Below are 243768 nucleotides of genomic sequence, written 5' to 3'. Positions count from 1 at the left end.
CTTAACAATATTAGTATACGAGTATCTAACAAAGAACAACGACCTAAGATCGCATTGAAATATGAATTTAATGTGTTGAGAACACAAGAGCTCTGGCTTTTTAATATCTCCTTCTCGTTGAGTAAGTATCTAAATGCGTTTCATTCGGCATGGCCAGATGGTACGCCAGGTGAATTATTGTCCTCAATTTGGAACCTCAGTCTCGCCTGGCTTTTTTTCTTTTCACTTAACCCATTTCAAGACTAATTTGGGCTATATAGACATAAAGGATAAGGTTTTATTTTCACTGGGATTTTAGCAATGTCTTGTGTGATCTATTGTTGTAATATTCGGCTGGATAAAAATGAATAAAAGGCTTTTGTGTTTGGGAGACTGTGAACATATCTGATTTTTGTTAACTTCCATGATGCTTTCAGAGTTTGAGATTGGATCAATAATTCGATTATCAGTGTAATAATTATCCTTAATTTTAGTTTTTGTCCATGATATTTTCAGAATTTAAGTCGCCAACTTGCTTAAAAATAGAATACTAAAGGGTCTTCTATGCCTGAGTAATTACGATCTTTAAATATTTCAAGTGATTATTGGTTAGACATCTTCACCATCATCAACATGATGATACATAGTCCCAAGGATCACAGTTATGAATTTTCAAAAGCATAAAAACGTTTTAACCCTTTTGTCGGAAGAAAATGTTCATAGTTCACGACAATCCACTCAAAAACTGGGCATGTGATATCGTTTACTGAACACCCCATAATCATAAAGGGGTGAACACATTTGCTACATATATCTATCCCTTTAAAGATGATAAAAAAGGTAAACAGGTTGTTCGACATTTAAAACCAGGCCGGTTGTCGAGGCTTTATCTACATGTGAGGCAAAAATAAATAGTAGGTAAAGTGTTGTTTTATCTGAGGGTTTTAATTAGTACTTGTGTAGTCACGGCTTAGTTTCGTAATGAGAGTCACTATTAAGGGGTCAATGCTTCTATTTGTGTAAACTCTTTATTTTGGTACCTACTAGGCGACACCCTGCGATTTATACAATGCTTTGTGTCACTGTGGTTTAATGTAATGGTAACTTATTATTTCAGACTTTGAGCATATTTATTAGATTACTCGTAGCGTCATATTAAATTTGGAAAATCACTTTGCTTACTTACATTTATATCGTTATTATTAGCAACAAGTTACTTCAAAATCCCCCTTTTGCGAGATAAACCTCTTTATTCTTCAGTGGTTTAATTTAATAACTCTCTAGCTACATGAAACGATGATAATTATTTATAAACAGAAAACTTAGTAACAAATGTAGTCAAAAGTTTGTAGGCATCAATAAGTTATTGGTCCTATAAGAGACCCCTGAGGAACACCGTCTCTCGATTTCCCAAGCGCGCCATAAAGTAGCGAGTGATTTACTTCGACAAACTTGCATTCTACTCGTACCTTATTATGTAGTCTGTTCATGGACACTGTACTTACGAGGATTTTATATTGCGCCTTCGATGTTAGTAAAAAGTAGTCGATGCTTTTGTAAAATCTGGAATGTTATTAATGTTAATGTTGATAAATAAGTAGAAACGTTTAGTAGGTTTTAGTAACTTCATTGTGAACAAAGATTGTAACCAAATATAATCGTTACCTACTATCTTAAAGATCAGGCAACTCTATTACCAGTTTCCCCATGTGTAATAAGAGCTTCAAACCCCCTAAATTTTTTTACCTTCCCTCTAGAATATTTTGAAAATGTTTCAAAAACAAACATGAATACACCTCTGCCTACCCCTTCGAGAATTAACACATGCGACGTCATTCGTAAACGTAGAAATTGTGAAATAAATTCCCGTGATATATAAACTGTGAACGCTGAACATTATTTAAAATGAACCAAGAGGGACTGGATGACACGGCGGTTTACATTCAAGTTAAAAATGTTGACATGCATTGTGATCAGGCTTTACGTCGACCTTCATCAGGTTTTCATTTTGTGGAGCAAAGGCTATTTCGCAGCTCTGTACACCAAGAGTCAGCTACAGTCTACAATGAACTAATAATATACCTCCGTTTACCGTTTTTTTAAGGGAGGTAAAATTATCTAATGACTTCTCCCGCCTTGGGCGAGGCGAGAGGGTGTGTCAGACTCTTACTGACTGAAAACCACCCCGTTCGTACTCCTGCCCTTCGAGCCGGTAAGCCGGAGCTTACCGGCTCATCATCATCATCATTCATCAGCTCTGGATACCTACGTTTACCAACGTGTTTAAAATTAAGTTAGTTTTAAAACAAAATGTGGTACAGAATTTATAGACAATTATGATAGATTAAAAGGTTACTATTCAAACTAGCCTCACAAGAAGGAAATATCAAAAGCAATATTACATCAACATTAAAATATCCAAATAGTCGTAAAGTAAAATATTTCAACGAAAGAAGATCAAAATGAACATTGGCGTACGAATATTGGCGAGCTCACTACGAAATATAAATGGATCAGATGTATCGAGGAAATGAATAATTAATGTGAATAGTTGGGACTAATGGATTTCCTATGGAAATTGACATTCATGTAGGTACTTTTCCTTATTTATGGTGCAACGATGTTGAAAGATTGATTGATAGAAACTTAGTTTCTACTCGTTGGTTGAATTTTCATATTTCTATACAAGAAAAAAACAAGCAGATTCCTTTTTCAAGTGACTAACCGACCCAAAGACTAATAAAAGGAGCAGATACGAAAATCCTTTCATAAATAATGAACTCTGCTTATCGTCAAACCGTGTAATAGCATACTCATGTTTTGACAAAGGGCTTGCACACACAGTTATCACACAATAATATAATTTCGAGATATTAACCGAGAGGAACCTAGTAAGTTAAATCTAAAGGATTTCAAGTATTTATGTAGTGTAAAGTTATGGTAGGTATAATACAAAGGTAACATCTTTTTTTAGTCTGTAAGTCTGTTGTAGATTTGCAAACATAGAGTTGTTAATTATAACTCCTCTTAAATAATTTAAAAGCTACCAGATTTTAATCCATTATTAACTCCCCTATAATTTAGACAACACCATTAGTTTCGAATTTCAACGGACCGGTCGCGGTAGGGTTGTCACAAACAAACTTCTGTGGAGCTCAAGCAACATCGAGTTACCAAACACGGCCTCCTAAACAATGCAGTTCGAAGTTCATTGCGGACCCTGGCTCTTTCCTATGTTGCCCTCGTCAGGACAAACTTTGGTGTCGCTCCAAGGTTGGATGATAACACCATTGTACGTACGTGCATAAGTAAGTACCTGTAGGGCTACTCCGGTTCTCGAATGCGAAGTTTCGTTTAATCTTCGACCGTAGGTTTTATTGATTTACTAATAGAATTACTTGAAATAACGTTTTATTTTTAATTTCATATCAAATCCTATTTATTTATCTTCATTTCATTCGTTAATTTTTGTTCACGAAAGTTCGCAATAAATAGAATTGTAGTATGCAATCTGCGAAGTTTTTTCGTTCGTTAGTTGAATTAGAGTAGGCCCCCTGTACCTTTAAACTTCGTTCGAGACTATAGATATGTACCTGTAAATGCTTTGTGTCAGCCCTTGTACTCAATATGGCTTGCACTTCAATTAGTGTGTTATCATTTTTACTGCGTGTCATTTCATATTTAGTGACCTACAATTAACGTTTATCAGATCACTAATAGGATTGCTAACTAAAGCGGGTAGCTGGTATTTATATTTTAGTGGAACTGGATAATTGTAGATTTTATTTGTTTAACAAGAGGTGTTTTAAATGTTAAATACATTTTTTATTTATTTCTGATACACATCAATACCACTTTACACTAATCACACTAATATTATAAATGTCCAAAGTTTGTTTATTTGGATGTTTGTTCGTCAATCACGCAGAAACTACATAACAGATTTTGATGAAATTAGGTATACACCGTATACATACATGATATGAGCTGACTTGGGTGATAGGATACTTTTTATTCCACGGGAACGTGGACGAAGGCACTGGCAAAAGCTAGTTTATAGTAATGTACTTCTAGCTGTACAAGTATTCATTCATCATCAGCATCAACAGCCGAAAGACGTCCACTGCCGGACACAGGCCTCCCCCTTAGTCAATTATTTATTCAATCATTTTGACTTTCAGATTCTTCAAATGTAGTACACATTTGAAGGGTAAGGTATTCTCGTCATACTTTTTGGCCTATACTATGTCAGCAATATATCTCGGCCTGGAAGAACCCTATTTGTCTGAACTTAGTGCCATTTGCATGGCACATAAAGGGGGAACAATGGATTGTTGGAGGCGCGAGACGGTATTCAGGATCATATTACGAGAAATCCCCGAGATTCGAGATTCTGTAAGTTATGACGTGTTTGTTTTATTCCGCAGATGATAAGCTTCGAACAAATATTTTGTTCTCGGATCTTTGTTGGAGTTTCCTTATTTGTGTATTTATCCAGTATTGTACGTGAAATTACGAATAAAGAAAGTCAGTGTTATAGATTACCCGTAGAAGTTTTTATTTCATATACTTAAAATAATAAGAACGCAGCTGCCAGTAACGTCTTCGATGTTCATTTTGCTAATGTAATAAAACGCTGGCAGTATACGTGCAATAAAAGAAGAAATACCAAATAAATATATTATGTGAATTTTTCATATTTATCTGAGCATCTATGTATAAAATTAAGTAGGTCATGTTTGCCTGTTCCAAATAAACAGAACATCATTAAAGGATGAGTTCAGACCCCTCTTTTCACCAATAATATCCACGCTACTACGCGTTTGTAATATGGGGCGAATCATAAACCGCGAAATGGATAAGCCGACGTTCCTTCCCAAATTCAATATATCAAAGTCATAATTTTGTTCTCCACTTATTTCATGTTACTTGAAGTTGTAATGCAAGGCCTACAATGTTATCATCATCATCAACAGCCTATAAGTAGGCACCGCTGACCATAGCCTCTTCTCACACACAAAACATTTAAGCATTAATCACCACGCTTGCTGACAATACGGGTTGGTGATAACTTGTAAATAGCAATATAAGCTCAGGTTTCCTCACAATATTTTCTTACGCCGTTTTTCAGTGGTGTCTAATAATATTAGAAAGTACATATAAGTCAGAAAAATTGCATTAGTACTTACCGTTGTAATTGGGCTGTTTCGAATCTTCACCTTCGCGCATGACAAGCGGGCACCTTAAGCCTCCGGGCCACCACAACAAGTGAAATATTTTAATTCTCCTATTATCTTCTATCAGACATTATCTTAATACACACTATACGTTTCTAATGTGCATACTCTGCAAATTATATTCATCAGTACACCTACATTTCAAATTCTACTAAGGAATCAAGCATTCCCGAATTCCCTGTCTCTCTCGTGCAATAACGAGCATAGTTTGCAACTAACATTCATCTGTTACCGCACAGCGTCTTAATACTCCAACTAGAAACTCTAGTAAACTAGGAATGCTAGTTATTAATACTAATTATACATTTCTTAGTATATTAATTTTAACTGCACTATTAGTGCAGTGGGTGTGTAAATGGCTGTTGAACAACGTAATGCGAGTTAGTTTATCTATCACATGAAAAAATTCTTAACACTGCTGTGCGAACTCTTCATTTTTTTAATCGGTACGATACAAACATACACATACAAATTCACATCATACTCATACTTGGAACAACAGTTAATGGATCATACAATTGTGTAGTCCATGGATCTCCTCTACATGATAGGTTTTGCCATAAGCCCCATGGCACGCCTATCAGACTGGTTATCCTATCAGACTGGTTATCCTATCAGACTGGTTATCCTATCAGACTGGTTATCCTATCAGACTGGTTACTTATCAGAAATGTTTCTTACTCAACTCCAACGTCATCTACGGGCAGAGTAAGGGTGAGAACTAATGTATTCTAGTCTGGTGTCACCATACGACTGAATTTTAAATAAAATGTCAAGATTTTTATAAAAGACAAAAGCATAACAATTTCAAAAGGCTCTTAACAAATTGCAAACAAAACCCAGGCGTCAAGTTTGCGAGGTACTTACAACGAGTTGACGGTAGTTCCCAACTTTTAAGTAAGTTGGTGCTAATGAATTCATTAAAGAAGTAAAGTTGTGTAAAGTTTGCAGCAAATATGAATTCTAGTATGTTCGACGGGTATGAATAGAAATTTGGAATTTTGCTCGTAGCTTCCGTTCGCTTCTAAGTAATAACTTTACTATTAGCTTTTAAGGATTATAAGTATAGAGAGAAACTTGTATTTTGTGTTTTAAAGTTTATCAAATTTTCTTTTGTTTACAATTTTTCTAGCATAGAACAAAACCTATCTATGTTTCAATGTTCATCATAATCGTTTCATCAGTTTTAACACGAATAAGAGTAAAATTAAATTAAATTTCGTGAAAATCCAATAATACATTTTCAGACACGAGACTGAAACTCAACACTGACGCAGCATTAAGTTGCTAAAAATAATTTCATTAACAAATGCATTTCAAAAGAATGAATTCACCTCGCAGAATGCATTATGATTAATGATTTGTTTTTAAGAAGAGCAGCTCATCTTGTACTTACAGATAAATCGGCCCGTGTACACACATGCGTAACGTAGTACACTTTTAGTATCTATGAGTCCTATTTAGCTAAATTATGAAAGTATGGTGTAATTTCAGTTTTAAGGAAAATTTACGCAAAATTTAAAAAATGATACCTATTCAGTGATAATTTGACCTTAAGCCTGTCGGAACCTCTTGCTCAGTAGCCTTAGTTTTGATTAAATACGCAAAATTTAACCACTGAGGCAGTTTAGCACACAAACCTACTCAAATCATGCAACTCATATAGGTAGGTACCTACTCAAATAATGCGGTGAGACGCACGCTACAAATTGAATTATACAAAACCAGTTTATCATGGTCTCGTTTTGTAAGATCTTTCTGCACATTCTACGGTCAGTTTATACTGGAAATGCATAGCTTGATGTGTATCCTGTGTATAGGTACTAAAGTTTATATTTGTGTAACATCACTCATACCTCTCTGGAGCAGTTCAAGGCCGGTAATTAAGTCGTACGGGGAACTCCAGACATAAATTATTTTTAACATAATTCAAAATCATACCTAAGTGTAGTTATTTTAATTTCCGATTTAAGGGTAACACGTTGGAAAAGTTTATCTTACTAGCTGGAATATTATCACAAGTCTGCATCTGTTTATCTACTACTATGAATTGTAGTAAATAGTTAATTAAGACTTTATTTGAAAACTTATCAAAAGTAGGGAGACAAACAGCAGGACAGATGAAATTAAATAAAAACTTGTAAACCTCTACAAAAAAAGGTTTTCTTTTAGATTTTCCAAAATACAAAATCCCGCTAGAGCAGTCTTGATCTTAATAGATGTTTATAATAATTACGTAATAACACATTACCCAAAAAAAGTACACTCATATAAATTAATAACATTAAAGAATTATTTTCATGGGACATCAAATATAGTTAATGGTTATAAGAAATTATAAGTACTGGAGACCAGTGCCAAGAACATTACTGGCAGAAAACATTCATCTGTAATGTAGGTAAGTAAGTACTACATAATTAAATCATGTTCAACGATTAATTACTTCGGTAATAATATTGAGTGCATAATATAATATATATGTAGATTCGTATAAGAGGCTCAAAATAATTAATAAAGAGAATTCAATTTCATTTCCAATAAATATTTACCTATAATATTTATACATAACCCTTTTTACGATTTTGTATCAAACATTTTTTACTTGTTTAATCCTTCATTACATTGGAAAACATTAAAGTACGCTTCGAAATGAAAAAATAAAATATTCTGACGTTCATGTTTGTTTAAAAAATGAAACGAAATTACGAAGTTTGTTTTTATTCCACATTCGGAGCACAGCGGAGCTTTTATAAAAAGTATTGGAACAAATAAATCAACAGAAGTAGGTACTAAAAATATGTACTTACACATTGAGTTTAATGGTAAATAGAAGACATATTTTTAACTTATTTACGATAGTTTAGACTTCGATCCATTACATGATTAGTAAAAATTAAGTAATGAAAAATATCATCTTGTGACTGCCTATTGACTGCATATTCGGTACTATGCACTAGGCAACCGATTACTGTACTCGTACAACTTATTTCGGGTTCGATTTCCACATGGAATAATTCTGAATCTGCATGAAATAAACGAAGGATCACCTGATGGTAAGCAATCGCCACCGTCCATGAACACCCGAAACAACAGAGGCGTTACAAGTGCCTTGTCGGCCTTTTGGGAATTGGGAGTTAGAGATTTAAGGTTTGTTGGAAAATATGGGATTGGGAAGGAGGGTAATTGGGTCTCCGGTCACCTCACTCATACAATGAAACATAACGCAAACGTTGTTTCACGTCGGTTTTCTGTGAGTAGGATTGGATACCTGATCTGGTCGTATATGAAAATTTTTGTAAACACATCCATAACACGGGACAAAATCTTTGGTGAAGTTGAGTTCAAAATATATGTATTACTGTGTTCATGAAAATCAGGAGCGGGTTTTAATTATATATTCAAAATGTACTAAGCCTATTACGAAAGTCCCAAGTCCCTATTGTAGGTGTATGTGATTTATCATACCTACATGATATAACACATCATTTAGTGGGGAGGCTGGATATTGGAGTGTGCCTAATAGCTCCATTATGTCTACATTAATCTATTGAGACTCGGCTCAGATTTAGACACAATTGAATTGGCTAATGTTTCGTCTATGAACGGGGTTAATGGAATCGATCGATTGTATTTTGAATACGAGTGCTTTTTTAGTAATAAATATGTTAATTAATTTATTTAGCTCTGAAAGCATTTCAGCTAATGTTATATTATTTATCTTATTTCAAGATAAATAGAGTTATTCAATTAATCATAGAGCTGACAAGAAATAACACGAAAGAATAAAATTGTAGAATTTTTATGTCATGATGTTTTATTGCTCTTATAATGACACGTTCATTTTTTTAAATATACGCCTTTATATTAAAGGTTGTATAAAAAAATAAGGTTACTGAACTCTGAAAAGATTGAAAATACTTAGATTTTTTTAATGGGACAAGCCCGCCACAACCTTCTCAATCCGCTGCATCTCCTGCAAATCAGGATCTACAGTAGATACAACCATGAAAACACCGGAACCCTGAAGTCCAGCGCGTCTCAGGTACACGAATCGCCATAGATCCTGCAACGAAATAAATCAGAAGATATTATAAGTGGAGAAGAAAAAGAAAATACTTTGATTACAATACGATCCCAAAAAGACACAATATAATATCTCTACTTACATAAATTTAAGACTCAAAATACGTTACCAAATACTGAAACCCGGCTGAAACTTTAAACCTTGTTAATACTATTGGATATTACGATCAATACAGACCATTTTCCGTATTATTGAACTTTAATCGCGAATTATTACAATTCAATTAGTGCTCTCGCGATTTCATGGGCAATAAATTATTTCCACATTCATGATACTACCCACTCCACTGGCCACCCACTGTGCTATGATATTATTACAGTGTAAGGAGATTGTCTAGTTGTGCAGTGTTTACTGTTGATTTGAACGGTTAGATTAACAATTTATGTCATTGAGAGAATGGAGATGATTATGTAGAAATTATGGAAATGTATACCATAAGGACTAGTAATAATTATCACAAACGACGCATAAGGATGGTCGTAATTGCAAACTGCCAACAGAAAAAGTATGGTTGAATGTGTCGTTTAGAAAAAAGGGAAGAAAGTCAAACCCATGGACTTTGAATTGTCGATTGCCAAAAACCTAGAGGAGTTAAGTAATAAGCAGGAGTAGGAACGGGATAGTTTATTGTCAGTAAAAGACTGACATTCCCTCTCGCCTCGCCAGGCGGGAGAAGTCATTGGATGATTTTACCCCCATAAAAAAGGGTCAGGCAAACAAAAAATGTATTTTAGTCTCTCACAGATTAGAGTAATTTATTACCGTATTTAGAGTTGTACTCCAATAAAACTAAAATATTGTTACATAGCCTGAAACCATACAAAACATGACATTTCAATTTGCAAACAAAAATGTCGGTGGAATTCACAAATTGAACGATGCATACAGTAGGTACGTTCACGTTAATCCGTTGCCAATTAATGCAGTTCCATTTTACTTACAGGTTCAGTTATAGACAAAACCGGGCTTACTACTTTTATCCAATATTCAGTAAAATTTTGGTTTACGATAGAGAAAAGTAAATAACTGGAAAAGCTGTCATTTAATGACAATTTATTTCAGTTGATCTTTATAATAATAAGTGATGCAGTTTTTCAAATGATTACCTGACAGGCTACCGGGCTCCGGATAAGCGAGCAGTAGGTAGGAACGGGGTGGTTTTTAGTAAGTAAGTGTCTGACACTCATTCTCGCCTCACCCAAGGAGAAGTCATTGGATAATTTCCCCCCTCAAAAATCGAATCCGTACTGTGGAATACAGAAAATATATATATTTTATATTGACGGTAGAACACCTATTGTGAGAGGTCTCTCAAATTCTCAATGCTCCATCTTCGCACACATGCTATTTTCCCCGGATTTTCCGGAAGAGTTCTTGGAATTTTTCTTTCATACACGAACTTTGTCGTAAATAACAAACACAACACAAAAGAATTATCGAATTCGGTGCAGCCGTTCGGAAATTATGCGCTTACAAACATTTCGGATATTCGTTTTTATTTGTTGTACACACATACAAACACACATATACTACACGTCAGAAGGTAATATTTTTTCTTTTTATATGATATCGAATTCACGTCACGCATCTTGTGTGATTAGTTCGTAATATTTCAGTAATATGAGGCAACCTTATGTTGTGAGGCACATACTGATGAGAAGAGGGTTTAGGTCACTCTTGAGAGTATCTTGTCTATAACTTTTTCCTTTATGTCAGCAGGTGGCAAATACTGCTAGCTTTCTGATTGAAAGCAGTTACCGTAGGTTTGGCTACAATATAGGGTACTTCAAAAAGGGAGTAAATAGGTTTCTTAAGGGTCGGCAAAGCGTATGTAATGCCCCAAGTGTTGCAAGCGTTCATAGACCACGGTAACCACTTACTATCAGGTAGGCCATGGCCACCGTCGTGGTATAAAATAGGGTGTGGTCTGCCTACAATATTAAAATTAAGAAAATTTGTGATAATAAATGAATAGAGTGAAACTTTGCATTAATCTCTAAACTGGCTTAAACCGTCAGAAGTATCTGGCAAAAAGCTTAGATTTTGTATTTGTCACATCTTCACAAACATGTCCAAACTTTCTCGATATAAGCAAAAAAATCTTACCAGTCCCATTTTCTCAATCAGAAGTTCCTACTTAAATATGAATTATTATCAATTTACTTTCAAGACAATACATTTCAAAAGACCTTACTCTCAATCAATGTACCATTCTAGGTACATAAATGTAATTATCTACAATCTGTAGACGCTCAAAGATAAACCAATAACAGTTTAATTCAGCTGTAATCACTCTCGTTGTGTAGTTGATATTATTATGTAAATCACCAGATTGTACGACAGGTAAGTCAAGTTGCTATAATAGAATTTCTTGTGCCTCGATTATTCTGCTCAGGTACAGGGATTTCTAACTTGACTAGAGTATTACCTAAGTTTGTAGTAAGGTGGCAATGTGATTTTCCATTAGTGGTGGACTTTCTTACTTTTTGTGTCTGCTGTGGGAGGAAGTCTGATTTATAGTAAAATAAAAAACAACACAAGAGAAGAGAGAGAGAGCTTAATGATTATCTATTTATTTAACACACTTTATATACAATCATAATATTGCATATTGAGCATAAGTTGGATGCAAAAGATCAGGAACGATACCGTGGTCCAACGCATCCATCTGCCACGCAAAATCATCAAAAATGCAAGATAGCATATCTCAGTCACGCAATGAGACATGACAGATAAAGGTGGAAGGGAAGAGAATAGCTGGACGAAAAAAAAGTCGTGGCTACGCAATTCAGTAGGGGACCGGTATCCAACTATCAACACTGTCGAACAACTTTCCCGTCTGGCCAATTTAAGAACATGACGGCCAACATTCAGGATTGAAGTGGTGCCATAAGAAGAAAAAGATATACTATCGTACAGTTGCGTACTCAATGCCGACTGACTTTCTCTACCAATCAACAGAGAAGAGTTACAGTACATTCTGAAATAATAGAAAAGAAATTAAATCAGTAGAAAAAGTAAAATTAAATAACTGTACAATTCGAAACAATAAACATTGAATTATCGGGTACAATGCAACAAAAATACTAGGAAATCATAAGAAAACTAGCTATCGTGGTTGTGTAAAAATAACTCGAGTGTCGGTCAGCATTTATTTAAGGCGACAATTAAACGGCGCGGTGTCGGTATCGGTCGTTACAGCCATCTGCCTGGACCTGGCCGCAAGGAAAATAACATTATGGCCGGAGGACGCGCTCGGCAATACGGTGGCCATTTTGCCAAACGTCTTTCGCGGGATTTAGTAGAAAAGTTGTCAGTTTTCTTTGTTGTATTTTCGCGGGTTGTAGTTATGTATGTTTATTTGTTGTATTAAAATACTACAGGTACGATTTAATGTTTTCTTTTTGGATGTGTTTTATTTTAAACAATATACATAATTACTTATTTTCTGAAGTATTTTTCTTACTACAACTATCGGGAAATACAATAAAGGAAACAATCAAAACTATAATTAATAAAAAAAAACATTTATAACTTTGAAGAGAATTTTGAGTAAACGGAATAAAAAAAAGAAAAGAAGATAATTCAAATTGATATCTCAAAAAAAAAAGAATCTCCTTCGGCATTTTTCTCGACAGATAAATAAAAGAAAGATTCTTGGCTACCCTACTGGTATCGTCGTTCCAGAAATCGTAAAACAAACGCGGTTCCACAATTTAAATATTTCAATATCATGTTTTTCCTCTTCGCTGTATACTTGACCCTGTTTGGAATGACAATGGCGGACTGCTATCTTTTACACTCTTGTTAATATGCGATAAACTGCTTAATGGTACAGTAAACGTTAGATAAAAACGGTTTTTATGGACACTGCAGCTTTTTAAAAACAATTTGTATAATGAATTGCAAGAACAGTAATGTGAAAATGTGTTTATTGTTGTTTATTTTTGTTGATAAATTTTGTTTAATTAAAGAACGTACGAGTTTTTTTTTAAAGGAAGAAAATGATTCTCTGACTTCTCCCGCTTTGGGCGAGGGGCAGTTGTCAGGCACTTACTGACTAAAAACCACCCCGCTCCTACTCTTGCTTTTCGAACCGAAACCCTGGTTAAAGCGCTAGGAAGTCCGCAGCTTCGGGAACGTAAGAGATTGAATTACATTTAATTACTATGTAGGATCAGCATGCTATTTACATGTCTTGTTTGGATCTCCCACTACAGAACAAAGCATTTTATTTCATAATGTACCTAATACCTGTTTTTAGATATTTCATCCATAACTATTGCTGTTTTTGTGGCTATTGCTATGGAATAGCAACCAAACATAGAATACCAAGAAAATAAATATTCTTTACCACAAAATAAAAACTATTTAACACGTGCTACCAGAAAGAATCAAACACAATACTAAAAATGTAGTTTATGGGTAGTAGGTATAATAAGTATGTACATAAAAACTATTTATTTTGGAAAAGAGACAATTAAACAATGAAAAATAAATCGGTCATTTACGTGAAGCATTGTTTAAAAACCGACTTTCTACGTAAATGCTTGTACGTAATATTTTGTTTGGCTCGTTCATTCACCACGACACGCGTCTGTGTAGCTATAAAATTGCTACTGGACCATAAAACATGCCAACCTACCTACCAACAGGATCTGTGGAAAAATTGCAGCAATACCACTATACCTACCGACTATATGAAATAAAATCTGTACGGTCCCAGTCAATGCACCAAACGTCTATCAGAGAAAACCTTTAAGTTTATCAATCAAATACAACCCTGGAATGCATGCTCACACCACATTACCTAAACGGTTTTAAACTTTAAATAATTATCACTAAAAGGTATCCTTAATATAAAAGGTATCCTATCACCCAAGTCAGCTCACACTCTGTCTATATACTAAATGTCATCAAAATCCTTTCAGTAGTTTCAGCGCGATTGACGGACAAACACCCAAACATCCAAAGAAACAAACTTTCACATTTCTAATATTAGTGTGATGTGATACAAATAAAGTTATCTTTCGAAACAAAATGTTATAAGATGCGCCACATACTTACTTATCTCTCGTTCGCCAAACAAAGCGTGACTCTAACGCAAAGAAAGACATCAATCAAGTGCTTGTGAGCGCTATCGACAACTCCTGACAGCTGACAGCATTGTTAGATGCAAAACTGCTGTTACAGCCACTAGGATGGAAACTGCCGTCAGTAGTCAGGTTTGAAGTACAGCTATTGATGTGGTATTTCATATAAATCTATATTGTGTGTGTTTTCAGTGTTCAAAAGTCACGTAAAATGTTCAACTGCATATTGCTGTGTGGATAATGATAGGCACTTTTTTCAGGGGGGAAAATCATCCAATGACTTCTCTCGCCAGGGCGAGGCGAGAGGGAGTGTCAGACTCTTACTGACTAAAAACACCCCCTTTCCTACTCCTGCTTGTCGAGCCGGAGCCCCGGTAAATCCGCTTGGTAGTCCGCAGCTCCAGAATGATAGGTACTTGGCATATTATTTAGTAAAGAATTGTAGATACAAGAAGCATTCTATAAATCATACTAATATTATAAATTTGAAAGTTTGTTTGTTTGTTTGTTTGAATGTCTGGATATATGTTGGTCAATCATGCTGAAACTACTAAACGGATTTTGATGAAATTTGGTATACTACAGATAGGGTGTGAGCTGACTTCGGTGATAGGATACTTTTTATCCCATGGGAACGCGGGTGAAGCCGCTGAAAGAAACTAATACAATATAATGTTTGTTGTATAAATAATGTAATATATTGTTTGTATAATAAAACGTTTGTTGTAGCTAGTAACCAAAAATAATATGTAAAATGATTTTATATCAAAACTGAATTAAGCAGAACAAACGTCGAACACGTATCATTAACGGTTAATGAGAGTCCAACAGGTTTTGTTCATACATTATGTAATTAGTCGCGACATTGGTACATTGTGAATCTGAATGATTGATTCGCGCGGATCGATTATGTACAAACAAACATGCCTACTTCATTTTGTTTGAGTTGAATGACCTAATTTATTATGCTTTACATTTGTAGCTTTTTTTAAGGGTTAAAATCATCCAATGACTTCTTCCGCCTTGGGCGAGGCGAGAGGGTCAGACTCTTACTGACTAAAAACGATCCCGTTCCTATTCTTGCTTTTTGAGCCGGAGCCCCGGTAAACCCGCTAGGTAGTCCGCAGCTCCGAATACTTTTGTGGGTTAGACTATGACTTCATAATTATCGAGTTTTCAATTGCCTTTCATTAGAGTCGGAAATAAGAGATTGGTTATTAAATCCGGCAAAATTATTTTCAGGTAAGTAAGAGGTGTTCTGATTTCAATTTTTTTTTATGAATAAGTAGTGCGATCTCGAACGTTGTACCCGGCTCTACATATTACAATGGGATTAATTACATAACTGTCAAATAGTGGGTGTAATATAAGTTTACTCCATATATCTCTTAGAGTCATAATAACTTTGATATAATTATTATACTACGTAATAATATTAGGGTTATCTCACGAAGGTACGCCTGTCCCATAACGATAGCCAGAGACAATGGAATGACAATTGCCACGATTATCTCTTTCGCTACTTTCACATTAATTAATGTGTTCGTATGAATATTACGGTCACTGCTGACGACCCACAAGAGGTGCAAAAATATATCACCATGTTCATCATTATGTTTTTAATCAAACATTTGCAAAAAGATAGGATTTTGAATTAACAATTACAAAAATTACCTTTACTAATCATTGATAGGTAAATGCTTGGAGTTAAATAAATGTTTTCTTCTTCTGTTACAACTAATGCTAATTAGGTAGGCACTACAACACATACATACTCAGAATCAAAACCGCCTCACAAACCACGTACAAAATTTTCTCATCCATACAAAACCTTGGAGGAAAATACCCAAAAAAGCCCACATTTTTTCACACCCCAAGACATCCTGAACCCACAACAATCAGAAACTTCAAAACACAAACAAATATTATGATTTTATTTCTCTAGAAGATTCGGTGAGGCTCGTTCTCTTTCACACGACCCTCTATCTAAAGTAGATCGCACCCTCGTCATCGCATGACACCCTGGTACCCGGGTGGCGCCGCGATAGATAATTATTGTTTTTGTACCCGCTTTATGCTGCTCTAAGGTCCTTTTTGCTGTTCGAGGTGACCGCCTTTGACCTGCTACTATGTTACAATATGATTGTAGCTATGTTGTATTTGTGTGATCTACAGGTCGTTCATGTCATGTGGTTTTAGACGCAGGTTTGATATTGGGGTTAACCTTAATCATCCCTGATTATTATATACTTGCATTGAAAAATTAATATGCACAGAATTTGGAAGTTGGATTTGTTAAAGCATTCTTTAGTATTTTAATTTGAAAGTTTTGGCAAATTAAAATTTTAATAAACAACAATATAATAAGAAATGTTTTCTGCATCTCTTACCTATAAATAAAAATAAAAAATACTAAAAGAATACCATGAACCATTCAAGTAACAGTTACAACTTGAAGTTCATAACAATAACTCTTGAAAAGTAAGACCTAGCAATCCACAAAAATACTCGCAGCAAATAAAACAAAACGTGGAAAAACAATAAAAAGGGAACAAAAATAACACCATCATTTGTAACTTCCCGCCTTTTATTCTAGAGGAATGTTTTATCTAGTTTTATAACAAACATCGACACTCATAAAATGCCACAGTTTGGTGATCATCGCGCAAATAAAACGGTTATTGCGGTGATAATGTAACGGCTTGTGAGCCTGGGTGGTTATTTTGTTTCATACTAGGTGCAGAATATTTTGCTTTACACCAAAAGTGGATAGCCATCAGGCGCCTTAGTACGAATTTACTTTACGTTTAACGAGATCGAAACGGGAACGCATTCGGCGTTGTGATTGGTTAGTTCATTGGAGCCGGCCAATTAGAGTGCCGAACGCGCACTCGTTTATTTTTCGTTAAACGTAAAACAAACTTGTACAAAGGGTACAGGTAGCCAATTGTAAGATATATCGTAGACGAAGGGACCACTTAGTAGATGAAAACTAAATAAGTATGCAAGAGTTATAGTAGATCAATGGTATTGTGTAGTGTGTAGCTTCGGCAAAATGGAGCTTCCATTCTCCGATGTTCCCATGATCCGATATTAAAACCAGAACATAGCGATAACTCAACTTAACTACAGAGTTTTTACTACAGTGTCTCTTAAAACAGCTTAAAGAACAAAGGTATTCGACCCCACTTCCAAAATCCTTGCCAACTAGATAATTACTACAATCCAACATAAATTTTATTTAAGATTACTGTAATTGTTATAACACAATCCGATTACCAATTAGGCAAGGAAGACAATTAGCAATTACACTAAAAGGGCTAAGAGAGATCAAGAATTACCCGAGTAATACTTTAATACTCGATATAATTGCGTCTAGTCTAGCCAGTAAGGTCATCTAAGATCTAGGTCTGGGGAAAATAAATTGTATTTTGATGTCACTAAGTGTCACGTTTCGTAGAAATTGTGACAATAGTAATAATCTATTTTGTTTTCGTTGCCATTTAATAATAAAACGGAGACAGCAATAAAATCAAAGTAATAAAGCACTCGAGAGAGATCAAAGGATAACAATTTATTGTACTAGGTTGATTGGATGTTGCCAGCAAAGAAAATCAAGACATCAGACAAGGAGTCTAAAGGTTTGAATTGATAATAAGCTGAAACTATTTTAATTAAAAATATTTTTGTGTAACCTTATAAAGATCATTGAATGTACCAACTGGCATAATACTTAAAAAAAATATTTTAAAATAACTATCATGAGACATACATTTATGGAGAAAAACTCTACTAGTTTCGAAACGCGACTACGTCGCCCAGCCCACCAAGTAGGCTGCGTCGCCGCGTCTACGCACGCATCTCATGATAAAAAGTCCCTCAGTGACTCGAAACTTAGATATTTTCTCCATTAATTCACGTGAGTAAACCATGATTTTTAGCATAAATATTTTAAGTAATCTTACTCAATAAGTACGCAATCTATCAAAAGAATAGTCCTTTACTACTCTGTGTTAGATATAGAACAATGTGCAATGATTTCAATCTCGAGATCGTTAAACCTCCAAAATCTCCAAGTTCAAGTTTGAAGTGCCCTTATCTTTTCTTCAAGGGAACTGCTTATCTTTTGGTCTTATCTATTAACGATATCACGCTGACTTTGGAGCTCAAAGATGGGGTAATTGCAGAAAATGCTGAGACAGGTCAAGATTTTGTTGATAGGCGGCGCTTACAACACCTGCCTTCTACTGATATTCTCTATATCGGAAAAGATTAGAAAATTATGCTGCTTTTATCTGATATCTGACCTTTTTCACACTGGAAAAGATAATAAGTAGTTTTCTTTTATCATTCTTTTACGTGAGTCATCATGTAGATAAAAATACAACATGTATCTAAACTTATATATTTACATATACATGTACAACATGTATCTAAGTTTGCACTTAGATACATGTTGTCTGATCCGGAGCTGCGGACTCTGATCCGGAGCTGCGGACTACCTAGCGGGTTTACCGGAGCTCCGGGTCGAAAAGCAGGAGAAGGAACGGGGTGGTTTTTAGTCAGTAAGAGTCTGACACTCCCTCTCGCCTTGCCCAAGGCTGGAGAAGTCATTGGATGATTTTACCCCCTCAAAAAAAAAAAAAAGATGCATGTTGTATTTTTATCTACTATTTTATGGTAATACCTACAACAAAACTGTAACACACATAACTTCTAATTTAAAGCTGGTTGCAGATCAAAAGCTAAGTTAGCTTAGTTCGCATAGCCGACGCAGTTTTCCATATTTATCGCATAGTTTGCGGTCTGCACAAAAGTGTGAAATACTACGCCGGCTATATGAACCAAGCTTAACAAACTTAGCTTAGCATTCGGTCTGCAACCAGCTTAACACCACAACAAACCGGCCATCATGACAACGAGATAATGAAGAGCAACACGCAAACTTCAGAAAATGGCAGAAAATAGGAAAATTACGTCAATATAAAAATTGTTAGAGCTGTCTTTGTTACAGATCTTGTATAATCTCACTTGTTTGTGTTGACATGTTTCACAGCTCTCCCATTAATTGAATACAAACAAACCGAATGATATCGTTAAATCCCCACCCGAAGCGAGAATTTTGTATTGGAAGCGACCTTTCGACGATATACTATAAATATTATTTCTTTTTATATCTTGTTGGATTAGGTTATTCGATTATGTAACAACCATAATACGAGTACATAATAAGTAAAATTTCTGGTGTCGTGTCGAGGAGGCTTGTTTACCTGAATGAATTAAAATTATGGATATTTAAAACAATCACAAAGATACTTATAGGAAATGAAATAAATATGAGATTAACTGAATTTAATTAAGTTTCAAAACTATCTGCCGCACTCAGAGTCGTTTAATGATTACTTAATCCAGTCCTTAGCAATTGTTTACGGAACAAAATTGTTACTAAGAAATTAATTAATCATTAAATGTTTCTAAGTGCGGCAGTTAGGTAAATACTAAGCAACTATTTCACCGAGTGGTGCAAACGAACTATGTACATAATATGTTGCTTGTTGATACTGATATTAAACATTTAAAGCCAGTCATAGATACGACTGATAAATGGGAAATTCTAGTTAGGCATGAACGAAATAATGATGAAACATTGACTCATATTGCAAATATTGTGTGTAATACCACCCGAACGTTAATTATCTAAATATTGTTGATAATAATCTCATTACAAACAATCTATCTGTGTATCATTGTATAATAATACCTACAAGCTTAGTCATACCTAATACTTTAGGCCATGTTCCTCGACTCTAGAATAAGGAGTTATAACAAAAAAAAAAAACAAAGTTTTACAACATTGTTAATCATTTATTTATTCACATTTCCCATAATTAGGAAAACCGGCCAAGTGCGAGTCGGACTCGCTCATGAAGGCACTTCCGTAACAGCAAGTAGATGACATAATATAAAAGTTGTAAAATAACTTGGTTTTACATAGTGTTTGTATGAACGACAAAATGTTTTATTTCTTAAAAACTAATAATGATATCTCGTTCAAACCAATTTTCGTTGTTAGTTTCCATTGAAATCTACAGCATATATTTTTTTCAGTTTTCTCACTCTCTTATTTTAAAGGTTAGAGGGGGGGGGGACCCCCACATTTTTATTTATTTATTTATTATAAATAAAAATGTGGGTCCCCCATTTTTCCACTTTGGAAGCGTCTAACTTTCAAACGATTGATTTTGACGAAAAGTGGTTTTAGGAACCTTAATGTCTTTTTTAAAGACCTATCCATAGACACCCATCACGGATATGTAAGCTGAAAAAAATTTTTTTTTTAATCAGTTCCATGTATGGAGTGCCCTTTAATTTTTAAATTTATTAATTTTTATTTATTCAAAATTCAAATAGCGGTTACTGAAATACACCATCCTACAAAGTTTCAACTATGTAGGCCCAACAGTTTCGGAAATAAATGGCTGTGACATACGGACGGACGGACGGACAGACGGACAGACAGACAGACAGACATGACGAATCTATAATGGTTCCGGTTTTTGCCATTTGGCTACGGAACCCTAAAAATCACGAACTTTCCCGAATGACATCAACGCCATAAACATTTTATTTTATCTTAAGCTGTATCAGCTTAATCAGATAACTTGTATTGTGATACATTACATACAAATTATATAAACAAGAACATCATTCACTCGTAGTCAGTATCACCCTTATTACTGTGGAAACTCACCGACATTTTGTCCTAAAACTTTACTCGCAACAAAATAATTTCATTAAAATCTCATTTCTGTAAAACAAAAAGTGACAATAATCAGTTTATTGTAGCCATTTTCTGTCGTGATCCATTAACTAATCAACATCATGTCAGCTCCAAAAGTTTGGTCCAAATTCTCTGTCAACAAGGGAGGTGATACCATCAATCTACGTGTAGTGGACATGCCTGAGAGTCTCACTGAAGAAGTCTTGACTTCTTATATTAATTACTTTATGAAGGAAGATTCTATGTGCAAAGCAGCTGGTGAGTGTTATAAAGTACATCTTATAGTCTTCTATCTTACAATATTTTATATCTTCAAGTAATAGGTAACGTAATTGATTGCCAATGAGTAATCGTATTATAATATCACTCCAGCTGTGTTAAATTCGTTTCCTCCTTCTGCGAAGCAGTCATGCTAGCTAAGGAGGAGGCGGGGCGCATGAGTGACACTCCGGGCGTCGGGGATCGCGGGACGATCTCCGGCCACCGTAAGTGCGGGTCTGCGGACGGCGAGCAAGGATAGCTCGCCGCCCGACCAGAACCAGACCCGTGCGTGTGGTGCGTCGCTCTCGCCTCGCCCAAGGCGGGAGAAGTCATTGGATGATTTTCCCACCTCAACCTCAAAAAAAGCTGTGTTGAATTATGTATCTATGTCATATCAAAATGAAGTATGTATGTCAAATAACAATTTTCGACATTTGTATTTAGAGTCACGTAGTAGAAAGAAAGCCTGTTGAATTAGGGGTGGCATAACGAAATTACTTCACTTTAGCAGAAAATATACACTTACACATCTTGTACCTGTATAATTTTGTGTACTTCGATGAATAAAAATTGTAATATTGGTTATAGGAGTTCTCAAAAATCCAGAAGCAATTGAAGAATTGCGTGCTACTATGTTAGAATTCGCAAAAGATGAAGGATTTCACGGTGTAATCTGCTGTTTGGACAATGGAGACGATCCAATCAAGGAATTTATTGGAGCATCTATGATGACTTTGGAGTCAAAGCAAGAATCTATGCCCGAGGTGAATTAGGAATAATTAATGATTGATGTGACGTAATACTATTAGGATTAAACCTTATCTTCTTCAAAGGTCTCGGTCGATCTATTGAGCATTTAAAAACAGTAAACACTAATATTATAAATGTGAAACTTTGTTTGTTTGGATGTTTCCATCACGCTGAAAGTACTGAACGGATTTTGATTAAATTTGGTTTACAGACAGGGTATGACTGTATGAGCTAACTTGGATGATAGGATACTTTTTATCCCACGGGAACGCGGGCAAAGCCGCTAGCAGAAGCTAGTATTTTTCAAATGAAACAAAAACTATGTTATAATGCACACTTACTATTATACCGAATCTAATCCTTGTTTGTACATTTTCAGTTTAAAATCAAAACAGAAGAATTGAACAAAATGTATGATATATATTTTGGCCTGGAGGCTTATTACGATGAAGCCAAAGAGTTAGGTTTGGACAGTTACTTCAGTGACAGAGGACTATTTGTTCATTCTGAGTATAGAAACCTGGGCATTGAGCAGGAGCTCTTTAAAGTCAGGTTTGTTTACTCAAATTATATTATTATGTCATAACCGTCAATTCATTATAATCAGGGTTTTGGTACAGGGTCTAGACGCAAACTAATTAGTTTACAGATATTATTATTAATCACCCAAAATCATATTCAGAGATTGTGTTTGACAGCATCAATACAGTCCGTTCTGTCTTTGAAAACACAATTAAACCGAATACACATTTATGTGTTTTGCTTACATCAAAATTGTAAGATGGCTTTAATAAACTAACAGCCGCACTCAGAGTCCTTTAATGGTTACTTAACCCAGTCCGTACCAATTGTTTTCGATACATAATCGCTACTTAAGTCACTTAAGAATATATATATTTTTTTATATTAACTATAGGTTCACGATTGACCACTATCTCACCTGATGGGAAGAATAATAATATATATATATTAGATAATTTAAATAATCATTAAATGTCTTTGAGTGCGGGCGTTACTATTATAAAAATATAAGACAAGTCTTTAATTTGGATCAAAATTAAAAAGTTCATTTCAATTCACGCAATTTTGATAGATTCAAATAAAATTGTTCGTCAGTCCAGTCCAGACCATCAGAGAAGCCATGTACAATTAAATTTTTCCTTTTGTTAACTATTATTACTATTATATTTCTATTTTTTTTCTTTTTGTAGGCGTTTGATATGTAAAGAACGAGGTATATCGGTGGTAGGAGCCTGGATGACAACACAAGACTTAGAGAAAGCCGCTGAAGGTGACGGCTGGGAAGTTGGGTGTGAAGTTAAATATGAGGAACTCGGACAAAAATATGGAGTCAATTTGGAAGCCGACACTGCTTCGTTGAAATATATGTTTGCTAGAACAAAATAAATTAAACTTTAATATGATTTTGAACTATGATATTTCATTAATCATTTGATTAGTAAATATATTTCATGATGCCAAAACGTTTATTATTTTCACTTTTGAAATGAAACTAAAAATTGCTTAAATTATTAATATACAAGATGCGAAACAAAATTAGGAAAGTCTAACACAAATATTACTATCATCTTAGAATGTTGAATGCCTATTAGTATCCTAATTTTTTAATAACATAAGAAGTTTTTACAACGGCTGATAAGATTGTCAGTTTGCTAAAATTTGCTATGCGCCTACGCTTCGAGCGTCTGGATCGTAGTAGTAAATACAATTATGTGTAAGTATACAACATATCAACGGAGCCTGGATAATGTTATACGGTACACAGAAGGCTGCAGAGCGTGATGGCTGGGAGACGATTTGCGAGGTACAGACTGAGGATTCGGAGAAGCAGTTCAACGTCATATTATTATTACACCGGAGAATACACCATTTATTAAATTTATTATTGCAAGAATACACTTTTGAACTTACGGCTACTTAATACGAATTTCTTAAAACTAAGACTAGGCTGAAATAAATAAAAAATATTAATAGTTTAGTAATGGCTAGGGCTGTTCTTACCTTTATAGTCTGTCCGAGCATAAAGGAAGGAACAGATAGGGACGCGACCCTGGCCTCCCGAGCTGCTGCAGGAACTTTCCTCATATCCCTCCGTTTCTGCAGTGTCCCCATCAACCTTCGAGCTGAGGAAGTTGCGATCACCACTGTCTTGCAGAGGTGGTCGTAACTCCCACAGCTCTCCTATCCTACAGACCCACAATTCCCTACTAATTACCCCATTCCCTTTTCCTTTCAATATCATACAGGGCATAATGAGGGGATTAAAGATCTTACTACCCCAGGAGGGTACCGGCTCCACCGGAGAATCCCTCCCTGAGCATGAGTGCTCAGGCAGCCCCGTCGTATCTGGGGGGGGGCAAAATTCCCGACGGCGACGTGCTCTGCCACACGTCACGTCTTGTCTCCCCGTGCGTAGGCAGAAAGCGGGCTGAGGATTGCCTTTTTGCCACACTGAATGTGTGTGGAGGTGTAGAAGGTAAAATGGTAGAGATATGTGAGATGATGAACATGAGAAAGATTGATGTGTTAGGAGTGAGTGAGACTAAAAGAAAGGATGGTGTAGCTACCACCCATGGCCAATACTTTGCGTACTGGTCTAGTGTGGCAAGTTCCCGGAGGGGCAGCCAGGGGGTGGGAGTTATACTATCTGAAAGAATGAATGAATGTGTGAAAGGGTATAAATGTGTTAATCCCAGAATACTTTGGATTCGCCTCAAAATAGGCTTGACCAAATTATTTATAGTCAGTGCCTACGCCCCAGACATGTCAAAGCCAGTTGGGGTGAGGGAAGAATTCTGGGATAACTTGAGAGATGTACTGAATGAATGTAAAGAGAATGAAAGAATAATTATGCTAGGGGATTTTAATGGATGGGTTGGGGTGGCACGCGATGGGTACGAAAGAGTTTTAGGGCGATTTGGAGATGAAAGAGTGAATGAGAATGGGGAATGTCTTCTGGGTATATGTGTCGAGAAAAAACTTCTTGTGACCAATACAATATTTAGTCACAAGAAAATCCACATGTATACATGGCAGAGACATACAGAAAGGAGTATGATTGATTTTGTGATTGTAGATGAACGATTGAGGACGAAAATTAAAGATTCCAGGGTGTACCGTGGTACGAATGTCGGTAGTGACCACTTCCTCGTTATAGCTAGAATAGCGGGACTGGCGATGAAGTGGAGACATCGGCCACGGATAAGGGTGCCTGGAATTGAGAGAGTGAGAGTGGAACGATTGAGAGAAGAGAAAGCCTGTGATGAGTATAGAAAATTGTTAAATGAAAGGACTAGAGAGCTACTGGAAGGTGAGGAATGGAATATAGAAGAATTTTGGAAAGAATTGAAGGACGCAGTGATCGCAGTAGCTACTCAAGTATGTGGTGTAAGCAAGAGAAAGAACCCTGGAAGCAAAAGAAATGAATGGTGGGATGATGAAGTGAAAGAGGTGATAGAGCAAAAGAAGAAAGCTTGGCTCGATCTATTAGCGTCAAAAGCAAATAGAAGAATGCTATATCTGATAGTATGAAAGAGAAGTACATTCGTTGCAAAAAGAGAGTAAAAGAGTTAGTTAGCAAGAAGAAAAAGGAATACAAGGAAAAGATTGAAAGAAAATTCTCGCAGAACTTTCGAGCCAACGCTAAATTATTCTGGCATCTGGTTAGAACTGCCAGGAAAAGTTGGAGACTCGAAAGTAGGTATGATAAGAGACAGAAACGGGAGTGTGATTGGTGAAAGTAAGGATGTTTTAAAGCAGTGGAAGGAATATTTTGAGAAACTATTTGAAAGGGATAATTCGAAAGATGACGAAGGGAACGAGGGTAATGAATTTGCTAGTGTGGGAGAAATAAAGATGGATGAAATTATGAGTGCTATTAAGAGTTTGAAAGTAGGTAAAGCAGCGGGATATGATAGGATAACTACTGAAATGCTAATAGGAGGCGGAGGTGTAATTGCAAGCCTGCTGTACCTACTTTTTAATAAGTGTTGGCGATCCGGTTGTGTGCCTGGAGACTGGGCCAAGGCCTTAATTGTGCCACTTTATAAGGGAAAGGGATCACAGCAGGAGTGCAAAAATTATCGTAATATAAGCCTCCTGAGCATAGTTAGTAGGAAAGTTGTATGCCAAGATATTGATTGAAAGAGTGATAGATGTGACTGAGAAGAAAATCTGAGATGTGCAAGCGGGATTTCGAAAGGGAATGGGATGTACGGATCAAGTCTTTTCGTTAAGGTGCATTTCAGAGAAAGCCCTATCAAGACACCAAAGGGTTTTCTGTGCCTTTATTGACCTCGAAAAGGCTTACGATAAAGTGGTGAGGGATGAATTATGGTCGACTCTGGCCATGTATGGGGTGGATAGCCACCTGATTCGGGCACTTAAATCCTTATATAAGGACTCGAGTGCTTGTGTCAGGATAAATGGGGACTACACGGAGTGGTTTGGCATTAATCGGGGTGTTAGACAGGGCTGTGTAGCATCTCCTTGGCTGTTCAACTTATTCATGGACAGTTGTTTGAACGATTTGAAAGTAGGTGAGTGTGGGTTAAGAATGAGTGACACAGTGATCAAAACATTGTTGTACGCCGACGACCAGGTACTTATTGCCTCATCGGCCGAAGAACTACAACGAATGATCACTGTGATGAATGATGCCTTTGAAAGGAAAGGTATGAAAGTCAATGTGAACAAGACGAAAGTGTTGGTGATAGAAAGGAATGAATTAGTAACAGAATGCCAGGTAATGATAGGTGATGAAAAATTGGAACAAGTGAATGAGTTTGTGTACCTAGGTTCTTTATTTACGAGAGATGGAAAGTGTGAGGGAGATATTGAAAGGAGAGTGAAAGCGGGAAATAGTGTCAATGGTGCTTTACACTCTGTAATGTCGAGTAAAATTATATCCAGCAAAGCTCGACTTGCGGTAATACAGCGTGTACTAGCACCTACACTTATGTATGGTAGTGAATCATGGGTGTGGCAGAAGAAGCATGAAAGCAGGATTAATGCGGTGGAAATGAGAGCCTTGAGAAGTATGTGTGGAGTAAAACTGAGTGATCGAGTAAAAAATAGTGTTGTTAGAGAAAAGTGTGGTTTGAAAGACGATGTAGTGACAAGGATTGAAAGGGGAATGTTACGATGGTTTGGACATGTAGAAAGGATGGATGAAAACAGATTTACGAAAGAAGTATACAAGGCAAATATGAGTGGGACCGTCGGTAGAGGGCGCCCCAGACGGACATATAGCGACCAGATTGGCGATATATTAAAAAAAGGGCCAAATTAAAAGTACCTTTAACCGACGAGCATGCATGAAAAGACTAATGACTGTTGATGAAGCGAAAGAAGTGTGTAAGAACCGTGGCAATTGGCGTTCCATTGTCTCTGCCTACCCCCATGGGAGACAGGCGTGAGGTTATGTATGTATGTATGTATATTAATAGTTTAGTGTTCTAAACATTTGAACAAAAACTCCAGTTTTTAATTAGTAGTTTAGGGTGATTTAGTGTATGTCACTACTGTACTACTACTGTAAAATAATATGATTTGTATATGATTCATCACAAATGTATTGACAACAGACAAAGAGTCCGATTAAGATAAAACTAAAAAAAACCTTGTTTTACGTAGGTACCTAAATATTTATATGATTCGCTTGTAATATCTATAGTAATATCATATATACGTGAGACGTGCAAATAACTGATAAGATTGTCTGTTTCCTTATAAATATGTTTTAAAACTATCACCAAATCAGTCAGTAGTCTACAATTGCAATAATAACATCACGAACAAAGTAATTAATTTAAATTATTCAACATGTCTGCGTCTCCCAAAGTGTGGTCAAAGTTCTCAGCGAAGAGGAAAGATGGCAGTGTGCTAAATTTACGTATAATGGAAATGCCTAGAGTTCCTAGTGTACAAGAAAAAGTTTTAGACTTACTTATGACATATTTCGTACCAGAGGAACATACTATGGTTGCAGCAGGTAAGTCGATCGTTTATTGTTTTTGTATTGTATTTTTTTAATGGGATAGGACGGCAAAAGATCTGTCGGATCAATTCTTGGTGGTAAACTATCGGCTCCGCATATGGACTCCGCAATACTGCAAATGCATCGTTGGCCTGTTATGTTTTTGGGAGTTGAGTTGCAGTTGAGAGCAAGCATTGAGTCCCGGTAACCTCACTCTCATGCCGATGACTCTGGTACTGATGGTCGAGCCGGCCCATACCTGCTAAAGTAATACTATACCAGCCATACCTGCTGCTAATGTAAATTGTTACATGTTGACCCATTCTTCAGATTAAATTAAAAATTCTAATTTAATTCGAACGTTTGAGGCCAGGAATATATTGTCACAATTTTCTTCAATCATAAATCTAAAGTATAAACTGTGTGGTCAGTTTTCTTAAAAAATATATATCTGAGACCTTAGTATGGATTTGCTTTACGTTCAACGAGATCGAAACAAAGGCATGTTCGGCGCTATGATTGGTTGGTTCATTCGTGCCGGCCAATCAGAGCCGAACGTGCTCCCGTTTCGTTTTCGTTCAACGGAAAACAAACTCGTACTAAGGGTACTTACTATATTTAATTTAGGAGTAGCAGACAGTGAAGAAGCGATGCAAGAAATGTCTGAATTTCAAAATCATGCGTTGAATATGGAGTCCATGCATATTGTGATCTGCTGCTCCGACACCGAGGACGATCAGATCGGTGACATTATGGGATGCTCAATGATGATGTTTGTAAGAAAAGAAGACCCAACCCCAGAGGTAATCACGATTCCTTACATACAATGAAAATTCAAACGTGGACCCATCAAACGTAAAAAAATTAACCGCAAGATACTTTAGGCATAAAGTTTGTATCAGTTATGCTATGTGTTCTTTGTAACAGCGGTCAGGTGAGTCTATTACCACACTTACAAATCCAAACTCCGTGTACACACAAACACAATATATTACACAAATATCAAACATAAACATAGTACAATATTCCTAAAAACTTTGCTAGTCATCGTGGTTAACCGTGGTTGGTTAGTGTAAAATTAATATTTTGTAATAATACTTATTCATTCATTTCAGTTTAAGTTTAGAACGAAGGAAATGGAGAAAGTCATGGAAATAGTGATGGAAGGCTTCGTGGCAAGTTACGATGAAATGAAAGTATTCGATTTAGACCTCGGCTTAATCGCTAGAGGTATCAGTGTGCACCCCAAATACAGAGGACTTGGGATTGCTCAGGAATTCCTTAGGACCAGGTTAGTTTTTATTGCTAGTTTAACTATGTTAAGCTTTAAGTATGAACTCTTTTTCGCGTATTTCTTTTTATCTTTCGGTGCAAACACAAACGATACGATGGAGTGATACCACGACATAGAAAACTGCCGTAAAACAATCTAACTTGACATTGCAGGTATCCATGTATGGTATAGCACCGATTACTCAGCATCAGGGGATCCATCTGCTCGTTTGCCGGCTTAACCCATATAAAAAATCCTACCTGTCAACAATTTTATAGCCCAATATAATAGATTTAACATATTATTTCCAGGCGGCTTATATGCAAAGAGTACGGTATACCTATCAACGGAGCCTGGATGACAGCAATTGGCACACAGATAGCTGCAGAGCGTGATGGCTGGGAGACTGTCTGCGAGCTCCAACACGCAGATTTGGAGAAGAAGTTTAACGTGAAATACGCTGAAGAACCTCCTTCCACTAAATTCATGATCGCTAGAATACAACTTTAATCATTTTGCCATTTGTTTTAATACGAACTTTTATCATGACACATTGTACCTAATTCGTCACGTAATTAATAAGTTAATACATAATATAAATCAGTGTAAAACAGATTCTTGTGAAGTTGTGTTCTTCGGATTTAGCCCTCATTTGTAATTACATTTTAAAAACGTAAAAACAAAATACATATAAAGAAAAATAAAGCAATAATATTCAACAAAATACTAGTCAATACGGGTTACTTTTACAACGTGGGTAAAACTGATTTAAAAGTTCACTAAATGAATTGATATGTTAATAAATTAGAAGAATTTTTATAACACTTTTCATCAGATTTAGTGATGAAGTGTAAGGTCGGCGGATCATCAGGGGATCCGGAGGTCTACTCGTTTGCCAATCTATTCCATAATAGAAAATGTTAGAGTAACAATTATAAATAGCGAAAGAGGATGTTATCCCCGATTTACAGACCTAACTTTAAACTCCTTTTAAGAAATTCAATGATAATATTATTTGTTTTTCTATACGATCATGTAAACCAGTTACTGAAATAAACAACGCTTACACAAGCAATAAATAGACTTCGTTGTTAACATTATAGTTAAATCCAAATTTATTTATTAACACACTGTGTTTGTTCAAAGAAAATCCCCTGTCTAGTATACAAACTTTGTTAATTACATATTTGTATTACGCAAGAGTAGACTTATATTAATCCTTTTGAAAAACGATTATGACTGATAAGATTATGGGCTCATAAATAAGTATCAAAATCAAAAAATCAGTAATATTTGTAACACTATAAGTCGTACAAAACTGTGTACACAATTGTATATAATTATAAAACCAAATATTCATTTTGAAAAACAATAATTAATTTACATTATTAGACATGTCAGTGGTTCTCAAAGAATGGTCTAAGTTCTCAGTGACCAGGAAAGATGGCAGTGTTCTCAAATTACGCACAGTGCAAATACATTTGGATTCAAGTGTAATGGATAATGTACTACAATGTTACCTTCATTATTTTATGGTCGAGGAGACCAATTATATTGCAGCAAGTAAGTTGATTCACAATATTTTCTTTTAATTGTTACTTTGTTAAAGTTTTTTTATAAATACATCACAATTCAGAGTGATATTACTAGAACAGCTAATAAGCAATACAAGTAAGCAATACAAATTTTATGTAAAATTTCAAGAAAATTTGTCAAGTTGGTAGAGCGATAGAAAACTATAATATTTATTGTACTTTTCAATATTTATTGTAATTTTCAATTTCAATTTCAGGAATACCAGAGAGCGAAGAAGCAATGGAAGAAGTGGCAGAATTCGTACGAAGCAGAAGTGTGCTAACTGACGGCGAACCACATGTTGTAGTTTGTTGTTTTGATAATGGAGACGATGAGAACATTGAAGTTTTAGGGGCGTCAATAATGGCATTAGTAAGAAAAGATAATCCACCGCCACAGGTAGGTAATAGACAGATATGATTTAAAATTACATACATATCTCTAGCATCTCTTTTATAAAATACTGGGGTAGTTGTGGTAAGCGCGACTCTTTAGATTGCATTGGGCACTATTACGACCTTTAATTATTCCGTTATTAATTAGGTTACACATAATTATTGATGAACTCATTGCCGCTATTTAAGGGCCTTTGGTGTGGCTTGAAAATAGTCGAGTAACGTCGTTTAAATGTTACATGGCGTATAATCAAATGTTCACGATTGTTATAATTCGAAAAAATTAGTAATAAAAGCATTAAAGATTGTTTTTTTACTTATTGCAGCTAGAATTGAAATCGAAAGAAAGTCTGAAGCTCATGGAGATAATGGGAAGTTTAATGGAAATTTACGATGAAATGAAAGTATTCAACTTAGACCCCTGCTTCAGTGATAGGGGGCTGGTTGTATGCCCTGAGTACAGGGGCCTTGGGATTGCACAGGAACTTCTTAAAGTCAGGTTAGTATCATAATTTCTATACTATAAAATGTCCTTCATATTAAAACTTAATATTGCGTCTTGTAAGTTATCAATATAAAGATTTAGTGTAGTAGTTTGGTAGGATCCCAAAAAATATTTTTAATTAAAATTGTAAAAACATATAATAGCCGTATGTTGTGTTACCGACATTTTTTGTAAAGATATACAACATGTTTCATCGTATTGTATGTATCTGTGTAGTTCCTTATTTTGTTATTAAAGTTAATATATAAAACCTTATTTCTTTAATCATCAACTGTAAATAAATAAAAATCTCAGATCAACGTTTAATAAGTTTGACCCAGGTTCATTTTCTTTTTCCAGACGTCTAATGTGTAAGGAGTACGGTATACCTATCAACGGAGCCTGGATGACGTCATACGGCACACAGAAGGCTGCGGAGCGTGATGGCTGGGAGACTGTCTGCGAGCTCCAGTATGAGGACTTGGAGAAGAAGTTCAACGTCACATACCCAAGAAACCCACCAACCACTAAATTTATGATTGCAAGAATACCTCTTTAAATAAATAGTTTATTTTTTTATAAATGTATATCTTATTTTTTAACCATTCATGCGTAGGTATATTCTCATAGTCAATTATAGATGAGCTAGTACAAATAAGGTAAATCTTTAACATTAATTCTGACTAATGTCTGGCCAATAAAGGACATTGAACGTAAGTGAACTATCTGCCAGTTGACTGCCAGTTGATCATTTTCCATGCAGACGGAATTTAGTCAATGACTTAATATACTTATTTAATTGATGTGTTGGTCGAATAACTTTATCTAACTGATAAGATTATGAGCTTATAAATATGTATGAATAAAACATTACCAACAATTTTAATATTATGTTAGTCATTCAAGAGCGTATAGTAGCGAAAATACACGTTTATCTATACATATAATAAAAACGTAGAAAAGTGCTGTCTGTACATTGAAAATAAAAATAAAAAAAATAGCAGGGGTTATTGTTAGTCGATGTCGAACCCAAAAATGTTATTAACTACTTTTTTGTCTGTTTGTCTGTTTGTCTGTTTGTCTGTTTGTCTGTTCGTCTGTGCGCGCTAATCTCAGGGCTGATCCGAGTTGGATGCGGTTTTCACGAATTATTGTGGGATGCTTAAATTTACATTTAGTGTTTGTTTCATGTCAATCGGTTCATAAATAAAAAAGTTTGTCAAATTAAAAATCACGTAACATTCTATTTATACCATTAATCTCCGCAAATTTGACGGATAAATTTGGTCAGATATAGTTATAAACAAAAATCATAAATATATTTATTTTAAAAATCAAAAAATAAAAATAAGACTTATTTATAAATAATTCTATGTCGATCGTTACACGACTTCGGTTCATGTTAATGTTTTAATTCATCGAAAAAAAGTAAATAAATATTAAAAAGCTTATATAAAACATAGTTAGTACAAAGAAAATGCTCTAACGGAGTATAGATAATTCTATGGATCGTTACACGACTTCGGTTCATGTTAGTTTTAATTCATCGAAAAAAGTAAATAAATAGTAAAAAGGTATGAAAAAAATAATATATCAAGAAATTAAACTTTAGTACAAACAAACATGCCCAAACAGTATTTAAATAAATAATCCAAGTTGTCTTTATCCTCGATAGATGGCGTTGGGATCTAGATCGCGCTATGGTTTCGTACATATCATTTGAGTTGGGTATCGGCCGAGCGCTTCGGTACTATCGTAGAAAAAGTGTATTATCAGTCGTATGATTATTTGTCTGTAGTGGTCCTGCTGCGTAGCTTCTAAATATGGTTTCTTGTAGTCAATTTAAGTTACATACCCTGGTTTTTTGTTTAAACTATTTAACTAAATTTGATATCGATTATTAGTAGTACTGTAGTTATTTTTTTAATAAAATTGTAAGTCTAATTTATAAATTATTATTTTTTTTATTTTTTTTTTTTAATTATACTATAGGTTCACGCTTGGTATATCTCACCTGATGGGAAGCGACGATGCGGTCGACGATGGAGCGCGCTTACCTAGAAGTAACCTATTCACTCTTGATTTAAATATTCCAGGGTTGTAGCTCTCGGGAAACACAGGCAATTAGATTAGATTTAACATTGATTCTGACTAATGTCTGGTCAATAAAGGACATTGAACGTAACTGAACTATCTGCCATTGTTATAAATGCGTAGTTCGAGCTTTCTTCCAGTTTTAAGCGGAGTTTCAAGTCCGACTTAATATTTAATTAATGTGTTGGTCGAATAACCTTATCTAACTGATAAGATTATGAGCTTATAAAAATGTATGAATAAAAAATAGCAACAATTATAACATTATGTTAGTCATTCAAGAGAGTGTAGTAACAAAAATACACATTTATTAAAAATACAATCGATTTAAATCATATTATTCAAAATGTCTGAGGCTCTTAAAGTATGGTCTAAGTTCTCAGTGACCAAGAAAGATGGCAGTGTTCTCAATTTACGGACAGTGGAACTACCTTTGGATGCAAGTGTGATGGAAACTGTTCTACAATGTTATCTTCAGTATTTTGTACTTGAGGAGAATACTTTTATTGCTGCAAGTGAGTTGATTCACAATATATTTTTTTACTTAACATACATATTTCTTCCTTTCCCGACGTTACTGTCCCAAGAGTTAAAAATAAAATGATGTACAATATAAAAAGAAAACTAAAATAAATAAATAAAAGAAAACTAAAAGAATGAAAACAAACTAGATGAATGCTACTTAAATGATTTTATTTTTAATTTAGAGGTCCCAGAAAGTGAAGAAGCGATGGAAGAAATAACAGAATTTGTACTAAATAGTGCGGGTGAAGAGAAACCACAAGTTGTTGTTTGTTGTTACGATAACGGAGACGAAGAGAACATTGAAGTTTTAGGGACGTCTATTATGACATTAGTAAGGAAAAGTGATCCACCACCAGAGGTAAATAAAATACTGCAAAAATATTGCACAAAATTATATTTACATCATTGTCTGAATAAAATAATTCTCATTAAGCTAATGATACTCGTAGTATGACCCAAATCCATAGTGTCATTTTTTAATAAATAACAAAGTAAAAGTCTTAAATTTAATTTCATACATATTTATTTATTGCAGCTGATATTCAAATCAAAAGAAATGCAAAAACTCATGGAGATAGTGGATGGCTTGTCTCAAATTTACGATGAAGTGAAAGTATTCGATTTAGACCCTTGCTTCAGTGATAGGGGGCTCGTCCTGAGTACAGGGGCCTTGGGATTGCACAGGAGCTTCTTAAAGTCAGGTTAGTATAAAATATATAATATTTCATATTATGTTTCATAAAATTTCATAATTTTTCTCTAGCCTTTTAATAAAATATACCTTAATCATGCTAGCGGAGAATTTGCCCTTAACAGTCCTCTGTCGGCACTCAAAGTTATACTCTAATTGGCACTTAATTTAATCCGACATTAACATCTTTGGCGTATTTTTTTTTTCAAGCGACTAATTTGCAAGGAATATGGTATACCTATCAACGGAGCCTGGATGACGTCATACGGCACACAGAAGGCTGCGGAGCGTGATGGCTGGGAGACTGTCTGCGAGCTCAAGTATGAGGACTTGGAGAAGAAGTTCAACGTCACATACCCGAGAAATCCACCATCCACTAAATTTATGATCGCTAGAATACCTCTGTAAATAAAACATATTTAAGTCTACTTTATTGAAATAAAACTATTTTCTTTATTTATTTATTTATATTTTAAACGCATGCTTTATTGTACATACTCTTATTATTTGTAGAAAAAAATTATGATAAATTTACAATGTATTTTATTTATTTACATATTTTAATTCAGCACGAGCAGCCACCGAAGTGAGTCGTGGTTGCTAAGCCAACTTGTTCATTTGACGGCATTTCTTGAAACTAATCGAATCTGATAGTTTATTTATTATTATTTGTACACATACCTTTTTACAACAGAAAGGACAACACATGCCATAGTAGGTACGTCAATTTATTCACGTAAGTGATTATGGGCCCTAGCACGCCTTGAAACTAGTCGAATAACCTTATCAAACACACGTAAGTAAGTAAGCCTATTAGATAATACAATTCATAAATCGAACGATACTTTTATCAATAAATTACTTTCAAATATAAGTTTTTATCTATTACAACAAAATAAAATTACGAATCGAAATAGATGGTGATATGACATGTTGAGACAGATTCACAAATACTTTACAAAGATTTCTTCGAGATATGACTCACGACAGTACTTACTGATTTAGACTAAATATTTTTGACAGATAAGATTACAGTACAGTTCTGCTTATAATCTCATACAGATACTACAATCTGTTATTGTGGCAGTATTCATTACACTGTTTTAGTGATAGCAATATATTCAGAGTTCTTTGCAAACTTTTTAATAAACTGTGAACTAAAATCGTCATGTCTCAGCCCCTTAAAGTGTGGTCCAAATTCTCTGTCACTAAAAAAGATGGCAGTGTTCTCAATTTACGTATTGTGGACATACCCAAAGATCCAAAGATCATAGAAAAAGCCCTGGACAACTTTTTTAATTATTTCATAAAAGAAGAACGTACCTTCAAAGCAGCAGGCAAGTCTATTTTATTATATTTTCATTGCATTTAGTTATATAATTTTTTTGCGAACCATAACTTTATATTATATTTGAAATTTTTATTTTAGGAGTTCCAGATAGTGAAGAAGCTATGCAAGAATTAAGGATGGCATTTGATTATGGGATGGATCCCAGCAGCCAACAAAAAATAGAGTTTAGCATTTGTTGCTTAGATACTGGAGATGACCAGATTCATGACGTGATTGGTGGATCAATACTGATATACAAAACAAAGGCAGACGCAGAAAAAGAAGAAAAGGTAAGAGTAATTGTAACTATACGCTAACTTATTGCTAAACACAGTTCTAGACTCAAATATAAATAATATTAAAAAAAAATACCACAAATTTTGCACATTTCTGTCCAATTTTGTACGTAAATTTTAATAGCAGAAACAGTCTGCTACTGGTAAACGAGCAACGTAGGGTAGGTGGCCAAGGTACATCTCCAACACCAGAGCTATCCCAAATGCGTTGTAGGCCAAGTAGAAAACTGTTCAACCTACATAAAACAGCAGCATTTATTAATACTTCACCATTATTTATTTCAGCACGTCTTCAACGCAGCAGCATTGAACAAAGTATCTCAAATGGCAGAAGATTTAGCAGAGATTTACGACGATATGAGGGCATTCAATTTAGATCAATACTTCATTTGTAGAGGTGTGTTTGTGTGTCCAGAGTACAGGGGCCTTGGTATTGCTCAGGAACTTCTTAGAATCAGGTTGGTTACTAGTTTTTCAACTTATACATGTTTATGTCCTAGCAGCTGACCTATCAGGTTGTTTAGCTCAGTTTTGTAGCCTAAAAGCGATGTGCTTACATGCTGTTGCGTATGCGATCCTCTCCCAAAGGCATCCTGAATGTGTTTTCAGACACTTATCTACCAATTGCAACCATTCAACTGGTGTAACTGTTTATTTGGTTGAGTATTTTACTTAATTTACTAAGTTATTCTACTATACACATATGGATTTTTATCTGAAGTAAATAATTTGAATTTGAATAAACCAATCATGACATAATTTGAAGAATTTTCCTTTTTGGTTTTATGTCATTACATTATCGGTATATATCACGTTTACTGGTTACTGTATTTTTTTTTTCAGACGACTTATTTGCAAAGAGTACGGTATACCAATCACTGGTGCCTGGATGACGTCACCAGGCACACAGAAGGCTGCGGAGCGTGATGGCTGGGAGACAGTGTGTGAGCTGAAGTTCTCAGACTTGGAGAAGAAATTCAATGTCACCTATGAGAAATTTCCGCCTACCAATAAATTTATGATTGCTAGAGTAGAGCTTTAAAAATTATGGTACGCGTGTGCCATTAGAAAATCATTCTTAATGATAATATAATAAAAGCGTGAATGTTATCACACTGTATAGTAAAAACATAAAAATACGATACTTTCATACTGTTTTACTTCAATCCTTCAACCTAAACTCCAATTAAATTGAAAAGAAAAATCCACTTTATGAATACCCTATATAATTCTATGGAGCTATGAATAAAGTCTGCATATCCATTCTTGTAACTCGATAAGACTTCACCATTTTCAACATGAACAAACCGTGACAGGGTATTACTGGATCTGTATAAGCTACAGAATAGAATATGTGACAATCTCATGCTTGATAAGCAGATTTTAAAAAATAACTTATGTTAGTTGGTATGAATTAAATTAAAGAGTGATTATACAAATGATCACCACGTGCAAGCGATTAGATAAATGTATCTTGGATACAGAATAATATTATCTAAGTCAATACATCTATAAGGAAAAGACTAGTAGCATTTGGGATTTCACATAGTATGTTTCAGAAATTCCTCCTTCTCCTTCTCCTTCTCCTTCTCCTTCTCCTTCTCTTCCTTCTTTCTCCCCAATCCGCAAGTACAGGAGGCTTGGCTTTGCGCAGGAATGATTGAAAATCAGATTAGGAGAAAATTTTGTATCTTTTCTTATCTTTATTTTATTTAACTTTTCGATATTAATAATTTAGAACTTACACACATCTACTGAGAATACCTTAAAACTACCCCAAAATTTGCAAAGATCCGACATTCATCCCCGAAAGCCGATAACGCAACTTTGGTGTTGTGGGTATCCATGAGCGGTGCTAATAGCTAAAAGTCTGTTTCAGACGATTAGTATGTAAAGAATTTGGAGTAGCAACGCATGGTGCTGCTGCACGAGATGGATGCGAAACTGTGGCTGAAATACAATATGATGAATTTGGGAAGAAATATGATGTCTCTTTCGACAATGGACCTCCATCTTGCAAGTTTATGGTTGCAAGTATAATATAAAAATAATAATCGTAGAAAATACGTTTTGAATAACTGTCAATTGTAATAATGAAAATCTGAAGGTAAAAAAGACATTAAGCTTAATGTATTCAACAACAGCCAAATGACCACTATTTCAAATAAAGGTAGGTAATACCAATAAAAAATAATAAAAAAAATAAAAAAATATTACATGTAGTAAAGAAAAAGGATCATGTATGTAGGTATTTAAAGTACATATTAGATATAATTATATTTTATTTCAAATTAGTATTCTGGCGATCATAAACTTCGTGGAAGGTGGATGTCTCCCGTATGTAACGTTGAACTTCTTCTCCAAGTCCTCATACTGGAGCTCGCAGACAGTCTCCCAGCCATCACGCTCCGCAGCCTTCTGTGTACCGTATGACGTCATCCAGGCTCCGTTGATAGGTATGCCGTGTTCCTTGCAAATTAGACGTCTGGAAATATCAATAGTAAGTAAAGTGAGATGTTGATGTGTGATGAAAGCCACGAAGAAATGAATATTAATACAATACTTACCTGACTCTGAGTAATTCCTGACAAATCCCAAGGCCCCTGTACTCAGGGCATACAACAAGCCCCCTATCACTGAAGCAGGGGTCTAAATCGAATACTTTCACTTCATCATAAATTTCGTTCATAGCGTCCATTATCTCCGCGACTTTCATTAATTCTTTCGACTTGAATCCTCCCTGAAATATAACAACAGCGTAGAAAAGAATATACAAAAATGGCGACATTGTAAAAGCTGACTAAAAGAGCAGTAACGCCTTCTGATAAATCTGAATCTTACAAACGGTGATCCATAACATGCTAAGAGCAGCAATGCCAGCAAATCGTCGATGTAGGAAAAGCAACAATTTTAACAATGAACTAACACTAGTATAGTATTTGATGAGAATAATGAGGAAGTAATAATTTCCAATTCAGATACAACTTATCTGTCCGTCAGTCAGACAGTTTGTTAACAATGGTCAGTTTTATACATCTTACTCAAAAAAAAAACAATGGTAAATAAGATTCCCCATCAACCCTTAAATTCTTAACCCCCAAACGCCGGCAACGCAATTGTAACGCTTCTGGAGTTTCGGTTGTCCATGAGCGGCGGCGATTGCTTACCATCAGTTAAAAAATGAAATTTTTATATACTCCTTTCAAATTTTTATTACCTACCTCTGGTTTCGGATCATCTTTCCTAGTTAAAGCCATAATTGAGGACCCAATAATTTCATTGATCTGACCATCATCGTCTTCTAAGCAGCATACAACAATATGATGATGTTCCATATTTAACACGCTTATTATGAACTCAGTTATTTCTTCCATTGCTTCTGCACTTTCTGCCACTCCTACAACAAGTAAATGCACATTACCTTTCTTTAAGTGATTAGTTTTCACTATGACAATTAACATAAGTAAAATTAAGGCCTATTATGAGTCGGACTTCAGCACGAATGGTGGCGCCATTTTCATACAAAATCGAATGTTCGGTGTTAATCATTGCTGATGATGATGATGAATCAACTCACTTGCTGCCTTCAGGATACTTTCTTCTGGTACAAAGTACTTAAGGTTGATATTTCGTACTCTTTCTAGTACATCGGGATCTCTAGGCATATCCATTATGCGTAATTTTAGAACACTGCCATCTTTCCTAGTCACTGAGAATTTGGACCACACCTTACTGCATTGAGGCATAATGATTTTTTTTTAATTCACATTAAAGAACAACGTTTTTCGTTAAATAACTTTTTTCCTTGAAGATTTTAATTTTTTCAAGCGGTTTCTAACAAACTCAGAAAATAAATGAATGAGAAATAAGAAAGAATTTTGTGAGCAAACTACAATCTTATCAGTAAGCGTTAAGGTCATTAATTGTTATAGACGTTATTACCTGTCTTGTGAGATAAATAGCCTATTATAAAAAAAAAAAACGTAGCTAACCCTGAATTAAGTATGTAAAATAAGATACGGATTTTAGCCTTTTCAAGAATTCTAGGATTTCAGGGTTTATCACTCACAGAGGTATTTTTTAATCAGGACAAATTATCCAATGACTATTCCTGCCTTGGGCAAGGCGAGAGTGAGTGTCAGATTCTTACTAACTAAAAACTACCCCGTTCCTACTCCTGCTTTTCCAGCCGGCGCCGGTAACCCGTTAGGCAGAACACATTATAAGAAAACCATTCACTATTTTATATAGGTATAATTGCATAACATTATACAAACAGCTTATACCTTATAACATTATTTTAAACATTTAAAGTGGTATTCTGGCGATCATAAACTTCGTGGAAGGTGGATGTCTCCCGTATGTAACGTTGAACTTCTTCTCCAAGTCCTCATACTGGAGCTCGCAGACAGTCTCCCAGCCATCACGCTCCGCAGCCTTCTGTGTGCCGTATGACGTCATCCAGGCTCCGTTGATAGGTATACCATACTCCTTGCTGATGAGTCGCCTAGAAACATTAACAAAGAAGATTTATTCAATCAATTCAATATCGGTTGTTTCCCTTAATTGTATTATAAAGTACCGAAAGGTTGGTTTCATACTAATTAGTGCATTAAATTAAAATTACATTTTGAAATTTTTGTCGTAAAACAAATTACTTAGTATGATAATAACTGTCAAAATGTAGAACTTAACTTAAACTAGGAAATTTTACTTTCCGGTCTTTCATGCATGCATTTCTTGGTAGGATAAATTAAGGTAAGTACCAACCTGACTTTAAGAAGCTCCTGTGCTATTCCCAGGCCTCTGTACTCCGGGCGCACAACTATCCATTTATCAAGGAGGTAAGGATCTAAATTGAATGCCCTCATATCATCGTAAATCTCTGCTAAATATTCTACCATTAGAATAAATTTCTGCAATGCTTTTGTCTCAAATTTTGACTGAAATATTATAACGAATATATTATCAGAAATTCATTCATCTTACACACTCATATATTACCTATTGTTTGAATTGTTTTAAAGTTAAGCAAAGTATTGTTGAGTTGTTCGGTTCTTATAAATTCTCATTATCTCGTAGATTAGAACCTGAACTAATCCTGCATTTGCCGTTGTGCTGATGTAACGGTTCTACATTTATATGTTCTATACGATTACCTTCTTTTCTGCCTCTTCCCTTGTCATGTACATCATCAGTGATGCTCCCATCACCTCGTTAATCTGGTCTTCTCCGTTGTCTAAGCAACAAACACTGAACACTGGCGTTTGACTGCTGACCATATATTCAAAGGCTCCCCTTAATTCTTCCATTGATTCTTCACTTTCTGGAACTCCTAAAATAAAATATGAAAAAGGAATAATAATATGACTTTCGTAAGTCAAGTTCCTCGTCAAACAGTTACGTGAATAAGCCGATAAAGTTATAATGATGATGATGTTCGTGAAATTTTTTAAAATCAATTTCGATATTTCTTGAACGATTTTTTTAAACCATTAAACTTTTAATGAAAATCCATGGTACAATCAATTAAAAACCTTTATGATTTTGAAATTGATTGACCACGGACGACTTACCTGATGCTTTATATACGCACTCTTCTTTTACAAAATACTCGAAGAAGCATTCCATTACTTTTTCTTTTACCTGCGGATCTTCTGGCATATCCACAATACGTAAATTGAGAACACTACCATCTTTTTTGGTTACTGAGAATTTTGACCACACTTTGAGAGGCTGAGACATGGTGACTTAATTAATAATTAAACGAATTGTTTGTTCAGCAGGTTGAAGGAACTGCTATCACCAAAACGGTATATTAAGTACTGTACCGACGCAATTACAGCCCATTGTATTTGTATCAGTATATAAATAAAACATTGCTTGTAATCTTATCGGTCGAATATGTTTTGAGTAATTTTTTGTTAGCCATCTCGTTTTTAAGCATCATTTGTATCAATCGTATACTATTTTAACTACATATTTGATTGGAGATCAGAATTTTTCGTTCATTACTATCAAGAAAATACTATTAAGATGTAATCTATTTGTATTATTTCATATTGGAATAAAGTTATCCGTTTTTTATTGGACTTAAATATGCCAATTCCCCAAAAACCTAATTATTCTTTGCCACATAACGAATTTGATAGCTTCCATTGACTTATCTGCGAACTATGCATGGGGTTTTTGGCTAACCTAGAACTTTTGATATCCTTTAACCCGATAACCTATAACTTTAGTTACTAAACCTATTACGAGTGATAATGAATGTAACCATTTCACATCACTGGCCTATCACACTAATGTTATACCTAAATGTGAAAGTTTGTCCCTCAATCACCCTAAAACGACTGAACGGATTTTGATGACAATTGTTATACAGAAATAATATAATTTTATTGTAACTTTCGTGAGACATACTAAATTAATTATTATGTTATCGGCATACTCATGTAATGTTTTGACGAGGAACTCGACTAGGTTCAAGTCATGCTAGAGGCTCATATTCATGAGCAGCATTCCGCGACACACGACGCGTCGATTGTCGCGCTGCTACTCTCCTTCAAGCCATGCTAGAGGCTCATGAATAAATGTATATCATATTAATTAACATTGGGAAGGTTTGATATGAAAACAAAAAAAATATTACATGTAATTAAAAAGAAGGATCATGTATGTAGGTACTCTGTATATTATACGAAAGTTTTACATTATTTTATTGATCGCTTTTATAAAACGGTTTAATCAAAACAATAAACATTTAAATTGGTATTCTGGCGATCATAAACTTCGTGGAAGGTGGATGTCTCCCGTATGTGACGTTGAACTTCTTCTCCAAGTCCTCATACTGGAGCTCGCAGACAGTCTCCCAGCCATCACGCTCCGCAGCCTTCTGTGTGCCGTATGACGTCATCCAGGCTCCGTTGATAGGTATACCGTACTCCTTGCTGATGAGTCGCCTAGAAACATTAACAAAGAAGATTTATTCAATCAATTCAATATTGGTTGTTTCCCTGAATTGTATTATAAAGTACCTAAAGGTGGGTTTCATACTAATTCGTGCATTAAATTTAAATGACATTTTGAAATTTTTGTCGTAAAACAAATTTGCTTAGTATGATAATAACTGTTAAAATGTAGAACTTGACTTAAACTAGGAAATTTTACTTTCCGGTCTTTCATGCATGCATTTTTTGGTAGGATAAATTAAGGTGACCAACCTGACTTTAAGAAGTTCCTGTGCAATTCCCAGGCCTCTGTACTCCGGGCGCACAACTATCCATTTATCAAGGAGGTAAGGATCTAAATTGAATGCCCTCATATCATCGTAAATTTCTGCTAAATATTCTACCATTAGAATAAATTTCTGCAATGCTTTTGTCTCAAATTTTGACTGAAATATTATAACGAATACTTATATTATCAGAAATTAATTCATCTTACACACTCATATATTACCTATTGTTTGAATTGTTTTAAAGTTAATCAAAGTATTGTTGAGTTGTTCGGTTCTTATAAATTCTCATTTTCTCGTAGATTAGAACCTGAACTAATCCTGTATTTGCTGTTCTGCTGATGTGAGAGTACTACATTTATATGTTCTATTTGATTACCTTCTTTTCTGCCTCTTCCCTTGTCATGTACATCATTAGTGATGCTCCCATCACCTCGTTAATCTGGTCATCTCCGTTGTCTAAGCAACAAACACTGAACACTGGCGTTTGACTGCTGACCATATTTTCACAGGCTCCCCTTAATTCTTCCATTGATTCTTCACTTTCTGGAACTCCTAAAATAAAATATGAAAAAGGAATAATAATATGACTTTCGTAAGTCAAGTTCCTCGTCAAACAGTTACGTGAATAACCCGATAAAATTATAATGATGATGATGTTCGTGAAATTTAATTAAAATCAATTTTGAAATTTCTTGAACCATTTTTTTAAACCATTAAACTTTTAATGAAAATCCATGGTACAATCAATTAAAAACCTTTATGATTTTGAAATTGATTGACCACGGACGACTTACCTGATGCTTTATATACGCACTCTTCTGTTACAAAATACTTGTAGAAGCATTCCATTACTTTTTCTTTTACCTTCGAATCTTCTGGCATATCCACAATACGTAAATTGAGAACACTACCATCTTTTTTGGTGACTGAGAATTTTGACCACACTTTGAGAGGCTGAGACATGATGATTTATAATATTTAATAATTAAATGAATGATTTGTTTAATAGTTTGAAAGAACTGCTATCACCAGAACAGTGTATTGAGTACTGTATCAGTATATAAATAAAACATTGCTTGTAATCTTATCGGTCAAATATGTTTTGAGTAATTCTGTTGTTAGCCATCTCATTTTAAGCATCAATATTTGTTTCAATCGATCGTATACTATTTTAACTACATACTAGTGGTCGCCTAGTGGTCGAACTTCGACCATATACGATTTAATTTACAATACCACTTAACATACGTTCAAGGATAATTTTTATTTAACTCAAACTCAAACAAACTCTTTTATAAAACTCTATTCATATGAGACGTCAGAATATCATCGCAATGTCTATTAATTTTGACGTTTTGTCAAATACGATCAGATACTATGCATGTGTGTGTAATGTTTTATTTATTGATTTAATGTACTTTATAAGCATTATTTTTGAAAAATATTAGCGTTCTCCACTTCTCCTACACATAAACTATAAATGTACCAAATTTTATGCTCCTACGTCCGCGCAATTTTCGTAAAAAGCGGTCCAAAGTTTTTGCATCACGTATTAATATATAGATTAGATTTGAGATCAGAACACTCTATGATTAGATCACTATATGTAACATTAGTGTGATAGGCCTATCACACTAATGTTATACCTAAATGTGAAAGTTTGTCCCTCAATCACCCTAAACCGACTGAACGGCTCATATTTATGAGCAGCATTCTGCGACACACGACGCGGCGCATGTCGCGCTGCTACTCTCCTTCAAACCATGCTAGAGGCTCATGAATATGTATATCATATTATATCATATTAATTAACATTGAGAAGGTTTGATATGAAAACCCAACGAAACAAAAAAAATATTACATGTAGTAAAGAAGAAGGATCTTGTATATAGGTACTCTAAGTATATTATACGAAAGTGGTACCTATTCTAGAGATCCTTATAACATTATTTTAATGATCGCTTTTATAAAACGGTTTAATCAAAACAATAAACATTTAAATTGGTATTCTGGCGATCATAAACTTCGTGGAAGGTGGATGTCTCCCGTATGTAACGTTGAACTTCTTCTCCAAGTCCTCATACTGGAGCTCGCAGACAGTCTCCCAGCCATCACGCTCCGCAGCCTTCTGTGTGCCGTATGACGTCATCCAGGCTCCGTTGATTGGTATACCGTACTCCTTGCTGATGAGTCGCCTAGAAACATTAACAAAGAAGATTTATTCAATCAATTCAATATCGGTTGTTTCCCTGAATTGTATTATAAAGTACCTAAAGGTGGGTTTCATACTAATTAGTGCATTAAATTAAAATTACATTTTGAAATTTTTGTCGTAAAAATGTAGAACTTGACTTAAACTAGGAAATTTTACTTCCTGAACTTTGATGCATACATTTATGCTTGGTAGGATTAACTAAGATAAGTACAAACCTGACTTTAAGAAGCTCCTGTGCTATTCCTAGGCCTCTGTACTCCGGGCGCACAACTATCCCTCTGTCGAGGAGGTAAGGATCTAAATTGAATGCTCTCATATCATCGTAAATCTCTGCTAAATCTTCTGCCATCTGAACAAGTTTCTGCAATGCTTTTGTCTCGAATTTTAACTGAAATATTGTAACGAATATATTATCATAAACTCGTTCATCTTTTACACCTGCTCATGTACTACTTATTGTTTGAATTGTTTTAAAGTTAAGCAAAGTATTGTTGAGTTGTTCGGTTCTTATAAATTCTCATTTTCTCGTAGATTAGAACCTGAACTAATCCTGTATTTGCTGTTCTGATGATGAAATGATACAATGTTTATATGTTCTACATTTGATAGTTCAGTTCTTTATTTGATTACCTTCTTTTCTGCCTCTTCCCTTGTCATATACATCATTAGTGATGCTCCCATCACCTCGTTAATCTGGTCTTCTCCGTTGTCTAAGCAACAAACGCTGAACACTGGCGTTTGACTGCTGACCATATATTCAAAGGCTCCCCTTAATTCTTCCATTGATTCTTCACTTTCTGGAACTCCTAAAATTAAATACGAAAGAGAATAATTATATGATGGTCTTATTATAACTTTCATGAGACGTACTAAAATAATTATTATGTTGTCGGTCTACTCTAGTGACTGTTTCACGAAGTAGCATTCCGCGACACACGACGCGGCGATTGTCGCGCTGCTACTCTCCTTCAAGCCGTGCTAGAGGCTCATATTCATGAGCAGCATTCCGCAACATACGACGCGGCGATTGTCGCGCTGCATGATTATGAGCCTCTAGCATGGCTTAAAACTATTTTTTAATTTTATTAAAATCTAAAAAACAATTAAATCCATGGATGACTTACCTGATGCTTTATATGTGCACTCTTCTTTTACAAAATACTCGAAGAAGCATTCCATTACTTTTTCTTTTACCTCCGGATCTTCTGGCATATCCACAATACGTAAATTGAGAACACTGCCATCTTTTTTGGTTACTGAGAATTTTGACCACACTTTGAGAGGCTGAGACATTGTGACTTATAATATTTAATAATTAAATGAATTGTTTGTTCAGCAGGTTGAAAGAACTGCTATCACCAGAACAGTGTACTGAATACTGAAGATACCGACACAATTGGAGCCCATTGTATTTGTATCAGTATATAAATAAAACATTGCTTGTAATCTTATCGGTCAAATATGTTTCGAGTAATTCTGTTGTTAGCCATCCCATTTTAAGCATCGTAAAGTATTTGTCTCAATCGATCGTGGTTTACTATTTTAACTACATATTTGATTGGAGATCAGAGTTTTTATTTTATTACAAACAAGAAAGCGCTCTTACAATGTAATTTATTTGTATTATTATATTGGTACTTTGAACTGTCAAAAAATTATCATATTTTTATTGTAACTATGGGATAAAAAAGCTGATGATAATTGGTAAACTACAATATACCTAGACCCCAAAAACTGAATTGTACTTTGCTTCATAACGAAATTGCTGGCTATCATTGACGTAACAGCGAACCATGCGTGAGGATTTTGGCTAAATTTTTATATCCTTTAACCCAATAACCTATAGCGTTAGATACTAAACCTATTGAGAGTTATAATGAATGTCATTAATATAACAATTTCACATCACTGGTCTATCACACTAATGTTATGCTTAAATGTTAAAGTTTGTCAGTCAATCACGCTGAAACTACAGAACGGATTTTGATGAAATTTGGTATACAGACAGAGTATGAGCTGACTTGGGTGATAGCGTAAGGGCTGTATAATAATATCCCACGAGACGAGGCGAAGTCTAGTCGCTGGCAAAAGCTAGTCTTAAATAAATTTTGGTAGAAAAATCCTTAGTACAAATAAGCAAAACGGGAACCTTTTAGCATTCCTAAAAACGTTTGATTTTATAAGCAAAAAAGTTACTGGAATTAAAAATAAATATAAATATCACTGTTGTCAATTTCCTGAACATTGTGGTACGGCATTATAAATATCAAAGCAAGATAATGGTATTTTTGTGATTTCATTTTGTCCCACACGAATGTGATAAGTTTAATATCGGCTTTAAAGGAAGTATAATAAAACTGTTCATTTTTTAACTAAAAATCACAGTATACTCGTGTATTATTAATGGAGAAAAGCTCTACTAGTTACGAGTCACAGAGGGACTCTTCATCATGAGCACCGTTCGCAAACGCGTCGACGTCGTGCAACCTTCATAGTAATACTTTAGAATTCAAATTCAGCATATAATATTGTATATAGTTATAGTTTAGGAAACAGAACTGAAAAGTTTCTGTATATTTTTTAGTTAATTGTCTGTGTTCAACAAAAGATTATACCAAAATCATTAGTATTGTGGGATGAGCATTTTAAAATCCTGTTTATACTGTATTTACTGCTGATCGTAGCCCTCACCAAGAGCAAACTACTCTTTCTATTCAACCACCACTGCTTACAAGACCAAATTCTCAAAACTCTATAAAATTTCACAATAATTAACATTTTGAAGGTTTGATATGAAAACTCAACGGAAACCTCCAGTGAGGTTCTTTTATTTTCAATCTTATAAGTCTTTTATTTATCTATCACACAAACAGTAAATAAAAAAGTAAATTCCATAGTAATGACTTGGTTTCAAGAATGATGGTATCCTTCGAATTTATTTGTTTACACCATCAATGTTCCAAGGACGTCGAACCTCATAAAAGAACCCAGGAATTGAAATAAAAGTCGAGTATTCAATGAGAGATTTTACGAGTAGGAGACCAAAGAAAGGGCCCTTACGAAGGCGTAATGTAATAGATGATCTTATTTTCGTGTTGATTGAATGTCGTGTGAGCCTAATAAAATCATTTTATATTTATGTATGAATATTTTTACATCCTGGATTTTGCGACATTACCTAAATATTTAGGCATCTTTACTATAGATACATAAAACATACATATTTATCGACAATTTGCACAATTGGTTCGGCTCGAGACGGAGTGATACCATGGCCTCACAGAAAACCAACGTGTTTCGTTGTGTGAGTGAGGTTACCGGAGGCCCAATTACTCCTCTTCCCAATTCCCGATTGTCCAACATCCCTTGAATTCCCAAAAAGCCAGCAACGCACTCGTCACGCGTCTTTTGTTTCTGGTATCCATGGGCGGTGGCGATTGGAGCCGACAGGTGATCCGTCAGCTCGTTTACCGGCTTATTCCATAAAAATAATATATTGCTGCATACATTAAACAAGAGCTGAACGACGCCTAGACAACATTGTAAATAAATACAATCATTGTAAATGTGAGAGCCCTGTAATTAGCTAAAACTGTATTAGACTAGTAGAATGCACTTGTGTCAGCTTGGAGTTGTCATGCTCACTCAAAGGTCTCATTGGCGGTGGCACGGGCATTGGATCGCTCGATTCCCTGCAACATGGTTGAGTTGGGCGGTGCTGGTGTACGTGTCATGTTCGTGAACGGGCGCTGTCAACTGGGACTGGTCAGCTCCAGGCTGCATTAAGATTGTTGTCCTCAGGGTTATTTTCTTTTCTATCACTTTGACTAGATATTAGTTTTACATTGTTCTCACATAGTTGAAGCAATCCAAACGATGTAACCAATAATTGTATTGTGAATCTGATTGGAAAAGAGTAACCTATGGAGTTTCTTGCTCGTTCTTCTCCATAGGAATCTACACTTTGGAACGAGCAAATAGCTTCACTAGAGGACTGACCGACAGACTGACGTTATTAATATTATTATATTTGCTTTGACGTTCAAAAGTGCCTTCCTGGTCTAATTGAAATAAATAATTTTTTGACTTTGACTTTGACAACAACCAAATAAGACCTTTAAAGAGAACTTGAAATCTAGCACAAATTGTGGAAAATTCTTGTAACAACATTATTTTCAGTTTATAAAATACCTAATAACTATGAAGCGTAGTCGTTGACGCACTTTGCTTCACTTCTCTCAGACGTAGACGCACTAAGGACATCTCATTAAGCACCAGTAGACTGTGAAAGACAACTTGTTTAAATGCAAGATGAAATTTAAACGACACTGTTATCTGCACCCAATGGCTGACTGACATTTTTATGTCCATTTAAGTGCGAGTACGCCTCAGTGGATGTAACATACACAGATGTTGTGAAATCTAAAGTAAAATAGGTGCTTTATTTCATGTTTCATTGTTATACATGTCTTATACTATACTATATTTATTTTTTTCATTATATAAAGCTGAAGAGTTTGTTTATTTGTTTGTACAACACTACTGGTCTGGTTTGAATTATTTTGTATCGGATAGTCTATTTTTTCAGGTTACTACACTAAAAAAAAAGGTTATTCAAAGAGCTGTCTAGTCATTGTCAAATGGTGTAGAAAGCTAAGGAACTAAGGAGTACTAGTGACGATAATTTTATTTTCTCTCTACCATTGCGAAATGGCCAGTAATAAAACATTAACAAGTTGAATAACAAAATAAACATAAACAGTACTAAAACATGAAATAGATGGTGTTGTAAAAAAATAAAAATTGTGTTAACATGTTTTTATCTCACTTTGAGCAACTAAAAACTTTGTGTAGAACACGCGTGCGGGTATCTCGTGGAAGAGTAAACTATTATGTATTCATGGAGACTGTGATCTCGTTACACAGGTTTGTCCGGATTTGCACCTTTATATTCATGTAACATTACATAACCTCGCGTTTTTTCCTACTAGGGGTAGACATGAGTAGGTTTTTCAGAGATATGCTTGGTAAATGTTTATACATATCGCTTTTTGATTAGACCACAAACCCTGTTTTGTAAACAATATACCTAAGTCCCCGTTTTCAATTAATTTTCAATCGAAGGTCAATAAATATCAGGTAAATATATATAATAGTCACAGGTACACATGATTGTGAGCTCATTTAAAATGAATACACTAACGAATATGCATTTATTTCGTTACAAGGCACTTACAATGTAGGTACTGTAAATCGATGTATTAAGAGTTTTATTCAGTTTCTGGGAGGACTTCACTGATCAGCTATTATTATTCACTCTCTTCTCGATCCAAACAAACATGTTTACTCCATATTTCGAAGTGAAATCTAGAATATTGGAAAAGTTTGTGTTTGTCTAGTAGATAGGTACCTATGTACGGGTATACCTAGGTCACTGACTCCTTTTCTATTCTTATAGTAAGAAATAACATATTCAAAAACTACGTAAAAGAAAGGTAAGTAAAAGGCCACTATTAATAATAATAAAAAACTAAATCTTAAACATACTTAGTAGTGTTGGGAAATGCGAAAGTTTCTGAGTATTAATGTTTATTACTCTTTCACGAAAAAACTAACAAAGGTATCGGGATTAAATTTGGAATAGCGATAGATTATGGTCTAGAATAACACAGGATACTTTTTATTATACGGAAACGCGGGTGAAGCCGCTGGCAGAAGCTAATATATTCAAATATAATATTCAAATATATGTAGGTACATGTATATGGTTACGAAAGTTAGGTAAGGTCTCTATCACAGCACAGGCTACCTCACCCCCTGGGCATTGGAACTGGCTGACTGTAATTGGATCACCTGCCGGAGGACCATCCACTTTGATATTTAGTAACATGTTGATAACTAACGTTATATGTTTGTCAAAGTTCCTCTCCATATCGTTATACTATACATATTCATACTATCTGTGGATTGGATACTATCTTGCGTTTTGGGTATAGGCAGAGGGGATCATTTTAGATAAGCTTTTTGCTTATTTTATTTTATTATAACTAATTTTAATACACGCCTAATTAGACTGGCTCCCCAAAAAGGACGACTGCGACCTCTCGCGTCTTACATTGGTTCAGGCCATGGTGCAAGCCGTCTCCTCCTTCTGCGAAGCAGTCTTGCTAGCTAAAGAGGAAGCGGGACGCATAAGGGAACGAACTTACTCACGCCCAGCCGTCGCGAGAGACACTCCAGGCGTCGTGGATCGCGTGACCAGACCACCACAGATGGAGGGCTGATACCGACCCGGAGCTACAGATTGCCTAGCGGATTATTGGGGCTCCGGTTCGAAAGATAGGGGTAGGAACAGTGGTTTTTATTCAGTAAGAGGTTGACACTCCCATTTTTCCCGCCCCCTTCCAAGGCGGGAAAAGTTATTGAATGATTTTAGCCCCCTAAAACAAATGGCGGTAACGTTATACAAGGAAAATTAACCAGATACTTATTTTAGATTTTTAATGTATTACAGTTACCCGCTCAAAACGTGAGTACGTTCACTAAATAAAAGCCTTAATACTGTTCTGAATAACCAAAATCTCATCCATCACCCAGTAATTAAAATAACTTCGCACCTACTTCACAACCCTCACATTCTAAATCTAGGTTTCGTAATATCTCAAAGGGATACCTACTGAGAACCGTAAATAAATATAGCGTAACTTTAATTTTCGCTTTAATAATACTTATTATGTTTAGTTTTCGATTATTATGTACCGAGTCTCATCAAGGCCCATGTAATAGAGAGATCGAGCACAATTCCCGGTTCCGTGCGATTACTAAGAATTTCTGAGATCCTTCATCGACAGACATGCTAACAGCATCGTCACAATCCATAAGCCCTAAAACCCTATGCATCCTAACCAGTAACTGAACAAAACTATCACAAAAACGCCAACATCAGTTCATAACGTTAGAATTAAAATAAGTTTAGCACACTCCGCTTGACGTGTTCTGGATTCCGTAATATCTCAAAGAGGTGTCATCTCAGGTAATCCAATTATGTAGATCAGGCGTGTCTCTAGCTCTGAGACTGAGACGAGCCCTCCCCCCACTCGACGTCAAAGACAATTTGTATAAGGACGTCAGAATTGGAGGTGACATCGGATTTAAATACAGGATATCGTGTTTCAATTCTTCCTTTCATGTGTAGAGTAGTGTCTGATGTTAGGTGCTGTGATTCTAATTGTTGTGTTAATATGTAATCATTTGATTTGATAGTCGGTACTGTGATCGAAAGTGTGACTTAGTATACTAGATATATAAGTTATATTTGAGTAAGTAGTGTTTGTGTTCAATATTTTAACATTCCATTACATTAGTCCTGGTAAGAATATTAATATGTTACAAGTATCTTGTATCTACCCGATTAAGTTAATACAAACGTTTGTTAAAATAACAGCATTTTTTCTTTCACGTGTTTTCAAAAATTAAATACAGTATACAAAAATGTAATATCTACGTACGCCTAAATGAATATAATTCTCAATTCAGTTCAACGGCCCACATTTTCAATTAAATCGGCCGAAATGAGTAGAAATCGTTTATAATGCTAATTGGATCCCGCCGATCGGTAATAGATTAGCATACGGTACGTACACACCTGCTTACTACCTGTAGGTATACGTGTACATCCATACATCAAACCCGCTAGTAACCGTTGATGGATTATGTAAAAGAGAGTAACATGTGTTACATGTGTCATTAGATAAAAAAATACACAGACAGTTTCATACATTTTTAATGCCTAGATAAACACAAAGAAGATTGTAGACCAAGGACTTTTAAACACCACATTGATAAAATGCGCTGAAAAAATGTTTAAGTATTAAGGAACTGACGTAAAATAATAAGAAAGAAATCTAAAAGTAGTTTCACCTTCTAGTCGACAGTCGTAATTGTAATTGTTTAAGAAAGAAAATAAATAAAAACGTTGTAATAAACTGCGTCAACTCAATTCATAAAAAAAAATATAAATTTTTTTTCGTGAGAACGTGTTTTGGTAACAAACAGAGGGCTTAGTACAGTGCTACGTTATACAAAATCGAAACGAGACGATCTGATTGGTTGGTTCATTGTAGCTGGCCAATCAGAGTGCCGAACGCGGTCCCGTTATGATTTCGAACTAAGCCCTCAGGTCGGAAGGCGAGTTTTTTCACACAACAACAGCTAAACGACATAATTCAAAGGGAGGTCGTTTGTATACGTATGTAAATACATATATATGTGAAAGCTCCCGAGACTACTTTCATGTGGTCTGTTCCTTTAATTATGTCACCGACAGCTCAATGCCTTTTAAAGAGGATTTTGTTCATACTTTCATTCATGTTAAATTATTTATTTATTAATTGTAAATGTTTTTATATTTCGTCCGTCCACAGCTAAAGATTTACGAGCTGAGTTTTTAACTTTAGATATATTTTTTTACTATCCAGTGATTTGGTATCACATCACCTGCAGTACTTTATAATAACAAAATCATTTCACGATGAACAGCTTCCTAAAACAACTAAAGCTATCAATAACAAACGATTAAAAAATTAAACAAAAATAGAACATAAAAATTTTAAAATATAAGGAACATCTTTAAAACTTTGCGGGCGGATTCCATAAATTCCGGAACAAACCTTGAGCAATATCTCGGAAAGTATTTGAGAAGTGGTCGATAGATATTCAGAAAGTTCAATCTGTCGAAGCAACAGGCTGGTCTTGGAAGATGGAAGGTACCGCGAAGTTTCTCGTCTTATTTATTGCTGACGAAACATGGCTCGATGGAGCTGCAGCTGAGCGCGTTTTATTCATAAACTTTCCCTTGAATAATCTTCACTGAAGCGAGCGCTGAACCAATTCCAAGTATCTACGTAAGATGTTGTTTGTTTATTTGCCTACTTGTATTTTGTATTTACCTAATTTTAATATTTAATTTACATGCGTAACAAGTTGAATTTTTGTATAAAATAAAAGTAATATAATCTTCAGTATGTTTGCACATATTTTATGTTTTGGGAAATAATATAGATCATGCATCTTCAAAAAAAAAAAATTGATCATATTGGATGAAAAACTTTACTTTATTTCCTCTTAAACCTGTATCTTCCTCGTGAACGTGTAATAAAAAGAAACGCTTTCAGCAGCTTTGGTCATGAACGTAATAATTTCATACCTTATACTAGTACCTTACACTCGAGTAGGTAAGAGAAACAACAATTAACTCCAATGTGCAGAAAAGTCATCAATTCGGATGCCAATGTCATCGTAAACGAGTCACATATGAAATCTTAGCCGTGGAATGTGCAAAATGGAGCAATCGTTAGCTCCATCAGTTGATATCCGCTCCCAAACGAACGAGTAGATTGTCAATTACTGTCCCAATTCCAGCCACTGCTGTCTCTGAGTGGCCTTGGCACTACTGACCAAATCATCTCGCTAATATGGCTTTAGTCATCTTCAGCATTTGTCATGCAATTTTGATCTTATTATACCGCTTAGCTATAGGCTTGTGTTTCAAATTGCGTCTCACTAAGTATCAGAACACGACCATAGTCGTATCGTAAGTCAAAAATTGTTTGCATAAGTGATATTTCGATAATATTTTATTTAAGGTTATGGATTGGGAATTTTAAAGTGAGCAGATATAAGTCGTTTTTATAGGTACTCTAGTCATACCTCATTTTCTTACACAAACAAATTCAACATAATTCACTGAAATACGTACATTAATTTTAACATTAAAGATATACATTTAGAAATAGATGGAACCTGTCACCTCTAAATCAATAAAGCAATTCATATTCAGAGTATCTTATAACGCTAGGCGAAGTTTCTGCCTCAGACTAATACTGGGTTTAATTTATACGAACTTAAGGTTCTACGTCTACCTGCAGACGTAAATCGTGATTGAGAAACTTTCGTACATATTTCTAGCATATTCACATCTCGAGTTTGTTCAGCTAGATGTTATTTTGTATACTATTAACATTAGGGTCATTGTCAAAACAGGGTTCAGATAAAAAAATAAAACAAAATCAATTATTTTTAAAGAATTCTTCCCTTATTTAATGAAAGAGATCAATTGTAACAATAATAAATTATTGTCTGAGATCAAACTTAACAATTAGAATAGTTATTTAAAAAAAACGTTTTTATAGATCCACCGAAAAGACACCGATGTCTACCGAATGTACTAAAAGTGTAATTTAGCAACAATCTACACATGAAAATATAATCTTTTTTCTATAATATTAATCAAATCGTCTCACAAGAAACGATAAAAAAAAAGCCAACGCAGTATCATTGAAAAGTAAATTAAAATAAAATAAATCCCTTTGTCCACCAAAAATACTATGTCTTCTTGGTGGACATAATATCTTCATCCTCGGATGACGACCAAAAGTGTTGATGATGCCTCTTGTGTAGTTTCAGCGGAGTTCCGGGTCTTGAAGTAGGTGGTGAACATGAACTGTCAGAGTAAACATCAGAAAACTTAAGGCGTTTTCGACTTTTAAGGCCATGCAGGGTCTTGGAGCATGTTGGTTTTTCTAAATCATTGGTTTGCATCTCAGTAACTGTTGGGCTCAACTTTTTCCTGTCTATCGAGTTGAGCAACTGTTGGACTATTGGAGTCCAGTTAGGACTCATTAATGGGCTTGGTAGACTTGGTAAGGGGCTGGGAATAGAAGACTGAACTGGGGTGGGAGCAGGTATTTCAGCGTGCAAAGTGGGTAGTGGTAAGTCAAGACTTATACAACCTAAGTCATAGTGATGACATTTAGCACTCGGATGGCAAGTTATGCAGCTTAGTCTTCGGAAGTGCAGGGTTCTTGGTTCGAGTTTGTCCCATGTAACTTGATGCACCTGCATAGTACCACGAAAGGGGCGTATATCGCAGTTTTGAATTTTAATTTCAATGTCTTTTGCAACAGTATCGTCAATCTTAATTACTTTGATTCCTTTACAGTTCTCATTCACACATTCTATGAACCCATCAATGTTACTTACATCATTTCCTTTTGCTACATACTTATCAGCCGTTCGTTTGAGACAACCTCCTATACCATCAGGCGCCCCTTTACCATGGCCACTCTCGCTAAAGTGCCACATTATATTATCTGCCTGTGTTTCTTTGCCCAAGTAAGCCCCAATTAAATAAAACTTTTTCCTATGATATTTTCCTATGATAGTACTCTCTATCCTTCTTCCGCTTTTCTTCTAATGCTACTGGATCTTTCTTTAATTTTTCTCTTGCTCTCCTCATACTTAACTTCTTCTGTTCGCGTCTTCTTTTCTTCTTCTCATCTTCAGTCAATTTATTTCTAGTTCTAGCCATTGTCTGTGGGTAAAGAAAAGAGGGAGCCTTAATTAGGCACAAATCACAAACAAAACTATTTATTATTAAAGTAGAATACAAATGTTTCACGTATGAGTCAACTTCAAGCAATGTTAAGTCATTGTCTAGAAATAATCTGACTTCACCCTGAAGATGATTTTTGAATGCGATGGAAATATATCGGTCAAATAGCTGACTTTATTCGTGTATTATTTGATTTTATTCTGCTTTAATAAATAAATAAACAGCAAACATGGCACATTCAACGTAAAACGCCAAAAACAGTATACGTAATAATAATATTATTCGCAAAAACCGCCTCCCGAATGCAATATTTCTATTATGCAGTTAAATATCTTTTTCGCGTTAACAACCACATGCAAAACCAGAGTGCACAAAACAAAAATAAAATATTTCATCCACTTGATGGACATTCATCTTTTTGGTGGACACAAATTCCACCGAAAAGATGTCCACCAAATGGATTTTTTTGAGAAATTATTTAATTCCAAGCATTATATTGAGGTTAGGTTGAAATCACAAGTCTTTTTCAATAAATACTTTAGAAATCTAACACATAACGTAAAGTTATGAATTATTAAGGTTTTACTTACCAAAATACACAAGGAACCGAAAAGATACACTCAACTTTGACACCACTAGATATTTTTAAACAAGGAGCAATAACTTCGTTCGTATGCGAGCTGCGTCAAAATGGCGCTGCGCGTGATCAGCTGAGTATCGGACGCGTTGTTGAATAACGTTCCGTTCACAGAATTTTATTATTTTCATAATAATTTTTATAAATGAAGTAAGTCCACCAAAAAGATGTAAATTTTAGTAACAATATTGCAACGTACAAAAAGTGTTTTTATTTTTAATGGTTATTTTAAGTTCTCAGTTATTAAAGTAATTAGAATATCTATTTTGAGAAAACATATTCAAAAGTTCACTTTACATAACAGTTTTCATTATATGATCGAATTTGCATGAATAGGGAGAGCGGTAACAGCCCACCGAAGCGGACTTTTCTTTCGAAATTGTTTAGTAACTACTTTATTTTAGTTTTATTTAAAATAACGAATATACATTTTGAATTATTTAATGGTTATCTTTACTATAAAAAATAAACATGGTATTTTATTTACATTTAAGTCTTTTTTTCTGCTTGTAACACAATTTTAGGTGGTTATGACAATGACCCATTAATATTTTACACTAGATTAACCGACAAGCCTTGTACCGCATCATACATTTTTTTCTCACCCTTTACCATTCACGACCTGGACTTCTCCAAATAATTCAAGACCAAACTTTGCCAAATCGATTCCAGCCGTTCACAAGTTTTAGCAAGACTAACGAACATCAATTAATTTTTATGCAAATATAGATTTATTAATGTTGTTAAAATATCAGCTTTTCCAAGCCTCTTCGACCGCGTCAATAGGATAAAACACGCATTTTATCAAATTAGGTCTATCTTTTTCCATTTTCATGCAGATTGGTCTAGCCGATTAATATTGCGTGTATGACATCATAAATCGATTAAATTAACTAGTATCATTGGCTACGTCATTAAACCCCAATGTAATCTAGTTTATACACCGCATGAGAATAATTAGGAATCACTGTCATTTGTGACCACATTTAATTTATTACTGACCAGATCATCTTACTTATATTCTAAATACGAATGTTTGTGAGTTTGTGTGTAGGTATGTTTGTTACTCAATTACGTCAAACTGGCTGAAGGGATCGGACTTTTTATCTCATAGGATCGCGGGTGCAGCCGCCAGCAGAAACAAGTATCATATAATTTGTATATGATATTTATTTTACGTAATATGTACAAATATTGTTTTTCGGCCTATTTATACTTATCTCCATTAATGAAGTTTTGTAAAAGTATAGTAATATAAATTCTGGAAACGCGAAAATGATGACCAAAATTTGAAAAAAGATAATTTACAAACGTTTACTTGCCTTTAGTTATTTTATAGCTTTAAAGAGTCTTCCTTTTTTTAAGTCTTGAAATACCTCGTGAACTTTTATGTCAAATTTTTAATAAGAAATTAGATTATAACGTGACTTTATTCTGTCGGAACGTATCCTTACTTATGTAAACCTACTAATCAATGTCTAACTCATCTATAAATCATCACTGGCTTGCTGAAACTAAATGTAAATTAACAGGCCACTCCACACACAGTTACCTAGTTCACAATAATTGCAATTACGTCTCCAGCGCCTGTGTATCAGCGTAAAGGCCAATGCCAATTTAGGCATTCAGATGGCAGTAATTTACCCCAGAGACGTGGAAACTGACAGGTTGTCGCATCAAGTCACAGTTGAATAGGACGTGTATAGCTTTGGGAAATTACATTTTTTTTAAATGTGTTTTTCGTGATTAGTGGCAAGTGAATTCATGGTAATTAATTTTGTAAGGTTGTGAATTTAATTCATGGATGAACAGTAATAAACGTGTAACTTGTTGAATAAAAAAATGATGTTTACCATAATTCCTAATGTCATTTTATTGGCTAACTAAAATTTACGTCTAATTCAAAATCATCAAAATTTATTTATTTATTTCAAATAGACCAGAAAGGCACTTTTGAACGTCAAAGCAAATATAATAATATTAAAAATATCTGTTTTTCAGTCAGTCCTCTAGTGAAGCTATTTGCTCGTTCCAAAGATTGGAGAAGAACGAGTAAGAACCTAAATAAGTTTTTAAATCAGTTTCACAATACAATTCTTGGTTACATTGTTTGAGTACGCAGTTTCTTTAATCAGACTTGATGAGTCTGATTAAATCAGAATCTCGAAAATGTGCATTTTGCGTCATACATTCACATAGAACTAATCAATGTGCAATTGTGGTAGTTATATTTAGGTAATTACCTCAAAATGTATCGAAAAATTTAGAAATTTCGAAGCAAACTTTCATTCATTGTGTTAAATTCAAAATGGTAAGTCATAGCGTAATTAAAAACAAAATACTTTTCATGTTTAATGAACAATAAGCGAGAATCCTAATTAGGAGGCAGGGTACCATTTCTATGGGAGCATTGAACAATGGAACTCATTGTTGGTGCTTTGAAAGGGTTCATACTTACTAAAATTTAAGCATTATGTTCAAGGTACCTATTATATTATTATTTAAATAGAGGTATTTACCCTCTCCTCGACCTTCTCAAACTAATAATGGCTGTGAATTTTTCTATTGGAAATTGCTACTTAAAGCCTTTCTTAGCTCAGCTTTGGTTTTCTTGAAAATGTACCTATGTTAAGGAACTCCAATTATCATCATCACCAACAGCCTATAAGTGGCCACTGCTGCCCAAAGATCTCGTTTCGCACGGAAGTTTGAGCATTAATCACCACGCATGCTCAATTCACCTGCAATGGCAATATTAAACTTATAATTAGAAATTATAGGCTTCCTGATGATGAAGGAGACTTCAATAAGATATGTAGGTACCCAGGTACAGACTAACAAACCATTTTATTTCTTTATATATTTATTCGGATTCCCATCAAAAATACACGAACAACAGAATACAAAACAGTCTAATAATATTGTAAGCCTTAAGTTTCCTGGAATATGCTCAATGCTTGGTCTCAGTTTGCCTCAACTTGCCTTGTTAAATGTTGCCAAACCTCATTTCCTCAAAACTGGCTAGTTTGTTGAGTTTTCGTTAAAAGGGTTAGATATTTTTTAACAAACTTTCGGATTTAATCGATTGTTTCATTTCATTAAAGATTTCGATTTTTTCAGTTTTTTCTTGCTTGTGTGTTATAAGTACTAGATTAACTTATTGTTATCTACACGGCATGATTTCAGATATCCCATTACTTAATACCATCGCAAATTTCTTATTCCAATAAAGCTTTGCCGAACCTAGGTACCTAGGTCTACTACTACTACTAGACAAACAAGCCTTAAATGTAAATAATTGACAGCCCTACTAATAATATTGAGTCATCGTAAAAACAAAGAAATTGAACATAAATGAAAAAGTGCTTAATGAAATATTCAGTGATTTTACAGGGGCTTTGTGCGACCTTATTCCGGATAGCAACAGGTCAGGGATATACGGCCGTGTTGTCCGACCCACTCTCCTACTTGTACATTATATTATTATTTACATAAAATATCTAAAGGTGATGCCTCTCTAACGAACATTATTGCTCAATAAATATCTTCATATCAAATGTTTATTGAATACAAGAATAGCAAGTTTGTTTCTGTTGGTGTTGCTATTAAATTGTAGTAGGCGTATAACTATATTGTATGGCTATATTTTCACATTGATCACGCACCGCACTCCCGAGTATAATTATTATAGTGTTGCTTTAAAAATCTTTAAAAGCGTGGGAGCTACACAGGCAATTTTTCCAAATAACAAATACTTGTACAAAAAGTTATTAGAAAAAACTATGTACTACAAAATATTATTAGAAAAAAACCGATTACCTATAGAAACTAGTCTCATTTTCACCAATACAAGTTTGTAAGTATACAATCGAAGCAGCCTTAAACGAACAACACACAAATGTATAACTATTATATTTAAATATTGACTTCAGATCGCACTCAGTATCATCAGACGCAGCAAGGTGGGGTGCTGCGTCATTGATTTTTCAATACCACAAAGGTAAACCCACAAACAGCTGACCAAACAAAGATAAGAAGTCTTTCATCCATATCTTCTGAATCTATCGATCTACCAAAGTCTGAGAAACTTGTTTAGAGCCCTCAACTAACTATTGAGTTAAACTTCGCAGCTAGACACTATATTTTAACTTTAGGAGTTATTTAAGTTATCATAATTATTTTATGCAATTAAATTATGACTTATCCTGAGCAAAAAGTACCTAAATGTCTCTTTTATTTTTAAGTAAACCAAACATAAGTAACTATTAATCGTTCCTGATACTGTTTGTACATGTACTGAAGAAAATAACATATTAAACCTTGTCTTATGAACCTATGTACACATAGGTACATTTAACGAGTAGATGTAATCTAGTACCGGTAAACTATGGCAACTTTACCAGACCCTTGGCAACTTTACCATACTATAGGTATTCGGTATAAACTCATTTATCTAAAAATCTACCCACTAGAATTCTGTTTTGTAATAGTAGTATTTTTTAGACTTTAAAAGGAAATATTTACTATATTTTGCGTAGACGTAAGACTGCTATTATGCCAGTAATGGCCGTTACAGTGTAGTGCGTGAAAATGTGCTAAAAGTTAGTAGTTCCTAAATTGTGCTCACAGAGCCTAAATTATTTGTCACAGGTGAGTGAAATTTTGATCTTGTATGTATAATATAGTTGGGATTACTGTTGTAATGTCAGCAATTGCTTTTTCTTTAATTTATTGATAAATAATCGCTTCGGTAATGTTGACACAGGTTAGGTAAAGTTGCCACGGCCTGCTTTGTGGCAACTTTACCTACAGTTAGGGTTGGCAATAAATGTTTTTTTCCTTGTTTGTGTGTATGTAACCATTTTCGAATACCTAAATTTCCCAGCATAATAGTGAATATCCTGGATGATAAGTTATAATGTATTTAATAATACCTTTTGTTTTAGAGCCAAAATGGCTCACATGAAACAAAACCGCAGAAAACTCGGAGCTAGACAATATAAAAAGTATACGAAAGTAATGTTAAAATTAGCTATGGAGATAGTGAAGTCAAAAAATTAAAAAGTCAAAAGATTAAACATTATTTTGTAGCCTTTTTTTACAATTTTAAACATAAATACTTAAAATTTTAGAACTTAATTTAGTTTAAAAGGGAACAATATTTTTGTCAGATATTTATGCTTTTTTTTTACTTTAGGTTTAAGGTTTATAATTTTTTTTTTAAATATACATGTCATAAAAAAAAATCTCATTTTTTGACAACCCCGAGCGTAACAAATTATTTGTATGTAAATTACGATGAAACCCGTGGCAACTTTCCCTTCTGTCTGTGTAGCCGTTATCTTTATAGATTTCCTCATATTGTTTGCATTATAATACGAAGAGGTCCTAGATGAAGCCCTCTGTACCTCAACAACTCTTTAATATGCAATACACGATGAATACGGCGCGTAGGTAAAGTTGCCAAAAATTTGGTATCTTTACCCATGTTGTTTTTTCTTTACTACGGCTAAAGTAAGCGTTTGTATGTAATGACGATTACAGTAAAGTGAGCCAGATAGACTACAATTTTAAATATATAGTTTTGGTTTCTATGCGTCTTATGGTTAAAAATATATTTCGATTTTTGTTCCAAAATATGGTAAAGTTGCCATGTTTTACGGTACCTAAGATGTAATAAATACCTAATACATTTGTAGTCATGTCGTCAGCATCAATACCTAACCAACGTAAGCAACTGATACAATACAGTATACAGACAATCCGATATCAAACTAAAGGTTAAGATTTAGTGCGTTATAAAGTTCTAAATTATACCTAGTTTGCTATAGACCGATATCTAGTCAAAAAATTGTTAGTTAAGAATACTGGATCACCTGGATATAGACTTACAAACTATGTGTAGCAGTACTTACAAATTCACAACGTCAGCGGCAGATTGCAGTCTCTCAGATAAGCACGCCTGTCTTCACAGCGAATGTTGCATGCAGGGACCCACATAACATAATGTCTTGTCCCGCTCCTACTCCTACAGAGAAGGGAGACTTGCACACGGTTCATATTATAGTATGTACCATCGTACTTGTGCTAGGTACACTTTTCATCCGTGTTTTATTGGGCTCAATTGTGCCATGGACTAGATTTTGTTGCATTTCTACTGCATAATTTTTTTGAAAAATTACCAGTTAATCCAAGCAAGCATTCAAAATTTACGTTACGTTTACGTAACGCTAACGTTATGAATTAATTCTTATGAAATACCTTTTTTTTCTACATTGAAATAATGGTGCACACTCTTATTTCGAACTCGTCAACAAATGCTGAATGACTTTTTAATTCGAAACTCTACACTCTGTACAGCCGTTGAAAATCAAAGTCAAGGTCAAAACTGGACCGCTTAAAAAGGGACAAGTGCTTCTACTTTCCACCTAACGCTCCTCACTTCCTTGTTTATAATTTCGAACATTAACTTTTTTTGTAAAATACTGGCCTTGAAAAAAAAAAGTGGTCAATACATTTTTGTTTTTTACTTTTTCAATACTACATGGGTAGACCAGCAGCAAACAGTAGTAACTAGTAACAAAGTTATCGTAGGTGTAAAACAGTAATTAAAAAAAATATTATAATCACAAGTACTTGATAACTAAGATTACGCTAAGTGATTTGTCCAATCCGCCTTGAGCCAGCGTGGTGGTTCATGCTCATACTCGTACATTCCCCGTGTGAGAAGAAGCCTTTGGTGTGTTTATTTGGGGGACCTTATGATAACGTTAATTTTCCTAAAATTGCCGTCAACTTTTGAATGCATGCTTTTCGCGGAAAAATAGAATTAATTACATTTGTAATTTCTGAAATGAAATAAAAATAAGGAAGTTTTTATTTTTTACTTACGCATGCTGGCATGCCCCGTGGCCCGGAGACCCCGTATAATTGATATGGCAGATACGGCGCTAGCGACGCTGATAATGACCTATCTTAATTCAAAATCTGTGTACCTATATAAATCGATTTTTGGCAATATTTGTAAGGAGTTTCCGTCTTCTTATTATTATAATTTAGTCGAGTTATATACCTATAACAATTTTTTTAATAAGTCTCGTAAAACATACTAAATTACTCTTGCCTAGGGAAAAGTCCCTCTGTAACTCGAAACTAGTAGAACTTGTCTCAGTAAGTTTACGTGAGAAAACCGTTAATTTTAGTTCATATATATTATAACAATTTAAACAAACCCAATAACTAATTTTCATATGGCTAGTGAGATATTTGGACAAAAACTCAATAAAATAAACAACTAAGGACCATTTCCATAACATTTTCAAGATCATTTCATTTAAATAATCGTTTGAGTGTCACTTTGTAGTCGGTAATTGTGATCAAACTACCTCTGGTGTTGCCGATAGTCTAACTATAGCGTGAAAATGTTGTCAATGTGCATGCCCAATTAAGTTTTAATGTGTGAAACCTAGGTTTTACCTACAACCTACATACGTAGACAGGACTAGCACTACCTTAGCTTACAAGTATAGCAGACCAACATAAGCCGACCGCCGAACGTGAAGAAAGATGCTGCAAACCGAGACTAGTATAGGATCAACTGGTTTTGTATACTCTACGATTTACTTCTATTTTCTGCATTAATTTATCTTCTAACCTCATTATTTATTTAACAGTTTTAATTTACATACATGCCGATTTTAAAAGTTCGATTCATCTTCAGACTCTGGACTCATTAAATACGAAAGACGTTTGACCACACAATAAATTGATCAGTCCGCCTCTAAACATTATATTTACCCATCTGTATCTTTAGTGATTTTATCAACTAATAAGTACCTGTACAATATAAATTATAAGATAACAAAAAAAATGGAATTTTGAAAAAAATCGGCCAAAGAACATCGGATGTCATGTGTAATTTATTTTTTGTCTGCAGTAGGTGATATATCACCAACTTTTTAACTTCTGAACAGCTTTGTAACAAATCAAACAAAATACAAAAAAAGAATATTTTTTGGAACTTTATACAAATATCGATATTATGTACCTAAAAAATAAATAATTTTAAGCATTGTAAGGACTGATCGCGCTATAATATTTCTGCTTAGTCCTATGGGACAAAATAAAAAGAGACGGCGACAACGTTCTCCACCAACCCTGATTGTACATGAGATAAAGAAAAAAAAGTATGTCAGCTAACTGTAAAATCTCTGGTAATATAATATAAAACCAGGCCATTGCTTACCTTGACCCATTTATGAGCCTGGACCGACCGGGACTGGGAGGCTTTACCTCTCTAGGCAGATAACCTTTAAAGTTAACACAACACTGATTACACGAAACTCTACCTTATTTACAACATATTACAGTTCTAAAAAGTATTACATTACAAAACGGTGAAGGAAAACATTGTACAAACATCTGAATTTGTAAAAAAGTACCTACTTACCCTTTTTGACGCTCCAACCTTTTTTTTCTAAAAATATTTACATCTGAAGTCATACAATACGTAAACGAGAAAATAAAAACAACAAACAAACAGACTCACTCATTCATTTCATAAATTAAGGAATACTAGTTTAATGTTAATTTGAATCACAATAATTAATTATTGTTTAAAATTATATTTCTAGTACATACACCACTAAGTTAATATATTATCTAACTAACTTATTATATTATCAAATATCACCACTACACCGCAAAGGTCATTTTATCAAGAAAATCAGGCGTGATGATTATGTTTGCCATTGCGTCAAATGCGTCAACTATCAATTCTCACTTGTATGAAAATTGTGAATACAAATATATGAATTTGAAAGATAATCTGCCAAGGTTCTGTTGCCTGAAGGACAACTGAATTGTGTCATGTCAGTTAACTGTTCCAACTTTACAGTGTGAAAATCAAGATAAAAAAAATCATTAGTTTCATTCGATTTCATGCGTCAATTAATTCTTAATCCATGAAATTGTATTACACTCACAACAATACTTAGGTACAACCATATCTTGCAATTTTATGACCAAATAAAATGCCTGCCATGTTATTTCAAAAAGTGTTTTTATTTGAAAAGTATAAAAATATTTTTATACCAAATATTTATTCAAACACTATGCGATTCAAAATAGTCTGTCATTAACCTGTAGTTTATAGTAATAAGGTACAAATTACTGTGATAAAAATGGTTTGAAAATAAACTGCAGCACATCGGACTGTATGACTATATGAGTATGAATTTGATGACAATTTATCATATTGGTCGAGGTCGTGCCATTTTGCATCGCTATTGTAGACCATAATGTTTTGATGCGAAATAATACTAACATCATTAGAACTCAAAACGGAACATTTAGGTACCATGTTTTTTAGTTCTTCCGATTTTCTGATATTTCGGCACAGTTGCAAGTGCCATGATCATGGATGAACAAAACTATGTACCTACATAATAAATTATATATACACACTCCTTCAACACGTTTCATATACTTCCCAAAACTCATTGAATGAAAAAATACTCGAATGTTTTTTCACTAATTCGTCATTGTTCAATGTCTCACACATTTTACAGTACTCATTGGTTTCCTTCAGCTTCGTCGTCCTGTGGTACGTATAGTACTTTTTCCACCTGAAGAACTCGGCGTAAGCACTGGGTTCCTGAATCAAGCTGTATATCAACTCAGCCAATTGAGACACTCCCATGTCCCGGGCGTTCAAATACGATCGGTCTGGCAGGAACCTGTGAACAACAAATTTTGATATTTCAACTATAAAGGTACAATTTCCAATTATTTACTGGGAGATTGAAATATATGACATTTAGGTGCAGCGTTAGGGGAATAATAGTAAAAAAATGAGAACATTTTTAATGTATGTATGTAGATATCTATCTAGATCTACTTTTTTAATGTATAAATTACACGTTTGTTGTATTTTGTAACATTTATAGATCCAATATAATAAAGTATATTGACACAAATCTACCATGAATAAGCCATTATACCTGCTGTAGTTAGCTCCTCCATAAACAATAGGCACAGCATCATTTTGCAGGGGAATCAACAACTTCTCCGTGACGTAATCTTCACTGAAGGCATTCTCAAAGGATAAATAAAAATAATAGTCCTTGGATAACATTGCATCACACTCCTCTTGTTTATCACGAGGACAAGTGTTCGAGCCGCACTCTCCGTAAACATCAACATCTAAAGAATAATTTTCTTGCAACTCCTCTCTAAGGTGTATTACATAGTCCTCGCGGCGACTTCTTGTGCGACAATTCGAGACAAACCAGGCGACTGCCTTGCGTTTACCCCTCAGATGCTGCTTGAAGGTGTCATTCACGGGATCCATATCTTTCCACGGTATCCAATGCATATCTTTCTTCGGGCCAATGATATTGCCCTTAGCATCTTTCACCACGATGTAGCCCCAATGAATGTCGGAATCCAATTTGTACGTCCACGTCCAATTAAAATATGAATTGAAATTGTGAAGACACATGGGATAGTTCCCTGGAGATTCTATGCTTCCAAACACGTACTTTTGATATGGCAACCGTTCTTTCGGTAATGAGATGTTGGTATCTATTAACTCGGGCCCAGCAAACATTACCACGTCGTATGCTGTAACACTGCCCAATTCACTTTCATAGGCACTAACATAGCAATTAGTATATTCACATTGTCTTCCAATAAATCCACTTTGTCCTAAACCCATGTGCACAAACGGTATGTTCTCATGACTGGTCCACAGTAGAATATACTTCATACCTGGCTTCTTAGCACTAAACTGTTTACTTTTTAACACCGCACTCCGAGAAGACATATATTTTTTAAACATCGTTATAAAAATAAATGAAAACATAGCAAAAATTATTATTTTGCTTGTGAATTTTCGCATTTTCCACATTTAGAAATTTGTTATTGTTAATATTGACAGGTTCACCGCTGATCCGACCGCGACTGTTTGCTTTTGAGTTTGATCGTTCGTATCACTCGTAAACTCGTAAGTAGTGTTGGGATTTCATCCGAATAAATACTCAAAGTGGAGAAAAATCAGTAAATATCCATTTTTAGTACAGCGAGAAACGCGTTGCTTTCTTGCTTTGTCAAGAGATTAAAATTAACAATAACGTTCTAACGTTGTATTTTAGAAAGCCTGACGATCATTACTAGTATTTATATATATTTATATATTTTTTTTTAGAAAAGCACCATAATTTCTAAAAAATATTCGATAAAAGGTTTTATCCACCGAGTATTTATCGTCCACCCATCACTACTCGTAAGACGCTAATCACAGCCTCTCGGCTCTTCTGTACTGACTATACCGAACCTACGTAGAAAAGTTCAAGAACTCCTAACAGTGCATTTTGTTTGTGTATCAACTTATGAAACGACTGGTTTGTTTCGTCACCGGCATTTTGTTATCGATTCTATTTCAGTAATGTGTGTTTTATATCGTGTTGAAGTGAAATTTTATTACGCATATAATGTTACAGGTATTGCATAGTTGCATACTGAAAGGTTGTCTTTTATCCCCAAATGGGTAGGCAGAAGTACACATTCGGTTATGTTATGAGTCCCATGTGGGTCCCAATAAGGGGTGAGTCTATTAAAGTGTACAGGTGAGGTAAGTGCGGCCTGTAAGTATAATTTTGCCCTTCGATCCCATTCGCATCTATTCACCTGTTCGTGTTCAATTGCATTAAGTTCTGCGACTATGTAAACAAGAAAAATTATAAATGCATCATCAGTCATACAACTTTTAACTCAAAATAGTACCTATCTATATGTTTTTTTTTATGTTAAATGGGCCGACGTTATGTTTTTTATGTTTTCCACACATATAACCGACCTTCATCAAAAGTTGTTCAGTATTTTAATTAGACCCTTCAATTTCTCTCTAAACTAGTAACTTGAAACCAGTTTTCAATACTATTTTGAAAACTGGTTTTGAATAATAACTGTACCTCGTAGCTGAAGGGACTTGTTTATCAAATTAACATTGAATTCAGCACGAGTTGAATTGAAGTTGAAATTGAATGTACTTTCATAGGCATAATTATTAGAAATAGATTTTAAATAAAACCTTGGCCTTGGTATTCTCAAATCTACAATCGTGCAGGTAATGCAGCTGTTCATACATGTGTCACACTGAATACAATAAATTGTTCCAATTTTACAATAGGTAATTCAATAGTTTACCCCGTAAAGGGATTTAAAATAACAAGACGATTTTTAAACTATTTTAAACTTATCACACTAATATTATAATTGTGATAGTTTGTTCGTTTCGATGTTTGGATGTTCGTCTGTCAACCACGCTGAAACTACTGAACGGATTTTGATGAAAGTCGGTATACAGACAGGGTATGAGCTGATTTGGGTTTCAGATTTTTTTTAATCTGCCAATCAGATTGCGATCGGCGCACTGATTGGCTGGCTCGAATAAACTAACCAATCAGAGCGCCAAACGCGCTCTTGTTTCGATTACCTACTTTGAACGTAAAGCAAACTCATATTAAGCATTACAGAAAGGAATGATTTTGATATTCGTGTTGCCGTTATCAATGTCAATAATAAGACTTTATCTAAGTCCACTCAATCTACAAAATGCTTCGACTTCGTACGTAATCTAGGTTAATTGTGTAAGACTTCGTTTTAAGAACATTTCAAATTATCTTTATTACGTTTAATACTCAACACTTACCTCTCGTTATTCATGCTATTTTACTTTGATATTAAACGTTTTCATAGCAAGACTGTTCATTGATAATATTATCCTGCAGTTAGGCCTTGAATTTGTCAATTCGAAACATTCGGTGTGTGATCGTCGCGGTCCATCATTGGTTGTTTGTATAATCTCGACCAATGACGGACGAGAATGCGATCGAGCTCACTTTGACTTGACTATTACAGAATAGCCTAACAGCAGGAGCTGTAAATTTTTCCAGCATGAGCTATTAGTCAACCAGGCTACGTCCTATTTAAAGCTTAGATACCTAATTCATTTCTCGTGTGCCAATTTCGTTCAAATCAATTTACGTAGTAGTTTTGTGTGAGAGAATAACAAAAGTATATATTACTTATGTACAAGGAAAGAAGTCGAATATTTTTAGAAACACAATAGTTTAAACTATTTTAAATAATAAGGAAGGAAAACGATTTTTTTAATGTTATAAGCCGGTAAACGAGCAGACAGAACACCTAATGGTAAGCAAATTTCCGGCGTCCATGGACATCCAAAAAACCAGAGTGCGTGTCCACATCTCCACGTCACGGCGTCGTCAACGTGGAACGGTGCGGTAAGGTGGCACGTTACGTTGCATTGTTCTAGCACACGGTACGGCAACGTCGCCGTGGGACGGCGCGTCACGTCACGTCACGTTAATGCTTCAATGTCAATGTCTTTTTATTTATTATAGCAGTAGCAGAATAAGTCTTGTGCGTTCCATATCTCGAACAAGACTGACGTATGTTAGTGAAGAATGTACCTGAATTTTACAAGCCACGGTGACGGGTAACGTTTCTGTGTCGTTTTACGTTACGTTAACGTACATTTGCACGTCACGTCAAAATACCGTGTCACGTTACCGCACCGTTCCACGTTGACGACGACGTGACGTGGAGATGTGGACCGGCTCTTATCAGCAAATAAAAACTTATCTGTGGACCGAACGCACGAACGATGTGATAACAATTTCTGTATCAATGTAATTATCGATCGTATAGGTCCGGTAGATAGGTGCCACGTTTTTCAATATTGTAGGTGTATCAACGTATTGCCCCATAAAATGTAAACTGCCACAAGCGTAATATTTTTATTTAAGATAAGAAGTATATAGTTCGTACGTACCTTGCCAACTTATAAAATATGTTAGACTTAGAAGAGCCCGTATTCAGCACCGGCCTGGCGGTGTCCACCATTTTTTAAAGTCTTCATAAATCGTTGTCGTCTTTACCATTTCTTCGTTATTCAAATGAGTACAAAATAAACAGTATGGTTCAGTGTCCACGCTTTCATGTTGCCTATGATACGAGTAATGATTTTTCCATTTAAAATATTCCGCATATTTTTCCGGATCGTTAATCAACTCGTTCATTTTTGCTGCTAATTCTGTAATTGTCAACTTCCTAGCATCTAAGTAAGTGCCATCTGGCATAAACCTGAAAACATAGATTACTGTTTAATGGAACACTGAAGGATAAGGATAATCTATTAATATGATTTGTTAATTACCTTGTGTAGTTAGCTCCACCATAAACTATAGGTATAGCATCATAATTTAATGCGCGCCATAATTTCTCCGTTGCATAGTCTTCGCTAAATGCATTTTCAAACGACAAATAAAAGTAGTAATCCTTCTTAATTAAATCATCGCAATTTTCTTCTTTATCGCGTGAACACGATAATTGTCCACACGAGCCGTATATGTCAACACTCAAATTGTATTTATTGCGCAATTCTTCATTCAGTTTTCTAGCAACACCCATTCTGTTACTTCTGCTGTAACAATTTGATACGAACCAAGCTGCAGCTTTTGTCTTTGTCTTTAACTTTTGTTTAAAATCTTCACTGACTGGTTCCATGTCTTCCAACTTTAACCAATGCATCTCCTTGTTCGGACCAACGATAGTTTTATTTTTATCTCTGATAGTCATATATCCCCACCGTATTTCAGAATCCAGTTTATAAGTCCATGTCCAATTGAAGAATCCGTCAAGTGAATTAGTACAGAGTGGGTAGTTATCTGAAGATTCAATACTTGCAAACGCATACTTTTGATGTGGAGATCTCTTCTGTGGCAGTCGGTCCTTCCTATAACGAACTACTTCAGGCCCAGCAAAAGCAATAACATCAAACTTGGTGTAATCACCGAGGTAATTCCGATCGGATGTGACAAAACAATTGGTGTATGGACAATTTCTGCTTATAAATCCCTCCCGACCCTTCCCCATATAAACGAAGGGAACATTCTGTGGCAATGTCCACTGCAATATATATTTCAAATTGTCTTTACTTTTCACATTTTCACTCACTGCACTATTTACAACTGTTTGTGTTTCAACAATTTTTTTCCTGATTGTAACTTTTGGATGGTTTGAAATAAGTTGATTGCTGTCCTTAGCTGTTTTGGCGGCGTTGTATAAAAGTAATAAAATAATCATCACTGCTATGAAAAATACAGCTTTCTTTGTGCACCAGGCCCTCATGGTTGCGAATTATTTTTCTAAACTATATACCGACACCGTGCGGTGTGTTACCTCTGTTTATAAGCGACAGGCAATGAAGAGCTGTAGTATGTGTGTCATACACCTAATCGTAATTGTTTATCAGCGCCAGTGCCGGATTTAAGCGCTAGCGACATAGGCTGGCGCCTTGGGGCCCCCACCACAAGAGAGCCTCCACCACACGTAATTTTTTTTATTAACAATTTATTGATCAAAAAATATTTTTTATTTTTTTATTATAACTTTTACACCCAACATTAAATAAAGCCACAGATTTTACGGTTGATGGCCCCTTTTGACGATTGGCTCTATTTATTTGTGTGAGAAATATCAGTTTTATTATATCACGTAACATTGACGTTAGAAATAAATCTAAAGACTTTATGTCTATTTTTCTCGAGCATTGTGAAGCTAAGCTGAATTTTGTTAGAAACATACGTTGTTTTGCCTCGGCTCCACAGTTCAATCAGGAAAAACATTCTGTCATCAGCTGAGAGCACAATACGTTACGTTACTATGATTCCAATTTGTGTTCAGTTTCAATGACCTGATTAATGTCGCCGGTAGCCGATGGATGCAAGTCGCTTCCAACCGGGAGCCTACCTGAAAGTCATTGAGAGAGGTCTATGTTCAGCTGTGGACATCTTGTGACCGATACAATGATGATTATGATATAACATAAGTACATACCTACATACATACCCATACATTTACATGAGTGCATACATTGTAAGTCCGTCAAAAATCCGAAACTGGATTGAGGGCCCCCACTACATGCTACGCCTAGGGGCCCGAAGCCTAAATCCGGCTCTGATCAGCGCGTCATATATCTATAGTGATTTTCTGTGTACGTCAGGATTGTACTAACAACAAACCGTAATATAATATACTATACTATCCACATTTAATATTAAAAATACGAAAGTATGTGTTTATTTCCGACTTTCACGGCAAAACGGAGTGACGAATTGACATGATTTTTTAAGTAAAGATAATTATGGGGATGGAGAGTGACCTAGGCTACTTACTTGTCTCTTTTTAATCGCCTACATATATTGATTCAGGAGGGATTGCTGCAAGAGGGAATCTCTTCTGTATGTGGAATGAAACTCTGCTATTAACACTCTTATTTCCTATTTCCCTTTCTTTTAAATATATTGGGAATGTATGAGTCAGCGCTAAGTGTATGTTTTTTGGATCAGTTATTACACTTATAGTGCACAGTATCACAGATAGGGAGTGACTGGCTACATTTAGGACACAGGTATCTCTTTGATAGATGAATATACTCGAATTGTATGCCCATATCATTCATACAACAACGAAAGCACTGTTTCACGGGAATGTATTACTTATTCGTTCTTTTATCTGTAGCACTTTTGACATTTTAATCTTTTTCTTTGAATTGGATTGGATTAGAATTTTGTACGCGTTGATTTAATAAATTTTTGTAACGTCCGAGATGTTCTCTGTTTTTTAGTTATTAGTAACTGGGCAAGTCCAAATTCTTTTGGTATTTTCTCTTCAGAAGTTAGCATATAGTTATACTAATTTCAATTTTACCTGCAGGAATTCTTATCAACAATCATTTAATTGGTGGAGCAGTGACTTTGACTTTGATTTTCAACAAGTCAGGTATCCGATGAGATCACCGGACACCGGACTTGTTCCGGCAAAACGTTTACCCTCCTCGTTATGTTTGTCAACATTGCATTATGATCAATCTGTCTAGTTCCTTTGCTGCATCTGTTTCCGTCAGTTTGCCCATTATATTATTATAAATTTTCCTTATATCTCCTTATTAGAATTGTATTTGTAAGTATTGTTCTAACATTTTTTTAAATATAGAATTATAATTGCAAATAAATGCAACATCATTACATCACGGTTTTTATCCCCAAAGGGGTACGCAGAGGTGTACATTCAGGGGGCCCAGCAGGGCTGATGCCTGATCCGGAGCTGCGGACAACCTAGCGGGTTTACCGGGGCTCCGGCTCGAAAAGCAGGAGAAGGAACGGGGTGGTTTTTAGTCAGTAAGAGTCTGACACTCCCTCTCGCCTCGCCCAAGGCGAGAAAAGTCATTGGATGATTTTCCCCCTCAAAAAAAAAGAGGTGTACATTACAACGTACACCCACTTTTCATCATTTGTGTTATAAGTCCCATGTAATAGAGGGCAGCAATATTTCCATATACTGGACACAATTCCAGACTCCGTGCTAATACTAAGAAATTTTCAAAAAACCGATAAAAGCCCAGTAATAGGGTAAACTTGCCTAATTCGTACCACTTAAGGAGAACCTCAAAAATTTTGGAAATGAACAATGATACACAGTTATTTATATTAAGTAATTATAATTTCACTAATGTTCTATTAGTATTTCAACAAAAAATAACATAAATCTTGTAAACTTCTGAGAAATAAACAATTTTCAAAAACTTAAAAAAAGTACGATTTAAGACCATTCATCTTAAATCGTACTGGTATATTCTTAAATCGTACTTTGAGATCCTATCATTGGTTTACAGTCTTAAAAATCACAATCTTAATAATCTTCTCCTCTTTTTCTTAATCTTAATGTACCTAGATTAATTCTTATTAATACAGCGGATGGTCTTTGCCAAATCCTGACAGTCATCGCAATAATAACATTTTGTTTTTTTTAGTTGTTCCTGCACATAGCTCATGTACCCATACTTCACAATTACTGCATTTAATCATGTTTTCTTTTATGTCTTCTTGACATATTTTGCAATACCAATTGTCATTTTCATTTTGTTCTTGTTTCTTTTTCTTGTTTCCTCTTTGAGGTGTTTTCGTTTTCTTTAAATTTAGCTTCTTTGATATGGTCTTCTTCTTGGTTTCTTCTATTTTTATTTCGAGCTAAAATGTTGATGATGTTCATGTTGCCCTAAAATAGTAACAAAAATAATTAGAAACAATTAAATTAAAAAAAAAACTAAAAAATAATCAAGTAGTTAATATTCACTGTGAAATTAAAAATTGTTTTCCTAAATCGTACCGGTACGTTTTAAGAAGTTGCTGCGAGTACGAAATAGGCACAAGTATCAAATTAATTTCAAATTTGCCGCAAAAAAAACTGTCAACGAACAAGCCGGCTTTACTGTGTGAAATATATTCACAAATATACGCATAAATATATAATAAACAGTTAAACAACTTATGAGCGGTACACTTGGAAGACAGTTCTTGTGAAGTATGCGAAAAAATTACTCAAAAAGTAAGAAAAAACTTACCTGTTCAATATTTTAGTCGGGAGCAACATAACAGGTGTTTATTTGTCACATGGCAATATGACCGACTATTATTGACATTTTATGCCACCAGAGGCGCTGGTAACTATTACCCAATCCGAGATATAGACGAGGTACGATTTAGGGCCAACTCACACCGAAAGAGCGGCGAAGGGCAGCGAAGCGGAGCGCAGTTTCAGTGTCATGAGAATTTTAACTTAATTTTTATTATTATAAATACTATTATCGCATGAGAAACTCGAACGAGGCGCGCGGATGCCCGCGGAGCCGCAGGAATTCCGGCGAATTCCATAAACGGAGCCGTGCGCCTGCGCGAGCATTCTCGGGAATTCCCGAGAATGCTCGAGCAGTCACGAGCGGCCGCTGGCAATATCCCGCCCCTCGCAATAATAATTATTTATATGTGCAATAATAATTAAATCCAAAATACTCATTTTCACTGCATAAACACAAGTTTCCTCGAGTTTTATTGAAAGTGAACTGCGCATAGAACGACCCGTGAATTCATCGCGTGCGGGCTCGAGATGGCGCGCGGTGTCCCGCGACTTCTCGCGCATTCCAGCGACTTCTCGAGCAGTCACGGGAATCCTCGCGCCTTCTCTACCGAGCGGGTCGCTGCGCTCCGCTGCCCTTCGCCGCTCTTTCGGTGTGAGTTGGCCCTTAGGCGCAGGTACGAATTAAGCAAGTTTACCCTACTTTACTCGACCCGGAAATCGAACCCGAGACGTCCTGTCCGGCAGTCCACTAACGAGGCAGTATATTTATAAATTTAATTCTAATATATATTAATAAACAGGAATCTAGGGTATGTGCTGCGACATGCAAATGATATCACGAACATCAGTGCGCTGAGAGCTTGTACGAGACTCTTGTGTAGTGTCATCTCCAATACAGTGCGGCCGTTCGGAGTCAAAGTGAAGCAAAATATGAGGATATGCTCGAAAGGAACCAGAATAAATTCATTGGATTCTTTTATTTGAAGCTGTAAAGGGTATATAGGGGCTACCTGTTGTTGTGTCCTAATTTATTCAGTTTGCGCGTACTAACTTCCTCAATCACGCGGCGCTATCTCGTCTGCCGTGCACCTTCAACATAGTGGTGGATAATGTATGATATTTCATAATTCTCAATAGATTAATCATATTTAATTTCGAACTATTCATTACATGCATTAAATGCTTATGAAGGCATTTCTAAACAATTTCTTAATTACTTTTATTGAAAAAAAAAAATGTTAAGACCAGAACAAAATCCAATAAACCCTACTTTGTTCAACCCGGGAATCGAAAATTAAACCCCTGCACCTACGACCCTTCAACTGAGGCAATCAACGAGCTGCAACACGACGCCGAATAGTTATTATAGTTACACTATTGTTTAGCGCCATCTATCGGATTATGGTCGAACTTCTTTGTATACGGAGCCATAGGAGTATAAAAGAGCAGGTGGAGCCACAAGAACGTTGTTGTCTTGGTTTTTTTTTTTTAGAAGAAATAAAACCTTCATGCAATTATATACATAACATAGATATCGCAACTGATCGCATATACAATTGCGGAAAGCGAGAATCGAACACACAATACCTTGCACAGCAGCCTTACCGCAGAGTTGGGATAACGGCCAACCGTGAAATTGCATACTGTTTTAATATAATTACATAAATGAATGTAGATTTATTAAATGACTGCCTCGGTGGCCTAGTGGTTGCAAGTGCGACTGCTGGGCAAGGGGTCTCGGGTTCGATTCCCGGGTCGGGCGAAGTATTATTGGGCTTTTTTCGGTTTTTCGAAAATTTCTCAGTAGTAGCACGGAGTCTGGAAATGTGCCCGGTATATGGCAATAGGCTCACCACCTATTACATGGGACTTACTACATAAATTGTGAAAAGTGGGTGTACACAGTGGCATTACATGTCATAATGTGCACCTCTGCCTACCCCTTCGGGGATTAAAGGCGTGACGATATGTATGTATGTATGTATTTATTAAATATATAAATCTTTATTTCTAACATCATAATATTTGTTTTGTTACTACTCGTATAGTCAATAACCATTATTCTATGAAGGGGTCGTTATACTCGTTGTTCTATTTAAAAAACCTAACAAAAACTAAAGCACTCATTGTGTACCTACCGGATACCTGACAGGTAAGTACTTTCGTGATAAGATACTAATAAAGTAATGTGATAAACATCTAATTAGTTTTCCTGTAATTCTAATTTCAATGTATCCTACCATCAGGATGTGTTGATGTTGATGATAAGTACCTAGGTATGTGAATATTATGATAAGGAAATACTTTTTTGAGGAAAAAAAAGCCTGATAAGAATGCCAAACAGCATCCTTGTAATAATAATAAGTATTTATAGATTATTATTCATTGATTGAGATTAAGTAACAAACACGTGTATGTTTATCACTTTAAAACGGATCAAGGGATCGGGATGAAATTTGCAATTGGCATAAATTATGGTCTGGGATAATACATAGGGTACTTTTCATCTCACAGGACTGCGGATGAAGCAGCTAGCAGGAGCAGGTATTACATATCAATGAGTGAACATAATGCATTTACAATAACACGAAAAGTTTATTGTATTTCTATGAAAAATCTCCTTGGTGATGGAACCGGAGTAACATAGGGTGCACAGTTAAATAGATTTTATCATCGTCATCATCTAATCAATCACAAGACGTCCACAGCCGAACATAGCCTCCCCCAATGACTTCCAGATAGGCCGGTTGGAAGCGACCTGCATCCAGCGGCTCCCTGCGACCTTGATCAGGTCGTCTGTCCACCTTGTGGGTGAACGTCCTACGCTGCGCTTACACGGCCTCCACTCAAGAAACTTTCTGCCCCAGCGGCCGTCGCCACTGGCACTTCAGCCACAGCTTCAGCTAGCTAATTCACTAGGCTATATAGGTTTTATAGGCATGTTTTAAAACGTAGTATGCTATTAGGTATGCATCGACAGTGTAGTGCATATAAGTTTTTAAACTGACATGGTCACTAACACTAGTATTAGAACTCGAAACGGGATATTTACCATGTTTTTCTATTTATATGATATCTATAGGAAAAAATGGTGTAGTACATTTTTTTACGATAGCTATATATAATACGATAGATAAGTTAAATACCAATTTATCCCATACTATACTAAAAATATTAAAACCGAACGGTTAACAAAAATAGGGCACGATGCCATACGATGCACTTTATACATTCACGATAAGAGATTGTATTACTGATAATTACGATAAGTATTTGTTTTAAAGGTAATTTTGAATTACCTATCTATATCAATTTGTACTTCTAATCCTGTGATATCAGTAATGATATCACAGGATTATTCAAGTTCTTAATCATGGGTACTTCCCATGATTAGGACCTTGTTGATTACATGACATGATGTAAGAACCATTTTGAAATTCTATCGATGTGTAATATTAACGGACATTTGGGTTGTCAAGACGTATCTAACTATACCTATGTCTAAATCGGTTGGGCGGTTTAGAAGAAACGACGTTTTTTTAGGACACGCCGGTATCCGAGCTGACGTATCACCTGATGGTAAGCAATCGCCGCCTACCCATGGACACTTGAAACACCAGAGGCGTTACAAGTGCGTTGCCGGCCTTTTGGGGGTTAGGAATTTAAGGGTTATTCGGGAATCGAGGATTGAGAAGATTGGGAAGGAGGGAAATGGGCCACCAGTAACCTCACTCACACATCGAAACACAACGCAAGCGTTGTTTCACGTCGGTTTTCGGTGAGGTCGTGGTACCACTCCGGTCGAGCCGACCCATTTTGAGAAAAGGCCTTTTCTCACTTACTGGGTACTTATTAGGTATATAGTTGATGTGATGTAAAGAGTAGAATATTTCCAGTACATATTTTTATTTTTACGAAAAAATATATTTTGTTTTGTGAGTAGGTATACTTACGAGTACGAGTATTATACTTAAACTTCATTAGAAGATAACAAAAACATAAATAAATTAAATCTATATCTACCTATATAATAATATAATAAAAGTGTAGTAGTGTTAATTCTGTACATTGAAAATATAAAAAAAAAATGTGTGGGATTTAGACATTTGGACTGTGGACATTTAGTTAGTGTAAAAGTGTTACCTTGTAACCTATTCACAAAAGTAAACATCATTTATCATGACACCGAACCCATAAAAACATGCTGTTTGTCTTTCTGCCTGTGTGTTTAAGAATCATGCAAAAACTACCGATCCGATTACGATAAAACTTGGTATAATTTTATACTTTAATATCCTGGGCATCACACTGGGTACTGCTTACCCGAAAAACTACATATACTACTAAAACAAACCTAATTGTGTACCAAACGCAAATAATATGTTTGTCGAAAGACAGGTTACCCATAGTAGACTTTATCTACAGTGTAAACTGTAGAGCCGATGGTCGACATTAGCTTAAACCGCTCGATTGTAGGTTTGTCTAGATTTTATTTTTTAGTAAGTAGGTTATTCCTAAGTTAGGGTTAGTCTTTATTTTACATTTTAGTACGGTAGATATTTATTTATAGTATCTACCTATTGTGTATTTAATTACGTAATTTAAATTAGTTTTCATAACAGCTGAAGAGATCAGAATTAAATTGATTTGGAATATCCCATAGGCTACTTTATCCCACGTGACCGCGGTCGAAACCGCTGCCAGAGCTAGTACCGACCTACTAAATATTTATGTAGGTTAGCCTGACTTCTTGTTTGAGGAACCATTAGTTTTAGTTTGGCACTTCTCGGGGCTCCACCACATTCCAATATTTTCGTAAATAGTTGTTTGTGACATAATTTCTTCATTGTTAATTGCCTCGCACAATTTGCAGTAAGGATCCGTAGTCACAGAAGCCACTACGTCCCGGTAGATGTAATGATTGTGCCATTTGAAGTACTCGTAATATAACTCCTTGTTTTGTATAAGATCCACCATTTTCTTGGCTAAGTCTTTTATTGTTAACGTGTTTGCAGACAAATATATTCCATCGGGCATGAATCTGAAATTAAATAAGACATTATTAGATAAAACTATACATTGCATTATATATTTTTCCCTAAGCAATATTACAATCACTGGTCATACATGTTTGTTAAAAAAAACTTTGATATCAAAGCAGTATTTATATATTTACTGGGTCATACAAGTAAATAGGTTCGTTTTGACGTTAACAAAATATTAAAAAACATCATTAATTACTGGTCTCTTTTTCACAAGTCAAGGTAATTAATAAAATCAAATTAAATGAAAAAGAAATGTGAATGTTAACTGGTAAAAATACATTTTTTTTTTATAGTTGAACCTTTTTTTATTAAACATTTTAGTGTTTAATAATGACTAATGACTTAAAATCTCCTTAGGACAAGAGTGAAACTGAACATGGCAACAGTGGATAGAGTTGGAAATAATATCTTAATTTATTATTGCATAGTAATAATAATAATGGTCAGGGTCTTTATATATGTCAACGGAAGATAATATTTTTAGTATGTACCTAAGAAAATTAACCAAAGTCATTTAGCAAAAATTCACAATATACGTTGTTAAAATTTAATGGTTTTGATCATTTCATACTCCTACCATAGCAATGTACTATCGAGTAGTTGCTGTTTTAATGTGCCTTATCTTGATTTCAATTAATAAAAGTGAAATTCAATCGTAATAATGCTGAACATGTTTCTTTTAAAATACTACTAGTTCGTTGTCGTATGCATTCTCTGAAGTTGTAATACACAACTAAGTTCTATTAAACCATTGACTATTTTTATGGTTATCGTGAAGGATAGGTATTTTGAGAAGAAGAGTACGCCTGATATTGTAATTTGTAAGGTTACAATAGAAATAATTATGTAATATCAGAACAAATCAGTTTTGCTTAGCTAAACTGTTACAAGCAGAAGTTAAGGCAACCCGACATTAAGATACTTCATACCTCTTACGAGGCTCCGTTGCCTTGGACTATGTGGAGAAAATGTATGTGCATTACCATCACACTGCTACTAAAGGTGCATTGAGTAAGGCTTACCAACGAACATAGACCTATCCAGAAAGTTCGGATTAAGGACATACCTACTACATAGAATCTCAGATGTCTACCCAACCAATAATTATGAAAATGTTCATACATACAGTTGAGAGTTTGCAGAAGTATTCATATAAGCAACGCGGAAAATTTCGGGGTTAAAACGTAGTACCTACAAAATATAGTCGCAGCTGAATTAGTAAACATTTTTGCGTGCGGACCATAAAACAAAAACATTACAATTTAGGCCTGCCATACACGGACTGCTTAAAGCAGTCAGGACAGGTTGCTTCAGACTGCGACTGCAGAGTGCACTACAGAATTCTTCGTATATAAAATGCGTACATACATGACCAGGTCAAGCAGTTGCTACTTCTTCGGGCGATTGACGGCACGGTAAAATTTTATCATGCGGCCAAGCAATCGCCAGGCATACTCAGTCTACTCGAGCTGTGACTGCTCTGTCCCCACCACCCGCGTTCTTCTATGCTCATCCTTTTTCATTAACATTGAAATTGCTAACTTCTCGAGCAGTTAAGCTAACTGCTCGAGAAGTCATCAATTGCAGATTCAAGCTGTTGACTCTGTCTACAAGAGCGGTCCTTGTATCTTTTATGGGACAAGCCCGCCACAACCTCTCATACCGCTGCAACTCCTGTTAGCCAGGATCTACAGTAGATACAACCATGAAAACACCGGAACATTGAAGTCCGCGTCCTAGGGACATGAATGACTGTCTTGGATCCCACAACGAAATAAATCAGAAGATATTATTAGAGGAGAAGAAAAAGAAGCGGTCCTTGTATGTTTATTACTGGGTCGTCGAGCAGTCCATGTATAACAGGCTTTAGATGCCTGTTGCCTCTATTAACACAAACACAATAGAACCCAAAACAATGATTGTTAGAATGTTTATCTGTTTATCTCAGCGTATGTACGTGAGCGCACTTATTTATATAGTTGAAGTGGCCCTTCCTATATAGTACTACATAAAAGACTCAATCCAGTAATAATTACATCACGACCATTATTTATACTCATGTAGGAAGAGAAGTATGTATTGTTTACTTTATATTTTAAATCTAAGATCATCATGATAAAGATCAAGATTCGATTTCATAACACGGGGTGCAGTTTACAAGTACCTCGTATAATTCGCGCCACCATACACCACCGGTATAGCGTAATTGTCGAGTGCATGCAACAGCTTCTCCGTCACGTAGTCGTCCGAGAACGAATTCTCAAAGGACAGGTAAAAATAGTAATCACTCCTCAATTTGCGCAAGCACTCATCCATACTGGATCTTGGACACTGCATGGTTCCACAAAAACCGTATATATCCAATCGCATACCATACGTCTGCAGTTCAGCTTGTAGCTTTTTGGCAACTGAGTCTCGTCCACTCGGCGCTTCACAGTTCGACACGAACCACGCAGCTGCTATCGTCTTGTTACTCAATATTGCCTTCAATGTGTCATTTATTGGCAACATGTCCTCCACCTTCATCCAATGCATTTCTTGTTTAGGTCCTATAACATGTCCATTCTTGTCCCACACAGATAAGTAAGCATAGTTTAGATCAGAGTTTAATTTATAAGTCCATGTCCAATTGAAAAAATTGAGGAATATCTCATTACAGATTGGATAATATGCTGCGGACTCCATACTTGCGAATATATATTTCTGGTGCGGCTTACGTATCTGTGGTAACTCCCGCACGCCCTTCTGTACAAATTCTGGAGCATGAAACACTATCACGTCGAACTCCGACAAGTTTTGCAACAAGTTTCTGTTGCCCGTCACAAAACAGTTCGTAATAGGGCATGCCTTCTCGATAAATACTTTTCTAGCTCTTTGTAATTTATACAACGGATCAGTCTCAAGCGATGTCCAAACCAGAATATATTTTAATGAAACATTTAATCGTTTTATAGTTAAAAAATCTATCAAATCCTTAGTAAAATCCAGATCATAAATAGAATAAAAGTGAAAAACGATGTATGTTAACACAAAACTCATAAGAAAACTTCGATTCACCATTTTTTTTTAGCATAATAATAACATTTCTTACACAATAAACTCACTTGCACTTAAACACAAAAAAGTTTTTAGGTGTTCACTACAGCAATATAATTATAATTAATAATTTCACACGCAGGCGCTTGTTAATGATTAGTAATAAGCGACCGCGCGAGTGATTGGCTAGCAGCCCGTAAACTAGTGACAGATTTTCCTTCGTGATCGCAAGCGAATGCGCACACGTTTCACCCGTGATGTAAGTGCGGCAATCTTCCGCGGTGACATCGCGCAGAACGTGTAAATTATATCCCACCAAAAACATTCTGTAAAAACTAAGCCTCGATGGAGCCGTTTGTCCATTTAGGTAGCTCTAAAAATCTATATCTACATATACATATACTTCTATACTAATACATAAAGCTGAAGAGTTTGTGTTTTTGAACGCGTTAATCTCCGGAACTATACGTCCGATTTGAATAATACTTTTTGTGTTGGAAAGTGCATTTGTCGAGGAAGGCTATAGGCTACATAACATCACGCTAAGACCAATAAGAGCCGAACAGTGGGTGAAAAATTACTCACGTCTATGTCTCTTTTTTACGCCTACTACTTGTACTAGACAAATAACTAAGTCTAAGGTTCCTTACTAAAATGTTAAGGGAGCATTTGATAATAATGTGGGAGGAACTGTATATACAACGTGTAACAAAATACCCATATACATCAAGAAGCCCTGATGAATACAGGTTGAATAGAATCTCTACACAAAGTTTCAGCTCAAAATACGTTTACAAAAAAAAATTGTACCAAATACTTATCGCATAGTTCTTGATTTCAAATCATAAAAACGTGTCACAACACTACAGGGATCACTCGCTAATATTATGAAACATTTTTTCTGTCAAACTGATCGCCTAGTACCTGTCTACCTAATTTTGATTCGCGCGCCGGCGCAATTTGAAAAATTCATAACTTGGTTTTTTTCACGTTGCCCCACACTAGGATCTCCTGCGTCGTGGGTGCGTTTACAAACATACAAGTTCACGCGCTAGGATACTCTCCTGCGGCGTGGGTGTGTTTACAAATATACAAGTTATAAGTTTTTAAACTGACATGGTCACTAACACTAGAATTGAAACTTAAAACGGGATATTTTAATCCGTAATATCGAAACTCACTAAATTGAAAAACATGGTAAATATCCCGTTTTAAGTTCCAATTCAAATTTACAAGTTCAAATACTTACACATTTTAATTTACCAATATAATTTTATGTAAAAATTTAATTTAGTAATAACACACACCTTTGAATGGATTTACAATTTCACAAACTTAGTCCAAGGCTTTTGGCATGACATCCCTATTCCAGATCCCACGCATGCCAATGATTATTTTTTTTCTAAACAGTTTACGAACTAACTGTCCGTGAGTCGTATTATCTATCTAAAGAGCGAATTTACGCTGTAACGGTAGGGCCGATGGTCGAAATTAGCTTGAACCATGCGAAATTTTGTGAGTTTGTGTTTGTGCGTATATTTTTTACTCAATAACGTGAAAACGGCTGAAGGTATCAGAATAAAATTTGGATCCGGGGTAAATTATGGTCTAAATACCACATAGGCTAATTATTACCCCCAGGAATGCGGGCGCTGACATCCGCTGACAGAAGCTAGTATCAAATAAACATAATGCCACACAAGTATGGTTATTCCATTTTATACAACGTGTAACAAAAAGGGGGTATACATATCAATTGCACGGTTTCTAGATAACATAACAAACTATACGGGAAGGGTTTTTTAAACTCATGTTATCATGGTACCAAGTTATGAATTTTTCAAATCGCGCCGGCGCGCGAATCAAAATTAGGTAGACAGGTACTAGGCAATCAGATTGACAGAAGAAATGTTTCATAATATTAGCGAGTGATCCCTGTAGTGTTGTGACACGTTTTTATGATTTGAAATCAAGAACTATGCGATAACAAGTATTTGGTACTAATTTTTTTCTAAACGTATTTTTAGCTGAAACTTTGTGTAGAGATTCTATTCAACCTGTATTCATCAGGGCTTCTTGAAGTAGGTATCTGATGAAAGTATAAAGTATCTATGACAACTAACTAAAACATGTTTTTTCTTATATTATTATCAGTTTTTACCTTTAAAATCTATTTACCTAAACTTTTATTTTCAAACTAAACTAACATTATTACTTTATGCGGTAATGCTTGGAAGGCGAGGTTATACAAATTAGGAAAAGGCCATATTTTGGTGGAAATGGAAAACTTACCTTTACCATTAGGTATAAAGTGTCAAAACGTCCTATAGTTCCCATTACTCATGTATGTGCCAAAATTTAATTATGGTTAAAGTTTAAAACACCAATTGTTTTTATTTTTCTTAAAATTACAAATTTTATCATGATTATTTTCCAGGAATTGCTATTTCTATATCACATTTTTAACGTGGTTTCTCCGGTAGCACGAGTTCATGAACTGTTGTTGTAATACAGTTTTGAGGGGACAATGTTTTTTTAATCGTATTATATTAATTTTGGTTTTGAACTTCTAATAGACATATCATTTTTAACAAAATTTCAAAAATCTTGAGATGCACCTTTTATCCCATATAACTAACTTTCAACGCACACTCGTTAGGGACTCTCGACACTTTATTCCTAATGGTCAATTCAGTTTAGCTCTTCTTTGATTTATGTAATTATATTATTAATTTGAAGTCCACTTTGATCAGACTGAAGACAGAAGAATGTATCTAGAGGCAAATAATTACTTTGTGCTGCGACTTGCACGTCATGTAAACTGCCAAAATAATACCAAAGACAAATTGGTCCAAATTTTTAAGTCAATATTCGCATTCGCATTTGCGAATTTCTAAAAACTGACATTCGTTACATCACTAATAGGTACTAATAAATTAAATATCTAACGAAATATAAATAAGTAAATCGACATTGATGGCTACATTAATATAAATCAATCAAGAACTAATTCAAAAACCAGCGCTAGCCAGTCGCCGAAAAATTTGTTTTGGAGACATTTTGGTGAATTAAAAAAAATAAATAAATACAAAACATATATTTAGTAACGCACCTTGTATAATTCGCGCCACCATACACCACCGGTATAGCGTAATTGTCGAGTGCATGCAACAGCTTCTCCGTCACGTAGTCTTCCGAGAACGAATTCTCAAAGGACAAGTAAAAATAGTAATCAGTCCTCAATTTGCGCAAGCACTCATCCATACTGGATCTTGGACACTGCATCGTTCCACATTTACCATATATGTCCAACTGCATGCCATACTTCTGTAGTTCAGCTTGTAGCTTTTTGGCAACTGAGGTTCTTCCACTTGGTGCATTACAGTTCGACACGAACCACGCAGCTGCTATCGTCTTGTTACTCAATATTGCCTTCAATGTGTCATTTATTGGCAACATGTCCTCCACCTTCATCCAATGCATTTCTTGTTTAGGTCCTATAACATGTCCATTCTTGTCCCACACAGATATATAAGCATAGTTTCGATCAGAGTTTAATTTGTAAGTCCATGTCCAATTGAAAAAATTGAGGAATTTCTCATTACAGATTGGATAATATGCTGCGGACTCCATACTTGCGAATATATATTTCTGGTGCGGCTTACGTATCTGTGGTAACTCCCGCACGCCCTTCTGTACAAATTCTGGAGCATGAAACACTATCACGTCGAACTCCGACATGTTTTGCAACAACTCTCTGTTTCCCGTCACAAAACAGTTCGTTACAGGGCATGCCCTCTCAATAAATGCTTTTCTAGCTATTTTTAAATTAAACATCGGATCAGTTTCAAGTGATGTCCAAACCAGTATATGTTTTAATGAAACATTTAATCGTTTTGAATTCTGCAAGTCCATAGCTTCCACAGAATAGTCCATATCATAGAAAAATTTTAATAAAAAAAACATGCATATAATCACAAAAACCATAAAATATTTTGGATTCACCATCTTTTTATCATAATACGAACTTAACACACTTCAAATACACTCCACACTAGTAGGAAAGTTTTTATACACTATACCTGAATGAATAATTTAATAAATGTAAATAAAACTATTTGTGTGACTTACAAATAAATAAATAATGTTACGATATGATAGACAACTCGCCAGCAGCGTTTGCCTTCTGGGGCGTGCTAGCGTGGTTGAACCAGTAACGCGCTGGTTATCTATACTGTTTCATATCATATCGAACGAATACGAACCGGTCAGGTAGATAACACTTATTTGAAGATTATAATTATTACTGAACGTGCGAAGTCGGAACTAAATACCTCCAATCTGTGACTAATGACACCTACTGTTGTAAATTTATTCTGTTGTAAATGCATTTTTAGGTGTAAGTCTGAATAAAGTTAATAGTTTGGAGGTTGAGAATTGTTTTATTTCATACAACCGTATTGCGTGGATATTGAATGAACTAAACGGTATTAAGTTTGGTTTTATATTCTGCAATCTAAATGCTATTTTTAACAGCTATGATTGGGGTTGTATAGTTTTGATATTGAATAATTTTTGATATTTTATTGCATTGAAAGTGCCTACAAGAGTAAGCGCCCTGATACTTTTTAAGACGACTTTGTAGACATTTCCACAATTTTAAGTACCTACACACAACACTAATAGCGACATCTCACGTTAATTTCCAATGTTTTGTCTGCAAAAGATTGAACTAGCACCTTTAATTTAAATTATTTATTTATTTTTCTCTTTTTTTTATAATGAAGAATAAAATTAATAAATACCTTCACCAGTCCATTTTGTTTGATTTGATTAACAACAATGCAAAAAAAAGTATCCATATATCTACTTCATTACACACAAAACACTGAAAAGTCACTGAATCAGCTAATGTTATCTAACTTTAACGTAACATCATTACTTTAATTACTACAAATTATGACAGTGTACTGTTATTTAATAATATTGATATAAAAAAAAAAACTAAAATGAGTGAATGCCGAAAAAAAAATATACGTCCAAAACCAATGAAATCTAGTTTTATAATATCGACCTTACGTCTAATATTTGCTAGATGACTAAATTATATTTTAGTGTCTGTCTGGTACATTATTAATAAAATGTTAGACACGTTTTTTTATTTTCTTCCAAAAACAGGTATTTTCGAAGATGTATTGGTTTGAAATATCGCGTGACGTCTGTGGTGTACATTTTATACTCCCAAGTAATTCTTTTTATGTAAGTAAGTAAGTCATAGGCGTAGCCAGGTTTTAGTTTCGGGAGAGGTTCTGTATGACCAAAAAAAAAAACAACTTCGTACATGACAAGAAATAAACAATTTATGTAATATGTAATAAACAGATTCATGGGATGTACTATGCTAACTAAAAAAATACGCTCTGTAATGTCTAGGTGCGCATTTTTCGGGGGGGGGGTTTGAACCCCCAAAACACTGGCTACGCCTATGAAGTAAGTATTGTTTTCTTGTACGATTAAATAATAAAATATGTGTCTATATTTTTTGTATTACCTAACTGACGGATTAAAACCGATATATTAGGTATACATATACAAAATGTTGCAGATGGTTCCAAGTGATTTTTGCTCATTTGAGTTCCAAGTACAACCCTGTAAGGCGTCGCGTCGCCCCATTTGCTTTGTAAACTAATAAACCATATAATCACGAAGTGGTGAACATTTGCATTTTCTTTGTAGCATACGTTTCTGAGATCTATGTGGCACTACCTACCATTATGTATATCTACTAAGGTACGGTACTGTTTCCAATGTGGAAACCGAACACTTTTCTGCAACAACATCAACAACATATGTGTGCGCAGAACTTCAAGTTGCGGTTTCTAGAAATCAAATATCTCAAATAATCATCCACCTTTTAGGGGTTAGGGATTTTAAGGATTGAGAATTCGGGAATTGGGAAGGTTAGGAAGTGTGGTATATGGACCTTCGTAACCTCTCTCGCAAGACGAATCACAACCAAAACGTTATTTCCGTGGTATCACTCATGTCGAACAGACCCAGTCGAGGCGAAGCATATCTCTCCCACACTACATAAATAAAAAAATAGGTAATTGAATAAACAACTGTTTTTATGAAAGAAAATGAATATTTAAACTACTAAGCCTTTGAATGTCCAACCAGACACAGTCAGTCGTGCTTCATTTAATATTATAATAATTATGCAACTGTGTCACGATACAGTCCATTATGACGAGAACAATGCAACTTAAGAGTTTTGCATAACATCTCACCTATAATGGCTCAAAAAACTAGGCACAGGCGCTTTTCGACAGAAATATTTTCGTCAGTCATAAATATGCAATACGAATGCATAATATACCTAAGGTTAGGTCACATAAATAGCTACGTTTATGACCTAGCAGGTTCGCGGCTAAGTCACTGTATAAAATATGTAGCTACCCGACATGGAGTACGAATCCTCTCACCTCACCCAGGATAGGACGGGAGTTTTGATGATGATTTTCCACCCACACCAAGAATGATTAGATCGTCCAACGCCTTATAATATTGTAAGATAACATAAGTAATGTCGAGTTAAAAAGATAGCAATTTATAGTTGATCAATAAAATGAGTTAATGTTGCCAAGGTATTCTTACTATTACTGTTTGCTATGTTTAGCTGTTCGTCCGTCAATCACGCTGAAATTACTGAACGGGTTTTTGTGATACAGACAGGGTTCGAGCTGACTTGGGTGATAGGATACTTTTTTCACCCACAGGAACACAGGCCAAGCCGTTAGCAGAAGCTAATAAACTAATAAGTTAAAATACATTCTTTGTTCTACAGTTGCCAAAAACTACAGAAACATGTAATGATAGTGAAATAAATCACAGTGAAGGGATCCCGTCGATCTATCTTACGCTGACGGCGCGACATACGAAAAATATTGCCCATTTTATCATGGATTATGGAAAGTGGGCACCAGTATGCGACCAGCCACGTCTGCCGACCATATTGTTACGTTGTCCGCCTGAATATATAGCATTTTGATTACCTAATGTAAATTCGATGTTTGCCCAAAAATAATAAATTGCTTGCTGATGTTTTACATTGAAATTGAATTGAATTAATAGCCAGTTCAACCTACCCCAAAGAGTATAATAAATAAAGGAGAAACCACGAGGTCCCTTTCGAGGCTTTTTAACCTCTCCAATGTGTATTTTTTCGTGGAAAGTCAAAAATAAAATCAATTAAAGGAGTTCAACAGAAAAGAGTAAAATTTCCTGCTGACGTCTGTGCCATAAACAGACTATTTCATGAGTTCACAATCTCTTGACGTCAAATCATAGATTTTACAATGAAGAATTGAAAAAAATAAGAACGTCACCTAACAATTTCCATCCTTAATAATTATGTGCTTTTGAGTTCAAATAAAAATTTAACAGAACATTAACATACTATGCGCCCTGTTTTCGTTTACAAAAAATACTCCCAATATTTCAAAAATGTGAAAAGAATCGCTTGGTAATTTTATGTTTTTCATACTTTGTAGGTGACTTGGAATGGTTGTAGGAAAATTGTATATTGTTTATGTCATTCCAGGTATATTTACTACACATTCTAACAAAAAGCAATAGTACAAATCTCAAATGAGTGCAGTAGCCTCGCCTGTTACATGGATGACATAGTGGACTATTTCGAAGAGTTCATCAAAAAGTCCCTGGTTGTCATCTCCGTGGCACTGGGGACGCTGATCCTGATGATCATGTACGTGTTCAAGATGTTAGCCGCAAGACCCAACGGCCCACGTACCCTCTGTAATGCAGATCCTGAACTCAACCGTAGCAAAGGTACACTACATAACATTTATACTTCTATTTAAGTTTGTTTACCCACCTTTCCAAAAGAAAGACGCTAATATTTTTTAATATTATACCCCTTTATATTTTTCCAATATTACTGTAGTCGATATTTACTCGTTTCAGAGGTGCAATATTCTGGGTAAAATTTTAGATTGCGAAAATATTTCAAAAATCGACAAAGCCCCTTCCCACTCGGCCAACGAAAAAAAAGTCTAACCGTATTCCATATTAAAACTATTTTAAACTAGCGAACTCTGTTTCGGCTTGGATATAATATGTCTACGCATCTTTGTTAAGAACTTCACCCAACAAAAAACATTCTCGAAATCAGTTCGGCTGTTTAGGAGATTTGCGCTTAACAAAACATTTTACGATTCACTATTATTTTATAGAAAATTAAATAATGGCTGTTACCGAGTTTTACCTAGAACTCAACAAGAATTATCTTTATAAGTGTTTACCTATTTAACGATTCACTATTATTTTATAGAAAATAAAATAATGGCTGTTACCGAGTTTTACCTAGAACTCAACAAGAATTATCTTTTATAAGTGTAGTGTCTAGAGTGCATTTATCACAGTAATTAGTCGATAATCTTTTATCTAGTAAACTCAATATCGTCACCACGTACGTAACAAAGGCATAATTTCAAGTGGGTATATTTTGGATATCACAACTTTTTGGTCCGATTAATTCTCGCCGTAGTTATTTATAATTTCTTACATTAACGATATTTTTAATTCCATCTGATAAGATTCATTGATCCAAAATATTTCCTATTTCAGCTTCAGTCCTATCTGGCAAACGCTCCCAATCCCGTTGCAAGTCCTCCTGCCCATCAATTAATTCAGAACCGAAGAGTGTAAATTCCTGTATTTCGGAAACGGAAAGATCGTGTTCAGTTTGTTCGAATCCGGAAAAATCGAGTTCGGTGTGTTCGACTACGAATAAATCGTGTTCGGTTTGTTCGAATCCGAAAAAATCCACTTCGGCTTGTTCGAATCCGGCTAATTGCCAAGTTATGGATTCATCGACAAGCAACACCTTACTTACCGCGAAAACAGCGTCTATATCAGCCCAAGTTACATCGCATCCAAAGTTTGATAAGAAGACCCTAAGAGAAGTTGGATTGTCTGGCTGTACCAAGGTTAGTTTAATACATAATTATACATCTTAAACCCTTTCCTCATGAATTTAGGAACTGAACTTAACCAATGACGATGGTTTCAGGTCTGTAGATCGCGCAGTCGAACAATGGGAAACTCAAATTCAGATTGCAGGTTAGTTAATACAGAGACAGACATATGACAAGGTTAATTACAAATAAATAAAAAAATATCACCTCCACATAGATACAAGTGATCGGCAAAGTTACAACAGTTATCTGAAAAATATAAAATGTATCTAATTCATATACCTTATAAGTTACAGTGACTTATGTGTTATCCCATAAATAAATCCAATTTAATACATCCAATAATAATATGACAAACTTTCAAAAAGCTGAACAATAAACCACACTATTAACAACATTATAAAATACAAAATTCAATGTGCTTATGTTCTTAATCCGTGTGAGTAAAATAGCCTATTTATGTTTTCAGATCTGGACCGAAAACTATAGAAATTACTAAGACTCCATCTGAGCAAATGTGCAGAGCGAAAAGTTAGCCACTTATTTATAACGTAGTTATCCACATATTATGTTTAATAAGACTTTAGGTTTAGTAATTTAACTTTATGTACGTACGGGAGAAGGGCCCCTATGACCTACTGATACTCTGCTATCTGTCTGTCACCAGTAGAGATGGTCATTATTTCTGATAAACGCTCAAAATGGATAAATACTGTTTATCTGTTATCATAAAAAAAATACTGGATAATGGATAATTATCCGAAAAACGCCCATCTCTAGTGACCGTGCCGTATCGTAAATTACCTACTAACAGTTAAAAAATTGTAACACCTATGTCGTTACCTGTCGGTGGCTGAAATTAATAAACATACATAATACCTAAGGTACTTACGCTTTAATCCTATAATGCGTTGTTTCCACTACACTAGTATTTTTGTCGAGTAGCGAGTAATTTAGTTGGTAAAATACTCGCTTCTGTCCAATCATTCGCACTTCTCAAAACTTTTTTTGCTACTTCTTTGGTATTTTCTTCCCGAAGGGATAGGTAGAGGTGCACATAACAACACGTAATGCGGCTATACAATGTATACCATTTGTGTTATAAGTCTCATGTAATAGGGGGTGAACTTCTCGACAAAAATTTGGTGTTCATACACATTTAGCTACTAAATTAGCTACTCACCGCTGGACTAAAATATTACCGTAGTGTAAACTGAGCCGTAGAGGCAGACAGAGACCCCAAAACGCCAGCTACGTAGTACGATCCTTACGAATACTCCTCACTGAAATTGAAATTAAATTTGTTTTCTTTTCAGATCATTTAGCCAATTCTCGACCCTGTAACAAATACATAGGAATAAGAACCTCTTGTTGTTCTATGTGCTGCGTAGATGATGACAGGCGGTGATGAATAAAAACGGTTACGCTTAACTACACTCTAGGAACACCATTTTAAAGTTCAAAATGATTTGCCGATAACAATTTAGTAAAAAAATAAATATTTCTGCAGATTATTTTGCATAGATATTACGAGAGCTTGACGTGCGCATAGAATGTTATAAGTTAGGTGATAATATTATACTTAATTTTGTAGTGTATTTGTGTCTTGTTATTAATTTATTAGTACTTTTAATATACTTAAATTATAATTTTGATAATGTTCGTATTAGTACCTAAACGTCAAAAATAAAAAGTCATTATATAAGGTTATGATTATTTATAAACTTGCTTCGGCTCAGTTGCATTTTCGTTGATCGCTTTGCAAAATTGCATGCCAATTAATTTAGTAATTTAGAAGATTTAACGAAAGCAGGTTCCTATATATTTATAAATAGTGAACAATTACAGTAATAAAGTTATTTATACATAACAACATAATATCACGCTTTTTATTCCCTAAAAGAGAAGGCAGAGTGTACCTACATTATTTAATTTTAAACCTCAATTTTGGTCTATGTTCCATTTCCATTAACGAAATGGCGGACTAATGAGGACCTCTTTTGGATACAATCAAAGAGTAAGTATATGGGTACTGGATACAATCTTGTGATTCGTTGGTTTGATACGTAAATAATTCTCTTTTGTTAGTTTCTCACAAGCCCGCCTCCCTCCCCCCTGCTGAATATTCTAGTATTTATCGTGATAATCTTTATATCACATAGCAATCTTTATATTGAGCACAATCTGTTGACTGAGAATTTCGAAAACGCCTATAGTACACCGAATAGTGAAGACATTGTAAACTCCTTGTGTAGTTGCTGATCATTTAGCACTATGAAGAACTATTTGTATCAAAATGTCTTTGGTACGAAAACATCAATAAACTTCAGAATCAACTAAAATCAAAGACTAAAATTGACAAACATTTTGGAGTATAAAAATTGTATAGTGTATGGTTAAATTAAATTCTTTTAAACGTTTAAGGCAAATTCAATTGTACTAAAATGGAAAATAAATCAACGTAGGTAATAAAATGGCGAAGCGACATACCTTTCCAGGTATATTTTTCATAATGTTCAATGTATTTGCTTCAACTCCATATAACATATTATCTTGCAGCCTGCAAACATTACGAATATTAAAAGAGTGAAATCGAGTTTTATCACTAAGACATTTTTAGAAGGCGTTATGATGTTATCACCATCGTCATTATAGCAATCACAAGAAGTCCCCTGCTGCACATAAGCCTTTTCCCATGACTTCTAGACCATAATCTTGATACTCCAGGCTTTCCCTCAAAAAAATAACAAACATAAGGAGCACAATAGGTTTTTATTTTCAGCTTACTCTATAAGACGTTCAAAACCATCTATACGTGCAGTCTCCCAGCCATTGATCTCTATGGCCAGTGTAGCATCATCGACTTCCAAAACCCCAAGCAGAATGCATTGCAACGACTGGGAGAAGTTCATGAAGAAAGCATCCAACTACGTCTGCACAATGTCTGCGTTGAACGGGAATTATGTTGCTGTCATCGCCATTATAGTCGTCGTCATCCTCAGTTTACTTCTGCCTGACATCACGCAAAAATTCCACGCTACTCACGAGCTCAAGAACATGAAGAAAGTTTTAGCTAAAATGTCGGTAAGGATAACTTTTGTTACTTTCAACGTGCAACTCGTGCAAGTAACAAAAATCTTACTATCACTTATCATCTACATGAAAAAAACTCCGAATTTAGCGTACGAAGTCGCGAGCAAAAGCTAGTACTATAAAATAAAAAGTAGGTATTATAAAAATATTCTTCTTCTTCCGGCGTTATCCCAAGTAGCTTATTCTTGTAGGTCTGACTTTACCTCTCGCCTCACTCAAGGCAGCAAGTCAATGAAAGAATTTCTCACCTCAAAATAAAATTAATTAAAAAAAGTTTTCATCCTAGTTTTCATATTATAAAACTGTTTTCACCAGAATGAAGTGCGACGTGCGGAGGTAGCATGCCTAACAGTGGCTGATGAGATCTGCTGCCTCCACTGCAACATGCACGACGACACTACGGGAACTGTTAGTATCAGGTAGAAGGTATTGTATGCAATCATCATCTTGATCATCTTTATCATCATCATCATCATCAACGACCCCTAAGATTCCATAGATTCCTATAGGCCTCCTTGACAAAAGAGGGGTTTGCCATAATCTCGAGATAACTTCAAGGATCATGTTCATCAAAAGCTGCTTAATCTATTGAATATGCAGGTAGTCCCTTAGTCGGCTCTTACGACACCTGCAGGAAAAAATGGGGGTGGACAAGAATATGTTCTAGTCTGCCCTATTATTGTATCTCTTAACACCCAAACCCGATTTTAGAATAAAGTAGTTTTACCTAGACTAAAGGTCCAAGGCGACGGAACCACGCTAAGTAGGCTCCAATTTGTGCCCGCAGGATTTGAAGTAAACTAATGAATTACATGATGGAAGCCATAATTCGCTTATTACGTTAATATCATTATAACCTATCCGCCTACCGTGTAAGGTTCTATGTTCTATACTCCTACTACGACTACTTCAGCATAAGCAATACTGTTTTGTTCTGAAATCGGGTTTGGCAAGTCACATACCCAATCATTACTATATACCTAAATTAATATCTTTCTTATTCATCAATTTGGTTTCGATTTTGTTTCAGTCAACTGAAAAACTACAAAACCTCTCAATCTGTGCCAACTATTGCATGCGAACTACTCAATCGGAACCTATCACAATCGAAAAAAAAATTGGTTTCCTTCGGCGCTTTTTCTTCCCCAATCCCAACACATCCCACAAGGTTCGTTAGTCATTAGCTCTAATCACTAGGTTCAATAAACTACTTCTAACCAGGGCAATTACCGCTAAATCTAGACACACGGCAGTGTGTCCGCCAAGTTCGAGCAAAAAAACCGACACACCGGCCGTGGGTTATATTACACGAACCATTTCGGGCCAAGTTTGACCCACCTATAACTCAAAATCTATTTTATCTACGCATATGAAATTTTTAGTATCTGTCGAGATCTACTTACTTATCTAAAATACAAAATTTCATTAATGTACCTATTGTAGATCTTGAGATATTGACGTCAGAAAATCGCTATTTTTACTATACACTCACTGACTGACTGACTCACTCACTCACTCACTCATCAAAAACCTAGACCACTTCCAATGGTCGTATTGACCCTTGAAATTTGGCATGGAGGTAGGTCTTTAGGTCAAGGTAAAGGAAAAAATCTGAAAATGGCCAAGTGTGAGTCGGTTTTAAAAATAATGAAGGTGTAAATTCATACCCCTAAGGAACTAAAACAAAAAAATTATCTATATCTTCCAATGGTCGTACCGACCTCAAATTCGTTACGAAGGTTTGTATTTAGTCAAAGTAAAGTAAAATAAGAAAAAAAGAAAATAAACCTCACAAAAATAAATGAAATCCCACCCAAAACATAAATGTGAAAGGCTGCCAAGTTCGATAATATTGGAATGCTTCGCCTATAAAAGAAGTGAGATCTAAATAAGTTCCAAGTTCCATACACAGACCTCAGTTAAAAATGATATAACTTGGCAAGTTTTAATAGAAAATTATATACTTGACTCATTGCGTTTAGTAGGATTATAACAAAGTGTGTGAAAACTTGCCAACTTGTTATATCATTTTTAACTGAGGTCTGTGTAAGGAACTTGGAACTTATTTAGATCTCACTTCTTTTATAGGCGAAGCATTCCAATATTATCGAACTTGGCAGCCTTTCACATTTATGTTTTGGGTGGGATTTAATATTACAGTGTTTGTCAAAAATATTTTATACTCTTCAACTTACAAATGTACTAACGATATAATTAATAAGGATGGGAGAACCATGCTTCGGCACGAATAGGCCGGCCGACCGGAGTGATACCACGGCCTCACAGAAAAACGACGTGAAACAACGCTTGCGTTGTGTTTCGTTGTGTAAGTGAGGTTACTAGAGGCCCAATTACCCCCTCCCCAATCTTCTCAATCCCTGATTCCCTAACAACCCTTGAATTCCTAAACCACTGCTTCGGGTGCCCATGGGCGGCGGTGATTGCTTACCATCGGCTCGTTTACCGGCTTATATCATAAAAAAATATATGCGTTACGTTACAATACTTTAAGAACAGCTCATGGCCCAGTCAGTAAAAAAAATAATTAACTCAATTGGAAACATGTGGACCTATTTCCTGAACAGTCTGAACTAATCTACATTATAATGCATTCCAAACTAATAATAATATATTATAAGTGAAAGAAATATATTATTATTATATTTTTTTTCAAGGAAATCGCCATCATGTCATATGTGTACACCGATTCCTTCGACGCTAAACAACAAGATGAAGAGGAGGAAGTGATGTGATAAATGTTTCAAGATGATCAACAACAACTAAAAACCTATCTTTAACAATTATAATAAAACTTAAGCTGATATTGCTATTTTTTTTTAATTCAGTTACTTTACGGACCTTACAAATGGTAGATATCGTAAAAGTATTGCAGCTGATACTTACGAGTATAGAGAAAAGCTTTGGCCAAAATCACACAGCTTGTCTATGGACTTAGAAAGATATTATGTTAGTTGGTGTGGTTGTCATATTCATAGCGTTTGTAACACCATGGGTTCATTATAGTTTTATTTATTTATTTTTATTTTCAGCCATGGTCGTCCCACTGCAAGGCAAAGTTTTCCATACTATTGGAAATACCAACCATTGATCGTATTTGTAGGTAGGTATTTATAGATAACAACTTAGTGATATTAGCAGCAAAACACGGAATATCATTAGTTCTGCACTGCACAGTGCACACCCCACGCATTGCTGAATAGACCTTATCTACTTATACCTTTTTGTGTCTCTTGTTTATAGCAACACAACCAAAGAGTTTAATATGTATCCAGCGACTATCATTCTTGACAACCCAGTCGACGACAGATATTCTAATCTTCTCTATTCTCAAAAAAAAATGTAACGATAACATGGTAAGATTAAGAAATTAAATTAAAAATTCAAAAGTGTGTTTATTTTGTTAAAATAAATCGACCAAGCACTCATGATTAAGGATCAAAATTTATTTAAAATGCCTACACAACTAGATTTCATAAAGAAGTCATTAAAAAATGTTTGTGTTGATACCGTGCTGTTGTTTGTCATGTTAGCTGTAGTCGGACACTTTACTATAAATTTTTGGGAAAGATTTACACTACAAAGCGAACTAACTAACATGAAACACAGTTTACATTCACTTAAGGTAACAATTTTTCCTATCCATAGACGTGGGCTACATTTTATTCAATAGTTATAAAATTATTATTCGTTTTCCAGGATACAATAACTAATATAGGAAAAGCCTACGATGGGCTTCACACGGAACTGAAAGATTTAGTCAAGATAGTTGACCATAAGCCGCACTACGTACCAGAGCATAAACATAAAAGAGAAGTAAAAGACAGATGTAAGACTGAACCTAGTTTAGAATATCGAAAACTAAATGATATTCAAGTACAAACGGCTTTAACAGACACATCGAAAGTTGGCACACAAGTATTGATGACTACAGATAAACAAACTGGACACGATGGTCACGCACATAAGAGTACGGGTCCAGTAATTAGAAACACAGGAACGAATACTAAAAACCCTTCTAATACTGTTGGAGTCATGTCAGATTTATCGAAAGTAGAATTAGATCGACGTTCCCTAAGTGATCGTCCCCTAAATGATCTTATACACCTTCATTCGTTAAACCATTTAGGTTGTTATAAAAACTATGAACAATGCAGAAAAGTTTGCCACCGCGCAACGTCACAAACATAAATAAGCCTTAATTATACGAACTTAAGGATAAATAATCCGTGCATAGGCTGATAGGCTCCCCTTTCCATAACTTAGACGAAACGGTTTTTCAATAATATCCATTATTATTCAACTACGTAAAATATTTTTCAGATATTGTGTGAGGTAAAAGTGAGAATTGAAGACACATTAGAAGATACTATGACTTTATTTTTGTAAAATAAATTATTTTAACAATAGCCACGTTTAACATTTTTTTATTCGACCTTGTTCCAATTGACTGTTTGCTTAATAATTGCCCAATATAAAGTGATTGTCATGTCATAATTTTCGATAAACGCTTCTTTGGGCAGCCGCATTTGCTAGCATTTTTTCCTAACTTCATAGCTTTGTTCAGGCATACGTCAACGTTGGGGAGAGGGAGGCTAGTTCTCGGGTCCCAAGCCGCCCCTTTACTATCCAGTGCATTAGCTAGTGCTTCTATTACTTCAAATTGTCCTTCTAGTTTCGGTAGTTCTTGTGTAACCCGAGACACCTTCAGTTCCAAATCAAAGTAACTGTTCTTCATGACTGCTAAATTTTTCTGTAACAATAATAAAATATGTAATAAACATTACATATATCGTTAAAATATGTCTACGAATTAAAGTTACAAAATGAACTTCCTTTGACAAGGACAAAAATAATGTTAGTAACGATACTTCTATTTAAACCTTGAATAAGTTTAACTTAGCATTCGCAAAATAAATAAAAATATTTACAGAGATGTCTTCAATGCTCCTATTGATATGGTTCAGATCACATTTAGAAGAACACGAGGAGCAGTGGTAGTCCAGCATCAGGTAAATGAGCCCTATGAGACTCGACAGTATGAGGAAGCTGTAACAGCTGCTCATGAAACTCCACGGTTTACAGCACTCGTCCGCCGCGATGTCTAAGCAAGAAGGGTTGCAAGAGCGGCATCTTCTACGATTCCTTCGGGCACGACACTCCATCTTGATCTTACCCTTCCGCTTCTTCATAAGCGTTTTTACCCCGTGTCGAGCCACCCTCACGAATTATTTACTATTTTATATTTTAAAGCTCACATTTCCACTAAAATATTTATTAAACCGTAATTTTGATTTATGACATTTTGGTTCAATATCTAATTTGACAAATTGATTTGATGTTTTTGCAGATTTAGAATGTATATTTGTATATGCAGCCAGTATTCAGCGGTTTGTATAGGTTTAAACACGAACGCCATCTACTAATTTCCAGTTAGACTAACAAAACCTCCATGGACTAGAGGTAACGTTGCGCGATGTTGCTAAACGACCAGTTCCATGGCTTGTTAGTAAAATATTGCCAGTAACTTCTATGAGAGGGCGTATCCTGCCTAGAATTAAATACTTCACCTAAGTTGACTGAAGTGATGTAGACAGGTTAATTCCACTTATCACCTTTATCAATTAATCTATGCGTCATTAATGTCCACTCTTTCTGACCGCTTTATATTAACACGTTATCTGCTTACTCTTAAATATTTGATTAATGATGGCATTGCATTTAGCCTAGATATCATTAAGAGCATATTATTTATCTTATCATCTATACTATACATAGGTATAACCTTCATCAATCGATTCAAATATTATATGCATTGCAATTTGCAGTATGCACTGATTCATAATATGGTATTTTAACTGAAACACTCAATGTTTCTGGAAGGTAAATATATTTACTTACCTACATACATAGGAACATAGATAAGTATTTACTCAGAAATGCAATGCAATGGGCAAACAATCATAGAACGATGTCACGTTGAAACCTCAGAACCGTCACCCATCTTTATAGGGCTGAAGTTATAATAACATACATTAACTAATAACCCATATTAACTAAACATAAATAATCAAAGGTAACCTGTATTTATACATACTTATACACATTTGATCAAGCTTCTTGTGTAGGTAACTACATAGTTGTATTTGTAATACTAATAAAATTGCTTTCTATATTGTCTTGTCTAGGATTACTTGCACAAGTTTAGCTGATATCATGAGTTAGACCAACCGGTTATAATATTATCCGAACAGAGTTAGGAGTAATGAATGGAGGCCCTTGATCTTCAACCATAAAGAATGCCTCATTATTACGTTAGAGGCCAGTCGGACGTGCTTAATCGCTTTCACGCCGTATCAAACAATTTGCTGCTTTGAACCACAAAATATTATAATATATTTTACAAACGGACTAAAATTTCAAATACCTCACGAAATTTATGTATTTAGTACAGTTTCCGCTAAATATTGTCTGCGAGTCTGCGACGTACTGTTAGCACCATTCTAGGTACGCTAGGCATTCTAGGCCTCTAAGAAATACGTATAAGGAAGCAAGTACCAGTTCATTAAATTCTTGGAAATGCACGAGTTAGAGGTTTGGTGGCGTAGGCTTTTGTGCACATTCAAGCCACATGGTACAAAACCTCCCAGACTCCTAAGCTTAGCTCGGATCTCTTGGTTAGTTGCCGCCATTCGACGAGACGTTAGAAAGGGACGGGTTAATATTGCTCAACCGTTCGCTCTCATTGTATTCCTTACTTGGTTTTCGTTTTACATTTCGAGCTTTTAGTGAGGTGCTGGAGTTGATGTCGATATCGATACTTTTTTTTAATGCAGTAATTGTGAATAAATGACAACAATAAGTAGTATCCTAATATTTTTTATGTCTGACTTGTAGTTTATTTTAAAACATTAGACATGTATTTTTCTTTTCTTATAACATTAATTTACTTTCGACGATACATTGATTTGAAATATCGTGTGACACATTTTATAAGGTAACGTGACGTAACAATCGACCTCCCACTCCTAAACTTAACTCCAATTTATAAGTATTGTTTATAATGACAAAATAAAAAGTACCTACGTGTCTAATATTTTTTTATTTTCTTACTGGCGGACTAATTAGATTTTTAATTTTCATACCCTGTCTACTGTCCACCTTATTGGCCGCTTCAGTGTATGTACAGTGTTGTATGTACTGTAAGCATATTTCTTTATCTCACACATTGAGAGGTTGTGATATTTATCAGCTGTATCATTTTGTTGTTAGTCGAGTGCAGCAATATCAATTTTATACTTAACTCTACGTTTGTGATTCATCAATTATGTCAGCCACTAGACGTCGATATCCTGAAGACAAGTCTCCAGCAATACTTGACTTTTTTATAAGAACGTCGCATTCACCTCATCTTATCTCATAAAACAACTAAAAAAGTAATCAATCTTTTAATAATTATGATAAAAGGATCCTAATAGGATTCAACTATGAATCATTTTCTTATTGGAAATAAAAAATAAGATGACATCGACATTGACAGAGAGGTAGTGTGGGCATGCCTAGCAGGTCGCACCGGCCGGCGGCGGCGGCGCGCCGCGCTGCATGATGTCATTCATACACACACTCACACATCGGACTCCGTGTGACTTGGTCGTGTCGTGTTGACCCGCGCGCCTGTTTACATACATTCTGTACACAGTGACTCCACGGCGTACACCCGTGTCTGTGATTTAATTTATTATTTATATTAACTAGCTGTTAGATAGTTCTAAATCACTCAACATGGCCAACAACAGAGCTGCCAAGTCTGGATTTGCTGCCGAAGCACAGAGAAAGGTGAGTTTTCATCTTATGATTTTCAAGTTATTACCCGACCATGTGTTGGAGTTCAACTGTATTTTATAGTGCGATGTGGGAGTGGTTCTTCATAAACAGGTCGCGTTACACTAGATTATTGATTCGGGATGCTGTGAGCTCCAGAATTGTGTTACAAGGACTCAGCCGTGACCTAGTTTAGGGAACAGATGGTGTGGCCTCGTTACCGAGATGCATGGCTCAGATGCTCTTGAATATGTAGAAGGCTTTAGAGAAGCGTTGCATATTCTTAAGTGCTTAGTTATTCGTTTGAATAGACCAACACCGTTAAGTTAGGATAAGCACTGACTTCTGGAATCTTTCAAACAACAATATAGTTTTACCTTTCCAACTAGTATCTCACTTCTCCAATTGGACGCCAATATGAAGGGTAACGCATTCAAGCAAAAAGTAACAACTACCTTCACGTGTAAAGCACCCCAATGCATTTATTAAACTGGTTAACTTCTATTCAAAAATTTACAATAATATTTAAAAAAAGACTTGCGAATTACGACAATTTTATTAAAGTTATTTAAATTAAAATACTTTTGTAATTATAAACATTTTTGGGTTTCTTCCCAAATGGACCAAACCTATTGGGTCAACAATGTAATGATATGAAAATCTCCAGAATAAATTGAAGAAAAATAGATTTATGAGTACCATCTTTATGGGCATATTGTAGAAACATTACCTAAACAATGGTGTTTACTGTAAAGGACTCGTAACGTATCCACATTCCAAGGAATTTGTACATACATATCTATGTATTTGTATACAAATGACATTGTTTAGCATTTAAATACAAGTAACGTATAGTCGCATCACACGTTTGCATTGAACCAAGGTTATAGAGAATGAATCATTTCTCACCTTTTTTTTATTAATAAAAATTACGCTATATAAAAAATGTTAACCTTTTTTGTCAACCTTAGAATGTCAATGTTACCAAACCAAAAAAGTTCCGAGGCGCTAACTAAATGGACTCGTTCAATTAATTAAACAATTTATTTTATTGTCTATTGTGACATCTCGTTTGTAGAGGACATAACCATGATCATCATTGTTCTAAATATAGTTCTAACATACAAAGATTTAAGTAGCATCTGTTTATGACATTTCATACAGATGATACAGTTGATTAGGTCAAATGTTAGTATTACCTATAGTACTAGTAATGTCACTTCTCGTGCGTTAAACTGTATGCAGGTAAGCACCTTCGTCTAAATTAAATAACCTTAAAATCTCAACAATGCCTAAACGGTCATTGCTCCAAGCAACGCTTCGTCAACCAAGCATCCTAGTCAGCTTAATAATTTAAATAAACATTGCCTTATACTAAATTCATAATGTTATACTTAACCAATTAAGAAAAGGAAGAAATGAATGATGAATTCCACTGTGAAAGCTAAAGTGTAACAAGCAAAACAAGTTTATGCATTTAAAACACTAGGTATCAATAAAATGCCTCACGAAAAAATACAAAATAAAGTAGGTACTGGAAATTTCGTAGCAGTAAACACAAATTTATCAGACATAAATTTACATTCCGTTACTTTAAAACGCAGCCCCAGATCGGTTTTGTTTTTATGGGCATGTAATTATTATCATTCAGGACACCTTTCTTCCTACTAGTCACACCGGCTGCATTTGGGTCAAGGAGGATCGGTTATCAACTTTTACAACCGGTTTATATTTTTATGGGAGTCCTTTAGTGCCCTCACGCAAATAAAGCATGGAGTTTTTCTTTTAAATCATAAACTTATCAATTTAAACCGTTATTCCAATGGAATACCAAAATAAGTGTGTTTTCCGACTGACAAACAGGTACGTGATGCTATGCGCCTTATCAGTAAAACGAGTATGCAGGTCAAACGGATGGACGTCTATATGTATTAGTTACTCTCTTCTAATTACGGAATGACAGTTATTTTTAATAAGACTAAAATGTTGCATAAAATAATTAAACCGACCAGGTAAACACTACACACTTACTACAATTTGAATTGTTACTAGTCTACTACGATTAAACTACAGCATACTATACAAATACATTTGACGAAACAGATGTTCAATTAGTTCAAAAGAATTTATTTTATACTAATTCAGCGAGACGGTGACTCATATAAGGCTCGGTTCTGTTACAACACACAGCACCGCACCTTATAAGGTATGGCCTTTACGCAGGATTCATTTATATGGCTTAATGCAGGCCACTTTCAACCCAGCCATATGTTCAAGATTGACAGTTGACCAAATTTCTCTTCTATATTTAAATTAAATATATAATTCTATGCGCAAGCGACGTAGTGTTGTGCAATTTGAGATGTACACAGGGCATAGATTAACAAAAAGGTGTATATCGTATTACAACTTGTGTGGCCTGACTTGTAACACGATGCTTGTAGTAATAGTCAATTTTATGTTGACGTTGTTTTTACTATCACATACAATAACATACTTAGTAAGACATTATGGCGTAATTTTATTCAAGGAAATAATCTGACTCAGTGGTTTTCGTTTTAAACTTGAAGTTATCCCCATTTTTGCGAATCAATACTGGTTGCATTGCATTGACCGCGTCCGAGAGCCGGCCTCGCTCGGTGACCCCATTCCTGTCCCCTTACCAGTCAGTGTTGGAGCCATTGTTGACAATGTTACTGAGGCTGGGTATTTTTATTACGATTTACCTTAATTTATAATTCTTACCTAGAAATAACCTCAATATTCAATTTCTGTCACACCTGCTCAAATGGCTAAGCAATAATTTATATTTATATCAAATTCAAATACCTGCACTCTAGGTAATCTATTTTTATTAATTTATATTTATTCGCCCCAATAACTTTTTCTCGCTTTTTAAACCTTCCTGGTCGGCTCTATCGATTTACCAAATTGATAGAGCCGTTCTCGAGTTTTAGCGAGACTAACGAACAGCAATTGGTTTTTATATGTATAGACATCAGATAACTATTAATGAATTTTTTACCTGTTGCGTGCGATAAACCAAGCAATAAACTCAATAGTCTCAATGCTAAAAAAACTGCATTGAAAGATATTAGATTGAGTCCATCAAGAAGGTTCAGACGGAGTTAGGCCTTATGCATGGTAGTCATGCTTAAAAATATAAATTACCACGAAAGTGATGATGGAGGACAGATTTCCTTTGATTAGTAACTGTTGGAGTATGTATTTGTCTGACGTAACTCAGAGGACGTGCTCCATACTTCAATAGTCTGAAGCCGTTGACATTGAATCATAGTTATTTATGGCTACAAACGTTTTTGTTACCGACCCGTGTATGGCTGTATGTATAACGATTACTAGTGAATGAATGCTTTAATATCATTACATAAGTATTGATATTCGCAATCTTATCCTTCTTGGCCTCGTTTCACATCTGCTGATGTCCATCTGCTTAAAAGGAAAAGATCAAATTGCTATCATTAAAGACACTATTCATACTGAAGTAAGTTCTTTTGCTCATGTTTTAAATTATATGGAATATTCTAGTAATCAGTTGGTACATATGTATATGAAATAAATGATCAGAGAAGTACCTAAACAGTGAAAACAGTTCTTGTTATAAACAAAAGGCACAATCAACTTCTAAATGTTAGATGAACGTCATTGACGGTTCTGTATTTCATATCAGCGAAATTCGTTATTTTAGTCACCAAACTAACGAATTGATAGCCGCCACAACACAACTATCAAGCTAACCTAATTCACCCAACGACCTCTCGTTGTTTGATAATTATGTTAACAAGCAACTGAAGTTAATTAATTGAATACAGTAAATAACTAAATTGATATATTATTTGAAATCCTATGTCAGTATACCGCTAATAAATTGTTGGCCGATAGTATAGTATATTTGATATAGGTAACGTAGGTAACTATTGGTTCAATTAGTCTGATTGAAAAGGATTTACCTTCGATTAATAATGATATTTTCCGTGCAATCATGGCATGAGGATACCAGGATAAAATATAATATTGGTCTCTTACAGGAGGGCGAATTTGTACAAAATATAATATTGGTCTTTTAAAGGAGGCAAATTTGTACAAAGTTTCCGTTAGAATCTAAAAATAAATGTAATTGTTTTTTACAACACACTTTAAGGCTAACATTTACACTGTGCAATATTCATGTCTTGTACCTTTGGGCCACTATGGCTGTCTAATTTACCAGTCAAGTCAATGCAACATAGTTTATAGAGGACGTTGCTTACAAGAAATCACTTCCTCTAACTTCAAACACAAATTAGACAACACTTCAGAATATTAATGAAAGGGACAAGCATATCGGTACAATCCATCTGGGACGAATTAAAATTCAAAAACCTTCGCAGTTGATACAAAAGGAGACAGGTTAAATGACCTACTTGCTTGGCAACAAAATGAAAATTTTCCACATTTATTATGTCTCGATATTTCGTGTTAATTTAAACTATTTATTATATAACTTAATTTACCGCCAGTCATCAATAATTTTTAATTTATCTGGTTTTGTTTTTTGCTATATCAATACTTTTTTCATATTGAGCTAAAATTAAAGGATACTGTTTCTCAAATGATGTACGCCTTCCAAAGCAGGTTGTATGAGAGCATGCTTTAATTTTTAAGGTTACAAACGTCTGACATACCGGACTCTGAGTCACGTTTGAATCCTTGCCTGGTTACGTCATCGTTAACGTGCGCGTGAGTTGTTTTTTGGTGAATTACTGTGTATTCTTACGGGAATATTCGATTACTCGTTACATTATTTCCTTATAATTTTGTATTGATCATTTATTTAGAGTCATGGTCACCCAATATGGTCAGTAGCACCATTATAAATCATTCCACGAATTGTTACCAGCTTTGACATAATGCACTATGCTTATAAAATATAAGTACATGATTATGTTTTAAGGATAATAAACATCTCCCTTTAAATAAAATATAATGCAAGCATGTCTGAGATCATATAATTGAAATTCAGGAAATAATATAGGTATTTAGATAAAGTTAGTACTTAGATCCTGGTGGATAGAAGACTCATAAAATACCTATAGAGGAATTAAGATTAAATAGATACCTACTGAAAGCATTAGGAACGTGTGGCCCAGCGAATTATTTGCTGCGGTCGATAATTGATGATCGAAGATTATTTGTAAACTTATAGTATTTGTTTATTAGCAACATCGACATTGTGTACAGCATAATATAGCTGTTCAGCTAATCAGAGTACCTATCTATGAGCCTTTAATAATATAGATGGGAAAAACCTAAAATCCTATGTAATTTAAGACGGTTTTATGTATTCAGCGCCTAGCTTCTGTACTTCCGAAGCATTAGGTATGTGAATAGAACGGTCTCACTTAATTAGTTCACCTATAGCACGTATTAGCCTACTATTACTGCATTATAGTCACGAAGAGACACCAATCACTCACTTTCATAGCATGGAACGTGATGCGTACTCAATTAAAACTATGATAAGGTCAATATTAATGAAATAAGTATTTTAATTAAATCGAAGGACGTTGGTTATCTTTATAATACAGTAAATAGTTGTAAATGTTAGTCAATAACCTTTGTTAGAAATTCTTTGACTAGGAATGTTTGTATCATTCTTTTCTTACACAATAAAGTTGAAGACATTGAGAGAGCATGCTCCATAGTAAGCATTTATAAAAATATACATTATACACACATGAAGACATCGATTTTTAATGTTGTTGTTTAGATAAAGGAAATGATTAGTACTTACTTAATTTTGAACATAAATGAAATTCTAAAATCAACTTTAGGGATTAAGTTGCAATAAAATATACCGAGTTGGGAACATACCGCCGTGAAAAACTATCATGTTTTTCAAATTGCCTAGTAGTAGTCCAATACAGTATTTTTTTCAATAGTTAATTATGAGTAGAATTCATCTACATTATTCCTTTTAGATAACACTAAACTTAATGTACGGTATTTATTAGATATTAATATAAGTAACTAGGCTTAGGTATACGATATCCATGTCATTTTTTTAGGTTAAGATTATTATATTCAGGCGACACCATTTATCGTACCATCATTTAGCAAACAAGTTATATTTTAAAGAAATACATGTATGTTAATATGTTTATACATAATATAAATAGTGGCTACGTAATTTGTTATACACATCTGTAATAAATGAGCAGAAACTAACCGGCAGTGCTATATAATAATAGGTATTCGCTCATTTCTTATCAGTACGACCTTGGGCTTCCACTCAGTTTATACATACTACACCACTACACAGTACACACTAACACTGCATACATAACATTTCAGTTATTTCCCGTATAGGAAATTATCATTTGAAGAGTAATTTTTTACTTCTATCTCATTTAATACTTATTATTATTAAGCTTTGAATTAAATACTTAAATACGCACCCCAAAACCTATAAGCGGCCACTGCTGACTAAAGGCCTTTTCTCGCACGTATATACACTAAATACCTACGTATATACGCAAATTATTACCTCTAGACAGGTCTATCCTAACATCATCATAAATCATGATTACCTGAAAAACGTTCACTGTCGAACTCTAAAGAGATCTCCTCTGTAGTTTTCCATCTCGAATGAAAACTAGTTGCATAATACATTGCATCTATTGGTTTTCTGCGAGTCTGAAACTCAGTACTCTGATTATGTTTGAGATCTTGAAACCAAATTATATTTTCGACTACCTATAGGATGTGCTATAGGTACCTATGAGCCTATGACGCACCTAAAGATGACCCATGATCAAGTCATCACCAAACTATGCCATGAGGCAACTCTCATTTATTTTAAAAATTGATGACCACATTCACACGTGGTGCTTTATTTGGTTAAGGCAATAAAAACGAACTTTTACAATTTCAATAGTTAAATAAGTGATTCATTAGTGTTTAGTTAATTGGGTCCTTATTTAACTGACCTTATTTTCCCTTGTTCCGTTCCATTTCATTAGCTTTTCTAGCTAAGTGTCATGTCCTTTTTCACACAATCTTCAATTGACACCGCACATGGACACTGGATAACCGTCACACTAGAGGAGTTACAAGTGCGTTGCCGGCCTTTTTAGGGATTGTGGATTTAGAGACCTTTCTTTATTTTTTCTATTTTTGCACATTTAAACAATGGTGGACTTAATGCCTATTTGATAGTTTTTTTAGTTATCATTTGACATACAATAAGTAACACAAAAATACATAAGTACCACTGTTACAGTGCTATAAAGTAAAGGCTCAATGAATTTAGTGACTAAGTGTGGTTATAGCCTATAGGTACTTAGTTATCCATGTGTCCGTAAATAACTAGTTATTAGTTTACGGTATACAAATGTTTTTCCCTCTTTACCATAAACAATAAGCATTGTTACACTAATAAATCAAGTTACAATGAGGAACGGTATTGTTATAAATATTTGACACATAAATTGTATTATAGGTTAGTGTTAATAACAAATTTCCTCTTATAACAAGACCTAGTTGTCTCTATAATACCTGTAAAGATTAAACTTTCTCAGTAAGTCTTTGTACTAGACATAGGAAAGCTTGAGTGAGTATAATTTAATGGATGCGTATAAACCTTCTTAGGAACAACAGAACTTTCGCAGATAGAAGTTATAAAATTATATGAAGCTGCAACTGCTTTACGAGTAACACTGAATGTGTCATATATCTTAATATTATTATTTTTATGATCATAATATATGCCAAAGACTTACTCATAATTTTTAGCGGCTATGATCCCGTTGTATCTTTTCATGGAACTTGAAGTATTTGACAATGTTTTATTGATTAACTGTAGTCTATCTATTCAATCTTTCTTGTTTGAATCAAAAATAAAATATCCTCTCCACCGACTTTATTCTATGAAGTCCTAAACATAACTTATATAGGTACGCTCGAATTCTGGAATACTACTCAATTCTAAGTACTTAAATATCGTGCTATCTCTCTCATTTTATAAAGATTTGATAGTGAAAGAACTATTACTGAGAACGTTTTAAAATGGAGTTGCGTTTGAGTATTTGACCATTACACTTATACTTACGGGAAAACATAACATATTTTAATGATTTACTTATCTTGTTTACAGATCAACAGCAAATACAGCGAAGAGCTTGCCCAGGAGTGTCTAGAATGGATCCAGGCCATTATCGGCGAGCCCACCAACACCTCCGGTGACATGGACAACTTCTACGAAGTACTTAAGGATGGTACTATCTTGTGCAAGTGAGTATCTACCGTAGAAGAACCTAGGCAGAGACTAGGCAAACTATACATACTCGAATAAGTACACTACTATAGGTACAAGGAATAAAGTTTAGTTCACATACCAACAACATTAACATTATGCAATATGCATAGATAGGTTATGAAAACATGATTTATACAAGCAGGAAATAGAACAATGCTCAAAATTAACTAGCATTTAAACTTCTCGACTGTCTGTATCATCTAAATCTTTAGCACCGTTTGCCTGTCTGCCCGTTACGGCTATTGTATTTGCATGGCAACTGGGACCCGCGGCTTCACGTCTCGATGTGGAGAACGGTCGTTCATCTCAGACTTTACGACTATTCCAAGACTATATTGACTTAGAACAGCTATTACTTTACATTCCTTTGGCTTAACAAGCTGAATCTCAAAGCGTATTATTGATCAATAGGATTACTTTGGCTTCTCGTAGCAGAAATTTGGCCGAAGGTCGAGAATCTAATATACTGGCTTTATTGCATACATTTAGTTAACGAATTACTTCAATTATCTAAATAGGTAATCCGAGTTCGATAACACTATCCTGTCCCCAAACTCATCACATAATGGCTCATCCAATTTTGTCATCGTTCCGTGGGCGTGCGTCACGTGGTGAAGCGATTGTTTGTGGTTTGACTAATACTAACCGAGCCAGTATGTACCTATGCGTCTCTGGCTTAGATAGACATATACCTATATAATAGCCTAGACGATATCTATCTATAGATTACTTATAAGTAGCTCCGAACACAGAACACTGAGCTCAATCGTTACGTAAAAACAAGCTAAACATGAACTTAGGTAATAGGATTGAATGTCATAGAACATTGTACCTATATGTAATACATAATCTAACTTTATGTTACAGGCTGGTGAACGACATTCAGCCCAACATTGTGAAGAAGGTGAATGTCTCGAAGATGGCTTTCAAGTGCATGGAGAACATCAACGCGTTCCTGGAGGCCGCCAAGACGTTGGGCGTGCCGGCGCAGGAGACATTCCAGACTGTCGACTTGTGGGAGAGGCAGAACCTCAACTCTGTCGTCATCTGCCTGCAGTCTCTTGGCAGAAAGGTAATATTACACCTGACTGTTATAATGTAACAATAATACCCAATTTTTGTAACAATGATAAAAGTAATGCTACATTTTCAAAGATACACTTTTTTCATATTATATATCACCCAACTCCCTAATACTCCAAACTCAAACTCAAACTCAATACTTTATTGCTTTCCACATGTAAGGCTTTGATGGTAACTTAACTATGACACAATGTGGACCCTGTCGGGCACAACAATACAAGTTTAGGAGGAACACACTTTTATATGACACTAAAAAATTAAGTACATCAAATGAATAATTACAGTTATTAAATTAATCAAATTATCAAATTAATCAAAGTAATTAGGTGTTATAATCATTGTTGAAATTATAAATAATTAAAATTAAAATTAAATACAAAGTCACTATCTTAATAACAGTCAACATAAATTATAATCGTAAACAAAAATAAAATTAGAATCAGTCAAAATAAATACAAAGAACAGTCAAATTATAAAAACAAATGTAAGCACAAAACTTACACTAAAGTCCAAATTAAACCGACTAGGATATTATAATTAAAATAACAAATACACTACAATACTCCTACACCTAACTAAACATAGTTAATAACCTTTTTCGTTTATAACTTTACAGGCCGGTAACTACGGAAAGCCTTCAATAGGACCAAAGGAATCTGAGAAGAACGTGCGAAACTTCTCAGAAGAGCAACTCAGGGCTGGTCAGGGTGTGATCTCGCTGCAGTACGGCTCCAACAAGGGGGCCACCCAGAGCGGCATCAACTTTGGCAACACGAGGCATATGTAAACGTCAGCCAGATTACAAAGGCAACACACTTCTCGCCACCCCACGCCAACTAATTGGTCGGTAGGAATTTAATGTTACGTATTTTATCGGTCCACCAATTCTGGCGTTGGGTGACACAGTTTCTGCCTTCTACGTAAATGTACACCCGCTCTGTCAGAAAGGGATGATTCGCATCAGAAATAACAAGCAACCAACAACTTGCTTCTTATTCGTAATTGAGTAAGTCTCTTGTCGTTAAAATCTCATAATATCTATTGTGACTTACGCACAGTCTTCATGTTCAGTCACTGCAAAGCAACTTAGAAAGTTAAAATAATATTTTTCACTAGGACACAATTTCTTGATGGCAATCATCCCTGAAACACACCTAAGTAATAATTAATTATACATACATAGTGCAGTACTTATATTAGATTCAAATGACATAATGTTAGAATAGAAAAGGGTCATTCCTTGTAAAAATCTCTTTTTGAATCTCTATTTTGGCTATTATTTCCAACTTGAATAAGGTTCTTATTTCCTTGTAGAGTTATTAAATAGGACTTTGTGTCCTATTGTGTTTCGAACCTAAATGTGAGTTCTGATGGACTGTAACGATAATTTAATTATTGTTTAGAGAATATAGACCTTGAAGACTAAAGACTACCTACTTTGGGAATGAGACTTCCTAGTGTTGGAAACGTAAAAAATAAGCATTTAAGTGACAACTTCATTCCAAAATCATTCCAGAATTGTGTGCCGAAGTACTTTAATTTATATTTTAATAAGTTTAAGTCATTTAAGTAGCATTTGATATTAACTGGTTGTTTAAGTTATAAACGTTTCGGCTTTGCTTCTAAAATGTAATATAAAATTGTGCCAATGTTGTCGAACACACAATTTTCTTGTAATAAAATGTTATTAAAACAGTACAATTATTAGAATTACAAATTCTGTTATAGTAATACTTGTGCCTTCGAACTCCATGGGGGTTGAGAGACTATGTGTAATGTTTTAAAAGGTGTCTAACAAAATATGTATGTATGGCTTTCGACTTACAATCAGGGTTTCCTTGTATTTTTATTATTATTTATTAAAATATTGAAATTTAATCATTCCATATATATTTAGAATGTTAGTACACACTGTGATTAATGATTTTATAAACAATTCTATACTATATTTTCATATAGTTACGGTATATATTCGACGACGACGTGTAATTCTAGTTATGTAAGTTTCATACAGCATTCCTGTGCTGTATGGAAGTACGTAGAGTAATAAAATTAAGTAAACTAAATCGTGTTTCAATTACAATGTTAAATCCTACCTGAGCTACGTTTTGAATAATTGTTATAAGCTATAATTTATTACACTTTAGTAGACAGGTACGGTGTTTCACCTGTACTTCGAAAAGAACAACACAACCTGGATTGCTGTGTTATCGTTAAGAAATATGAAAAGGATACAAGTGTTAAATAAAATTGGCTGACCTATTTACGCTTAAGGGCGCGTTCACATATAACGTCCGTTTTAACAGGATCCGTTTTAATGAATCCGTCGCTACTGGAGATAGTATTCACACAGCATTTATAGGATCCTTTTTAACGGATCCGTTGCTACTGGAGGTGATTCAGGGCGAGTTCACATAGAACGTCTATTTTTGTCGAATCGGTATTTTTATTGGATACGGAATACTGTATTATATGTGTACTGGCTCATACAACTACATACGCTAATAACACATAGGTACGTTTTAACGGACCCGTAAAACGGATTGCTGTTATTTTGACGAATCGGTATTTTTTACTGGATACGGAATACTGTATTATGTGTGTACTGGCTCATACAACTACATACGCTAATAACACACACGTTTAAACGGACCTGTAAAACGGACGTTATATGTGAACGCGCCCTAACTTGTCATGGTAAAACTTACAGTGGACGTGAATGTCAGTTCCAATGGAGAAACGAGGAAACGTGGACTAATCACGTTTTACAATAAAATCAATGTAATATCCATCAATAAGATTTAATATTTATACAAAAAATTTAAAGGAACATCAGTCCAGCGGAACCACAATAACAAACCCGAGTCTGACACTCTCTGCCGCCTCACCCAAGGCGGAAGAAGTCATTGGATGATATTACCCCTCAAAAAATAAAAATAAAAAAGGTAAATGACGAAACGATAAACTACCTACTAAAGAATGTTACGTTGACGTTACCTTATTATTTCTTAATTTTCTTGATTAACTATTAACAAAATAGACGCACAGTTGCAAAGCTGTAAAAATTGCTATGTGAATATGTTCAGGCGCAGGGCAGGTTGTTGCTCTTCCGATGTCTTAGTACGAGCTTGTTTTACATTTAACGAGATTGATCCAAGAGTGCTTTCGGCACTCTGATTGTTTGGTTCACTAAAACTAGCCAATCAGAGCATTGCCGCCTCCTTTCGATCTTCCTCTGTAGTCATCAGATACATGCATATATTATGATAACTTGACTGTAGATGACTTTTGGATACTGGATCTCATATTTATTTGACAAGTGGCTCACTGGCGATACTTAATAAATTTTGTCTGTAACAAAGACAGTCCCATCCAGTAACTACCTACTGCTTATTTCATTATATTACTACTTTTATAGAGTTCAATATAGATACTCCTGTCGTGGTTAGAGTAGCAGTTAAACCTACATAAGAGAATTAAAAATGCGCAGTAAAAACGTTGTTTACGAAATTATTTCTTTGTCTTATCTTACTATCTTAACATTTGAAGGTAAACGGTACTTAGCAAAAATATCGTAATTAGGTAGGTAGGTACCTTCTGATATTTTTAAAGGAAAAAACATGACTATCTTGTTGTTTGAATGACTGTTCTTTATTCTGTGATGATTGCAATTGCGATAAACGAACAAGACGCCCCAGATTTTTTCTAACAGTATTAACAGATAAAATTATATTCTAATAGGTGTACCTAGGTATGTATTATTAAGTGCATCTCCTCTCACTCTCTCTCTCTCTATTTGCGCTTTCTGACGTAAATTGAACCAACTAAACAATATAGGTAATCAAGACTTGTATTGTGAGCCTGATTGAAAAAGAGTAACCTACCTATGGAGTTTCTTGCTCGTTCTTCTCCATAGGAGTCTACACTTTGGAAGGAGCAAATAGCTTCACTAGTAGGGAACATACATATTATAAATATTTGCTTACGTTCAAAAGCCCGGTCCCATTTACCACCACCGCTTTATTTGAAATTCAATAATTTTGACTTTGACTTCTATAAAGAAAGCGTGTTGCTGCGTTAATTTTAACTTTTATAAAAAAGACGGTCAGTACTTACGTACCTACTTGCTTAGAATCAAATTATTATAGATATCACGTGATGTTCATGCTCATTGCTCATCACAAGTCGTGTGTACCCCCAACGGCCTGTTATCATCAAGACTTCTCTTTGTAGACAGGGCAGAATGATAACCCCTCGCAAAATATTCCGATACTAAAAGCAATTAGGTAAGTAACAGAGTGAATAATTTAATTATTTTTATTGTTTTTAGGTAAGTCGTTATCAAGGCTTAAATAAATGTGTGTACTTAACTCTTGAACTTGTTTTTATTTTATAGTAATCCATTTTAATACTTACCTATTAGGTAGGTATGTCGTTGTGTGGTCTACCTATTGTCTGCCTACATATATCGTAATACCCGGTGTGGCCACATAAGAATTTTATCGAAGGCTTTCTTAACTTGTAGTTTTTGTATCACGAACATATCTTGTCAAAAGTCTTCATGTATTAACCTTGCCTAAGAAAACCCTTTTTTTAAAGAACGTCCAATAGAAAAATAACTGTATAAAAAAGAAGAGAGTTTGGATTTTTGGCCAGATTCGTGCCATTTCTGGCCACGGTCGTGTGCCAGTTCTGGCCATCAAATATACTATAAAAGTAATTAAAATTTATTAATTAAATTGGACATTTTACAAACAATGATTTTTATTTAGTTTGGAAAATATGAAATATTATTACTTCACTTGAATTTAACTTACAAATAAAGAAATCAACATTTATATGCGTTGGTTGCTAATCTGACCTCCCCTTTGTGTGAAGGCAATTTATTGCATCTCTGAAAATGAAAAATATGTATTTGTTGATTGTAAAGCCAAGGAAAAAAAGCCACGATTAAAGGGGAAGAATTGTGGGGTATCTATGTACACCCGTTTTGGCCAGCCAAGTGGTAATTCATAATTTTCGGCCTATTAGTGGCCACCTCTAATAACCTCACTTCAGAAACATATGGCGACAAAATGTTCCACTTAGCAATATATTCTTCATGTAGTACATAAACATCCAAACAAAAAGCAAAGATTTAAAAAATAAAAACCCAAATCCTCACCCGCTCGCCTTAGCCTTTTTGTTAAGATCTTAACAATTTCACCCTCAACTAAAAAAAATGACTTGTTGCATCGAAGTGAAGTTTGACACATCAAAGCTGCCAACGGTATCAGTATCTCCAATATTCAATATTTTAAATATTGTCATCACAGAGTAATTTATTTGTCCATGCCTAGTTATAAATATTTGAAGGCCCAAATGGCCACAAAGGGGTCATGGCCGGGTCAGTAATTATGTATACATACCATATCGTCACTTCTCTCTCTCATCCATCTGCGTCACGGAGACGGACAAACGGGAGAGCCAAATGGACACGATTCTGGCTTATTCTGATTTCTTTCGCTTCACCTACATTCATCAATCTCTTCATGCATTCTCTGCGAATGAGAGTGTTTTTAATTTAGCTCTTTTCTAAGTGGGTATGGCCTATTTGGTCGATGCACTTGTATGCATCAGACGCTTGTAAGGGCCCGCCCAACGCTGCGTCTGCGACTTGCCCAAGCGTGCGCACTCCTAGCTTATCCTTTCAATATCATTCATAACAAACCTTTTGTCTAAGTCTAGGGTACCTATCTAAAATCCTCAGCGTACTTAATTGCAAGCCATCATTTTCGGTCGGTTCGGTAACAACATTACTCTAACTAGGTAACAAAATTACTAGGTTTATATTCTTCTTTTCTTATATTGAATGAATTATTACAATTGCAAAGTTCATGTTTTGATTTACATATTTTTCATAGTTAAATAAAGAAAATAAAAAAATCATATCCTTATTTTTGAACGAAATATTAAAATTCATGACGATATTTCATTTTGATCAAAATGCCAAAATGTCACTTTGCTGAGTCAGTTTTCTGTTACAATTTATGCCGAAAAGGCATATTGGCATACGTCTGAAAACGAGCTACAATCATTACCATTGGCTGAAATATAGATATAAACAGCTGTTTCTGACTTTTCTTCAAATTTCAAATAGAGAACAGACTAGATTTATTCCGAGTGCTGTAAACATGATAAAAGATTTCTAGATCTTGTCTTTACCTTAAAATTAATGTTATCAGTTGATAATCTATGTTATTAATAATGATTAGTCACCTTAAAATTATTAGCAAACAATTGTACTAGCGTTGCACAAGCTTTTATCTAAGCGCCAAAACACGTTAAAATGTTTGTGAGGTTACGGCGTAATACTTTAATTATAATTGGTAAATAAATATGTCGCAATCGTCATCGACGTTTTCTAATGGATGGGCGATCGACACTGCGCCTGACCTGAAGAACTCGAGTGATAAGGACGTAAGTGGCCCCCTGCCGAGTTGTTTGTCTCTTCGATAATGCGTCCTCTATGACCTTATCAGGACCAAGTAGATTATTTTTCTTTAATTTGTTTATATAATATGACTGTTTTGCAGTAATTAAGCCGATTATAAAGAAACTTGGCCAGAAGTACAAATGTATGAAACCGATAGGATTTTTTTCATCACAGATAGAGAGAATACCCAATTATTGAAATACATCAAGGGCTCTTAAAGGTTTAGGTTCTTAAATAATTATGTTTATCTGGTATGAGAATTCTCTAAGCTCTAATTATAATTATAAACTACCTAAGTAGTTAGTCATAATTCCATTCACTACTTTGAGCCGAGACAGTTTGATTGTATTATCTATTCACTAAAACTAATGAAGAAAGTCCAGACTATAATCGTGATTAATTGACATATCTATATTGTAATGAACATGGAATTAATCTTTAATCTTGGGTTATTTTTGAGCTAATTACTGTCTGAAATAATATCTAATAGTAAGTATTGATTATGTCAATAGTACAAAGGTTATAGATATAAGCAATTTGTTGAGGTATTGAGTTATACCATATTCGAAACCAGCAAATCTTTGTAGTATTTAACTCAATATCGTAATAGTTTTGGTATATGTCATCTACGGAAATAGTAATAATATAATATCTTACCTATTACATAAGTTTATTCTATTAAATATGTTGTCAATAGTGAACAACTGAACACCTACTTATTCATAAACTTAATATTCCATAAACATACACTATGCTCTTTCATTACATATGATGGACAAACATTATGGAAATTTAATAACATAAGTTCTTATCGACTGGTCAACATAATAATTATAGATAACAAAAAACATTAATATGTTAAACATGGTTAACAATTACACTCTCTATTCATTGACGGCCTTCCACTATAAAATTGACTAGCTGCTATACTTAGAGACATCTAATGATCACTTAAATTATTCCTTAGTAACAATTTTGTTCTGAAAACAAATTACTCTGAGTAGGAAAGTCAGAAATTGAATAAATATAGAAAAGTAGTAATGGTTAGCTGAGAAAAAAAAATTTATGTACCTAATAATAATAATTGAATTAATACTTGTGGTAGTATCTTACTGTAAAGGCCTATATTGGCTCCCAATCTGATAAGAACAATGGACGGAGTGTCATGCGCCTGACCCTTGATCTCCCGTCTTTATTTGTTTAGACCATTTGGATGATTTCACTATCAGCCCATATTTAAACAAGAGCTTAATTGTCTGCAAGATACAGGGATGTTGTGTTTTAATATTATTTAAGTGCTTAATATTTTTTTTTATTATAATAGATTTTTTTAATAAACACATTAACTGGCTTATAACCAAAATACCTATTGTGCATTACCTGACATTTAAACCATTATATTACTGTTGTCAAACACAACTTGTAGTTATACCTATTGTATGTATTCAACATAAAACAAATTAAAATGTTAGGTATTTATTCAATTTATACACTGTGGTATCGGTCACTAAAACACGACATAATGTAACTTGAATTAGTCACTTCACAAGGCAAAATTATGTTTATCTTTCTGGAAAAGAACCTTCATAAAAAGCTTATCACAAGATGAAATATAATTATTCTACTAATATAATAATAATCATTACAAACACATAATTTTTCTGAAATAAATAATTATTATTAGCAAGGTAATGTAAAATAGAAATGAAATTAATGTAAGTACTTGATTAAAGAAACAAACAAACCAAAGTACAAAATGTATGCCGGACCTAAAATACTTCCTTGAGGAACACCAGTCACTAACTAGATTTAAACAAGCTTGATGCATTTGTTGCACTGAATTGCATATTGCCCACCTTTGAACTAATTCTGGATTCGCTTGACTTACATTACACTAATGTATTTAAATTCTAGGTCCATTCAACTCTAATGACAATGTTGTTACACATTCAAAACCTAGTTCCTATTTTCTTTTTTAATTTCTTGTGCGTAATAATGCTGAAATACGTTTTGATCTGTAAATAGTTAGTATTAGAATAATCATAAATTATTGTATGAAGTGATCATATTTAATTTATTATCACCATTCGAAATTGAGAAGTAAAACATGCAATGTGATTTGGACAAAACCGTGTGAAAAACTTAGTAAATTTTTCACACGAAAAGATAACATGACTTTCCCCTTAAAAAAATAGATTTTTTTTATTTCATTATCAGTTGTGGTCCTTAGAGTCGACTTCTGTTCTGATAACCGCAATTCATACCAGAAGTTATAAGACCCCACATTAACTTGAAGTTATCATAAATAAATAATATACGAATGTTACGTAGTTACTTGTTTTTCATGTATGTACGCACGAGCTATAAATACGTACTCAAGATAATTATCTATAGTAATGTCACTTTGATAATTATTGCACGCCTCTTTTTATTAGTTCATACCTACAAAATGTATATAAATGGGCCGGCGTCCATGTGTTCGCAGTTATTTCTGTTTATGTGCGTTACTGTTACATTGTAGTGTGTTTTGTGATGGTTAACAATTTGAACGCTACTTTCGGCGATTTTGTCTCCGTGAGTTTTCGGTTTTTCTTCATTTATTTGTTTTGCTTAAAACTTTTATAGGTGTATAGGCCCACCATGGCAATATGGAATAGTTTTATGTAATGTGTTACCATATTAACGTTTGTGACAATATCCAGTAAATTCAAGATATAAATATTTTTGACTGACTTAACTATGTCGAAAATTACAGTATCCTGCTTATAGTTGGCGACCCTACACTATCGCAGCTTCTCATTACCCCCTAGTCAGTAGGCACGGATACTTATTATCATGTGGGGTGTCGATCGCGACCTTCCACCTCGCTCACCCGCGATGCCTACGTCCCTCGTCTGCCGCTGATAACGACTCATATAAATGATCGCTTATTATCGCCCCGCAGTATATTCGTTCAGTGTCCGTACGTCTACCTACCAGTGTGCACGTTCAACGCATCATTAAGCTTCGTTTACCTCAGTCCGCGAAATTTAGTTGTTGTTTATATCGTTACTGTTTTAATTTTGTTCAGTTTTAATATTCCTCATGGCTAAGTTCGTCGACCGTGATTTTCTTTCTCCTAATTAAGTTAATCAAGTGTCTCTGAAAGTGGACTTGAAAGTGCTACAAACTCTCTGTGAACGCAACTCAAGCGTTGGCTCTGTCTCTTTTAAAATTCGCAGTGGCACAAGCATACATGCATTTTTCGAGCGAGGTGTTGCAAAAAATGACCATTGTTCTGATGTACCGTATCAACCCTATCTACTACTCAGACTACTCGGATACGATTTAGGTTTTTACCTGAAATTCTATCGACTCAAAAGTTATCTCTGTCATTGGCTATATCACTTTGAATACTACAAGTTTGGAGTATATTCTAAAGATATCACCTGACAAAGGATATTTTCTAGTCAACCAAAAAGGATTTGACTGTAACTCAGAATGGATATTGTGGCAAACGTAAGTTTTAAAACTCTGTTAAAGTCTCATTTTATCACGAAGTTAACTCATCCAAGACTCGTGGGAGGATCAAAGTTTATCGTTTTCTTCTGACTGTTCGAAGCTATAATGTTAATAGAGATAATGTTTATGTTCACAGTACCACCCGGTGTTCAAGGCGTTCCTCGCCGGTTCCTTCTCCGGTACCTTCAGCGCTGTACTGTTCCAGCCGCTTGACTTGGTGAAGACTCGTCTACAGAACCCATCTCAACATGTTGTTGCGGCGACTGTCAAGTAAGTCACATCTTCGTTGTGTAGATCTTTGTAAACTTTGTATGTATTAACATTTAGGTACCTCCCCGCTTAACAACAAGTAAAAGACTGTCATATAGCAACAAATAATAATCACTGACGAATAGAAAAACAACTTGACAATTAACTAGATTACAACAGACAGTATTTGAACAAAATTATCTTGTTGCTACGAAACAAAGTGTAGGTAGGTACGAGCCAACGACTGATTAAGCTTATATTAATTTGTTTTGTAAATGCTACTCTGGCGCGCCTCTGCCTACAATATGAGATAATTATCGAGTAATTATTACTAACGCGGGCTATATCCTTAACATTGACATTGGGAGTGTCTGCTGATCGTCTGTTTGCGATATTACACGCTTCCCTAAACTGCTAATGACCTATTATCATTTTCCGTGTTCAATATTCACAAATATTAACGTCAGTTTAAAATAATTTATCTGCTTGTTTATAATTTATTATTATTCATAATTAAACAAGCAATATTTGAAATGATTCAGATTTTAATTAGTGAAGTCTCTTGTTATCTTATTTCTCTTAAATGACTATTACTAGGGGCGCATTGTTGCGACCCAGGCGCGTGCAGAACGGCGATATTGAAACATACGACATGTTGGTCTTAGTTAGCAATAAATCGATGATAAACAAATGGTTTTGTTTACTCTTCACTTTCAGTCAACCATAAAGATTATCAGTTAAAAACTGCGCATAAGTCTGACTTTCAGTGATAAACTGGTACTTTAAGATGCCATAAAATGTTCTATATACATTGCATTGGCCCTAAGGTGTTCCCTGTGGTACTCCTTTGGTAATCTTGTTTTACATATTTAAGATGCCATTATAATATTTATTTTTTTGTTTCACAGTAGCCGAATCCAACCCGGGATGATGACGATCTTCACGAACATCATTCGTCAGGAACAAATTGTGGGACTATGGAGGGGCATGGTTCCTTCCATAGCTCGCTGCGTTCCCGGCGTGGGAATCTACTTCTCCTCTCTGCACTGGTTGAAAGCCAAGATGGGCAAAACGAAGGGCGACTTGGGCGCTTTGGAAGCAATCATGTTGGGGGTCGTTGCAAGAACCATGAGTGGCGTGACTTTGATACCTATTACTGTGATCAAAACTAGGTGAGTTTATCTTGACACTGTATTAAACGACCTCTTTACCTCAGGCCCAAGTACTTAGACGCTGAGATAAAAAAAAGACATTAATTTCTTAACTTAAAAGCTGATAAGAAGCAACAATGAAACAAAATAATAATATAATCGCTATGGATACTGGCAATAAAAGCGAACGAGTAGTTTATCAGTATCCATGCCACGCTACATTATCATTAAAAATGTAAAGCGAAAAATGTTCCAATTACCTTTGAATAGGTTTGTTCCATGACGCGGATAATTACCGATTACAATCGAAAGGTTGGTCTGTGTCGTCATATCAAAGATATTTGTGAGCCCACCTTCATTATTGAGCACTTTTTAATCAGTAAGCAGCGTCTGAATAATTATCCGTTCGTTGTCTTCGATTGAGTAGGTACCTGATTAAATGCTACACGTTATAGCACGCGTGGTCAGGTCAACTGTGACTGTGACAATAGCTATGGTAATGCGAGGTTACGGCGCAGTCGTGGTTACTGCGCTGTTGTCTCTTTATGCTGATTCAGTAGACTATTCACCTTAGGTCCGCAAAATGTTAAAATATACAAACATAAGTATATGATGTAACTCAACTGTCTCTATCGACTAAGAACTATTAATTAGTAATTAAGTAACATCTAAATAATATTATTTCGTATTTTTTCCTCAGATATGAATCTGGGGTGTACAAATACAACAGCTTGGGTGGTGCTCTGAAGGCCATTTACAAAGCGGAAGGCATCCGGGGCCTTTCCTGTGGCCTGGGCCCAACCCTCGCCAGAGATGCACCTTTCTCTGGCCTGTACCTCATGTTTTATTCGCAAACCAAGCAAAGTGTACCTAAAGGTAAGATATTCTATTTGGTCCTTTGCTGACAAAAGGACCAACTTTGCTGCCTTTTAAAAAGCAGTAAAATTGGTTCTTTATTTCATAAATATATTTATAAATTCGTGAAGCGGTATGGAAGCTCGTTATCAAAGCGTTAGAGACAAAAAATAGTGGGTTAATAACTATTCTAAATACGTTGATAAAGTGTTAAGTACCTATTGATAAAAAGGTCGCACGATCCTTCTTGGAATGAGTAAACTGATGTTTCTATCGATTTATCTGTCCGTGTGTAGTTATTGCGTAATTTTAAACATTGTCGTTATAGGTACCTAGTCTTTGGACTGCATTACATTAACATTAGTTATTTAATATGTACTTTGTAACTAATATTTACTTTCTTATTGATTACAAACTTTAGAACGTGTTCACATCACGTTTATGTAAACTGTGATATTATTATCTACATTTTCTGTTAGATTTGTAATTATTATTCTTATTTGTTTATTTTCTATATCCATTATCATTATTAGAATATTACTACATATTAAAGAAGCCATGCTTAGATATTAAAGAAAAATACAAATCTGAAACTTTGCTAAAAATAATTCATTCATTTATACACATATTCTTTTAAAGTAGGATAGTAGTATAACTGGCGCCTTGTTTTTCTGGAATAGTCATTGAAAACACGTCGCGATTAATTCCATGATAACACATTAATCTGTGATAAATAATTATTATCGTGTTTTGTAGTGGAACGTGTCAGCAAATGTGTTTTTGTTTGTCGGTCTTTGGCATTAAATTTTTTCAAATCTAATCTCCTTTGATACGAATTTGGAATACGTAATTGACGTCAACCTTACATAGTACATCACTATCGCAGTGTCCGCATTTTTCAAAAGTTGATTTGACAAAAACATAATGACTAATTGTTTTTTTTTTTGTAAACACCATCCACTTCCTATTTACTTATAAAGTATTCTAGGTAGATAGATAAATAGATTGAAAATTATTCGATCAATATCACTTGGAACATATTTTTTTAATAGGTAGGTACTTGTTAATCGTTATGTAGGCACGTTGTCATGTAAATACCTACATGAATATGTATGTATTGACGTAGTATATCACACCATATTTTATTATTAAAATAAGTAAGTACGTCAATATAACTAACTAAAATAAGGCTACAAGACGAAGGCGTTGTCGCATTGTTTTATAAACATTGTTACGTATGTGACATCCAACGCGTCAATGGAACTTAGTGTTAAATATAGATAACTGTAAAATTAAATAAACATTAGAGCCTACTTGGGTATTAAAATTTAACCCTACATTTGTTATTTATTAGATAGTAATAAGCATAAGTACTGGCTTTTGGTTATTATAAATGTAGATATATATTGCAAAGTATAAGTGTTTCAATAATTTATTAAAATATTGATTTACAAACTTAACTACTTTAAATTATATAAATGAAGCTGAAATAACAATGCGAAGTACTATCTGTTTGATTACTTTATTTACAAAAATCTTTGTACTCATACTTCAAATATAATTGACCGAAATGTCTCTCTATCTTTGCAGAATGGATGCAGTCGCCTACCGCAGCCAGTGCCGTCCACTTCAGCAGTGGTATAGTAGCCGGGATCGCTGCGTCGCTAGTTACCAACCCAGCTGACGTGCTTAAGACCAACATGCAGTTGTACCCTGACAAGTTTCCCAACGCATTCAGCGCCGCTGTATATGTACATCAGGTAAGACAATTTCATTTTGAACTTTAATTCTATGATCAATAATGTCTAAATTGCAATAGTGATAATGAGGAAACCAACTGTATAGGTTTTACTGTCAAACTATTGATAGCAACATAATTTTATAACTTTAAAAATACAAAGATTTCAATAAAAAAAAAATATTTTAGGAAGTCCTCAAGCGATCAGAAATTAGGGTTAAATATGTATAAATGGTTATAATTATTTGTATAGTAACAAAATTGTAGTAGATACCAAAATTCATTTATAGAGGTCAAATAATAACACTTGGGATACCTATCACTACTACTAGGTGATGAAATGACACATCAAAAGATGCGCCAGTTAAGCGGCTAGGTATTTTGTAGATAAATAAAAACTTAATTAACTACCAATCGCTCGTGCCAAATGTCATGACATGTGATAAGTAAAGCAGGAAGATTTTTATAAAATTTTTATAATATTATAATGTAAAGGAGACATTTACTTAGGTAGATAGTTATTTCAATATATTTTAATTGCATAATGTAAAGGTAATTATATGAACACAATATGAAATCTGGCCTATAATATAAAAAAAGCGTCTAGCAAAGCAAGGTCTATTTAGCTTCTTAATTATTAAGATAACCGACGATCACGGGGGTCGCTTATTTATTTTTTTAATTAGGTGTATCTGTCACCCAGACGGCGCGTGTTGTATAGTTCACATAATGTCAAGTTCGAAGTTTTTTTACTAATTATAATTGTTAATTGAGGGCATCTGGATCAATGTTGTTTGATCTTTGCACCATTATGACACATCTTATGATTCGTCATCATTCATAATTTGCGCAGGCGCACGTCTCTGAATAGAGCAGATAATTACCTTTTGAGGTATCTATATACATTGTACCTAAGGTTTATGATACAATAATGATAAACCTTTGATAAACTCTAATAATTTGAAATAGACACTTACTGTATGCTAACATGACACATAATAGATTAAATTAAGATAAATATTCATACTGATTAATTTGGATAGTGAGCAAACCTACAGGCAGATGCTAGTTTTATTTTAAATTATTACACTTATGTAAATACTTTTTAATCTGAGTTCCCACCTATTTGTCGACTGATATTAACTTATCAACATATTGGTATTAAAGTATATGAAATATCATCAATTAATTGCAAATACTTGTTCTGAGCAGTTGTTGACCAAGAAAATGTAATGAATTACTGAGAATACGGAGATAATAAATGAATGCCGTCTTTATCTGTAAGTGAAGGACAAGTAATGCCCTCTACCGACGTGGTTGGTTGCAAAAAATTGTATAACAATGACTCAGAAGAAAAATTGTTGGCCTCATCTTTCTCTCACATCTAGACAAGAATTAAATGAATTCATCTCCTAAGAAATAGCTGGAACATTAAAATTAAAAAAAGCAATATTTTAAACTCATTTCTATGCATACCTACAGATAGGACATTATTGAGTTAGTTTGGCGCTGTAATGCGACACTGGCGCCATCTAGATAGTCTTAAGCACATTAAAAGTTTTAAAATGTAATGTTGCGTTGAAATATTCTTATCTTTGTGTTAATATGCAGAGGTATTAATTGATATTTTTCTTTGTTACAGACGTACGGCGTAAAAGGTTACTTCAAGGGTGCTGTGCCAAGAATGTTGCGTCGCACGCTGATGGCTGCGATGGCGTGGACCGTCTTCGAAGAAGTTACTAGAACGATTGGCTTGAAATGAGATTCTACGCCGAATATCTAACTTTTCTTATATATTCGTCCATTCATGATGTCGTTTTGCTTGATATTACTGGTATGATGTTCCTAGATTTCATCATTTAGTTGTTCGAATATTATCTACGCTTTAATTTAGTATATTAACCCTTTCTTAGGTTTAGTACCCAATTGTGATATGAATGTATTCAACTTCATTGTTAACCATTTACACTGTATTTTATTTTATTGGTTAATTCAATGTATGTCAAATATTTATAGTTTCTTTTCTAACCATGATAATTTGTTTTGTATAGAGGATTTTACATACTATTTTTGTATGGGCTTCGATTCTGTTGTGCACAAACTAAATGTTTCTATTCTTACTCTTACAAGAATGAAAAAGGATGGTATTCATCTTATATGTATTTTAAATATCTTGATACCTACCTGCCTATTGTAAAGTATTTGAGTTTGTGTTTAAAAGAACGACAGCCATTGTACTATGTGCCTATTTTATTTTATTCAAAGAAATAAATATTTAATCAAAGAGACATTTTGTTTCAATCTACTCTAGACTCTAGTAAAAGTATCTGACCTCATTGATCTTTACCTTTTTTTGTGGGGAAATCTCCCATGACTTCACATCACATCCCACCTTGGGCGAGGTGAGAGGAGTGTCAGACTCTTATTGACTAAAAACCACTACTTTCTTACTCTTACGAGCGCTTACTTACTTCTTACTTAGGAATATGACGGTAAAACACAAAATAACGAAATTATATTATATTTTACATATTTACAATTACGATTTTATTTATAAAATTTTCTATTTACTATGACACTATCATATAAACTCTAGTCCTTCGTACTTGAGGTTTTCCACAAGCGTGTCGTGTAGCAACACTGTACCGTCGGTTGTAAATGCAGTTATGTAGGTGGCGGTCTTGCCCTCAAACTCGGTGGTCTTCAAAGCTACTATGGCCTCATCATTAGTTCCTGGTATGAACTTGAACGATGAGAAACCATGCTTTGGTTGGTGCTTTGTTATCTGAAAAAAGTATTGATGAAATTATAATTATTTGATGGAAAGTAGAATTTTCTCATTATTCTTAGAATTGAACCTAAAACTGCACTCGTGTTTCTAACTATGGCAGTCACTTTTAATCCTAAAGGCAGTTGTCCAACAAGTGAAGAAGCATAATAGTCGGCAGTGTGAACAGTCTGCGATCAACTATTTGGTATATGCATCTCTTTTGTTTACACGGAAAGTATATCTATTGTACGTTTTTTGAGCGAGAAAATAGCCGATACTTATGGCGCATTCCAATAAACTACCGGGCAAGGTAAATTTGCTTACCTCCACACCATTACACTTTTTAAGCTCCATACAAAATGTGTCAATTCTACGATCGTAAGCAATTTACCGATCGAGTTTATTGAATGCGTCGTTTGTCGTTCACTCGCCGTCCCGGTGGGACAACTGCCTAATGTTATAAAAACGAAAATTTGTGAGTATGTATGGATGTTTGTTACTATTTTCAATCAAATCGGCTAAAGAGATCGTGATAACATTTGGAACTGGGTTAATAGTATAATCTGGAATAACACTAACTATTTTATCCCACGGGTATGCAAGCCGCTACAATACTAGTATAACATAATTGTAGTATAATTATAACACCTATAAGTATGTAATACAATACACACTGTGGTATTACCAATATTCCCAAAATGTTTTATTCTATTTATTTTAGGTTTCGAGAACTAAGAATTACTCAAGGCCATATAGTTAATATTACTTAAATGTGTAGCATCTGAATAAACATTTACACTTGACGTAGTTGTGGTATTTAACTATTACAAATTAATACATTGAAAATTCTGGTATTCCCGTGTGTAATGATAAATGTTGCTTGGTTGATTTCTGACGCTTGCAACTTCATTTACACCTAATCTCACATTTGGCTAATCATAGCCAAGGTTTTTTTAAATCTAGAGATTGTCAGCAAGATAATGCAACATGTTCCAGTAATTTTACTTTTATCTTTAATTAAATAATATAATCATGCAATTACTTCAGTAAATTCATTGTAATTTTATTTTAATATGCCAATTTTCTAGTTATCAATTTATACAACTTTAAGACTAAAAGCTTAAAATTGATAACTAGCAGTCTAGAAGTAAATTATAATTTCTTGTATTATATTATAAAAGTATTTGATTTCTATAACAGCTTACCTCAAGAGCATGGACATGTTTAAAATTTTCATCAGCAGTTATTAAGTAATTGCATCCCATAACTTCATCCTTGGTTTCGTTGTATGGCTCGTGGCTGCATCTCCTTGGTAGGAAGTGCCACAACTGCTTGAAGGGGGACCACACTCCTGACTCATGGATCATGTATCCCGGCCAATGGATACCGATGGAACTGCGCACAGCTTTGTACTGATTCACCCAACTTAAATGCTGGATCTGTGAACAGAAGATAAATATTTTTAACATTTTAGGACTAAGTGAGTTATAAATTTAAAAAAAGTGGTTGATATACATAATTAACTGAATAGATAGTAATTAATTTAACTCTTTACCCATTGTATGCATATCCACATGAGACACAGTGTTTTCTATTGTGTCTTATATACAAGTGGTTAATGGGGGATAAAATGCCTGGTGTTTCATGTGTGTAATTCTGATCTTCAACAGACATTTATTAAGATTGCTGTAATATTTCTATACTTCCCTAGTTGCTTACTGACTCCAAATTTCTTTAACAGTTTCAGAAAATATAATTTTAAAAGTAATGATGATAATGTTATTTATAATCAATTATTATTATCATCAAAAATGTTTTTTTATATATATATATAGATATGAATATATAAACTTTTCAAATAAGTAGAATGAAGTAAGTTAATTTAAAACACCCGCCTATACAAAGTGATTATCTAAACCAATAAATAATAAGTGATAAATGATAACCTCATGGATTGTGAGCACCTTGCTGATAAGATACTGTACTGTACAAGACTTATGTTAATATAATATTTAATTTTCCTCTTAGAATTTGTAAAATTATGAATAATAAATATCCTTTCTGTTATTTGCAATATGAAATAAATATAGACTATGATATGTAGTATGTCATTGTGTTCATACTGCAAATGTGCAAACAATCAAGTAAAGTATTTAACTCTAAAATAAATTCACAAAAACTTACATAACAGTAGATTAATGTGAATTGTTTCTTCTATATCTAAAAACAGACAATTTAAATTCACTGAATATAACTATATAATGTTCCACATAAATCTACTTCATTTACACTACATAATACCTATGACTGAGTGAAACTTTCACATTTTTTAATTTTTACTATAAATATCTTACTTCTCCATGAATGTTGACGGCTTTAACCCACATGGGGTCGTAACTTTGGAACTCCCCACTGGCTGTTGTCCATTCCTTGCCCATTGATCCCACATAAAGAATATCATCCTTAATAGTCGCCCATTCTGACTTAAATCCTTTCTCAACACGACCATTGCCATCTGTTAATATCACCCATGGCAATACTTTATTATCTACTATCTCGAACACCTGAAATTGTAATAGATTTTATTTGAGCAAGAAGTATTAATTAGCTAGCAATTATATAATATATTCTGATAAAAATAGGTATAAGTATATCATAGTGTTTAAAATATTTAAACTAGTATTTGCTCAGTATTCAAATACTAAATAATAATAAATAATCTTTACTTGTTAAAAAAATAAAGATTACTTAACAAATTAAAACTACTCACCATTCCAGATCGATCATCGAAAGTAAGCAATCTTCCATCATACACTATCAACTCTGAGAGCTCCATGCCTCTTCCCTTGTGAGAGTATGTAGAGCTCAGTTGTATTGGCTCTCGCCCGTCCCATGTCACATGCACAGACTTCTTCACACGATTGTAATTCAAATATCCTTTCTTCAAGTAACTAATGTATGTGTGCTTCTGTGTATTGCTCTTGGAGTTGGTATCTAAGTCTGTCACTATTCCAATCCTGAATGTGACTACATCTCCATTGTATACAGGTGAGGTAAGGGGGTATGTTAAATTGTATGGTCTCATTGAACTGGCCCATTTATGGACTGCTGCTGGCTGGCTGCTCGTCCACCAATTGTAATAAAACAACACCACAAGGAATGCTCCTATCAAACCAATTAACAATACAAACTGTGGCTGTATCCTCACAGCGTTACCGACCCTGTACGTGGCCGGGGTGCGCAGCGCCTTGCGCCAGTCACGAAGTGTACCTTTCATTTTACGATCTTCTAACTCGTAATACTCGTTCATAATAAATATAATTATATCATGTTAGTTTCACTCAAATTGACTTTAGACTTTGTATGACTAGCCGAACCATTAATAAAATAGCAAACGTGTAAATTACAACAAATTTCAAAGTTAGATATTGTTATCACCAAATTGATTACACTATTTTTGAGAGTTGGTTCTTAATAAATGTATTTGTTTATCACTTTTAACTATGCCTGAAGGTATCCTCAACACAATAATATGATGTGAAATATGGCTCATTTTGAATAAAAAGGAATTCACAGAGTTTTCATTGCTGATACAAGTTTATGACATAGGAAATTCATTGACATAAGACGTAAATGACAATAACTTCAATGACACACGCACGCATAAGTGACAGGTATCGCAACGTAACCATGGACAAAATGTTGGTTTCATTTCACGTTTAATTATTTAATAATTTACCCTTTGTATGACTTTCAAAATTAAATTTTACTAATTTTACTAAATTAGTAATATTTAATTTAACTTAATAAACATAGAGTTCAAAAACTTACTAATTATAAAATGATGATGAAACATTTTCAAAATCACGGTGTGTGTGCTGTGCTGTGGAGCTAAAATTAATTTCTAAATATTTTACAGAGCCGCCTGATAATGAAATGACAGTTAAAATTATGGACTTTGATTAAACTATGATAAACTTAGAACACTCGCGCCCCATTATTTTCTATTATAGTTAATACTAGCTGATGCACTCGGCCCTGCTCGCGTGGATTACGGAATTTGATATTTGTAAATATTTTAAGTAAAATATAATGCAAATTCCTGCATTATTTTTTGTTGCATTAGTTATGTTTTTGTTTCTACTACCTAACTACCGGTCGGATACGATGAAATTTGGTATAGTTGTACTTTAATATCCTGTCCTATCTAATATCACACTGGGCATTTTTATCCTGAAAAAGTATAAACACAAAAAAAAATCTACTTCTCGATTCCAAGACACGACTACTGTACCAAACGCATTATAATAATAATATTTGTCGAATGTTAGATTACTCTGGGTAGGGTCGATGTTCAAAACCGCTATTAGAATGAAAGATTATTAGTTTGTTACTCAATCACATACCTATAAACGGCTGAAGAGACCGGGATGAAATTCGGAACAGGGGTAGATTATGGTCTATAATAACCATATCTAGATTGATTTTAATATTACTGTGAAAATAACACATAGGCCCCGGGAACGCGGGCAAAGCCGCTGGCAGAAACTAGTAACGTTGATAAAGTTCAATTTAGGCACACTTACGTTTTAGTTTGTTTTTTTATCACAAAGTCCACAATTCTCAAACAGTACCTACACATTCATAGCGTACCAATTATTCTTACAATTAGGAATATAGGATTAATTTGTGAAAAGTTTCGTTATCGTTTTTTGAGGTATACCTTGAATATGTCCTCCAATCCTGGAGGCCTAGACCGATGCTGACTAAAAACGGGTGGTTTGATGCTGACTAACCTAACCTAACCTAACCTAACCTAACTCCTGCTCCGTGCCGCAGCCGTTGGACGTTGGCGAAAATGTCGAGTCTCTGCTGAATTACTTTTGCCTGGCGTCTTTTAAGTATATATCTTATTGATCAAAATGGATAAATAAATCAATAATTTAGACATCACCTAGTTTGAGGAAATTGACTATACCAAGAGATTAAACTTTTGGAATTTACATAATTGTGGTAGTAATACGTGTCTGTAAGTGATTTGATTCAGTGTATAAGTAAACTTGATTTTTGTAAACATTTTGTCTAAGATCATGAAATGAACGCGGACGCTGCTTGTTGATCGCTATTAAAACTAAGCATAGATAGTTAAGGGTTAAGGGTCGAGCGATAAAGTTATTGTAGCAGTAGTAATACTGAACCATGTTTCTATGCGGGTGTGTTTTTGAACACCAGATGGTGTTAATTTAGCAATAGCTCAGTTTGTCCAATCACTGTACCTATAAAAAAATTAACTACCAACGCTGTGAGTGTGACACTAGCTGATTCCCTATTGGACGAAAAGACGAGAGTATCTTGCAATTGCAGATTGAAATTTTCTATACACGTTCAGTGATCACTTATGGCCATGTGGCCATAAGTCATATCATCAGATCAGATCATCAGATCAATCCAAGTGATGTTTTACATCATTGCTAAAGCAGTTGACTCAGAATTTATTGAAATACTATTCAGTATTGAGGATAACGTAAGCAAATATACAGACGACAAAACAAAGATTAGGTAGCAACAAGAGTAAAAAAACTGGCACATAAGTCACTGTAATTGAAATAGTAGCTATAACATGACTTGGATTTTTTATAATGTTTTGCTGATAACTGTTGATCACCTGGTGCCATTTAAGACGTCCACTTTAGGGACACCTGTATTAGCACAGACGAAAGTGAAACCACAACAACAAGCACAGTAACAAGGTATACAACACTTCTGTATGCCTCATTCATTAAATTACTCACTTTCCCCCTTATTTGTTTGTAGGCCTAATTAATTAACCCAAAGAATTTAAACTGAAATTTTAAACAGCTGGAATTTATTCCGCAGTATGGGTGCACTGTTATACTAAACTACTTTTGGTCGTAAACACCTACTTTTACATTGCTTAACTTCCTAGATGCGTCTATTTTGGTGCTTAGAATGAAGAGCATCTTTTATCTAGCTATCACAGCAACGGCCCACACTAGTTAGATAGGTACTTGCACGATAAAAAAATTCTTGTAGCTTTCACTCATCGAAGAATTTCAAAAGTGATTACTCTCATAGACGGACATCCTGCGCAAAAAATGTAATTGAAACAAAATTAAACTAAACTATTTGATAGTATACCAATTTAGATTTTGACTTATTTTTTACTTGTGGTAAGGTTCCTATATTATGTTTGATATCCGGATTGTTATTTTAGTTTTGTAAGTTTCTATTACATATTATAAACCATAATGTCTGTCGAATTTTGATTTAGAAACATACAGGTACGTTACCTAATTATAGTAATGTGTAAGAAATACAAAAGGTAATTTGATGTAAAAATAATTATTAATAAATTTTTTTAAAAAACGTTGCCCCACAAAAAACATTTAAATCTCTTGTGTCGTGAAAAGTTTACAAACAACAAGCTTTCACAAGTGTACATGAATGCACCCAATTATGATAGCTATATTCACCATAAGTGAATGCAACAGTCGGGACCCATAAATGAATAATTTTAGTCTAAGTTTAATTTAATGGGTCCCGACTGTTACACTCAATTATGTTTCGCATAAGATTTTGTGTAATAGCATTGCTATCTACAAACTTTTAGACTAAGCTTGTTTTTATAAACTTTTCATGGTTCAGTTTTTATTTAATAGTGTTTTATTGATAGCAGTCGGGTTTTTTAATTTTTGTAGAGGTTAAATTTAATTTATTTTCTATATATAACACAATTTATTAGTTAGTTATAATACAATATGTGTTTCTCAAGATTTCACCCGCGCCACGAAACGACAGTTCAGAAACCGCTAGTCAATCGCGTCGCGTAGTACCTATACGAGTATTTAGTTTGGATAATAAAGAACCTAATTGCACATAGTATTTTTTTTCTATATGTCAGTGATATACCATTTTGGAATCCTCATGATGAGCTCTTTAATTTGATACCCATATTGTAGCAAATAAAAAAAATTTTTTTTTTTTACTTCTATCTAGGGCGCCTCACGGCCGCCATGTTGGTTTTTGTTTTACGTCACATATCTAAGAACACTTGGGTAATTAAGACGAATCCAACGATGCCCTGATTGTCGAAATCCATCAAGCCGTTTCGAAGAAATGAGGTAATAAAGAATATTAGGCTCATACATACAAGATACGCGCGAAAAAACATAACCCTTCCTTGGCAGTCGGGTAAAAACAATATTGTATTTTATGTATACGTGGTGTACAAAATATTATCGTCTCCACTTGTCTTTCAAGCTTGCCCCTTTTTTTACGTTGTGGTCAGAGACATGATAGGAGTTTGTAGTTTGCATTAATAACCAACCTGCACTAAGCAAGCGTGGTGACTAATGCTGAAACCCTCTCCGTGTGAGAAGAGGCCTTTGGTCAGCAGTGGTCACTTAAGTATAGGCTGATGATGTGATTAATATCTCAAAGGGTGTATTGTATTTAACGATACTTTTCAGGTATATGGCAGATGGCACCTGGTTGCTACAAAGTTAAACGTGATGGTAATAATTGATGAAACGTGAGTATTTTTACGTTTATCTGCTAAAAGCTTTGATCCAGGCTCCATTAGATATGTCACACTATAATAGTTACTTATAAAAGAGGTGCCTACTCTTAACTAGATATCGCCTGGAACCCTTTAGCTAACCTGTAGCTTGTACCTACTATGGAAAAACAGAGATAAGTAATGGAGCATCTTTAATATACTCTTATAGCTATTTATTAGTTCATTGACCTATGTATAATATGTATTTTAATTTCTAGTCCCGTAAGAGCACCCAAACCTCGTGTGAGATCAGCGAGAAAGGCTCTCGTTGACACTCAGCCTGTGTGTTGTGACCCTGGATGTATCTGGTTTTGTAGCGTCATATTCAGTATCATAACAGTAGGAATGTGTTACTACCTGGCTTACACACTCCTGGCAGACACGAAGCTCAGGTTTGCAATATTTATGCCCTAACATCACCCATTCAGATGGAAGAAAGCGATAAATTCTGTTGGTGTAATTTAAATTTGTCGATTTATGTCTTTGCTTGTTTATATGTCTTTATGGTACTAATTTTAATGCAATTTTTAAAAGTTAATCAATCCAAGTGTTAAGTGATAGAAGTAAATATCGCTCACAAGGCAGCTTACAATCATCGCCATCGTATTGAATGGTATACAAAATAAATGAGAAACTCGAAAAGATTATTTATTTCCTTTACTACCGATTTTATAACCAATGGATGATGTCTCTACGCCCTGTAATTATGTTTTTAGTATGTGATAACAATTTGTGAATAATTACAAATAAAAATATGTACAATTTAATTGTGTTACTTCTTAATTAAATTAAGTGTGCTCTCTAAATTCGCATGCAAAAAGTGTACATCGATTTAGTAAGTCAAATAAAATGAATTAAGCTATTAGGTATTGTAATTGAAACTAATGACGGACGTTGAAATGAAAGTAAACCGATCATTGAATGAATGCTCAGCGTCGATAATATCGCGCCTCTTGAAAGACGTTATCTTTGCGATCGTGATGAGATGTGTTTGAAGAGGAGAGCGTCAATATTTGATTGAGAGGATCCACGAGCTAAATTATTATCTAAGTATTTTTTTTATATTAAGATTGGTATATAATTAGCCAACAAATAATACATTTTTTTTAAGTTCAACAGTTTTAATGTGTATGTTCATCAAGATTAAGAGTGTGTAACTTCCTACCAAATATGAGATCGATCGTCAGGAAGGGGGTAAAATTTCAATAAATTCAACAAAACAAACAAAGGAGGCAAGCTAAATAAAACCTTTTCAACGTGGGCTTTGTTTCAGTCCTTTAGTCCCTTTTTAATTATCTTGATTGCAGTTACCATCTATTTTCCAATTCTTGATAACTACTTTAAATATTGCCAAAGATTGGCATAGAAAATGAAGGTACACCAAGGAGGATATCTTAACATTTGTATCTTACAGAAAAAATATTCACAAAAGTATCTCTCTCGAATCGGTCTTCGGCGGTCTACCGTCATACCATATTTTGTGTTGTCCAACTCTTAAGAAACAGTTATTTGCGCAATCAATTCGCGTGGACCTTCTGTCTTTATTACTGTGTCGTATGATTCGCGTGCATTGTGATCGATACTAAATACACGTTAGTTAAGAAAGTTTCGGGGGCAAGTTTAAAGGAAATTCATTACTGATTCATTGAATTTATTTGCAGTACCCACTCGTGTCGCCGATGTATTTGTTTTAGCTATTTACTGTAGCGTGCTAAATACATGTCATTTAATTAGTAGGACTTTAATGTTAGTGTTTTTAAGCTATCAATATGTGCTAGGTAATTAGTGTCACGAATTGTATCGTTCTTTCTACTATGGGTAAGGTTACCTTATCATCAAATATTTTGCAGGTGTATTAAGTTGTTTTTGGGGATGTAAGTGTTCTAATTTACCTATTTAAATAACTCTTCAGTGCTTAAGTAATTCTTTGTCCTACATTAAATTCACCGAGGGAAGTGGAAACTGTCTTTTTGTTCTCCTCTAATAATATCTTCGGATTTATTTCGTTGCGGGATCGATTCATCAAGTCTGGTGCGTCACCCTGTGACGGGACTTCAGTGTTCCGATGTTTTCATTGTTGTATCGACTGTAGTTTCTGGCTTACAGGAGTTGCAGCGGTATTTGAGAAGTTGTTCAAAAAAATTAAGTGTTCCATGCCATACAGTATAATAGAAATCTGCAAAACAAAAGTAAAAATTAACAAACATTCTACTTTAAAACTTCTCTGGTGCTGTAAGTGTCCATAGGCAGTGCTGATCAGGCATTAACCAATCTCTTACTTTACCGCCATCCCATAAAAAACAACTCTCCAGATGATAATATTTCGTCCTTAAAACGACCAAGCAATGAATATTCATTAGACTCGCTCTGACAATTTGCTATAACAAAACCGGAAGGGATTCTACTAATGGAGCTACAATAAAATGAATATTAAACACAAGTTTTTTGCTCCCAAAACATAATTTACTGAGTGTTTTGCCCCTGAAAAAGTGGTCGATGATTTTATTAATGATTCGTGTATGAAATATGGTTTGTGTGTGACTTCCATGCTATGTAGATAGATTGTATGTAGCGGATACATGAACATAAATATTTATAATTATAGCGTTATACTGTTGACAATTTTATTGCTAATACATTTCGATGAATTCGTGAAGTGTATGGAAGAGTTTCTTATGAACAGGTGGTGGAAGTAGAAGTATACCATACTTCGGAGATGGTTATGATATGGTGTAGGTAACTGACATTATAAATGCGAAAGTTTGTATGTTTGTTTGTTACTCCTTCACGTCAAACTGGCTGAAGGGATTGAGATCTAAATGCAATTTGGAACAGGGGTAGATTATAGAATACTTTTTATCCCGCAGGAACGTCGGCAAAGCCGCTAACAATTTTTTAATCATTGGTCAGCTCAGTATACAAGCAGGGTGCCCTGTCTCTGTACTGAACTAATCTTTATTTTCGTATTTACCAACAAACTGTGCAAACTAACATCGGTGCCTCATTTTTGAGAGAAATGTAAGAATACATGATTATTAAGTAACGTATTTTTATTATAATTCCATTTTCAATGGAGATATCCACAACTACTGATAATAAGAACAAACCCAGAATTATTTGTTTAGTACAAAATCGAATGTTTTAAAGAATTTGTTTGACTGTAAATAGTCGTAGGTGCAAGGGTGTATTGTTTATTCGAGAAGGGTACTAATTAAAATGGGGCGGAAGCGGAGCTAGCGAGGGATTTAAAAACTTTTAAACTATCCCAATATGATTTCGTGTAAACCAGTTACTAAATATATACCTACAAAACACTCTAACTATCAATTTAAAGATATCTAGTAAATTAAGATTTGGATTTTGTAGTAAAACGTACGAAAAAGTAGGTATGTAGGTACCTATATGATGTATGATCTGATGTGACTAGCAGCGATACCTAATTACCTACCTTTATTAGAAACCGAAGGTGTATTCTAAAGACGAGGTTGATAGATATTCACTGCCGAACAAAGACCTCATTCGGAAAGCTTCTTGCACAAAAATTTCTTTCTTTATAGGTAAGGTAACAGGTATAAACTAAACTATAAGTATAAAGTACCAACTTAGAACATTTACGTATAGAATAATAAAATTTTCTCTAACCGGCTTTCTAACTAATTCTTTTATTTATTTATATCAAAATGCTACTCTCTAAAGTAAAATGGTTTCTTGCGAAAATTATGCTTGGTATTTGTATAATATTTAGATGTTGGAAATACTCGAGACTGTTAATTCGGGTGGTCGTCACGCTCACTGGCTCAATAAACTATTTTATGCTACATTAAGTGCTTATACCTATTTGTTTTTGTATATATTTTTAGGAATTAAGTTAATCTAATTCATAAAACTAAGGAGATAGCATCTGTTGCCTTAATAACACAGTCTAGGTCATCTTATAGTCATTACCAACGTGCAGTTCCATAGCTGTTGCAGATTACGAATGATAAATCCATATGCGATGATAACAGGACATGTAGGACAGGAGCTATTCTCATACATCAGATTCATTACTAGTTCTGTCATCATATATACATACCTACGTATAATTATGAAGCTGATGATACGTATATTATGATGTACTCATTGGTAGAAATATAATCGCATTATTTTGAAAATGGCAATGCCTATTGGAGTTTTGTTTGTCGATTTCAGGATTTGGTAAATCTGAGACTATTTGCTCTGATTAGGATTTTTTCTACGTCTTAGATGTGCACTAAATTTCTCACTCGTTTAGACTCGGAACCACGATTTATGGATCACGCCTGTGGATCACGCAAATAATTGTTCCTTCTGGTAACATATTATAACAGCCGGTCGTCCAGCCTAAACGCCAAGGCCTGCTACAGTAAAATCTCTTATATCACATATTATTTTCACCTACTTTTATTATTCCCGTTATATAATACATTTCTAATTATGTACAGAGTAATGAAATGCTTTAACACGAACATTTATCATTCTCCTACTTCAGTTTGTAGGTGATGTTAACACTGTCTCTCTTCCTGCCTAGTGTCATGTTCTATGACTTTTGTCATATACATGTTGGTTACCGGTTACCGACTGGTTTACGACTGCTCGTCTAACAACATATTAGAGGTACCGTTGTTTATATTTACATAACATGACTTTTTTATTCCTTAAACATTGGCTGGGAATCTCTCCTGCATCGAGCTAGCGCGGCAACATTTGATGGTTGATAACTTCTTAATAAAACGTATCTGTAAGAGTATCGTATTAATGGACATTTTAAACGAAATATACAGTTTTCGGAAGTTATTTTAGCCTATTAACAAATAGTACTTTGGGAGTTTGCTAGTCAATGGCCATTATGACCAACCAAACCAAATATTCCGTGCTTGACAATTTTATCCACAGTCATTTTAAAAACGAGGCTATCGAAGAACTGACCTGTATGATAAAGAGTGGGAGAGCCATTTTATTACGGTAATGTTAACTATCCACAATAATGAAACCAAGAATTGTATTGTGAATCTGATTGGAAAAGAGTAACCTATGGAGTTTCTTGCTCGTTCTTCTCCATAGGAATCATCACTTTGGAACGAGCAAACAGCTTTACTAGAGGATTGACCGGCGGACAGGCGTTATTAATATTATTATATTTGCTTTGACGTTCAAAAGTGCCTTCCTGGTCTATTTGATATATATAATTTTGACTTGACTTAATGCATTCTAAAACATGGATAAACATTAAAACTTAATCTAACTTAGAAGATTTACTTTTGCGTTGTGATGAATCAACTCATAACTTAATTGCTTTAACATATTCATACTCTTTGATTGGGAAACACGATAACGTAATCTTAGGTTCTTAATTGATCTTAAAATAAACGTTAGCTCAAATCTAAAAAAAATATTTATTTTGTTTATTCACAGTTTTTAAATGTATTTTTTTAAATATTTAACAGAAGATGTCATTCGTTATGTATTCTAATTTTTCATTATATTGCATTGTCATTATTATTTTCAAGTGTTTTTGTTGTATGTGTTGTAGACTAAATAATATTGAATAGACTGTTCAACAACTAGACTATGTTAATGTTTAGCCCGCCAACCACGAGAAGCGATTATGAAGTGATTATGAACTATTTACTCAAATAGGTAATAATGTCGGCGTGGAGTACTCCAGGCCGACATTCGACTCGACGTGTTCGATATGTTCGACTCGACGTGTTCTACGATCAAATATTCTGTGTAGTAAAATTTCAGTGTATTATTTTTGCAACACTCTGTAAGTAAATTAAACTCTTAATTTTATAGTGAAGGATTGAATCACAATATTATTAATAAGTATTTTAAAATACTTAAGTAGTCTTAGACTGCCATAGTTGAATATCATGGAAGGTTCTTGTATATTTTTTGTATCAATTTATGTAAACATACTTATAGTATTAAGTATATATTTCTGTATACTCATAATAATGTTAATGGAAACTGCATTAAAGTAATTAGATATTACAGATCCTTCCTTCACACTTCCTTCGTGATCTTGACTAGCTTTTCGCCTGTGGCTTCATCTGTGTGAATTCTGGACTGAGATGAGTCGTCGCTACTTCTACCTCCTCTCCTCCTCTAATTCCTCTCAAGTAGATTCCAAATACTGGGTTCGAAAGTAGCTATTGTCCAATGACGATAGAATTTTACAATAAGTTCCAGTAGTTTAGTAATCTATTCGAAGCAAACAAACAAACATATCTTTCTTCTTCTTTAAAAATAAGAATGAAACAAGTTTTTATCCTCATCGCAGTTTTTATTTGCGAAAAGCGAGTCCAAGGATTTTCCTTGTTCTCAAAAACATCTAGAACTTAACAATCGTTTGTATATCCGCGTGTTAGACAACAAAAACATATGATTTTACATAACCAACGTTTTTGTCTCAACATTTTGATCGATATTCAATTACATAGTAATTGAGTCACGATACGGCTCCGGCAGGCAGGTACTGGAAGAAATGAATCGTTAAATATAAATAGAAAGGCGCTAATTTTATATTTTACTGTTCTACCGTACTCAAAACTTTTTCCCTTATGTAAGTGATTAGTGTCTTTGTTGAAATCAATTTGATAAATTGTTTTATGTCTTATTGGATTGTTTCTTTATTGTTTGTGATGTAAGTTTTGACACGTCAATGGCCGGCAGAATAGAGAGGCAAATTGTCTATTTGTTTAATAAATTGGCGCTGCAATTTTATTTATAAGTTAATTATTTTTTGCGCGTTGAATGGATGGGCTAGGCGTGAAAGAAATAAGTTGTTTTAATGCTCCGAAGTTCATTCAGATACATGTTATTATACCTATAAACTGTTTTATGTATGCATTTTTGCGTTTGAGTTGTTATAAAACACATACATAATTATTAATTACCTTTTTTATTTTATTTAAAGTGAAGTTCTCATCACTCACAACCAGCCTAGCACCTAACTACCCAGAAACCTATTTCTAATAATAAACAGAAAAAAGTTATAAAAAATCTAACCCCATTTCAGTTTAACCTGAGGGCTGGCCACATTTTATGTTCAGCAATTAAGCTGAACTTCACGAAACATACAAGACAAATTGCTTATTCAGTAAAAGATAAAATAAATAAAATTAATCAAGTGTAAAATATTAGTAGCGGTTGTAAGTTGTCAACTGCGTAGGCTACTGGGCACATATGGCACACATCAAGCTAAGCAAGCCAGTATAAACTGACCTTTGAAAGTGTGGAAAGAGTATATAAAGCGAGATTATGTAAACTGGTTTTGTATAGTTCGATGTGTAGTTGCGTACATAAGTTAGCTGCTAAGATTTATGTCCTTACATATGTTGGCTAGCTGCCTCAAACCACGTTGCCATCAATCATACTGAGCCAGCTAATGGTTTAATTTATATGTCTTATAATCCGCCCACAGCTGGCCATAGCTATAACCAACATGTTAATTAATTATACACAATTATGGTTTGATGATATCAGTGGTTCCATGGATTTGTATTTTGCACGCCATCGATGATGTGTAGGTTAGGGATTAGAGTAAAAAATAATTAGAATACTCATTAAATGGTACTTGATATTTTAGTAGCAGTATGACTGGGTCCTTTAAGTATCTGGAGACACACCTATGCTGCTTGAAAAGAAGTTGGACAGTTGGTTCAATTTGAGACTTCTAGACACATCGTAGCACTCAAGAGAATAGCTTCAAACGCTCTAACAAGTTTTGTACATAAATATGAATCTATATTGATTATTATGTAATAGAATATAATTAATGAGCAATACTTGGACCACTAAAGCTAGATAGTTCTTATTGCAAGGGAACTTATCTTTACCATCTGTCTTCACGTATCACCTTTCATTGTTCTAAACTAAGCATTCAACATTTACTCGTAGATACCACAATCCAATAAATTAATTTACGAGACAGTTGATTGACGTATTGCTTTTAAAACGTATGGGAAACTAAATTGCAGTTCCCTATGATCTCCCGTGCACACTAACAATACAGTGAGATATTTAATTTTAATTCCGCTATAACAATCCCGCACGGCGCAATTCCCGCACAGTCCTATTTCCGCACGAACTAATTCCCGCGCGGACCAATTCCCGCACGGCGCTATTCCCGCACAGACCTGTACACAGTATGAGTTTGCTTTACTAAAGTAATCGAAAGGAGAGCGCGTTCGGCGTTTTGAATGGTTGGTTTATTCAAGCCGCCAATCAAAAGGCGGAATGCGCTCTCGTTTCGATTACTTTAAACGTAAAGCAAACTCATACTAGGGCATCTGTTCCTGCACGGAATTAATCCCGCACGGAGCAATTCCTGCACGGACCTATTCCCGCACGGACCTATTCCCGCACGGCGCAATTCCCGCACGGAGCAATTCCCGCACGGAACTATTCCCGCACGGACCTATTCCCGCACGCAATTCCCGCACGGACCTATTCCCGCACGGAACAATTCCCGCACGGAGCTATTCCCGCACGGACCTATTCCCGCACGGAGCAATTCCCGCACGGAACAATTCCCGCACGGAGCTATTCCCGCACGGAGCTATTCCCGCACGGAGCTATTCCCGCACGGAGCAATTCCCGCACGGACTTATTCCCGCACGGATCTATTCCCGCACGGAACAATTCCTGCATTGACCTATTCCCGCACGGACCTGTTCCCGCACGGAGCTGTTCCCGCACGGAACTGTTCCCGCACGGACCTGTTCCCGCACGGAACTGTTCCCGCACGGAGCTATTCCCGCACGGAGCTATTCCCGCACGGACCAATTCCCGCACGGAGCAAATCCCGCACGGACAAATTCCCGCACGGAGCTATTCCCGCACGGAGCTATTCCCGCACGGCTCAATTTCCACACGGAGCAATTCCCGCACGGACCCGAAACAACAATTTGTGGATTACTATTGTGTGATCCAAAAATCTCCGGACACCTCCTAAGGATGCTCCGTGGAGGAGCGAAACACAGAACGAAACATATGTCCAGTGGTATTATTGCATGTTATCTGTGTCTTATGTTGCACCCCTGCTGCATGAGCATTTAATTGCGGGCGGTGCTGCACGCCGCATGTTAAAAATACATGTATAAGCGGAATTAAAACTAAAAATCTCACTGTATTGTTAGTAGTACAACATTAAGTACCAATTTCGCATGACGAAGGAGCGTGTCAACAATGACTCTACCCTTGATTCCCATCACAAGGATTGATAGGAAGTAAATGTTTATATGTTTTTTGAGTTTTTATACCATAGAACGGTTCATATCCATTTATCAATCTATGAATTTATATTCATAGTTCCACTAACATTAGATCGTGGTTTTGTGTTATTCTGATTTCAATAATACGCCCGTTTCGTACTTCAGATAGATACATAATTGCAGCAATAATTCATTCAATAATGAGCTGAGATTTACCGATGTGATTACCGAAGCGAATGTTGCCTTCCTCGTACACAATTCACACGTCTTTACATTTTTATTGCTTGTTATTCACTAGCTTAACATGAAGTAAGAAAATTAATCTTTGGTCTAATCTGAACAACATCTGTTGATGTTTATTTGGTAACTAGTGTTCTCGCACTCTCCTAGAAACATTAATAATGACTATAATTTAGTGCATTCGGTTTGTTAACTTTTTGTAAAAGTAAGTTTGTGCTTTACTATGCTTTTTGTTGGTGTTGCCCGTTCGGTGCTACTAGATGGCGTTACTTGCGTATTAGTTTGTTTACTTGCACTTTTCTAGGTACACTTTTTATGAGTAACATGATCTACAGCCAATTTCATTTTACCAATTGTAATACCTATAATGTTTAATTATTTTCGTTTAAAAATAGTGCTTTCGCTTGTTTAGTGCAGAATCTTAATTCATGCCTTAAAAGTCAAGCCGACGAGTAATAATGAAATAGGTAAAGTAATATTTTTCACGTCATCTTGGCGTCATTTAAAGTCAATAAACATCGGGTAGAAGCAACCATAAAACGGATATCTCATTAAATATTATGTATTTATTACACACTTTCGTGATTATGTAATAATTTCTGAGATAATTATGTTATTACGTCTACTAAGTAAAACTTGGGTAAGGTAATTATGTTGTATATCCTACTTTATTACTAAAAAGGATAATAAGTTCGTGTGGATATAAATTAGAGACTTTGAGGTCCTGGGTATTAAGTGTTTAGTTGGCTTAGATCAAGATTGCATTGACATTTTGTAGATCCCCCTTAGTTTTAGTATTTTACGGCACTTAAGTGTAAGTAATGGTGGTGGTGGTTCCACACTGCTACCCTTTAGGCGCCCACTTAAATATTAATTATTGCGACCCAAGCGCGCAGCTAGAATTCCAAAAAAAAAAAAATTTGCACTAAATATGGAGGAACAATCGTGTACATATAACGAAAAAGCAATCAAGTAAAAGAATTTAGCCTACTGGCTAGGCTGCGCAACGTTGCCGCGTCTGCACACGCTGCTCATGATGAAGAGTCCCTCTGTGGCTCGAAACAAGTAAAGCTTTTCTCCGTTAATGTACGTGAATAAACCGTGATATTTTTGGTTAATTTAGTATGTCTCACGATAGTTATTATAAAAATATAACTAACAAAATAATCACTAAACAGTAGCGAGAGCACTACTTTGCTTCGGTACAAAACAATATATATTAATTATGATCATATTGACCATTATGTTAGTTAATTACGTATTATCAAAGTATAAAGCCGCTGAATTAATGATAACAGCCTATAAATGACGCTGTAACATCTAACTTACGTTTATAGGTGATATTACACTGTAAACCAGTCAACTAGGCGAATAATTTAATTTCCTGCGTGCTTAACATAGGGTCTATGCTTAGATACTAAATTGTAGTAATGTATAGTTCACTGTTGCCTTTGTGGAGCAGTACAAATGATAAAGAGTGGTGTGTGACATCCTGGGCGGTGTAGTGCAGTGGTTTTCGCGGTTGGACCAAAGTTCAAGTCAATAACAATTATCATTTATTTCAATTAGACCAATAAAAGGCACTTCTGAACGTCACCCTCTGACGGGATAGATATTTGAAACAATATCAGTTTATATTTATTGTATCAAAATATGATTAAACTATAACTGTTAAATAAAAATAACAGTAAAGTATTTTTTTTCCATACAAAAGACTTAAACGACTGATGTTAGTGATTGCGACTCAAAAAGTTAATGATTTACATTTTTGAATGATCAAAGTAATATGCTCATTGTTTATTAATAAATATCTCTAATCAGGCTTTCGTTAGTATGTGTTGTGAACTTATTGAAAGGTAGTGTTATCGTCATCGGGAAATGTGAGATCATAATTCGAGCACCAAATCTTACTCAAGTGAGATGATCGGATTTCGCAATCGCAAGACGATGCGATTACGCACGACCTTAGGGTTACATAAGTAAGTGAGACCCACTGGTCATTAGACACACAATCTCTAAAGTTTTCTATCTAAAGTCCGTTATGATCGTTTTATAGCCACAATACACTATTACATCCCCGTGTGAAAGCTCATCATATCTTCTTGGCAGACAATAAACACGTACCGAATACGTACCCTCACGAAGCTACTTCTCGTCAACCGACAATTTCAAGCATGCCAACATAGATCCTATTACATTAGAAATTAAGACTAGAATAGCGTGTGATTTTGCAATTATTGAAGTGTTAAGCATGTATTAACTTTTAAAGTTCACCGATTACTAAGGTATTTTAGTACTTTGCTTCTTTTAATATAGACATTAATGTACGGCAATGTACCGTGATCATAGTTTTCTACTTTCATAAATACTATTGCTTAGTTCTTGTTACACCTTAGTCCATTCAAACACAAGTTCTTTTTTGTGATTAGTGTAAATTGAACTAGATTAATTAGTAAGAAGCAGATAAGTGGATTAGCTATCTGTTAAGCTATGAATATACATCTATGATTAATGTCATCGTCAGAACTGTGAAAATTAAAAGGATTTTTCTGTTTTTTATAAATTTTAAGGAATATAATAAGTAGAAAATAAACACATACAGCTAGTGTACGGTAAGGAAGATTCACAATAGAAAATCGCCATAATATTTTTTAGAAGAAGTATGCGCATCTTTTTAATTGTATAGGTATTCCATACCGTAGCGCTAATATTTATAAGGATAATTAAAAACTAATTTGCCAAGAAACACCTTACATCCTAGCACTCAATCACATTGCGATGCAGTAGCCACACCGATCACCACAACGTAATTTTTCTTCCACATTACTCGAGCCATTAAAAAAACATTTATAAAGACCATTACACATATAAACACCGTACTATTTACTAACATCCGACTATTAAATGAGTATGGAGACATAAAGGGTCGAATCCGCGACTTTTATTGCAGTTCTTTAGTACTTGATTAAAGTTGGCTTACACGACAATTAAATCTGTTCAAATTGCTTTATGAATCGTTTGGTCCCATCCTTCAGTATGAACAGAGCTTCAATTGTTTGAATTGGCATCTTGTTTCTCAGAATAAGTAATTATGTATTGTACTCGTTTACTTGTGCACATTACTGAGTAATTCGCACTTTACAGGGGAAGGAAGTATCGGGTAATTGGCTTGGTAAGCTTTGCTTTGTGTGCGTCGCGTGGCGCCATGATGTGACAATTGTGTAATGTTTCTAACATGGAATTATTCTTCTGAGAGGATTATGCAAAAGATGCAGAATGATGAGCTCTAGTGTTTATATAAAAAATCCATATATTCGGTTTATAGTTTTTGTTTATTTACATCGGATTAGGTTGTAATTTTTTTATAATGATTGTTAACTAACTATTAAAGTTATTTTGAGCTTAGATACAACGCCTTTTTAATGTTCTTGTTCTATTGATTACCTTACTGTTTTACCAATAAAAGTCATAATGTTTAAAACTACTTAGTACTTACTTATGTATATCATAACCAAGTCGTGACGCGACGGGCCCTTTAAAAGTCTGATTTCAAATCATTAGATATGTGATTTGTTGAATTATGCAACATGTGGTTCCTAGTTTATTATATTCGTAGGAAACAGGTACAACTATTAATTTTGTATTCATAACTTCTGGTGTGATCGTCTGGTCGTGTTTTGTTTATAGTGTCTGAGTGTAAGATATCCGAGGTCGATGACCTTAAACTGCGGGAATCCATTAAAATACATCGTCAACAACCGGTGACAGTTCACTGTCGGACTATAGCTGGACTTCTTCTACGTAAGAGGGTTTGCTATAATCTCCAGCCCTTATTTTTAAGGGGGGAAAATCAATAATCTCCAGGCTTGGCCGGCGAATCGGAGGTTGTAGTACAAGTTTGTTTTACATTTAACGAGAGCGCGTTAGGCGCTCTGATTGGTTAGTTTCATCGTACCGGCCAATCAGCGCGCCGAACACGCTCTTATTTCGTTTTCGTTAAACTTAAATCAAACTTGTACAAGGGTATGGAAATAGCAGTTTAAATGTTCAGGTTTAAAGATACCTAGTGCTACTGCATGCTTTTTCTACTGTTTCAAAAGTGTAGTCCCCTGGTTTACGGTAGACGACACTCGGGTGTAGGCAGGGGTAGTGACATACGTATTTAAATCTGTTTTAGTTTCATATAGTAACTGGATGAGATTTAGAAGAAATATATTATAAGCTCATTTTCAGGTTACAATAGAAGAGTGGAAATTACGCCTATAATCCAATTTGTTAAAATTAAATCATTGCCCAGTTTTTAGGATAATAGGTTATAAGAGTTATTAGTCCTTTGTCCTGATAAATCTGTTCTAAAAAACTACTGTTACGAAATATTGGTAGCAATTAATACATGTCGTTTAGTGTTATGTTCTATTGATCTTAAAAAACGTATAATTTATTATTTGTAGGCGGTACTCCTCTATTGTTTTCCTCATTCTTGTCGAAAGTAAATCACAATAGAACTCAAAACGTAACTTAGTAACAAGTTACCAGGCGATACATTTGCTGTACGAAAATCACTCTTATTAATACAGATACAAGGTATTTTTTGTAGTAATTGGTTAGTTTTTTGTATCATTATGGTATTTTAGATTAGCACCTACTGAAGGTCATTAGGGTTCGTTTCCACCGACCTTAATTGCACGTGTTCAACTTCACACTTTCTACGAATACATTTTTTTGTTTAAATTAAGTTTTTTACAACGTGTGTTGCGAATTTTAAGTGCTAACCATTACTCTCATTGTTTTGCGGTTGGAAGCTTTGGAATTATAAATTTAAAGTAGGTAACATTTCAATAATTGACTACCTCGTTGGTCGAGTATGGCAAGTGACAAGGGGTCTTGGGTTCGATTCCCGGGTCGGGCCAAGTATTACTGGGCTTTTGACGGTTTTTCGAAAATTTCTCAATAGTAGCACGGAGTCTGAAATTGTGCCCAGTAATTGGCAATAGGCTCACCCCCTATTACAAGGGACTTTAACAACAACTGGTGAAAAGTAAGTGTACATTGTATAGCGGCATGCCGTAATGTGCACTTCTGCCTACCCCTATGGGGATAAAAGGCGTGACTGATTTAGATTTAGGATGACTAATATAAGTAGAGGGCATTACAGCGATTGTTTTTTTTTTGTAATCTATATTATGTTAATTCTTTTGCCGTGCTGTAGTAGCATTATGATTCAGAGGTTAGGCATTCGGCACTCTCTAACTATTATATTGATTGACTCACCTGAAAGAAGTTCTCAGAGAATATGAAGGTACCTACAATATCATTACTTACTTTAAGATGTAAGTAAATATACTACGTAAGTAAATATAGGCTTGTGACAGCAAGAAAGGTTAATAGGAACTAGAACTAGGAATCAAGTATTAACTTTCGTTTAGGCTTTTTTGGAGGGTGGGAAATCATTTTCGAGATTGGTAGACTCTTATTAACTAAATATCAGCGGTTCCTACTCCTGTTTCGCCAGAGCCTCGGCAACCCGTTAGGGTGTCCGCATAACAATCTGATTTTTGTTTATGAAACTAATAAAAATATTTTAATTGTTACCGTAACATCATAAGCGCTAGTAACTAAACAACTCTGCGGTATTGTGCTAATACTTCAATGAATTATAGAGTAATAATTCTTATTTCTAATTGGCTAACACGCAGATGAATCAATCTGTAAAATTATGCAACGTTTCCGCTATCAATCGTGGCCACTGTGACAGTTGATATCATTATTCAGATGCGAACCATCGGCAGTGGGTTCAATGCTTTACTCAAGTTTAAACCGCAGCACGTCAACCTACCCCATTTGTCTAATCGCTTCATTACATTTATGACTTTATTTCAAAACGATAAAGTTGAAAATCTATTACAAAATTTACATCACAATTTGGTAGTTCGCTGCTGCTGCTTGCTGGTGTATGTAATGTATATTTGTTCATGCGAAGCTACGAAAAGCCAGTATAAGCTGGTCTTCGAATGTGAATAAAGATTATAGGAAGCGAGGCCATGGAAAACTGGTTATGTATAGCTTGCTGTGCAACCCTGTGTATAACGAACGAGCCAATGTTTATGACAATTGTCATGAGGAGCTTGACGGTTTGACGTGAAGTTTTATTGAAGGTCAGTACCGACCAACAGGTCAATGTTTACATCTACATGTGTTATAGGAAGGTAGCCTTTGGTTTTTTTTGAGGGGAAATATCATTCAATGACTTGAGGGAGGGAGTGGCAGACTCTTACTGACTAAAACCACCACGTTCCTTCTTCTGTTTCGAGCCGCAGCCCTGGTGACCAGTTACGTTGTCCGCAGCTCCGGATCGGGCACCAGTTCTGCTGGGCCCTGCTGGGTCTGGTTCGTAGAGGCGCACGCGAATGCGACTTGCCGTATGCACGGATGGGAAGGTAGCCTAGATATAGGTTACTTTTTGTTTTGTTTTGGAATTTGGATTTGTCTTTATGCACCTTTTTATACGTGAAACATAATTTCATAAAACTGACAAAAACATGGCGTCACGTTAATGATAATCTTTTCTCTATAAGTACGATTTATAACAGCAATATTATTTCGTTATAAGTGATATGCAGCAAATGCGATTTACCTACCTTCTAGCTAATAAATTGATAAACATATGATATCTAAGTAAATCAAGCTCGCATATTTATTATCCATCAGCTAAATAAAACCAAAATAATTTATTTTCATTACTAGCTAAGTAAATATTCTAATATGACTATTAACAAGACGAGAGTGACTTATCCTTATTTGGACCTGGATGTAATCAGCAGCCCTTATGTTTAGATGTTTTATTTTTTAAATCAGTTTAGTTTTACATAAGTTAATATGGTTATTTCATACTGAACCAGTTATATCACACTGCGCTATAACTTCTATTACCTACATACTAGTGTTTTACCCGGTGACGCATGGATGCTATTCCTTGATTTCCGTTTTAAGTGTGTGAGAGCCATGTTTCGACACGAATGGGCCGTCTTGACTGGAGTGACACCACGGTCTCACAGAAAAACGACGTGAAACAACGCGTGCGTTGTGTGAGTGAGGTTACCGAAAACCAAATTCCCCCCTTCCCAATCTCCGATTCCCCAACAACCCTTAAATTCGTAACTGGCAACACACTTGTAACTTACCATCAGGTGATCCGTCTGTTCGTTTACCGGCTTATATCATAAAAAAATCCTTAATTTTTCATTTTATTTTCTTCATACTAACCATATCTATATTGTATGATACTATAATTACATTAAGAAAATAATAAAAAGTATTATACAAATTAGTGTCATCGTTCGGAAGAAATGCGCATACATACACATCGAAGTTTCATTTTCAAACATTTATAGAGGCATATAAACAGAAGCCCAATAGATTTATAGGGATATAATCAGCTATCTATATACAGTTACCTACATATAACCTAATTGCTTTTTAGCTCATTAAGTACCTATGTCTGTAGGATAACTATTAACGAGCCGACGGATCACCTAATGCTATGCAATCGTCGCCGCCCATGGACACCTGAAATACTAGAGGCGTTATGGACTTAAGTGTTGTTGCCGAGAATCTTTTGGGGATTGGGAAGGGGGAATTAGGTTACCTCGGGGAACGAAACACAAGGTAAGCGTTGTTTCACGTCTGGTGTTCTGTGAGGCCGTGGAATCACTCCGGTTTAGCCGGCCCATTCGTGCCGAAGCATTGTTCTTCAATAAATTTTAATTTTAGGTCGTAAATTCACCCCCTGAAAGTTTAGACCCTAAACGAATTACGAATACTTACTTATCATTTTCTTCATAAATTCTCTAAGTCAGAAACAGAAATAAACCAATTATGAAATTCCTATAGTGTTAATATTGAGACATGTGTCTTCATGGGAAAAATGATTAAAAACAGGTTGATATGAAGATAAAAGGAAGTCTAAGTGATTTGAACGCGTCATATAACGATTAGACGCAGCCCTAGACGCTCATAAAATTAATACTCAGCTTCCTTGAGAAACACGGAGTACACACATTCAGTTTCATACGATTTTATATAACCAACAATTTTCAGCCAAGTATCATCTTTAGAAACTCGTTCATAAGATCATTATAATATTACTTGTGTACTATCTCATGATTTATATTAGGTACATGGGATACGGGGATTAGTGAGTCATTTTTACGTTAAGTATAATAATTATCTATCTATCTGTAGTTAGATATGTCATTCTCAATCTTCCCAATCCCCGATTCCCAAACAACCCCTAAATTCCTAACCCCCAAAAGGCCGGCAACGCACTTGTTGGCGGCGGCGATTGCTTGCCATCAGGTGATCTCATAAAAAAAATTAACTCAATACTTAGTTGTTTAAACCTGGTTTCCACAATATATTGTTGCATTAAAGAAGTGTAAATTTTACATTAACGTAAGTAACTCGACTTAATTTTATTGCCTTCAAATTAATGCTTTGTCGACTTGTGTATAAAATGTGTGTGGGAAAATTTATTTTAAAACAATGATGCATTTTGAGTAACTATATAAATAATTCCAAGTATTGTTTTTAGAGCAACTTTATTTAGTAAAACCATCAAATGTTTATTAAGATATTCGGTCTTACTCTTTCAGTTATTATCTCTAGTAAATAGAATACGCAATATTTTATTGTCTGTATCTTTGAGCGAATTATTTATGTCATATTCATTTGTTACCACTTTAGAAAAACCAGGTTCTCTTTTATCTGGGAATTTAATAAATGGTATGTGAAGTATCAATAGCATAATAGCATGATATCACGGATCATAAATTAAATAAATTATATCTTTCGCACGGATAGCGATGAATCGAGAGATAGTTCTTAAATATCCATAAATAATTTCACGCTGCTAAAAAGCAATCAGCGGTCATATTTTTGTTTGTTTTTATTTATTATTACCTCTATCATAATAAAATGTAAACTCTATGGTGCAATCACAGCTTGTGTCCTTTGGTGTCGTCTACGAACATTCTTATTCACAATATTCACACTTGTGATTTTTATTAACCACTTCTCGTAATGTGCCTGAGAATCTGTCCACAATTTTCTAAGCTTCTATTAAATGCTACAACGTATGTGACTGCCATCTATTTTATGATCAAGTTGGCTCAACAAATGTTACCAAGGATTACATTTTGAAGTTTTGAAAGTCAATCGAATTTAACTGAGATTAAAATGTTCACCAACTCAATTTAGTGGAAAATTAGAATCCCAAATTGTTGTGGTAGCAAAAAAACAAATAAAAGTATTGAGATCGACGAGGCAATAAAAATTGAGAGATCCTTTTGTATCAACATGCGATGAGACTGAAACGATTAATGAACAAGTATGAAAGTGAAGACGTGCACGGAGGCTGTAATGAGAGATCGTAAATACATCAATCAATGCATAAATTCATAAAGCCTTTTGGTCGGACGCACCCTTGCAGCCTCTGGGATGTTTCCTAGACGTCGAACGGCGAAAGTGCAACAGCCGGGCGTCGCGCGCAGCGTATAAACGCCTGCGATGCACGCCGCGCGCCACTCGAGTACCGAGCCCGTAGCTGCGCGCGCGCCGCACGCACACCACCACACGCGCAGACGCACGCATGCACGCACGCACGCGACACTAGTGTGATGCAGTGATTCTTAACGTTTGTGATAGATTCTATTGCTCTCTACGAGTGATAACGCTGCTTGCATATTTTGGTACGTATTTCGATTAATTTTATCTAATTTTTAAGTCATATGTGAAAAATCTATTAGGAAAATAATTAGGAAAAATTATTCGACGCCTATCTCAATATATTAAAAAAAAACTTAAGTGGGAGTGAATTCAACAAAGTGTCTACGCCTCAAAAAATAAAAATAATTTACTAAATTATTACGAGCATGACTTCCCAAAAATTGCAGGACCTACCCTTAAAATGTAGTGGCAACATAAAATATAGTTACATCAAAAACAAGCTACTTATAAATGAAGATAATAGGATTCAATCAATATAAAACGGATAAAAAATTTCAAACTAATAATTCCATTTATAAAAGTAATTTCAAGTCAACGTCATTATTTTATGAATAACTTAATGTAGTTCTAAATACAACAAGATTACACGACGGTCGACAGTTGCTGATATAAAATACGTATATCTCAATTATGCTAAACGCTCGCTGCTACTACTTAAAGTCGGTTTAATAGAGAACATAATTACGATCCCCTGCAATATAATTCACATTAATTTTACATGAGAAACTATAAACTCTGACTGTAGTCAATGTTCAAATAAAAATAAACCAGTGATAAATATTCTTGTTCTATCATTCATGTAAATTAATAACCATTTTTTTTTGCAACAAATAGGGCTTCGTATTAAATGAAATTATTTTCATTCATGCAGTTGCATGTTCACATACATAGATCATGTACAGAGAATGAGATCAATTAATGCTGCTTCTGCTCAGTAACAAATAATAAAATCGAATCAATTATTCTACATTCGTAGACGTTACCGTTTTGACGATAATCGATTAAGAAATCGTTTTACGCGCGTTTCCGTGAAAGTGTCCGCCGTTTGTGGGTGCGAACTGCGAACGTAGAAAGTGATGATTTCATGAACTATATTGTGCTGATTATTTGCGTTATCACGCGAACGTAATTCGATTTGGTCAAATGTGTCGTAAAGTTAACGAGTGCATCGTAGCGACGCGACGCGACGTTAATCGAGTCGAATAGACTGATATGTAAATGTAAGTAGCTGAGGAGATAAATGAGTCCGCGGCAGAGAGCAGGCGGCCGGCGCCGATAATGTAGTACAATTAATCAATAAGACATTTATATTAAACCATGCCTTACAACCATGTAATGTATTGATCAGCGTGCATATTAAAAACTTCATAATATGTATTACACCTGACGTCCTTGCGACTCGTTTGCCGGGAATACGAGAACAGAGGAATCCCGCGGAGGTTTTTACGGCGCACTTAGCGTCATGGTGTAACGAGTAAAGTAACATAAAAATAGACAAACCATAGTTGGAAAATCGATACTGGCGTCAAACCAGAATTAGCTACAGAATGTCGCCGAGTCGACGGAACTGCGGATATATGGAATAGATGGTAATCAGGCAGCCTTAGTGCCATCCAACACGCTTCTGTTGTTTTATTGCGAAGCTATCGACTTTTTGCTTTCTGTTCGAGCATAAACGAGTAGGATCACACTTAAAACAGAAGTTATATACAGACCTACCACATTTTCAAAGATTTTTTTATTGTAGGTAAGGGCAGAACTGTTCATAGACTCACCTGACATTTTTCTATAAAAAATAAAAGATAAGTGCTCCACATCCTGACAGGATGGCCCGTCGCGTCACTTAGATATTTAATACAACGTTGTGCGAGCATTTTTCTCGCTGTTATGACATGCTCGAGATGAGACATGTTCACACGACAGCAAGTATTTAGCTAGAAACTCGATGTGACACAATTACTCAGAAAATTATGCTACTTAGAAAAAATAAGTCAACTATATATTTTATCAGCTAACACATTTCCTTCGCGGTCTTTAATTATCTCCAGTTGCGATGTCTCGTTCTATTCTGGATCATTTCGACACGCAACGGTACTAATATCGGGCTGGTACAAATAAGGCCCGAGACACCGGGACACCGGCGTCACGAACCCGCCTAATGGATGCTGAGTGGCCTTAAACAGCTGCTATTAAATTTAGTCCCACTCGCATACCTCGGGAATTTAAACGCGCAAATTATTCTGAACATGTATGAATGCTGGATTGTAAATTGTTGCGTACGATTATCCTTTGAGTGCCCAAGGTTCTTCTAGGAACGGCCAGGATAGAGCCTCCCCGCTGCCCGAACACTAATAGTTCAAAAGTCATATAAAGTTGGCGCACGTCTGATGCATATGTGGAAATGTGGAAACTATAAAGCCCAGTGAATTGTATGAACATTACAATTTGTAGTTTACGCCTTAGCAGGTATTTTTTTCAATCAATTTATATCTATTGTTTATACATATTTCACATCTTCTCTTCTGAGGTTTTTTTGAGGGCATGTCGGAGCTCCTGCGTAATGACGGAATGTTGTTTGGTCATAAACCTAGACTGCAAATTTAATAATACTTATTATTTTCACTTACAGTAAATAGTGAAAACAAATTAATTCCATCCATCAAATAGTTGAACGTTGTACATTACTGTAAAATTAAACCACTGGAACGTAAATGCAGCTGATTTAACAAACGTTTTTCGTTTCATTTTATTTGCATTATTATTTCCAAAGCGAAACTGCAAGTGGTGCGGTGACGTTCACAAAAAGTGGACACCGATGACTTGAACAATTTTGTTCGAAATTAAGAACCGCTGTTATAATAAATTTTGTCTTTATCTACTAGACGTGATGAAATTAGGGACCTGTGTAAAAATAAAACAAGGTGTGAAAGTTGATCGCACTGAAGACGTGACTTCCGCTTTGTCGGCTTTGAATTTGCACCAGAAAGCGTGAACACATGTGCAGCGGTAAAAAATGCATGACCGATGCAATTTGACAGGACAATCATCGATCTTCTTAAGATATTTGCGATGAAAAGATCAATATCTACACGCTCTGCGTTACGTAACCGTAACAGAAATAATTATCTTCCGTTAGTTAGTTAGTTAGAGAGAGTTATTTTATTAATAAATAAACCGTAATTAGGCGAGACGTGAGAAACAAATCGTAAACGATTTTATCGATTCATTTGGCAGTTGAATCAATATCTCTAGAATTTGAAATAATTGTTGTTTCCGGCGTAAAATGAAAAGCATGGAAAGTAAATTGTACACAGCTCAGTCAGAAATACAGTAGGCGGGCTTATGTCACTAACTCGCTCGGAGTGACAGATTCGTCACGATACAGTTCACACCACATATTCCCACGAAAGTAGGTGCGTACTCAACAAAAAAGCACTCGTCTGTATTCAGTCTGCGATGTCCGTAATCATGATTTGCCGAAATTGGTTTACGAGTTCATTCGATCACGCGAACAGTATTGTGCTCGATTCAAATTCCATGGAGCGCCCAGCACCTCTATTATCAAGGAGAAGAGTCGAGTTTCTTTGACTCGTAAGGTTTAGTGTTACTTTAGGGCCGAACACTTTCGCTGCATCAGTCATGATCATGATTTTATAATGATAGACAAATTGTCGTGTAACTTGTGACCGTTGACCCACGACTGGAATTAAGTCATTATATGTGCATAACTTACGACTTTTATAATGTCTAAATTGTTTTCATTGAATACGTTTTCTTGACTTTCTTTTGGTGTAAACGTTTTATCGTGTTTTAGCAGGTCTTTGATACTCGGATATAAAAATGTGAAACAAGTGCTTTGTCGTTGGAGGTGGTCTCGAATACATATGCAAGAGCTTCATGCTAGAATATACCTATATGCTGGAAATCTTAGATTCTTCATTCCGAGTTATTTGTATTTAAATGATTCTGAATCATCATCGTATTGGAATGATACAGCTATACTTACTGAATCTAAATACAATTACCTAATTAACGAACAAAGACTCCGATTGATTGGCCATTGTTTTTCGTCTAATTACAAAATGTATGTAAAAGGCTTCGCCAGTGAAAGCATCATTAGCATTGCGAATCAGAACTTTGTTTAATTATCTCATTAGAGTGCGTTTACATTACACGCCGAGAATACGAGTGTCCTTAGATAGGGCACCACTTATCTAATATGAATGCACTTATTGCACAATGGTCCTTTGTGGCGTAACTTTATTTGCATTGAAACAAACTGTATTGATGTTATTTATATGTGTGTGAAAATCTATTTGGATTAAAATTATGTTTATGTTCTTGGCCGTTGATCAGTCAAACGGCTGAATAAAACTAAATCAAATCATATAAATATTGTTGTTTTTCATTATTTAACAGAACTGTTAACTTGGACCGATATATTTTTACTGAGGAAGCATGCTGATTGTTAGTGCATATGTCTCTAAGTCCCTATACATTCCATCTCAACGGACTATTAGAATGCATCTGTATCCGTAAACAATTTACTCTGCATACCTCAGTTTCTTTAATTAAATCCAATTCTTGGATATCGGCATAAAATAACCAAAATAAGTTTTATTACAATCGAATATAAGAGTTATTTTACAACAAATTCTGTTATAGTGAAACTATGTACGTTTCTTATAGAAAAGTCAACTTGAAATTTGCAAAAAAATGGTCAGTGTTTACCAGCTCTCTCCTTGGCGTCACAATCGCCAGTATTTGAATAGACCACGCACATGTGATCCTCTATACACTCGTGTACCACTTGTGTTTGTACAGAATACGTCAGTAGGTCATTCTTAATTGATTTTTTGTGTTCGTAAGGTACTAGTTATTTTTTGTCATTGATTTTGTTTTTGAAGGAAAAGTTATGAGGTGATAAAGAAGTTGAAAATATCTTCGGTGTTTTTGAAGGTAATAATGTTATTAATATTGTTTTACGAAACGAAGAAAGTATGGCAAAACTCAAGAGCGTTGGAATCATGATCAGCTGTATTTTGTTTTTCTTTTTTTTTGGTGACGGAACTTGAACAACTATATTTTTTGCCAAACATCAATAATAGTAGCTACGAGTACTAAAGAGCTTTATGGAATCGCACACCGATATGAATCCATTAGATAGTAAGTGTGAGAAACACACCAGATTCGTATATTATCGATTTTATGCGTACAATATGTGGCGATTAACCTACAATTGAATATGTTCTACCCACCTATTACTTACACCGGGGATAGAATGAATTAGAATAATTAATACGCACGCTTAGAGCCACAAGTTTTTTTACAACCAGTAGACGTGTAATTTCTCAACGGATAATTTAAATAGATTAACAAAACGTAGCGCATAATTGTTTTAAAAATGCTGCAAATAATTACATGTTTAAGACCTGTCTATTTTAATAGTCTTTAATTACATTTGTGGGAGTAAGCCCGGCTGTCCAGGTGGGGCGGTAAAATATAGAAGTTGTTTAGTATACTACTGGTCATTTCTCATTACCGCACTCACCGTATGAATTATGATTCTTTAATAAAATATGTCTTTTGTGAAAAGTTATTTACGATAATTGTAGGCTTCGTGTTTTTCCTGATACTCCCTTATTACTTAGGTACTTATTGTTGACTAGTAATTAAGCGTGAATTTGTTAAAATATCAAAACATCTTGCGGCAGAAACTATTATTTCTAATTTTGAGTTGTACTTAATGAATCCATGTGATAAATATAAAGTATAGCTTATCTTGAAGTATTGGACGTCCCTTATGCTCAGTACTGTGGCGCCATTAGCAGACAGAAGCGCCAAGAAAAACTGATGTTAGCCTTTAATATGCCTTTAATGAACATAATTGAATACTTTTTACATATTCAAACAGTTCTATAGAAAGTACAATTTTTATGTTCTGTTTTCATAGAAAATTACACGAGTGGTGTTTTGTTTCCGACAAATTAGATTTAATTACTGTGTCGTAAGCGATCTGATAACTTTTATGTACACGATCTCGGAAAGCGAATGAAAAGATGAAAGTCATAGTCAGTTATTATTTTCTTGTTTTCTTTTTTTTTTGTGTATTTGGTTTAGTAATCATTGGAGCCAAGCGTGAAGTTTCTTTGGGGTCGCAGGTTACGAGTATTTATTATTATGTCTTTTTGATTTGACAATTGGATGACTCAACACCCGTTAGATTAAAATGCTCTACTCTACGTAGTATAAGAAACCGCACAAACACAGAACCATGCATTATGTTAACTAGCGAATCACTCACACGTGTATCGGGTGCATGTACTGATAAATCTGGCCGAGGTCCACGCGGAATAAGAAGTACAATTACCAACAATCGCAGACTAACTGACATCATAACTCACACAACTGTTTGCTGATTCCACTTGGAGATCAAAGCAGACGTCGCGATGTATGTATCGAGATTATCTTAGTACTTCCGTTACTTACCCAGTCTTGTAGCGTCCCTACTTAGGATTCATACGCACCATCTCGTTATGGGTGCATGGATGACGTCTTGTAGGAACCATGGCGTTACTGTTACGCGTATATGGTCAATATACACCAGTCCGCGGTATAAATATTAATGGACCGTCTGAAAGACCATGGTTAGCGTGTGAACTGAAAATTAAAATATCCGTAAGACACGTGAGGGGACTCGTTGAGCGTGTAACTGTCTGCCGAACTAGCCGGGCCCCGCAGTCAGCGGAACAATGCAGATCACTGCATAGCAATGAGATCTGGGGCGATGGTGATCGTAAAATCTCTTAAGTGCACGGTGAATAAGAATAGTGAGCGACTGAACTTTAACGCATATTTTTTTTACTTTTGCAGAATTTACTTAAATGCTTAAAAGTAAAATATTTAATGTAGGCACCCATCAGTGTCGTGTTGATAAAAATGCAAAATCTATGTTGCAGGATACTTTGTGCTATCTAAAGAGTTATAAACAGTAAAGAATGCATGTAAACGATGTTGTGCCGCAGCCTTACCCGTGTTTTCTAATCTTAAAAGTGGTAGCGTGATTTTAGATAGCTTTAAGCATTAACCTGTAATCTTAACTATGAAATGTAAAAGATTTTCTAAACCAACTTCTATTTTTATTGATAGCTGGTCTAAAGTGGTAACCTTGAGCATTCGACGGTCAATTTGTAGAAGAGTGTAATGGATCTTAAGCCTAAGTCAGACAGTTTCGTGGCCCCAACATAGTGTTCAAGGTTTTTTGAGGTTCCTGTTGTTTTGGAGCACCTCGTAACCGATTTATCGGTATTTATTACATGTATCGGTTTCACTCGGACTTCCGAATTCTGATGAATGTTTTTCTTAAGAAAATAAGAGCACTAACATTTAAATTTGGTTTGCCTTCTTTGCATACAAAATTATTATGGCGTTGGTCATCATTATCAGCTCGTTTCAGTTCATTAGACAATGGTCTTTCTAGTAGAACCCCACTATACTAGGTCTTCAAGTATTTAGCTCTTCATATCCCACTACTACGCACTGCCAGCCATTTAAACATTTTTATATAAAACGAATGTTATATTTTTTGTTTTTTGGAAATAAATTACTAAAACCAGTTGAAACAGTAATCAGATTGAAGACCAACAACTAGACCAGTGAGGTAGTACATTTTATTCTTGACAAATATTTTACTTCAACACTTGTAAGGACAGGCAATTATTTTTGCAATTTAACGAATTGCTCCACAATCCTGTGTACACAACTTAAATGTCAACCTGTGCAATGTGTACCCTCCACATCAAGCCATACAAAACCAGTATAGACTGACCTTTGAATGTACAGAAAGACCATACAAAGCGAGACCATGATAAACTGGTTTTGTATAGCTCCATGTGCAGTCGTTTGTTTGTACTTACCTGTTGTTCGACTGCCTGTGTTCCTGATGACCAGCCTTGATAAATATTTTATAATTGATTCGAAATACATGCGTTTGCGCATCTCACCTTATAAGGAATCGGTGTAAAGTTGTCTGTAATATTTTACGTATGTTACGACATGTTATTTGTTTGTTTTATTATTAAAAACTTAAAGTTTATAGTAGTTACTTTACGTATTATTTCTTTGATTTTTGTTGGGGAAATATTTTAATTTTTCCTCGTTAGGTATAATTTCAAAGAATGTTTATAATATTCATGAGAATATTATAATTTACTTAATGAGTCACAAAGTCGGTTTTGACTGGGTTACTAATTAATCTTCAAATGGCAATTAGGCGGAACTCTGGTCGGACGAACGCACCATAAGTGGTTTAATATTTGAATAAACCTAAACTGAACAAACTTCTTAATTGATAATTGTTGTTAATTGTCGACAATAAAAAATGAATGACAACCTTTGTGTTCAAAACATTCTGTAATATTCCAATTAATATTTTTCGATTCGAAAATGCGATTTTTGTTATTTTATTGTTAGTTTCTTTTTTGGAACACGCAAAATTTAAAAAGAAAAATCGTGTGAGAAAAAATAAGATTAAATATAATTTATTTCATTTTTATCTGTCTGGCCGTAGCGATAAATACTAGTGTCACAATTAATAAAAAGTTTAATTAAGCACTGTGTAAGCTGCGAATGAAAATTACTTGCCTAGTAAAATATTTTACAAGAAGGTAGTTAAAAATGTAGTCGTTAATTAAACAAGAAAACTGATACATTTATATACAAAGTATTAATATTTTTACGAGTTTATACATAATAAAGCATATAAAATTGTGAATGTAATATGTGTATTCTCCACAGATATTGTAGTTGAGATGTTATGCGATAAAAATATTATTGTTCCAGCGAGACATTTTTCATTAAAAATATTTTTTCTTCTTTATTGAAAGCGTTATAAAACTTAAATTATCACCTTGTATGACTATCTTGCTTTGTTTCTTTAAAACAGTTAAATATTATACCGTACGTTTATTCGAATGGTTTTAAATTACACGATATTATTTTTCTTTAGTTTTTATGAAAATATGTAGTAATTGGATGCTGGCTTGTTTAAATAGAGTTACTTTTTTAAATATTGAAATTATTTTAATGTCGTTTTTGCCTTGAAGTTGTAGTTAAGTTCAAGTTTATTATGTTGGCATTGGCATCTACCTACACCTACCTATATTTATGTACAACTAGCAATTTAGTTTTCTTATCGCATTACAATACTAGTGTATAAGCGATAAAATCACGCTATCTCAATGTTATCAAACGTGTAACATGTAACTTGAATGGTTTATATTTCTTTTTATTAACAGAGTAAGAGGACAAACAGTTTTTAGTTATTTTGAAGTACGAAAGTTTGTTAATTATTATGTTACTAGCTTCTCCTCCCAGCAGCTTCGTTCGCTTTTCCATGGGATAAAAAGTAATGTATGTGTTATTCCAGACCATGTTTATCCCTGTTCCAAGTTTCATCTCCAACCCTTCAGCTGTTTTGACGTGATTTAGTAACAAACAAACTCACAAACACGCAAATATAATGCTATATATAATGAATTAAATGTATCTTACTAATAAGATACATTTAATTCAGCACACACAATGCATGGTCTAAATAATTCACAATTGACTAAAAATAAACGGGTTCAGAATAATTCCACAAATGGAAAGCCAGAGCAAGAATTTACAATTCGTGCTCACTTGCCTTCAATTTAAATGACAGCAATATCCAGTCTACCGGTGCATGTATCAGTGACCACAACAAGGGGATAAACTGGGTTAATATCCATCCAATATCTGAACTTCAAAGCACTTCATAACGACTCAATAAACGTCAATCAGAAATTATATTTATGTATCAAACACCTACATTACGCCCACCGCTATTTCTGCCAGTCCTTTTGAAATTAGGTATATAACCATGTCATAGGATATGTATTCTATGCTTGTCTATTGTCAACTGCCTTCAAGTCAAACATATTAGGCATTCTTGTCGTTCGATTTCTAGTTGCAACGAAATATATGCGACAAATCTATCTAAAGTTATCTAGGGTATGTATCTACCTACCCACGTTATAAACTTTGAAGTTTGAACAAATATTATGTTAAAAATTTATAAAATTTTGTATAAATTTTTCTACATTACCCTTAGAATACTTACTTGTTACTCAACGAGTCGATAAGTTTCTCTTAGTCTCAAACTGACGGAAAACTTGATTATTTTCCATTTGAAATGTGTTGAAACATGAATCAGTTAACACGAACTTGATCAGACATTGTGAAACAGGCCCCTAATCTTTAACGTCTCAACAATTCAATAGTCTCTAATTTCAGCTTGTCCATTGAATTATTGGTGAATTTCTATTCAATTATCTGCTTAGCGGACTAACAAGACAGCTATTTGCTGAACATTATCGGCTAGTACGCTGCAACAGTCAAGCTATTGGCAGAAACACTATCTGTAATACATTGCAACACAATGCTTTGGCAGGGCTAATAAGAAAGTCCTAGTACTCCCAGTGCAACTTTACCTTTTATCTTTTGACCTTTTCACCAGTTTATCTTTTGTTTTGTTACGTAATTTAAGAGTAGGTAAATGTTAAATGTGTTTGTATTTGTACGATTTATCTTTGACATAATCTTCGTAAAGGAATATGGGGTTAGTAAGTGTTGAACTATTTGTTTAAAGTTAATGTATTTTTTATAGAATATAATGTAACTGGTGTTGATATAATTATGTGTTTCAGAATATTTATTTATGCGTATATTTTTAGCTATGTTTTTAATGCACCATTAAAAGAAACTACAATTCTTTGGAGACATATCACATTTCTTTCTTATTTTCTGATTGTAAAAATGTCGTCTATAATCATATTTTGTAATTGGAATCTCAATTTCAAGGTATTTAGATTGTTATCTTAGGTGTACACTGTAGTAAACGCATCGCGATTTCGTTTCGGTGATACTTCTCATGTTGTTTCGTTAATAAAACGCATGAAATAATCTTCCTCGTACGACACTAAAACGTCAAACGTCTCCAACAGGATACGAACTTGGTGAAAATATAAAATCAACAGTAATGGTTTCATAACTTTCTTATATGCGTACGAGGACATTCTAACAATCTATGTCTTCATTTCAAGTGTCCTGGAACGGATTCAGATCTAGCACATGGCATATCATCAATATATGAAATGTCCCTATAAGGAAGTGGCACTATTCGTGTAAATCAGTTGAAAGCAACGTTTATGAGTATTATATATTTGTTCGCGCCGCCTTCACTGTGCGGAGAGCGCGGAGAAGTAGTAAGTGTAACGAAAGGGTGCTCGATAAGGAAGCAGAATCCAATAACAATTAAACTGTGTTCATTGCGTACCAGCCTCGAGAGTCATCTATATCAAGCACACGTCGGGGATCACTTGGTGCACTAGATAACAACGACTGTTAAATAAATACCGCTCTATATAGCACGCGTGCACGCCTCGGGAGAAGTGATATTGCATGTACCATACCTACGATCATTACAATCAGTTAACTGTACTTAGATCAACAAGACTTCAGTTAGGACGATTGTTAAATCTAAATTATGATATTCTAATATGTTAGTGGTGGTTTCGCTTTATGTATTCCAAGATCGAAGTAGTCTAGAAAGGCGTAGGCATTGCAAGTTTAACATCAGGTGTAAATCAGACATACATTTTGATCAAATATTATAAAAAAACCCTTTGAGGAAAAAACAGTCTGTCTTATACATTCTTACAACTGTTTATCGCAAAGCATACAACGTTTAGCCAGTAGTATAATTGTATACAGCAACATGGAAGCTAGTTACAAACTACTGCGCTTGGAACACTGATCGGCGTTAAAATTATGTAATCAACGATGCTTAAAGTCAATCGCCTTAAAGCTGCAAATTGAAATTGAATTTTAAGCTCTTAATTATAAGATAGAACCTTTTTAACATGAATCTTTAATTATTGCATTCCCAAGCATGTATTTAAGTAAAGATGTTGCATGGGAGGTACACTTGCATACAAACTCTGATTTTATGAATGAAGTCATCCCTAAGTAGCGATTACTATGCAACTTTGCAAGTGTAGGCTTTACTTTAACACCATGCATCTAGGTTCCTTGGAAGTAGAATATATTCATTAGATTATGGACACCTACTGTTTGAGTTCTGCCTAGTGTTTCCATTAGTATTCTCACGTAGGCAAAATACTTTATAATGTTCCAACGAAATCAACAAACAAATACGTTTTATTTTTACAAAATATTACTTAATCTGATCTTATAAATTAACTCTAGGTAGCTTAAAACACGATGTAGCTGCCTGAATAGAATTTAGTCTGTAGCACAGGCGATTAAGCAGGTACTTAGCAATTTAAATTTTCTTTAAACAAAACAGTTCTAGACCTAAATGTGTTAGTACTTTAATCTCAGCCTGATATTTTCTCTTTAACTTAATTTAGGTCGTAATTCAAAGTACGTACTATAGCACAGTGATACATCATGTCATAAAACATTCGTCAATATTATCTGAATATCAAACTTTCCCTCCAGAGTCGCAGGAGTTCGTGATCGCAAGTGGAATAAGATCGCGAGTTAAACTAAGATGTTGTACGTCTATTAACGTCAATTTAAGGTTTTGTATAGTCTACCTTCACTTGTTAGTTTAATCGTTCCCATTTCCAGCCTAGTACAAACTTAGTACTGAAATGATTTTGAATTCAATAGCCTCATTGCTTCACAAACGGTATTCTAAAGTATAATGCCGGCCGTAATGAATTTGAACTTTACTTTGCACACATTTAACGTGTGTTTTGTTTTACTATTGTCGTAAAGTCGTACGGTACATTGTTAGTCTAGTGTTTGTGTTTTTAGATCTCTTTGCTCTTAATCTAGAACTTGATTTGGCTTGATTGTTTTGCATTCAAATCAAATTAAATTTCAGTGTACAACAAGCAATTGTTAACGATTGTCTGTCTCGCTTCTTTTGTTGTATTCAAATTACAGCCTTCGTACATTTAACATAGCTTGCATATTAAAAATAACAAACACAAATGAACAGGAACACAAACGCTTCGTGCTTTTAATTCGCGCAAAACATCACAGTTTTTATACTTCATACAATTATATATTCCATCAATACATGAACAGAGCGGTAATCTATCGTGCAAACGGCGCCTACTTTGCATATAAGACAGTAAAAAGTAAAGTTAATCGCATTAAAGAGTTCATCAGAATTTCCAATACTTGAAGTTCATGCAAATTCTTTTCATTGTCAAGATTTGCACGTAACCGGTGAATGCAGACCTGGAGAATCTATGATCTGGATGCATATAATTATGGCCACTTAGTCGAGTTTTGTGCCGGTAATATTATTCTGTGAGATCTGGCAACATCGTCGGTTCACGCGTCTTTGGGAACCCGCTTTATTTATTACGTTTTAAGACCTTTTTAAGTGAGTAAGCAATTTAAATTTAAATGTTCCACTTGCGAAGTAGGTTTTGCAGGCTTCTGCGAAAAGCAGGATTGGAATGATTGGATATAGATAGGATGATTTTGGTTTTAGGATTAAGGGAGGTTTTTCTATTAACGATTTTAAGTATCCAGAATTTCACATTCTAAACTATTAGGAACTATTGAATAATTGGTGTCTTCTTATTCGGTTTATAATCAGACTTTAATTATTCTTTGCAACTGTAAAGAAATGGCATCTTGGTAAAAAAAAAACATTAAATCCGACTGGTACTAAAAACTGCCGACTACTTAACCTACAAAGCCAGTCAAAACATTAATTCACAATGTGAAAATCCGTAAATAAATACATATTAAAGTAACGAGAAACCGTTGTTGCAAATATAATCGTTGGACAGTTTTATTATTTTTTGCGATTGGCTACATTAACGGTAACATCTCGTTGAAGATGTCACGAGTCTCTTCAAAAACAATTTGAGGTTCAAGAGGTACTTGATGTTTTATTCCGGAGGTACTTGTACTTGTTTGTACACAGGCAGACAAAGTGCCAAGTGTTAGCTCTGCACTTGATTTCATGTCGGCTTTTATAGTACTTACTTTAGAACAAACGTTTTTCTTCGTGTACCGCAATGTTCTAACATACATGTAGAATGCTATAAAGAGCTAGATGTCGCATGAATATTGATTGAAAGTACTGTTACTTACTAATAATTTTTTCTCTGATAGAAATGTAAGAGGAAACATATTTTTTGTTTATTTAAACAAATCGATTAACTACTTCAACTTTTTTACGTAAGCTAATATTAAGAAAACACTAATGCCTAATATTTAATTGAGCAGTTACTTCAGCCTTAGAGAGCCTAGAGCCTTTCATTCAGATGCTTGATCGTACCATTTGATAGAGGCACCAATATTATTTCATGACAGTTAGAATAGACGTGCGGCATCTAGCATTCTATGTCAGTGTAAAACAGTTTATTTCTGCAGTAGTTTGTACAAGCCGACTTATTTCGGTATTACAGTTGACGGCTGTTGTGAAGTGGTTTGTATTAGTAGATTATTAGCAGTAGATAGACAGCTGTTGTCCCGCGGTTAGTTATTGATACATAATTTGTGGTTAAATGATAGCTTTGTACTGCATTGAGTTGTTAGGATACTTTATCGTTGCTTGGCAACAGAATTGTTGCTTTATTCATATATTAAAGTTAAGGAATGGAATACTAATAAAATTCGTTTACTGGAAAGCATATTAAGGACCTAATTAATTCTACGTACATTTAGTACCGACAGGTATTGTACAGGTATCTATGTATCATCTTATGTTTTTAAATCCAGAATATCAGTCTTATATTCGGAAAACCGCACAGAAAGAGTATTATCATGTATCATATATATAACCATATTGCTCGTATGTCGTTAATGTCTTCGCTGCAATTCCACTTACACTTAAACAATTTTTTGCCACAAAAAGTAGTGATGTGTCCGACATTTTCGAATGTATTATTATTAACATGCAAATAGAGCGGTGCCGTGTATGGAATAATTGTTTGACACGAATACACTGCAAAAACGTATCAATCATGCTAATAGAGATGTTCCAATAAACTATTCGATTTTATTCACGCTTTAATTTTGATCGATTAAAGTTGTTTATTAAAAACCTATTTGTATCCTTAACTTTTATTTTGTTTTTGTTACAAGACTTTCAACTGGTTCTTAACAAAAGAGGGGTATAAAATTAATAACATCTTCACTGAGTTATCCATGCAGGATAACTTATTTTATTCTTGTGATTCATAATAAAATACTCAGATGGATATCAATGTCGATACATAGCTTTTTTAATTCCATCAGATAGCAAATCCGTCTCATAAGCACATAAGGTTTAAAATACTTTCGAAATTCCTTGCAAATAAGATTACTGGAACTTAGAATTGAATGCACCAACTCGTTGGAAACTAAACCTCTTCGGAATATCGGGAATCAATCGCTTGTCACTCGTCAAGCGGCAGACAATGGCGTCTAGCGTTCCTCGAAAGCCAGAGCCAGACCTATTGCATAGTGCAAGTTTGTTTTACTGTAACGCGATCGACACGTTTATGATTTTAGGCGCTCTGATTGGCCAGCTCCAAGTTAATTAACCAATCAGAGAACTAAATAGTAACGTTTCGAGCGCGTTAACTTTAGAATTACTCGCATTTAGTACTCTTCTCGATCCAGTTGTGTTTTAATGATTTGTTAAATTTCTACGTTCAAAATATTCTATGGATGGTGGAAGTCATGACGCAACTAAATCTGTTAGTTAAACAATGGAATCTATTGTATAAAGTTTGAAAGTAAGGAACGCGAAGTTTTTACAGCTGTAAATTCGCTTACGTATTTATTTATTTACGTATATTGGTACGATTGGCAAAACTATAATATTTTGCGATTGTTAAAACTATAATTTATAAGACTGGTATACTGATATAAATAAAAAACGAAGAGCGAAATATTAAAGTACCATGAAAAAGTTATTCCTCTTTCAAATGACGTAGGCGGCAAAAATGTTTTATTTTTAATTTCACGCTGATTATATAAATAGCCAGCTCGATGATAATAAAATACTTAACTTTTATTAAATATTATGGCAATAGTTTGAAGAAGCTACAATAATAGATGATACTACATCGCAGTGATTTGGATTTCGTAAGTTAAAATGATGCGTAGGTATCATAAAATATAATTACCGATATTTGCTAAGATTTTAATTGCCTATTTTAGCAAAGCGCGTATGCCGCTAATTATAAACAAAGCATTTTTGAAACTGTGTGGTTATACCTATTTTTTATTATTATCAATTCAAATAGTTCCCTAATCCACGGTCAGTTATTCAATAAATTTCAATATACGGAACTGTAAAGTCGCACACTCGTCTGTTTATCAATGAGATGTCTCGCCGTAACAGTACACAAGCCAGTTATGGGCTCACCAGCAAAATATTCAATACCACTTTGTTATAAAGTAAAATCGTCAATGTTGCGAATACATTCATACATATCTCTCTACTTGTTAAGTTAAGCCCACCATGTGTATGTTAACTTTGTATTGAGATACAATGTTCTACATATGTGTAAGGAATTTTACTAGGAAATTGCTGCTATTGGTTTATATAGAGGGTTTACGTGTTTGGAAAACACTAATACTAGGTATTGCCTTTTCTAAATAATTGAGAGCGAAGTGATATTGGCGGCCTATGATTTTAGTTTACCAATAAAATCAGGAATTACAATTTATTGCTGTGCGAAGATGTCAGACTCCCATTTAAGTTTAATAGGTTGTTTTATAGTCGTATTTACGATATTAATCTTCGAGTAAGTAATAATAATTGATGTTATTAGTTGCTTTAATTCTAGAGAATTTACTCTTGACAGTGAACTTTTTTTAAAGTTTTACTAAGGGACGACTTCTAAGTAATCATTAACTGTTTTTGAATGTGGCAGTGAGAAATAACCAATTAATATCTACATTTCTATCTAAGTACACACGTTCTCATAAATAGAGTGGTTATTTACCTAAATAAAGTTATGTAGGTGAGTAAAAATAAAACAATTCATTAAGGACCTTTAAAGGCTACAATTTAAGTATTTGTCATCGTTAGGCTAAGACCGTTGTCCGACCTATGTCTTACAAGTTGTGTTGTGTAAACATGAAATAATGAACATTCTGTAAACAAGTGACAATGTCCTTTGAAAACATGTGTTGTGAGTCTCTCAGTGTGAATAGGTCACAAAAATATACTGTTAAATACCTACGTTATACCTATGTACCTACAATAGATGGTTCATATGGGACGTATATTCTAGGAAGAACTACGTAACATAAACTCGGTATACTTGCACATTTTTTTAAGTATACATATTTAAACAAATAGAAGAGGGGAATCAATTCAATCATGGGTTCCAATTAATAAGTTACATCTAGATTCCCCAAGTGCATCCAATAGAAATGTATAGATGATTGACTTTAATGCGTAATATTGTATTCAAGAAGTTGTACAAAATGAAAAAGTGGAGTAGTAGTGCTAGTAAAACGGTACCAAAACTGAGAATCTGCGGCGATGTTAAATCGCAACGTTATGCCGCGCTAACGACCTCGTAAATGGCGCGATCCATGAAAAATTTACACTCCATTGTGAACAAACTACGTATAAATTATTGTAGCTACATCTTTTTGGGATTCCGTGAGGATTTCTGTGGAACTTCTTTTCTAAAAAGATTTCTCTGAAATGGACGTGTAGTAGTTGATTAAAACACTTAATTAAAGTATTTCTTAAGAGCAACACGTCTCCTTCATTGCTCCCAAACTCTCGTTATTGCACAAGGAGGATATAATCGGACAGGTTACTCCAGAGTTTTATTTCGATTGTAGAGAGGTATTCCTTAGTTAAGTAATATTCTAAATCGATCATGGGTTTGTTTATACATACGCAGCGATATCATGGTTTTATTTTGTGTCTAGAGTGTCAGAGAAGGCTGGAGAATTAAAAAGCTACTTTTTTTAAGTCCTAGTCAAATCAAATCAAATTATTTATTGCATTCATGTGTATGTAGATTAGTTTCAACATAAAACCCAGTTAGGGTTTTTATTTGCGGGTAACAGTTAGCTAATGTCATAAAATACTAAGACGACTTGTTAGAAATTGTATTTAAATAAATCTAGAACTGTCATGTCAGGCCATATGTTTGTGTCATTATGTATGAAGGTTTTTTTTGTACAACGGAACTCCTAGCGCATCAGTGTGACTGTACATTGGATTAGTTTTAAAACAAGGCATGAAATCTTTATAGATTTTAATGAATTTCTTTTCTATTTTCAATACGGTCTTTAGACTTTAGAGAGAGAGAGAGATCATTTTCATGGGAAAATGATTTTAAGCAAAGTAGAAAACATATTCATGTCCTTTTGTTTCCTAAAAGTTAATTTATATTTTTATAAAAGAAATCGACATCATACGTAAAAAAAAACATTTTATTGCTAACTACGAAAACAAAAGAAATTCTTTTAAAGCCTTTAAGCTATAAAAACATATTCTTCTTTACAAAAAACTTCTATTCCGACTATTGTTGATAAAAAGGGAGTATTTCCATTGGCCACATATTTATGGCGAAGTAAAAACTGAATACATCCATACTGATCTAGCGGTGGCGTTCTTGTGATTGATTAACAGCGATTTGTATCAAGTAGATATGTCTGCGCACGCGCAAGTATCCGACGACGCGTGCGGGAGAATTTACTCACCGTTGCACGGTGTTAGAGCTTTTGTCCGATATTGTGAACTTTGCCAGTAAATCAATGTTTGTTGAAATAAGATTTAAAGGCTGTTTATGAAATGTTTAACTATTTGTTTATGTAGGTAGATAATGAAGGCATAAACATTTTTTTAATACACTACAACACCAGTGTTCGCATTATAACTGGTTAATATTAAAGATACTTAATTTATTAATTTAACATGGATAGAAATAATCGTTTTGCAATTTTATATCGTTTTGTAGAGTTTCGTAGAGACTGATAATGTAGCCAGATGTAAATTTTTACAAAGGACTTAGAACATAGCAAACGAAATGTGAACAAGAAATAGTGTACCTACATCACTGCTTACAACTTTAAGAAAAAAAAGGCGTGACGATTATAGAGCCTACATATTTCTATACAAAGAATGGGGGCTACCGTTCGTTCCGCTGAGGTTTTGCTATGAAGTATCAATTCATACATACCCAACAACCTCGGAGGCCACACCCAGAGAAACTCGGAGATATCTAACAGCAAAAAGGTGCATAAAAACTGATCTGGTGACGGTTCTAGTAATAACGTCATCATTCCTGTGTAATGACGCGTTGTGGTCCGTTGTTGCGAATTACAACATGTTACCGCTAATGTCCTATGTAATAGCTGGGATTGTTCTTGTGTAGTTTACTGCTTTATATTATTGCTCAGCTAGTGTTACTTTTCCAATTCCGATTGAGTAACTGTTCGTTGTAGAATGGATATTGGAATATTACACAAAGCCTCATGACAATGATTAACACATTCAAATATTGCATCCCGACAGTTTGCGAACTTCCTTATTAAACCTTCCAGTTGGTTCCAGTATTACATTTGTTCTCCCTTCACAAAAGTTAAATGAGTAACTAAGTGTTGCCGTTCACTGCGAATTCGATAAACTCATGGATTCTCACTAATGGAGATAAACTTGGAACATACTTCCGCGTCCACAGGGCTGTCGCGGCCACGAGACTAGTTCTCAATTAAATCTCGAGAAAATTGAATTTATTACAGATGTCTGTCCTTTATTGGATCAGATATCGAATGGAAATAGAAGGATTGAGGCGTTGAGAAACTGGACTGACACGAATAATTATTTAAGTCCATTAAATGTATTGCCAAGTGATAGGATTACTTCGATCATTTAAACATTAACTTTAAGTTTATCTGGGAATTCTATCTGCTAACAAGTTTTTTCAATCCGCGCTTGATATAAATAGCATTTTAAAAGGGCTATTAGCCGCCATTTTGCAACAACTCAATTGGTGTGTTCTTATGATATTTTTAAATCACTTGCAGCCCTACAATGTTGTAGATGAGCGAGGAAAAAATGTGAGGTGTTGCGTACACACGTGCGCGTACACATCGATCGATGTAATTATGTGGAATCTGTTTCAATGGGACAATTTGCAGAAATATTGCACATGTTAATACATACGAGTGCATTGGATAAACCCGAGATTTACTAACGTGAAACTATTTTATATTAAAGCAGGTACAATATCTTGGTAATCGTGACAAAGCAGTGAGTGAGTAACACGAACTGTAGCATTCTCTTAAGTCATCAACCGGGCAAATGAACTGACATTAAAAAATAAAAATATTTTAGTTTAAGACACATGTGGCGTGCATTACGATCGCCTTGATACCTACTTTATGTTAAATAGTAAGATTACATTGAAATAGTAAAATATTTAATAGTACTCAGCAAGTCGATATTACCTGTTACAGCGCGAAAATAAACATGCATATAATATTTCTTGTTTTTTAACCACTAACCGACTGGATGTCTTGTGTGTGTACCTTCATAGGTTGCGGTTTTACTTCTAAAATAAAGAAATAAAGCCACGCCTTTGCGTTGTCCAACTTGTAGATAGACATATTTAATAATACATGTGTCTATGTGTATGTGTACGTAATAATAGGAAAAAATTAATAATGCAATTTACTATCAACAAAAAGCATGTTACTTGTTTTAAATTTACTGGACAAGCTTCTATTAAAAAGAGGTATTGCCTACAACATTTTACACAGAGATACCAAACAATCTTAAAGAATTAAGTCATAAACTCTTGTTGTTTTTGCAATAAAATAAGTAAAGAAGTCAACAACTCAATCAGAACTAGTATGCTCCTACACACAAATTAAAAACGACCACAATTCAAATTGCACAGCCCATAATAAATCACTGACAAAAGCAACAGAGAAAAATAAAGCCATAAAACTTTATTATAAACATAATCGTCAGCATCTTTCCAGCAATTATCTATCATAAGGCCAACAGAAGTAAAACTACGTAACGAAATAAAACTAAGTTGATATGAACATATAACATTAAGCGCGGACAGGCGGTTGCTTGTCTGCGCAGGATTACACGGTCGGCTCGGAACAAACAAATTACCTCGCGACAGCACGCATTGAAACCTATTCACGCCTCGAGGAGCCTCTTCCAGTTTATAGACCACTGAGCGGTGATCTGTGCTCCTATAGTCCGTTTGATGAAATGATGATACGTGTTTACTCTGAAACAGTTCCTAAGAGTTTTTATAATTTTATCGTACAGTAAGAGAAGATTGTCTAGAGATTGTCGTCTATAGAGATTGTTAATCTCAACTGCATTATTAAAAGACACCATTTCTGCAGTTAACATAATATTTTTAACCGGCCTATCTGGAAGTCATTGGGGGAGGCCTATGTTCAGCAGTGGACGCTGATATGATGATGATGATGATGATGTTTTCAAATGTTTTGCATGATTACCAATGATTTTAATTTTCAGTTTGTCGGTTTTCCGTAAGTTAGAATATTCATCACAAATAGTGCTTTCTAACTTATTGTTAGATGTAAGAATCCAAAAAGCTAATTGACAGTCGATATGCCTCCACTACCATACGCAAGTTGTACATGACCAGATGTGCCCAACAAGTAAAGTTGTTGGAGATCCTAGGAACAGGAATAGTGTTGTTTTATTCATTAATCGTTGTTGAATAACTTAACATTGAGATACTAACATCCTGAAAAAAGTGTTACGGTAAATACCATTCATGGTCAAGTCCGATATTATAACAATCTAGTAAAATACAGTACATGTGAAATTAAGTTCTGATTCCTAGAAAAATATTACGTATTAAATCACTTCATCCTACTGTTATTCTGATTATGATAAAATATATTCCTAACTGAAACACATAGTTCACAAATACAGCAATAACTGCAACATATTTTTTCAACCAACAAACGATCTTATCGCTCATAAAGGTAATACGCGCGATTACGATCGTCGTTAGAATCATGCGCTTGCGCCGGTCAGCCGCAGGCATCCCGCCCGATTTGCGGGCTACGGCTGATCCTGCGGGATATTTACCGTTCGCATTCCACACGCCATAGCTGCCACACACTGGCCATCATCGACGTGCATGGCACATGTAATTGGAGTTGAAATATTCGGTCCTACGTTACAGTAAAATATTCTGTAAACCATATAGCATAGCATCACTAGTATCAATCCTGCAGCATCAGTTTTCCACTAGCCGTCCCTCCAAGTATATGATACCTTGATTCTGTTATCTCAAAGAGAAATGCATTTATTGCAACTTCCATATTAAATCGTCGCACGCGCCTGCAAGCCTATATTAATGATCGCGATTATTTGTTTAAAATGTTTTGATCACGTGACAAGCGCCAGTAATCACGTCACCGGATACGTTCCCGATACAATTTACATTTATCGTTCCTAAGTCTAGAATTATCGCAGCCATCAGACATAAAGTCTAATTACAAAGCTTAACGATATTATTAATTTATTCATAAAATATTGATAGCGACTTAGTTTCAAGCTAACTAAGCTATAAAGTAGCCCTTAAATTATAGGTTCGGGTGGACGTTTACGGCCAATCTTATCTTGTACGTGACACATGTTGGGGAGCCTCTGTTATTAGTCAATTCTTTTAAGATGTTTTGTACTAAAACATATTACAAATTAAAAGTAACTGTTACACCTGTTCATTGTTTTCTTCTGCTGTTACTGCACATTACATAAAGATGCAATAACGTGATTTCCTGCAACATCCATTAGCACGCGTTTGTAAGATAGAATTTATGACCAAAGAAATAATAATCAAGGTGTTTTATCTATTTCTTCTTACTTCCACCCATACGTCCGTATGACAAAATTTTGTCGTTACGACTTGGCAGGCCTCAATGTTTAATATATTATTTTAACCGCAAAATAAATAGGTATGCGATGCTATCTAACAAATTTAAAGAAGCTATTTATTTTAAATCGCTTTTAACTGTAAAATTGTACGTGAAATTAAGTTCCCAAATGTATTTTTAATTACATTTAGGAAACAGTGCAGAAAGTAATCTGGATCTCTGAGGTCTGATATACTGAGACGTAGCTAATCCATATATATCTATGTTTACACTCCAGTGACTCGAGTAATTACTAAAAGATATATATTACCTAGCTATATTTTACGGAAGTTCTATACTAAAGTTCTTTGCAATTGCTTACAGTTTGTGACTTTAGTATTTAAACATATGAGTACTATATTACCTATAAGTAAAATTCTCTTTATGTCGTAAATATTTATACAGTAAGTGTTGGTAGTAAAAGAGAATTCACACCAGACATTATTGTAGGTACTGTTAACATCAATCATAAAGTCATTTTGGTGTAAAATATTCGGAAGATTACAGTCGCACTTATATTACTCGATGGATATTTTCCCATACATCGGAATGAGATACACGTATGTAGTTATCCGAGTCTTTATTTCAAATACGATTTTTTTTATGAAAAAGTTTAAAATTGTTCGAGTTGCTTATTTAACTTTTTATGACTGACTGAGTTACTCGTTAGTAAATTGCTAAGAATTTTATGTTTCGTTAGCCAATATGGATAGTAGGAAATGGAATTTATCTTTTGTTATTTTTAATTTTTATTACTAACAGCTGTTCCCGCGTCCTTTCTTAAACACCCTGTAATATTGGCTCCTTTTTAATGGTTGTAAGCTAATAAGTTCACGTAATTTGCAGTTTTTAGCTTATATCAGGAGTCAGGAGCGTGTGGAGAAAAAAATAAATGCATTTTTCGTTCACTTCTCTTGTTTTCAAAATCGTTGTATATACACATTATATACCTATACATATTTTACAGATATTATCTAGGTAAAATATCTCTCAACGATACGACTCTTGACAATTATTATAACAGACTACAATAACTTTTTACATTATATGACCAATTTCATTAACTTAAGCAATTTCTCACTATCTTAATACTACTTAGAACTTTAAATTATGACCTAGCGAGACGGCTTAGCAACAGATGCGCCATGGCAACAACGGACAGGCATTCGTGACCGGACCACCGTTACTAATAAATCACCCAGACGACTACCTGAAACTAAGTGAATTCAGCGAGGACAATCAATCATAGACACCGTCTGAACAAACAGACTACTCGATCTCGTTATGCTGGGTGAAATGGGTCCAACAGTTTTGGGCTATTTACTCTGTAAATTAGAAATGTAAATTGCTACCAATGGGTGGCTAGGTAATAGTGTTCTAGCTAAATTCTCAATGATAACTCAAGAAGCTTCTAGATACCACATTTACTATTTATGTGTTTTGGTAATGCTCCTAAGATTAACAACATCTTATCCTAAGACGGGTAATTTTTATGGATACAAAAATAACATAAGTACACCGAACTGCTCCCTCTTTAAGGAAAAATACACATAATATTATTTTTTGATAAAATAAATACAAGAATGTTACTCCTATCTTCCCTTTAGTGTTCACTTGTAAGCAAGCTTGTAATTTCTTTTGTTAACAAATTGGGCAATGTGTTTATCGGTAATTTAGTCTTCATACTCGAAGTGACGGACACCATTGTATAACATGCATGTGAATGTTTTTGACCACAAAACGCTACTGACAAAGGTACCGGATATGTTCAGTCAAACTGTCACTCATACACCGTGCATTCGTGATACTTTTATTTTTATTAAAAAGAGAAAATCATCGAGAATTTTCGACATTAATTACTTATTGCGTTTTCTCCTTCGCCTATGTTATTTATGTGATAAATCGCAAATCACTGTTTGTTCAGTTACATAAATATCGCCAACTCATTCAAGAGTATAGAAATAAAATGCAAAGATTTACCAACTGTCAAAAAATAACCACAGAAATGCGCCTAGAACTTTTTATTCTTATTAGCGAATGTGGCGCTAAAATTGTTCGGTCTATTATTGAAGATATAATAATCGATCAACGATCAAATATTAAGCAGTCATTGATTGGCGTGAGTTTATTATGCGATACACAATAAAAGGTTATTGATCACGATAATGTCCGATTCACGAACATCGGATGGGCTTGGCTTCATCACATTAGAGTGAATAAACAGCTGACGGCTGATGAATGGTCTTTTCTAATTGCTTTATATCGCGGACTTCCTCTAGAAAGAGTTCGCATTGTTCAAGCAACGTGAGTACGTCTTATTCCAATTATGATTGATTATGTATCTTCGATTTAGGGTTGTCAATATTTTAAGAAATTGCGATGGTGTTATGAGCTTGTTATGCAAACGTTCACTCTTATTGCATTACTCTCACATTTTCATATTTTGTTGTCATGTTATGTTTATTCTTTTGTTGTAGTTTATTAAATTCAGATTTTGCTTAAAGTGTCTTAAAAATCTTAAGCATTTCTGATGTCTTTAATTCAATTTTGATCAAATTAAAGGCTCAAAGCGATTTTAATTAATAAATGTTAATTTGTCCTCATATGAATGTGCAAATAAATGCGACACAGCGCTTCAATTAATGTTAGGCCGCCGCAGTTTGCGAGCCCTATTTCTTTTTAATCTGCGAGCGAAAGCGAATTTACAAAAATCATCTCATCTTACCTATTAATTTCTGCCAATGATAAATGATTTTTGTAAACTAGTTTTGACTGGTTACGTATGGTCGTATTAAAAAAATTGTTGATAAATATTTATCATGGATTTAATTGATCTGTTTTCATTGCCGCCGGTATCAGATTGCACACGCTACTCTTAACGTCGGCTGGCTAGACACAAACTATTTTTAATGAAGTTTTTTATAAACATTGATCGGCTTGAGTTACCGGTGTAACGTGGGGGCCCGTAACATATTCATTACTTACACTTTTTTGGCACAGTGTTTATTACCATTACCCATTAATTGAGATGCCAGTATAACATGCAACTTCCTCTTATCTATAGAAATGAAAAATTAATTGCTATTTATTATTTACCATGTTCTGACATCACATATAGCTTAGGTACCCGTTTTAATAAATGTTCTAATAAATAAAACATAAACAGTTTTATTAACTAGTTCGGAAGCTGTTGGTGTTATATATTTAATTATAATTTTATGTATCTAATTTCCCACGACGAGCCGTGCCATGTTTTATGATGTGTCAATGTTACATTATTTATTTAATAAGCCGGGAGCTGCGTTGTGATATAAGTATCAGAATTATGTTATTAAAGTAATTTATTGGGCCCTCCGAGGCAACATTTCGAAGGTCCGTTACTCTGCTCGATAAAACTCGATAAATCAGTAGCGCTGGGTGCTGAGGGTCGGGTGCAAACTATTCCCGCCTACTATACGACCGGGCCACGGAACAAACAAGTGAAGCCAATTATAATGTCACTTGTATTGTGAAATATTACGGTGTAAATCATATAAAAGTCACGAAGGTGAAATTAGCTTCCATCAATATTAATGAGCAGCTTTTTTACGTACGAACACTATTATTGCAAGGTGTCTGCGGCACACGTGTGCGGAATCGCTAACGTGTGACATCGTTCAAGCTCACACGTTCGCACGAACAATTACTTTGAATTTTATTGACCGTGAATTTTCTAAAGTATGTGACCCAGAATGCCAAGTAAATTATGTCAAGCTCGGAAAATATTCTAGACTAAATGCTAAAGAGCTAAATGTGAAATGTTCGTGTGCAGTCAGCACGTAATTATGAAATGGATAGTATCGACATGTTGAAACCGTTGTTAGTTAATTAAACCTGATGTGAGGAGACAACTCTTATATCAATTAAAATTACGATATCGCAGACGATTAGATACCATTTAGCAGATAATTGTAATTAAGTCGTAATTATTACACACACGCGAACATTACTGTCCAGTCTGGGCCAATAATATTATCCGCTCCGTTTAGATGCACGTTATCCTGCCGCCTCGTGATCTTCAAATTAAACTGACCGAATAAAACGCCCATTAGCAGCTCACTACCGGATTAATGACCACAGTGTTTTCGTTCAAACTCATTATAACTGCACAAGCGTACGCAAAAAGCGGGGAGCGTTACCGGCGCGAACCACTGTGCAAAAACTGTAACTACCGCACAAATGCAAATGTAGTAATTAGCATGAAGTACCAACACTGAAATGTATCACTATCTTAGATTTATCTCTAAGGTTCACACAATTAATTACGGGGCAATTTCTCTAATTTCCATCTGATTAGCCGATTTATTTCGTTTTATTTCTTGGGAAAGAACATTTTCTTCATGTTCACGTGCTGTTAGCTATCAAGAGAATAGAGATATAGGCTTCTCTTTAGGCTCAAGTTTCGTTAAAAGAAGAAGTAGTCAGGTTCCCAGCGGTATTCCGTTGAATATAGTGATTCTGCGTACCTATCTCCTAATAAGGCATTGTTAAATATGTGTTGTTTTTCTGTTACAGATTGCCAGATAACGGAGACCGAGGTGAGAGCGAGTTCACTACACTTACTTCATTCAGTGATAAAGTTTTCGGAATGAATTCAATGGAAATGCGTGTAAACGCATCGGTGCTAATGGTTCTAGTAGCTCTGCCTTACTTTTTGTACAGAAACAGTTGTAGATGAGTGGCAAGATTAGAACAGATGTAGAAACTGATAATATCTTTATGTTTTCCTAGTTTGATAGGCTAAAATGATCTGTATACGTATATTGTGTAGCGGTTAAAGTCAATTAATTTTATTATTATGAGTGCTTTGTTTGTGTAGGGATTGTGTGTGAACAGTTACTTCTAATTAAGTATTTAATTGTACACCAAAAGATATGTTCATTAAATGTTTTAGAAGATTACGGTAGCCTGTTGAGCTGGCTTCAATAACTACGCATTACTTCAAAACTTGTCTAACATATTGACAACTACGAAGAGTACCTATATAATTCTCAGTTGCACATATGTCCAGATATTTCAAGTACTGGTTCAACCACAAACTAGGAACATTAAAATGCCATAAGCGCATGCTCACACTGCCGGCTGTGTACCGACACTACCAATGCAACTAGTTTTTTTAATAGCATTACAGCATTGTACCAACCTAACGGTAATACATGGTGTTTGAGTCATGCAAGGGGGCGTGTCACCCACTCTTAATTTTGATAAATTACTTCTTACGACAAGTTGAAATAGTCTAAGAAACTTGCACTCCGTACTTAATAGTTAGATGGGTTAGTTACGTATAGTTTTCTTAGGATTATTGTGTTACAGGAAAAACAATTTCTCTCATTTCTAGGCATTGAAACATTTTTACATCTTTACAATCAATTTCGAATAACTAATTAAAAAAAACCGAATAATTATTAAGCATCAAAAAAGGTTTAATGTTTTTAAAATAAGGTTTCAAATAAAGAGGCATTTAACCCTGGCCGCTTTTCATAAAAAAAAATATAGATGCCATTTATGTTTATTTTTCTATTATTATTTTTTATTTATTTAATGGCGACGATACAAATTTTTCTTACTAAAACAGCCAGTATTCGGTATTTTTTTTTTACTTAAAGAGGTTTGACAATATAATTTTTATAGATAATATTATAGAAAACTCTTTTCTTGGATTCTTTTTTATGTCGAGTGATGATGTCATTGTAAATTCGAATTAAAATTCCTTGAACGATATGGTTTGCATTTCCATGTTACAATGATTATATGAACATTTAATACCAAGCTTTCACTGAATTATCAGTAGCTGCCAAACCGTTATTATCATTCCTTTTAAGTCAGAAACGTTCAATAAAACATTAAAGAAAGTGACAATAAACCATTATGTCACTTAAAAACCTCTGTTGACGCCAATTCAGTGCCTTAAAGAGATACAACATAAACTTGGACTTCTTTAATTTAATCCCTATTATAATCATTAAAGAGACTAAGTACATGAGCTATTATTTAATTAAATACAAAACTCATTATTGATTTATCGTTACTTACCTACTTTTTCTGTACAGAAACAGTTGTAACTTACCACTGAGACGCGCGTCATTCTACATTCAAAATAGTAGCTTATCAATATTATGCGGATTATATTTTTTATGGCAACGTCAAATCATATTATTACAGTTATAATCCGCGAATATATTGACCGTCGTGAACTCTGATTCGCGTAGGTTAAATAATAAGCTTGTGTGTACGATCAGTCTCGATATGATGAGACTGTGACAAGAGCCATTTTTCTTGGAAAACCCACAGACACAACAGCACATCAAGCTATCCAAACTGACATTCTTCTACAATGAATTATCGGCTTTATTACAAAAGTATAAAGATGAAAATAGTTATACAGATATTCGTAACTGTATAGTTAGATTTGTAGCTGTCAATTTTGACGTGTCACCCGTTCGTGTGTGGCCGCCTTTACCTATCCTATTCGAATCTTAAATTAATAAAAATAGTTTGTTATTAATCGTTTTATTATAATTTCTGAGTCATTTGTTAAATTCCATTTAATAATTTAGAAGTCGGATAAGATTACGTCTAGATATAACGATATTAAATTCGAGTTATTATTAATGAATTTGTCATAATAATTTCTGCGACCGCTTGTGGCATTAATGAGATATATTTTAGAGTTTTGACAGGTACACTATATCTTAATATGTGTATGATTTATACGAATGATAGTGCGGTTTTATGAAATTAAATGTTATACTTGTCAAGTGTTTACTGTATTTTAATTGTGCTTTTGAATTGATTTTCCTACAATATGATACTTATTCTTGCTACTCATTCTCTAATCATCCAGTGACTTCTCTCGCCTTGGGCAAGGCGAGAGGGAGTGTCAGACTGTTACTGATTAAAAACCACCCCGTTCCTACTTCCTACTTTTCGAGCCAGAACCCCGGTACCTTGCTAGGTAGTCCACAGCTCTGAACTCCCATATAGCTAAAGATAGTAAATAAGGATAGTTTTTATCACAGACTTTAGTTTTTAGAAAAGGTTCACGACAATAATGGAAAGAGATTATTAACATGTACTGCGTAAGCATGAAAACACTAATACGAAGTCGGATTTAAAACACTACTAATAAAAAAATATAATAAGACTCTAGTCTTAAAAACGGATCATCTTAAAAACGGACCATGGTTATATAATCATAAATACTGATAATAAACTTTATATCTAAGCAATAAAAACCTAACTTTCTTCAGCAAGTTCTAGGTACAAACTACACGGTACCGATTAATAACGGTTGTCACTAAACTGTCTCAATCTGCGGCCATTAAGCTCAGCATAATAACTGCAGCAGTCTATTATTTTCCACGCGTTGTACATTGCGCGCTGAGTACAAGGTAATAGAGATGTTGCATTCGTAGTAAGAGCAATGTTCATTGTGTTTTTGAAATGAAATAGAGTCGAATTTATTTAATTAGAAGGAAGAATAGGTTACATATAGCATTTTTTTATGTTTAAACGTAGATCAGTCCCACTGCAGAGCAAAGTATAAGTTGAGGTTTTTTTAAATCGGATTTTTTTATAAGTTATATTGTAATTTTTTTATAGGTTCTTCCATATAGAGATATGGAACTTCATCGTACAAATGCTTAGTAAAAATATCAATATTTCTTCTTCTTTTCGATTTATCTTAATTGTCCTATTGGTGACCTATATCGTCTATGAGACCTGGTAGTTTAAAATAAGAATATTTTATACACCGCGATTTCTAGCTGCCTTAATACACGTCCTCTACCAGTAGTCCGCAACAGCGACCTATTTAATGTCTAATTTTGGCCTTTTTCAAAATAGTATAAAAAATACATGGATCACAAAACCACAATTCAGAAGACCAGAGTCACCGACTATATAAGACAAAAACACGTCACCAGTGGCGGGTTAAATAGTTAGAGTAAAACCTAGTATCAATGAACAGAGTTCCTAATAGAAACTAGCAACGATTAATTTTCCACCTGATGCCCGATAGCATTCACTCCTGCCTGCCCCGCAGCCATCAATTGAATGAAAACTATGAATTGATGCCACGTTATCTGGCAGAGATTAAATAAATGGCATACTAATTAATTATATGTACATTAACATAACATTTCTATATCTATATTTTAATCTGAGATTGCTTTGTTGGCTCCGAAACGATCTCCGCAGGAAATAAGACATTTATCAATACGGATTCAATGGAGTTGGTATCTTTTTGTTGGTGGTATAATATGCAGGCTAAATGTCTTAATGCCAGTATTATTTGACTTGAGTCGATTAATATTCTTTTACGAAGATGAATGTGTATTTAAAGATCACTATGGACTAATTTGTTAATATGGATTTATGACATAATCTAATGTTATGTTGTGCCATAATTTCAATGCATTTTTTTAGCTGAAAGATGTATATGAATACAATAAACGCTTATTTGACTTTGACACGTCGTATGGATAGCTAGCTCTAACTAAGTAAGCTAATTGGTTGGCTAGTTCACCAGCTGATTTATGGATTGCCTTATTTCATTGAATATTCAATTATGTACAAACTGCACGGTAATCTCAGGAGGGAAACGTTAAATCTGCTTCATTTGTGACTATAAATCAAGATAGTGGTAACAGTGGCAGTCATCTATATAATTCCATGTCACTTTTCTTGCGATACACGACAATAATTCAACAGAACATCAATTTAGTCATAATATTTTCTCGAAACACCATCTCCATTCAATTTAAAATTGTTTTATTTTTATTGGGGGATATGTTTACGAGTGTGCTCGCGGCATAGAGATGTCAGGCGTCCGCAGGCACGGAGTATAAATCAAAGCGTGACGCAACAATGGCAGGCTAGAGATGTCCCAGCACGCCCTGCAGTGCGCTGCAGCCCGTTACACCGCGCACCGCGAGGCGGGCACCGCGTGCTTTTAATCTATGCGCGTGTAAGGACAATGTACACCGGTATTGTGTTAAGACTATTTTGACGTTTATGTTGTTTGTTTGTAGCCGCCGAGGTGTTATTATGTCCGCGACAAGCCTACCCAGTGATGTATCGTTTGTTCCACCTGGCTTTTATCTGCAATTTCTCTCCGGGTGGCGCGTTTTGACACTAGTGATGTATGTTGTAACTTTCCCGCTGTTCTCCGGATACAAGATCATATTTGTGGTAAACATATTTCAGTCAAGTAACAGAGCCAGTAAATTCTAAATGTAGTTTGGCCTACTCTCGGTGGCTTGTTGCTTGGTGACCTATTTTTCACGCTCAGTAATTCGACTGTCGGGTGACGTCATTTGCTTGTTTATAAGTACATCAAAATAAGACTAAAAAATGTCAAGAAAGAAAACGAAATGAAAGTAGAAGGCTAATCATGGCGACGTGACCAACAACGTGAACCCTTTGCGTGCCACTTTAGACTCGTTAAACGATTTCATACTTTTGCTCTTATTAAATAACATCCGATGTTTAACGATATCATTAATTACCGATAACCCCGAATCTGATTGTCCTGCAAATTAAACAGTCGGCGAGACTGATTAAATATTCACCGAGCCGGTAACGAACCGGACGGCGGCGCTCATTATGTGCCAACAAGCGTAACGACTCCCACAAAAGCTCGCTAACATAATGATCGTTTTTCAAGCACTTTCTTCCAAGTAAAAAGTGCACAATTTATTGGGCGAGTAAAAAAGTCATTAAAAAACCTAACTTAATTGTCACGGCTGTCGGCGAGACGTCGCACGCCGCGTCGCCGGCCGCGCAGTCGCCCGCGCAGCCTCCGCGCGACGATTATGTTACCATTGTGGCGCTCTTTTTTCACCAAATTGCTCTCTTGCTTCTTTTACAGAATTTCGGTTTCACTTTCACTAGAATGTGTATTACTGTTCATTGTATTGATTAAACAAATTGCAATTTGATTTGTGGTTGCGGTGATACGAATTAATGTATATTTATTTGTGTTTTTGTCTTTTTGTATGAAAGCTGAGCTCTAGTTTCTGTGAATGGATGTTTCTTGGTTAAGTAGGTAAACTATAAGAGTGGTTTTGTGAACTGTTGTTTAATTCTTTGGTATATGATACGTTGATTAATATCTGTGTGTGTATGTTACACGTGACATTCCTATTTCCTAATCTCGCTTGATCAGTTTCCATCATTGAATTAGTTGCGTAAGCTCCCAGTCGTGGTACGTCTAAGTGGGTTGCTCGGAGTAGTGCTGAGTCATCCCTGTCATGCGATCACGAGCAGGTCCAGAAGTCTTGTTTATTGTGTAACGTTGCAGTTGCAGTCAACGAAACTATGCAAGGTCAATGACTTGCTGATTTAATGATAATTTTGTGGACACTGTTATTCTGTTCGTTTGGGATGCAGTGACCACTTGATCTTAAAGTATGTCTTAAAATAAAAATAATACTTTAACTATGAAATATTATACATTAATGAATACAGTACGTAATTACTATCTATGCTCAGCATCTTATGAATAATAAAAACGAGACACATTTATTTTTATTGTAAATCAGAAGCGTAAAATTTTTTACTTGTCATCGCTTAAACAATGCATTGTTTCACTAAAATTTGTATACATAAATAACACATAAATTACATATAATAGTATAATTGTAATTAAATAGTTTTGTCTTAGAATAAACAATTAGTTAAAAACGACCAAAAATGAGATATATGGCTGATGTAAATTTATATTGAAACAAAAAATGGTCTAGACCGAGTATTTTTCAATTTGCTGCACTGCCAATGAATGTTTAGGTAATACTTATTTGTTTGTATAAAATGACTTTAAGAGGACAAGAAGAAATTACATTAGCTTACGCCTGTCTCCCATGAGGATAGGCAGAGACAATGGAATGCTAATTGCTACGAATCTTACATACCTCTTTCGCTTCGTCAACAGTTATCAGCATAAAAAAAGCATGGTCGTTGAAAAATATTCTGATAATTGTATTATAATAGATTTTTTATGAATGAAAACATTTCCTATATTGGGTACTTCTTACTTTATTGGGTACTTCAGCAAAGGTTTATAATTAAGAAAACGGTTGGTCGTTATTTTACGTTTTATTATTTATTTATCAATCAATAGAAAATTGTTATTTTAAACGTCAAAATCAAAATTATTTATTATAATTGAATCAATGTAGTGGCGAACGGATTTATTATTTATCTATTTCTATTTTCAGATTCAGATTACGATTTCTAAACCCGACAATTATAATACGTAATGGCTCCTTATTGAGTAACTTTAATCATAATCATTAAATTGATTTTAGTACTAAAATAAATTAAGTATAAATCAGTTTATGTGTGAAGATATTTTAATGAATTATTCGAATCCAATTATTTTGCTCAAAATATAATTGTATAATATGCACTTCAGTTTGTATTTTCTTTTACTTGAAATCCTTTTTAGGTGAAGGTATAAAATACCTAATATGTACTTAATAAATATTAATTAATATCATCTTTCTAGGAAAGCTACGATAAAAATAACTTCGAATACCATCTTTGACTTACTTTCAAATATTTTTCAAACAAATTACAGATTTGCGTCAACCGAACTTTTTTTGCGAATTTACTTAATTAATTAATGAGAACTTTCATTTTTTAAATAATATTCGTATCTAATTAGTCTTTGCGAGCGTAGCCATTTATAAACGCGAAAATAAAAATTAATTAGCGTATCGTTAATTAATGGTTATACCTACTTAACACAGTATACATTTATTTTATTTTAAAGGAAATAACGCTACATGGTTTTATGATTTGGGCCAAAAATTTTAGCACATCATTTCGCTTTCTTTATTTATAGTTAGCCATATATTTACTTAGTTCTTGGTTACGTCGTTTTTTTTGAGACCTAAAACCACAAATTACCTAACACTCTTACTTTCCATTAGATAAATAAGCTTTCGTGATGTACATTTTTTTCGGTATTCACCTGGGACTATGTGTAAAGCTGCTCATTTATAAAACATAATAATTAAATTATTGTGTTTTTCGATACTTCTATACTTTTTTTTTATTGTTGATGTATATGGGTATTTTGTTACATGCTATATAGACCTAACCGATATTTAATTAAAAATTTATTTTTAAATGAGGTTTTATGTCGGCTGCGTTGGCATAACACTGGCCGTTTTCAGTAAAAAAATCACGGATGCCATTTATTTATTTATTTTTCTTTTTTCTTCGTTTGTTAACCTAATGGCGATGAAAATATTTTTTTGGATAAAACAGCCAGCATTAGGTACAGTTTTTACGAAAGAGATTTATACGTATTTGAAATATTTTACTCATACAAGTGTAATGTGTGAATTGGTATAATTTACATAAATAAATATCAATTTATTTTTAGGTACACCGTTACTTCATGTATGAACTATGTATAATGTTAGGTACATGATAATAACATCAGTTAATTATATTACATCTCATAACTACGCCATCACACAATAGCTGTAGGCATGGACACAAGTTCTCCCGTTTCAAACAGCCCGCAGATACCGCTTAACCAAAGATTATAAGCGGACGATTAAACTAATCTACGGTTAGTCCGACGATGCGTTACTGCAATCACAGTTCCAATACTCTTTGCTTAGATATTTTACTATTCTTCCATTTTAATGGATTTTTGACTCTATGACAAGACTATAAAGTTAAAAATCATTTTTCACAGTTAGGGGATTTATCGAAGTGGCATGTACGGCCAATCGGATAATTCTGCCATTCTTCTGATCTTTTTCTAGTACTGTGTGTAATTTAATACAAAAGTAATGTATAGTGCTTGCAACGTTGTGGGTTGTCGAGTCATGGGATTTGATCTGTCTGAAGGAATACTCGTAATCAAGTCAAAGATAAAGTTAGTTATGTATGCAGATATCTACAATTTTACTCTAAAGATTGTAGTATCTCCAAAGTTTTTACCAGTCACGTCTATGTTTTGTCTGTCCTAAAGTTTCTATAGTTACAAGACCAATACCAACCTCACAGAAAACTGACGTGAAACAACGCTTGCGTTGTGTGTCTATAAGTGAGTGAGGTTATCGAGGCCCAATAACCCCCTTCCCAATCTTCTCAATTCTTGATTCTCCAACAACCCTTAAACTCCTAACCTCCAAAAAGCCGGCAACACGTAACTCCACTGATGTTTCAAGTGTCCATGGGTGGCACGATTGCCACCATCAGGTGATCCGTTTGCTCGTTTATTTCATAAAAAAGAGAAGAAAAATATCGTCGAACTTATCATCAATTTGCACATACCAACACTCTGTCATTTGAAAGAACAAAACTTCTTATGATGTAGTGTTATGGAAGTAAAGATATCACAAACTTTATACCCTTTGTCTAGTTTCTAGACTATCGCTTCTTTAGAAGCGTGTATGTGACTAATAAATGTAGATATTGTGAACTCCGCATGAGCTTGTGCTGTTCACACCACTATAATAGTTCCCGGAAAAGATATCGATTCGAAAATGATTCCGCGAGCACTTCTCGATGTCACTACACTCTAAATCGATACTCAGTAAAGATAAAAACAGCTATTACCGTGCCCTTGCTTCCATTTCCTTCCATTATTATAGTTCCAAGTATTTTACATGCAACATCAGATCCATAGTTATAAAATACAACTCGAAGAAAGTAAGTTGAAATTTAATTCTTGTAAATCTTATGAGCAGGAAAGTAGCCCTGACGGTTGGTTATCTCATCAAGATAAATCGATTAAATAATCGATTTCCATTTAATTTGCAGCAGTTGAAAAGATTGGGTTGTGAGACTTACATTTAATTATTGAACGTGGTTTGTTCGTAACATACTACAATCGAAAGATAACATACTGTGTTTGGATCGTGCTGTAGATATATTTATATGCAAGAAATGTTTTTATTGAAAGGCGGCATTTATGCATCTTAAGAGCTTTTTGTGTTGTATACTAAAGCTTTTCCATACTACTATTAGAATGATACTTACCTATATCCGTGGAACTGATCTCAGCGATTAACATAAGATTATAAATGATATTCGACGTGGCCATCATTTATACTGGTAACTACATATCAAACAAACCGCTACATAAATTAATGTATTACTCACGAAACAAACAAATCAAAATTAAATGTTTATCTGATGTTAAGATAAATTAGAATCCACCTATATCATGTTATACGGATGAATTGCAAAGCAATTTTTATATATAAATATATATTGTGCAGGCGTGTTTGTTGTTTTATGTACTTCCAAGGTAACGAGTGGACATGTAAAGGAAACACTTATCAACCACCTAACGAAGGATATCACTAACTGGCTATGACTTTACAGCTCACATAAACGTTTAGATTCCTTGAGATTGTGAAAGCGAAGACTTGTAAATTAGAAGAAATATTAATATACATATGTAGGTAATTCTTTTGAAAAATATGTAGTTAAATACGAGTATCTATGCCTGGGAACAGGTAGCTTTACTTCCACTAACAACACAGTTGCATGTCATTAGTAATTTGTAATTATTTTCAAAGTACCTCAAATTGTAGTTAAATACAAGTTATAGCAACTTAAACATGTACATTAAAAACGTGAATAAATAAACACATGAGATGCATCGCTAACAGCTGACTGATTGTGTCCGTTAGTATTACAAGTGATGTGCACGATACTGCCATTAATTGTTCATATCAGATAGGCCGACAAACGGCCTATTACTTCTGTGTCGTGGTCAGCACCTATCATTAAAATTGTTACGACTATTGCATGTCATTGTTAATTAGTCGGTGCAAGCAACATTACATCACAGGCCAACTTGAGGAATGGACGCCATAAATCGTATTTATACAATTATAAGGCCGGAGGGAAATAGAATAACTTACTCTTGTGCTTGGTTTCACCATGTAATGAACGGGAGATTAGAGCTCATAATAACCTGACCGGTCTATTGTTAAACGGAGATTATTTATGTTGCTGAGAATATTGTGCAAGTGGGCGGTGCATCTAGTTGTAGCGCCGACGCGCCGACGTAGTATGTCGTAGCAGTCGAGACTAATCTGCCTACGTGTTTCGTAGCACTTGCTTTAATACGATTTTAGACTAATTCAAACGCCTCTGACTATTACTTTGCTTTGAGTAATAAAATGTAACTATTCCAAAAAACTTGCAAGTGGCTATAATAACCACAAGTCAAAATTATATTTCATATTCTAGTTCAACGTAACTAACTTAAGTTGAAAAATGTGGGATACACTGGAAAATAACATCACATTTTTATTTAACACTCCAACGTATTACTCAAGGCAAAAAATGCAATACTGTGTTAACGAGCTTTGTTAATGCATTAACTTGAGTTGTGAACATAAACTTGAAGACTGCGCCGCCCATTCCCACAGCACTCAACACTGTGGAGATGTAACCTTAGCAATATAAATAGCTCCACAGACTAATATTCCCGTAAATAATCAACTGGCATTTGTTTCACGTCACTGCAACTATGCAAACACATGCGATGTTATCATTACCCGACCAAATTAGGAAGTCGTAAGTTTAATAGGTGTTTGTTTGTACACAGGGTAATTCTTTATTCGTTTAGACATTATCGTTGGAAGGTTAGTGATGTCTAATGTTAAGTGATTAGAGTGATAGTACGTACGTAGTGTCGTGTCTTAGGATAGTAATTACAAGAGATTGTTTATACTAGATTGTGTTTATCTTAAACATGGGATAGGGTTTATTGCTCACTACTGTGCATGTTGTCTATCTGAATTGAGATAATGGTACATGGCCAGAGATAGATTCGGAATGTTCAGCTGGGGTACTGTGGATTTAATGTAGTGATGTAAGTAGATTCTCAATACTTGAGGCTTCATAAAACATGTTTGCTCTTTATTGGATGCGCGACTGTAGATGTTTAGAAAATCGTAGGTACACAGTAATACAAAACACAGAGCATAAATATAAACCTTCAAAGAAGAAGACAGAGTTGCACATAACTACCTTATAATGAAATTATTGTCATTTCCTATAAATAGTAACATATCATAATGAAAATCTATATTTCCGACGTTTCCGTAATCTATATAATCTATCCCTATTCCAAATTTCATCTCGATCCGTTCGGTAATTTTTGCGTGAAAGTAGGGCATTGAAAAAATAGTTTAAAAACGGACTTAAACTAACTTAAAACTAACATCCAATACTCACATCCTCTACTTTCGCATATTTTATATATGACCCTTCAAAATTAAATTCTCTATTAAAATTACAAGTATGTAGTACGTCAGCTCTACTGCTTCACTGACAAACAACACTGTCAAATAAATAAAACACCTAAATGATTTATTATTAAGTCCACTTTAGAGTACATTGACTAAAATGTTTACAACGAAAATTAGCAGTTCGATTTCAATTAGACGAACAGACAGCAGACACATTTCTATTTGATTTTGTTATGAAAGAAATGGGAACATTAGTCGAGGAAAACATTTAACCTCATATTACTGCTTGCTTAATTTGTATATGTATATCACTTTTAAGTTCTACTTTTTATACAGCTTTAATTGAATACGCTTCGTCTGTTCATTTTGTGGGTGTATTTTTCCTCTCGTGTTATTTATAATAAACAAAATGCAAGCTAAGGAAAATAGTAGTGCTTTCTAGCTTATTAATACTACCTCCAGACCCAAAAAGAATACCTTAAAATAGCTCTAATGGGATATTAAAGAAAGAAAAACTGACAATATGTGTATTTATTATATAAGTTATTTGATATACAAAATCGTGCTCCTATTATACGATTCCAAATTCTGCTAATAGAAAGGTCACGGAAAGCGGTTACAATAAATTTTTGAAGTCATAAACTGTTGTATGAAACCTTTAGTACTTTGTAAGTAAAGGCGTTAAAATTATAATTTACAAAATCTTACTTATAGCTTTACTTAAACAGCTCGTATATAAGCGTCCAGCAGATTTACGATGTCAGTTTTTAATATCGAGCGCGGTAACAGGGCGTCGCGAATCAATTAGCATATAAAATAAAGATGAGCATGCACTCACGGTAACATGTCAACCTATACAACCAGTATAAACTGGCCTTTGAATGTGCGGAAAGATTATATAAAGAGAGACCATTGATAAACTGGTTTTGTATAGTTCGATGTGTTGTCGTGTGTACCCTAAGGCCCATCAACTTTTCTCAGTATCAATAAAATTATTCAAGTGCGAGTTAACGAAGTAAAGTGAGATTAAATTAGATTACAACTATTTACAACGTTGCTTGTTGCCAGGAGGCGTCTGTTGGTTTTCGTTTTTCTTTTATTTTTCTTTGTTCACCGATCTATCGATCTGGAAAGTTTTATTAGAAACCCAGCAGACAGTGAACGTTGTTATTTGGTTTTCTTTTCGGTATTTGGTAGATGCAATTTTATAAGTACGTTTACTCTGAAGTGCATCTGAAAAAATAAGGTAGCAATGTATAGGTAGATATTAGTTATAGATACGTCTAAAATTGTAAAATTGTGTGACCACCTATAGGGTGTTTTATTTCTTTTAATAACTCAAGTCTCAAAATTAAGTACTCCAATAAAAACACACATTTTATTGAGACTAAAGAAGACATCAATTCATCGTAAACTGCCAGCGGTCTGATGATAGGTCGTGCCAGTAAAAACTGACGAACGAACTTAATAAATAAACCCAACATTACACGTCAAAGGCCACAGCAGTTCATTTGTTAAAGAAATATACGGCGATTTGTCCAACCGCCGCGTTGCTTTTTACAAATTATTGTGTGTTTCTCCAGGTCAAAAAGAGATGCACATATCTTTTTGCGGTGATTTTACGCCTCTCTTTTTAGCATAGGTCAAAACAATAGTCGTGGCGCCAGGACTAAGGATGACGATCATTTTGTAACACGATAATGTTACTAAAATAAATAAAAGCTTTGCTCATATACGGACTATTAATTATCCTTATTATGTGGAGTCATTTATACCTCTAGTTTTATTTAACTGTGTCACGAATATTAAAAAATAAAATATCAAAGTATCTTACTTAGACAAAGTTCTAAGTTAATCTCGTAAAATATGTTTATATCTTCTTTATTTAAAACCAGAACACCTGTCTCTAAATGAAAAAAAAAAACAGCAACATCAATATAACATAAATAACAATTAATCCTTATACTACGAGGTACAACCCTAGAGTAGAGGACCCTGTCTCGCGGGCGCTGACGGGTGGCGTGCAAGCGTGCAAGCGTGCGGTAAAGTGAAGGACGCGCGGAGGCCGGTCGACGACCGCGCTATTTACGTCCGCGGCCGCGCCGACCGGCAGCCGCGCCCGCACCATCGCGGCTATCCGATTCTGGCCGGATTCTAATAACAGGGAACATCTCTAGTGACCGCACGAACAAAACACACTGTACACTTGTGTCACTCGGTGAACACTCACCTGAGAGTCATCGTAATAGGACCTCTATTTGTTGAGTATTTATGGCATAATACAAACTGCAAGCGTAAAACTAATCCTGCACATATCGATGTACAGGATTTTGATCAATAGGGCACTATTGTCCAAAAGACTGGAAGTATTAAAAAGCTTAAAAAAGCTCTGTCCAAAAGAGATCGGTCCTCTCTAGTCTTATCGTAAATAGAGTTACGATAAGAGTTCAATGACAAAATGAGTCATAGCTGAGTATTTACGCATCAGTATTCATATCTTATTTGTATTGGTTTTAGACTTAGACTAACTATCTAGTAATAAGTCAACTGATCGTTATTTTACGAAGAAGAAACCATCCTCAACATTTTGTTAAAATAAAACAATTTAAATTTTATAAACCGTAAATTTTCAAAGTGTTCAATCTTCTTTATCGATCGACGCTTACCTACCTACATAATGGGGTGTGTGGATGATACATGGCTTCCATTTTAGGAAGGCCTCAAATTAGTACGTCGTAACTTTGCCTTTATATATGCCTAAAGGCAAAATTGCTTACCATGAAGGATATTCAAAAAGAAAAGGAACTGTCTCTCCTTAACTTGCAATTAATTTCACTAAAGGACCTACTGAGTGATATGTGTGACTTTTAAGAGTGTAGTTTGTCAGTCTAGTTCAATTAAGATATATTTTATTTTCGCCGTTTAAAAAAGAAGCATTTTTTTATTTTACGAAAATATATCGTATGCATAACGTTGGCAATTACAACAAAAATACCATATGTGATAAGATTGAATCAACAGTATACCATTTTGAATGGCCACATGGGAACACGATCATATAACCAAGCTTAAATTAAAAATGCATAAACCAAAAGTAAAATTTCACTTATTTGCCAATTACTGTATTTTTGTAAACCGTAATTTTATTTATATCTTAGTAAAAGCAGGTGATAATAATGTTGATAAACATCTACACTGGCGCCTACTGCTTATACTTACGGCGACACTTCAAGCTATGCATTACCAGCTTAAACTGACCGTCGAATATGCGAAAAGATCATATTATGTGAGATCATGATAAACTGGTCCATTTATACCTATGTCCTACATACCTAAGCATCGTCACTCATAACTAATTATATATCGACTTTGGCACGAATGGGCAATGCTCGATATATCGGATATGATACCACGACCTCACAGAAAACCGACGTGAAACAACGCTTACGTTGTGTTTCGTTGTGTAAGTGAGGTTACCGGAGGCCCAATTTGACAATGAACTCAAAAATAAACTATGAAAATAATCAACTTTTGTTGATCTGAAAATAATAAAAAGACCGATAATTACAATATCATTATATTTTCATTAATTAATTTAGTTTTATGTATTCAAGTTAAAGATTACAATCATTATAATGAAGTGGAATACCAATTAATTTACAATAAATTGGATCTGTTCTTAATTAAAAGCTATGATCCCGATACATTCAATATAATCTTGAACAATTAATCGTAGGTAATTTAATTAGTCGTGCATCTGACATTTACGCTATCGAAGTACAGTTGCAACTAAAAATACAACTCCTCAGTCATAACATTTTATTCACCCTTTTTGTGAAACTTGATAATTTTATCTTGAATGTACAAAACAAGAAGTTCCTACCTAATAATAATTGAACAAGATTTTCGTATTTTCATAATTTCTTAATTATTTATTTAATCACTCATCTTACAAAATAAGGTGCACTTAAAAACGTATTATATTATTTGCTTACCAGTTGATAAGCAGATAATATAATACTGACAACAACTGACATTAGTTAAGTTGAGTAAACTTTGTAATTAATAAAGCTTATTAAACTTGACTTATTTTTACTCGCGACTGTACTTACAGCAGCTTGGCAAAATAAGAAACCCTTTTTATAATTAACTTGTTCTGTCCAAAGCTTATCAGTTACCTCGATAATATACAATTACCTTTTTATTTGGGGCGTACCCCAAGTAAACCACTGGAATGGTAATCGCCATTTTACAATGTAATAATCGTGTGTCTTGCGCTAACTAGCGCGCGAAATGCCCTGTCAAACAGTAATTGTTGTTGATCAATATTAAGATAGACTACAAGACGTTATTATGTTATAAAGCTGTCGCTTATCCAACTTTACCTTCATTGAAAATGCTCAAATAAAACTCCACACGGTAATAATGGGTAATAAAGCCTTTTAATTGGTGTCTGCGATGGGAATTTTAAAACCTAAAAAAGGTTTTAAAGAACTATAGTGCATAGTTACATGTTGCCGTGTCTGCAAGATTCAAGTCAAAAGTAAACAACGCTGAATTGTTGTCTGGCAGTTTTAAACGGTGCAATTATGCCGTCACTGATATACAATAACAGTTTCCCACCGCGATCACTGTAGTAATTAATCTTTTCGCATTGTTATTAATAAGTTGATTATAAACAAAACATTGAGAAAACTGTGACACCACAATACGAATTGAAATTAAGGGCTAATTATGGAATCCATCAAAAATTTAAAAACAATGGTATACGCACCGCGATCTCTCACTAATTTTCCTTAAAAAAATAATTAGATACTTCAAAATTGTCGGTGGTGAAAACATGATTTTCTTTGTGGGTGAAATTAGAACGGAACTAGACGGCACCGTCGCGTTGGTAAGTGCTGTTATCGATGCTTTAGAATCACTCGATTCATTGTAATAGCTCAGAAAATGATCTGATTGTAGTACAATAATAATATTATGGCGCGCAATGAATAACAATTGTGCACCACCGAGTGGATTTCGAAATCGATCGCCGTTGCGCAACTCTAATGATAGCAACAAGAAATAATAACACAGATTTGTGCATAATAACGTGTTATAACTGTATTTATGATAAATTTATTACCGAAGGGTGGCATTATTGATTTGGGATCCGGAAAGGGCCTTTGTAATTGTAGAGATTTAGATTATCTGCCGGATTGTTCGTGTGGTTACAACCGCGCGTAACTGTATTTTTGACAGGGATGCAGGAAACGCAACAAATCAAAGTTATCGCGACGTAACTTTACTGGAAAATAACGAATCATACTTTACCTGTGTGTTTCAACTACAACGTGTAAAATTTTGAGTCAGTGAAAACAGAAGGTTGCGATTTAAATCTAATCTAGAAGATACTTTCAATTACTTGAGGAGCTTTTTAACGACAGTACTATTTATTTAAGTTACATTTGCCGTGACCGGATCGTGAATAATTTAAAATTACTTTTAACGTTTTTAGATTGTCAATTTCAACTTGAGAGTTGTTTTACTCGTGATAATCAACAACATATATATTACAAATACCCTGCAAACTAATACTTAGTCATATAGCAATAGAGTCTAGTGGTATTAATGAATGGCACCATTTCCATACAGTCTTCATTCCAACTCCTGACTATTGCCGTTTCACTTTAGCTAACGTTGAATGAAAACCTTTGATCGTCCGGTCACGTGCTTAGCAACCATTACAAGTGATTCAACTCTTAATAACTCACTCTCACTCACACGTACGACAAAGAACGGCGAAATTTAATATGTCTGATGTAATATGTACAAAAAATGGCAATTCATTTCTCATTAAATAGAAATGAGATGTGCCTAAACACATCTCGTGAGGCCCGGCCGCTTTAATGAGTCCATGAAGCGGTTTAAAGCGTTTAATAATTGCGGCTTACTGAACTTAATTTGCCATAGTCAACTTTATTTGCTATTGTCATGTTGTAATTTTGATTATTCGTTCTAGAGCGACGATAAAAAAAAAATCAATTTAGACTCCATTCTATTTATACTCTTTTAAAATAATGAGAACGTTTAACAATTACGAGCTGTTCAAAAAGCACCGACTTTAATGACTTTAATTATTAAACTTAATTTATTTTTAATTGGTTAAGTACAACACATTTCACACTTAAAACCCACACAGTATCGATCGAACGCATAATTTTATGAACGTGACATTTAAGAAATGGGATCGTGAGCAAGTTTTTGTTCCTTTCCTACTAATTCTTTTTTCCCGCGCACTGGCTAATATGGCCGCTAATTACGTAGTGACAGACCGATGGATGTAAACATCACGAAGGCGGTATTGAAGCTATTTTTACTCATTCTTTATAAGGAACCTTAAGGGCTGGCAATAGAATTTAAAGCAGAATTAGAAAAGAAAAAGAAAGTAATATATATGCGCTTTCTTTTTACTTTTTTTAAGTTTTATCTGTTATGCGACGGCACATCCTTTACGCTTCTACACGCTACATTTTTAGTACCTATTCACGCGCTTCGCGGCTTGTAAGCTCGTTTTGATTTTATTTTAAATTCACTCCTTTCTAGGAAAAAGAAATCACGTCTGAAACTAGATTTTTATATAATTTTATTCTGTTTACGGATAATTGTGTAGTCATTTTATTTGTAATGCAATCACAGCAGTACTAACAAGGGAAAACAATATAACTGCGGTCTGCTATCAGTCCTGCAATTTCGATAACAACGTTGCGGTTTATGAAACGCATTACATCCAGCGATCTTAGTGACCTTTACAAATTATATAACGATCAATTTTCTAAAATTGATTGCAATGATTTCGGTGGCGCACTTACGTGCTGACGGTGCCGACTGCCGACTGTACCTCACGGCCAAAAATCAATAAATATTTTGAAATCGCCTGTCCACGTATCTTCATAAACATCGCCTTCTTTCCGTATTTTAAAATTTCAATGAATAATTCAATTTAGTTTTCTCGTTTAATATTAATTTCTGGTTTGTGGTGTTTTGAACTTTATTATTTTTGAGTTTGGGTCCAATTTGAATATTTATATTAAAATTACGGTGCTCGGAGTGCTTCGGAAAATAATTCATTAAAGCTACCGCTGTAGGTGTCCTTAGAAATTATTCAGTATATTTTATAAGTACTATAAATCAGTATTTTATGATAAAATGTTATATAGCTTCATATATACTATGTATGTTAGTGACTGTTTTGGCGTCTTTTCTGTCGTTCTTTACAATATTTTTCAGGAGTTTAATATCTTAAAAATCAGACTCTTTTACAAAAGATACAGAGATTGTTTTAGAGTAAAACTGTCTTTGTTTAAGCGTAGTTATGTTTATATGACGTAGCTTCATGTTTCTGTTAGTATTTATCTCGGTAGAGGAGTTCTGCACCGACTTGATCTAGAAGTAAAAGTGTCACGAGTAACCTATTTATTCACTAAACCAATATCATTTATCATTTACATATCTTGAGCGACATTCGTCCCTATCTATCAATACGATCATTACTTTATCTATGAAAATTTGCATTTACTTTCGACCGCAAGATTAATTAGAAAACTGCATATCTAAGTATAATAGCACTAAGTAAGTTTCTTATACTTGAGTAAATAAGTCTTATGCTTTGGTTTTGCTATAAGTAAAACCCATTAGCGCATACCTACTCCATTAGAATCGATTTACATTAGAAAATGTGTGGGTTTCACCCGCGACCCGAGCAATTGAAAAGATTAATCGAATGAGGCATTTGATACAAATGTTACTGATTCATTAAGGCCGTGCTTCTGAACTTGATATCCAAAAATAGACCTAATAGTTATTGCATTACGTCACAGAGAAAGGTATTAATTGTTTGAACAACGATGTTCAACGTGTGAATGGAAGTTAGTTATTGGCTGTTTATCATACTTAATGCTTCAAGTATTCATAGTCACTCCGTTTAATTCATTCAATGAATTGACGGCTCGTGATTGACTGTTGATTAGAAAACTGTCGATGGTTTTGCATGATGTACTTTTAAGACCACTATATTACAGTACATATTAAGTCCACTATAGAGTACATACCTACTTTTATCTGAAATATGCCATGTTAGTGCAAATTTTAAGTGCAATTTTGTAGCTATAAATAAAAACGTTGTTAATTGCCTTACTATAAGTAATTATAAAGCAGTAATGACTCTCCTTTCGTAGAACTCGACCAGTGGTCACCTTTATATGGGATTAACACAATTATATATTGTTTCATTGTACCATAAAAAGGATATTTTTTATTGTAGTTACTAGTTGGCGGTTGGTACTGTCTGTGCACGAATCCTGTTGTTTATGTTGAGTTTATGGATGCGGCATATTATCTTTGGAGCATTAAACACAAAATTCCGAATTTTGGTTGTTGGTTAAGAAAAATGCACAAATGTAATAGCCACTTTTCACCGATTACGATATTACTATCCATATAACAGACACAATTCCAGACTTTTATTACTCTGTTCTACGGCAGTAATAAGGCACTTTTAGTGCCTTTTAGATCACGTAGGAATCATAATCATTAAAGTAAAATATAAAAAACTAAAACTAAATCACAACTCTCTCTTTTATAAATTGCTTAAATTTATTTAAAGAAAACGAAATCGTTGGAATTTAATGATTAATATCCTGTAATACATCATATAGTATATGTAACCATAATTAAATATCGTAAAAACATAATTAATACATCATTTATTTAAATATTCATATATTATTATAGGCCGAGCTATTAATTAAAATGTGACTATAAAGTTTCTGGTCGATAAACAATTTAAATTTCAAATGAGATTATTATTAGTAATTAATTCTTATACTTAATAGTGAACATTAAACATGTAAGACGAAAAATATGAGAATGAGATCGCCTTGCCCCTTTACTACAAAAATAAATTGGATGATAAAGTTAACTCTCCCGGAATTAAGAACAAAATGTTATATAATTTTAATTTAATAATTATATTGTATTGCACAATCGTCTAACAGATCTTAATTAAAAATCTTGATGCCATTTCTTAGTAGAGTGCACTCCACAGAGCAAGCATTGCAACGATGGTCGGCAGTGGAATGTGGACGCATTACATCAAGTGTAACATTGATAATAAATCTTATCGGGCAATTCCCTCCGTGGCTTGTTCGCTAAGTGTGAGGTCCGACTCACTCGATAATTTTCAGACCTCCGTCTTACATACCATCATGCTTCTACCCTGCAGGGGTAAGCAGAAACGCACCGACACCCGCTTTTTGCTTATCATATCATTAGTTCCATGTAATAGTAAGCTGTTGCCATAATCCTTGCAATTCCGTGCTATTACTAAGAGTTATGATACTGAAAAATCTAAAACTTAGCACTTTACCTGAACATGGGGTCAAACAAGTGCATCGGGAACATAATTCATCCACGAAGAAATAAATGACTTGTAAAATTAAAAAATAACGATCAATTCCACAACTAACTCCATGTACTTACGTTACTAGAATAATTGGTTTAATAGTACTCAACTACACAAATGCGAGTAAAACTAATGTATTAAAAGTGATGAGTTTCCGACGGGTTAAAGTGTTGAACAAAAAGTAAAAAAACACTTAAAAATGATGCGTAAAATGATACGTTCGCAGTGAGGAGTTACATAAATGTAATGAAGTGTAAATGACTGACAAGTGTCTAGTTTGCCGGCGCGGGCGCGGCGGCTGAGCGGTAGCGGCTAGTGACTAGCGATAGATTGCCGCCGGAATGCCGACATATTACGTCCAACTTCGACTCGGATATAAATCTAGAGGCCCTATGACGGCCTGTGCGATGATAATGTCGTTCCTTGATAGGCTTAACGAACAACACTGAACAACTAAGTGTAGGTCGTTTCTTGCTCTTGTTTTTACCAACTGCTAGCTGTGTGTATTCATTATTTCATATGCCGACGTATAGTTTTTAATGCGTCAAATTTCGTTACGGTTACGGTTTTGATTACGTGATTCTTAAGATCTGCAAGAAATCAATTAACCTAGGTAGGAAATGAAACTGAACTATCTATATATTAATACGTGATGCAAAAATTTTGGACCGCTTTTTACGAAAATTGCGCGGACGTAAGAGCATAAAATTTGGTACACTTATAGTTTATGTGTAGGAGAAGTACAGAACGCTAATATTTTTCAAAAATAATGCTTATAAAGTACATTAAATCAATAAATAAAACATTACACACACATGCACAGTATCTGATCGTACTTGACAAAACGTCAAAATCGATAGACATTGCGATGATATTCTCACGTGTCATATGAATAGAGTTTAAATAAAAGAGTTTGTTTGAGTTTGAGTTAAATAAAAATTATCCTTGAACGTATGTTAAGTGGTATTGTAAATTAAATCGTATATGGTCGAATTTCTCGACCACTAGGTGACCACTAGTTTTAATAATTCACTGATGAATAAACATTGAAGAGCGTATCAGATGAGTAGTTCTACACAAATATTGTCAAAGCATGTCCTTGCAGCACCTGTGGATCGTAAAGTTTATACATTCGCACTCTATTAACTTACTCCTCTATGATAGTTTGCTAGATCGAAGATATAAATCTCAGCCGTAGCTCCCGTTGGTCGCACTCGCCGGGGGGCGCACGATTCACGCTGACCGGTCAATTTATTACAAGGTGCGCTACTGAGCTAACACAGTTATTATTCGAAACACTTTAGGAATGTTTGTGCAATAAAGTAACTAATTAATATGCATTTCAATTTAAATTTTAATCGGTAAATAATTAAGGGTTATTATGTGAATCTTGTAATTAATACTGCCTTATCCTTTTCCTTATATTGGTAAATCCATCGATATTATTGACTGTAATCATCGATATCGATACACATCTACATTGTAATAAATAAACTGAATCTTTTCACGTTCATATTGTAACCATACTTCATTGTGAAAAAGACTACAAGCCATTTTTAAAACGCTCCTCCATGTAGCATATTAATTTACGATCTCGACACTGCGATTGTGTGATAGCGTCAGCGCTGCGATTTGTCGACATGTCGCATTACAAGCAGCGATTTGTCGTTGCCGTCGCGAACATGTCTCTCAGTGTGTGAATCTAAAGAACGATGAAAAATTGAACAATGCAGGTATAACATTTATCTTACTTGACTGTGGCTAGTGGATTCAGATATTGTTGGACAGCTAAATGGACGCATGCAAATACGTGATGAGGATGACCATTTCAGGAAATTACATAGCAAACCAGAAATGTTTTATTTCATTTTACAAAATAGATTCTTGCTTAGTAACTTTGTATAACAAGGATGCATAAAGTTTACAGAAGTAAGGTTTAGACGAATACCAGTTGTGTTACAATGTATAGTTAGTGGGTCAGTGGCAGTCGTGGAGAATATCGATAAATCTCGGTCGGTACCTTCGCGTGCAGTGGCCATGTTAACATCGGTTTGTGACCAACAACTGAACAACGAAAGCGCTCGATTTAAATGTAAATATTGCAATTAGAACCTCCTTACACGCTTGCGCGCCTAGTATCCGCGGCACCGTTAGCTAGGATCGCAATGATATCGAAGCCGCCTCTCCCCTATTCAGTGTTGACTTACTGCTATGTACTATTTAAGTTTATTCAGTACGTATTTACCAGTCCTAGGCATTTCTCTTTACATTTTTCTATAGACCGTAATGTTGTTAATGAACCTTTTTACCTCATTCATAAGTTCGATGGTTGCAAAGAAAATAGCTAAGCGCGAACTAATATGTTCGTTCTCCAGGCTTACTCCATACAATTGTAATTGTAATTACATAACTCGTAACTAAACTCCTGTGTGTTATGAAACTGACAATATAACTAGTGAAAAGCAGATGTACTTAACTGAAGTTGTTCTTACTTAAAGTAAAACGAACAACTACCGCCGATGTCGAAGTCATTGAAGGAGAACGGGGACGTTTTGTGGCTGATATGATAATGATGAAAATAAAAGGACAATTAACACTTGAATCACTACTTAATGAAATAAAATATTTAGGTACTATGAGTTTGACGCACATAGTAAAAATACACACGTATATCGATAAAACTAGCGGCATAACTGATTTGGATTTCAAGGTAATAATAAGTATTAGTGCGATAAAGGTAATTCCAATGTCTGGGCCTTCGTTTTTATATTACCGTAACATTAACCGATACATGACGCACTATACGGTAATTAAAATTTTGCAGAAAATCTAATAATTAAACAAATTTCATGGTGTATACGTTGATTAAGTATTGGCCTATGGTATGACCTTGCAAAGGCATAAAATACCAATTTTCCAGTTTCCAAATTATCAAAAAATGTTTTATGGTACCAAACGAAACTACGTGCAAATATCAGTTTCCAAGACTAGTATTTTCGACTGTGTAATATAACTCCATTACAAAATAATATTACCTATGTATTTAGAACGCTATCGTCGTCCCTTCAACTTAGTGCTAACCCTAATCGAAACGAAATAAATATCTAAAGAATAGAAAGGAAGTCACTTCTACATTTTATGTAAATAGGAAATGAATAAAATAAAATGAAATGTTAATTGTAACAGAAAGACATACTTGAAAGACCGTTTATAGAACAATTTTACGATGTTTCTAGCTATTGACTGCCGTTCGAAGTAGTAGGTAGAGTTCATAATGCTAAGAAACTTAGGTAAATACATTAAATTTATACATTCATATGTTAACTACGTGTTAGTTGCATCTCTTAATAATTAAATACCTTATCCACTTAATTGTATGTGGAACTAGCTTATACCAGCGACTTCACCCACGTTCTCATGGGTTCTAAAAATCCTATCCTGTCACCTAAGTCAGCTCATACCCTGTCTGTATACAAAATTTCAGCAAAATCCGTTCAGTAGTTTCAGCCTGATTGACGGATGATACCTTATAGTCTTTTAACCTATTTCATTAGAATGATTTTTATAACGAATTCCTCGGTAGATCTCCAAATTGAAAATGCCGTTCCTCACATACCTTCGTAGCCGTGGATGTACTGGACGTACCGTTCCACTGGCAATATCGATTCCCGTCGATGCCCATTGTATCCATACCGGTAACCACTAATGGGTTCCAGGCTGGCATAAGATTTATTCCTATCTTATCTGAATAGATTGCTCTCAGTTATAGATTAGTACCAGAATATCGCGTTTGATTTGCCTGCGAGGCTGCAACCCCACCAACTCCGTGGTCCATACATTGTTAACTATTTCCTATTTAGTAAGGATTCCGGTTCAACTGATTGAATATTTAAACCTACATGATAGCAAATTGAGTTTAACTGCTATCTGTAAAGGTTAATTTAACAGTTAGCTCGAGGAATGTATTGTTATAATATCTGATGGTTTAACGCGAATGTTCCTATTTGCAGTAAATCTGCAATTGCTTTGAGATTTCGGTTAGTTAAACTTAGGGTTGCTTATGTTTTACCGACTTTCTAGCTTAAGTTTATTGTTTAGGTTATTAAACACTAATAAGAAGTTACTGACTTATGAGTTTTCACTCATTTATTTTAGACAGCGAATTTAGTTTTAAACGTAGGTTACTGAAATTACCGTTATTTAAGGTGTAGCTTTTGATGTTAGGTAATAAATAGTAGATATTTCCTACAATTTTTTCATTACATGCTATACTAATATGCTTGTAGAGGTCATAGAGTGCTCATCATTACATATCATGCAGAAATTCAGTATCGCGGCGGAAGTGGCGATAGTTTAAAAATAATCATAAAACTCATCACCATCTTTGTAGTAGCTTGAGATAGCGAGTATAAAACAAACAATCAGATATAAACATGTTTTTTTATTAGTTATTAGATGGGATCGCGATGAGAGTAAGAAATTCGCCGCTCGCTCGACTTAACGAGCGTCAAACGGAAGCGAGGCATAAACTGCAATTACAAGGCCATACAGCAGGCATATTGGTCATAATTATATGTTTGTAAACCATAAAGTCTCGTATAATATGGCCACGCTGTCATCATTACGTAATAATTATAAAACTTATCACAATCTCTGAACGTATTCAATTATAAATAAAAGAAAAATCGTAAATCTTTTCATTTCTTCTTTAACTCACTTCTCGGTACTACGGTAATGATATTTATATCAACCTTTAATATTGATTTCATATTAAGATAAAGATAATGATAATAAGATTATATCCTGGATATTTTTATGCATCAAATAATGAATATGATAGATTAATGACTTTCTTTTAAATGAAACATACCAATTTAATTTAAGTTTATAGCTACAATTGACAATTTACTACACCAGCGCTATTAAAACATTATTTTATTACATACATTCACATATTATTTACGACAAAAATAATAGTAAAATAATATATCGTCAAAGATATTGAGAAACAAGATAACAAATAGAATAGATAACTGTATCTATTGAGACCGAAGTGTCATATACCTCACGGACCCGTGAGGGGAATATTAATGAATACAAATCTGGGTTCACATATTCACATATTTAAGTGTAAGATTATGGTCCCACGGTGATCTGAGACGTGGTCGTAAAATGCAAGGCGGTGCATGCAGCATGCGGCCTGTCTTTTCAATGGTAAGTGAGGTCCTGTACTCCTGCTGGATAGTTCCGTGTCACACACATCGAACCTCCATAATTCACTGCGAAATCGGGTTTTATGGATACGTTGTGAGTGTCGTGGAATTACTTGTACCTAGGAAACCGATCGTTTACTTGAGACGATACTGTTATACTAATGTGACGTTCAAATTAAACATTTTATTAAATATTTATACTTTCATTGGTTTTAGTAATGGCCACAGAGATATCCAGTAGTAGGTATATATGGTAAATTCCACCGCTATACGATTTGCCGATACCGCTATCAATCAGTACGACGATTGATATAACAAAAACACTTACCCCACGTCCGGAAGAGTAACTAAAAGATAATTACCCAAGAATTGCTTCGGAAATCAAACTGCCCACATCGACGTACTAAACTCTAATACTTCCACAGCCTACCCGTAACTAAAAGTACACATAAATCGTAAACGTTTACTGCCACCCACCTAACTTACGGTACAACCAAGAGCTTGATTATACAAATTTCTGAAAACGGCGAACACCAATAAAATGTACGGTTAAATCATAATGAAACCGATAAAACTAACTTTTAGTTCTCTCCGCACAGAGAATTCATAGTATTGTTATAGTACTGATGATCAATTATATTACACATTATCTGGACAAATAATATCTGGTATGTAATAAAATGATTTCTCCAATATGATATATTGGTCTTTTATGTGCCATCAAAGTATAATTCAATACTTATCACTTCTGGTAATGGTCGAACCACAATTAAATGACACTTATAAGGAATAATTTGCTAGTAAAGGCACAAAAACAATTAATATATGTAGAAAGATGTATTATTATTGAATTGATTAATTTCTTCATAAGTTATAATATCTCATTAGCACGTTTACAACATAACATCACACCTGTATCCCATGGAGGGCAGGCAGAGACTGGAACGCCAATATAAGAATACTTATATTTAAATTATTAAAAATAATGTATGTTTGTTTCAGTTGCGACGAACTTAGCGGCCAGTAACGACTGAAGAATATTGGAACGAGTAACAATAAGGTGAGATTCATTAGTATTTATTTGTTAAGTAAGATAGAGCTGAAAATTAATAAATAAAAATGTACAAAAGTAGTTTTTGGGATAGATTCAACTTTATAAATAAACTAGCGGACCCGACAGACGTTGTCCTGTCTACACGTCTTTAATTTGAATTTTTTTAATAAGCTAAAACATTCTGGACCGTTTTGATGAAAATTATTATTCAAATGTTATGACAATATCTAACGTCATTAATATTTGACACTGCGATGGTAGCGCCGTCTGATGAGTCCAATGTAAAACATTCTAAAATCAACTACTAATAAATTAAAAATTTAATAAAAAAACATTGTCCAGCGGACAAAATTGTGAATCTAAACCATTCTCAGATCCCCTTGAACGCACAGAAAAAAATTCATCAAAATCGGTCCAGTCGTTTAAGAGAAGTTCAGTGACATACACACTTACAGAAGAATTATATATATAAAGATGTGGCACTTTTTATACAATTACGTCTAGTACATTATGTCGCTTCTTGTAAGCAACGAACATAAAGTGGGTGTCACATATGTATACTTAACAAGTGCACCTCTGTCTATCCCTTAAGGGGATAAAGAGCATGATATTACGTGTGTTATGTAAATGGACATCTGTCGATCTCTTAGAGGTATAACAGCGCTATGGTATATTTATCATTCATGAAAAATAATCACGCGCCGCGGGCTCAAAGCGATGTGTACCTAAGTTAACGATAGTAAACCTACGGGCCATTGTTCTCAACATAATTATGACTAATAACAGTTTGTATTAAAATAAATACTTTTATAGTAAACTCTATGATATCTTTTCTGCATCTGGCGCCATTTATTACGAACTTGTTAAGCCAGTTAACCCATAATTTTTGTACTACAATATATTGAGCAGGTTTTTAATCCGTAGTAGTATTAACGATCAGTAAATAAGTAGATTATATTTATTATCGTTACACTTAGACGTTGAAAAGTAAAGTAAGCTTGGGGCAAAAATGTATGTCTTGTGAGAACAGTTAATTGCTGAAGGCCTATTTATTTACTCATTAGGTACAGCTCAAGTAGTTTACTTGAAGTTTTTTTGAGAACTATATACGAAAATATTATACCATACTGTGTGCATTTGGCATCAGGCATAGTAAAGGTCCATTCTCCAAATGTTTTTCTTACTCTAAATAAGTCACTCACTTCTGATGACCATCAATAATTACGACTTTTGTGTAAATTGTGTAGACACAATTAAGTAAGTAACGTTTAACTAATGAGAACCATAAAACTATTCGAATAACGTTGTATTTCCTATACAGCAACTCCGTGTCACTATAAACTGTTGCCATAGCAACATAAGAGTACCCTGATCTCGATCATTAATGGATGTGTCGTAACTGAAGCAATGGCTAGCGTGCTCTAGTAAATGATTAGTCATGTGAACAGATTTCAAACGCTTTCCCCTTCATCTGAGCAAAGTGTTCAAGCCTTCATGGTAACATTCACGGTATTTTCCTTATATATGCGTGAGGAAGGTACTAGCGTGTGCAAAAATGTTGGCAACAAATTTGATATCGTTTTTGCTTTCATTGAGTTAATAGATACTGGTGTTCGAAAATCTACTACAGCCTTTTTGTGAATTTGTGAGGTGGTCCATTGAGTACACTTTTGATCTCATTGGGGATCAAGTGCCTTTTATGCCCTCAATCTTCCCATGTTTTTCTTCACAAATCTATTACCAGTAGGTAAAGAAAATTATTTATTGTTCTTTCGAAAACATTTTGACTTACTGCATCGTTTTAATACTTAATCACATTTTTTAATAATTTTATTAAAATCAATCCAACTAAACAATACAACATTTTATAATTGTTACTCAATATTTTAGCCATCTAACACATAAATAATTTCACTGCAAATAATTAACTAAAAAGGCAATTAGTAGGTAATTAATAATCTATCCATTATATTAGATTAGAACGAGTATGCACGTACTTGTATGAGTCGAGCTAGTCGTATTGTAATTACAGCGGGTCACGTCAGACCTCTCGTATAAATACTCCATGCACCTTATTGATTGATTTAAACTTTGCCATAGTTTACTGTTCACACGGCCCTTATTGGACGTTAATTGTTATTAATATGAAGTCACGCCTATTAATATCCAGTAACAATTAAGGGCATTGCAACTGGTGGTTTATTTTTCTTTGTCTGCTTAGGCTCTGTCTAGTCTTGAGAACGGTTCAGATTCAGAAGTCCAGTATCCAGTGGTATATACAGAAGAATGTGGGAGGAAGTACGAATAATATGTCAATAATAATCATATTTAATGAGTGAAGAAGCACAAAGCTACCTGAACTTACTCACCTTGAAAAGTACAAAATTTAAATTAAAAAACGGAACAGTCGAGCTTTCAGTTGTTTCATGATAATCAAAAACGGTTACTTAACAATCTCAATATGTTGTTGTGTTCATAAATCATAACACATTACCTACTAACAAGCTATTGCGTTGCACTACACTGTGTTTAAGACATTGTTCGTAATTTTCATTCATTAATTTTCTTCAATATAATCTGGTTAACGCTAAGAGTAAAACAAGATTCTGTTTAGATGTTCCGATAGTCACAGGTGGAGACTTAGAGAGTACGTAACGTAACAATACTAAAATCAGATATAACAATGTCATGTACAATAACATGTCGAATTAATTGTTCGCTGCACGCTTTCTAGTTTCGTATGATACGTGCATGTGGTGGCCGCGCCGTCTGCTCAGTTCTAATAAGCGGAAATTTTAAATTAAGTCAAATTGGAAAACAAAGAAAGCGTGCTTTGATTAATTGTGTGTCGCATCTCGAAGCCCTTTGTTTGTTTGTTTAATGTTTAAACACACCGATTTTCCACGTTCCAAAATACAAGTTGCAGAAATGAGCGGTAACGAAGCGTGTCGAGGTTGTACTCACAGTTTTTAAATGATGTGGCTCTTACACTGAACTATTTTCCAGTTTACACGCGTACTTTTTATTACTCATTACTACTTAGGTATAGGTTTAAGAAGATTATCATAAATGTCAATTTATAGTTGAGAAACAGATACCAATACAGCTCTTCAAGGAAACCGATCCAGTTTATGATTTGATTAAACCAATCTAAGTCTAACGCAGACAGTATCAGATATAAAAATTATTGTTGATCTTACTTCAGCGGCGTGTTAACCACTCGTTTCGCGATCCGGTGCTCCGATCCCCGCGATAAAACGTATTATCGTTATTCTCAAGTTACTTTATTCATTTCATAAGTTTTATTTTCATGATGACTTGGGAATGGCTGAGGAACTACTTAAACTAAGTTTAAGCTGCTCGTTAATCAGACGGTGGGAGTTATTAGAGTTAACTGAGGTTAATCGGCTACTATCGCGATTGCGAGCGATGGGTCAGACAACCATTACTTGTGTACATGCAATTTTAAATCCTAATGTGATATAGGTGAAGAATTTATTTAGAATTGTATCTACACATGTCTGAAATAATTTATACCTACGTTGCCGATATAATGTGACCATTATTTTGATTCAATTTCAAATCATTTATTCCAATTAAACCACAAATATGTACATATTACTTAGGTACTTTTGAAACATCAACAGTTTTAGTTACTTAACAATTCATTCAGATTTAATTAAAGTATTTTTACTTTCAGGATAAATGTATCCTAAAGTTTGGATATATGCTTTACTGGTAATGTCTTATTCAGGTAATCAGTTTCCGTTGACTAATTTCGTCGAAAGTGAAATTCCTTCCTATTCCTGTGAAAGAAACACCTGTAAAGTTATCACGAGATGCTCAGCATTCTTGTTACTAGTTAGACACACGCTACTTATTTAGAAAACATCACAAACACAGAAATAGTAATAGATTTAAAAAGCTAAGAAAGACCTACTTGAAATTTCTATTTCATGCCGCCATTATCCATAATTTATTTTATAATTTCACGCACTAGTAAATTACTGTTGCAATTTTTTTACCAATTATTATATCGTAGGTAATATTTTTTTGCCAAATTACTTTAAGCTCTCGTAGGTAGGCAGGGGAAAAGAAAAGAGCTTTGTTTAATTCACGTCATTACCTCATTACATCGAATTTATTTAGATTGCTAGTAGTTAAGTACTTTGTTGGGTTATTGAATAAAACAACGTGTAATGATGGTGTTTACAAGTAATTCCGCGGTCGCTGATTGATTGGTCGGAGGTGATCTGACGTCAGTCGATGGGAGCCTCTACTCAGTAATTATGCACCTTTCGGTTGTCATGTCCTGGCGTAATCTGGGTGCATGTGAATTAAATGTAATAGAGATTGCATCTTGCTTCACTTTGTATTCTTGACATGTATGGTTTTATGCGCAAATCGTTTTAAATATACATATTATTTTTATTGTTACTTACGGTACTTATCTGCAATAAGAACTTACCATTTAACGTATTCATGTATGTAAATAGTCTATGTACGAGTACAGTAAACTTAATAAAACCAACCCAAGAATTGAAATTACATATATTCCAAAGCCGTAAAGATATGTACTTATGTACGTTTATTGCTTGTTTAAATTTTGATTATCTTCAGCAAATAAAGACAATAAATTATGCAATAATAAGCTATAATATTATACTGAAGACGTCCCTATTAGCTATGTATTTTATTCTTATAGAGATTTAACGAGCTTTGACCCGTGTTTTACGTTTACACGTCGCAAACTTTGAATAGTTAAGGTTTTAAGCCCATGTTTATTAGATGTTTGTCATTTAATAGCTTGTAATAAATTCCTAGTAGTTATGGTGGGTGACAGGGTGGCCAACTGTCTGTGCTTAGCATAATTGTCTTGATCTCTAGCACAATCTCTGACTGTAAGTGCTAAACATTGCTTTGACGAGAGCCGACGACTGTACATTAGGTACTAAGAACCGTCATGTTACACCTAGAAAAAATGTTTGTTGGAAATAAAAGGTCAGAAAGTATCTTCCGACAGGTTTTCAGGATTTTAGAAGTTGTTAATAATAGCGTAGAGGTCAGAATTGTACTACGTTCATGGCAACAGGTCTACCTGCTACTCCATAACACTTAAATTATGATAACTCTGCCTTCCACGGCATTTATCTGTTCCAATCTATGTTTTACGACGACTAATTAAAGCGAAAATGTAAAAACAATGAGCGTGCACCAACAGCACTAATTTAACAATAATTCTCACAGTAACTTTAACTGCTTAAGTTAAGCTAAAGATACAAGATCGCATTCTCATGGTAATGTGTTAGCAACAAGTAGGTAACAAGATTAAAATGAAACAGATTAACCAAGTTAACTAGCTATTATCTTTAACTATTCGTCATTATTAATCTTTGCGCGCGCGCATCGAAACGATCATGTGCGGTTGCGCACTCGCTACATTTAGGGCTGTCTGGTAAGTAGGTAGGTGAAATTGATCTGTGTGATGTATTTGGAATAGTTTGATTTTGTTCGTATAAAAAGCCCTCCCTGTATAACAATAAGATAAATAACAGGACTGACAACTGCCTATTGCCTTAAATGAGTTATTAATTATGGTTAAATAGGTTTAAAGTAGGTGAAAACGCCAATAATAAAATGAATTAATTGAACCTATAATTAGGTTACACAATAGAAATACTCTGCGATTACTTTTTTAAAATTAAACGTTCCAACCCTTGCAGCCCATCAAACGATCAATAAATAACAAACATTGGAAGTATTGGAAGTCATTAAAGCAAGGCGTTGGTAACCCTAGCAGCGGTGGGCGCCGGCGCAGTTAATCAGTGGTAATGTGCATACCGGGCCATTAGCGGGCGCCAGATTGCGCCCCTGTCTCACAATGCGACCCGATAGCTTCACTTAGTGTTAGTGCTGCACTCGTGGGACGTGAGACGTCATCTATCAGGTTCCTCGTATATTTGCAAGAGTAGAGTGCTCAAGTTCGTTTTTGATTTCGAACTGTGTAAGATTTAAGGCCCTGTTTAACGTGTTTCGACTTAAAGCGATATTAAAGTCAAATTCAAATTTATTTGGTAATGCATACAGTTATATAAAAGGTGTTAGAAAATGTCAATCAGTTCAGTATTCAGTTATAACATAATGAAACAATAAGCGTGATGAACAAGAGTTGGACTTATTGTGGATATACTAGAACGTTCAAGGAGGAGAATTCCTTATTAAGGGTTGTTTTTAGACATAAAAGAGATTGATTTTTATCACTTACGGTTATTAAATATCATTGCAAGTAAATATCAATAAATAAAAGTCAATAAAAGTAAAAACAAAATCAATAGAATAAGTCGAGAAATCTTTTCTTTTCTACAAATTACATCCAGAGTCACCGGATTGCTGTCTCTTGCAACCCACATTCTAAAATTAATTAATGGTTTAATTAGGCTCCTTTTTAATATCTTCCAACTTAATAGTATCAATAAATAATATCTTATTACATATTTAAAAATATCAAATTAAATATTCATGAGTTTGCACATTAACGTTTGAAAAAATTAACGATAACGAGCGACTAATGATAAATAAATTAATATAACTAATATAAAATAAGATGAAATCAGCTTCTGTAAACACTTCACATTATAATTAGTTACTGATATTCACATAAAGTAATTATTTATTTGCTGGCCGGTCGTAAGTCGCGGATAAGGATTTGTAAATCACTTTTATAAGTGGTGTAGTAAAATGAAATTATGTTTGTATCGAATAGCATGAAATGCACATAGATGGAAACATTGTACTATTAATGTAATAACGAAATAAATTGTATAAATAAATCGAAATCAAAAATTGATAGAACAAAAAAATGCGAGCGAAAAAAACAGATAGCGTCATTTGATTTAGTTTTTTTGACGAGAGAGTTCACTTAAGTTCATCTATCTGGAAGTGGTTGGATTGGAATGTTTTATTCATAAATAAATCATCTTATTTTTTGTCAAGCGAATCTCTTTTACATAAATAAATAAAAATAAGTAACTGTTAGTCCAGTGATCGCAAGAGCGACAAGTGATTCTGTTAAAACTGATATGTTGTGATTGATAGTGAAAAGTAAGGTCATTTAAGGCCGTAATATTGAGATTTATTATCAGGTACCTAATAGGTTCCTAGTAACAGAACTGGTGGTTTTTTTAAATTATATATTTTAATTCTCGCTTCTAATAAGATAAAATTACCTAAATATTAATATACTATAATATTAGAATTTTTATGTATATAAATAAAGCATTTTTAAAACGAAAACAACCTAAATATTTTAACAACCACGGGTATAATCACGCACTGCCAAAACCATACCCTTCAGCAGTAGTTACTTAGCTTAAGACAACTAGACCAACGAACCAGCCTGTAACAATCACTAATGATATTATTACAATCCATTGTTTTCTACTTTCCCCTAAACAAACTTTCTATGAGAAAACTCTTAGTTCTTTCGATTGATTACTAGATTTTGTATCGATTCAGTATCGATTCGCGATGCCCTCTCGATAATGTAACGGTTACTTAATTTATCGATTTTATTATTGAGATTTTACACTTTTTTTGAATAATGAATGCCGATTAAATTCTATCGATGAATAATTTAAATTCGAGTTCTTTGCCATTTATATGGTATGCCACACACGTGGTTGTTTAATATTTTTGTGCAATCGAATATATTCTTTTTAGTATCTGAGGACCTAAAGTAGTAACTAAAAACCAAAATTGAATAAAAATATTATGTTTGGTAAAACTAGAAGTAATATACCTACATCTATAAGAAGATACATAAATACGATAAATTAAGTGACCCTTACAGTATTGTGAGGGCAGTGCGAATACTTATTTATGTACCTACTAGTGCTATGTGTAGACATCGTTATTTTTCTTCTTTGATTGAACTTGAACTTCTTCATAAATTTGAGTTAAATGCAAAAGAGCTATTTCAATTTCATTTCGAAGTTCGTATTTATTAATAAATATTGTTTTTAAAGAAAATAGCTTATTATAAATAGCTATAGCTTCAGCAACGGCAATATCTACAGTTACCTGTTTTATTTATACTATGGAGATGGAATTCATTTAATTATTCTCGATATCTGTCCGGTGCCTTACATTTGTTTATTTATTTACACACAATGAATATAAAGTAAAACAATATCCAGGAACCATTAACCAGAATGGTGTCCTTCTACTTTTTCTGGGAAATAAATTCCTGCGTGGAACTTTTTTGAACCGAATCGTATTGTACTGTCCGACTGATAATTTTATTTTATGTCCTTGTCCTATCAACTTCGACGTTCTTTGATCTTTGGCATTTTCAATAAATAAGTACAAAATGTATTAACAAAAGTAAAATCAATTTCATGGATCATTTCTTTTAATACGGCATTATGGTGAGATTAACTGTGATGAGTTTGAATTTTTAACCGACTTCATTTTTGTTTAGTTCGCTTTGAAATACAGAGGGACGTTTCGAATTTGATTCAATAACAGATCTGACTTATATGATGAATAATAAATTACTTTGATGCATTTGTACGTCGCTGATGGCAAGACATAGCTGGTCAACATAAATCTTGTAACGTCTTTTGTAACCTATGATCGACAAATAAAGTTATTTGAATTATATTATATTCTTAATAGAAACAGTATGGATGCTTGCATAGCCCAGTAATTAAGTTATCTTCCTTCCATACACGTCTTAATGACTTATTCCGAACTACAGCTTACCATTCAAAGCACCTCTCGTACACTTAAGGCACTTCTTCAAATGACTACATAAATAGCTCTAAATTCTCAGCTAGAAATCGAGCTACATTGACGAACTTCATTCCCGAGGGGCCTTGAACTGTTCCTTGACCACAGTCAGGTGAAAACCGTTCGTTCCTAAAATAGCGTACATGTGGCGTAGTTGTGCGAACATGACAAACTAACTAAAGTACCGGTACCGGTGTAACGAGACTCATCAGCTACCAGCGGTCTCTAAACACGCCTGATATAGCTGCGGGTTCCGTGCAACTGTCGGATTTATTCGCCTGATATTATTCCTCGACGGTCAGCCGCCGGTATATTGTGGTTCTTGTGGTGTGGCCTTAGTGGAGCCAGCGGCTGCCAAAGTTTCTGTTCTTAATTTTTGAAGAATCATATAAAATTCGCGTTCTATATACCCAATGTCTTGTATATAAAAGACAGGTGTGAATTTTATGTGAAGAAAACTTTCTATCATAAAAAGAGAAATATGTTTTAATTGCAAATTATTATTTTATTAACCTGTAATACCGCTTTATGCTTATTGTAAACGTAAACAATTTCGCTGTAAATTGGTTCAATTTAATTGAATGTTTCATGTCCATAGAAAGTGTGAAAATAATAATGAAAAGTAAATTTTATTATCTGGGAAATTTTTAATTGAACAAATCATTATCATTTTGATTTTATTGCCGCAAAACAGTTAAATATAAGCAGCATTTTTTTATTTAATTTATTTAAACCTATTGCACAATAAAGGTACAAAGGCGGAAATAATGCCACAGGCATTCTTTCTTGCCAACCTTTAGGTGTTCCGAAGACAATACGGTAAGTGCAAATGAGTCTGACATAAAAATTTAGCAATCTTCCTGGGTACTTTCCTATAGAATTGTGATAACCTATTTACTTATAAAATCACTAATTTTACACTACTTATGTACTTTCGCTATTCAACCGTTTCTTTTGACAAAATAAATCATCCACCAAACCATCATATTTCAAATCGCTTCCCTCACTATGGTCGCTACCTTACCTCAAGGTTACCGTGGTGTGCCAGTGGCTGCATTCCTCCTAAACCACTCTGTGGCACCTTCAACCGTTTCTGAAGCCCGCACCCCTACCACGCTCATGCACCTCGCGGGTAGCGTGCTCAGCCTCTAATATACTGTGACAATACACGACTACTTTAATAGTGTTTATTGTGCTCCCTCCGCTAGTTGTATCTGTTTTTTTTTTCTTGTTGGTTTATTGTTTTTGTTGTAACTCGTAGTAGAGTCAAGTTTATCAGTATGTTTATGACAACTTGGATATTGGGTTACTGATATTGTATATCGATAACGCTGAAGTGCCTTGTACATAATTAGTTCGATATTCTAAAAAAAAACAAAAATAGTTTTCCAAAGTTTGTGTGGTTTTGTATTATTATACGTCTTTAATTCCTTATCCCTTTGAGGAAAAGATGAGTGGGTATGATCGCATGGTGTAGTAAAAATAACGGTACTTAATAATTTTAGCTGGGATTCACAAGTCTTAAAGTTCCGAGTAAGTTATGATTTGTTTGAAAGAGACGTACAATATGATCTGTCGCTGCGGACATTCACACCAAGGCGTAGTAATATTACGTTTGGTTATCGCCTATGTTTATGTATAAAGCCTAATAAACTACGTCCAAACAGTTCTCTCATAGGTGTGGTGAATCTTAATTGCGAAATTTTAAAGAATTCTTATCGAATGATGTAATTTGTTGCGGTTTTGTTTGGATCTCATCTGGTAAACTAATTTTCTTGTGAATGAACTGTTCTTAGTGTCATTGTACTCCAGTTTATAAATATCCAAAACAAAAAACGTTCAGCTAGTTTTAACAGAACATACAATTGGGTCTGTTTTTGTCAAAATGCAGACGGGTCAAATAGTAAACAGGTAGGCTGAAATTTTAGAAAATAAAGCAATGATAGATCGAATGCCTGTACTGTCTTGTTTACAATGTCCTGTAGGTAGCAATTCAATCTCACAGTGCATATCTTGTTTGCGGACAAAAGACAGAATCAAGCGATGTTGTCATACAGTACGGGATTTTGACCCCAAATCCCCGAGATTATGTCATTCGGGTCAACAAAATTTATAGAAAATGTGAATTCATTTGTAATGACGTGAACACACCACGGACTAATAATTTCATTCAAGATACACAAATAAGAAGTGTCAGCCATTTTGCCCCCAGCATATAGTAGGGGAGTCCACTTATAGAGGCGAGATGATTATTTCCTTCGGCAAATCGTCAGCACACCTCTAGTGCACAGATTCGCTAGAGATGCACCGATCGCATGTCCAGGAGCTGTTATTACTGCACCATGTCCGATAATATTAACACAAGCATTACATCTTGTATATTTAAGTCTTTCAGAATTGGATGGCGAGCAGATTGTATAGGGTTCTTGATACTTTTATTGATGTTATTTTGTGGCTCTGTAACGGTTTATTTAGTACGCCAGTGAGTTTGTTTAGATGGCATTGGAAATGGGTTTGTTGATTTTAAGTTATTTTTATCTTTTTTACTGTGAAAGAAGTGGGTTTTAGCCAGTAATCAACAAAGATATCAGGTGACGAATTTATGCGTTTAGATCGTTGTTTTATAAGGTAAATTCTCCTGCACATGTCATGTATCTATATGTATACCACCCACAGAAAAAGGCATAAAGTCCATCTAAGTGTGTATATAAATAAATAAAATAAATATAACTAAATAGAAAAATGAAAATTAATTATTATATTAACACGTGTCATTCCATTACTTTTTTATTATCAACTAGTCAAGTAAACATTAACATTCGCACTTCATGCAACATTCATTACCTAACATAACATATGCAACAAATAATTATAGAAGACACTAATTATACGAGAATTCATATAAAGTATGTGTCGTATAATTAACGCTTAGTAGCCGGTGTAGGCAGTAAGTTATTACAATAAATGGGATGTGTCGCCTCGTGTCCGACTGAATATGTTTTTGCGTAGTCCCGTTCACCTGTAGTGTGGACCGTGGTGTCGGGAATGCATTTCCTGTACTATTACACGTACTATACTTACAAGTCCTACATTATTTATTATTTATATACTATACTAACGTCTTAGGACGTGTTTTTGTAAATTGATATTTATTTTATATGTGGTAAAGTTTGTTTTTGATTTGGGTATTGGAAAGATAGTGTGTAAAATGTGTAAAAATGCAGGATTGTTCGCAGAAAGATTTGCACACAGAGGAGTGGAAGGAGGGTAGGGAAGTCGAGGCCCAGTGGAACCACCACAACTAAAAATAAAATAAAATAAATAACAAGAAGCAGAAAAACGTTCAGATAATGGTGTTCTAGATTAATGAATATGATTTTTCATACCACCTCTGAACTAGTAATTTATATTAGTTACTTATACACATAACTAATATAACTGGTATAATATAAAGTTCTAAACACTAACCCATACATTAGAAGGTAGCTCTATACATCACATGGTTTAATTATGACATGGAAATTGAGACGAAGTGCATTTTATATCCAATTAATATAAACACTCTGTTCTATGCCTCGTTGTATATTATATTACAGTTATAGTCACTTATAGTACAGGTTTAAGTCCATACTAATACAGTACATCCGACTTCTTAGTGGCTGGGCTACTGGCAACTGGCGGCTGCGTAACTTATTGCGGGTACGATTCTTTGTGATCTACAAATTGTTGTTGAGGGTCTTGGGGTGATGCTTTTGTTACCCGACTGCGCCAGAATATGCTGCGCCAGGTTATGTTTTTTAACATCCTATTTGTAAACGCATCCACGACACGAGAAAGAATACTAGTGTGAAGACAAGTATATAACTTTTTTAAAAAAGAGGACCACCTTCTATTTTCTTTATCGCCTTTTTTTAAGGCAAGTAATAGGTATCCTTAAATTCTTCTTCTAAGAAAAATAATATGCTGACAACCGCATCAAAATCGATTCAGCCAAACGCGAGACAATCGCGCAAAAACCTACATGTCAAACTGAGAATTTTCTTTTTTAAGTCGGTTAAAAAGGAAGAAATAGTAATGATAAAAAGGAAGAAATAAGAATGATATAGTTAAATATCGTAAGACTAACTAGGACAGGGTAGTTAACCCGGAAGAGAGTTTGAGAGTGTCAACATGGACACTAATAGAAGCATGAGGACGGTCACAGTTAGGACTCTCGAAGTACATACTATTTCTAGGCAAATGAAGTCACAAGCAAAAGATAGTTGGTAATAAATCAACTGCACCTAACACGCGAATAAAATTAGTGAGTAATTTAAGTACCTACCTAGGTACTTAAATGAAAAGTTGCACATCTCCTAAATGCCACGTTCAAGTAAATAAATCTAGTTTAATATGTTATTTAATAGGTGAGAGTTATTGGGGTTTCTCTACTTGTTTCTTCTCTCTTAGTTTCGCTTTCAAAGCTTGGGATGGGCACTCATTTTAGTAATTGGTTTAGGTACCTCATTAATACCTAAGAGAGTAAGAACCTTTCTGAAAGTAAGAGATAGGTAATTGCAATTTGATAACTATTATACAGGCGATTACTATTAAACGAGTACTATTAACTATTAAACGAGCAACCGGAACACCAGAAGCGTTACAAGTGCGTTGCCAACCTTTTGGGGGGTCAGAAGTTTAAGGGTTGTTGGGGAATCAGGGATTGTGAAGATTGGGAAGGGGGTAATTGGGCCTCCGATAACCTCACTCACACAGTGAAACACAATGCAAACGTTGTTTCACGTCGGTTTTCTGTGAGGCTGTGGTATCACTCCGGTCGAGCCGGCCCATTCGTGCTGAAGCATGGCTCTCCCACACTTAAAAACTTATTAGGTACGTTGATAGAGGCCACCCGTATCATATAAAAATGCTTTCCATGCTATTTTTTTAAGTTTTTCGTAGATAAGCAAATGGTAGTCATATTGCTAAAACAGTTCAAAGTATTTATGCAAATCTTTCGATAAGTTTTATTTTGAGGTAGGTAACTAGAGCTATAAAAATGGTGGAGCTCTAGATCTCTAATGTACTGAGTTTACTAAGAAATCCTGAGAACACAATCAAATGAAGATATCCACGCGCATGCGTATTAATTCCCTCACTTATCTGTGGGTATGCACGGTGCACTGAATGCCTCATTTGAATATCAGCAGCCTCAAAGCGCGGACGCACCTCTTGTCCGCTGTTTCCACGCTCCGTGCGAACGTTTATTATATTTAGCGGATATTTATGCAAGCTCGCCCTCCATGGGGGCTTAATAACATTTATCAATATCTAATAAACAGTTCTATTTGCGATATCGTATTTATAATATTGATAAACGAGGTATGAAACTCGAGCGGTTACTTCGCGCGGAACACAACACAGTTTCTCTATTAGGCCTGCGGATGATAACAAGAATGTGCCCCTATCTCAGCGACCGGCTTCGTGTTATGGGTCGGTAATGAATATCTTTCTAATAAAGGACATGACGATGTTCGTTTTAAATTAAGCTCAAATGGTGGTGAATGTGTCCAGATTAGCCAATGTTGATTTATCGTAACAAATGTTTTGCCGTAACTTCATTCTTGTTCTGCAGGAATTTTAGGAATTCCCATCTCAATGTTCACGATCGTTGTATTGAAAATACTTGCAAGTGGATATCTTCATAATATCTCTGTCATAGACTTGGTTTAGGCCTTTAGTGCAACTTAAAATAAGTGCGTAAAGTAAAATCATATTTTAATACGTTCAAAGAATTCGTCACGCATGTAGATCCTTTATAAGAAAATTGCTTTCACCATTTAAGATATCATATCAGGTATAATAGGAAAACTATGCGGACAATGCGAAGCTCCTTAATTGTCAGCATACTCAATGTTTACAAGCGCACGAAGGCACCATGCCTGCAACACACGCGATTGTAAATTGTCACTAAATTACGTCTGCATTACCAACATTCCAACGTTTGTTCAAATAAATATAAAATGATAATTTCCTGCAAAAGAAATCGGAAGCTATGATAGGAACAGTCGCTAATGATCCATCGTCATTGTTAGGTATGATAAATTGACTGAAAACATTGTTTTGTATCAAGTGAATAAATAAAAAGACATCCGAGAGGAGGTGTCAGATTCCTACTGAGTAAAAATACAATACTATTCCTCTTTTCTTGCTTCCTGGTTCGGTCCTTTTTATTTATGACGGGGAAACCTTCTAAAGTCGTCTAGCTTTTTGGGGATAAAAGAATCACTAAAACCACCGGTGGCCACCCTGGTTCGGTACCTAATGGAAATTTCCTCACAACCCCGATAGTTTACGTTGCTAGAATACACTACAATTTACGAAAGCACGGAATAAAAAAAAACGCCATTCTATAAATTTCCACGTTCATCTAACACCTAATAGACGCTAGTAAACGTTATGTAGATTTCCTATTTTCATACCGGGTATACACAGTGAAGGGTCGCGTGCTAACATTTTGAATTGCAACGTTATGCTTTGGTTTTTCCAATGTGAGGTGAGTAATATAACTACATATGTGACAACACGAAACGTTTTGTTTATATGTTACGCTCTGCATAATCTTGTGTTTATTTACTGTTTACATATGCGTTAGTTATGTGACTACTCGTATCACTAAATAAATTTTTACTGTCATGAATTGACAGACAGAATTAATACCACTTTAAAAAAAAAAGTAGGTATGTGTATGATATGTAGATTGTTTAATACATTACGTACATGTAGGCGTTATTCGTGGAATTAAGAATAGATACAATGCCTTAAATTATGTAGGTGTTACTAAGTATAAACATATATATATGTGCAGCATAACGTGCAACTATAATTTTTTCATTTTCCATCTGCAACCAATTGGCTAAAAAACTTCGGTATGTAGTCTGATTAGTAGTCTTATTAGGTAGCGTAATCTGATTTCCTATATTTTAGGAAATAATATATGCTCCAATTCATCACCCTAATGGTACACATGAAAACTGTCAAACGCGAAATAAATGCCACAAACGTAATTATTAGCTAATTAGACACATACATATTCTGTTTACTTGCTCTATTTGCATGTGATTAATTAGTGTTAGAAGTAGGAACCCCCGTACATTATTATTTATATCAGTCCAGTTATGCGTTTCTTTCGGATTAACGAGTGAACATGATTCATACTTGGAAGTTTATAATGTCGATTAATGCTTGAAATGGTAATAAAATTTCTCCAATCACAATGCAATTATTATCTACATAGGTATTGAAAACCTATCAATATACGACGATATCATCTTAATCTTTATATTGACTTTTCCAGTAGTATAAGATATCAAATATTTTCTCAACTGACATTATTTGGGGAAAATCGACACTGCAAACAATTTTTCCTTTCGTTGAAATCAAAAACAACATTCGTATTTTGTTTCGTGCCGGTGTTGTTATCCACTCAATAATTAAGGGACAAAGGGACCATCAATGAGAGAAATGTCAGTTATTATTTTAATGTCTTCATGTGCTTGTGATGTCAATGGTGCCGAAGTGTCGGGGCATGCGAGCTAACGGGCAGCAGGGCCCACGTCGTCACCCACTTACCTCGGCCCTCCTCGCCATAATTTGCCAAAATATCGGAAAGCAACCCGACCACCTCTAATTACACGTGTAAATAACTGAATTTAACTTTCATTCCTTTTATTTTGAATTCATAATTTCTGCGTACCAACACACATTGATTTCCTTAATTTGCGGTCAACAACAACATTACTGATATAATTGAAGGCTCCACATAAAAACATTGCTACATTTAATTTAATGTACTTTTTTTTGTTATATTTCGGTACATCATTAAGCTATATTACTAATGAGTCTCAAGCGGTAGGCGTGAGCCGTTCGACAAGTTTTTGTCAACCATCTTCGCAAATCCGATTCGATTACATGTTTAGTTCATTAAACGACCACTAACCATTACTTATTATCTACATGAAGTGCCAATCATAAGTCAGTGATCTCTTCTACTCAGTTACTTAATGCTTGTTCTTATGAGTTGTCATGTGTCAAATTAGGCAAGAGATAAGGCGCCAATAAAAAGTGTTTGTCACAAACATTAGCATAACATAAACATTACGACTGGCTTTGTTTGATGGCGGTGTACTGTACAACAGAGCTGTAAAGTACTTTTGTATTAGAATTTAGTTTCAGTCTTAAAATTCATATTAAAACGTTTTAAAATCATAGACATATCGACTAATACAGAGAAGAAAACCTCATTACCGGTTTGATGTTCGTCGTATTATGTTGAGAGACTTTTGTCAAATGCAACAAATACATTGTTACTTTTTAGCTACATAGATGTTACCACCTGAGGTTGCGAACAGAAAACTGCAGTTTTCCACCTATTACTCAATTTCCATGGTAATAGTACACACAAAATTATGTACTTTATCTGTTTGTTCATTTGTCTCGCATTCATATTTGCACGCTTCACCGAGCTCGATACATTGTGTGTTCTAAGAAAATTTACTTAACTGAGTAAATTGTAGGGAACTAGAGACATTTTCAATCGACTTGCACAGATTATTGAGAGTTATGAGAGGACAACAGTTACCTATTTGTCTTTTGTTTTATTATCTTTACGATCTCTTGTAAAAATAAAATAAACATTATTTCTGAAAGGTCAAATAAGGGCGAAGTATGTAGTCTCTACAGACATATTCTATCAGTTACATAAAACCTGTATCATAACATCCTTGTCATAAATCGAACCACATGCAGCTACTGGGAATTTCCTCATTAAGAATTCTATAGGTACTAATGTATCGAGAAAAATTAAACAACTTACCTATAAGACAAGTAAGTTATACTTTAAAATGTAGAAACCAATATTTATAACAGCGTGTTATCCATTAGATTTTCATAGACAGCGTGTAGTTGTTATGTATGTCTTAGAGAATAATTACTACATAATAAGAGATATGAATCGCAAGCTAAACATTATTTTAACAACCTTGCAGTATGTACATAAAAGAGTCGTATTTAATAAGTAGATAGTAGATCACATCAAGTCTCTGATTATTGCTGATGATATCTCTTTATCTCCCCGTTATGCAGTCTGACGTGTCTGTACAACAAATTATCGAGATTATCCGGTGTATTTGCATCTGCGGCTTATTTCCTTTGTAGTGATGTCCCGTAAATTCTGTATACAACTTTCGCCGGTCCGAGGGGTTTGCAAATTGCCCACATTACAGGGTAATGCGTTGTCAGCTGACAGCCGCTGACGAGACCACCGAGAGATCAATCTGTAAGATTTATGTTCCCCAGTGAAAACTGAGCTTGTTGATATATTTATTGACACTAGACATGTTGTAGGTGCGTTTATTTTACATAGATAACCCTGTATGATTGTATGATGTTCCTATAGAGAAAAGAAGGCTTTCATGTTTTTGCAACTGATTTTATGTATTTTTTCTCATAGGTCTCCACCAGTGATGGATTGGGAGAAATAAAGTCTTAATTGTTCTCGAAGTTTTTAAATGAATCAGCTCCGATACAGTAAAGAGCAGGGCATTCACATTACTTGGACTAATTTGAGTTAATGATTCCCAAGAAAAGGTATCTCCCAATCATCCATTATAAGTTGACAGGTTCATACTACCGTAACGGATAGCACTCACTGTACCTAAACAGTCACATATAAAAACTAAAGACATAATTAATTACTGAGCGTGAAGTGTTTTTTCACTACACGTAAAGAAAAACTGCCCCGTCAGTTTTTGTTCGCGTTTCTTAGATAAACACATCTAGACGTACAAGTTATTAATGAAATTGATTACACCGCTGACATCTGCACATCCATCAGTACTACAAAAAATAGCATCTAGGTACCTAAGGCTTATTTTTTTATTATTTTTGTGGTGATTAAAAACTCTGTGACTAAGCTTCAGCTGTGGGTAATCTAGTTATAGATTAAGGCAGGTGACCATTTGTAACCCTTGATGCTTATCTGTACTTTGGAAAGATTAATTAGACTTTAAATTAAATGTAAAATAAAATTTCAAATAAAATACAAGCTATAACTTAAACTTATCTATAAATAACCACCCCGGTTTAGGAATGCCGAAGATAATATCTACTTATTTTTTATTCCAATTAAATAAGAGGATAACGGACGAAAGCTATCTACGCAAGTTGTAATAAATAAATTATCCTTTTCATAATCAATAAAAAATAACGGCTCATCAATTGAACATAACAACAACAAAAACTCAACCAGTTAATATTAAAGTATAAGTATATTGGAATTTAACGACACCTAATAAAATGGTATGCGATCACAGAGCGATCATTAGTTTTTGCGGTACACTCTATTTTAATTTAATATCGTCTTCTTTACCGACTCGATAAGTGGTCTCTTTAAAAAGGTAAACTGTCGGGGCTACATAAAGCACCCAGTTCACTAGATATACATTTCTATGTACCACGAACGATGGACGCTTGTGGCTGGAATCCTTTTGTGGTTGTAGGGTTTTCTTGCCACCGATTGTTCTGAAGACGTATTCCCATAGATTCCTGGACAGTTTATATAAACAGCTCTTTCTCGACACGGAAATGGTGACATGTGAAAAGATCGACGTGGGTACAATAAATCTTTGACTGCTTTTTTATGCCTCCTCAACTGACGGCGTTCGAAAACATGTTTCTTAGTAGATTTTCCTGCAATTTCCCAAGTTTAAAGTTAGAAAACTGGCGTAATTAATGACTTCTCTTAGAAACTACTTAACTAATTGTCCGTCTTATCAAAGTGCATCAACGAATGTAAGTAGCTGTATGTAAATGGAGTCGGTGAATATATTGGGCAGTGTGCACTGACCGTACATCGGATGCTCTAACGACTCTGACATAACGTTACTTAATTTAACAAGAATAACAGTGCATTATAATTTTATTGCCGGCTACACTTGTTGGACAAATTGGTAACTATTACAAGTGTTAGAAGCAACGTTAATGATAAATAGGAACGTGATCACAGTTTTATATTAAAATGAAATAACTCTCAAATGGCAGCTAATTATGGTACCGCGTGTAATTTTCAAGTGTACGAACATACCTGAAGAAAACGAAAGTAATTCGTTGTTGGGAAACTTATTTGATGTAAAAAAGTAGCTGCTGGCTAGTTTGATGTTCACGGATACCTATTTTAATGATGTTTTTTCTTCTAATAACATGTTGTTCAAATGATTGTAAATTGCCAACTTACATTATTCCTGGACAAGTTCAAATTATAGGTAACTGAGGTCATTGATGGTCATTTATTACAATAAAGTATTTTTAATTAATAAAGTAAATTATAATAATAAAGTTTTAGTTAAGTATAATAATTTTATACTTTGAAAAGTTTGGGTGTAAATGTTCTTATAAAATTGTCTTAAATTATTTTTTGTGTATGTATTTTGGTTGAAAACCTAGACATAATAAATATTTGTGTGTTTAAAAGCTTTTAATTTTAACCATTGTTTTACCACAGCCTGTATGTTACTCTCCATAAAAGAAGAGCAGTTATTTCAACGAACATTCAGTGTCTAAAAATAAAGCGTTCCACCGCTGAATAAAAAATACCATTAAAGCATATTAGCAGAAGACAGCGCTTTCGTTTCTCACATTGTTACCGTAGATTACCTAAATTGTATTTTAATGTTCTCACTTTCGTTTTACATTGCCCACGGACATGCGATAGCATTACGAATTTTGTATTTTCACATCTTTATAGAATAGTTACATTATGGTACTAGAGCAACAGGCAGGAAATCTATTTTTGAAAATATTGTAGGTAATTTAGGAACATACATACGCACCTAAAAGTAAATAATAATATACTTTTTAATTCAGGGACTAAGTTATAAGAAAATCAATCTTAGACCTAAACACAACCGACTCGTAGTTGCGAACTGCCTAGCGGATTACCGGGGCTCCGGCTCGAAAAGCAAGAGTAGGAATGGGGTGATTTTCAGTCTGTCTGACACTCCCTCTCGCTGCACCCAAGGCGGACGAAATCTTTGGACGTTTTTACTAAAAAAAAATCCTAAACGCAAGGAAATAAAACATATCAAGAATATTATGGCAAATGAAACATAAAATTTTCTTGTGTTATAATGTAATAGGAAGCCCATAGTCCAGCAGTGGACGTAGTCACGGTCACAGGCTATTGATGATGATGATTATCTTAATCTCTGTACTGAGCAGTAAAAACACAATTGTAAAGTAATCCATCTAGACTTATTATCTGCAACATAGTATCAAGACAAAGTACATAAAATTATTTGTTTTTAATAGTAAAATAATTGCATTTGACTGGAAGACAAACAGTGGTTAATCTGCATTAGCACATTACCGTCATGCAACACTTGGTACAGTCGTTCAGTAAACACGAGAATATTTATAGCTGTAGCCTGGAGCACTACAACTGACTACATTGTAACTAGACAATATATTTAATGCTGCATTCATATACATCAATGGCTACATCTCTCTTGACTGTCAGAACTATATAAATTGAAATTTGAAGAAACCGAAAGGGCAAATAACGTTATTTCAATACACAGAAACTCAATTAATGTAATATTAAGTAGATTTGGCACAATAGCTTACGCTGTATTAGACCTAAGTAAAGAATTTTGAAAACCAATAGTAGTAACTTTTCACAGTAGCTCTAACATTTATTTCAATAATATTTTTCTTATTAACAAACTAACGAATGTTAGCGTGGTGTTCCTACCCGGTAGTTCTCCAAGCACTGGACCAAGGCGCTGGAGAATAAATCAAACCAATAAAACAATTACAAAACTATAACGTACTAATTAGGAAAGAACTCGTGCGCATTGCATAAGTGATTTAAACATCACATGAAAACATAAAATGGACCAATAAAAGTTCATGAGTTTTCTAGGAAAACTTTTATTGAAACATGGGTACTTGGAAATAGGGACAAGCCCGCCACAACCTCCCATACCGCTGCAACTCCTGTAAGCCAGGATCTACAGTAGATACAAACATGAAAACACCGGAACACTGAAGTCCGGCGCGTCCCAGGGAAATGAATGACTGTCTTGGATCCCGCAACGAAACAAATCAGAAGATGTTATTAGAGGAGAAGAAAAGAAAACGATAGTTTCCACTTCCCTCGGTGAATTTAATGCAGGAGACAGGATGACTTAAGCCTTAAGGCACAAAAGAGACTGCACAACTGGGAGAAGCCCAGTCGCCAAGCACCACGGAAATTTTACTTAAAACTAAAATATTAAATGCTAATACTAAATGGGTCCTATGCGTGAGCTGTTATACTTGCTTCCAATAATAGGTATGGCAAAAACGCCTAAACGCACGGAAATTTGCTCGAGACTCCACAAGGTCCGTGTAATAAACTACACCTGATGAAACAATTAAATTATCCAACATAGTGTCACGCTCAGATTGCCAGAGACCACACTCCCAGAGTATGTGATGGGCGGATTGCTCATGTTGCAACTCCGCTGTCGAACATTGGCACCATGGTGAATCAACGAGTTTAAATGAGAACAATTTGCTTTTAAAGTTGCCATGGCCAGTAAGAAATTGGGCAACACAGTGATCCACCTCCAACCATGTCCTCTCCAGACGCTCATGCACGGATGGAAAGAACTGATAGAGGTGGCGGCCCTTGGTAGAAGATTCCCATCTACACTGCCACTCAGTCAGAAGTTCATCCCAGACGTCCGTTAAAGGCTTGAGCAATCTATCAATTTTGCTTCGATCACGTTGTGCTAGAAAGTTTGCGGAAAAGTTAGGTCTCGCATTATAGTACATGGCAGCACGTCGCTGCACCTCAAGATCGACTGGAAGTAGTCCCGCGAGCACAGGTAGGGCCTCTGTGCTAACCGTCCTATAAGCCTTACACAGAAAGATCAAGGCTAGACGCTGACCTTGGAGAAGCTTTCGCCGTACCGCGCCTATTGTGGCCCTATCAGCCCACACTGGTGCCCCGTAGCACACGCATCCCAGGTAGGTTGCTCCGTAGATGGTTCTGAGCGTAAGAAAAGAGAGACCCCAGGTAGCCTTCGAAATTCGCGTGAGCGCATAGAAATTGTTTTTGGCTTTCTCACTAATAGTCTTAATATGTTCAATAAAAGAAAAGTTTTTTTCTAGGACTAGACCGAGATAGCAAACCGACTCCTTACGTTTGACGGGAACGTTATTGAATTTAATAGACGGCCATGATTTCAAATTTCCTTTAAGCAATAATTGATAGGTTTTATGGGGTGCAAAAGTTAATCGATTACGTTCGCCCCATCGCGAGATCCTACTGAGGCAGTCCTTAGCTAAATTCTCTAGTCCGGCTCGAGTATTTGATTGTATTAACAAAAGGCCATCATCCGCATATCCAGTCAACGTACAACCAGAAGGAAGGGGGGTCGCGAGCAAGTCATCAAACCCTAAATTCCACAGATACGGGCCAATAACCGAGCCCTGAGGACATCCCATTGACAACGACTTCGACCGAGAAAAATTACCAAGTTTCAGTTTTACAGAACCATGAAGAAAATAAGTGTATAATAGTTTGTATATGTTACTAAAGCAACCACGACCCTTCAGTTTAAGGAGTAGCATTGGCCACCACGCGTTATCAAAGGCACCGGAAATGTCTAGAAAAATGCCTACTACATATTTGTGCTCAGACGAAGTCACTATGGTTCGGACAGAGAGAGCTGCGTCTACAGTAGATTTACCCACAGTAAAACCAAATTGATTATTGTGATATTTCGGTCCACCGGGCAGCAAACGAGGAACGATAAGCCGCTCAAGAAGTTTTCCTAATGATGGTAAAAGCGTAATAGGCCGGTATGACTTAGGGTCATCGGGTGGTTTATTTCCATTCTTAGGTATTATGCGAATGAATCCACGTCGCCATATACGAGGAAAGACGCCCTCCGCTATACAACGATTAAAGACAGACAGGATCGCGTCAGCCGCAGATTTGCACGCTTCTATTATCATTTTATTTGAAACTTTATCCTCACCAGACGATTTATTCATAGGCAACGTTTTAATAACAGTTACGAGCTCATTGATGGAAGGTAGATCAGACACCGGTGAATTGGGTGGTATAGCCGCCCACGACCTAATCTGTTGATGATAATCGCTATCTGTCTCGGATACATCGTCAGGGATGAGTTCATCGAGTAGAACTTCCGTTGTCTCCTCAATACCAGTGGTGTGAACATTGTTGACTTTTATGTTCTGTACGAACGCCAGATCGACGGATCTATTGGCTTTGAACTCATGGTACAGAGGCGACCACGGACCCTCGCTTTCCAGCCTCTGCACTACTCTCCGCAACAGGTTACCCTTAGCTTTCTCCACTGAAGCCCTATAACGTGACCTGGCAACTCTAAACGCAATCAATGCTTCATCAAATGCAAAACCAGTAACTTTACGTTTTTTTAGTCTATTTAATTGTTTGCGCGCTTTACGAAAACATTTACGTTGTTCGACTAGATAATTATTCCACCAGTCACATCTGCGCGTACTGGTCAAGGATCCCCGACCAAACGCAATGTCGGCACAGTAAGTAAAAGTATCCGACATGATTTCAGCACCTTCTTCTGCCGAAAGGTCTTTGCGAGTGAAGTCTGTGGCCTGAGATGCAAATAATAAGCTAAAGAAGTTCCAGTCCGCGCCCTTAGTTTTATATCTAAAGCCACTACTGCAAAGCGTTGGACCCCGGGGTAATCCCGAGACAAATTCGTACACGATCAGGCGATGGTCACTACATGACGCATCCGGTAGGACACGCCACCTATCCAAGCTAACGTCCGAACTAGAAAGTGTGACGTCAATACAAGATTCGCCCATTTGGCTGCAAAAAGTAGGTGGTGCATCAGGGGTGTTATGTATGGAGAGATTCATTTCGGCAATGAATTCTTCAACGGCACAACGCCGCTCCATGTCAGTAGCCCTAACTTTGCCATACCATAAGGATGAAGACGCATTAACGTCGGCGCCAATTATAATTTTGGAGCCCGCAAGCGACTGCAAGACGTGACGGAGGTGATGAATGTGAGGAGTAACTGAGTCAGAATATTGAAAGTAACAGCTCACAGCGTAAAGTTTAAAGTTTTCTGAGGCAATCTCCGCCACGGCACAGTGTGACGTCATTAAATTAGTTATAGATGTTACTGTGAAATTAGATGATCTCGTGACGTAAATTCCAGCTCGTGACCTACTGTTCAGCTGCACTACCCTGTGCCTTAAGTGGGCATTTTGATACTGTTCTTGAACAAGTACAATGTCAAGCTGATAGTCGACTATTAGTTTGTCTAACTCGGACGTCGCAACCCTGTCGTTATGTAGATTTAGTTGCCCTATAGTCAACCTATCCATATTATTATTTAATAGGTGGTGTTTAATATGAGTTGTTCGAGTTTAGCTTTGTAGGTGCCACACTCGGGCGAACCACAACGGTGGTCGTGAGGTTTTTTGAAACGTTTGCACGCCACGCATGTTGGAATAAAATTTTTATTATTTATATGAGGGCAGTCGTGTGATTCATGCGCCTCAGCACAATTACCGCAGGTGGGTGTTTTAACCGTGCAATGTTTCCTAACGTGGCCGAACTGCTGACACAAGTGGCATTTAACTAATTCTACATCGCCTATGAATCGGCAAGTTGCCCAATCTATAAAAAGTTTATCTTTTGTCGTAACAAGATGTTTACGTATATTAGCGTCTAGTTCAATGCCAACCCACTTACGACCGTTTTGCAAAGTACGCCGGCGGGTAATTTTACAAGATTTAATAAAATCTTGCTCCTTTACTTCGATTTCCCCACTAATATTTTGACGATACAGTGAGGTCAAAAACGCGGCGTCCTCCATAGAACCCGGGATGTCCTTGACAAGGATACGCGGCCTACGACCTTTTGGCTTTTCCAAACGCAAACCGGCGGTACGAATCGCTGCTACGGACTCAAGTTTCTTTATCTGCCGCTCGTCAGCAACACGCAATACGACACCCGACTTCGCGGTTTTTTTAACTCCTACAATTTGAAAACCGTCGTCGCAAGGTTTAATCGCCTTCATAAGCGCCTGTTTAGTCGCCGATGACGACGCAAAATCAGCTGAGCGCTCGGTTGTGGGGTAGGCGACAACACACGGAAGCGGCGCGCGGGATTCCATCGCGGGCGCGATCTTGCTGGGCAAACGCAGTTTTAACGATTCGGCATACGAGAGCTTATTTTGCACCGGATGGGTACTTGGAAAGCTGAATGGTTGCACTGCAATGCTCGGTTGCAGCAGAAGTTGCAATAAACTTTCTATTGCTTGTTATCGATCAAACGTCTGCACATCCGCGCTGTAAATATCTGGATAATAAACGTCTTTCTATTAAAATGTGTTTTATTTACCCGGATGTTAATCGTAACGAAGCGGAGTCGGCGGATTTTTCTAGTTTTCTCAACAAGCGTGTTTGAGGCAATAACACGATTTGCCAGGTTTCAAGAATTGATCGACAGTTTCATCCTGTATCTATTTCTTATTTTTATAAGTCTGGCTATTGCCGGCAGAAATACACTTTTAATAAACAAAGTTTTTTTCTAATTAAAAACACATTTAATTATACTCTATTATATGCAAATAAATATATCTACCAGGTATGGATACAGATACCGATTCTCTACTCTCAAGATCATAAACCTTCCTCGGAGCACTAGTAGTGACAGCATCCAGTTCTTATTTCATCCAAAAAAGCCATTTAATTTGCGCCTGTCTTAAGTAAACGCTAGGACTGAATAGATTACTGGATATAAGTGCTAGGGTACTAACCGACCTTGAGAACCGCCCTGACTACATGAGTGTTACATTTTTTTTACACATCCTGTTGGTTGGAGCCAATGACGGAGTATGACTGCTTCGTCATAAAAAATAGACAGCTTAAGAAAGTGTTTGCAAGTGACTATTACGTAGGGTGATTTTGTTTTATAGGCGTGTATATTATCTTATAATATTTTTAGTTAGGAATATAAGTTCTTGAATATATCCTTTTTCAGTTTAAATTTATGTGTCATGAACACAAATTATTGCCAAGTGTCTTGTGTTAGGCACCAAACTAATAGTATGTGCATCTCCTTGGATAATATGCCAAGGAAACCTTATTATATCGTGTAACATTGTATTAGGTACTTAAGAATTGTAATAATGCTATATTTGCTCTAAAACTTATTTTCCTAGATCATAAAATATAATGAAACTTAGAACAGTGGGTAATACGATGCCTAGTTAAACAACTATTAACTTGGGCTGCTATTTTTAAAACACACGACTCGTCTCTCTTAATGATACACATACAAACTGCTACAAAATGGTTCCACCGTCTCGGTATATTGGTATATTGATACTTATTGCTCATTTATTGTTTTTTAATGAGTGGCCAGCACACTTGATTGATGCTAAATACACAGCAGTAATGTGTGAATGTGTTATTCGCTCGAACCTCCGGCTAATTTAAAAATGTAAATAATTACCTCCGCGCTGTTTGTACTCGAATGGAAATTAAAGAGAGATTTATCTTCATTTTGTTTCATTTAAGTATTTCTTATTTTCGCACTGGCCTTTTTACTTTGTGAACAGCATCAATTATGTTCGTTTATATTTTTACCAATCCCATAAAAAGGTCCTCGTGTAATAACTTTATTATTTATCCACATTCTCATGTTCGTTTAAATTGCGTTGGTGTTTCTCATAATTTCAATGTTCATTTTTCTGATTCGTTATTCAATTTGGGTTTCTTTTATTTCCAGACTGACAATGGAATACTCAAGAGTAATGCTGGTTGTCGTGGTACTGTGTGCACTGCTGAGCCACAGTAGCGGCGCGCCAGCGAGGAGGTCACGTGCAGCCGCGCTGCCGACTGAAGAACCCACTACAGTCCGCGAGAACAAACTACAGGATGACTTCAAGGAGATCACTACCACCACGGAGGCACCAATCACGAGCAGGAGGAACAAAGCTCTCAATCTGTTCGGTTTCTATCCCTCCTTCCTCTCATCGGGCATAGACTTCACTGAGGACGACGATGACATTAACTTCACCGTGAACGACGAAAACTTCGAAGACGAAGACCTCTCGCGGACCATCCCCAGCAGACGCCGACAGCAAAACAAGAAGAAAAACGGCAACGGACAGTACCCGAACGACAACATTAACTCCTTGCAATATGAAAACTCCCCGATCTTCTATATTAGGTTGCCTCCCACTCCTTACATGTTTGTTCCTGGCTTAGGTTACGTGTCTCAGCCCCCTAGTCTAGGCCCACCGATGGCTCCCATGCTTCCTCAAGTGCCTCCTCAGGTAGCCGACCCTTTCATCAATCTACCCATCGACTTCGTGTCTAATGGAAAACCAACCGGAGTGTATCAGTGGAGCGGTGCACCTTCCTTCCCTCAAATGCCACAAGTGGATCCCTTCGGTTATGGAGGCCAGCCTATGATGCCCGCCAGGCCTGCGTACAATGTACCATCATACTCACCTCCTAAGCCAAAGCCGGCTCCCTCGAACTCGAAAATAACGAACCTCAAAGGCCAGTACGTGTTCAATGGAAAGCCAGGAGACAACGTGTACGTCCTCAGAGACACCTACAACTCCATATACTCGGACGCCCTTCAAAACTTTTACCCTTAAAGCCTGAGATACGTAGGATAGGATTGTGTCTGGCTCGTATCGAGCTGCTGTAATTAACGAATTTCAAGGGACCAACGTGCGGATGAAAATAATCATAAAGGGAAAGTTTACAACCAAGTCAGTGATCAGTAATTATGAGGAGGAAAGTTAATTATCCCCCCTCGAAGATAACGATGTTAAATGAAATCTCAAAAACAATTATATGCGTAAGAAACGTGAGGGGCCAATGACTACAAGCTGCCAATTGTTGCAATTACTTGCCAAGTTAAACCCGAGTGATGGAGGCTCGATGAATTATGAGTGAGATCTGCTACTTAATGAACTTTATGTAAACGAATTTAACATTTTGTATAGGTACTTTACTGTAATGAAAATACTCCATTAGTAAATTGTTGAATTGTACGATTGCTAATACTAACAGATTAATGATTTTAGAGACTGCGTGTCTCACATTTTGCCAGATTCAAGTTTTAATACAAAATTTAAATGACCAAAAGCAAGGTGTCTAAATATGTTAAGTAAACTTCCTTGCGTTGCTGCTAGTTATACTTACATAGGTAGTTATACAATAAAACATATTAATACCTATTTATTTTATTATGACTGGTGATGCATTTCATAGTCTTAATATTTAAATAAGTATGAATTAAAGTGTGTAAGTGTGTAGGTAGAATTTATTTTTACTTACAATAATGCTTTTTCTGCTATTAAATTATGAATTAACTTTAAGAAAACCTAGAGGTTTTGATAAGGCATACGGTCGATATTTAACCATTTTTAACAAGAACTTACCAATAAAAAGATAACTTTAAGTATCACAAATTTTTAGAACATACATTCTATTTAAGAAATCATCACACGATTCAGGTAAATTATCGACCGTCTGCTTAATCTTATATAATCTTAGGTAGTGATTATTATTTTGAGCAATAACATGTTTGAGTCAGCGCTAGATGTAACTTAAATAATCATTAATGTAAAATAATTTATTGATCTTATATTTATTCTTTAAATTATTTACTTAGATCTAAGATTTCTAATTAGGTACAAATAATAAAAAATAAATAAACCGTCCATAATGATAAGTGTGAAGAATGATAATTAATGATAACTAACTTCGTAAACGCGCCGAAATATTTTTAGAGCTAATTTATATTATGTGAACATTTTTTAAAGTAGTGATAAATAATCTTCGGTTAAATTGTATTGTTGATTGAAGATTGATGAATCACCTAAGTACATTAATTGTATTTTATTGCTAGTGTTGTATTTGACCTACATTACCTTAAATGGTAATACATAAATACAAAAACTAGTCAGTAAAATTTATTTCCCTACATGTATACAAAATAGTAAAAGTGTCCAATTTCTTCATGAATAAGTAAAACACAACCTTAGGAAAAAAAAGCATCAAGAAAATACTGTATTGCCCTGCATTTGTATGCAGTTTGGTAGATAATATTTACTGTGCGATACGAATAACCTTGTATTCCCTAATCTGTATTTATAGAAATATAGAAATCTACGAAGTATTTTATAATACAAAATGTCACAATTTTAGTGTAAGATAGTTATGAATAAATTCGTCCCGTCCCAGTGGATCTAAGTAATCGATATTGTACCTAAATTGTAGGTTCTACTCAGTAGATAGATGTTGTAGATGATAACAAAATGATACATCCGCATTATAGACTTATGAAAATTAAGACAATTAAAACATTTTTATAATATCTGTGAGTATTTATTTTCCTTTCTATCCCTATGTAAATGCCTAATCCTGATTAAACAAAACATAAAATGTCGTCTTTTAAGTTTGGAAAGGTAAACAGAAGTGATACCTACTTGTAACCAAGTGACGAGATATTACTACATAGGTATATCACTATGTCCTGAACTCCACGAAGTATGGAACTTTAACAGAGGGAATCTTTTACCGATTGGGAAAATATTACAAACAAGACAAAAGCTATGTTAAAGGACCTCAACAATATTTCAAACATTTACTCCTACTATTGTGTCTCTCTGCATCACCCTAAGGTTAACTGTTAGAGAATGCCACTAGCCATTAATTCCACCATTGTACCTATAATAATCAATGTACAAGAAGTGTTAAATAGAAAACAAATAAAAGAAATGCCTATTATACTTTGTAGATACCTGGATTACCGGACCCTGGTATTGAATTCATGGTCTGGTTTTTAGGTGGTCGCACTTTTAGTTACTCAATCAACGAAATAATGATTATTTTGGCAGAGCAGTAGGTGAACAATAGGTAGTTTTTTAGTAAAGGTACTTTTATTGATATTAATTAGAAGATTAAACATTGAGATGAAAATTTCAATGGTTGGTATGTAAAAAATACAGTAAATAAAACGCTATTCAGACACACATCTTGCTTTGCAGTTCTATTGTTTATGTCTCTTAAGTTTAACAAATGCATGGTCTATACTAATTATAGTAGGTAATTAGAAGTCTTGGATGGCAGATTAATTGAATTCCTATACTTTTATACTCATAAACATGTTATGCTACCTACTATATTCACATAGTTTGGATTTAAAACTAATTACTTATTGCCTCATGCATAACATAGCAAAACTAATGTGGATACGTTACAGTCCACATAATTATACTTAGTTACTGTGTACCTTCCTAATAGGTGCGACGCATTTGGAAAAAATATTAGTGATAAAATTCAA

The 243768-nt window shown here is 34.8% G+C and overlaps 18 protein-coding genes, 1 long non-coding RNA gene and 1 pseudogene across 42 annotated transcripts; 13 read left to right on the top strand and 7 right to left on the bottom strand.

The window, feature by feature from the left end:
• Positions 1–21100: 21100 nt before the first annotated feature.
• LOC118264730 (uncharacterized) lies at positions 21101–23669 on the top strand. Its single transcript, XM_035577337.2, has 4 exons — positions 21101–21432; positions 22024–22199; positions 22565–22737; positions 23397–23669. Exons 1-4 carry the CDS (start codon positions 21276–21278, stop codon positions 23590–23592), a joined length of 702 nt encoding a protein of 233 aa, XP_035433230.2. The 5' UTR covers positions 21101–21275; the 3' UTR covers positions 23593–23669.
• Positions 23670–24525: 856 nt separating this feature from the next.
• On the top strand, positions 24526–25737 carry LOC126912551 (craniofacial development protein 2-like). The gene has a single exon (XM_050705136.1). The coding sequence runs from the start codon at positions 24526–24528 to the stop codon at positions 25735–25737; it is 1212 nt and encodes a 403-aa protein (XP_050561093.1).
• A 1024-nt stretch (positions 25738–26761) lies between these two features.
• Positions 26762–27808, top strand: LOC126912550 (uncharacterized). The gene is made up of 2 exons (XM_050705135.1): positions 26762–27242; positions 27792–27808. Exons 1-2 carry the CDS (start codon positions 26762–26764, stop codon positions 27806–27808), a joined length of 498 nt encoding a protein of 165 aa, XP_050561092.1.
• A 144-nt stretch (positions 27809–27952) lies between these two features.
• Positions 27953–32484, top strand: LOC118264347 (uncharacterized). The gene is made up of 8 exons (XM_035576826.2): positions 27953–28198; positions 28811–28986; positions 29299–29474; positions 29768–29964; positions 30843–31019; positions 31249–31430; positions 31753–31925; positions 32271–32484. Exons 1-8 carry the CDS (start codon positions 28030–28032, stop codon positions 32467–32469), a joined length of 1449 nt encoding a protein of 482 aa, XP_035432719.2. The 5' UTR covers positions 27953–28029; the 3' UTR covers positions 32470–32484.
• Positions 32485–34276: 1792 nt separating this feature from the next.
• On the top strand, positions 34277–35676 carry LOC118264475 (uncharacterized; annotated as a pseudogene).
• Positions 35677–36286: 610 nt separating this feature from the next.
• Positions 36287–37994, top strand: LOC118264337 (uncharacterized). The gene is made up of 4 exons (XM_035576815.2): positions 36287–36557; positions 36650–36840; positions 37132–37304; positions 37690–37994. Exons 1-4 carry the CDS (start codon positions 36389–36391, stop codon positions 37886–37888), a joined length of 732 nt encoding a protein of 243 aa, XP_035432708.2. The 5' UTR covers positions 36287–36388; the 3' UTR covers positions 37889–37994.
• A 1070-nt stretch (positions 37995–39064) lies between these two features.
• LOC118264703 (uncharacterized) lies at positions 39065–40856 on the bottom strand. Its single transcript, XM_035577304.2, has 4 exons — positions 40424–40856; positions 40068–40243; positions 39414–39586; positions 39065–39331 (listed from the first exon to the last, which is right to left on the bottom strand). Exons 1-4 carry the CDS (start codon positions 40590–40592, stop codon positions 39133–39135), a joined length of 717 nt encoding a protein of 238 aa, XP_035433197.2. The 5' UTR covers positions 40593–40856; the 3' UTR covers positions 39065–39132.
• A 229-nt stretch (positions 40857–41085) lies between these two features.
• On the bottom strand, positions 41086–47797 carry LOC118264702 (uncharacterized). 11 transcript variants are annotated; one of them, XM_050704817.1, is made up of 5 exons: positions 47496–47792; positions 44881–44950; positions 42006–42181; positions 41617–41789; positions 41086–41353 (listed from the first exon to the last, which is right to left on the bottom strand). In XM_050704817.1, the coding sequence occupies exons 1-5, from the start codon at positions 47592–47594 to the stop codon at positions 41155–41157; spliced, it is 717 nt and encodes a 238-aa protein (XP_050560774.1). In that variant the 5' UTR covers positions 47595–47792; the 3' UTR covers positions 41086–41154. The 11 variants fall into 11 exon arrangements, with proteins under 11 accessions (XP_050560774.1, XP_050560775.1, XP_050560769.1 ...); XM_050704818.1 differs by lacking the exon at positions 44881–44950 and adding an exon at positions 44517–44638 and having other exon boundaries at positions 42006–42059; positions 47426–47789; XM_050704812.1 differs by lacking the exon at positions 44881–44950 and adding an exon at positions 42423–42492 and having other exon boundaries at positions 47496–47788.
• Positions 47798–56372: 8575 nt separating this feature from the next.
• Positions 56373–58874, bottom strand: LOC118269869 (uncharacterized). Its single transcript, XM_035585207.2, has 2 exons — positions 58284–58874; positions 56373–57672 (listed from the first exon to the last, which is right to left on the bottom strand). Exon 2 carries the CDS (start codon positions 57441–57443, stop codon positions 56685–56687), a length of 759 nt encoding a protein of 252 aa, XP_035441100.2. The 5' UTR covers positions 57444–57672; positions 58284–58874; the 3' UTR covers positions 56373–56684.
• An 8498-nt stretch (positions 58875–67372) lies between these two features.
• Positions 67373–73636, bottom strand: LOC118264447 (alpha-(1,3)-fucosyltransferase C). 5 transcript variants are annotated; one of them, XM_035576959.2, is made up of 3 exons: positions 69585–71571; positions 68332–69368; positions 67373–68067 (listed from the first exon to the last, which is right to left on the bottom strand). In XM_035576959.2, exons 2-3 carry the CDS (start codon positions 69237–69239, stop codon positions 67800–67802), a joined length of 1176 nt encoding a protein of 391 aa, XP_035432852.2. In that variant the 5' UTR covers positions 69240–69368; positions 69585–71571; the 3' UTR covers positions 67373–67799. The 5 variants fall into 5 exon arrangements, with proteins under 5 accessions (XP_035432852.2, XP_035432854.2, XP_035432856.2 ...); XM_035576961.2 differs by having other exon boundaries at positions 68332–69299; XM_035576963.2 differs by having other exon boundaries at positions 68332–69299; positions 69666–71571.
• Positions 73637–80728: 7092 nt separating this feature from the next.
• Positions 80729–89148, bottom strand: LOC118264571 (alpha-(1,3)-fucosyltransferase C-like). Of its 2 annotated transcripts, none has more exons than XM_035577122.2 (2): positions 88028–89148; positions 80729–81875 (listed from the first exon to the last, which is right to left on the bottom strand). In XM_035577122.2, exons 1-2 carry the CDS (start codon positions 88921–88923, stop codon positions 81572–81574), a joined length of 1200 nt encoding a protein of 399 aa, XP_035433015.2. In that variant the 5' UTR covers positions 88924–89148; the 3' UTR covers positions 80729–81571. The 2 variants fall into 2 exon arrangements, with proteins under 2 accessions (XP_035433015.2, XP_035433016.2); XM_035577123.2 differs by lacking the exon at positions 88028–89148 and adding an exon at positions 84044–85124.
• Positions 89149–92252: 3104 nt separating this feature from the next.
• LOC118264817 (uncharacterized) lies at positions 92253–95792 on the top strand. Of its 2 annotated transcripts, none has more exons than XM_035577473.2 (6): positions 92253–92440; positions 92519–92766; positions 93565–93926; positions 94010–94059; positions 94384–94445; positions 95231–95792. In XM_035577473.2, exons 2-6 carry the CDS (start codon positions 92592–92594, stop codon positions 95320–95322), a joined length of 741 nt encoding a protein of 246 aa, XP_035433366.2. In that variant the 5' UTR covers positions 92253–92440; positions 92519–92591; the 3' UTR covers positions 95323–95792. The 2 variants fall into 2 exon arrangements, with proteins under 2 accessions (XP_035433366.2, XP_035433367.2); XM_035577474.2 differs by having other exon boundaries at positions 94384–94465.
• Positions 95793–96264: 472 nt separating this feature from the next.
• LOC118264506 (uncharacterized) lies at positions 96265–99831 on the top strand. Of its 3 annotated transcripts, none has more exons than XM_035577030.2 (5): positions 96265–96412; positions 96683–96998; positions 97323–97426; positions 98038–98175; positions 99683–99831. In XM_035577030.2, the coding sequence occupies exons 2-5, from the start codon at positions 96756–96758 to the stop codon at positions 99753–99755; spliced, it is 558 nt and encodes a 185-aa protein (XP_035432923.2). In that variant the 5' UTR covers positions 96265–96412; positions 96683–96755; the 3' UTR covers positions 99756–99831. The 3 variants fall into 3 exon arrangements, with proteins under 3 accessions (XP_035432923.2, XP_035432921.2, XP_035432920.2); XM_035577028.2 differs by having other exon boundaries at positions 96270–96412; positions 96697–96998; positions 97323–97415; XM_035577027.2 differs by having other exon boundaries at positions 96270–96412; positions 96697–96998.
• A 478-nt stretch (positions 99832–100309) lies between these two features.
• On the top strand, positions 100310–101434 carry LOC118264781 (uncharacterized). Of its 2 annotated transcripts, XM_035577413.2 has the most exons (3): positions 100310–100650; positions 100725–100854; positions 101349–101434. In XM_035577413.2, exons 1-3 carry the CDS (start codon positions 100453–100455, stop codon positions 101357–101359), a joined length of 339 nt encoding a protein of 112 aa, XP_035433306.2. In that variant the 5' UTR covers positions 100310–100452; the 3' UTR covers positions 101360–101434. The 2 variants fall into 2 exon arrangements, with proteins under 2 accessions (XP_035433306.2, XP_035433305.2); XM_035577412.2 differs by having other exon boundaries at positions 100725–101434.
• Positions 101385–102376, bottom strand: LOC118264782 (uncharacterized). Its single transcript, XM_035577414.2, has 2 exons — positions 101957–102376; positions 101385–101778 (listed from the first exon to the last, which is right to left on the bottom strand). Exons 1-2 carry the CDS (start codon positions 102215–102217, stop codon positions 101512–101514), a joined length of 528 nt encoding a protein of 175 aa, XP_035433307.2. The 5' UTR covers positions 102218–102376; the 3' UTR covers positions 101385–101511.
• A 2208-nt stretch (positions 102377–104584) lies between these two features.
• LOC118264164 (myophilin) lies at positions 104585–116312 on the top strand. The gene is made up of 4 exons (XM_035576581.2): positions 104585–104861; positions 113002–113138; positions 114031–114235; positions 114863–116312. Exons 1-4 carry the CDS (start codon positions 104808–104810, stop codon positions 115031–115033), a joined length of 567 nt encoding a protein of 188 aa, XP_035432474.1. The 5' UTR covers positions 104585–104807; the 3' UTR covers positions 115034–116312.
• Positions 116313–120388: 4076 nt separating this feature from the next.
• LOC118264052 (mitochondrial glycine transporter) lies at positions 120389–130501 on the top strand. Of its 3 annotated transcripts, none has more exons than XM_035576390.2 (6): positions 120389–120705; positions 124359–124492; positions 125380–125643; positions 126323–126498; positions 128068–128237; positions 129858–130501. In XM_035576390.2, exons 1-6 carry the CDS (start codon positions 120625–120627, stop codon positions 129975–129977), a joined length of 945 nt encoding a protein of 314 aa, XP_035432283.1. In that variant the 5' UTR covers positions 120389–120624; the 3' UTR covers positions 129978–130501. The 3 variants fall into 3 exon arrangements, with proteins under 3 accessions (XP_035432283.1, XP_035432285.1, XP_035432284.1); XM_035576392.2 differs by having other exon boundaries at positions 120390–124219; XM_035576391.2 differs by lacking the exon at positions 120389–120705 and adding an exon at positions 123133–123295.
• A 219-nt stretch (positions 130502–130720) lies between these two features.
• On the bottom strand, positions 130721–135473 carry LOC118264051 (soluble calcium-activated nucleotidase 1). 3 transcript variants are annotated; one of them, XM_050704807.1, is made up of 5 exons: positions 135392–135473; positions 133756–134150; positions 133340–133549; positions 132191–132424; positions 130721–131000 (listed from the first exon to the last, which is right to left on the bottom strand). In XM_050704807.1, the coding sequence occupies exons 1-5, from the start codon at positions 135456–135458 to the stop codon at positions 130797–130799; spliced, it is 1110 nt and encodes a 369-aa protein (XP_050560764.1). In that variant the 5' UTR covers positions 135459–135473; the 3' UTR covers positions 130721–130796. The 3 variants fall into 3 exon arrangements, with proteins under 3 accessions (XP_050560764.1, XP_035432282.1, XP_035432280.1); XM_035576389.2 differs by lacking the exon at positions 135392–135473 and adding an exon at positions 134817–134938; XM_035576387.2 differs by lacking the exon at positions 135392–135473 and having other exon boundaries at positions 133756–134651.
• A 3002-nt stretch (positions 135474–138475) lies between these two features.
• Positions 138476–139331, top strand: LOC118264338 (uncharacterized). Its single transcript, XR_007707226.1, has 2 exons — positions 138476–138537; positions 138783–139331. It is a non-coding gene; the product is annotated as an uncharacterized LOC118264338 (long non-coding RNA).
• Positions 139332–157601: 18270 nt separating this feature from the next.
• On the top strand, positions 157602–242799 carry LOC118264151 (uncharacterized). The gene is made up of 4 exons (XM_035576567.2): positions 157602–157789; positions 185124–185146; positions 212507–212564; positions 240190–242799. Exon 4 carries the CDS (start codon positions 240197–240199, stop codon positions 241067–241069), a length of 873 nt encoding a protein of 290 aa, XP_035432460.2. The 5' UTR covers positions 157602–157789; positions 185124–185146; positions 212507–212564; positions 240190–240196; the 3' UTR covers positions 241070–242799.
• Positions 242800–243768: the final 969 nt, after the last annotated feature.

The sequence above is a fragment of the Spodoptera frugiperda genome, chromosome 26 (assembly GCF_023101765.2).
Source record: "Spodoptera frugiperda isolate SF20-4 chromosome 26, AGI-APGP_CSIRO_Sfru_2.0, whole genome shotgun sequence".
Taxonomy (NCBI): Eukaryota; Metazoa; Arthropoda; class Insecta; order Lepidoptera; family Noctuidae; genus Spodoptera; species Spodoptera frugiperda.
The sequence above is the reverse complement of the archived record's forward strand: the minus strand, read 5'-3'. Positions and strand labels throughout refer to the sequence as shown.

What these genes read in the sequence shown, in the direction of transcription:
- LOC118264571 (XM_035577122.2), bottom strand. Translation starts at nt 88,923, where the DNA reads ATGGTGAATCCAAAATATTTTATGGTTTTTGTGATTATATGCATGTTT. An exon ending in GGTGGCGCGAATTATACAAG is followed by an intron (nt 81,876 to 88,027) that starts GTGCGTTACTAA and finishes ATTTAATTTCAG; the next exon opens with ATTCATGCCCGATGGAATAT.
- LOC118264347 (XM_035576826.2), top strand. Translation starts at nt 28,030, where the DNA reads ATGTCTGCGTCTCCCAAAGTGTGGTCAAAGTTCTCAGCGAAGAGGAAA. An exon ending in CAGGAATTCCTTAGGACCAG is followed by an intron (nt 29,475 to 29,767) that starts GTTAGTTTTTAT and finishes TATTATTTCCAG; the next exon opens with GCGGCTTATATGCAAAGAGT. An exon ending in GATCGCTAGAATACAACTTT is followed by an intron (nt 29,965 to 30,842) that starts AATCATTTTGCC and finishes ATTAATTTACAT; the next exon opens with TATTAGACATGTCAGTGGTT.
- LOC118264782 (XM_035577414.2), bottom strand. Translation starts at nt 102,217, where the DNA reads ATGAAGAAGCGGAAGGGTAAGATCAAGATGGAGTGTCGTGCCCGAAGG. An exon ending in GGAGCATTGAAGACATCTCT is followed by an intron (nt 101,779 to 101,956) that starts GTAAATATTTTT and finishes TTATTGTTACAG; the next exon opens with AAAAATTTAGCAGTCATGAA.
- LOC118264506 (XM_035577027.2), top strand. Translation starts at nt 96,388, where the DNA reads ATGGCGAAGCGACATACCTTTCCAG. An exon ending in GAAGCGACATACCTTTCCAG is followed by an intron (nt 96,413 to 96,696) that starts GTATATTTTTCA and finishes TTTTATTTTCAG; the next exon opens with CTTACTCTATAAGACGTTCA. An exon ending in ACGGGAACTGTTAGTATCAG is followed by an intron (nt 97,427 to 98,037) that starts GTAGAAGGTATT and finishes ATTTTGTTTCAG; the next exon opens with TCAACTGAAAAACTACAAAA.
- LOC118264164 (XM_035576581.2), top strand. Translation starts at nt 104,808, where the DNA reads ATGGCCAACAACAGAGCTGCCAAGTCTGGATTTGCTGCCGAAGCACAG. An exon ending in GATGGTACTATCTTGTGCAA is followed by an intron (nt 113,139 to 114,030) that starts GTGAGTATCTAC and finishes TTTATGTTACAG; the next exon opens with GCTGGTGAACGACATTCAGC. An exon ending in TGCAGTCTCTTGGCAGAAAG is followed by an intron (nt 114,236 to 114,862) that starts GTAATATTACAC and finishes ATAACTTTACAG; the next exon opens with GCCGGTAACTACGGAAAGCC.
- LOC118264051 (XM_035576387.2), bottom strand. Translation starts at nt 134,295, where the DNA reads ATGAACGAGTATTACGAGTTAGAAGATCGTAAAATGAAAGGTACACTT. An exon ending in TCGATGATCGATCTGGAATG is followed by an intron (nt 133,550 to 133,755) that starts GTGAGTAGTTTT and finishes TTACAATTTCAG; the next exon opens with GTGTTCGAGATAGTAGATAA. An exon ending in AACATGTCCATGCTCTTGAG is followed by an intron (nt 131,001 to 132,190) that starts GTAAGCTGTTAT and finishes TACTTTTTTCAG; the next exon opens with ATAACAAAGCACCAACCAAA.
- LOC118264702 (XM_050704811.1), bottom strand. Translation starts at nt 47,594, where the DNA reads ATGTCTCAGCCTCTCAAAGTGTGGTCAAAATTCTCAGTAACCAAAAAA. An exon ending in GTGCGTATATAAAGCATCAG is followed by an intron (nt 44,639 to 44,880) that starts GTAAGTCGTCCG and finishes ATTTTATTTTAG; the next exon opens with GAGTTCCAGAAAGTGAAGAA. An exon ending in GGGAAGAGGCAGAAAAGAAG is followed by an intron (nt 44,243 to 44,462) that starts GTAATCAAATAG and finishes ATAATATTTCAG; the next exon opens with TCAAAATTTGAGACAAAAGC.
- LOC118264781 (XM_035577412.2), top strand. Translation starts at nt 100,453, where the DNA reads ATGATTAAGGATCAAAATTTATTTAAAATGCCTACACAACTAGATTTC. An exon ending in ACAGTTTACATTCACTTAAG is followed by an intron (nt 100,651 to 100,724) that starts GTAACAATTTTT and finishes TTCGTTTTCCAG; the next exon opens with GATACAATAACTAATATAGG.
- LOC118264447 (XM_035576958.2), bottom strand. Translation starts at nt 73,546, where the DNA reads ATGAGGGCCTGGTGCACAAAGAAAGCTGTATTTTTCATAGCAGTGATG. An exon ending in GGTGGAGCTAACTACACAAG is followed by an intron (nt 72,500 to 72,572) that starts GTAATTAACAAA and finishes CTATGTTTTCAG; the next exon opens with GTTTATGCCAGATGGCACTT.
- LOC126912551 (XM_050705136.1), top strand. Translation starts at nt 24,526, where the DNA reads ATGAGTGCTCAGGCAGCCCCGTCGTATCTGGGGGGGGGCAAAATTCCC.
- LOC118269869 (XM_035585207.2), bottom strand. Translation starts at nt 57,443, where the DNA reads ATGTGGCACTTTAGCGAGAGTGGCCATGGTAAAGGGGCGCCTGATGGT.
- LOC118264052 (XM_035576390.2), top strand. Translation starts at nt 120,625, where the DNA reads ATGTCGCAATCGTCATCGACGTTTTCTAATGGATGGGCGATCGACACT. An exon ending in AGAACTCGAGTGATAAGGAC is followed by an intron (nt 120,706 to 124,358) that starts GTAAGTGGCCCC and finishes TTATGTTCACAG; the next exon opens with TACCACCCGGTGTTCAAGGC. An exon ending in GTTGTTGCGGCGACTGTCAA is followed by an intron (nt 124,493 to 125,379) that starts GTAAGTCACATC and finishes TTTGTTTCACAG; the next exon opens with TAGCCGAATCCAACCCGGGA.
- LOC118264703 (XM_035577304.2), bottom strand. Translation starts at nt 40,592, where the DNA reads ATGCCTCAATGCAGTAAGGTGTGGTCCAAATTCTCAGTGACTAGGAAA. An exon ending in AAGTATCCTGAAGGCAGCAA is followed by an intron (nt 40,244 to 40,423) that starts GTGAGTTGATTC and finishes TACTTGTTGTAG; the next exon opens with GAGTGGCAGAAAGTGCAGAA. An exon ending in CAGGAATTACTCAGAGTCAG is followed by an intron (nt 39,332 to 39,413) that starts GTAAGTATTGTA and finishes TGATATTTCCAG; the next exon opens with ACGTCTAATTTGCAAGGAAC.
- LOC126912550 (XM_050705135.1), top strand. Translation starts at nt 26,762, where the DNA reads ATGAGTGACACAGTGATCAAAACATTGTTGTACGCCGACGACCAGGTA.
- LOC118264151 (XM_035576567.2), top strand. Translation starts at nt 240,197, where the DNA reads ATGGAATACTCAAGAGTAATGCTGGTTGTCGTGGTACTGTGTGCACTG.
- LOC118264730 (XM_035577337.2), top strand. Translation starts at nt 21,276, where the DNA reads ATGTCAGCTCCAAAAGTTTGGTCCAAATTCTCTGTCAACAAGGGAGGT. An exon ending in TTCTATGTGCAAAGCAGCTG is followed by an intron (nt 21,433 to 22,023) that starts GTGAGTGTTATA and finishes TATTGGTTATAG; the next exon opens with GAGTTCTCAAAAATCCAGAA. An exon ending in AGCAAGAATCTATGCCCGAG is followed by an intron (nt 22,200 to 22,564) that starts GTGAATTAGGAA and finishes GTACATTTTCAG; the next exon opens with TTTAAAATCAAAACAGAAGA.
- LOC118264817 (XM_035577473.2), top strand. Translation starts at nt 92,592, where the DNA reads ATGGATGACATAGTGGACTATTTCGAAGAGTTCATCAAAAAGTCCCTG. An exon ending in AACTCAAATTCAGATTGCAG is followed by an intron (nt 94,060 to 94,383) that starts GTTAGTTAATAC and finishes TTATGTTTTCAG; the next exon opens with ATCTGGACCGAAAACTATAG. An exon ending in GCAAATGTGCAGAGCGAAAA is followed by an intron (nt 94,446 to 95,230) that starts GTTAGCCACTTA and finishes TTTTCTTTTCAG; the next exon opens with ATCATTTAGCCAATTCTCGA.
- LOC118264337 (XM_035576815.2), top strand. Translation starts at nt 36,389, where the DNA reads ATGTCTCAGCCCCTTAAAGTGTGGTCCAAATTCTCTGTCACTAAAAAA. An exon ending in ACGTACCTTCAAAGCAGCAG is followed by an intron (nt 36,558 to 36,649) that starts GCAAGTCTATTT and finishes TTTTTATTTTAG; the next exon opens with GAGTTCCAGATAGTGAAGAA. An exon ending in CAGGAACTTCTTAGAATCAG is followed by an intron (nt 37,305 to 37,689) that starts GTTGGTTACTAG and finishes TTTTTTTTTCAG; the next exon opens with ACGACTTATTTGCAAAGAGT.